The sequence below is a fragment of the Dromiciops gliroides genome, chromosome 4 (assembly GCF_019393635.1).
Source record: "Dromiciops gliroides isolate mDroGli1 chromosome 4, mDroGli1.pri, whole genome shotgun sequence".
NCBI lineage: Eukaryota > Metazoa > Chordata > Mammalia > Microbiotheria > Microbiotheriidae > Dromiciops > Dromiciops gliroides.
Window position 1 is genome coordinate 109363729 of NC_057864.1, and position 272821 is coordinate 109636549.

A 272821-nucleotide genomic window follows, 5' to 3' on the forward strand; every position below is an offset into this window, starting at 1 on the left:
CCTCACTTTCTCCAGCACTCTCCCTTAGCATCTAAATTTGCTTACAACTATTTGGGGCTCAGTTGCTATTCCAGTCAAAAACTGAACCATCTGAATTGGCTCATTGTCCTGACCTACAAATGTTCTGTTACACGGTGGGAAATCAGCAGTAGGACCCAGGATGTAGTCACACATGTTCACAAATGGCACCAGTTCATAATTGGTTTCCCAATCTTCCAAGGACCAAACAATCAAAGGGCCAAACTTCATAAGCTACCCAGAATCCTCACTGGCCACTGTCATTTGAATCACTAATCGCTCAGTATACTAGACACTAACAAAGATACTGACTCCCAATTAAGCTGACAGACCATCCGGATCTGTGACTGGCAAACTCTCACTCCCAGATGCTCATTCCTTGGCCTCATGGATCTTTGAAGAAATGCCAGCAGTAGCTCCATCCCAATTGGAACAAGTTGATTTTGCTTTAAAGGGTTTCTTCTAAAGATGAATTCGAACCCTGCCTCTCTCTGTCCCACACTTGATGTGTGACCAGGGGGAGGAAGTTCTTTTCCTCATCTATAAAATGATATTAATCTATAGTTCTAACCTCACAGGCCTATAGTGACGATTAAATGAGATAATGTGTATAAGTAGTTAATAAAAGTTAAAGTGCTTTATAAATATCAGTTATTATTATTAATAATAATAACTATTATATCCTGAAAAATCTAGATATTGGAGAAATTTGCATGGTTACTATCCTTTTGAAGACTTTTATCACCTCTTTCCTGAACTACTACATTTCCTCCTAATTGGTCTCCTTTTTTCCATTCTTTCTCCTGTCTCTAATTCATCTTGTACATAGCAACCAAAATAAAATTCCTGAGATGCAAGTCTGACCATGTCACTGATCAAGTCTCCAGAGACTCCTCATCACCTCAAGGATAAAGTATAAATTCTCTGCATGCCTCAGTTATTTCCCAGGCCATGAACACTGCACTGGCTACTTGGCACTCTCTTCTCTATCCCCCTTCCTTGGTAAAACAGTTCAAATCTATGCTATCTTCTACTGTCAAATCTCTTTCCCTCTTGTCCTGTCACCCATCACATCCTACCCTTGGATTATTCCCACCAACTACCAATATGACCCCTATTCACATTCTTTGAACAGAGCTCGAGAAAATCACAAAATTACTCACTGGGTTCACTAAGAAATGTGACATAATCTCAACTGGGCTCTCACTGAAGCAAGGCCTCCTTTTATATCTCCCTAACCAATTTGCTAGCCCACTCACCACGGCAGTTGTGTCAAATGTTCTTGTCACCACAGCACTTGGTCCAAACCTTTTCTTCCATCCTCAAACCTCCCAAGACACTCCCTACCCCCCACAATCTCACATCAAAATTGACTTAAAATGAGGACATTCATTAAGAGTGCCCTCTCTTCTCTGCTTTATCTCATGCCCCTCAGACATCTTCCCCTACCATGTTTTCATTCACCCCTATCTTAAATGAAGAGGTAGCCAAGGAAAACTGATCAAGTTCCATCCCTTCCCATCATCTCCATAAGGTTGCCTTCTCTGTCATCCCCTCAAGTGTCTTCCCTACTCTAGTCCATGATCCACTTACCATGTCCCCGACTAGGCCCTTCCCCCAATCAATAAACTCTAGTGGCTCCCTATTATCTCTGGGATCAAATATAAAATCCTCTACCTAGCATTTAAAGCCCTTCAAAGCTTGACCTCTTCTTACCTTTCCAGTCCCCACACACTTTACTATCTTTCCACATATTTTATGATCTAGTGACATTGACTTGCAACACTCTATGTTCCAAATCCCATACTTTTGTATGACAGCCCCTCATTCATTTCTGGAATGTTCTCTCTCCTCACTTCAGCCTCCTAGCTCTCTTAGTTTCTTTGATTATTCTCCTCAAATCTCACCTTCTGCAAGAACCCTTTCACAGTCCCTTCAACTGTCTTCCCTCTGAAATTATTTTCCATATACTCTAAATAGAATTATCTGGCAGCTAGGTAACACAGTGGTAGCACTGGGCTTGGAATCCAGAAGACTCATCTTCATGAGCTCAAATTCAGTAGCAAATAGCCTTATTAGTATTTTATTTTTTCCAATTACATGTAAAGATAGTTTTCAACATTCATTTTTGTAATATTTTGAGTTCCAATTTTTCCCACCATCCTTTCCTTCCCCACTCCTGAAGCCAGCAAGCAATCTGATATGTTATATATTATAATCATGTTAAACATATTTCCACATTAGTCATGTGGAGAAGAATCAGGACAAAAGGAAAAACAAAAGAAAGAAGAAACAACAACAACAAAACAACAAAAGTGAAAATAGTATGCTTCAATCGGTATTCAGACTCCACAGTTCTTTTTCTGGATGTGGAGAACATTTTTCATCATGAGTCTTTTTGCATTGCTGAGAAGAGCTCAATCTATCACAGTTGATCATCACATAGTGTTGTTGATACTGTGTACAGTGTTCTGGTTCTGTTCATTTCACTCAGCATCAATTCATTTAAGTCTTTCCAGTTTTTTTCTGAAATCCACCTGTTCATCATTTCTTACAGCATAATAGTATTCCATTACACTCATATAGCACAGCTTGTTCAGCCATTCCCCAATTTATGGGCATCCCCTCAATTTCCAATTCTTTGCCACCACAAAAAGAGCAGCTATAAATATTTTTGTATATGTGGGTTTTTCCCCCTTTTGATGATTTCTTTGGGATATAGACATAGCTGTGTTACCCTGGGCAAATCACTTAACCATCTTTGCCTCAGTTCCTCATTTATAAAATGAGCTGGAGAACAAAATGGCAAACCATTCTATGATTTCCTCCCAGAACCGCCCCCCCCAATGGGGTCAAGAAGAATTGGACACAACTGAAATGATTCATCAAAAATAAAAGACTTGTTTACATCTTGTTTCCCCACTAGAATGTGAACTCCTTGAGCAAAGAGACTATGCTTTCACCTTTCTTTAATCCCTACAATTTAGGACAGTGCTTGGCAAGTATCAGCTGCTTAATAAATGCTTGTTTACTAACTGACAAATTCCTAAGGTTGTCAGTTCAAATTCTCCACAATCTGGCTCCATCCTTCCTTTCCAGACTCATTTCTTATGTTCCCCTTCATGTACCCTACATTGAAGCCAAACTGGCCTATTGGATCTTCCATGAATTTTGCATCCCCTCTATCGTGTCTGTGCTCAACAGGTTGCCCATCTATGTGGCTTGCCATGGTCCTGGAATATACTTGCTCCTGATCAATACCTTTCAGACACTTTAGTTTCCTCATATCCTCACATCCTATAAAATGCTTTTCTGATTCTCCCTCCCCTCCATCATCAGATTGTACGTACCTGTTCTTTTTGTATATTATATTCCTCTTAGAGAATATAAGGTCCTTAAGAGTCTCATTTTGGTCTTGTCATCCTGACACCCAACATAGAACTTGACGCAGAGTAAGAACTAAATAAATATCCATTACACGAATTGCTTTGTATTGGAGACTATTTGACTATGCCTGTGTAGATTATTTGTCTGGTTTTATTTTCTACACAACTAGGACGGAGTAGAGGCAAATTTGCAACATGTAAGTTTTGTTTCGGGGGTCCTTCCGCTCTCCTTTAATACTTCACTACACAGGTACCCAGTGCTTTCATGCTGTTCCCTGGATTCCCAAGGTTCCCCATCCAGGCCTGATCTCCCACTTCTTTTTATGTATGGACAAAGCATTTCATGCCTCTGCAACAGTTTTCCCATCTGTAGCACTCATCACAAATTGAATACATATGTGCCCTGAAAAGCTGAATTTTGGGAAATTAAAAATGCACACTCATATCTAAAGGGTTCTTTCTGCTCTAGGCAGCAGCCTACCTTCTTTTCCCTTCATCCCAGTTTTGTTCATTTCCTGGGCTTTGTGCATTGAGAAAGGGAATTCTTTGGTAGCTCCCTACATAAGGGTTACCCCTTCTGGGTCTTGCCAATCTCCCTTGGCCAACATGAACCAGCCACCTGAAAGACCCGGAGGCATCATCAAGCAAATCTGGATTATTGTTGGAAGGTCTAACCCAAACATCTCACATTTCAACAGTGATCATTACTGTCCTTCTGCCCGCCCACCCCTGGAGTACCCTGTTCCATCTCAGCTCACATGCAGTGGAATGGAACCAGTACCAAACATTGTCATGTCTCAACCTGGGCCTCTGTGGTGGACTGGTCAGAGGCTGCTCAATCCACAATAACCCAAGGGATTCTGTGGTTGGAGAATGAGGCTTCCTGCCAGCAGCCTCAGGGGAAACAATTAGGTTGCTTATCCAAACCTCAACCACTTTGCTGTGTAATTGATTTTTCATTGAGTGCATTTAGGAAATGTTTATTTACATCAACTCAGGCCTTACCAACTCTAGAAGGGAATCTGGCTCCAGTGGAATTTCAGACAGACTCTCCTTGTTTGGAATTTTTGCCCCATCCCTTCTCTCTGTTTTGGGGTTTTCATGTGGTATCCGTTCTTAGAATCATAGATTTAAAACTGAAAGGAAGCTTAGAGGTTATCTTGTACAAAGTCCTTGTTTTATAGAGGACACTAAGGTCTAGTGATTGGGTCACTCAATGGATTCAGTTCAAATCTATTGCTTTTTTTCACTATGCCCTGCTGCTTTCCTAAAATTTTAAAAGGCACTTCCACTGCCCAAACCTGGGTTTACACCTGGGATCTTCAGAACATCAGTCTATCAGCATCAGATGAGCCATTTTGGTCCATCTTACCATGATATTTCTGAGAGGAATAATGGTGTTTGAGAGGCCTTTAGATAGGCGTGTGGGAGAAAAGTTGGGCCTGATGAGCCCTAGAGCAGAGCTAAAGGCTCAATGCCAAGGCCAGTCCTTCCTCTTGACCCCTTATTGCCCCCAAGATCAAATACAAAATGCTCTGTTTGGCCTTCAAAGTCCTTCATAACCTAGGCCCCTCCTACCACTCCAGTCTTCTCATACCCTCCTCTCTGACAGGTGCTCATTGATCCAATGACACTGGCCTCTTGGCTCTTCCATTATCAAGACATTCCATCTCTTGTGACTCCAGGAATTTTCTCTGTCTACTCTCCATGCATGGTATGTTCTCCTTCCTCTGCTCCAACTACTGACCTCCCTGGCTTCCTTTAAGTCCCAACTAAAATCCTACATTCTGGGGGAAGCTAGGTGGCGCAGTGGATAAAGCACTGGCCTTGGATTCAGGAGGACCTGAGTTCAAATATGACCTCAAACATTTGACATTTACTAGCTGTGTGACTCTGGGCAAGTCAGTTAACCCTCATTGCCCCAGAAACAAACAAACAAACAAATAAATAAATAATAAAATCCTACATTCTACAGGAAGTCTTCCCCAACCCCTCTTAATTCCAGTACATCCCCTCATTAATCATTTTCCACTTATCCTGAATATAGCTTGCTTTCTATATCTTTACTTGCATGTTCTCTTCCCCATTACATTATAAACTCCCTGAAGGTTGTAACTCCAGCACTTAACATAGTGCTTGACACATAGTAGGTGCTTTGTAAATGTTTATTGAGTGATTGACTGACAGGTGAGTCTTTCAGTCTTGCCACCAGTAAATGAAGGGTTAGATTTCAAGTGCTGCACAGCTCAGGCCTGGCTTCTGTTGGAGTGGGACAAACTTAATGGTTTGCCACAAAACTGCCACATGCAATCCTCAATGATCTTTCCATTACCTGAACCACTTCTACAATGCCCATGGCCAGTATCACACATACATAGATACATCTATACATACACATATGCATACATATATACATATGTGTGTATATGTGTGTGTGTGTGTGTGTATAAGCTCTCCATAATCTCCCCCCTTCTTGCCTTTCCAGTATTTTTTCACTTTGCTCCTTTCCATATACTCTATGACCTAGTGACATTGGTCTTCTTGCAGTTTCTCACACAAGACATCAATCTTCTGACTTCATATACTTTCACTGACCGTCCCCAAGTCCTGGCTTCTCTGGCTTTCTTCATGACTTGTCCAAGAAGCTTTTCAAGTTTTCCATCCTCCCTCTGAGCTGCTGTTATCTCCTCTTTGAGATTACTTCCAGTTTACCTAGTCTAATATACTACGTAGATAGATAGATAGATAGATAGATAGATAGATAGATAGATAGATAGATAGATAGATAGATAGATAGATAGATAGATAGATGTTTGCATTTTGTTGACCTCATTATAATGTGAACTCCTTGAGAGTAGAAGCTCTTTTTGCCTTTCTTTGTATCTCTAATGCTTGGCACAGTGTCTGGCCTATGGTAAGCACTTAATAAATGTTTTTTGATTGATTGAATGAATGAATGAATTGTGCCTTTTAAACATGCCACTCATTATTTACACCCAAGTTGAATCACTTCCTGATACAAGCCCCTTCTTCATAGAGCCTTGTCTTGCAATTATCTATATCTATACACACATACATACATATACACACATAATCATATCTATAAACATATACATATATGTGTGTACATATATACACATACTACATACATACATGTATGTGTGTATCTTAAAACCAACCTGTATGACTGACAACCTTTCAGAAGAGCATTATGGACTTCCTTCTTCTACTTAAAGACTATTGTGCTTTAGGCTCTTGGGTGACATGGCTGTTTGTAGTCTGACAATGTCTGCAACATTCTATACCTATGGTCTCCCACCTCTCTACCCAGAGGAGGAAAGTATGTTTCAGAATCTGTCATGTAGGGGGCAGCTAGGTGGCACAGTGGATAAAGCACCAGCCCTGGATTCAGGAGGACCTGAGTTCAAATCTGGCCTCAGACACTTGACACTTACTAGCTGTGTGACCCTGTGCAAGTCACTTAACCCTCATTGACCTGCCCCCCCAAAAAAGGGAAAAAAAACCCAGAATCTGTCTTCTAGAATGAAAATGTCACTGTAAAATTTTGTGATTAATGATGTGCTTTATTCATTATGGTTTTATGTGACAGTCTGGCCATACTACTAAACTCTTATGGACAGAGATAATTTCTGTGTCTCCTAAGTGCATAACAGATGGTCAATAGATATGAATTGATTGATTGACTGACTACCACATTTAGATCCTGGCTCAGTTTTTTTTTTTATCCAGATGACAATTGTAATGAAAGAACCTGGAGTCAGAAGATTTCAGTTCTGACCCTGTCTGCCACTAACTAGTTATATGACCTTGGACATGTCAACTCTTTGGGTCTCAGTTTCCTTCTGTGTAAAATATGAGTTTGGGTCAAATAATTTCTAAAAACCTCTCTGCTATTCTAGGGATGTAAAATGGGGGGAGAGTTTGCCTTGAAAGGTACCTTCCTTGGGGGCAGCTAGGTGGAACAGTGGATAAAGCACTGGCCCTGGATTCAGGAGGACCTGAGTTCAAATCCAGCCTCAGACATTTGACACTTACTAGCTGTGTGACCTTGGGCAAGTCACTTAACCTTCATTGCCCCACAAAAAAAAGAAAGAAGAAAAAAAAGAAAGTTACCTTCCTTGACCTGACAAAAATGTGGATAGCTCCTCAGGTTCTTTGAAGTCTACTCCATGTTTCATACAGTCAATCAAGGCAGGAATAAATGTATAGTAACTTGTAAGATCCTGGGTTTAGAGTTAGAACTTAGAAATCAACTTCAACCCCTCATTTTATAGTTGGTGAAACTGAGGCATGGAAAAGCCAAGTGACTTGTACAAAGTCACACAATTGGTATCTATCTGAAGTGGACTTTGAACTCTTTTCTTCCAAGTCTGGCTCCAATACTATATCAATTCACCATACCACAATACCTTTCTAACTTCTGCTTACCAAAAACTGGGCAACAGGTCCTACATGCTTTTGTTAACCTTGGACTAGTCAATCCAACCAGCTTAATGACAAACATTAATTAAAGTGTGAAGGGACAACTTAATTAGCTTCTAATAATCATATGCTGCCAATTAGGTGCCTTGATGGTTCGTTTACTCTGGAGCTTAATTACGTGTTTCTAAATAAATCCAACTCCCTGATTGAGGCAACTCCTCCCCATCAGATTCAGAGTCTGGGTTTTGGGGGACATGTCCTCACTGGCAAGGGAAAAGAGGTGGGGACATAGACGTGGTGGGTGGTTTGATAGAAGTGAAATCTACCTTGTGGGTTAGTACTTCTCAGGGTGTCTATTTATCTCTCCCATTAGGTAGATTACATTTTTTAAAAGTCTCTGCCCAGTGTCCTCCCTTTCGTGTTATGCTTCATTCCTATTCTTGTTGCTTACACCACTAATAAAGGTGACCTTGGCAAGGGGAAATCATTGTATGCTTCATAAATTTTCTGTTTCTAAAGACAAATACATACCAATCATAAAATTGATACCTTTGATATAAATAGTATGTCTTGCTGAGATGTGTGAGCAAAATTAGTTATAGGATATTTTTCAATAGCTGTAACCCCAAGTTGTGTGTGTGTGTGTGTGTGTGTGTGTGTGTGTGTGTGTGTGTGTGGTTTTTGTTTTAGGCTGGACCTGTTATTTCATTGATTTAGGGATTTGGTCCCAGTGAGAAAAGTGCTTCTACCAATGCAGACCAGCACCTGTTCTGAAACTATTGTCTTTATAGGATAAAAGAATTGTCTGGGGGCACTGAGGGGTTGACGGATGGACTCTTCATTATACAGCCAGTGTTTGTAAGAGGTAGATCATCCTGATTCTGAATCAAGCTCTCTCTCCAATAGGCCACACCTGACCACAAGCTATAATGTTATGAATAGAAGCATTATCACTACCTTGGCTCCCTCAAGTGTAATCTTTCTTTACTCCCTGCCTTTTAGCTTCCCTTTCTATGTTATGTTCCCCTAATAAAATGTAAGGACTGCCTTGTTGCCTGTATTTATATCCCCAATATATACTTAGCACAATGACTAGCACAGGGTAAGTGCTTTAATAAATGCTTTAATTTATCTGTTTTGGGCAACAAATTTTAGAAGAGACAATGGGAAATTTGGAATTTTCATTGTTTCATAAATTTCCATGACCAACTATATAATCTAAGCTTTTTGTGAGACAAAGTTCTATATATCTTTGGGGTTTATTATTTTATTATTATTTTGAACCTAAACCAAAAAAGAGAGAGAAAGAGAGAGGGAGAGGGAGAGGGAGGGAAGAAGGAAGGGAGAAATCAAGGAAGATACAAATATTTTGAACTTGTGCTCCTGGGAGGATGATATTAATAGGAAAGTTGGTAAGAGTAGAGAACTGGAGGTGGGGAACAGGTAATTTCTGTTTTAAACCTGTTCAGGTTGAGCAGCTTACAGGACACCCAGTTTAAGCTGTCCAAAAGGCATTTGGTACTGTGATATTAAAGCTCAGGAGAGAGATTAGGACTGGATATATAGATCTGGGAATCATCTGCATAGAGATGATACTTTAATCTATGGGAGCTGATTTGATCACTGAGTAAAAATATACAGAGAGAGAAGGCCCAAGGAAGAGTCTTGAGGGACATCCATAGCTAGCAACATGAAAGAAGATCAAGCAAAGGAAATTAAAAAGTAGTCAGATAAGTGGCAATATAACTGGGAGAGAGCAATGTCACAAAAACATAGAGGGAAGAGAATACTAAGTGGATGATCAGTGTTGTCAAATGAGAGGTCAAGAATAATGAAGACTGGGGGCAGCTAGGTGGATAAAGCACCGGTCCTGTATTTAGGAGGACCTGAGTTCAAATTTGGCCTCAGACACTTAACACTTACTAGCTGTGTCACCCAGGGCAAGTCACTTAAGCCTCATTGCACTGCAAAAAAAGTAATGAAGACTGAGAAAAGGCCATTAGATCTGGCAATTATGAGAACCATGGTAACTTCTAAGAAAGTGATTTCAGTTGAAAGATGAGGTCAGAAGCCAGCTTGCAGAGGTTTTAGAATTGAGTGAGAGGAAAGGAAATTGAGACAATGACGGTAGATGGATTTCTCAAGGAGTTTAGCTGAGAAGGGAAGAAGATATAATAATGGATGGCAGGGATGGTCAGATCAAGGAAGGATTTTGTTTCAGGTTTTTTTAAGGGTGGAGTAAATGTGAGTCCAAGCAGCATAGAAGGAGGCAGTAGAAAGGGAAAGACTTAAGATTAGAGGAAAAGTGGGAATGATAGAAAAGGCAATCTGCTATCAAAGAGGGGACGAAATGAGTTCAAGGTTGCATGTGAAGGGGTTTGCCTTGTCAAAGAGAATGGTTTCCATTTCATGAGACAAGAATAAGGGAGAAAAAAAGACTAAGGGAGGAACTAGTGGGAGAATACATCTGAGTGATGTGAAATAAGGAGGGAAAAAGAAAAGGCTAATTTCCTCAACTTTTTCAGTTAAGGAATCTTGAGGGAGGATGACAAGTCTTGGAATAGCTACTGTGGTGAGTTGAATACCATTCAAAGAGGTGTATTTCTTTGTTGTAATAAAAAAACCCAATGGAAGTTTTGTTATATAAATTTATAGTAGACCCTATCAGAACATTTTCATGACTTTTTCCAGCTCTGTCCAGTAGCATGAATCCAACACTGAAGTTTGGTGAACCATCATCAGTGATAGGACAAGGAGGCAAAGGTTTCAAATATAAAAGATAGTGTAGGGGTGAACTGATTCGCCAATAAGTCAAGATGATTAAATAGAAGAGTATAGCCAGTGCAGGGGTGATGACTTGGAAAGAACTAAAATGAGGGCACAGAGGTCACAGTAAAGATAAAGAATAAGGTTAGGGAGTGATAAGGTTGAGACAAAGATGGAATGGTAGAAGCTGATGATCAGACAAAGGAATTTCAGAATTCAAGAAGACAGAAATAGAACACTTGTGAGTGATGGCAAGATCAAGGACTGACCACCCCTATTTCCCCTGAGGTCATGAGAAGCAAGTAGATTGAGGAGTTGGGAAGTTAAGGTATTTGAAGCAATATCAATAAGAATGTTGAAGTCTCCTAATATAAGGACAAGAGTTGAAGAGGAAAGAAAGCTAAGTGAGCTAAGCACTGAGGTCATTGATTTGAAGAAAGGAGAATATCTTGGAGGTTTGTAGATAATGGTCACCAGAATCTGGATTGGGTTTTACATTTGAATAGCATGAACTTTAAAGGAGATGTTCTTAAATGATGATGGTAAGGGAAGAGTACAGATGATGCAATGAGGATCAAGGAATATTTCAACTCCCCAAACAAAACCAGTGAGGAAGGAAAAGAGGGAAAGAAGCCTGAGTAAAAGCACAAGCAGTGTTGGAAAAGGTGGCTTTGCCATTGAGAGAATCAGATCTTAGTGAGTGTCAATAAATAGATGGAGTGAAAAAGTCGAAGGTTTCAGATGAAAGCGATATTGGTAATTGTGGAGCAGACATTCCAGAGAGCACAGTAGAAAGGATAGAGAGATATAAAATAGGAAATTGGGGTGGGAGGTAGGTAATGTTTAGGGAGAAGAAGAGTGAGAGAGCAGATGGTTTCAAATGGGAAATAGGGTTTGTACAATGATAGGCAAGCATTCATAATCTCTGGAATAGGGAGGCTATCAGAAAAGGGGGGCATGCTAACCCTTCAGTACTAAATCCAGGTAAAGAGTCAGGGGCTAGAGAAAGGTATGTCGAGGGAGGAAGATGATAATCATATGCTTGACCTTACCTCAAGATCCAGTCTTATGGCAAGTTTGTGCTGTGAGATTCAAGAGGCCTGCCCCACAACAAGTAGGAACAGGTAAAAGCATAGCCTAGGAGAGTCCCGTCGTCCAGAGGCAGGTGCTGGGCCGTTCAAGGTAGGTCAGATCTGGAAAAGGCCTCTGAGCAAGAAAAAGCCATGGAGCAAAGAGCTCAGAGGCAGATGGACTAAATCCAAGCTGACATGGGCTTCCTAGAAAATCTCTGGAGAGAAAAAGGTCATAGATGAATGAGACAGATCATCACCAAAGCAGAGGTCTAAGGGGAAGTTCCTAGAGTGAAGAGGCCAAAGCCCAATGGTCTAAATAGGGATTGAAGTAGCACTTCTCTCCTTGAGACCCTGGGATGAAGACAGAGGCCAATGAAAGGTAATATATAGAAGAGGAAGGCACTCATGACTGGGGGGTGAGGGTGGGGAATCCTCTTTTCCCCCATTTTTCCAGTGAAGATACTGGGGCTGAGAGAGGTTAATTCACTTGCTTAAGGTCATACAGAAAGTGATTAAAGCAGAATCAAATTCATAACTTCCAAACTTCAAGTTCAATAAGCCATCTAGTTGCCTAGTTGCCTATGAATGATAAAACAGGATCCAGGCAGTTAAATGACTTATCTGAAGGCAGAGAGAGGGCAAGCAACAAAGTAGTGACTCAAAGCCTGCTCTTCTGACTCTATATACAGTGTTGTTGTTTTTTTATTTTTCCACTAACAATTCAGTTTTCCAACCGTTTGGAATATGGATACTTTTGCTGAAAAAAGAAACCCTCTTTGTCTTACTGGGGAAGACTACAACCACCCCAAGCCTCAACAGAACGTTCTTCATGAGTTTGTAATCCATTTGTCACCTGATGTTCAACTTCCATTCACAGGTCTCCCCTTACTCAAGTCATCTATTCCTCTGATACACAGTCACTCACTGGCTCATATTCAAAGCCTTTTCAGGTTGTTTGAGAGAGTTTCAAGAACTTTGCATCATTTTCATAATATAGGCATCCAAGACAGACTCGAGCGGAGAATACTCTGGTCAATTGAAACTAAACCAAAATCTTCACAAATGACCATCTAGTTCCCAAACCAGCCTCAATTGGTTGCTTTTTCAGTCAACTTTATAGGGCTCACTATCCCACAAGGCCAAACCAGAAGAAATTTGTATTGATGGAATATCCATTGAAAACAATCCCTTTTTTGAGACTGGAGGCTCTAGATATGTGGATACTGCTCTTTTTTATTAAGTCATATAGTAGAAAGAATCCTTTTCATCAAGGAATATAGTAGAAGGAAAGAATTTGAAATCAGAAAACCTGATTTGAGACTATAACTTAAAACAGTGGTTCTCCAGGTCTGGTCCAGGGACCAGTAGTGGCTCCCAAGACCCTTTCAAGGGGATCTATAAGGTCAAAAATATTTTCATGATAATGCTAAAATGTTTTAATTTCTAACATGATAAACATCAACAGATATAATTCACATAAACAAAAAAATCCTCAATGATTTTTAAGAGTGTAAAGGGGGGGAGCTAGGTGGCGCAGTGGATAGAGCACCGGCCCTGGATTCAGGAGTACCTGAGTTCAAATCCAGCCTCAGACACTTAACACTTACTAGCTGTGTGACCCTAGGCAAGTCACTTAACCCCAATTGCCTCACTAAAAAAAAAAAAAAAAAGAGTGTAAAGGGGTCCTGAGACCAAAAAATTTGAGGAAGGATGGCACATAATTTTCTAGCTCTATGACTTTGGGTAAGTCTTTTCCTTGCACCAGACTTAAAATTGGGAAATTGTAGGTTCGAATCCTACCTGTGTTATCCTGGACAAATTGCTTAATCAGTCTGAGTCTCATCTTCCTTTTCTGCAGAATAAAGATAATAATAGCAATACCTACCTCTCGGGGGTTGACATGATGATCAAATGAGATAATATATATAAAACACTACAACCCTTACAGCACTATATAAGTGGGAGCTATTACTATTATCCAGGATTTCTGTGTCCATAGATTTTCTTTCTTGCTCTGTAGCTCCTTCTTGAATCAGTAGCTCCAAGCATTAAAACTGAACCTTAATAGGAGGTGACAACTCCTTAAGAGCCCACAAAGAGCTGATCTGAAAAATTAAGCACTAATCAGACAGCAGATTTAAGTGAATGCTTACTTCTGGGCTTAATTAGGGCTCTGTAAAGAACCAAGTCAACCAACCCTTTGGGGTGTGGAAGGAAGAAACAGGTTATTTACAAAAGCCTAGAGAGGTTTGGCATGTTGTAAGAAGTGTGTGTGTGTGTGTGTGTGTGTGTGTGTGTGTGTGTGTGTGTGTGTGTGTGTGTGTTTGCGCATGCGAGTGCTCTTCTGAAAGTCCCACTTCTGCAGTGGTGAGTTCCTAAGGCCTGGGTAGAGTGGTTAGGGAAATGAAGGTGGGGCAAAGGCCAAGGCCTTTTTCATCCATTGTTAATCAGAGTTGCCACTTATGCAGAAAACTTCTTCCTTAAAAATCATGATTGGATTGAAAATTCTTCCAACAAGTCTGGGATGGAAGTAATTGAAATGTAAATTTGAGTGTTAGTTTTCTACAGACAACAATGCCAGAAGTTGTAAGCCTAATGGCTTTGATCTATGTGACACCCCCTCTTGGAGCAGAATAGCAACCAGGCACTGGAGGTCTACCCTTAGTTGGTACTTTGGGGAAAAGGGGTGGACATGTGAAAAATAAAGAAGAGACAATTTTAAAGAAAAAGAAGTCAAAAAATCACAAGAAAATGGGCAGGAGATTGACACAGGTTTATAACACTGAATGGAAGAGCTAGAAACTGAGTACAGAGGACCTGGGTTCAAATCCAATCTCTGACACTACCTGTATGACCCTCAACAAGTCACTAACTTCCCTGAGCCAAGTTTCCTCGGCTACAAAATAAAAGGGTTGGATTGGATGCCTGCTGAGGTCCTTACCAGAGAAGCCATTCCTGGTCTCAAAATTCAAGACAAAGAAGGTAGGGGGTGGGAGACAAAGACACCTCTTCTGGAGAAAGAAAAAGCCTGACGGGAGGGAGAGGTGGGGAGCAGGCAGTATGATGTAGTAGATAAAGGGCTGGCCTCAGAGCCAAAAAACCCAGATTGAAGTTTCATTTTTGTCACATATTGATTATAGGAGCCTTGGCAAGTCATTTTATTTTTCTGTGTTCTAGGTAACTCTAAGAGTAATTTGCAGGAAATGTGTCAACTTACCTTTGTAGAGGGAGTTTTCTCCCTTGGAAATAATACCCCACACCACAGGTCCAGAAACAGAGACATTCCAGGAAGGCATGAGGCTGCTGTGCCCCACCTCAAGGGCCCCAGCCCTCACTGCCCCTCTCCCTTGGCAGGTTGAGATGGGACATATAGAGAATCTTAAACCTTCAACCTGCTAGTTCAGCCCCTCTCCCTTTTAGTACCCAGTGGTCCTAAAGTGCTAAAGTGCCTTCCCTTTCCAACTGCACTTTCAACCTGACCCTCCTATCCACCCTTTTCCTTTCCTCTTCACAATCTACCACACACACACACACACACACACACCCCTTAGGGAAGTCCAAGAAGCTGGGGAGGGTGAACCTTCAGGAGGAAATGCAGGGGCTCCCTAATGTGAAGAGAATGGGGTCCCCAGGAAGCCATGGCCCTTTAAGCTACTGTCATCACTGAGAGGACCAGCAGCTCACTGGACCAAGGGACTAAGATCCCTCTGGAACCCAAGGTCTTTCCAGAGCTTAGATGCTGCTTGTCAAGAACAAACCTAAGGAATCCTCCACTCTCATCAATTCAACTAACTTCAGGCTTTGACTAACCATGGCTCGACCCCTACCTTCCATCCCTTTCTGCTGCCTTCTTCCCTTGGAGAAATACAATTTACAGTCAGATGCCCTTTAAATCTCTGGCCCTGAGGCAGATTTCCCATTCCTTGATCAGTTCTTCTGGGACAAAGCCTTAGTCTGAAGGGAGTGAGTCCTTTTGAGGCTTTGTGGAGTTGGAGACAGAAACTTGTCAGTTTCGAGTCAGAGCATCCCTGTAGCCCCTGAGACTGCTCTTGCATGTAAAAGGAGGCTTAAGAATAGCAGAGGTATATTTTTGAGTTGAAACACACCTGGAGGTTCTCCCCACAAGTCTCCTGGAAAGGCAGCAAGCACCATCTGCTGGAAGCTAAGGAGAATGGCAAAAACATGGAGGACAGTTTGGGGGGGGGGGCTGGAGGCTGATTACTGACGAGCTGAGGAAAATTTCAGGAAGGAGAACTGTGAAGGATAGGCATGGGGAGAGTAAAGGGAGGAATTCCCTAAACGGCAGGTCTAGTCCCATCAATTAACCCTATAATTAGCGAGGTCTACTGACATCAGTGACAACAAAGGAACCAAGCAATATTGTTCAAGCAGAAGGGTCAGAGGGGAAGGGTCAGCTGGGGCAGAAGAGAAAAAAACAATTACACTCTATTACAACCCTGCTCAGTACTGTAAGTCACTGGGATGGTGCAGGGGTCTCTAGGGAAAGAGCTCTTCACAGAAGTATATTGTTACTCTTATGATACTGTGAGTCCTATGTTGCCATCAGCTTGTAAATAAAACTGTTCATATTTTGAGAGTTGTGAGCCTCAATGATTTATATATTCATTCAAACAAGCATTTATTAAATCCCTGCTATGTAGTTTAAAAACCCTTGACACAGGGGGCAGCTAGGTGGCACAGTGGATAAAGCACTGGCCCTGGAATCAGGAGGATCTAAGCTCAAATCTGGCCTCAGACACTTGACCCTTACTAGCTGTGTGACCCTGAGAAAGTCATTTAACCTCCAATGCCCCTCCAAAAAAAACCCTTGACACAGAGAGGATGAGGTGCTTAGTTTAGATACCCAGTCAGTCTCTACAACACAATATAGGTGATTAACCATTGCAGTATCAAAGGGGTTAAAATTTCTGAGCAATCAGCACACATCACTCCTCTTCCCCAGAAATCCGTTCATTTCTTTGCAATCGTTCTACTCACAGTTCTACACTAGCCAGGAGTTGCAGGGTGGATTTGACAATCCAAGGCAAGGGCTACTCTAGCCTGGGTCCTTGACATTCAGAAGCCTTGGAATTATCTGGAAATAAGGCTTAGAAGCACCAGGCCTTTCCATCACCTTGGTGAGTGGGACATCATAATGGCCAGCTTGGGTTTTTTTCCCATGGGGGTCATAGTTCCACAGGCTGTGGCTGTGAATAATGGGAAACAGGAAAAACACCCATCAAGCTGTGTGTGATTGAATATATGATTCATTTGACAACAAGAATAAAATCAGGCTGAATAATGAGAAAATACAAGCTCCATGGGATTGAGGCTAAAACCTTGAAATCATTGTCAAATCATAAATTAACACCCATAACAAGAGTAAGAATTTACCCCGAATTTAGGACACTCTGTTTTTATTTTTCAACTGAGTTTAAATGCTTTCCATAAATCCCCAATATTTGCAGGCTGTAAAGATGATTAAACACCTGAATTGCAGTTCCCTGGGTTGTAAGAAGAAAAATGTTAAGCACTTTCTTAAACAAAGTCCAATTGTAAGGTCTGAGTTATGGTTTCTTGGAATAGCAAGGCTGATGCTGCAACCACTAAGGGTCAGAAAGAGATGAAGAAAAAGGAGATCAATAAGGAAATGATTCTCATGCTTGAATCATTGTTTTCTCCCTTCAGCAGGCCGCCATTATTGGTTGTTGCTATTGCTGTTGTTTTTTATACTCAGTGCTAAAGTGATTAAAAAAGATGACAAAAACTCAAAACGAGACTGAGCCTGAAGCATGAGAAACTTTGTTCTCTCTGTCATAACTCTCTTCATCTTCCTCCTTTCTCCCTTCCCCAGCCCATTTCACCATTTTGGATTGAATCATCACCTAACTGGACTTTGTTTCTGCAATCTAGGGTAATGTGTTTTTCTAGGGTGGTTGAGTCTGGTGGTAAAAGCCCCAGCTTCTGAATTCCCTGCCCCCTTCCACAAGCAGAAGGGACCATGACTGGTATATGTTAAAGCACATGGAGAGGGGATACATTGCTATTTCCTTTGTGGGGACCAATTTTTAATTGGGGAGTGCTAGCTAAGCGGCTCGCCGCAATATTGGGGCAAGGAAGGAGACCGGAAAGCTCCCTCAAAACAGAACAAGATTTATTTTAACAAGAACGAACTTTAAAAAAAAACACAAACAGGATCAGTAGGATCAAGGGAAAGGAAATAAAATGGGGAAAGGGAAATTATAATACCTGAAAAAATGCCACCGCCCAGGAATCAGCTGAAAATACACAGCAGAACACCTGTCACTTTCCAGCTTCCCCCTAGAATGCCCAATTCTCCTCCCCCAAACCTAGAAACACCCCACACAGCCCCAGCCAATGGGATGGCCTCTCTGACGGTCACATGACTGCCCTCACTAGGCTTCCAATCATTATAATTTTGCCAGGCCCATGTAGGCGTGGGCGAGTGGTGATGATGTGAGATGCCAGAGCCCTGGAAACGCCTACAACCAGTGGGTGGAGCACATGCGGTTTGTGGTGCCCTAGGCCAGTGCACTCCAAGGCATAAAAACCTCAAATAACAATTAATTCTTTACACCTTAATAGCTAGCAACAAACTCCATGGGTGGCTAGGTGGTGTAGTAGATAGAGTTCTAGTCCTGGAATCAGAAAGACACCTCCTCTTACGTTCAAATCCAACCTCATGGGGCAGCTAGGTGGCACAGTGGATAAGGCACTGGCCCTGGATTCAGGAGAACCTGAGTTAAAATCCAGCCTCAGACACTTGACACTTACTAGCTGTGTGACCTTGAGCAAGTCACTTAACCCTCATTGCTCTGCAAAAAAAATATCAAATCTAACCTCAGATTTGATTATTAGCTTGTGACCCTGGACAAGCCACTTAACTCTATTTGCCTCAGTTTCTTCATCTGTATGGAGAAGGAAATGGCAAACCACTCTAACGTCTTTGCCAAGAAAACCCTAAATGGAGTCATGAAGAATCAGGTATGACTGAAAAACAACTCAACAACAAACTCCTAGCTTGATCTAGCCTTTCTGACTTTCCCTAACCTTAAGCTTATTCTAATGCTGCATTCTTCCTCCGTTTCAGTTAGTGTCTGCCAACTCTGATGTATTTGATCCATGTATTTAACAAAATTGATATTTTTAAAAAAACACTGCTCTAAACATGTCAAGTCTCTTTCTATTCAACAATTTTCAGTAGCTCCCTAGTGACTCTAGGATAAAATAAAAGCCTAAGATTTGAAGTTCTATATAGTACAGCTTTCTTCTCACTTTCTGGTTCAGGGTTTGTTTGGTTTTTTTTGTTGTTGGTTCAGGGTTTCTTAACCTGGGTCTGTGCATTGGGTTTTTTTTGTTGTTTTGTTTTGTTTTGTTTTGGTGAGGCAGTTGGGATTAAGTGACTTGCCCAGGGTCACACAGCTAGTAAGCGTTAAGTGTCTGAGGCCGGATTTGAACTCAGGTACTCCTGACTCCAGGACCGGTGCTCAGATAGAGTTCAAATCCAGCCTCAGACACTTAACACTAGCTGTGTGACCCTGGGCAAGTCACTTAACCCCAACTGCCTCAACAAAAAAAAAGAGAATATATTAACAATTGTATTTCAATTGAATTGTAATCCTATGTTATTCTATGTCTTTTACTTGATGCATTTAAAAGCATAATTTAAAGAAGGGATTCATAGATTCACCCATGTACCAAAGGGGTCCATGACATAATAAAGACCCCTGTTCTAGTAGTTTATTTTGCTGCCTTTCACTTATTCACTCACTCACTGTTTTACTCAAAGGAATAGTTTTTCCCTATACACACTATTCCATCACTTCCCTCCCTGCCTTAGTGCATGTGAAACATCATATTTGGAATACACTTTCTCTTTACCTCTGCTCCTTTCAAAATAGCTCAGATACCTCCTCTACATATAAACCTTTCCTGATCCTTCTGTCTGTGTGTGTGTGTGTGTGTGTGTGTGTGTGTGTGTCTTATCTGTGTGTGTTATATGCCCCAGTTAGTTGTAAGTTTCTTGAGGACATAGACACTTTCATTTTTATCCTTGATCCTACCGCAGTACCTTGCTCATAGTAGGTGCTTAATAAATATTGCCTGAATTGAACTAAAATCAATTGAATTGGTTGGTCTGAACTTTCCTAATATTGTTCTTGCTGTTTTCAATGATATGTCAGCTTCCACTCTGACTCTCTGGGTTGAACCTCAGTCTTTTATTCTGACCATCACATTGCTTGTTTCTTCTGCGAGTTTCTATATCCATCTTGCTTCCAAACATAATAACAGTTTCAAACTGCTGCCAGCCCAGTCATTAAGCCTTACTTGGTTGATGCTAGCTAGTTGGAAATGAAACATAGTATAGTCCCAACCATGTAAATAATGAATGCCTTGAAGTGGTGTGGTTCAGTTGCCTATTCAAATCACATTATACAAAGTCATAGGTTGTGTAAAATATAGTCATTGGTTCCATGAAAGTATATAGTGTAAGTTCAAATAATGTGACCACTTCAGGAGATTCATTACTTTCACTAATCAAGACCTAGATGTTCCAATCCTGAAAACAACCTACCAATCAGAACTTTTTAGCAGCTCTTCCTATAGACACAAAACTACAGTGACCTCAGATGTCTAGAAGCACTGTGTTGATACCCACATGAATACTTCCATGAGAAATGCCATCTCATGGAGCCGGAAGGAATCTTAGAGGTCATCTCATCCAACCTCTTTATTTTACAGAAGAGGAAATTAGAAAGGCTATGATTGTCCCAAAGTAACATAGATAGTATGAACCAGTGTATGTCTAAGCCCTTTTATGCCTACTTGTACAATTCTTAAAAGTCTTAACCAGGGACAGCTAGGTGGTGCAGTAGATAAAGCACTGACCCTGGATTCAGGAGAACCTGGGTTCAAATCTGTGCTCAGACACTTGACACTTACTGTGTGAGCCTGAGCAAGTCACTTGACCCTCATTGCCCTGAAAAAAAAAGAAAAAAAAAGTCTTGACCAATTTTAGATATGTTGGGGGGTTGATCATTTACCACCACTCAGTCCAGAAAGCCCAAAATGTAATTATCAAGTGTTAATGAGGTATTAAACTACTTAAATATGTGGCCACAATCTGTAATCTCTATATGAAGTGTAAACAAATTCCATCTTTAATTAGAAAGGGAGGAATAAGGGGCAGCTAGATGGCACAGTGGATAGAGCACCGGCCCTGGATTCAGGAGTACCTGAGTTCAAATCTGACCTCAGACACTTAACACTTACTAGCTGTGTGACCCTGGGCAAGTCACTTAACCCCAATTGCTTCACCAAAAAAAAGAAAGAAAAAAAGAAAGGGAGGAATAACCATTTGCCTTGCAATTGATCCATTAAAATATACTCAATGCAGTCTAGTCAGGCCAGGCTCAGAGCAGCTGAGTGAAGCTATGCCAGAGAGTGAGGGTTTAGGGGAAAGGGGATTTCTTTTCTCATTCACCTCCATCATCCATGGCATGTAGCAGCAGAGCTAATCATCCAATAAGAGACATGCCACCCAGCCATTTGAGAGTTCACCATTTCAGTAGTCCAAGGCACAGTTGAGACAATTCAGCAAGCCACATAGACACATCCTTTAGTCAGACAAGAAACAGAAAAGAACAGATCCTAGGAGTTCATCTGAGCAAATTGCCCAGCAGAGATACTATATTTAGGGGAAACTTACAGAAAAGACTCTACAAAGAGAAACAGATAATTAAGACCCTCTAGTTCAAAAGGCCTGTGTGGCCAAAAGGTTCTTTATTTTGAAACATGATCTTTAAGCACTAGCAAAGGCGTTGGGGGTAAATAAGAAGTCATTGGCTTCTCCCCCCACATGGTACATTGAGACATACTAGTTGGAGTTTGGCTGTTAACCAAAAGATAATAAATGTTGACTACCTGTCCATGTGCCTAAGGATCATTGTAAATGCCTCTCTTCTGCCAAATAGATATGGATAAGAGTTTGGAAAATAAAGAAAGATGTGTTCTTTGGTGGTACTCTGGCAGGAACGTCTATCAACAGCAAATATTGTACTGAGAATTCCTGCACCTGGCTTTATTGCTTAATGATTAAGATACTAAAGACATTGAGAGTATAAAAGGTCCTGAAGAAAGACTTCTAGGGAGGGAAATGAATGAACTTACTTAAGTTCTTACTTATGACCAGAGCCAAAATATGGTCACCCAACCAACTGACTGAATTCATGAACATGAACTTCAATCCAGAGTAACTTAGGCTGTGATGAAACCATCAATAGAAAGTGACCTACATTTGTTACTTTTCCCTTCGGCTCCCACCCCTAAAAAAGAATGCTTCTCCTTTATGACCCTAGGCAATTCACTTAACCCTCATTGCCATGCAAAAAACAAAAAAAAAAAAAAAAAAAAAAAAAAAGAATGCTTCTCTTTAAGGGATGTCAGCCTAGGTCCACATTTTTTATCTGTGCCACTCCATAATGGGTTAGCCATGCATCACACACCCAATTAGCTGAATTAGACTAGAGCAGTCTGTGTCATTACACTGTGAGGCAGCTGGGTGGCATAATGGATAGAGCAGTGGGTCTGAAGTCAGGAAAATCTCAGTTCAAACCTGGCCTTAGACATCTACTAAGTATATGATTCTGTATAAATCACTTAACCTCTGCCTGCCTCAGTTTCCCCAAATGCAAAATAGTGGTAATAACAGCATTTACTTTTAAGGATTTCTGTGAAGATCAAATTATATAATATTTGTAAAGTTCTTAGAACAATGTAGCACAGAGTAGGTACTTTATCAATACTGGTTATTACTAATATTATCATCAGGGTATAAATTATTGATCAGAAGGAAAAGTACAGATACTCAGCTTACTTCCTGAATCTGGCTTAATATCACATAGCAGATAAGACTAGAATTTTTTTTTCAGTTCTTAACCGTTTCATCCCCAGGCCAGTTAATCTAGCTCTTTTCACCTGACTCCCAGGAGAAAGCAAGTATTTTCAGGTTGTCAGCATTGTGTAACCTCTCCAACCTGTGAAAATCTAGTCTGAAACAGTTCCTGGGAAGCAATACTATGGCCCCAAGCTGGTTATCCTATTTCCCCTTAGTCCTGTGCTCAGAAATCCTTAATATCCTTTTCCCTTAGATCCAATTAACCCAAGATGTGGCTCCACAAGCAACTACCCTCCCAGAGCCTAGATCAAAAGGCAGCTAGTGGTTCAATCAATAGAGCACTGGGCCTAGAGTCAGGAAGACATGAGTTCAAATCTGGCCTCAGACATTAACTATGTGACCCTGAACAGTCATTCATCCTCTCTTTCCCTCCTCAACTGTAAAATGGGGCTAATAACACCTACCTCCTAGAGTTGTTATAAAGATCAAATGAGATAGAATTTGTAAATCACTTAGCATAGTTCCTGGCGCAGAAAAGGTGATTAATAAATGCTTATTCCATTCATTGCCTAGAATCGTAGGATCATGGATCTAGAAAGGCCCATCCTTCATTCAAAAGGCGAGGAAATTAACAAGAGGTTATATAATTTTTCCAAAGACACAAGGCCTTTTTTGAGGTTCAGGGAAATTCCTCTGGAATGATGAAGCCTCTGTATTGCTGGCCTTTCCTGTTTCCTCTAGCTGCCTTAGGATTTGCTTTGGTATTCCTCTGATCTGTTGTCTTGGCCCTTGAGTTTCTTGCACCATCATCAATGTGCTTGTTGAGTAACTGTGATTCAGTTTTGCTATGCTGGCATGTCTTCAGCACCCCAGACTTCTTACTTTGCTGTATAAATTCTGCTCTTTTATATCCTCCAGTGACATTTTTAGTTCCTCTGTAGTATTTACAAGTTAAAGGCTATCTCAAGGTATCACAGTTCCTTCTTTTTTTTTAAAGTCATTCTTTTTATTTTATCTCTTTTAAATTATTTATGATCATGGAATAATAGGCACTCAGGAGTAGAAGACCTCAGGAACCCTGAGTACCTGCCACCTTCTCAGACTAGGATCCCCACTCTGCTTTCTGATGTTTGTTTCTTTGAAATTGTCCCAATTCAATCCTTTAAATCTGCTCTCTTCTCTACCCTGTGCTTCCAAATGAGGCATTGGGTAAACTCTACTTAGTGAAGGAGTCTTCCTCTAGTTAAAGCCTTTAAAATAGCTCCTGTCCTCTGCATAATGATTGGGAAGTACTTTCTCGGGATAAATTGGCATCTTTCTCTTTTTCCCATACAGAATAATTGCACGAGAAGAAAACACTCCCATTGAATGTCCAATTATTGTTTCCAGTGGCCATATTCTCAGACCTTTCCTTCCCAAGGTTCCCAAGCCAGTGATCTGCCCCTCCTCTAGCACTGAGGGTGAGGTAAAAAGCATCCTCATCTATCACAGGCCAGATAAAAGCTGCTCAGCTTCACCAGTCAGCCAGCCCCAGACACATCTTTGCAAAGAACCAACCTGTTAGGTAGGAACAAGAGGAGAAATTCAGAGAATCCAGAGAATTCTGCTTCCTGGGGGAAGGGAAAAGATCATATAGGAATGACATCATTTTCATTTTCCTAAATGAGGCTCCTTTCCATTTTTTTCTTTTTTTTTTTTTACTTTTCCTAGAAAAGAAGGAAAGAGAGGGTAGAAAGGAGAAGATTTCTCTCTTCTTTTCCTTTGACTATCATATAAGTTGCCCTTGACCTCAAGACTTTAATCCTAGAATGCTGGGGTTATTAGAAGAACAAAAAGACTTTACTCTTTCCCAGAGAACTGGATCCCAAAAGTGAATTAGTACAACTGGACCCTGCCTGGGAAAAACCTGTATTATCAACCTTCTAGTTAATCCATCCATCTCATTTGACAGATGAAGAAACTGAGGTCTGGAGGAGTTAAGCAGCTTGCCGAAGGTGGCACCTTGGACAAGTAAATAGCAAAGCCGGAATTTCAAATAAGGAACCTTTACTCAAAATTTAGCGGTGTTTCCATTATACCATGCTTCCTTCCTGAAATGTTGGGTCCTATTTTGGAAAAATTCATTTCTTTACCCTTAGCCTGGATACAGAAAAGGGCAGAGATATAGCAATGTTACTGCATCAGGTGATATCTACCCATTTGGGGAATTCTTAATTCACTAAAGTGTATTGAGGCCTAATCAAAGTTCCGTCCAATATACTGAAGGGGATGCTATGATGAATAAAGCATAGTCCTTGCCCTCAAGGGGTTTAAAATCTAGCAAGTAGAAGGTTGAATCAGGAATACAAATAAATGCAGTAAAGGCAGGTTATAGGATATAAAGAAGAGAACTAGGAGTGGAATATTAGAGGAGTTCATAGATTGCAAGGATCACTACTGGCTGAGGGGATCCGGAAAAGACTTCATGAAGGAGGCTAGTATTTGAGCTGGACTTAGAAGGATAGATGATTCCACTAGGCATATTATACTGTTGTATATACCAGAAACCAATGGTGTGAATTCCTATGTAGACCTGTGAATCTAAATTGTAGTCCGAACTAGAAATTGTAGAATAAAAAGTCCCCATATGGAAGAGAAAGAGAGATACAGAGAGAGAAACACAGAGTCAGAAGTAGAGAGTCACAGGTACAGAGGGAGACAGGAGAGAGACAGAGACAGAGACAGAGACAGACAGAGAGAGAGAGGGAGGGAGAGAGACAGACGGAAAGACAGAGAGACAGAGACAGACAGAGAAAGAGAGAGACAGAGAGAGAGAAACAGTTGGAAATACAGACAGTCACAGATATAAAGCAAGACAGGAGAAACAGACAGAGAAATACAGAGACAGAGAAAGATAGACAGAAAGACAGAGAGAGGTGAATGATATACCCTTGGGTGTTGGATGCCCACAGTGAGAGACAATATAAATGTAGAGAGATACAAAAAATCCAGAACACTAAAATAAACATTCCTTGGCATTGAAATCATCAGCCAAAACAATTGTTTGACTTTGTGCAGAAGGTGAAATAACCCTCTGATCTGCTCTTGTAGCCTTGGGGAACCAAAGCCACAGATAGCCTGTCTAAGAAGCAGCCCCTAGTGACAAGGACTGGGTTTTCTCCCACTTGGAACCTGTCTCCTGGTTGCTTTCTTTGCCTGGTTAGACTTAGAGGGGCTTATTAAAGCTCTTTCTCTTTTCTGTCATTGCCTGGAAGTTTCCCAGTAGAGTAAACAAAAATAAAGAATGGCTAAGAACCAAAGGGAATGACTTCATAAAATATTCTGTTTAAAAAAAAAATTGTCTTGTGGTATCGGCAGAATAAAAATAACTCAGTCACCAACCTCTCTTCTAGAGATGGAATGGGGATGGTGGGAGTGGGGGTGGGGGAGAGAATCATATCATTTTAATATACATAATACCCTATGTGTTTGTATGAGAGAGACACACAGAGAGACAGAAACAAGGAGGGTTATCGTGGTCACATCCAACACAAGCATCTATAGTGTAGCCAGAAAAGCACTGAGTTTGAGGCCTGGCTCCAAAACTTACTGTATGACCTTGGGTAAGTCACGTAACACTGAGTTAACCTTTGGCTTAACTTCCTTATCTGTATGCAACCACTCCTCTGTTCCCTAGCTTCTTAAACTGCAGGTCACAATCCCACATGGTGTCCCCTAATTGAATGTGGGGGTAGTGAAAAATTTGGCACCTAGAAAAGTCATGTATGCGTATTTTATATACCTATATACCTGCAGTCACATAATAATTTCTCGAGTGCAAAGGGGTCGCAAGAGGAAAAACTTTATGAAGCCCTGCTCTAGTCCTGTTAACTCTATAATCAAATGTAAAAATCTGTTTAGCATTTAAAGCCTTTCACAGCCTGGCCCTTTCCTACCTTGACAGTCTTCTTATACCTCATTCTCTTCTATACATACATTCTATGACACAGCCACACTGTCCTCCTTACTGTCCACCAGCTCCTAATTCCATCCCTTTTCTTTTTTGCTTTCTTTTTTTTTTTCTGGGGCAATGAGGGTTAAGTGACTTGCCCAGGGTCACACAGCTATGAAGTGTTAAGTGTCTGAGGTCGGATTTGAACTCCTGAATCCAGGGCCAGTGCTTTATCCACTGTGCCACCTAGCTGCCCAATTCCATCCTTTTTCAAGGCTGTCCTTTATGCTTTCCTTCCTTGTCTCTGTCTCCTGGTTTCTGTGGTTCATTTTAAGAATTAGATGGAATTCTCCTATAGAAAGCTTTTTCTGGTCTCTGATCTCTACCCCTCCACCCCCAACTGCTAATTGTTTTTCATTCCTGTCTGACTCTCTATAACCCCTTTTGAGGTTTTCTTGACAGAGAACGGTTTGCCATTTCCTTCTCCATCTCATTTGACAGATGAGGAAACGAAGGCAAACACGGTTAAGTGACTTGCCCAAGGTTACACAGTTAATAAGTGTCTGAGACCAGATTTGAACTCAGGAAAATGAATCTTCCTGACTCTAGGTTCAGGGCTCTATCCACTGCACCACCTAGCTGCCCTCCACTGCTAGTACCTTCCCTCAGAGATTACCTTCCATTTGCACTGTACATATCTTATGTGTACAGTTATTTGCATGTGGTCTCCCCATTAGAATATGAGTCCCTTGATGCTAGGCATGACATTTCTTTCTTTCTTTCTATCCCTAGTACTTAGCACAGTGCCTGGCACAGATCACTTAATATATACTTGTTGACTGACCCTCAGCTACAGCTTTCCTATTTTAACAACTATATTCTGGGAAAGCAGTTACCATTTCCAAACTGAGACAGCAAAGCTCTCATATGTTGTATCCAATCTCTCTGGTCTAGGGCTTAATAGTCCTTTTCCATTAAGAATATTCTTTTAAAAAATTATTTAAAATTTAAAAAGAATATTCTGACGTTTCAGGCTTTAAATTGTGGGAGGGCTCTAGTCAGAGCCTGAATGTTAAGATTTGGGTTAAGAAGAAAACTGTTAGGCCACATCACCCTACCCAACTTATTTTACAGGGGTAAAAACAGGCTCCCAGAGATGAAAGTGCTTGCTCATGAAAGCACAGATAGTAAGTTGCAAAACTGAGATTCAAACCCATGTCTTCTAACTACACATCTCAGACCCTTTTATTATACCAGCTCCTGGAGGTGTCCAGACTCAACCGTAACTTTATATAATAAGTAATTCCACAACTATCATCCCACCTGTCCTCATCCTCTTCAAAGAAAGCCTGAAAGAAATAATAATAATAATAATAATAATAATAGTAATAGTATCAATATAGCATGTTAAGGTTTGTGACACAATCCTGAAAGATGGATATGATAGTTATCATCCCCACTGTACAGAAGAGGAAACTGAGGCTAAAAGAAGTTGTAGACTTGTCAAGCATCACACAACTGGTAAGTATCTGAGTCAGGATTCAAACCCAGCTCCTCTCAACTCCAAATGTATCCTTCAATCTACTAGGACACCTAGCTTTGATGAAAAAACAGAATGAATACTCCCTTCCATCTCTACATGCTGCCCAGCACAGTATGATGGTATAGTGGAAAGATGCCTATATCTAGGGTCAGAGTGACTAGATCCAAATCCTAGATCAGCCAGTTGCTATCCATGTGACCTCAAGCAAGTCACTTCATCTCTATAAACCTCATTTCCTCATCTATAAAATAAGGAGAGTAGATTAAAATTACTTCTAACGTCCCTTCTAGATCTAAATCTGTGCTCCTAGGATTTTGTCTTCATGTGAGGAAAGGGGAGTCTCAGAGAGGTTCAGTGAGTTGTCTAAAATCTTGGAAAACTGGGAAACCAGGGCTACTGAGAGCTAAGGGATTGGTCCGGCTGGATCTGAGTGCCTCCAGACTGGAGAGCATGTCCAAAATTCAATGATAAAGGGGCACGGGATGCCAAATAACCCTGGGAAGAGGCCAGTCTTCTGGGGGGTTATTTGGAAATACTCTAACCACAAGACTTTTGATAGATGATAGCTGCCTGCTGGCCCGGCTAGTCACAATAGGACAATCCATCAATTAAACCTAGTAGTGGTGTCCTTCCATTATGAACATCCCCAACACTCCTTCTTGGTCACATTGTTTCAAGGAGAAATAAATGCATCCTGCAGTCCTGGGGCAGGAATCCTTTGGCTGACCCATGTATGAGACAGAGAAGGAAATTAATATGGGCCTCTCAAGGTTCCACTGAATCATCCCAAATGGGGAGGGAGGTGCAGGAAGATAGGAATATTAAGAGAAAATTGTCTTGCTCAGAGCCTCACTAGAAAGGAGGGCAGAACTCTGATGTGAACTTGGAAGGTGATAAAGACCTTTGTATCACTTTAATAATAATAATAATAATAATAACAGTAAGAGCCAATGATGTCTTCATGGACAATGTTAATCACAGGCAGTTGCGATGCCATGGAAAAAGCACTGGAGGTGCCCTGGGTTTGGATTTGGGTTTGAATCTCTCTCTCTCTCTCTCTCTCTCTCTCTCTCTCTCTCTCTCTCTCTCTCTCTCTCTGGCAAGGCAATGAGGATAAAGTGACTTGCCCAGGATCACACAGCTAGTAAGTGTCAAGTGTCTGAGGCTGGATTCGAACTCAAGTCCTCCTGAATACATGGCCAATACTATATCCACTGCACCACCTAGGTGCCCCATTGAATCTCAGTCCTGTCATTTACAAGCAATGAGATCTTGGGCAAGCCATACCCAATTGTTCTGGTTCTCAGTGTCCTCATTGATAAAAGAAAGGGGTGGGTAATCTCTCTTTTTCTTGTTATTAAATTTTGACACAAAACTGTGGTTCTCTACAGCTTGCTTTTCTTTTGAAATATTTAATACTTAAATATTTAATAATATAATAAATAATAATCAATACAATCAACCAACATCAAAATAATAAATAGCTCATGTTTATATAGTGCTCTAAGATTTGCAAAGCACCTCAAAAATATTATATCATTTCATTGTCACAACAACCTGGAAGGTAGGTGCTATTATCTCCATTTTACAAATGAGAAAACTGAGGCAGACAGAGGTTATATGACTTGCTTAAGATCACACAGCTAATATAAGTGTCTGAGTCTAGATTTGAATACAGGACTTCCTGGCTCAAGGTATAGCACTCTATCTATTATACCACCTAGCTGCTCAGCATTTTACACTCAAAGCTGTCCTGCTCATCTATGATTCTGTGATTCCTTCAGGCTGTCCTTCTATTTTCTTTTTCTCACTTTAAGAAGTGTTTCAATGAGTCTCTTTTCTTTCTTTTCTTTTTCTGCCTTTTTTTGGTAGCATATCTCCTCTCAAACTACCATCACCATTGAAATTCTTTTTTTTTTCTTTTTTCTTTTTGCAGGGCAATGAGGGTTAAGTGACTTGCCCAAGGTCACACAGCTGGTAAGTGCCTAGTGTCTGAGACTGGATTTGAACTCAGGTCCTCCTGAATCCAGGGCCAGTGCTTTATCCACTGCGCCACCTAGCTGCCCCCACCATTGAAATTAAAAAACAAAAACAAAACCTTCTTAACAAATATAGTTGAACAAAACAAATTTGCACATTCACTATGTCCAAAGAAGTATATCTCATTCTCTAATGTGATGGATCTGGTAATGTCTAAGGTTCCTTATAGTTCTAAATTCAACAATCCTATAAAAATCACTTAAAATCTCTGAGTCTCAGTTTCTTCATCTCTAAAATAGATATACCTATAGTAACTGCCCCTCAGGGTTGTTGGAAAGATCAGATAAAATAATGCATGTATAAGAGAGACAAAGGTCCTTACTATAATGCTGTCAGCTATGTTAGCTTGTGCTCCTCTCATTCCAATGTTTGCTTTATCAAAGCTTCAAGGCAATATGCTCAGGAACAACCTGCCCATGTCATGATGGGAGCAGAGAGTGCCATCAAAAAAAGAGGTATGTAAATTTGTAGCATCTTGCGGGGGCGGGGGGGGGGCTTAGTAGGAACTGCAGTCCTTCTGAGTGGACACATAGTCTTCACCTAAGGTGGAGAAGTAAAAATAATCAACTCATCTTGTCATAGCTAGGAATGAGGAGGGCTGGGTATATTACATTGAGAGAGGCAAGGCAGCAAGGTCTTGACAGCTGCCTGAGTTGTGTATGTGTGTGTGTTTGTGTGTGACTGTCTTTCACTTGTAGTATGCATTAGGTAGCAGAATGTATGTCTCATAAATGGTCCATACTCCCACTGAGTATTTTTGAAGCTGCAGATAAATGCATGTGCCTTATGTAAGGTGTTATATAAATGTAATCTGTTATTATGATCTTCATTGTTCGCACTAAGAAGATGAAGCTAGAGTAAAGATGATTGAAACACAAGATGGACAATGCAAAATTCATTTATATTTAGAATGAGGATTCAAGATATGATTGTCCCCACCTATGACAGATTTACTCTTTTAATTATTTTTTACTTAAGCTAACATGAAAATATTTTTGCACATTGAGTACATGCTTCATAGGGGATGTCAAGGGAGGCTGGAAAGAATTCTGTATGGCAGAGGAAAATCAATATAGGATTAAAAAATAAATAAATGAACCAACAAATATTTATGGAGCACCCACATCATTCAAGACTCTGTTCTAGGCACAGTGAGTGAATACAGAAATGAAGAAGACCTGTTCTATGTCCTAGATTGAAGAGATAAACATATCAATGTGGCAGAATATCTTTTAATCAATGAATTAAATGAAAATATGACAGGCATATATATGAAATATATGATTGACATGAATCTGAAAGGGACAGCAAATATACAAAATAACAGAATAAAGATCCAAAAATACGTCAATAGGCTGGAACAATGGGACGAATTTAACAAAATAAAATGTAATGAGGATAAACATAAAGTCCTTTCATTTATATAGTGCTTTATTGTTTACAAGGGGCTTGCCACAAAATGACCCTGTGAAACAGGCAATAGAAATATGGGGAGAGGTTTGATTGGGGACCCCCTAATCAACTGGTCCCCTGTTAACAGAAAAATGAAGTTTTATAATTTTTCCTCTTTCAGATTTTGAGTAATTATATTTACAGCTTGTAAAAGAAATAAAAGTTTGAGTGGCATCTGCTAAGAGACCTAACCACAAATTATAAAGAGTACAGAACTAGGAATGACCAATTTGTGCCTTATAAAGATCCACCCCTTTCAAGAATGGTGGAGAAGACTGATTTCAACAAAGAACAGACCAAAGGAGCTCAGTGAAAAAGAGAGGAGCAAGCCCAGGGAGCTAAATAGAGCGACATGCCCAGCAGAGATACTGTGCATGAGGATATCACAGAAGACAAAAGAGATAAGCACCCTATAGTGTCAGAGGTATGAATCGCTTTAGCCAAATGTTCCCTACATATGTTGTTGTTGTTGTTGTTGTTGTTATTCAGTTGTCTCAGCCATATCCTACTCTTCATGACTCCCCTTCTGGAGTGGTTTTCCATTTCCTTCTCCAACTCATTTTACAGACAAGGAAACTGAGAAAAGGAGAGTTAAGTGACTTGCTCAGAGTTACACAGCTAGTAAGTATCTGAGGGCAGATTTGAACTCAGGAAAATGAGTCTTCCTGACCCTAAGCCTGGAACTCTATGCACTGTGGTGCCACCTAGCTGCCCCCCTAAGTATATGCATTTCTATTAATGTACTTTATACACACTCTTTCTACTTACTATGTGTATTTGTGGGAGCGTGAACCCCAGGTCTCTAGGAAGAATATTCTGTTACTGCCGTTTATACTATACAATTTCAATAAATGCCTTTGTTTTGAGCTAATTGTTTCAACTAGCTTAAAATTGAAGGTAAGCACACTGGTGAGGGCTCATAAGCTATTCTTTTAATGGTATAAACTCACAGAAAACCTTAATCTTGGATTCCTGGATCTTGATTCTGTTATTTTAGAGTAACTGTCCCCTAGAAGACCAAATTTGTAAGTTTGAGGTTTGGGGGAAGGGTAACCCATTAGAAAGTATATTAAAAAGTATATAACTGGGGCAGCTAGATGGCGCAGTGGATAGAGCACCGGCCCTGAAGTCAGGAATACCTGAGTTCAAATCTGACCTCAGACACTTAACACTTACTGTCTGTGTGACCCTGGGCAAGTCACTTAACCCCAATTGCCTCACTAAAAAAAGTATATAACTAAGTTGCATATTGTCCAAAAGAAAGTGACCAGAATGGTGAGAATTGAAACATAATATATGATGGCTGTTTGAAGAAAATGAAGTAGTTTAGCCTGAAGAAGAGAAAACTTGGTAGTTGGGGGAGGACAGGACAGCATCCTTTTAGTACCACCCACCTATTTTATGCTTCCATGTAGCAGAAGGGATAGCTCTCTTGTGCTTAACCCCAGAGAGCACAAAGAACAATGGAAGGATGGTGCACAAGGACAGATTTCAGTTCAATGTGAGGAAACCACAGTAGTGCATTCCCCACTACCAAAGGGTCTGCACATGGAGGCTCAATGAGTTTTTGTCAAATATGCTGTAGAGGGGATCTTTAGCTTTTACAAGTACATGTTAAAATTAGATGGTCTCTGAGCCCCCACTTTTAACTCTACAATTCTTTAACTTCATAACCATTAAAGTTGTTCAACAAAGGGAGGTGATAACCTGTGAGGGAGAGTGATTTTAATATTTTGTCTGTTTGAAGTCTGAGTCTCCCTATATTGATCAAGCTAGAAGGGCAAGAAAATCAGCTTAGAAGCTTTGACTTGCGTCCATTTCCAACCTATTCTGGTTCCCCCCTCCTTAGGCAGTCTGGTGATACCCCATTCCAAGGGGATCACAATATTTATATAGTGATAAAACTAAAATTCTAGCTAGTCTGTCTAAAATATCTAATGAGTGGTCGCCAATAAATTATAAGCTTTAGCAAGAGTTCGATTTTTAAGCATTTATTAAGGAGAATAAGAATTTGGTAAAGAGAGAAAGAAAGGCCTACATTCATCTATCTATTAAAGGGAGAGCACATTTCTAGCTCGGCTCTCCGCCAGCGTCCTCAGGAAAAAGGCCCAGTCAGAGTGCCAGGCTCTCTCCTTCTTCTTCCCACAAGCAGACATCACTTCCTGATGCCAAAGCAAAGACGCATGGTGTTGCCCTCAGAGACGTTCACCTCATGGCACAGTTTTTCTACAGTAAGTCTCCAGCAGGTGGTGTCATTTCAATCATTGCAATAGTATAGACACTTGATAAGCTTTAGCTTAGTGAAGCTCAAAACCCCCAAGCTCAAGGGATCCACCAGCCTCATTGTCCTCTTGTAGCAAAGATTACAGGTATTTGCCACTGTGAAAATATTTTTTGAATGGACTTGCCTAATTTAGGGGGCTAAAGCTGACTGGAGGACTAATCTGGGACTTGTGACTATTTGGCTATCTGACTGCATTTAATTTAATGTGGGCCGTTGATAAAGTTCCACCACACTGCTCCCAAACTGATAGACTAAAGATTATAAAGGCTCTTAACTAAATAATCAAAGCAGAGTTTATTTATGAGATACTATTTCAAATTAGGAATACAGGGAAATAAAGTACAACCTGACTGTTTTCCTGAGGTCTCTTTCCACTGTGTCTCTTTCGCACCTGCTGTGCTTGGAACTTCTTGAATACAATAAGGGCCTTAGCCACCTCTGGCCTCAGGGCACGTTACACTTTCCCTGGTTTGTATTAAGGCCTGTAACCTTGTCAGCCCGGTCTCTCCTTTTCCGAACCGAACTCTCCTCTCTCCTTGTCCGGCTTCCCTCCAGTCAGCCTCTCTCCTAGTCCGTCCTCGAGTCTCATCTAGTCTCTCCTCTTCTAGTCAGCCCCCCTTCTTTCTCTTCTGTCCTTGCTCCTTTTCTTTTTTTCTAGTCCGTCCAATCCGTCCTTCAAGTCTCTTCCCTTGCTCTAGTCAGCTGTTCTCTCCTTCCTCTTGTCTCTCTATCTAGTCCGTCTCCCTCTAGTCTCCTTCCTTCCTTTTTTCTATCTAACTCCCAGGTCTATATATACCTTTTCTTCTCTCCACTCAAATCTCGGGGCTTCCTTCGCCCCCACAGACCAAGCTAATCCACCAGCCAGAGCTGCAGCTGGCGGGGGGGGGGGTGCTCTCAAGCCTTATGCCTCAGCACAGGCCATCCAGGATCCTTCAGATAGCTCCGCTCAGGTCGGAGCTGGGGGCTTCCCCCCCCCCAGCTGTCTGACCTGGCGTCTTGTATAGCCCACGGGGCTTTTTCACTCAGCTGAAGCTGAGGAGGAGGGGGAGAGACCCTGAGGGCCTAAGGCTTTCTAATCTCAGCCTAAAGGTAGGGTCCCCAAATCAAAATAAATTTCCACACCACCTCACCTGGCCTGAGCTTCATATCACCAGATGCATTTATGTAGAAGCTACCACGTAACTTAAAGACGAAATTTTTAGACTGGATAGGTATTTGACCTCAAAGATCTCTTCTAACTCTGAAAATCTATTAGTAAGTAATCATATGATCCAATTCCTTGGCCCAGGAGAGGTCAAGAGGACCTTTTGACACTATTTTATGATCTATAACATGTGTTCCATATTATTCTCTAGTTACCTTTGGTATCTAGAGAGCATACTGGTTTTTATATCCAGATTTGTTCATCTGGGCATTGATGATAACCTCTTTGCTCAAGATCTTCTAATTGTCCAGAAAGGAGAGAAGCAGTCTTTAATGGTATACTAAATAGAGAGGCATGCATATATGTAACAAACATGGACAAGAAAACTAACTAGATAGCAGGTTTGACTTTGCTTGTCATGATACCAGCTTCAACCTGGACAGCTCATTCTAGGTCATGGTGTTGTGTTGAATGGGGATACACCAAGTGGGTCTTCTTTGTGCTATTTATCCTCATCATTGCCAGAGAAAATTCCAGATAAGTTTAAAGACTGTTCCTTGATTGGGTGTTAAGTATAGGTTGGGGGAGTGTAGTTGCCACTAGTTATTAAGAGCACTGTTGATATTCTGGTAATAAAAATGGCAGGGGGGAAGGAGAGACAGGGAAATGAGCTGAGACTTAGCCAGTTTTTCAGGCTTTATGATTTAATAGGGTAAACATCCACCAGGTAAGTTATATGAAAAAATGTAATATCCCAAAGTGCTTAGGGATAGAAATTTCATTATTATTGTTATTGTCACCATTGTTCTCCATTTTTCAGACCCCAGTTCTACAAACAATGAGACTGAATGGAATTTGTCCAAGTGGAAAGAATCTTAATAGCCAAGAAACTTCTATTTCAGTCCCAGTTCTTCTGCTGAAGGATAGATTTCTTCAAGTGAAGATAAAACGACCATTTGTTGGGGATGCTGAAGAGAGGATTCCTCATCAAGTAGAGGCTGGAGATCCTATCCAACTTTGAAATTATATGATTCTATAAACTATAAGTATAATTGTATACAATTTTCTCCATCCAAAGTCTGAGCAAAATAATACATGCCAATTGTTATGAGAATAAGATAAACTAAAAGAAATATAAGGAGTATATCAATTTACACAATAGCTATTTTATAGGCAAAGCCTATATTGTATGGTCATAATTCTACCCATTCAAATTGTTCATTAAAATGGATCCATACTAGGGGGCAGCTAGGTGGCACAGTGGATAAAGCACCAGCCCTGGATTCAGGTGTACCCGAGTTCAAATACGACCTCAGACACTTGACACTTACTAGCTGTGTGACCCTGGGCAAGTCACTTAACCCCCATTGCTCCCCCCAAAAATGGATCCATACTCAGGGTCAATTTTTTTTATTCAGTTTCATCTACACACACAAAAATTGTTCATATGGATGTGTAAGTGGGGAAAAGGTGGGCATCTGGTGTAAGAGATGAGCAATGAAACACAACTTACATTGATTTATCATAATGAGAGCCCATTTTATATAAAACATGACTTACAAAGTAGTTTCCTCACAACCACCCTGTAAGGTCAATAATATAAGTATTTTATTCCCTTTGACAGATTGAGAAACCATAGATCATGGAATTCAAACAATCAAGAAGCATTTATTAAGTGCCTGCTGTGTTCTATATACTGTGCTGTGGATATAAATACAAAACTGAGACAACTCCTTCCATGAAGAAACATATTCTATTGTGGATATATGACATATTCACATGGAAGTTAATGTAAAACACAGACAAAAGAAAGATAAAGTGATTTGGGGTGGGGATCGCTAACAGTTACTGGGGACATCAGGTAAATCCCCTTGAAGGAGGTAGTACTTGAACTGAGCTACAAAAGAAGGCAAGGGTTCCAGGAAGTGGAGGTAATAAGGGAGAGTATTCTAGGCAGGGGGCACATCCTGTGCAAAGGCATAGGGGTAAGAGATGGAATGTCAAACAGTCACACAGTCTAAGTGTCAGAGATGTAATTTTAACCATACTGTCTTCTTCATACTTGTTGCTGGAAGCAAGGAGTACCTAGAGTTTACTATTCAAATTGATTTTGTATTTTCTTGCTAAAGTACAAATCTGGGGGAATTGATGTCAGATAAATCTCAGCTTCATCCTGTGAATACATATCACTTTTCCCAACTAATCATATCTTGTGGGATTTTTTAAAATTTCATTTTCATTTAATACTAAAATGTTTGTCTTTTAGAGTTAGGTGGAACTTTAGAGATTAACTATTCCTAATCCAAACACTAACTCATTGGGGGGAAATCTCTATCATATGGTCTTAGTTGTAATATTTCCAGTAGCAAGAAGCTCATTCCACTTTTAGACAACTCTAATAGCTAGGAAGCTTTTCATTATAATAAGCGAAAATCTGTCTCCCTATAAATTACATCCATTTTCTCTAATTCTGCCCTTGGAGGTCAAGCAGGTAAAACTAATGCCTCTTCACATGACAAACTTGTAGAGATTTGAAGACATTGATCACAATCCCTTAAGAAAGGCTTAAGTCTTTTCTAGGCTATATATTCTCAGGTCCTTCAACTATTTTTATATGTTAGGTTTTCCTGCCTTCTCAGAATCCTTGTGCCCTCCTCTGGGCACACTCCAGCTTCTCCATGTCTTAAAACATATTTCCTAGAACTAAATACAATACTCGAGGTGTGGGCATGACCATGGATAAGTGACTTAATCTCTTTAAACCTCATAATAACACATATAAAGCCTACCTTAGAAAGCTACTGTGAGCCTCAAATCAGATAATGCATGTAAAACATTTCACAAATCTCAAATTTACCATATAAGTGGCAACTAAACTATTACTTCCTTTGTCTGGGACATTCTTCTCCTATTAACACAACCTAAGAACACATTAGCATTTTAAGCAGCTGTTCTAAATTTTGTTAGCAGCCACTATTCCAGTTTAACACCTGATTTATGTCCACCAAAGATGACTTCACTGTCCCTGTTCTATCTTCCTAACTGTTGAAGCAAGAAAGCTCCATCATTTCCTTGGCAGAAGTCTCTAGGGCTGAGGCCTTGATGCTCAGAGTACTTCTTCCCTGTTGGCAAATGACAGGCTGAAGAGACCATATTCTACCTGAATCAGTGATGCTAGGACACTCAACAAGTACCTTTAGAAGAAGTAGATTTGAATCTCCAAGAGTTAGATGAGAGATGAAATCAAGCCAACAGCCTGCAGATACCATTTCCTGATGTTTTCTATATGTGTTACCTTAGACAAGTCACTACACTCCTAGACCTCAATTTCTTTATCTTTAAAATGGGGAAAGTGGGGCAGCTAGGTGGCACAGTAGATAGAGCACTGGCCCTGGATTCGGGAGAACCTGAGTTCAAATCCAGCCTCGGACACTTGACACTTACTAGCTGTGTGACCCTGGGCAAGTCACTTAACCCTCATTGCCTCGCAAAAAGAAAAAGAAAAAAAAGAAGAGTATAAAATGGGGAAGATTTGATTAGTCCAAACCAGAATAATCTTATTCTTGGATTCTAGTCACTGTGATTTATTTGAACCAATATTTTATGCATTGCACATGAGATTTTGAGTTTCTCTCTTTCTCCCATAAATTAGACAACTCTATACTACATCACTACCTAAAGAAAGTTGGAAATGCTTGGTCATTATTGAAATAAATTTTTGTTCTAACAGTAGTAGAGTGGTATAGTGGAAATAGTGGTGTCTCTAAAGGCAGAGGATATGGGTTCAAATACTACTTCTGATGCTTTCTATATGTATGACTTTAGAAGAGTCACAACCCCCTTAGAACCCAGTTTCCTCATCTTTAAAATAAGAGAGGTTGGACTAGAAGTTTTCTGAGGACATTTCCAGCTCTACATCTATGATTCTACATTCACATAGTATCTTATGTTTACAAAGTCTTCCTGAACACTCCATCTTATTTGATCCTCACAACAAGCCTATAGATTAAATAGTGAAAGTACCATTATCCCCACTCTGAAAATGGTGAAACTGAGACTCAAATAAAGTTGAAAGTGATTCGTGTAAGTTCACAGTTATTAAGGGCGAAGTCAGGACATCAATAAATGGGAAGTCATTTATTAAGGTTATACTACATGTCAAACATTGTCTGGCTCTGGGGATAAAGATACAAACACAAAGAAGTCCCTACCTTCAAGGAAACAACAGAGGGAAACAACATATGTAATGTAATGGTGGACAATAAATGGAGTTTTGGTGTGGGGAGTCAGAGGGACTGAGTGGAGCTTTAGGGCTTTTCCCAGAAGCTATGAGTATTGATTTGATTAACATTTCTAAAGTAAGATATACACTATTGAGACTGCATGTGGAACAGATGGCATGATGTTTCAGTAGGCCTTGATTTCTTCATGGATGTCTCCATGGGATGTAAAGCATGATCTGAGTTGGTTATAATGCATTATACAAGGTTGTGCTCATTTGTTCACGTAGCAGGTCAGTTCAGCACCATGGATAATTCCAAAGCTGCAAGGAACAGTTCCCCCAGTGAGATATGCTAGGTCTGTGGAGGTCAAGTCAGAAAGGTGGTTGTTTCTGATGGGAGGGAGCAGGGCAGCAGGAGAATAGATGTCAAGATGAATTCACAGATTCTAAACCCAAGTCCCTGCAGGACACTTTCCCGCCACTCCTCTGGACAGCTACCTTCCTGACCTGACCAAGGCCTGTCTCTCCTTCCTAGTTAATCATTTTAAGTTTTGAACTCTCCATGGTGCTAAACCACCCTGTAGGTGAATGAATGCAAACACATGTCACTTATCATAACCATTTCAGATAATGCTTTATATCCTACCTACCTATCCATCAAGAAATCAGGATGTACTGATTTCTTTGATATCATTATACCCTCCCCCCAGGACCTTCCCTCTCCTTCCTTCCACTCATCCTTTTCAGCTTTCCCTCAGTAGAATGTAAATTCCTTGAAGGAAAGGATTGGGCTGTCTTTTGCTTTCTTTGTATCCCCAGTGCTTATCACAGTGCCTGATATATATTAGGTACTTAATATTTATTGATTTACAAGACTTTTCCTATACCATGCTTCTTTTCTTTGATCAGACAGGTTTCATTGGAAATAGGGATAGTGTTCAAGCTTTTGAGACAAAAACTCACTATTTGACAAAAACTGCTGGTGAAACTGGAAAACAGTATGGCAAAATTAGGTATAGACCAATATCTCACACTATTTACCAAGATAAAGTCAAAATGGGTATATGATTTAGACATAAAAAATTATATCATAAGCAATTTAAGGCAACATGAAACAGTTTACCTATAAGATATATGGATAAAGGAAAATTTTAAGACCAAACAAGAGATAGAGAGCATTGTGAAATGTGTAAAATAGATAATTTTGAATATAATAAAGTAAAAAGGTATTGTCCAAACAAAAGCAATATAACCAAAACAAGAAGAAAAGCAGAAAATGGAGATGGGGGAGGGGGTTACACCAAGTATCTTTGATAAATGCCTCATTTATCAAACATATAGAGAATTAAGTCAAATTTGTAGGAAAATAAATTATTCCCCAATTGATAAATGGTCAAGAGATAGAAACAGGTAGTTTTCAGACAAAGAAATAAGTTATCTATATCATATATAAAAACACTCTAAATCACTATTGATTAGAGAAATATAAATTAAAACAACTCTGAGGTACCACCTACACCATTATATTGGCTAATATGACAAAAAAGGAAAATGATAAATGTTGGAGGGCATGTGGGAAAACTGGGACATGGACACACTGCTGGTAGAGTTGTGAACCAATCCAACCATTCTGGAGAACAATTTGGAACTATGCCCAAAGGGCTATAAAAGTGTATACACTCTGATCCAGCAATACCACTACTAGTTCTGTATACCCAAAGAGATCAAAAAAGGGAAAAGGACTAATTTGTATAAAAATATTTATAGCTGCTCTTTTTGTGGGATCTAAGAATGGGAAGTTGAGGGGATGCCTATCACTTGGGACATGGCTATGATGATGGTAATGGAATGTTATTGTGCTAAAAGAAATTATGAGCAAGATTATTTCAGAAAAAACCTGGTGACTTGCATGAACAAATACAAAATGAAGTGAGAAGAACCAGGAGAACATTGTACACAGTAACAGCAATGTTGTACAATAAACAACAGTGAAGGACTCAGCAATACAATGACCCAAGACAATCCCAAAGGACTCATGATGAAAAATGCTAATCTCCTCCAGAGAAAGAACTGATGGCATCTAAAACAGACTAAAGTATATTATTTTTCATTTACTTATTTTTTCCTTCCTTCCTTCCTTTCTTTCTTTTGGTTCAATTTTTCTGCCACAAAATGATTAAGATGAAAATATGTTTTACATGATTGTACATGCATAATCTGTATCACATTGTTTACTATCTCAGGGAGGGGTAGGAGAGGGAGGGAGGGAAGGATAAAATTTAAAACTCAAAACTTTTTTTAAAGTGAATGTTTAAAATGTTTTAACATGTAATTGGGGGGAAATAAAATATTATTTTTAAAAAAGAAAATAAGTACAGTCTGAATTTTCAGAGGGAACTGGGAGAGGAGATTGGAGCAATAGAAGAATCCAGTATAGAGGGGCCAGCTAGGTGGTGCAGTGGATAAAACACTGGCCTTGGATTCAGGAGGACCTGAGTTCAAATCTGTCCTCAGACACTTGACACTTATTAGCTGTGTGACCCTGGGCAAGTCACTTAACCCTCATTGGCCAGAAAAAAGAAAAGAAAAAAGAATCCAGTATAGAAAACATAGAGACCAAGACCAAGAATAGGAACCAAAATGATATTTAAACTGAATGTAATAATGTTTTTAAACAGTAATATGAAGTGGGCTTTAAGTGAGACTTAGAGAGGACTCTAAAATTTAATAGAAACATGAACAAACAGGCATCTATGTCCATTTCCCTTCATGGATTTGAGGCTTTCCTCATCAAGGGAGAGCTCTCTACCACAAAGTTCTGCCAGTGGATACCCTGAAAATTATGAAAGAAGTTCTCGTACCAATAACCATCACACTCTTGCCCTGAAACCAAAGTATCTCAAGGTCTCAAAAGGAGGAAAGTGAAGATGAACATCTTTCAGGGAGTTCCTGCACTGAGTTGAAAGCTGGACTACACTAAAGTACCTCTAAAGTCCTTTCCATATCTAAGATATGATTCCGAGACAGGGCTGTGGTGCAGTGGGTAGAGAGCTGACCTTGAAGTCAAGTCCTGATTCTGACACATAGAGGCTGTGTGATCCTGAGCAAGTCACTTGACCTCTAAGTGCCCCCAGGCAATTCAATAAGACCATAAGTTATAAAGCAGATTCCCATCTACATTGGTACAGGAAGTTCTTCACCAAGATTTCCTCCTACCAATAAAATCAAAGATCTGGTTCAAAATTAAAAAGAAAAATTTTAAATTTATGATTATGTGATTCCATGAAAGTTTTGTATGTTTGCTTTCTTATTTTTAAAAATAGAATATGAGGAATAGTTTGAGTTTTTTATTATTTTTCCCTTAGTTGGATAAATATGTCCTCTGATCAACAGAGTTGAAAATTAATCTGAATAGTTCTAAGAGAGAACAGAAATGACCATGCATGGCAGGGAAGGGTAGGAAAGAAATAGGAATTTATATTTATTTGGGGGGGTGGAGGCAATTGGGTTTAAGTGACTTGTCCAGGGTCACGTAGCTAATAAGTGTCTGCAGTTGGATTTTAACTCAGGTCCTCCTGACCTCAGTGCTGATGCTCTATCCAATGAGCCGCCTAGATGCCTGTAGGCATTTATTAAGCACCTACTATGTGCCAGACATTGTGCTAAGTGCTTTATAAAAGTTATCTCATTTGATCCTCACAACAAACCTGGAGAAAGTGTTATTATTATCTCCACTTTGCAACTGATGAAATTGATGCAGACAGGGGTTAAGTGGCTTGCTTAGAGATCACACAGCTAGCAAGTGACCAAGGCTGAATTTGAACTCAGGCCTTCCTGACTCAAGCCCAGTGCTCTATCTACTGAGCCACCTAGTTTCTGATTAAGCTGAGGAAAGGAGGAGAAGGAACCATGAGGAAGCATTTCTTCTGAGATTCAATACAATGATAGAAAAGAGCAATTGTCAACTGCCTTTGTGCTTCATGCTCTCTCCCCATACACATCCCTGCTAATTCTTCAGTGAGACTGCCATGCTGCTGTAGCTTTTACTTAATTGGTTTATTAATTTTATAATGCAATACTAGACTCTGGCTAATTGCACCTCACTAGATGAAGCAAGCATGTGCATGGGGGATGTCTAATAAGGATTAAAAGCTTTGAACCATCTTTTCATGGTTATTTTGATTCACAAGATATGGAATGAATAAGAAACTTCACCTCTCAAGTCCCAAGAAATAAAAATGAGATGGAGGGGAGAATAGAGCATGGGTATCTCTGGAAAGAGAAATTCAGCAATCTTCTTATCAGAGGACCCCTCTCCCTATTCCCACTACCCCTCCATCCCAGTCCCTTGTTCTAGGGCAAAGGCTGTTATCAATGGAGAAACCCTAATTAAAATTATTAACAGGAAGGAAGAGGACATTGTTAAATCCCCTAGAGATAATGCACATGTCCCAGGACCCACTAAGGGACTCTGGGTCCATACAAGACAGATTCAACCATTCGGATTTGATCCCCAAAAGTCAACCTCTCCCTTTGGCTCATTGCTATTACCTGGAGTTGATTCAGAAAAAAATCTCTTAAAATAAATCTTAGGTATAGGCATATAACTCAGTCCTAGGTTTTCCTCAATGAGGATAACAGGGTATCAGACCCATCTTGGGTCATTGTTGTTCAGAGGTGGAAGAAGGAAAAACCCCTCCTACTACCTACCTTGATACACTCTGACATGGAAGTCAAGAATATCTTACCAAGGAAAAGTAAAAGCACAGACACATGTAAATGATTTAGTTTTTTAATATCTCAGTTTTATAAAAGGTAGAGGGAGACTCTTCTAATAAGAGTTCATCTTCATCCCACTGAATCCCAGATTTTGAACATCTTAGAGTCAGCCCCAGGCACTGGGAGTCAATCAGAAGAGTTCTCTGATTCCTCTCATCAAGGAGCTAAAGCATTTGACTCCTTCTATGGAAAATGTTCTTTAGACAAAGCTCTCAGTCTTGCAATCTTATGAAGTTGACTGAGGGTAGAGAGAGAAGACCCATAAAAGTGACCCAAGGTTCTTCCCCTAATCAAGTCCCCTTTCACAGACTTACTTCTTTATTCCTCTCAACCAGGAAGATAAAAACATCCAGATGCACTTGGGAAGCCTAAACAGGTTTAGTTAGCAAGCGGTAGAGCTGATTTTTAAACCTATGTGCTCTGATTCCAAATCCAACAATCTTTCCATTATCCTACACTAGAATTAATTGCTTTCAGCTGGGTAAATAGGAAAGGTTTCATGGAAAAGGTAGCCCCTAAGCATGGTTTTGAAGGAAGAGAATTTCAACAAATAGAAATGTGGAGGGTAATCTTTGTTAATGCATAGATGGGAAAGGCTATTAGAATGTATGGGGGGGCAGCTAGGTGGCACAGTGGATAGAGCACTGGCCCTGGAGTCAGGAGTACCTGAGTTCAAATCCAGCCTCAGACACTTAACACTTACTAGCTGTGTGACCCTGGGTAAGTCACTTAACCCCAATTGCCTCACTAAAAAAAAAGAAAGTATAGGAAAACATTAGGATATAGCTATTGCAGGTTGGCTGCAATGTGGTGTGTGTTGGGGTGGTGTGGTACAATGAGGCTAAAGGTAAAGACAAATTGTGAAAAGGTAATTTCTATGTTAATAAATTTCTATTTTATCCTATTGGAAATTGAGTCACTGCAGATTTTATCATAATAATGATGGTTGGATTGATGGATACAGACTAAGACATTTTTCCTCTGGGGGGAGAGAAAAACTCAGACAGAAACAGCTACTATGACTGATAAATCCATGAATGGAGCCCCTGAACATCAAATGAATTATTTTGACCACTATGTTGAGCCTTAATTAATTGGCATCTTCAGTTCTGCCTGTGGTCTGTATTTGTGAATTTGTAAAATACCCCATCTCCCTTTCCCTGCCTTAATAGAGAACTAACTACACAGTCCTTAAATGCCTCTGCCAAATCTATCTGTAGTCTGAAGAGAGGACATTGGCTGGGTTGTGATTACATGGGTCACTTTGTTCCCAGAACTAAACCAAGACTGGAACTCCTGTGTGTCTCCTTGAATCTTTCTTGTTTGGGAAAAAAAGATCCATTAATGGTTTACATGTTATCAATTAAGACTAAATTTAACTATAAAATGGGTGGCACTATGTATCTGATCCCAGAGTGGGACTGTATATTAGTCAGTAAGGGAATACTGAGTTCCCTAAACCTGAATTGAAGGCAGTCAGTCAATACACATTTATTAAGGGTGGTGTGCAGTAGACAGGGTATTGGATCTAGAAGGTCTGAGTTCAAATCTGGCCTTAGATGCATACTAGCAGAGCTATATTTTAAACCGGATATCCCTGACTCCAGGCTCAGCATTCTACCCACAGCACTATCCAATTACTTCTGGGCTGGAAAGAACCTCAGGGGCCACCTAGTTCAACCCTTTCATTTTACAAATAAAGAAACTAGGGCTCAGGGAGTCTAATAATTTGCTCCCAAAATCTTTGTGGATTGATTGACCTGTAATCTTGAGCTAAGTACTTTAACCTTCTAGTCCTCAGTTTCTTCACCAATAAAACGAGGAAGTTAGATGAGATAACTTCCAATGATCCTTCCAGCTCTATACCCATGATCCTATGGCCTCTAGTGATCAGCACAGACATACAATTATTTTCAGGTCAGTCCTGGAAGTCTTTCTAGCTTTTATTCTGCTCATAGCCTTGAAAAGTCCGGGGTCTCCTTTATCCCATAAGGGTTTTGTATGTGTCTGTGTTTTGTGTGAGCATGTTGTTTTAGAGGAGAAGGAAGGAAGGAAGGAAGGGAGGAAGGAAGGAAAGAAGGAAGGAAGGAAGGAAGGAAGGAAGGAAGGAAGGAAGGAAGGAAGGAAGGAAGGAAGGAAGGAAGGAAGGAAGGAAGGAAGGAAGGAAGGAAAGAAGGAAGGAAGGAAGGAAGGAAGGGGAGAAGGAGAACAAGAAGAAAGCATTTATATAGTGCTTTAAGATCTGCAAAGCATGTTACGTATGTTATCTCATTTGATCCTCACAATGACCTTATAGGTGGCTGTTATTGTTATTCCCATTTTATAGATGAGGACATTGAAGCTGAGAGGGGTTAAGCAACTTACCCAGGTCACACAGCTAATAAGTGTCTCAGTCAGAATGTGTACTGAGCTTCCTGACTACAACTCCAATGCACTGTGCTTGTACAGGGTGGACCAAAAATCACAAAGGAGTTTCAATATTTAATAAGTCCTTTATTTTTTGTTTTTAATTTACAATTCCATAGCATCATATACAGTATATATAGGAAATGAATTTACATTATGTGTGAAAAATAAAATCTCATAAAGGGTGAAAAATAAAGAAAAATAATTTTCAGAAAGTTTTTAAAACACCATGACGTTTGGCCCACCCTGTACAAGGATGATAAATTGCAGAAAAGTAAACTAAGTCCCTCTGCATTTATATAGGGTTTCTTTCTTGGAGATAAGATCTTATAATCCTAGCTAGAAGGGCCCTCAGACATCATCTAGTCTAATTCTTTCATTTTACAGATGATGAAACTCTTGGTCAACAAGTACTAAGTAAGTGGCAGAGCATAGCAGGTATTTTAATTCAGTCTACTGACTCTAACCCAGCACACTTTCTTAGACCTTACAGAGTCCTTCCTCCTCCCCCCAAATATACACTTTGATCCAGCACCACTGGCCTCTCTCCTGCTCCTTAAACAATACTCCATCTCCTAACTCTGGGAATTTTCATTGAATGTCTCCCATGACTGGAACTCTCCACTTCCTCATCTCCACCTCCTGGCCTCTCAAGCTTTCTTTCAGTCCCATCTAAAATCCTACCTTTACAAGAAGCCTTTTTAGATCCTCCTCAATGCTTGTGCTTTCTCTCTGTTGGTTATCTCCAACTTATACTGTCTATATCTTGTTTGTATGTAATTGTTTGCATGATGTCTCTTCTATTAGACTGTAAATCCCTTGGGAGGAGATACTGTCTTTACTTTTCTCTGTATCTCCAACCCTTACCTGGCACATCAGAAGCTCTTAATAAATGTTCACTAAATGAATGAATGATGACTCTCCACTCTACCATGCCGCCATCCTCTATACTATAATCCATGGTTTCTTTTTTCATAGTGCCCCTTCATCTCCACACTGTGTGTTCACTAAGAACTCTTCCTGCTTCTCTGGACTTTGCTTTACCTCATTTTCTGAATAAAATTGAGTTTGCTATAAACACTTAAAGCAGTGGTTCTCAACCTCAGGTCCACAGATCACCCAAAGTGTCTGGGAAAAGATTTTTCCCTATAGATTTCCTATAAGGAAAAAGATACATCTTTCTTTTCACTGACGTCTAACTGAAATTTACCATTTCGTTCAATTATTTTAGAACAGTCTGAGAAGAGGTCCATAGGTTTTGTTAGACTGCCATGGACACACAAAAAGGTCAAGAAGGCTGACTCAAAGTCTTAACCACAGACAGCCCCTTGGAATAAATGAGCCGTGGCTCCTAAAGTGCCCAACCTCATATTTGACACCCTCAGGATGAAAGAGTTTGTTTTTATCCATTTGACATGTTATGGGTTCAAAGTGCTTGGATACACATGGCTTCATTTGGTCCTTGCAACAGCCCTGTGAAGTAGGTGGTGAAAATAGATAGTGAGGGAGGGAGTGAAGTAACTTCTCTAAGGTCATCCAGCTGGAGACTCAGGCCAGGTCTTCAGACTCCATATATGCCATGCTTGTTTCCTCATTATGACACCCTAGCTAAGAACAGAGGAACAAACAAGATGACTCCTCCAGCACCACATGGGCCCAAGAGCCTATAAAATCAAAGTAATGCCTTTACAAAGCATTGCTCAGGGAACAAGACAAATCAAGAGGCATTTCCTAATCTCAGAGTTTTTAGGGGCAGAGAAGGTAGAAAAACCGACTCAGAAATCCTTTTTTTTTACCTTCTTAGTTCCAAGCTACTATTTGCCTAGGACCTTCTCTAAGCCATTCTGGCTCCACCCCACCCCCCTTTGGATGTCCCAGCTGACAGATCCAGGAGAGCAAAGCTAGAACACAGCATGGTCCCTCTCTCTTCTGTCTAATTGCCTATCAGTTAGCAGCTAAAAAATTCCTTCATTATTGAAAAAGACTCATTAATCTCCTAACACAGTAACTCAAAGGTGACTAATTGTGCCTCTAATTAGGGAGGGGCTCAGCTGTCACTGTCCAGGAAAGCCCCACAAAGTGGTCTACCTCCTTTGAATGGTTTTGCTTTTTCACGTCTGAAGGCTGGGCTAGTGACTGTAGAATCTGACTGGCATGGTACACAAAATGACTGAGTCTGAAATGACCAGACTTTGAGACTGGTTGAGCCTGGGATTCTCCCTTAGTAAGACCCTGTGGTGACCTAGGCTGTGTGGGGAATAAGCCTCTGTGGGGATCTCAGATCCCCAGTCAGGAAGACTTATCTTCCTGAGTGCAAATCTGGCCTCAGACACTAACTAGCTGGGCAAGTCACTTAATCCTGTTTGTTTCAGTTTCCTCATCTGTAAAATTAGGTGGAGAAAGAAATGGAAAATCAGTCCAGTATCTTTGCCAAGAAAACCCCAAATGGGCTCACAAAGAATCAAACATGATTAAAACAACTGACCAACAACAACCACCCTCTGGCTCCAAGAAAATACCTAGAATTAGAGTCCAAGCAGTTCCACAAAGTTACCAGGGATGCACAGAAGAAAGCATCCCAACTGCATATAAGTCAACAAACATTTGTTGTACTCCAACAATATGCAAGGCCCTAGCCGCAGAAGGAAGCCCCCACCTCCATCTGTGAAGCAGGAGTCCAGAATGTAACTTATCACATAACCCATAGTAAGGAGTATATCATAGAATATTAGAGTTGGGAAGGGCCTAGTCTGGTCTAACTCCCCTATTTTAGATCTAGTCTAACTCCCTCATTTTGTAATTTTGTAATTGAAGAAAGCCCAATAAGGGAAAGTGACTTGTTAAATTACACAGTAAGTGATAGCAGAATCAGAATTTGAACCCAGGTCAGAGGATCTCCAAAGTTGAAAACAACCCTGGGGTTATCTAGTTTAACCTGTCTTTGAAAGAGAAGTCCCTTTACAACACAGAGTCCATGCCATTCTCTACTCTATTCTGTGAAGCCTGTGCTTCATTTGATTCTTTTAATTTATGTCTCTGTAGGTTTCATGCATGCATTGAGATTATCATACTCTGGCATTTCATAATCTGTCAGAATAAGCTCAAAACATCTGATGCCTTTAAAGAGGCAAAATTTCATTGTTGTTCATTCATTTTAGTCATGCCTGACTCTTTGTGACCCCATATGAGGTTTTCTTGGAAAAATGCTAGAGTAGTTTGCCATTTCATTTTCCAGCTTATTGTATGGACGAGGAAACTGAGGTAAACAGGGTTAAGTGACTTGCCCAGGAACACACAGGAGAATTTGAGGCAGAATTTGAATGCAGGTCTTCCTAACTCCAGGGCCAGCACTCTATCCACTGTACCACCTCGCTGCCCCAGAGGCACAATGGTATAGTAGAAATAGTACTGACTTTGGAGTCAGAGGACCTGGATTCAAATCCTGCCTCTGATGTTTATTATCTATGTGACTGTGGGCAAATCACTTATGCTCTCTTGACCTCAGTTTCCTTATCTGTTACCCTTCTAGCTTTGCCACTAGAACCTGCTACAAATTCAACCCTAAGGTACCCCGTATAAAACTCTGATTACTAATATTCATTCCCATGTACAATAAATGAGGTGTTTAATTAAGCCTTTTTTGCTAATGGTGATAGTGATAACCACAGGACTGCAGCTGATTTAGACACCAAAGAAAGGGAAGGGCAGTCAAAAAAAGAGGGCTTCATTCTCTACTCTCCTAAAGAAGCAAAAAGGCACCATGGACAGAGTTTTTCACTTGAAGCAATAATGGTAGGTAGCATTCGTTTAGAATTTTAAAGTTTGTAATATTCTTTGCCAGTATCATCTCATTTGATCCTAATAACAACCTGGGGAGGTAGGTGCTAATATTACTCCCAATTTAAATTCAAGGAAACTGAGGCAGACAGAGGTTAAGTTATTTGCCCAAAGTCACACAGCTAGTGTCCAAGGTTGGATTTGAACTCAGGTTTTTGTGACTCCAGACCTTGTACTCTAACCACTGTGCAACCTAGCAGCTTGTCAATTAGAAGAAACTGGGTCGAAATTCTGTATCTAGCCCTTATTTACCAGGCCTTAGTTTCTTTAGCTGCAAAATGGCAATAATGCCTATGGTGCCTGCCTTTCAGGGCTCCTGTGCAAATGGATGCCATGTATGTAAAGCCCTTTAAAACTATTAAGTGCTATGTAGATAGCATTTATTATATTTATAATAGTGAAAAAATGCTAGGAAAAAAGCCTAGAAGCCTGCGTTCAGAGGTCACTTCAACCCAACTGACTACAAAATTCAGTTTAAGCACCATTCTCTATATAAAGCCTTTGCTGATTCTCCTTCTTCCAACTGCTAGAATATACCTTACCAAAATAATAATGTTGGGACAGCTAGGTGGCACAGTGGGTAAACCACTGGCCCTGGATTCAGGAGGACCTGAGTTCAAGTCTGGCCTCAGACACTTGACACTTACTAGCTGTGTGACCCTGAGCAAGTCACTTAACCCTCATTGCCCTGCCCCCCAAAAAACCAAAAACAATTATTAATAATAACGTTATACATATTTTGCATGTATTTATATGTGAACATGTTGTCTCCTCCAATAGAATATCACCTCCTTAAGAACAGAGATTGTTACATTTTTGTTATCATATTACTATCATAACATCTGACACATAGTAGATAACTAATAAATGCTTGCTGAATGGTTGTTTGGGACCATAGGCAAGTTAACTTAACTTTTTTGGACCTCAGTTTAATCATCCATAAAATGAAGGTGATAATATTTGCATTGTCTACAGGATTGTTGTGGGAAAAGAATTTTATAAACTATAAAAAATATAAAAACATTAGCTATCATAAATGTCAAAATGTATATAGAACCATATCTAGGAAGGGACAACCAGAGCTTTGCCTCAAGATGACTAAATTGTAGAAGGCACAGAAATATATACCAGATGAGCTGTCCACCTCCTTATTCCGAAGCCACTACAGAAGCAACCTAGGAAGTTCTAGGGTCTCTTTCTTCCCCTGATAGGATGATGATATGGTCTCCCTCTCACCTCACCATAGTTGACTTGAGGACACATTTAGGGCTACGTTCCCTGGACACTATTTTGTGCTGCTTGGTCCAGGTGCCAAAACCGCTAGTCACAACTCTGAATATAGATTGAATTCACCTTGTCCCAGCCCTCTTCAGATTTCAATGAAGCATTTCCCTAATGAAATTGTTTCTTTTCCTTCTGTTTATTACACAATACTCCCCTCTACTGGCTGCAGGCAGGCACACAATTTCCCAATATGACTATCATTGTCCTCTGAATCTGCTGGTTGGTTTCTATTCTTAAACCCTTTGTCCTGTTCCTGTTGGGTCTAGAGAGAACCAGTTTAAGTTATTTAAGCAATAAACTTGGACTGGAAATCATAGTTCTGCTTGAATGTCCATTTAGCAAGAGCTGTGTGAATATTTGTCTACTCTGTGCCTATTTCCTCACCTAGAGAATGAGGATCAGCTGATGTTTTACTGGGATGAATCTATAGTTGGAGAGTGGAAGGTGCTTAACACATGCTTGTTAATTGATTGATTGATTGAAGGTACTTTACAACTTTAAATTCCATGAAATTCCTAATTTTTGTCAGAGGAAGTGCAAGCATGAAATAGAATTTGCTCCATTGTTAAGCAGACAAATCTGTTGATTAAATAAGTGCAAAGGAACTGGATTTGGTAGGTTTCATTTTAGAGACAACTGATAACATTTGAAACACCCAATATCAAACCTAAGTGTCCCATTCTAATCTACTAGAATCTCCATAGGAACACACAGAGAGTATCACAGTGCCAGGAATGGTATTCAAATAAAAGACTTGGAACTCTACAGAGACATAAGCTCAGTATTGTTTGAAATAGGTCTGTGCAAAAGCCCTGGGACCCTAGGTTAAGTGAATTCACTCTTTCTCAGATGAGTCTTGTTCCATGAGGTTCCAGGAGGTTGTATGGGGTTGAAAGGTAAAAGACAAACCCTTTGTGGGTATCATCTAAGACAGGAGAATAGTAAATGAATCACAAGTTTCTATCTCAAATAATTCTAATATAGGGTTAAGGATCTCTACATCCTAGTCAATCCTTCATGTCATAGTGCAAAAACAATTGCCCACACATGCCCACTTGCATGCCTAATAGTAAAGAGAACAGTTTAAGAAGGAGGTAATGGCCATTCAAGAATGATGGAACAGAAGGAGGGACTCGACTGTCATGGATCCTTGGGGATCTTCTGGGAAGGGGGAAATGCTTCCATAAACCTGGAGCTGTTTATAGAGAAAGAACAGTTCAAAGAGATACTTCCACAAAGACTGCTTTCAGGAGGAGATGTGCTTCTGGACCTCATTATAACTGAGGAGAGCCTTAAAGGGGCCCCTTATCTTCTGAAAACAGGGGGAAGACTTGTTCACAAAGGAGGACATGTTGCCCAGGGAGGCAGGGCACTTCAGCTCCTCAACTTCATCCCCACCCCAAAAACATTAGCATGATGTATTCACATGTGAGAGAAGAAAAGGAATTCAAAGGAATAGTTGCTGTCCAAGCAGTGTTAGATCATCAAGGAAATTGTACTCCTGCCCACCATGGTAGGAGGGTAGGGTGCCTATTCATCCCCAATTATCTTCACTGTCTGTGAGACCAGTACTTTGCTTTCTTTAGGAACTTGTATTCTTCTAGGATGTACCTCATAAACAATTTCCATGGAGGAATGATCAGAAAATGACCATATGGCTCAAAAACCTCTGGACTGACAATGAAGCTGTTGCCTGAGCCAAAACTCTGGTGATCTCTAACCTAGTTATGGTTCTTATGAATATGAAAAGCAAATGATAACCTGAACAGAAAAAGCAGTGTGAATGATGTTACCAGAGAAATGTATGACTAGAATTTAATATGGGTCAATCATAGAACAAGGTCAGGATAACTGGTAAACAACCTACCTACTCCAATGAAATCAATTAATCAACAAGTATTTATTAAATGCTGTTGGTGCTACAAAGGAGAAAAAAAGTGAAACCACCCTTTCCCTCAAGGAGTTTATACTCTATTAGTATCCACGCAATATCAAAACAATGCAAGAAAGGTTCCCTCATACCTTGCTCCATAACATATTTATGGGAGGATGTAGACAAGAGTCACAGAGGAAAGGTAAACATGGATGAGTTGTGATGTACATAATGGGAGGAGGGACCCTCATCAATAAGATCAGAGATCAATTGGAGAATTGAAGCATATCATCATAAGCACTCATTGTTTGGTAAAGTAATAGGAATTCCATGATCTCATAACCTTGTTACAATATAAAAGGAATAGGGGCAGCTAGATGGCACAGTGGTTAAAGCACCAGCCCTGGATTCAGGAATACCTGAGTTCAAATCCAGCCTCAGACACTTGACACTTACTAGCTGTGTGACCCTGAGCAAGTCACTTAACCCCCATTGCATGCAAAAAAAAAATATATATATATATATATATATATATAAAGGAATATATCCACTCTCCTTCATACATAAATGGTACTTTTCTTCCATATAATTGCAGAGGAAGGTGGCCAAGATAGTTTGAGAGACCTGGAGAACATTCTGTAAGATGATTATTTAAAGGAATCATACAAGTTCGCCTAGGGAAGAAGAGATTGATTATGAGAGGGGCAGAGGAGCAGCAGGACAGGGAAACATAATAACAATCTGCAAGTCTTTGAAGGAACATCTTGAGGAAGAGGATTATACTTTTTGTGCTTGGCAACAAAAGGCCAATCAATAAGAAGCATTGGGTTGGGGCTGGAGAGAAAAGTAGGTCAAGGTTCTAAGTGAGGAAATATTTCTTTACAAATTTGAGTTATCCAAAAATAGAATGGTCTATCTCAGGATGTAATGAGTTTTCTGTTTCTAGAGGTCTTCAACTGCAGTCTGGGTAACCACTTGCCAAGTATTTTGTAGAGGGAATTCTTGTTCAGGTACAAGTTGAATTAGATGGCCTTTGAGGTCCCTTCCAACCCTGAGCTTTGGTAATCTGCTAATATTGGCTCAGTTCTGTAGCTGACAGCCTAGAAATCTAGATTTTAGTCTCCTTACTAGAGAAATGCAGATGGGGTGATCATCCTCATGCAAAGTCAACCATGCATACAGATGTTTTACGTGGTCAAATTGGCAGCCAGAGCCTTGCCTTAATAGCCCCCATCTCCAAAGCATTTCCCAGATCCTAGCAGACTACAGAGTATGAGGCATATAGCTTACTAGGGCTATGAAAGGAATCTATACTCTCCTATGAGCTTTATTTTTTTCTTGGAGTTATCAACATGATGGAAAGTGCATTGGGCATAATCCAGAAAGACCTCAGTTTGAATCCTGCCCCTGCCACTTAGTACTTGGGCAACCCTGGCTAGGTGATTTGGCCTCTCCAAGCTTAAATGGTTTCTTCTTCTGTAGAATGGATCTAATAAAACCTGCGGTATTTTTGTGAGCATCAGGTAAGATGGCACATACCTAAAGTACTGAGCAAACACCTAAACACTATAGAAAGAGAGACATAACATGATGCAGTAGAGAAGAGCTTCATAACCCAGGTCTCAGGCTCTAGCCTCATAGGAAGACCTTGGTTCAAAGAGGGCCTCTGGCACATAAGGAGAGGGGGCAGAAACATTAAATCACATAATCTTTCAGTGCCACCTTTCAAGAAATTCATGAGGGTTCCTAACCTGAGGTCTGTGAACATCTTAGAAAACATTTTGACAACTATATTTCAATATAATTTATAATCCTATGTATTTAAAAAACATTATTATGAGAAAGAGTCCATAGGATTAAATGGATTGCTGAGTCTATGGCACAAAAAAAGATTAAGAACTCCTGTTCTGAGACGATAAATTGCAGAGCATTTACCAAAATGAATTGGGAGATGATGGTGTTCCATCACTAAGAGTTCCCTATAACAATACAACTGGAGAGAGACAGAGACAGAAAGAGAGATTCAGAGAGACAGACGGAAACAAAGAGATAGACAGAGACAGAGAGAGAGAATGCCACACAAGTGTTTGCTATTATTATTATTATCTGTGCAAAATAAAGAGCTCTTAAACATACCCCTAGAATATATGAACTAGAATTCAGAATAATTTCCTTTATATAATGTAATCTGGGCTGTGTATCAGTTACTGAGTCATCACTAGCTCAACCTTCTGGTTAAGAATGGGCAATACTTTAGGGGGTGGCTAGGTGGTGCAGTGGATAGAGCACTGGCCCTGGATTCAGGAGTACCTAAGTTCAAATCTGACCTCAGACCCTTGACACTTACTAGCTGTGTGACCCTGAGCAAGTCACTTAACCCCCATTGCCCCGCAAAAAAAAAGAATGGTCAATACCAGCTCCAAGGCATGTACCAAGCATAAAGTGGGCAAGGAGATTTACAGACATGCCACAATTCTTCCTCCATATCAGCTTCCTTCCTCTGGGTCAAGGCACCATTGAAGTGAATGGTGTACACATGAGAGGAAAATTGCCTCTGCTTTGAATATTCACTAAGGTTATCTCTTCTCTCCAGAGACAGGCCAGTGTTCTCCAAAGGCAACAAAGCTATGAGCATACTCAAATCCATTGAAAAGTCACTGTTCTTTCCTCCTAAATACTCTTAAGTTCAATGCCTTCTCCTCAAAACAGATAGGGAAGCAGGACATATTTTCATCTGGTTTCTTGGAATTCTATATTTCCTTAATCTATGCATTCTTAACTTTTTGTGTGTTATGAGACCTTTAGCACACTGATGAAGGCTAAGTAACCCCTTCTCAAAATAATGTTTTTAAATGAATAAAAAGCAACTACATAGTGTTGCAAATGAAATAAATTATATTGAAATATGGTTATCAAATAATTTTTTTTAAGTTCACTGACCCCCACTTAAGAATTCCAACCTAATCAATGTGTTGACCACTGAAATCTACAGCTGTTTACTTCCTGGATGTTCCCCAATGTGAGAGAATCATAGAAATGAAACAGTTTCCCCTTTTTTCTGCAAGTCTCTTGTCTTCCTGCCCATGATCCACTTAAGTCTATTATTATTTAGAAGCATCTCCCACTCTGCCAAACTCTGTGACAAACCCAACAGTCCTTCAGAAAGTACTTCTTGAGTCTCTATACTGTTAAAGTCTCTGTTCCAGGCACGCACCCCATGCAAAATGTAATTCTATATCCTCTCTCTCTCTTCCAACACTCAATGTCCTTGTCCGTGGTTCTGTAAAGCCCAGACTATTCTCTTTGCATCCACCCACCTGTTGGGAGTGGATAGAGATATAGGGACCTGAAATAAAAAACAACCCACAATGCCAGGGTTGATGTATCAGCTGGCACTTACTCTGTAAGGCTTCTCTTGCTGCAAATTTGACCCCAGTTTTGAAAACAACAGGAATTAATGTCCTTATGCTGGCCTTGAATTGAAGCATCCATTGTCTCTGTTTCCCAATATACAGAGTAAAGATGTAGCTAGGGAATTGTTTCTTGATGATGGAGTTTGGAGGGGAGAAGAAAAGAAAGACGTTATGCCCATGCTCCCTCCCTCCCATCTACTCATCTACCTCAGAAGGCCAAACTCAGAGAGAGCCCTGAACTGAGAACACTCTCAAAGTCAATAGATTTAGCATCTAAACATGACAATTGTTTCTTGCTTTGGGGAGGACATTGTTTCTATTGATCTGTGCTTATACTCAGTTCAATTATATAAATTTGTCTTCTGAGGAACAATAGTAACTGATAATTCTCCTTCTAATTGCCAGAATTACAACCATCCTGGTGCTCCTCCCCCCAGCATAGGTTGTCCTCTCAGGGGCATGTTCTTCTAAACATTTTGTATGGAGAGGCTAGCCAGAGAAACAGAAGAGCTCTGTCTACTGCTCCCACAACCAGAGAAATATGGGGTGGTACAGTTATCAGAAACTTCCTGGCTCACTCCAGTGGAGGGAACAGCTGAAGTGTAGAAACTCTATAGGCTCAATTCATAGCTGCCCTTCAATTCAATTCAACAAACATTTAGTATGCACCTATTGTGTGCTGAGCACTTTCTAGTTACTAGAGGAAATATAGAACATAGATAAGGGTCCCATCTCATAGAACATATAGTCTGTAATCAATTAGAGGATATAATACATACACAGATAACTGTAATGCAGGATAATCTATGATAAGTACATCAAAGAAGTCCAATCGGCTCAAAAAGGTTATTAAAGACCTGAAGAAATAAGGCAGTGTTTTTATAGGAGGTGGCATTTGAGAATTCTAAGCACAGATTTTAAAGACTAATTAAATATCAGACGAAATGGGGGAAGAGCTCCTTTTACACTGCCTCCAGCATAAAGAAAAATATTAACAAAGTCATGGTGGAGGGGGGGAGGCAGGAATTACAGAGCATGTTCAGGATGTATGGAGCAAACTACCTCAGTTTACCCAAATAACTCGAGGAGACCACCACGTCAAACAGAGACAGATTTATTACATTCCCATAGGAATGGGCAAGCTCAATACCTGAACCACACCAGCTAATACATGCCTTGACCTTATATAGGAATGTTGGTCAGAGGGGAAGTCCCCACGCACACTAGGTCGAGTTCACAATCTAACATCCAATCCTGTCTCACCCAGGGTGTGTGTTCAGCTCGTGATCAATGTATGGAGACATGCATACGTGTTCCAGGAACAAGGGGGAAAAGGGGAGGGGGAACAAGGTCAAACCAAAGGAAGAGGAAACAGGGGAGTGACAGTCAGATGTTTCAGATCTCACAGTTCCCACTGACTCCCCTCTCCAGCCCCCTGTCTCTAAAGATATTCAACCTGAATAACAGGAAGAGTCACTCAGGTGCTTTAGCATTGTTTTGTAGTTGTGTTAATTCTAGAAGGATGACAGGGTTAAAATTTATCTTCGGCTATGTTGGGAAGTCAAAGAAATAGAATAAAGAATAAAAGAATAACACATTGTTGGGACCCTAGGGTCAAGGGGATTCTGCTCTGAGAAAAAGAGACATGTTACTTAACATCTGGTCTCAACTCAATTGCTGCATCCTGTGCTGAGCCCCGTCCTTTCTTCTTGAGTCCTGAGTATTGAATTGGTGGGCTAACTCCCTGACCCACTGACTGGGGTTCTGACACATGATGGATTGCAGACAAAACTAATATGTAGCTGACAAGTGGGGAGACTGAGCAGAAGTAAAAATACTGTTAATTGGCAATAAAACTTAAAGGAGACAGTAAGAATTTGACAAGCAATAAACTTCTAAACGAACTATACTGGGGCAGGGCTAGGTACCTTCCAGACCCCATCCTCAGAGTTTAATCTGACTCAAATCCATAATCATATCATACAAGGGGCCAAAATGTTGTCCAATTGAACTGATGCATCAAGCTGTGTTATTTACTGGGAGTAATATGAGGTAAGACTGATAAAATGCTAGGGTGGCTGTTCATGAAGAGTCTTGAATACCAGGCAAAGCAGTTTGAAATTTACTTTAGAGACAATAGGGAGCCACTGAAAATTTTTGAACAGAAAAGAGATGACTATATCTGTGAATAAGGAAAATTAATAGAGCAAACATCTGAAGGATGATTTGGGGAGGCAAGTGGCAACAACAAGCCAGGCCTTCCAAAATGCATTGTGAAAAAATTTTTTTCAAAATTCAACTCTCCCCCAGTCAAATTTCTGAATCAATTTCCTAATCAGTTCTTTTACTTGTAGATTTTCTAAAATACCAGCCCACTAAGCAGTATTTCTAAGGGCTCAGACAACCTCTTTTTATTTTGGAGAAGAGGGAGCAAAAATTTCATATTTTTGTGGGTATATGACTAGTTTCCCTCTGGGATCACCCCACTCAGTCACTTGAGTTTGCAAACCATTCAGTTTCTGAACTGGAAGAGACCCTAAAGACCATCACTGGAAGAGACTCTAAAGAGTATGTTGTACAAATTCCTCTCTATCAATCAAGAAGCATTGATTAAGATGCCTACAATGTATCAGACATTAGTTAATGGGGTTGCAAAGACATAAATTAAACAGTTCCTCCTTCAAGGAGCTTATATTAATAAGGGGAAACAATGTGTACCTGTACATAAAATATACACAAAATAAACACAAGGCAACTTGGACCAGGAAGGAACTAGCTGTTAGGGACATCAGTCCTCATGTAGAAGGTGGCATCTATGCTGAGTGCTGAAGGAAACTAGGGTGTTTAAGAAGCAGAGGTGGGGCAGCTAGGTGGCACAGTGGATAGAGCACTGGCCCTGGATTCAGGAGGACCTGTGTTCAAATCCAGCCTCAGACATTTAACACTTACTAGCTGTGTGACCCTGGGCAAGTCACTTAACCCCAATTGCCCAGCAAAAAATAAAAAATAAAAAAATATTTTTAAAAAAGAAGCAGAGGCGAGGATAGTATTCATTCCAGGCATAGAGGACAATCTGTCCAAAGGCATAGAAAAGGTAAATGGAATGTCATGTTTGGGGAACTACAAGAAGGCTAATTTCCTGAACTAAAAAGTGCATGACTTTGTAACCCTGGGCAAGTCACTTAACCCCAATTGCCTCACCAAAAAAAAAAGTGCATGAAGGGGAAGTCATATATAATAAAGCTGGAAAATTGAACTGGAGCCAGGTTGTAAAAGACAGTAAATACCAAACAGAGGAGTTTGATTAGTATTTGATTCTAGAGAAAATAGGGAGCCATTAGAGTTTATTGAGAAAGAGAATGACATGGTCAAAGCTGTGCTTTAGGAATATCACTTTGACATCGGTCAGGAGGGAAATTGAAAAGGTGAAAGTGATGGATCTAGGAGGCTATTAGAATAGTAGTTGGGGCAGCTAGGTGGTGCAGTGGATAGAGCACTGGCCCTGGAGTCAGGAGAATGTGAGTTCAAATCTGGTCTCAGACACTTGACAGTTACTAGCAGTGATACCCTAGGCAAGTCACTTAACTCTGATTGCCTCTAACATCCAGTGCCATCTCCAGTCATCCTGATGTGTATCTTGCCACTGGACCCAGATAACTCTGGAGAAGAGAGTGGGGCCAGTAACTCTTTTTTTTTTTTAATTTTTTTTTTTTTGGTGAGGCAATTGGTGTTAAGTGACTTGCCCAGAGTCATACAGCTAGTAAGTGTCAAGTGTCTAAGGCTGGATTTGAACTCAGGTCCTCCTGAATCCAAGGCTAGTACTCTATCCACTGGGCCACCTAGCTCCCCCATACCAGTAACTCTTAAAGAGCCCTCCCTTACTTAAATACAATTTACTTCAAGTAATGACATCACTTCCTGATGTCATGGTCCTCTTCGAGAATTAAGAACAAGTAACAACAAAATTAGTAGTGATGAGAGGCTAAAGTACAGTGATGGTCATATAAGTAGAGAAAAGACTGATGGGAGAAATAGGCACAACCAGTGTATTGGATATATGAGGTCATAGAATGTGAGGAGTTGAGGATGATCTCAAGATTAAAATACTGCATAGTAGCAAAGATGTAATGTCTTAGAGGGGTAAACTTAGAGGGAAAGATAAAGATACTGGTGTGGATATATTGATTATGAGATGCCTATGAGGCATAGTGTTCAAAATGTCCAATAAGACGTTGGTGATACAAAACTAGAGTTCAAGAGAGATAGTAGGGTTGGGTGTATAAATTTGAGAATCATCTGTGAAGAGATTAGAATTGAATCTATGGGAGTTAATGAGGTCACCACAAGAAAGAGTGGAGAGAGGTGATGAAATGGTTCAGTATAGATCCTTAGGGAACACTCCCAGCTAGGGGGCAGTAAGTGGGTTATAATCCAACAAAAGGGACTGGGAAGGATTATTCAAATAGCTAGGAGGACAACCAACAAAGAGTAATGCCATGAAAATTCAGAGAGGAGAGAGCATCCAGGAGGAGAGGATGGTCAACAACATCAAAAGCTGCAGAAAAGTCAAGAAGAATGACTATTGAGATAAGGTTGTAAGGCCATCGGAATTGGGCAATTGAGAGATCACTCTTCTTCCTAGTCATATGACAAATGATGTGGTAGATTATCCACTCTCTCTAAACCACATCAACTCTCTAAACCCCACTAAAAGAAAGGAAGGAAGGAAGAAAAGAAAGAAATTATGCACCAAGTGTAGAATAATTAGAGTTAAATCCACAAGAGAAAAAAATGCAAAACCCCAACGAGAGGGTCCTACATAATCACCCATGGCGATCTTATGAATTAACTCTGGAAATTGGGCGCTCACTCATACTCTTCCACTGCAAGTCTTCCCTGTTTGCTGCAGAAGTATAAGCTGACCCATAGGCCCATACAAGTTCCCACACTTCTTCAAAGTGTCTGCCCGAACATCACCCCAACCCAGCCTTCAAAGACCTTCAGTCACTGACACTGTCCAGCTATATGTAGTTGAACTGAAAGGTGGGTAAGAAAAGTTGAGAAATTACTGCCTTTTTACTAGATGTTGACCCTAGGTTATGGATACCCAAAGCTGCACAGACTATGCCTAGAACACTCTCTCCACAGTGGCCATCCCACCCATAAAAATGGTCAATACTGATTCAACTCAGCCATGAGAAGGAAAGGAGTAGGGCCAAAAGGAAGAATCAAGGTAGGGTTCCAGCATAAGCAACTGTGCTAGACCTGAAGAAAGGGAAATGAAAACTATCAAGGTCAAATGCTGTCCTTTCAGCTGAGACAGTGAGGAACCCACTAGCAAATGGGTCGGAGGCCAGAAAGTGGGTGATAGGGAAATACAGAAAAGACTTCAATAAAACCCTAGAACACAAGAAAATAAAACAACAGAAAATCTTCTAAAACCAAAAGGATGAGTAGTAAATTCAAGGAGAAAGTAAATACAAAGCTTGCTTTTAAAATTTTATTGACAATTACTAGCTGTGTGACCCTGGGCAAGTCACTTAACCCTCATTGCCCCACAAAAAAAATTTATAGCAATTTGTTTTGTTTGGTTATGAATATTTGTTAAGAGTTTTCTTTTTTTCCATTGTGAGAGGTTCAAAAGAGAAAAATAAATGCTTATTAATTGAGACAATTTTTTAAAAAACATTATAATACAAAGGAAAATTAACCAGTACCTGATGAAATACAGAATCCTGTGGACCCCCAGGAGAGCAAAGAACAACAACACAAAACTCCAGAATGGTTTAAAAGAGAAATGAAATCCATAAAGCAAGAAATTAGGTATGAATATAGGTCAGAACTTAGAGCCCTAAATACAGATTTTTAAAAAAAACTGAATTAGCAGGTTAGGAAAAAATGAATTAACATTATAGAATCTCTAGGGAGAAAATAAGAAATTAAACCTCGAAAGACTTGTATGATCTGATGTAAATTAGGTTGAACAGAATTAGAACAGTTTATACAGTGACTGCAATACAGTAAAGGGAAACAACTTTGAAAGATTGAAGAACTATGATCAATGTAATTGTAATGGTCAACCATGACTTCAAAGGACAAATGATGAATCATGCTTTCTACCTTGTGTAGGAGAGGTAAATAGACCAGAGATGCAGAATGAAATATATATGTTCATATACAGCCATTATATGAATTTGTTTTGCTTGACTAAACATTCTTCCTATAAGGGAGAATTTGTATTTTCTCTGGGGGGCTAGTTATGATGAGAGAGGTGAATAGTAACAATGATGACAAAAAGGAAGAATAGAGTATCAATGGAACAATAAATAGAGCAGAAAAAACTCAGAAAGACAAATAGAATAGTTTTAGAATTACAGTGTTAAATTTACTCCATATTTTTTTTTGGTAGGCAATGGGGGTTAAGTGACTTGCCCAGGGTCACACAGCTAGTAAGTGTCAAGTGTCTGAGGCCGGATTTGAACTCAGGTACTCCTGAATTCAGGACTGGTGCTTTAACCACTGTGCCATCTAGCTGACCCCTTACTCCATATTTTTAAAAAGCAAATACATAATAGAGGTAGGCAGCTTAGTGGCACTAGGATTGAGTGCCAGGCCTAGAGGCAGGAAGACTCATCTCTCTAAGTTCAATTGTGGCTTCAGATACTTATTAGTTGTATGACTGTGCAAGTCACTTAAGCCTGATTTTCTCAGTTTCCTCATCTGTAAAATGAGCTGGAGAAGGAAATGGCAAACCTCTCTAGTATCTCTGCTAAGAAAACCCCAAATGGGATCACAAAGAGTTGGATACAACTGAAATGATTGAACAAACATGGTTTCACATACAATCCTTTTTTCCACTGTTTTATATGTTGAAATCATGTATATTGATTTCTATCAAGGTGATAAGAATAACAAGAAAATTAAAACAAAAAAGTGAGAGATTAACCAATTCAGAACACAGAAATATCAAAATGGAGAATAAACCATTGAAAGAGAAGCCAGAGGGGAAGCTAGGTGGTGCAGTGGATAAAGCACCGGCCCTGGATTCAGGAAGACCTGAATTCAAATCCGGCCTCAGACACTTAACACTTACTAGCTGTGTGACCCTGGGCAAGTCACTTAAACCTCATTGCCCAAGAAAAAAAAAAAGGAAGAGAAGCCAGAGACAACAACATCAAAATAAATTAATAGATAGATAGCTAGACAGACAGATAGATGGATAAATAAATTAATGAATGAATAAATGGGTGAATGAATGAATAAATAAGTGGATGGATAGATAGATAAATGAATGAATGAATAAGAGAGCAAGTGTATAAATAAAAATAGATGGATAGATGAATGAATAAATGAATGAATGGATATATAGATATATAGATAGATGATAGATACATGATAGATGATAGATACATGATAGATGAATAAATGGATAGATAGATAGATAGATAGATAGATAGATAGATAGATAGATAGATAGATAGATAGATAGACAGAAAGATAAATGGAAGCATGAATTCTATCCAAACCAAAGCAACTGATTGGAGATTTTGAGGGTTTGCTATGACAAACATCTTTAAAACATTGCTCTTAAATTTTTAAGGATTGATGCTATATCCAAGTGATTGTGCCCAGACAGACTTTTGTCTATAGTAATGTTCTGGTCTCCATATGGATTTGGGGGGAGGGAGGAGTTTTTGAGTTATCAGGGTACTTTGGTGTCTGTTTTTATCATCTGTGGATTTATCATCTCTTAGTTTATGAAGGATTGTAAGTTTCTCTTGTATTATTTCTGACTATATGATCATATCTTTCCTGATATTCAGTACATGATAAATTTTTGTTCAAACTTCAGTAATATTCTTCATAGCTTCTACCATTCTTCTGCATAATCTTCATCAGTTAATAAGTCTAAAGTTTTTTTTCTTCTTTTTTTTTTTTTGCAGGGCAATGGGGGTTAAGTGACTTGCCCAGGGTCACACAGCTAGTAAGTGTCAAGTGTCTGATTCCAGATTTGAACTCAGGTCCTCCTGAATCCAAGGCCAGTACTTTATCCACTATGCCACCTAGCTGCCCCTGTAGACCATTATTTAGAGGGAAACAATGACTCCTTTTGTAGTTGAATGAAAGTGTGAGGGTGTAGGTGCATTGGAAGCAATCTCCCTTCATCTCTAGCAGCTGAAATGATGCAGGAATGATATGTACCTTATCTGTGATTTTAATCTCATATATTCTATTACTGATTATAAAGAGTTGGTGTGGTACTGTCTACTAAAAATATGATTCTTGATTTTTTGTAGACCAATGTTAAGTCCAGGTTACTGTGGGCAACGATTCAATCTATGATAATGACCCAGTTCCAGAACAGTGTTTTGGTAGAGTTATCTGGGATGTTTTTTTGTTTTTTTTTAGTGAGGCAATTGGGGTTAAGTGACATGCCCAGGATCACACAGCTAGTAAGTGTTAAGTGTCTGAGGCCGGATTTGAACTCAGGTACTCCTGAATCCAGGGCCAGTGCTCTATCCACTGTGCCACCTAGCCGCCCCTTCTGGGATGTTCTGAGGTCTGTTTTTGTGCATTGGGCATTTGCTATCTGTCAGTCAGTAAAATATATCATTACCATTGTTGTTATATTATCATTGTAGCAGATGTTTATGATATTAGAGCTAGGAGGGACCTTTAGAGATTACCTAAATGCAACACTTTAATTTTACAAGAAAGGAAATTGAGGTTCAGAAAGGTGAAGAGAGTTGCCCCAGCTCACCCAGTGGCAGAACCAAGATTTAGAGTCTGATTTTGAATCCTGTGCCCTTCCCCAAACTCTGGGCCATTACCCCTAGATAATGCAACACATCTGCAGGTTGTCTTTTTGTAAAGCTAGATTGAATTAATCGTTTTTGGAGACTATGGCTTACTTCACCTGCAAGGCTAGAAGTATAGTGAGAACTCATGGACCTAATCACAATCAATACTCATTTCCCCAGAAGCTTTAGCCTGCTCTGGTTGTTGTTGTTGTTTTTTAACCCGGACCACTGGTTCACCCCTTCTTAGGTAGAATGGTGGCCCTCTACTCCTCAAGGCCCACTATTTTTGTGCTGGACTTGGTAAGAAGCAGGATTAGCTATAGCCACCTGATTGATGGAGAACTTGGTGTGGTCAGCCAATTGGCTTTAGTCTTGCTGTAGTTCACATCTCTGGAACTCAAGAAATTCTCCAGTCCCCTAGCAGCGGGGACTAACTACAGCCACCACATCTAACAGCTATAAATACTTATTTTTTCTTTTTCTTTTTTTTTTGTAGGGCAATGAGGGTTAAGTGACTTGCCCAAGGTCACACAGCTAGTGTCAAGTGTCTGAGGCTGGATTTGAACTCAGATCCTCCTAAATGCAGGGCTGGTGCTTTATCCCCTGAGCTACCTAGCTGCCCCTAAACACTTATTTTTGTTTGTTTGTTTGTTTTTGGTGAGGCAATTGGGGTTAAGTGACTTGCCCAAGGTCACACAGCTAGTAAGTGTCAAGTGTCTGTGGCTGGATTTGAACTCAGGTCCTCCTGACTCCAGGGCAGGTGCTCTATTCACTGCACCACCTAGCTGCCCCGTAACACTTATTTTTAAAATAATTTTTAATTTTTTTATCCTGAACTTCACCACCACTAAATAAAATGCGTATTTCCACATATGTAGTAAAATAAATGATTCCACATGAAACTGAGAATCTATATTAGGTAGAGCTAGCCTTTCTTTTTTAATATGATAAATTCAACATTTCTCTTTCAATGCTGTCCTGATTGTTTGTGATTGTCTATGCTCTTCCTGTATATGAAAAAACTGCTTCAATGACCTCTTTTTTCTTTTCTTATTCTTTTTTCTTTTTTTTAAATTTTTGCCATCCTTTTCATAATCTTCCTTTCCAACCACTACCACCAATTAAGCAAGAAAAGCAAAGCCCTCTACATAAATACCCGTAGTCAAGCAAAACAAAATGAAGTGTGGGTTGTGTTTGAAGATTATTATGGCAGCTGGAAGTAACGATTTCTTGGAAAGGTATGAGGAGAAAAACCATCAGAAATACTGCTGTCAAGGACACTCTCCACCCTCAGTACCCACAATGGGCAGCAGCTGCATCTAGAGGACGTTGGTCACTAGAGGGCAGTGCTGGCTCACTCTTTATAGGAAAGGTACCCTCCTCCCTCTTCCATTTCCTTTCAAGGAGGGAGATTTTCTGAAAGCAAATCTATCACTTTATTACCGTACTGGGGAAATGAGAGCTTCTTTTTTTCCATGGAGAATAAAAGCAATAACACTGTCCAACACCTGTACAGCACCTTATGCTTTGCAAAGCACCATCACGTACATCATCCCTTCCAGTTCAACCCTCATGACAACCCCGAGAGGCATCTGTCATTATGTGAGTTATTATCCCTATTTTGCTTTGTTTATCAAACATTTCCTGCAGTCTCTTTCAGCTCTCAGATATTTATGACTAACATTTCCATCTCACCTTTCAAGATCATCTTTCTGCTTTCATTCGCATTCTTTGCTACTCCCCTAACCCAAGTCCAGCTTTTTTTGCCTAGGTAAAATCCATGGTGGCAGCTAGGTGGTTCAATGGATAGTGCTGGGCATGGGTCAGGAAGACGTGAGTTCAAATTCAGCCTCAGACACTTACCAGCTGTGTGACTCCGGGTAAGTCACTTAACCTCCGTTTGCCATAATCCAGTGGAGAAGGAAATGGCAAACCATTCCAGTATCTTTGCCAAGAAAACCCCATGACAGCATTCATGTGCAATAGCCCACAGGGTCACAAAAAATCAGATGGGCCTGAACAACGAAACAACAACTAAATTCTTGGTAGAGTCAATCAGTCAACAAGCAAATTATGTACTTATTATGTGTCAGATACTGTACTAATAAAGACAAATCCAGTATTTGCCTCCTGGAGCTCACATGCTAATGAGAGAGATGGCATGCAAGTAACCATGTAAATACAAGATATACACAGTATCTTGGATGGAAAGCACTGGTGGTAGGCTGGGTTGGGAGGAAGGGAACTTGAGAAAGGCTTCCTGTAGAAAATGGGAATGGAAGTGAGTCTTGAAGGCAGTCAAAGAAGCTAGGAAGTGAGGTGAGGAAGGAGGGCATTCCAAGCATTGGGGATGGCCAGATGCCAGAGTGTCCTCTGTAAGGAACAGGAAATATGCTGGCAGCTGGGTTATAGCATCCACGGAGAGGAGTAAAGTGTAAGAAGACTGGAAAGGGGCACAGAGGGAGAAAAATGTGAATCTAAAAATCTTATAAAAACAAATGTTGAAAACTATCCCTATGTGTAACAAGAAAATAATAAAATCTTTTTATAATAAAAAAAAAGAAGAAGACTGGAAAGGTTGAAAGGATCCAGATTGTGAAGGGCTTTTATATTTGATCCTGGAGGTAATTGGCAGCTTCTGGAGTTGATTGAGTAGAGGGGGCACCTGAATCACCCACTCCCATTCTTATCCCTGTCTCACCATTATAATTTTTTTTTTGCAGGGCAATGAGGGTTAAGTGACTTGCCCAGGGTCACACAGCTTGTAAGTGTCGAGTGTCTGAGGCTGGATTTGAACTCAGGTCCTCCTGACTCCAGGGCCGGTGCTCTATCCACTGGGCCACCTAGATGCCCCTTGGGCTGTGTGACCCTGGGCAAGTCACTTAACCCCAATTGCCTCACCAAAAAAAAGTTATAATTCAATGCACTATTACAGGGACTGAGTTGCTTCTATGAAGATTAGCCTTTCCTTATCCTACAAAAGATGCTGACTGTTTTTATTGAAACACGGGGGGGAAAGAGAAAGGTGGGCAAACAAAATACTAATATTGCTGAAATCTAGGTTATATAATCCAAGAAATGTCATTTTGTAAATTTGAACTTAATATTTGCTAGATTCTACTACTTGTTCCTTAATAGTGCCTATAGGCAGCTAGGTGGCACAATGGATAGAGCCCTGGGCCTGGAATCAGGAAGACCTCAGGTTCAATCCAGACTCTAACATTTACTGTCTGGGTGACCTTGGGCAAGTCACTTAACCTCTGTCTGCCTCAATTTTCTCAACTGTAAAATGGGAATAATAGCATCCCTTACCTCTAGGACTGTTGTAAAGATAAAATGATATAATATTTATAAAGAGCTTAGTAGATGCTTATTTCCTGTCTCACTCTCTTTGTTTTTAAATTTTTAGAACTATAAATGACTCACTTCCCCAACATAGATGTGAATCTGAAGGTTTATAAAGTTTCCCTGGAAGTTCAAAGAGAATGGTCCTAGTCCTTGCATGAGAGAAGTTCACCTATGTTCATGAAGAACATAAGATAATGAATCCTAAGGGGATTCAAGTATTGGCTCTGGTGCTTATAAGCTGTGTACATTTGAGTGAGTATGGTCTCTCAACAACACATCATGTCTGAAAATGCCATAAGTAGGAATCCTTGCACCTAGAACATATATATCCACTTGGGTTAGAAGAAAGGCGCAGAAGAGTCTACTCCGATCAGTTAAAGTTATGATGGAACAAGGCACAACCCAGAATAGTCTGTATCCTCGAGGGAGAGAGGGTAGAGTCAGAAGGAAGGACATAATGGCAGGTGAAACTAGACCTTGGGCAAGATGTGCCATGGTGACATTATTCTGGAGGTGTCTGGACAGATCCAGATGAAGAATCACAGACAGTAAAGTACTACTCAAGGAGGAAGTACACCTTCGGGCAAAGTCCTGGTTGCCCCATTTAATCATGTCTCTGATGCCTACTTTAAAAGGCAAGCCTACCTGAATATGAAAAGGCTTGGTTTACTGCTGTCCTTCAAACTCAAAGAGTACGAAAATGATATCACTGTATTGTGGTCAATGTACAGTATATCCAACTGTGGGTGATCAGACCAATCCAAGCTCAGAAAGCTCTACCACAGGTCAGGCATAAATAGTCCATATGAACATATGGAAAGGAGATGGAGAGGCTTATCACCACTTGATTAGCCATTTGGTGATGAATTCTTTGGCCATGGAAAATCATAAAATAAAGTATAAAATAGTACCCAGTTCTTTCTGTTTCTGCACTAGGAAGGGAGGGAGGGAGGAAGGAAAATGGGAGGAAGGAAAAGAAGTGGAAGGAAGGAAGATTTATTAAGAGCTCACTATGTGTAAATCACTGTGCTAAGCACTGAAGATACAAATAGAAAAGATGGTCCGTGCTCTCAAGTTGCTCAAATTCTAAAGGGGTAGACCAGGGGTGTCAAACGCAAATAGAAATGAAGGCCACTTAACCATACATAAGGATCTCTGCAGCCTCCTTGTTGACTTAGAAAACCATACATGTTTATAGTTTTCTTTTTTATTTACATCAAAACATTAAAATCAGAGGGGAACTACATTTTAGTCTGGTTTGGTCCACATTCAGGTATGGTGTGGGATGCCTGCAGTACACGAGGCACATGTTTGAGAGCTCTGGGGTAGACAACATATATGGAAGGTTTATGATAAATACAGATAGAAAAATCCCATGTTTCTTAGGGCTCAGTGACAAAGTTGATATTAATATTCTTCTTTAAAGTGATTTCCACTGATAAAATAATATTAGTTTCTGATGTTGAACTGACAACAAGTTTCTGATGTTGAACCATTTGACAATGTCAAGGACATTATTGGCAAGAACTTTCTTTTCTGGACCTTAATTAATGTAGCTGTAGCACCTGTAGGAACAATTGCTGGGTTACATCTCCAGAAGGGTTGCTTCCCAGGATAATGGATGAGGGCACTGAGCTGGAGGCATCTTATTCTTAAGGCATTTGAGGTTAAGTGGTTTGCCTAGTAAGTGTCTGAGGTGAGATTTGAACTCAGGTCCTTCCAACTTCAGGGCCAGTGCTCTATCCACTGTGCCACCTAGCTGCCCCAGCAGCATCCCTTCAGGTTGGCATCAAATTATTAATGACCCTTTTTGATCCAAACATTCAACCAGTTCCTAATCCACCAATAGGCACTGGAACTCATCTTTTGATTTTTGCATACAGAATAGAATGAGAGAGTTCATCAAATGTTTTGCCAAAATATAAATTTACTATGATAAGATGCTGTTCCTTTCATAGATAAATAGTTTGATTGCTGAATAGGACAGGAAAACAATCTTTTGTAAAGAAAAGTTGAAATAAACTTCTGGATAATATAAGTTACTCCCCCTTCCATATATGAACATTTTGTGGTTGCTGAAAGGAACAGAAAGAGAAATTTTCCATTAAAAGGTGAAGAAAGACAGATCTGTACAGAACTGTACAGAACTGTACAGAGTGGGGCAGCTAGGTGGTGCAGTGGATAGAACACCGGCCCTGGAGTCAGGAGTACCTGAGTTCAAATCCGGCCTCAGACACTTAACACTTACTAGCTGTGTGACCCTGGGCAAGTCACTTAACCCCAACTGCCTCAATTAAAAAAAAAAACTGTACAGAGAATTGAAGTTCAGATGAATGGAATGAGACAATGTATCTGAGGGCAAAGAAATGACAGAGACCTCTAGATCTTGTGGTCCCTCAGCTTATTTGTATGTCACTAACACAAAGGTTTTAGCTGCTATGGTAGAAGTTTGCAGACTGACTGGTGAAAGATTAGAAATTCATTGGAAATTCATCTCTAATTTGGGGATGAAGAACTTTATCAGAAGAACTTTTTGCCCTTTACTCCCCCAGTTTGAGAGGGAGAAACTATGACGCAACGACTGATCTACTCTGCTGTAAGTAGAGACTAGGATCCGACTGGACAATGCAGAAGACTGCTACATGAAGAGCTGATTGGACTTACTTGTATTGTCCAGAGAACCAATACGAGAACCTTTACAATTCTTTGACTTAGGAGAACTAACTGCTTGTCACAATGATAGTGTAATATTCAATACCCTTTTAAGGGTAATTATGAGTTAAAAGAGTTTTTCAGCATTTCATTAATTCAAGAGCAGATTTGTACAGTGAGAAAAATGAGGCCCAAAAGAGGATCTGCTAGCAGAGAAGCAACTTTGCACGGGACAAATTGTCCCTGAAGAGGCCAAATAAATCAAATGTTGGGGTTCAAAGCTGTGAATTTCCCCAAAGCGTATAGTTTTTCCTCACTTAAGTGCCTCTCTTTTAGGTTTCCAGAGGTATGTGCCCTTTCTCTCCAAAGGTACTATGTTCTACTTGGACACTGTAACTCAGGCTTATGAGTGGATTGTGACATTATGATTATTCTTGCTTTTGCTTATTATTAAGTGAATAACATGTTAAAGAGCTAACAGTGTAATGGTAAGGAATTTATGTACATGGGAGAACAGACCCAACCCCACCCTGATTGAACCTGGCCCACATGCATTGGTACAAAGCTAAGAGGTACCCCTCAAGGGAGAGGGAGAAAGTGAAACATCCCAGACCCCTGGTCACAGAGACTTTTATTATTGTTACATTTACAATCATTGTTTTCAGTTTGGTTTGGTTGATGGATGCCCTTTACAGCCACCCTGGTCTTTTTAAACAATTCCCCCTCTCTTTCCTCATCTGAATCATTTGAGCCCATGTCATTAAAATCTCATTCTGAAAAGCTTCCCATTCCACTTGATTAAACTTTTCCCCAAGAATTTGAGGCCATAGGATCCTAGCTATTCCTTCTTTGAACCCTTTGAAATTTACCATGCCCAAATCAGGATGCACGGCAGACTATGCCTATCTTTCCTATTTCTGTTACAAAGAGACTAATTGCTTCTACCAAGGATCCAAAGAGTTCTACTTCAGCACCACTTTTGACTTGTTCAGAATTGGGTTCAGAATAACAGTTCCCCTACTCACTCACTCCATTTGTTGAAGAATTAAATAATCATTAAGACAAATATGGTATAAGCAACATCCTAACCACTGCCCCTATGCAAGTTCAAATAGGTTTTTCCTTAAAAGATATTAAGACAGGGCAGCTAGGTGGTGCAGTGGATAGAGCACCGGTCCTGGAGTCAGGAGTACCTGAGTTCAAATCCGGCCTCAGACACTTAACACTTACTAGCTGTGTGACCCTGGGCAAGTCACTTAACCCCAATTGCCTCACTAAAAAAAAAAAAATATTAAGACAATCTCAAAACAGTATCTCAGGAGCCAAAAGGCTCAGGATGTTGGCATCACTTCCTGGTCACCTGAATACAAAACTGCCACAAAGAGCTGCAGGTGTACTTTAATGCTTGACTGGAAGAACACAATGAAAAATGCAAACAAAAGAGCTTTACTCTACTAAACAAACTCAGAATGTCCTCAATGTATCTCCTCATTAAATATCTCTCTCTTGCCTTGGCTAAGTAAATCTCCTTTTGTTAACATTTGAATGACTTACAAATATATCATTTCACTCCAATAGTGAACATAAATTACAAGGGGGCTGGCCTGAAACAGGCCAAGCCCAGAGTAGCAAGGAAAGAACTTAGCCACTCTCCTCTTGACAATGCAGGAACTCTAGAAAAAATCTGTATAATTGAAGTAGTCCATCACTACTATATCATTTCTCTTGTCAGATTTGTAATATGTTTTCTGATCTACTCATATGTTTCCTTTTTCCATTTAGGTGGTGTGTAGTGTAATCCCATGAAATATTGTTTTTGCTTCTCCTTATGTTGATCTTTACTCCAATGCCCTCCTCCATGCTTCCCCTACTCTGGTATGTGAGGATACCCATGCAGTCATGACTCCCATCCCACCATGTTTGAATAATACCTATGGATATTAGTGATATGCCTTATATTAGGATCTATTGTTCTCCATATTTATTGCCCATGTGGTGTGCTTTTGAGGCCATTGGTTTTATCGCTAGCTCTCTACTTTGATTCTGTCCCTTATGCATTATTAGTCCTTTCTAACACTATTGTTCTTCTTACATTGTATCTTCTACTGCCTATGGTATTTGTATTGGCAGATATATAAAGGTAATTTTTTCTGTCCTCTTCCATGTTTTTTCAGTTAAAAGCCTTATACATCAAATTATTAAGACTCAAGGCAAGTATAATACTGACTCTTGTTAGGTGTGTTCTGTTCCTGACTGGTTCCATTAATCCTATATTTTAATAAAAAGAAATCCAGAAATTCAAATCCTATTCTCAGATACCATCTTCTTAGAGATGAAACTTACCAAAACTACTTCTTTCTTTGGAAACCCTTTCTTTGAGGTCAGAAGATATCAGAACACCACATATGCTCCTGAGATCTTTGGCTTCTTGCCCAGCCAGGACTTTGTAATCCTTAGCTATGTTTTCTAGGTTCCTTATGGCATCATTTCTCACCATGTGAATCACCAGGAGTGAATTGCCTTCATAATAATTTTATCCTTCAAAAAGTAAAGGAACCAAAATAAAAATAAAAAAGTAAAGGAATCAACCAGAGGAAATTCTTGACTGGATCAAGTTCTCATTTACAGGGAGGAAGTGATTTATGGGGTTAAAGAGAGAGGGATGAGAGGAAGATGGGGAACGTGTCCATTCCCTCCTAATGTGTATAGTAGAGAAAAGAAACTCTACAATAGTCTGATCTGCACCTTAGATTTTTGGAAAGGAGATTTTAGTATGATCAGAAGAAAGATCCATAAGGTCCCACGTATTAAAATTCTACCACAGAGGTCAACCCAAGAGAGGTTAGAGACCCTCAGAGATGAAATTCTAAAAACACAAAAGAGAAACAATTCCAATGATGTTTGTTTTTTTTTAAAGTAAGAGTCGGGGCAGCTAGGTGGAGCAGTGGATAGAGCACCGGCCCTGCAGTCAGGAGTACCTGAGTTCAAATCCGGCCTCAGACACTTAACACTTACTAGCTGTGTAACCCTGGGCAAGTCACTTAACCCCAATTGCCTCACTTAAAAAAAAAAAACAAAAAAAAGTGAGAGTTGTCTGATGACACTTATGTGAGTATATGAAGAATTTACCTAACTTACATTTTTAAAAGCTATATATGGATGATGGAAGCAAGGATAGTAAACAGGATGAATAGGAGCATAGTACAGTACTATAAAATCTTTCCAGGAGTACTAAAGTACAGAATAAACTGAGAGAAGTTAAGGACACAAAAGGAAATTTGTTTCAGGGGCTATTTAAATTCTATTGGGAGAAAAAGGGAAATCAAAGCAAGAATAGAGCCACAGCTTGGGGTGGATGGCATGATGATAACTGACTACAGAGAGAAGGTTCAGCTATTGAATCTTATATTGCTTCTATTTTCTCTCCAAGGAGAATGATCTTTGCAGTGGAAAGGACAAAACAGAAATGATTAGCAAAGAGGTGATAACCAAGATTAAGGAGATAGTAGGAAAGCTTCTCATTGCCCTTGAGGAATTCAAGTAACCTGGCCTAAATGAATTACCTCCTCAAGGCCTGAGAGAACTGGAAAATGTCATTGCTGAGTCAATATCAGCAATATTTGAAAGATTAAGGAAAAGTGTAAAGGAACCATAAAATTATGGAACACATGTTGTTACAATTCCTCTTCCCACCACCATCCAAAATAATAATAAATAGGGAGGGAACACAGTGTAAAAACTAAGGCCTGTGAGCTCGATTTCAATTCCTGTAAAAATTCTAGAACATATAATAAAGAGATGTTTAGTGAGTGTCTAGAAAAGGAAAAAGTGATTACAATGAGCCAAATTGGCTTCATAAAGAATAGACTAGGGCAGCTAGGTGGAACAGTGGATAAAGCACCAGCCCTGAATTCAGGAGTACCTGAGTTCAAATCCAGCCTCAGAAACTTGACACTAGCTGTGTGACCCTGGGCAAGTCACTTAACCCTCATTGTCCCACAAAAAAAAAAATAGACTATGCCATTTCCTTTTTATCCTAGTTCCTTTTGATAGAATTACTAAACTGGTCATTGAAGAGGGTGCTATAGATATAGCTTACCTTGATTTCCTACTTCACTCTTGTCTTACAGTGAAGTTGTGGCCCTTTGCATTGTTAAAGTAAATCCCTCTTTATGAGCAAGTGATCCCATTTTATCTTGTCTTCTCCAATAGATTACCCTCTCTTTCATCCCTACTCTTACTTCTCCATGTCTACTGGCTGATTCCCTACTGCTTATAAACATGCCCAGGTCGCCACCATCCTCAAAAAAAATCCTCACTTGAAACCTCACATCCCTACTAGGTACTATCCTATATCTCTCCTTCCTTTTATGGTTAAACTCCTTGAGAAGACTATCTATAATTAGTGTCTCCATTTCCTTTTCTGTTACTCTCAATTCTCTATAGTCTGGCTTCTGATCTCATCATTCAACTGAAACAGCTCTCTCCAAAGTTACCGATGTTAACTGCCAAATCTAATGGCCCTTTATGAATCCTCATTTTCTTACCTCTCTGCAGCCTTGGAAACTGTCAATCACTCTCTTATCCTTGGCACTCTCTTCTCTCTGGGTTTTTGTGACATTGCTCTCTCTTGGTTCTCCTCCTACCTGCCTGACCACTCCATAGTCTCATTTGCTGGATTATCATCCAGGTCACCTCTGCTAATAGTAAATGTCTGCCCAATAGTTGGCTCTGTCAAGGCTCTCTTCTCCTTCCTATATTATTTGGTAACCTGATCAGCTCTCATGGTTCCAATTAGAATCTCTATGCAGATGATTCCAAGATCTACTTATCCTGCTCCAACCTTCCTTCCAACCTCCAGTCTTCAGTCTCCAATCTCCACCTGCTTTTTAGATACCTCAAACTGGATTTCTAAAGACACCTTGAAATATCCCACAATAGACTCATTATCTCCCGCCACCAAAATCCCTCTCTTTTCTATCTTCCCTGTTACTGTCCAGGGTACCACCATCCTCCCAGTTATCCAGACTTAAAATCAAGGTGTCATCCCTGACTCCTCACTCTCTCTCACCTCTCATCTAATTGGCTGCAAAATCTTGTGAATTTTGCCTCGGTAACATCACTTTTAGATGTCCTCTTCTTGTCTCTGACACTGAAAACACTCTTATTCAGGCTCATATCACCTCACACCTGGACTATTACAATTGCCCACTAGTTAGATTTCCTTAATCAATTCCTTCTAATCCCAACCTCTTTCTCCACTCCAGCCCATCCTTCACTCAGTGGACAAATTGACTTTATAAAGACCAGGTCTGGTTATGCCATCTCCCTTTTGAGTAAACTCCAGTGGCTCCCCATTGCTTTCAGGATACTCTGTTTGACACTCAAAACCTTAGCCCCTTCCTACCTTTCTAGTCTTTCCTTAATCCTCTCCACATACAGTGAACCAGAGACACTGGCTTCCTTACTGTTTCTCAGACATAACATTCATTCTTCCCATTCTGAATATTTTCACCTGGCAGTGTGTTCCCTATGCCTGGAATGCTCTTCCTCCACATCTCTATCTCCTAGATTTCTGGGATTTCTTCAAGTCTCAGCGTAAGGGCTATCTTCTTCAAGTAGCTTTTCTGTCCCCAATGTTTGTGTCCTACATCTGAGATGAACCCCATTTTATACTGTTCAGATTTGCTTTGTACATAAGTGTTTACATGTTGAAATTCCCATTAGACTGTGAGCTCCTTGAGAGCAGAGACTGTCTTTTGCCTTTCTTTGCATTCTTTGTGTGTAGCACAGTGCCTGCTACAGAGTAGAGGCTTAATAAGCACTTACTGACTCATTATTATTTTAGTAAAGCATTTCATACTATTCTTATGGAAAAGATATAAAGATGCAGACTAGTTAATAGTACAATTAGATGAATTCAGAATTGGTTGAATGATAGAACTGAATGAGTTAATGGTTCAGTTTCAATATGGCAGATCTCAACAGGGCTCCCCAGGGATCTATGCCTAGCCCTGTGCAATTTAACATTTTTATCAATGACTTAGATAGAGGTATGGATGACGTGTTCATCAAATTTGTAGATGACACAAAATGCAGAGGCAGAACTAAAACACTGGATGACAAAGTCAGCATCTGAAAAGACCTTGACAGGATAGAACATTGGGCTAAATCTAATAATATCAAACTTGATAGCGATAAGCATGAAGTGTTATACTGGAGTTTTAAAAAATCAGCTTTTCAAGCTCAAAATTGGGGAGGTATGGTTCAACAGCAGTTTCTCTGAAAAATATCTGAGAGTTTTAGTAAACTGCAAGTTCAGTGTGAGTCAACAGTGTGCTGTGGCAACCAAGAAAGTTAATATAATCCTATGTTGAGAAATGAGCAACTTGTAGGTATAAAAAGGTAATAGTCCCTCTGAACTCTACCCTTGTCCCTACATCTGTGTGATACAGTTTAAACAATATGGATAAGTTGGAGAGCATTTTGCAGGGGTTCTTAACCCATAGACCACAAACTTGTTTTAAAAGAAAAAATCACAACTATATTCCAATAAAATTTATTTCCTTTGTAATCCTTATGTTTTATCCATTTAAAAACATTATTCTTAGAACTTCATAGACGGCCAAAGAAGTCAATGATACACAAAAAATTTAAGAAACCCTCATCTAGAGGATAACAACTAGGATGGTAAAGGGTCTTTAGTTCATGCCATGTGAGGAGTGGTTGACAACAATGGGTTAGTCTGGAAGCGAGAAGACTAAGAGGAGGGAGAAGGGGACATGATAACTGTGCACATGTATTTGAAGAGCTATAATGTAGAAAAGATATTAGACTTTTTCTGTTTGATCCTATAGGACAGAAACAGAAGCAATAGTTCCAAAAAAGAAATTTTAGGTTTGGTTAGAAAAAGCTTCCTAACAATTAGAGTTGTCTAAAAATGAAATGGAATTTCTTGAGAGATCTCCTTGAATATCTTCATAGATCTAGATCTGGAAGAAACGTTAAAGGTTATTTAGTACAATTATCTAATTTTACAGTTGAAGAAATTGAGAACCAAAGAGTTTAAGTGACTTGCACAAAGTCACACAGATAGTAAATGGTTGATCTGTAATTGGAGCCCTGCCCTGTGACTCCACATTAGCAGGCTTTCCACTACAACACAGTTCTCCTCAGGCAGATGGTGATTGGGAGCTAGCAGGAATCTTAGAGTATCCAGTTTAATTCCCTTCTTTTACAGAGTAGGAGAGCCAAAGGAGATTAAGTGAATTGCCCAACGTTAGGAAGGTAACAAATTGGGGGTCTGAATCTGGATCCTTTGACTCAAAATCCATTGTTCTTTTAACTATGCCATCTTGGTGCCAAGAGGGCCACCCTCTTGTTTATATTAAGTGAAAGATACCCACTTTGGTACTCTTCAGCTGAAAAACAATGAGCAAGCATTTATTAAGAGCTTTCTGTATATTGATCACTGTGCTACACACAGGGGAATACAAAGAAAAATCAAAATCAGTCTGTCCTCCAAGAGCTTACATTCTAATAAAGAATACATACAAGGTCAAGAGAGTACAGGGAAAGTAACTTGAACCAACCACCACTATTTGTCTCTTCTTCCTCTGACCTTTATTGAATGACCTACCTCTTTCTTGATGACTAACATCTGTAGATTTACCTCATCACTCCTGGAAACACAAGAATCTGCTTTCTCCTCCTTAGTGAAACTAGCTCCAACCTATATAGGAAGATCCTTACACCTACTGCTTTGTTCCAAATGATCGGCTTGAACTATTTCCTCTGTTGTCCTTCCTTCTACCTAACCAAGTCTTTACCCATTCCCCAAGGCCCAGCTCTCCTACCTCCTCCATGAAACTTTCTCCTATTACTCCATCCCAATCCTATCCATCCCTTCTGTGAACTTGTATAGTACTTGTATTGCTCTCTAATTGTTTTCTGAGCATCAGTCTTGTCTCCGCAAATACATGGTGAGCTACTCAGGATAAAGCCCTGTGCTGGCAATGAGGGGCACAAAGGTAAATAAAACTAGGTTCCTGACCTTATAGAGCTTATGATTGACTGGGAGAAAAGACACCCACACAAGTACCTGATTGAAGTTGAGTTTGAAAGTGTCTGAGAGGTGAGAAGCACATTTTATGAGAGTTCAAAGTGTAGGGAAGACCATCTTCTGTATGAACAAAGCACAGGGCAGAGGGAACAGGGTCCATGTATTAGGAATCTTGGAAAGAACCTGAGGCTAGAACATGTGCATGGTGTAGCCACTCCCATACTGGGAATCATTGGAGAACTCTACATTATAGACCCCTTCTCACTTGGGGCTCTCATGGGAGATCCTTAAAATTTTCTCCCATATCCAAGGAGAAAATGAGGTCCTGAATGAGTCCTGCCATGTTTATGTGTGGCCTCTGGCAGGTGATGTCAAATTCAGTTCAATAAGCATTTATGAAATGCCTACTGTGTGCCAACCTCTGCACTAGACACTCTCCCCCACATCATTGACCTCAGGGTGGTTCCTGATTCTAAGAGAAGTTAGCACCAGGGCAAAGGGGTAAAAGAGATGCCTGGAAGGGGACTGAGACAACTGGTAGTACAGTGGCTGGGCCTGAAGCAAAGAAACCCAGAGTTTAAGTACTTAATAACTGTTGACTGTAAACAAGTCACTTAACTTCTCATTTCCTCAGTTACCTCGACTATAAAATGACATAAAAAAAAAAAAGCACAGCACAGTATCTGATGCATAGCAGGAGCTATATGAATGCTTATTCCTCTATTTCTTGAGCCACCTAGCTACCTCAATATAGAGGAGGGTGGGAAACAGATCTGAAAGTCATCTTCACTAGGTCATGAAGTAGATAGAGTATAAGGCCTCAGATACTTGCTAGCCTGTGTGACCCCAGGCAAATCACTTAACCTCTGTCTGATTCAGTTTCCTAATCTGTAAACTGGGGATAATGATAGCACCTACCTATCAGAGTTGTTATAAGGATCAAATGAGATAGTCTCTGTAAAGGTCTTTGCAAACATTCTAGTGTTATATACATGCTATTTGGGCCCGATCTGTGGTAGAGCATTCCGAGGTCACATTGGTCTGATCAGCCACAGTCAGACACACTGTTCCTTGACCCTGACATAGTAATGTCATTTTGGTCCTCTTCTAGAACGAAAGACAACAACCACATGTGGGTTAACCAATTATAACAAAGACAATAGTTTTTCCCATAGGAGCTGGTGAGATCACTGTGAGAGAGTACAGAGGAAAAGAAGATGCAGGACAGTTGGGGAGGAGGGTGCATGCAAGATAAGGAGGTAGAGCTTGGATGACCACCTAGCAAGGGAGACTAAGAATGATCAATAAGACAGGGATGGAAAGAAGCAGGAAAGAATAATATCTTGAAGACCCAGGGAGGAAAATATGCAAAAGGAACAGGTTTGGGGGGCTGCCGAATGTCATGAAAAAGAGGCATTGGACCCCAGAAGCTAGAACCCAAAACAATGAATGGAAATTTCAGAGAGATGGGTTTCAGCCAACTATAAGGAAGAGTTTTTTTAGGAGGAAGTGAATGCCTCTTAAAGAATGAGTGTCATAAAAGCCTGTTAGGGGATGTCATAGTAGGGGTTTCCTAATGAGGCATAGATTGGACTAAATAACCTCTGAGTCAGTCCCCTTTCAACTCAGAAAGTCCGTTACTGTTTAAAAGAGAAACTGAGGCAAGCAGGATAAGAGAACTTACTGATAGAAGTCGTTCCCCGTTTAGTCTTGTGTAGATAAATTCTTTCTTCCCCTCGCCGCCCCGCCCCGCCCCGCCTTGCCCCGCCCCACTACGGTCTGGACTGAAAGGGCCCCTTCACAAATGCTTTTCCTGGCCAAGATAAGAGACTGGCCAGACCTGGGGAATGCAAATCTGGGGAGAGAGGAAGGAGAGATGCAATCTACCCTAGCCACTTTTACTCCCCTTTAAGGACTGCTTGGTTACCGTCCTGGGAAAGAAAACCCCTGCATTCCTTCCCTTTAATTCCAGTTGATTGTTAGAGCGGCGAGGCAGCAGGCTGGCTAATCCTTGCAGACCTGTAGGAGCCCAAGCTGGAGCGCAGAGGAGCAATTCCTGGCCAGTCTCTGGGTAAGGTGAAGCGGCTTCTTTCGTGGCCACACCGTGCTCCCCACGCCTGGCGGGAGGCATGCAGCCCGCGCTGGGCGGAGGAGCTGGGGCTCCTATCGCTATTGCGGGGCAGTCAGGGGAGGCACTGGCCAGTGCGGGGCTTGGGCGGCTCCAGCATGTCATTGACTCCCTCCCTATTCTGGGTAAGTTGGTGCCGCTTTGGAAAGTGGCTTGGGACCAGAGGTCAGGGGCAAGACTCCCCCAGGGGGTGATGGGGCATTTCCCCTAGGGCTGGGACAAGCTCTTATCCTCTTAGCATTTTTCTGGGGGAGGGAGGATGCAAAAAGTGTCCTGAATCCTAGAAGACACCCCGCCCCTGAGACCCCTTCGTAGAGGTTGGTGACTGGGAGCTCCCCAAAGGCACATCAGACCTCTCGGTCTGTGGGACACCAGGCTTGCGTGGGTACACACGCATGTGTGATCCTCCTCAGCACCTCACCTTTGTGAACCTCAGTTTCTTCATCTGTAAAATGGGGGTGGGGAGAGTGGTCACTGTTCTTCCTACCTTGGAAGGGTGTCGGGGAGACCACAGAAAGCTAACGTATAAGAGAATGTGAAAGTGAAGCTCTGTAGAAATCTAAGGGATTGTTTTTATTGTATTGTGACTGGACGCTGAAACCACTCATTCAGCATTCAGAAACTGTTTTGAGCACGTATTAAATGCAAGGGGAAGGGGTGGATCTTGGGGCAGTACTGCTAGGACTAGGGCCAAAGATCTGTTCTGGGCTCTTTTATCTCTGGACACTAAAGGATGCGAAAATTCCTACTGTGATGCTGCCAGTCACAAGACTGCTTCTTGATTTCCTCCAACGCCCAGGATTTCTCCCCTTTTAAAACTTCCTCATTAATTCTAAAGCTGAAATATTAAAATATGGGGGGGGGGCTCTAGAACTCACTCCCACCCCATCCACACCTCTTGTCCCTTTTCTTTCACGTAACTTTGACGCACAAACATTAACCCTGCAGTACCACCAGGAGGCTGTCAGCATGACCCTCAGCCAGAGGCTTCGTTGCAACTCAGGGCCAGCCCAGCGTAGCCCAATCTAGCCAAGCTGAGCCCAGAGCAGCCCAGCCCAGCCCAACCGGCTCCTTTGCTGTGTACCCAGACCGGGGATCACCAGCAAAGGGTCATGCAAGTCAAGCAGGTAGCATCCACATGATGGATGGGGCCAGTTCAAGGTCAGAAACTGAGACAGAGCTATTGTTCCTCTTGACTGGGCTCAGTAAGCCCCAAAGGAAAAAAAAAACCCGAGGGCTCATTCCCAGTTATAAAATAAGCTTTAAAAAGAAAGTTTAACATAAATTATTTAAAGCTTGGGGGGGGGGGAGTTAAAGCATATGAAGAGCTTTGAGGAAAGAAGGTATACTGGGTAAGGAAAACTGAAGACTAATATTGGGGTGCAAGGGGGAGGCTGGAGCTGGGTCCAAGAGATGTGGGAGAGTGAACAACAGAACTCAACCCTGATTCTGAAGAATCATAAACCACGCAAAGGATATCTAGGTGGCACAGTGGGTAGAATGCAGGACCTCAAGTCAAGGACTCATCTTCCTGAGTTCAAATCTGGCTTCAGACACTTACTAGTTGTGTGACCTTGGATAAGTCACTTAACCCTGTTTGTCTCAGTTTCCTCATCTGTCAAATGAGCTGGAGAAGGAAATGGCAAATCTCTCCAGTAGCTTTGCCAAGAAAGCCCTAAATGGGGTCATGAAGAATTGGACATGACTGAAAAATGACTGACAGACACCCAAGACTTGTGACTGCTTTTGCTTAGTGCAGATGTAACAAAGTTATACCTGTTAGAATTGAGGTACAACTTTCCTCAGGTCAGTTGGGTTACATATCTCAATGTGAGTTGTCCAGTCAACATTCCTTAAAAAGTTAAGAAGGGGGGCAGCTAGGTGGCGAAGTAGATAGAGCATCGGCCCTGGAGTCAGGAGTACCTGAGTTCATATCTGGCCTCAGACATTTAACACTTACTAGCTGTGTGACCCTGGGCAAGTCACTTAACCTCAATTGCCTCACTTAAAAAAAAAAGTTAAGAAGGGCAAGAGGTGGATGGAAACATTCCACCAAGGGACTTTGCAAGAGGGTAAAATAACTAGAGGAGTGTTCATGTGGTTGGAGGGAGGGTGAGGGAGAGAGGGGGGAGAGAGAAAGAGAGAAGAGGGAGAAGCAGGAAAGAGGAAAGAGGAGAGAGAGAGAGAGAGAGAGAGAGAGAGAGAGAGAATGTTTAGAAATAAGAAAGAATAAGACTCCTCTTATCCTGACCTCCCTCATCTCTCTCTGTCTTTGCCTTTTTGCTCTGGCTGATTTGCTCTGCTTATCCTCCATACCTGGGAAGGAATCTTCCACTACCCTACCCATATCTCTGTTTCTTGAAATATCTCCCTTCCTTCAATTCTCCAGAATACTGCCTCCTCCTCACTGAAGCTTTCTCTAATTCTTCTCGCTGAAGTCATCATTCCCCCTTCTAATTTACCATAGCATATTCTGCCTTATAGATATATATGGGCATATCTTGTTATTCCCCCCCCCAACTATGTTGTAAACTCCTTAAAGGCAGGGGATACCACTTTTCCTCTTTGAATCCCTAGCATGTAGCTCAGTTTGCTTCTCACTGGACCTATAAATTTATCAGTGTAGGGAAGTCCCAGTGAGGAAACCTTATCTACCAATGTCCATGCCAATCACTAGATGGAATCACAGGATCCCAGGCTTAGAGCTGGAAAGGACCTTGGAGGCCATCTATCCATTTTACAGATGAGGAAAAACTGAGGCTCAGAGGGGTCAAGAACCTATTCTGTAACTTTGAATCTTTTAGATGAGACAGCCATAGTTTGTGTGTCAGAGATTCACCTTGAACCCTGGTTTTCCTGACTTGGAACCTGGCTTTCCATTACATCACACCCCCTCTCACCTACAACTTGTAGGCAGTGGGTGAATATTTGCTGGGCTGATGTATTCTTGAAACAAAGCATCTCTGTGGGTATTCTAGATTAGAAGTCAAGGCTCCTACTCCTGCTGCTCTCTTGAGAGAATATGAGACTTACCCACTCGGACCTCAGAGTACCTGTCCTGTCATTACATATTTCTTATTGGTGCCATGAACATAGCTGTGGGCTTAGAGGTAAAATCCAGAAGTCAAAAGCCACCACAGATATTTACTGTGTAACCCTGAGCAAGTTTTCCAACTTCTCTGAACCTCAGTTTTCCCATCTGAAAAATGGAGACAATAGCACCCTACTTATGGGGTGCTTGTGAAGATTTAAAGGAGCTAAAGTAGATAAAACAATTTGCAAACCTCAAAGTGCTATATTAGCATCACCTACTATTATTATTATATATAAATATATACATTGCAGTATCTTACAGGCTTTGATATTAGGAAATCTTTTCTTACATCATATATCATTATTAAATAAGATGCTGTCCCTAACCTGAAATGGAAGAGGACTATCCCTCCCTTTTTAGGTGGGATGGGGAGAGGGAGAAATATATAGCTATAACACTAATTCCCCCCGGGACAGCACGTGCCCATCTCTTATTCCACAGATGTATTTAGAGGAAAGCAGTCATTCATTATGCCCCTTTATTGCCTGCCTTCACATCTATGATGTGCTTCCCTCTCCCTACCCAAGACTTGGGTAAGCATTGGCCAAAGGATGAGGCTAGGGCTGGTGAGTAGGAGTGAAGAGCTCTGGGTCTGTGGAATGATGGCAACAAGGTGGCCACAGGTTCCTCCCTCCCTTTGTGTGTGTGTGTGTGTGTGTGACAGAGAGAAAAAGAAAAGCGGAAAAAAGCACCTTCAGAAAAGAGGAGGCAGTGGACGCTATTATGGAAGTAGGAGTGGGAACAATTCTGGCTGAGCCTGAAAAGAATCTCCGAGGAGAGTGTCTGTGTATCTCTCTCACATACATACACACACATACACACACGCACGCACACAGAGCCAGAAATAAATTGCCGCACAGGGCGAGAGTGACGGAGGAGACAGCCCGTGCCAGAGCCTGGGAGGAGTGAATGAGCTGCAGTATGAATGAATGAACAGAGGCAGCCACTGAATCAGGAAGCGGGCATGGCCAGCCCTACAACAGCAGACTTGGATGTCAATGGAAAGGGGGTTGCTCCCTGTGGGAAGCAGCTGCCGTCACAAAAGCAGGCTCAAAATACCATACAGTGCTAAGTGGGTCCGGGAGAGGGTGAGGGGGAGATTGGTGCCTCATTGCAGAATCAATGTCCCCAGGTGGTGGGAGATGGGGGTGGGAAAGGAAGTAGGTTGATGCATATAGTCTTCCTAAGGTCATTCTATCCCTCTAGGCAAGTTGTCCCTTAATGTGACCTAATGAGATGGAGTTCTATTATCTTCCATCTAGTGGTCACAGGAGAGCTGTTGCTCATAGTAAGAGCATTTCAGAGAGACCTCAGTAAGCCCAAACTGGGGAGTGTAATTCTTCCCCTGGGCTTAGGAGTGCCCCAACCCTGACTTCAGTGCCTTGTCCAGTGGAAGGTCCCAAGACTCTAACTGTAACTAGGGCAAATTCACTTGAGGGGAGAGGCACAACCACACAGAGAACAGTCTGGCCCTGATGTAGTTAGTCACCAAAAGAAGGAGGTAGATGGGCAGTCCCCTACAGTGTCCGGTTCTTGCCTCTGTGGGGATCTTGGGAAAGTAGGTGGACCCCCATGGAAGAGGGGCCACAGAAACAGTACTGGAGGTAACTAAATGTGGGCAGTTGAACCATGTGTCACCAAAGACAGGACAAAGATCATCTCCCTCACATGGAAGTTCCCTGGGGGGGAAAGCTTTGTTGCCCCCACACTAGTTAAAGCTAAATAGGGCTACGTGCCAGGAAAGGGAGGTGTTGAGAGTAGTGGAAAATTCAAATCAAATCAACAAACATTTATCAAGCCTTTGATATATGTAAGCACTGAGCTTGGAGCTCTGGATAAAAAAAAGAAACCATACTGGCCATGAAGGTACTTACGTTCCACTGGGTCCAAATGACTTATACACATATAGTATATACAAAGTAACTTGGTGGAGAAGAGAACAGTAACAAAAGAGAGGTAGGGAAGACTTTACAGCAGAGATGGTACCTGAGCTGAACCTTGAAGAAAGAAAGCCACAGAAATTCAGTCACCTGTAAGAAGGCTTTCTTGCGGGGGCAGCTAGATGACGCAGTGGATAAAGCACCGTCCCTGGATTTAGGAGGACCTGAGTTCAAATTCGGCCTCAGACATTTGACACTTACTAGCTGTGTGACCCTGGGCAAGTCACTTAACCCTCATTGCCCTGCAAAAAATAAAGAAGAAGAAGAAGACTTTCCTGTTCCCCCTTAATGCTAGTGCCTTCCCTCTTGAATTATCTCCCATTTATCCTGTATATATCTTGTTTGTACATAGCCACATGCATGTTGTCTCCCCCATTGCACTGTGAACTCCTTGAGAACAGGGACTAGAGCTTGCCTCATATCTCCAGTGTTTATCACAATGTCTGGCACATATTAGGTTCTAAATAAATGCTTGTTGATTTGACTCAATGGAAAAAGGATCATGGTATTATGGGCTACTCAAGGCAGGACCAGCATGTGCCAATAATTAGAGAAATCCTCAAGTAGTAAGAGCAGGTTGGGAGAGAAGATAAAATCCAAAGATCAGGCCAGTCTGTTATCAGAATGATTGGGCTTCTGAATGTGGTGTGGTATGGGGGACCACCAATATAAAAGGGGTGACAAGCCTGCAAGTCAGTAGCTGGTCAGGATTCAGAAGATAAATATTTTTTAGGATTAAATATTTGTAGGATTATCTTGAATTGGACTTATTACTATAGAAGTAGGGAGTGATGTTAGACTTTTTAGGCAGGCTTATGGAAGTAGAGCATGAAAGAGATTGCTAGGGATATTTTATTATTTAGCATTTCAACGAATGAGTATAGACCAACATGGTAAGAATATTTCTTAGATACCATACTTGGGAGCAGCTAGGTGGCGCAGTGGATAGCACACCAGCCCTGGAGTCAGGAGGACCTGAGTTCAAATCTGGCCTCAGACACTTGACACTAGCTGTGTGACCCTGGGCAAGTCACTTAACCCCAGTTGCCTCGCAAAACAAAAACAAAAAGATACCATACTTACCAGAAAATGAGATGGGCATATATGACTTTTATAGTTCTCTTGTGGCCCAAAGATGCCAGAACTCTTTGGGACCCATGGCTCTCATAAATATAGTCTGGCAGGCCCAGCTGAGTTGAGCAAATGAATAGAGAAGAGCTTTGTTCTCCTTTTGAAAAGTTTCATTTGCTGGTCCCTCACCCTTGCCTCATGGTTTTTTGTGACTTTCTTCAGCTCAAATCCTACCTTCTTTGGGAGCCCTTTTTAGCCTACCCTCACCTCCCGTGGTGCCTTCCCTCTGAGATGACATTCCACCTACCCTATATAGCTTGTATACATTTAATTGTTTGCATGTTGTCTTTGTTTCCTTTATGTATGTGCATATTCCCATGATGTGATATGACCCAGTCTTGTGGCAAAGGATGCATTTTCTTAAGGAGAACCTGAAGGATAACCTCTATCCCATGGGCTTCTTGAGCTGGTCATATCTGGCTCAGAAAGAGTCCAAAACCCTAACAGCAGATGCCCTTGTAAGATCAGCCATTCCCTTTTGGATCAAGGTTGTAAGTAATTTGTTTGACCACTGAGGGAGCTTCCTTAAAGCCTTCCTGGATATGCTATCAAGTTAATGCTCATCCCAGAAAGACCAATGAGACTGACCCATGAAAGACCCATTCTGCTCTGCGCGGACCATATTAAATATCCATCTGAATTTCACACCATTGTGGTAATTCCTTGTATCTCCAAAAAGTGTCCGCTACAGTATGAAATCTTCCTTGAAGGGTAAATTAATACCTTAAAGCTAACAAAAGGTATTAATCGGTTCTCAGATTCACTTGTTATTGTATAACATAAAGAAGGATTTAAAGGATTGGACACAGGGCAGGTAAGTTTTGATGGACAGGGAAGAAGCTCAGTGTCTACAATGTTAACTTGGTACAACAGACACTAGGAAAACACTCGTGTCCTTTACAAATTGGACTTCTGATGGCAAGCAAATGCTAACATATTGGAATGCCGTACTCCCTGTGTTATTCATCTAGCAGAGCCAGCTATCAAATCTGCTGATATAAGGGTAGTAGTTTCTTTAAAATCAGAAAGGAGAGGATAAAGTTCAGGAGATAAAGTATAGGAGCATCATGTTAGAACTCAATGCCTAACAAAGGAATTAATGACTTGCTAAGGCCCTACCTAGGCAGTGAGAAGGCAACTTTAGGGCACTTTCCCCAAAAGAAAGTACCAGAAGGGGAGTTGGTGACAGGTAGGTGCGGGGGGGGGGGGGGGGGGGAGGACAACAAAAGCAAATCTCTCCAATGCCTACTTTTGCCAAGGGTCTGTTCTAATCTAAAGCATTAATGAAGACCCCTTTCTCTCTCAAAAGACATTGAGTTTGAGGGGTCCCCCTCCTCTTTTTTTCCTTCTCATTCTTACCAGACACCTTCCAAACTCCAGATCCCTACTCCCTACAGGGTGGAAAGGAGGTGTGATTGGGCTTCTCACTTCAGGTCTTCACTTACCCTGGCCAGGAGAGCAGAAGAGGGTGGAGTCCTTCCCCAATTCCTGGCTCTAGGCCTCCCTGATTAGAAGGTTAACTCTGGAAGGTTAATATCCTGCTAGAGATTTGAAGGATCCTTGTTTCCTTTCACCCTGATTTCTTAAATTTTTCTAGTTATCATGTTCCAGATGCATTGTGGGTAAGTTGGCATAGCAAAGTTTTTTAAAAGCTCAATTTTTTATCTCTCTAGGGACTTAGCACGGTTGGCACTTAATAAATACTTGAATTGAGATTATTTGCTCTGGTGAAGAGAATATTGAGTATTAGCATGATAATCTTTAGAGCAGCTAGGCAGAGGAAAATGCTCATCTCTTCTCCAGCTCCAAAGAAGATACTCCGTAAATATTTATAGAATTATCTTGAATTGGGCTCATCACTATAGAAGTAGGAACTGATGTTAGACTTTTTAGGAGAGGTTTATGGAACAGAATGTTTAGAGTCTGAAAGAGGTTTCTGGAAATATTCTATTCCTCAGCAATTTCAAAGAATGAGAATAGACCTGCCTATATGGCAAGAATAGTTCTTAGATACAGCACTTACTAGAAAAAGATCTGTATATATGACTTCTACATTTCTCTTGTAGGCCAAAGGTTTTAAAACTCTTTGGGGCCACTGGCCCTGGATCAGTGACTCTTATCTTAATAAATACAACAAACTTTTACTGAATCTCTATTATGGATGCCCTTTTTTGTGGTTATCTAACTCTCCTTTATTTTATAGTTCTGTGGGGATATACCTTTCCTCTCATTAGACTGTAAGCTCCTAAAGATAAGGGTTTAATCAGTCTTTGCACATGTTGTTCAGTCATGTCCAACTCTTCATGACCCCATTTGAGGTTTTCCTGGAAAAGATACTGGAATAATTTGCCATTTCCTTCTTCAGTTTACAGATGAGGAAACTGAAGCAAACAGGATAAAGTGACTTGCCCAGGGTCACACAGCTAGTTGTCTGAGGCCAGATTTGAACTCAGGAAGATGAGTCTTCCTGATTCCAGTCCTGCACTATATCCACTGTACCATCTAGCTGCACCTTACTAAATCTTTGAAGGTATGAATGTCCTGGGAAAGATACAAAGATAAATGAAACACCTTCTTTGTCCTCAAAGAGCTAACAATCTAGCAAGGGAGCTAAAATATGCACATAAATGGCTACAAAACAGCAAACAAGCAACAAGCTTTTAATAAGTGCCTATTGTGTGCTAGGGACTGTGCCAAACACTATGGCTGCATGGATAAAAATGAAACAGGCCCTCCCCTCAAGGAGCTTAGATTCTATTGGGAAAGACATGTCTATAACTAAGTAGATACAAGGTAAAATTTTAGGCGGAGAAGACACTATCAAATGAGAGAGATCAGGAAAGGTTTCCTGGAAATTCTAGAAGGTATCACTTGAATAGAATTTTGAAGAAGATGGAGAATTCTGAAAGGTGAAAATGAGGTGGGAGTATGCTCCAGGAAGGGGGTGGGTGGGACTGCTAATACAGAAGTGCAAAATATCAATAGCACTATGGAGTGAAAGCAAGTTGGCTGGACCCTAAAGTACAGTAAAGGGAATAACATAAAAATAAGGTGGAATCATAGTTTGGGACCAGGTTGTGAAAGGCTTTTGAAGGTCAACAGAATAGTGTGAGGCAATTTGGTATAAACCAAGGTCATACTCAAATAGAAACAAATATCTACAGGGTGCCTATTGACTTAGAAAACCAGAAATTAACATTATCTTTGTTGTATTCTATTTTTATTTATTTTGTTAAACATGCCCCAATTACATCTTTTTTTTTTTTCAGGGCAATGAGGTTTAAGTGACTTGCCCAGAGTCACACAGCTAGTAAGTGTTAAGTGTCTGAGGCCAGATATGAACTCAGGTCCTCCTGAATCCAGGGCCAGTGCTTTATCCACTTCGCCACCTAGCTCCCCCCCCCCCCACCCATTACATCTTAATCTGGATCTAGGAGTTTGACAGTAGATAAGAGTGCTGGGGTCAGGAAGACTGAGTTACAAATCCCCCTCAGATACTAGCCATATGACAAGTCATTTAACCTAATTTTTCATCTGTAGAGTTAAGTGGCTGGACTAAATAACCTCTAAGGTCCCTTCTAGCCTTAATTCTTCTGGTATTGCCCCAGAAAGGTAGCTAGGTGGTACAGTGGATAGAGTATCTAGCCATGGAATCAGGAAGACTCATATTCCTAAGATCAAATCTGGCCTCAGACACTTATTAGCTGTGTGACCCTGGGCAAGTCACTTGACCCTGTTTGCCTCCATTCCTCATCTGTAAAATGAGCTGGAGGAGGAAATGAAAAATCACTCAAGTAGCTTTACTAAGAAAACCCCAAATAGGGTCACAAAGAGTTGGACATGACCAAAAATAACTGAACAATATCCTTAGAAGGTAAAGTGGTATACCTGAGCCTTCCCTTCAGTACTCTTGAGGCTGCTTTCCTGGCTCTCTGAACTTCCTCTATCATGCATGCCACAGAAACCTCTTCAGCCTGGAAGTTCACATCTTTCCTAGACTTCTCCCACTAGAATTATCCTCTGCCCCTGTGGCTTCTTCCTCTGATTGTCTAATTCTCTTCCAGCCCTTCCATTTTAAGGAGAACACCCTGGCCAATCATGTCTTCCTTCCTCTCCCCATTACATTCCAGACCTTCTCTTCCATGCCCCCATGAGTATTCTTCTCTCCTTTCTTTTTTTGTGTTGTCTTTCCTTATTAGAATGTCAGCTTCTTGGGGGCAGAGACTGTCTTTTTGTCTATATTTGTATGTCCAAAGTTCAGTGCAGTAGCAGGCAAATAGTAATTGATTAATAACTATTTGACTTATTGACTCCCCTAGGTTTCCCTAGCCTCAGCAGAGGAAGGTTCAAGGAAACTAAGAGGGAATCTCTTCTGAGTTTGGCACTAGAAGGGCCTCCATTGGCTGAGGGGGGAGGAGCAGAGCTGAGGAAAGGAGGGATGAGAAAGGCTGCTTTTCTATCTGAGCTCCTTGAAGAGGACAAATCAAGGGCTCTGTCCCACAGGCCATCAGCCAGCACTTCTTTCACCAGCACCCAATAAATAAGTACAAGAGGCAGCTGGTCAGAGAGAAGAGCTGCTGCCAGCTCCAGTGCAGGTCAGTCCCTGCAAGAACAGAACCTTAACTGCCTCATCTGAGCCCTGGACAGTGTTCTTCCATCCAAAACCAGTATCTCCCCCGCCACACGCACACACATACACACGCTGATGGGAATATCCAAGATACTTTTTTAGGAGAGTTCCTTTTCCCTAAATAGTCCTACTCGTCTGGAACAGATGGTATCACCGCCATAGATTCAAAAGGCTTATTCATAGGCAAGGGACTTTAGGGGTCATATAGTCCAATCTAGTCCAGTTTTAGATAGGGAAACTGAGGTACATACAAGCTCACGCAGAAAATAGCAGAGCCTGGATTTGAACCCAGGTACTCCGAGTCCCAATCCAGTAAACTTCCCTATTTGAGGACAAGCTTCATCTGGCTACCCCAATGTCTAGTCCTAAGTGGTCTCATTTGGAAGGAAACCTCCATCCTTCAATGATATTTCTGCCTTTACTCTTGCCAAGTTGCTATTCCTTCACAGTAGATCCAAAAAATAATTCTTAGAGACTTTCAGAGGAAATATGACAGTTTGAGTTACACTTTACTTGGGTTTGAGAAACCTGGGTCTGAGCTGAATCTTCTTACAGAAATTTCCTCTTCTGTTGAAAATCCCACTTTCTTTGAAACCTTCCTTGGACACTTCCAGTCCACAGTGCTCTCACCCTCAGCTGAGTTCTGGGGTCCTTGTCCAGATTGTTCATTTGGTGCTTAGAATATAGTCAAGTATTTTTAGTAGGTGTTCATATGTCTAGGTCATATCTCCCACAAATAGATTATAAGATGCTAAAGGGGGCAGCTAGGTGGTGCAGTGGATAAAGCACTGATCCTGCATTCAGGAGAACCTGAATTCAAATCTGACCTCAGATACTTGACACTTACTAGCTGTGTGACCCTGGGCAAGTCACTTAACCCTCATTGCCCCACCAAAAAGAAAAAAAAAAAGATCCTCAAGGATTATACATCTTTGGAACCTCTACAGAGCCTATACCACAGTGCCTCAAGCCATAGGTAATTGGGGGAAAAAATATTTTCTTAATAGGTAGTTACATGTGTGAGAATTGGAATGGCACCCCCTGCTGGGAGATTGTGAGCTCTGGCCATGAGAAGAAACCATGTGACTTTAGCATCCAGAAGTGACCTTTTCTGGGGTTTCAAAGGTCAGTTCAGCGTCAGGAAGTAATGTTTGCTCGTGGGTCCTGTCAATCAAAGTTACCAGCCAATTCGCTTGGAGCTACGCATGTGTGGACGGCTCTTTTTCCTGTTTCACAAGAGGTTCTGGGAGTAGCTGCTGAAGCGTTGGTCTCTTGGGTTCCTGACCTTGGCTTGGGGGTTTGGATGCTGGGGTCTATTTAGATAGTTAGAGGAAGATTGCCTTTTATCTCTCTCTCTCTCTCTCTCTCTCTCTCCTCACCTACTTCTGATTACACTTTTAATAAACTTAAAAGTCTAAACTCTTGCTAAAGCTTCTAATTTAAAGCGACCACTCATTAGATTTTAGACATCATAGCTAGAATTTTAGCCCCTTACACATGCAAATTATCCCTGTCCATCAATTACTCAATCACTAACCATTTATTAAGCACCTACTATTTGTTGGGCACTAGAGACTAGAGTAGGCAATAAGATCCTTAGTGCCTATATAAGATTTACTAACTATGTTTCCCAGTTGGAGACACTAAGGTTGAAGCAGAGTAATTTACTACAATCACATAGATTAGTAATCAAGAGTTCTTAATCTAGAGTTCATGAATTTATATTTTTTAAACATTTTGATAACTGTGTTTCAATATATTTGATTTCCTTTGTAATTTTGTATATTTTATTATATGCATTTTAAAAACACAATACTGAAAAGAGGTCTATAGGCTTCACATGTCTGCAGAAGGGGTTGTCCATCACACACACACACACACACACACACACAAACAAATTAAGAATTCTTGTAAATGGTGGGGCTGCTAACTAAATCTTCTGTCTCTGACCCTGATGCTTTTCCCACTTCAATGTGAGTTTGATCTCTGAGGGTCTCCCCTGTTCCTAGCTAGCACTGAACTCCTATGTTCTCCACTGCTGCCAAAAATGGTGGTTCCAATCATCCATGTCCCAGGCTGTAAATGCAGGCTCCTAAACCCAAGACAGCCTGCAGCTGCTGTTCCCAAGCTCTGAGGCCAAATCAAAGTTGTTATAGAAATAGAGTGAGGTGCAGGAAGTACATTGGAAACAAAAAAATGAGATTCATATTAAAGTTTCGTCATTCTTTGAAATTGTCAATTGGCCTTGAGGAGGAGGAGTGGGAGAGAGTTATCAGCATCTGAGAGAAAAGAAGGTGGCCCATAGCATTAGCTGGGAATGAAAGCCAGCACAATCATTCTCAGGACTGATAGTTATACATTCCTTTGGGAACATGCCCCAGCTCAAGACTTTCCATGTAAATAGGCCAGATCAGGCCATTAGGAGAGGTTTCTCAGAAGCTTGAAGGGCCTGGGGCTAAGGGACTGGGTATGGGGATTTCAGATATAGGTCCCTTAAATCTCAAAACTGCACTGAAAAAGCAAGTAAATGATTACGCTTCAAGACATGGGAGGATGGAGCATATGATTGGAAAGCTTTTTTTTCTTATTATCCCTTTTTTAATTCAACTAAGTATACTTCTGGGTTTTAATCTCATTTAAAGGGGTAGGACAACAAATGAAGCTTTATTGCTAGCATGAGGTTAATACCTATTGGAAAGCAGGTGGTTGCTCTGTGGGGGTTCCTTGAGGTAGCACCCCCATAGCCATTGCCTGTTTCCCAGTTGGCATCTTATAAGCCAAAAGACTGAACACATCCCGAGGCCTCCTCTATCCAAAGAAAGGAAGCTCAGGTTTTGGTAGTGCTGAGAGTCACATCACAAAGCAAACATTTTTTAAAAAATAAATGCAGACATAGGTGGGAATCGATGTATCATTCTCTGCAGACAAATAAATATGTAGTCCTGTCCCCTCTCCAACCCCCCAGAAGAATTAAAAAATAAAACAAAATAAATGCATAGATGACATCAAAGCACATTAGAGCTGGAAGGGACCTTAGAGATCATTGAGTCCAATTCCTCCATTTATAGAAGATGAAACAAAGGCCAAAAGAGGTTAAGTGAGCTACCCAGAATCCCACTGAAATGGGCATAACAGGAAAGCAAATCTGTGGCAAATTTCAGATCACAAAATCAAAGAGTCAGAGCTGCAAGGGACCTTAGAGGTCATCTATTCCTCACTTCAGGTTAAGTGTCCTGCCCTGCAGATTAAGTGTCTTGCCCAAGATAGGCAGGTAGTAACCGAGGTGCGATTCTTTCCACTAGACCACAATGACTTTCTCTACCTCATTAAAAGTGTATAAAGGGGCAGGTAGGTGGTGCAGTGGATAAAGTACAGGCCCTGGATTCAGGAGGACTTGAGTTTAAATCTGGCCTCAGACACTTGACACTATCTGTGTAACCCTGGGCAAGTCAATTAACCCTTGTTGCCCCACCAAAAAAAAAGAGTGTATAAACAGAACCTGTGTCTACCTTTTCCTGACATTCCCCAATATCGTCTGTACCATCCAACTAAGACTTTGTCTATACATCAAATATTAGGACAAAAATCAAAACATTTAGTCAAAAAGCCAGATGGCAAACACACACACACACACAAAATTCCCTCAAGTTTTGGATTAAAATGGTACTTTTTTCTTTAAAGTATATGCCATCTGGCCTAAAAGGCAACAAAAGTTTCATACTTCATCCTCCCTATACCACATCTGTCTGTATTTTATAGTCATACTGTTCCCCACAGCACTTCCCATCCTCATTTTAAAATTTTTATTTATTTAATTTTTAATTTATGGAATAAAGCAAGCATTTCCATTACACAGTATACTTTTTAAAAAAAATATTTCACATGAAACTCCAAATATATTATGGACAACATGCTAGTCCTTTAAAATTTATAGTGAAGTTATCACATAAATTTCTTTTTTCCCTTTTTTTTCTTTTTTCCTTCCCCCCACCCTAGAGATGGCCACCATTAGGAACAAATCTGTATGTGTATGTATGTAAAATCATTCTATGCATACTTCTATTTATCACTTCTTTCTGGGGATCCAGATAGTATTTTCCTTCAAAGATCTTTTGTAGGTAATTGGGGTATTTGTAATGGTCAAAATGACTTATTCACACAAGGTTGTTCATAAAACAATCTTGCTATTACTATACACAACATTCTCTCAGTTCCGCTCATTTCACTCTTCGTTATTTTACTGGTCTATCCATGCTTTTCAAAGATATCAAGCTCATCACTTCATATGGCACAGCAGTAATTCCATCACGATCATGTGCCACAACTTACTTAGACATTCCCCAATTGGTGGGCATACCCACACTTTCTGGTTCTTTGCCACCACAAAGAGAGCTGCTAGAAATATTTTAGAATATGTAACTTCTTTTCCTTTATCATCTTTGGAAATAGACCTAGTAGTGGTTTTGCTGGGTCTCTTGATAAATCCTTGCAAGCATCCAAACTGGATTAGTAGCTAATTCTGTAATTATGGAGTTCCTGTGCAAATGGGTCAGATGGCCCAAATACATCTACCAGATAATATTCAATCAAATTTGATTGTTGAGTGACTGTTTGGTATTTTCTATGGGTTGTCATTCTCAACAGCATGAAACTAACCTCAGTCTGAACCTTGAAGATGTTAGAGGGTTCCATAAACTTCAGAGAAGTGGCTATTTTAAGGGAAGCTTTCATAAGAAATGTTTCTAGGTTTCCGCACCCAGAGGGAGAGTGGGATAATTACTGGTAATGGCAACAATGGTTCCTTACCTATTGTTCTTGCCCTTCTCAGTGCCCATTGTCTAAGCAGAGTAGGTGGCAACTGGGAGATCAACCAGAAGAAAAGAGGAAGGCAATGGCAGCACCTCCTGATCCCCAATCTATAGCCAGGACTTAATTCAATTAATTATTTATTGAGCAATGGCTATGTGCCCAGTACTTTGCCAAATATGATGGAAGATACAAAAGTGTATAGCACATGACATAATTAGAAAATAGTTCAAGACAGCATGATCTAGGTGAAACAATAGGGGACTAAGTTTAGGAAAATCTAAGTCCTAGTCTAAGGTCTGCCAAACTGTGTGAGTTTGGGCAAGTTGCCTCAGTTTCCTCATCTATCAAATATGGATAATAATGGTTTTCCTACCTAGCCCACTGGATTATTGTGAAGGTTAAGAAAAGGTGTGCACAAGAGCTTTGGGTTGTACTCCATCTGCTGTACCACCTACATACCCAATTAAGAAATGATAAAGAGGCATGCATAATATAAAGTAGGACAACTTCATGGAAGAGAGTAGTAAGATTTGAACAGGGCTTTGATTATGGAAGAGGATTTGGGTAAGTAGGGGTCAACAGGGCATGAGTAAGGGCAAATAGGAATGAATATGATGTGTGTGAAGAAAAGGAGTAGAGACCAGTCTGGCTAACACTCCAGCCTAAAAATCAGGGCAACTACCTAGGTAATTGGGGAATGAGGGACTTTTTGCTTGTTTCATTTCTGTCTAAGCCATAGAGTGCCCCCTGATAATGATAACAACTCTCATTTGGCCTTACTTTCCAATTTACAAAGCACTTACCTCACCACAACCCAGGTGGTGCAAGTATTTTTGTCTCAGTTTTGCAAATGAGAAAGTGAGCCCCAGAGAGGTTAAGTGATTTACCCACAGGCTCACAGCTTATACGTTTTTAAGAGTCAGAAGGCAAAGCCAGATTTTCAGTCCCAGTGTTCATTCCATCACAACACACCACTTCTCTGTTCTTAACTCTTGGCTATGGAGACGCCATCCTGGACAAGAGGTGAGTGTCCTTTGGACGTTTGGAGAAGCAGCCAAGTGAACTCTCTTCTTCCCTTTCTTCTCATTTTCCCCACCCTTCGCATCCTCTCCAGAATCTCAAGCTTCAACTCTGGAGGCAATGGGCCGAAAAGAAGAGGATGACTGCAGTTCTTGGAAGAAGCAAACGACCAACATCCGGAAAACTTTCATCTTCATGGAAGCATTGGGATCGTAAGTCCAAGGAGGATGGAAGCATGAGGTTGGGTCAATCCACTTGAGGAGGGCAGGTGCCATTCTGGGGCTGGCTATTGGCAAGTACCCTAGTGAGCCAGGACTCAGTTGGCTAAAGAAAACTCTCCCAAGGAGCAATATGGTCTTTGAAGGGGGTTGGAGGGTTTGAAGTATGGAGGAGGGGCTCATTCCATGGACTGAAGCAGTCTTTTCACTTGTTCTTTCTCTGATCCACTTCCCTGAATGTCAGTCTTTCTTCCTGTGTCGCCATCTATCCTTGCTCTCTTATCTACACAGCCAACAAGTTATAATATAAACTGGCCCAAATACAACCTGCAGATTGAGTTCTACCAAGTCTGGTTATGATTGTATGATGGTATGTTTGAATTAATTTCCAAGTGACTTAAATGAATTCCATGGATAATTGTCACCAGTGTAGATAGAACTTTGATCTCGACATCCCATTGCATTATGCCACAGATTCAAGAATCAGGGTTATTTCGAGGGATGTATCAGAACATTTTTAAGGTCTGAGTGTCAAATAGGGGGACAATGGACAGGCAAGGAGTTAGGAAAATATATGGGACAAGGTAGGGAGGGAGAAAATGAGGGTCATATCAGAAGGCACCAGGGTCTTCTCATCTATCCGTTCCTCCTCCTGCCCCACTGAGTCTCCCAATTAAACTCAGCTAAGAGAGAGAAATCCCATGGAGTTTCTCAGGAGTCTATAATCCTAAAATCTCCTCTAGGACTTCCTTAGACAGCCACTGGCACTGAACAGGTTAACCCCATCAGCTACAGAAAGGGGTTCCTGTGAGCACTCAAGCTGTCAGATTACTCACAGATCTGAATCAGCTCCCCTCCAACACCTCCACTCTTTCCCCTCCTAGTGCTCTGTTTCGGTTAGAAAAAAATAAGATATCACGCGGAGTCCAAGCATGTTCCCCCTTGATGATAATTGCTGGGCTGGGTGAGCCAGAGACAGCTCCTCTGTTCCCAGAGTCCTCACTTAAGTCGGTCTGCTGCCTCCTCTGGGGAATCCTGCATGTACCTGACTGAGGCTGGTTCACACAGTCCCCAGCCCAGCTTCCCCTCAATGCCTTGTGACTCCCTCTGGTCAATCAATAAACATAGAATAACTTGGCTGGGGTAGCAGAGAATAGCAATGGAGCTGCCTCCTCAGGTCAGGCCTGTGGTGGTCACTCTCAGCCAAGTTTAGGTCTCCTCTGTCTCCTGTCAGTGAGTTCCTTGTCTCTGGCCATAGTGACTATCCATATACTTGTGTGTGTGTGTGTGTGTGTGTGTGTGTGTGTGTGTGTGTGTGTGTGTTTGGGGGAGGGGAGGGAGGAAGTACTAGACCCAAGATTAGATCTCTACTTTCTTGAGTAATGTTTCAAATATGGTGCTTTGTATGCAGAGTCTGTGGGCACTCACTGGTGTAAGCTAAACTGACACCTCTCTTCTGTCTACTAGCCAGTCTCCCCAAAGTGACATCAAAGTGAGGACCTCTTACTGGGAAGGAGAAAGAATAGGAGGAGGATAGAGTCACAAGTGGATCCTAGAGGATTTGTTCATTTATTCATCCCAAATGCAACAAACTGGGGCAGGGCAGAACCCATGGAGGCTTATTCCTCCCTCCTATTCTGAGCTCAGAATTAAGGTATTTGCTGGAAAAAGCTGAGATCTCTACTCAGCTTCTTCCTCTCCTCCCCCCCACCTCAGCTCATATCAGAAGCACAAGCTGGTCAATAAATGCTCCATTGCCTTCTGCATTAGACTGCAGACACTACAATGTTGCCGTGGAGAGAGGCAGATAGGGCTTAGAGAGCTGGGATGCATGTAAAACAGGTGCCCTGATCAGGGATGGAGGCAAAAGCTGTGTCAATTCCCAAATTTCCCAGCAGGAGGTTCGTAAGTAGCCCTGCTCTCACATGTCATCCTCCCACCAAAATGGTAGCCAGCGGCAGAAAGGCCCTCAACTGGGCAATCCCATCCCTGGATTTGGGGGCCTAGCCCTGCTACTACCCTGGAATAGGCCTTTGCCTTTGGCACCTCAACCAAGAATGAGGAAAGAAGAGATACTGGGGTGGGGAAGAAGGGAAGGGGGAGGGGTATCCCAGAGGACAGGTCATGTGGAGAATTTCAGCTAGGGCTTCTCACTCACTACAGCCATTCAGTCATGGCTGGTGCATGACTTTGGCAGCTGAGGCCTGATCAAGAGTCCCTCACCTCACAGTCATACACAGCTCTGGCTTACAAACCCAGGAATCATTCATGTCACCCACACACACTGAGGGCAGCCATATTGAAGATGAGACAGAGGAGAATGCAGGGCATTGCAATGCTCTGACCGGCTTCATCCATGAAGCAGGCTCAGCTGGAGGAGCCAGAGACATCAGGAGCTGGCCACCCACCCAGGGAATTGCCTTGGGCTCTTGGATTACTCAAGCAGGAGGGAACCACAGCCTGCTGTCAGATCAAAGAATTCGCCTTCATACCCAGAGACCCATTACCAAGGGTGATTCTGTAAAATAAACTTACTCCATGTACTTACAAAAGCAGTTTTATACTCCCACAAGTTATCTCAGAAAGAACCTATTTGAGGGGCAGCTAGGTGGCACAGTAGATAGAGCACCAGCCCTGCAGTCAGGAAGACCTGAGTTCAAATCTGACCTCAGATACTTGCTAGCTGTGTGACCCTGGGTAAGTCATTTCACCTCAATTGCAAGAAAGAAAAAAAAAGTTATTTGCTAATATTGTCAGTGTGGAAAGAAAGATGGTTTTTAGAGTCCAAAGATCTGAGTTCAAATCTTGCCTCCTTCACTTACTTCTTCCCCTGTATCTTCATCTATGTAATAAGAACATTGGACTAATGGGCCTTTCTAGCTCTAAACTTATGAGCCTGTGAATATGTCACAGCCATAAAGTTGGTAAGGACATTAAAGGTCATATAATCCAACCACTTTATTTTGTGACTGAAGACACAGAGGCCCAGAGAAGCTAATGATTTGCCCAAGGTCATGGAGGTAACAAGCAGCAGAGTCAGGATTTGAACCAAACTCTTCTGACTCCCAATCCAGTTGTCTTTCCACCATTGCACACTAGCTTTCACATACACATGAGATCATCCCTGAGCAAGGCAGACTCTAAAATGTTTTCTCTCAGCAAACACTGCAGAGGGAGAGTCCACGCATCCAGTCTGTGATAGCATTTGCAGGAAGCCGTATATTAACTGCTGCTGCATTTATAATGGTTCTGTAGGAAAGAAGTGTGGGGGTGGCATTTTGCATTCTCTCAAACCCTAATCAAATCTTCTTCAGAGAACTGAAGCCGGTGTTTTCCAGAGGGAGCTGAGGTTTGTGTTATAGGACATATCCCAGGGTGCCAGGGGCTTCTGGGACTAAATCCTATGTTAGGGAGATAAGTTTACAGGGATGTTTTCTGTGTGGAAACAGCCCCTTGTGGATCCATAGAACTAGGACCAATGGCCAGAAGTTACAGAGGCACAGATTTCAGTGCAACTTTCGAACAGTTAGATCACAGGGTCACAGACCTGGAGCTGATATCCTATCAGGGGCCACCTAGACCAGTTCTCTCTCTTTTTTTTTTAAACAGATGAGGAAACAGACTTAAGGAGATTAAATGACTTCCTCAGAGTCACAATCATAGTGAGCATCAGAGGCAAAATTTTAAGCTAGGGTCTCTGAATCCAGTCAGTTGGCTCTTTCCAGCATACTACAAATGTTGTGAAGTAGTGAGTTCCATGTCAGTGGGAGTATTCAGGCAGAGATTGGTTGACCATCCCTTGAGAATTCTGTTAGAGGTGGAGTATGCCGTTTTTCACTTTCTTTCATTTTTTTCTTTTATTCAAGTTTTCATATACAAAATGACTAATATGGTAATGTTTTACATAATTGCATATGTATAACCTATATTGGATTACTTGCTGCCTCAGGGATGGGGGAGGGGAGGGAGGAAAGGAGGTATAAAAGAAATGGAACCCAAAACTATAAGTAAAAATGTTTATTAATTTCTTTAAAAAAAATTCTATATAGGGGATTTCCATATTGGATATGAGGCTAGAGTAATTGCTTTTAAAGGCACCTTCCAAATGAAGATTTTATGATTATATAAAAGTATTTGCTGAAAAAACCATAGCTTTAACATGTTAATATGAAAAGAAAGAATACAATGGAACCCCTTGTTCCCTCCTCATCCAAGGTTCCTAGATGGGGAAGAATGTCTATTTTCTAAACCCAATCTGGACTAGGTCAAGGCTGACATGAATCCCTTGCCTACCTTGCCGGGAGACTGGAGCTACTCTTAATGCTTTGTGTTCTCCGGAGAACCCAAACCTCAGTGAGATGTATGAGAATACAGCATTTCAAATTCAGAAAGCCTCCTCCCAGTTTATAAGTATTGGCTGGTGGATCCCAGTGACTTTTTATTTATATTTATGAATAAGTGATTCAAATCACATTGCATGCCCAGCTTTATGGATCTGTTTCTTCCTTTTTCTTCTGGACTTTTTGATTCCCTTCCTGAGCCACCTCAGTTCTTTGCTTGCACATAGACTTAGAGTTGGAAAGGACATTTGTCCAATCTCTCTCCAAATCATAAATCCTGTGTACAACACCCCTAGAAATAGGGAACACGCTCCCCCTTAACATAGCCCATTAAATTTTTGAACATCTCTGCTGGTTTGGAAGCTTTTCCTTTGAAACCGAAAATCTCAGAATGGCAAGAATCATCAGACGATAGGAAGCCAACCTCCCACCCAATGTAAGAGTCCCTTCTATGCCATCTCTGACACGTAGTCATCCAAACTCAGCTAGAATACCTCCAACAAAGGGAAGTTCACCACTTCATAAGGCAGGATGTTCTATTTTCAAACAGTTGTAATGGTCAGAATGTTCTTATGATGAATCAAAAGCTACCATCCTATGAGTTGAATGTGTTAAAAAGAATAGCTGAGTATTAGCCTAAACTGGGTATAATTGGTGACTGATTTCATTGGTCTAAGTACTCCCTTCGTTGGTGCTGGTGGCAAACCCTTCCAGGTCTTCTGATCCTATGCAACTAACTCTTGTTCATGTTTTCCCATAAGCCATTTGGAGAGGGCTCTTACTCAACGTGCTGCAAGGCCTCCTCTTGGTTTTTTAGTATCATGGGGATTTCTGTGTATCACACAGACCATCCATCTGTTTTCCTTGATTCTTGCTACATGACTAGCCCACTTCCTTCTCCGGTCATTTCAGTCCTTGATAACAGTGCATATACCACTTTAGCACATGACCAGGTATTGATTCTTGCTCACATCCACCATGTACCTTTCCATGGAACCTTTTCCATTGTTATTTATAATTTTAGTTCTTCCAGGTTCATATTGTTCCATGATTGACAGCCATGTGAAATTACTGAAAGAATATTGGTATTAAAGAGATGGGCAGTCTATGAAAAAGAACAGCATTAGAACCAAAAATAAAATGTGGGTTGGAGAAGTGGGGAGGAAATCTTCTAATGCTTTGAAAGACCAGGATTAAGGTAAATGATTTTTAAAAATATTTTTTTATTCGAGATTATATCTACCCTATTAGTACAGGCATGTAGGACTAGGGACTAGGTCCATATTGGTCAATCAACAAGCATTTATTAATTGCCAACTATGCCCCAGCCACTATGCTAAGTACTAGGGACACAGAGAAAGATAAATTACAGCCCCTGCCCTCAAATAACTGTATATACAAGATACAGATAGTGAAAATGGAAGGTAGAAAAGTGCCACTACCAATGTTCTATAACTTAGAGTCAGAGAGCTGCCTGGACACTAAGAAGTTAGGTGATTATCCCATGATTATTCAGCTAGGATGTGTTTTGGGAGGACTTGAACCCAGATCTTCCTTTGAGACAAGCTCTCTGTCCACTACATAATGATGCTTCTGCCTGCCTATCATATATATGTATATATACATATGTATATATGTGTGCATATGTATATGCATGTATGTATATAACTAAATGCTTATTGATTGACTGGTTGATGTATAATCAAGAGGCAACTCTAATACCAGGTCATAGAAAAGGGTACCACACTTGGAGAGCTTTCTTGAAAGGAAAAATAAGGTGTGCGGGGGATATTTACATGATAACCTTATTATATATTTTATATAATATATGCATAATATAGAATATACTAAATATATCATATATTATTTAAATAGCAAGTTGTACATAATAGATTTGCAGTCTTATGCACAATCATCTTTTGAAAATTATATTATATAATAGAAATGCTTATTTTATTCCATAAATTAAAAATAAAATAATTTTTTTAAAGAGGGGTATAGGGATGGAGCAAGTCTGGACCTGGAGAAAGAACTGGACACTTTGGACCCGTTAAGCCATGTGATATATTCTACAGCATTCATCTGGGTCAGAGACAATGCCCTTCTGCCCCATCTGGCAGCATCAGTGCCCTGTTGCCAGATTGCCTCCCAATTACTCTCTGACAGTTGGAGGGGGCAAAGGCTGAGTCCCTGGCATTCATTCTGGATGCAGAACATGGTATTGGTGGGTAGTAGTAATTAGAGCTGGAGTGAGTTGTTCAATAGTGAGTGGAATGAAATGACAGCAAGGGGCACCCTGGGGGATGCTAACCACTTCAGATCTAATGGATCCACATACATGGGGACAAACAGGAAGAAAGGCACTTTTTTTTTTTGGTGAGGCAATTGGGGTTAAGTGACTTACCCAGGGTCACACAGCTAGTAAGTGTTAAGTGTCTGAGGCCAGATTTGAACTCAGGTCCTCCTGAATCCAGGGCCTGTGCTCTATCCACTGTACCACCTAGCTGCCCCAAGAAAGGCACTTTTGAACAAGGTTCCAAATCCCCAAAGGCAAGGAGGCTGAAGGCTAAGCCTTGGCATTGTCACTCACTAACAAAGGTAAAGATTTAAGTGCTTTCCCTTCTTGGGTACAGTGCCCGGCTTGCAGTCAGGAAGATCAAGTTCAAATCTTGCCAAAGGGCAGGGGGATTGGGTGGGGCGGGGAGGGGGGGGGGGGACACTTTCCAGCTGTGTGACCCAGGACAAATCACTTAACTTCTCTGTGCCTAAATAATAATTAGCTTGTATTTATTTATGAGGGTCAGTGATCATTTATTTAGTTTTAATTTTTGTATCCCCAGCGTAGTGCCTGGCACATATCTATAAATGTTTGTTGAATTAAATTCAATTGAATCATAGAGTCCTGGACTGTAAGAGCTGGAAGGAACCCTAGAGATTATCTCATTTAACCCCTTAATTTTTTAGAGGAAGAAACAGATATTTTGAGGGGCAGCAGGGAACTAACTAACACAGCTAGTAAGCAGCAAAAATAATGAGATAAACCCCAAAGGTCAGTCAAACACCAAGCACAGGTGCTTGTGTGTTTTAGAAAATTAGAAGAGTAACACCACAAGATACATCCAAGGCATCCCTGGAGTCTGGACGACCTGAGTTCAAATGTGGCTTCAGGTATTTACTAGCTATGTGACCCTGGGCAAGTCATTTATTCCTCAGTTTCCCCATCTGTCAAATGAGATAGAGAAGGACATAGCAAACCACTCCGGTATCTCTGCCAAGAAAAACCCAAATGGGGTCACAAAGAGTCAGATACGATTGAAAAACTGACTGGAAAATACACTCTATTCATCCTTTGATGCCTCAGCTTTGATACACCCCCCACCCCCACCCCACCCCCACTCATACACGCACACACACACCTCTCTCTTCCTCTCTCTTCCCCCCCCCCCCCCGTCAAAATACAATGTAAACATTGTCCCTGTCTCAATTCTTTAGTCATCTGGGCAATCAAAGAATCAAAAAGCATTTATTCAGCCCCACTATGTGCAAGGCACCCTGCTAGGTACTGGGATGCAAAGACAAAAGTGAAATATTCCCTGCCCTTAAAGAATTTACATTTCAATAGGGGAGACAACATGTACATATAATAATAGCAGCTCATATTTCTATAGCACTTTCAGGTTTGCAAAGCACTTAACATTTGTTATCTCCTTTTTTCCTTGAAAACCCTGAGGAAAAAAATCTTATAATGTAAGGACTATTATTATCCCCATTTTACAAGTGAGGAAACTGAAGTTGAATGATTTGTCCAGGGTCACATAGCTAATGAGTATCTGAGATGGGATTCAAACTCTAATCTTCCTAACTCCAAACCCAGTGCTCTATCAATTATGCCACATAGGTGCCTCTGTTTATACAAATTACATACAAAATAGGAACAAGTAAATCACGTGGTAAATGGTCTTAAAGAGCTGCTATCATGGAAAAATTCACACAACCAACCTGGCAATGAGCCTGTGACATCAGAGGACCTCAGATCAAATCCTGGCTCTGCCACTAGCTACCTGAGTGACCTTAGCTGAGTCATTTAATTTCTCTCACTTTCAATTTCCTCATCTACAAGATAACAGGGTTGGGTTTTTCTTCTTCAATTCCCAATACATAGTATTATAATAGGCACTTAATAGAAGCTTATTGATTGATTAATTGTTTGAATGGAAGACTTTGCAATTTGGGAGTATCTATTAGAGTTTGTAATCCACTGGCATAGTCTGGAGAACTGAATTCCCTCCAACTCTTCTTGCCTTAGGTATCCAGGAAGGAAACGCCTTATATAATGGAGAAATCACCCACCTCCATCCCAATAAGCCTTTTTCACCCAAGATTCATTTTTTGAAGAAAGGAACACAATGGCTATAATAAATATGGCATAATTCAAGTCCAATTCTTCTGCTAATTATAGGTGGTTTACAGTGATAATAGAAGCTAATTATCAGCCACATGTTTTTCTATCTTTGTATTTTGCCCCCAGCAATGTTCTCCACTAGTGCAAGCTAAGTTTTTCTTCTTCTTTTTTTTTTTCCTTTTCTTTTCAGAGGAGCTTTTTCAGAAGTTTTCCTAGTGAAGCAAAGGGTATCTGGGAAGCTGTTTGCCCTGAAATGTATCAAAAAATCTCCTGCCTTCCGGGACAGCAGCCTGGAGAACGAAATTGCAGTGTTGAAAAAGTGAGTCAGCCTGACAATTGGTTGGATCCATCTAGTTGATCTCTAAGCATTTCCCCTCAGACACCTTCATAAGAAAAGATGGGGTGGGGTTGTAACCCAATCAGTCATGATCACTTTGAGCTTTGCTCCAGCTATTCTGTCGTATCAAGGGGTCAAATCAGTGTAGACCATAGAATCACAGAATTTATTGGGTGGGTTGGAAGAAACCCCAGGCCATCTAGCTCAGCGTATACCTGAAGCATGAATTCCTCTTCCATAAGTGCTCATCCAGAATCTGCTTGAACACCTCCAATAATAGCTAACTCCTTATCTAAGAGGGGTAATCTATTGCCTTTGGGGATAGCTCCAACTGTTAGGAAGGTCTTCCATATAATAAATTGAATTCTGCTCCCTTGAAAATTTTACCTAGAAGTAAAAACAAATGAATAAACAAAAAACAACCTTTTATTCTCATTCATTCATTCTCTCTCTCTCTCTCTCTCTCTCTCTCTCTCTCTCTCTCTCTCTCTCTCTCTCTCTTCAAACCACTTTTTAAAAAAATTAATTGAGGGGAAAGCAAGATCAACAACCATTGACCATGCCAGGGCTAGTCACTCGTATTTATCAAAGGGGCAGTGGTAATGGATGTCACACACTAAAAATTTCATTTAAAAAATTGGAAGTATTCTCATGATTGATCTGTATTTTTAGGAATTCTTGATGTGGACCAGGTGAGATCTGGACCTTGAGTTCCCCCTCAGACTCAAGCAGAGGTCTTGACTAGAAGCTAGACAGAGGGATTCACATACTTCTAATATCAGGATCCTGTGCCCCTGTGCTAACAATTCTTCTGGTGCATTTGCTTTGGGATAACTTTCAGGTCTAGAGCATCTATACCCAAAAGAACAACAGCTTGGGAATCAAGTAATCTGGGTTCTAATCTTGACTCTGCTACTTGTTAACTGTGTGACACTGGACAAGTCACTATACTTGTCTTTGTCTATATAAAATGACGGGGTTGACAAAGAGGATTCAAAGGTCTATGAATTTATACAGCTATAAGTTTGTAATCCTATGAAATGTGAGGTTCCTTCTTGTTCTCCATGATCTCAAAGGGAAAATATAATACCATATACTCCCCATTCACCTAATCAATGCCCCACACCCCTCCTAATGGGAAGTTGTTGTCTGTACCTCCTGCCCTGGTGTGAGCACCTTCCTTCTTGCTCTGGTTTCTCCTGGGGAATGGAGGATATCTTGCTCCTGTGCTCTACAAAATCACCCAAAAATGATTCACCCTGATCATAGGATGTAGAATGTGAAGGGATTTTGAAGACAATGTAATCTGATCCTCTCAATTTGCAAGTTGAGGAAACTGAGCCCCAGAGAGGCTACATACTCAGCAAAGTGCGAAGCACATAGTAGATGCTATATAAATATTGATTCCCTTCCCTTCTCTCTTCTCCCTTCCCCCTAAGGTCATAGAGAGAGTAATTGTCAGAGCCAGAATGTAAACCTGGGGCTTTTTACTACAAATCCATTTTCCTTCCATTTGATTTGATGTTGAAAAAGACTTCCATAGCCTTAGTGTAACAAAAGCTGCCCAAAAGGGGGAGAGGAGGAATCCTATCACCTGGACATTTTGTGTAGGTACCCAGCCTGCTATGAAACCTCTATAAATGTGTTATTCTCAAAGCCATAACTAAAGTGGGGTTACGGGGGCTTTATCCCTGGGGACTGACATCTTAGGGGGCTTGCTTCCTGCCTGTGGCATTTCTCCAGACCAGACTATTCTCTCTATGCCAAGGGCCACCCCATGAAGGTCCCATTTGTCTTCTTCATCTACCTTTCCCTACCACCATGACCCCTACCTGCTGCTTTCCTCTCTACCTCTTATTGGACAATGAGGTCAAGAGTTGTCATCATCAAAAATAAAATAAAAAATAAATTAAAAAAAAAAGAGTTGTCAGCATCATCATTCTGGCTAAGGTCAGACTTTGTGCCTGAGTGACTTACCTGACTAGAACAGACTGCCCTCTATCCTCCACTCCCCAACTCCCACCTTTCAGCTAAATTTGCCATAGGTACTCCATGCTCAGCAACCCAAATGCTATGGTGGTGTGTCTGCAATTCCCTGGAGAACATAGAAGCCTACCTGAAATGGGCCTATTTTTTTCTATGGACAATATAAAGCATTCTCCATCTGGACTAGCCTGTTTTCCTCTTCTCAGGATCAAGCATGAAAACATCGTGACCCTAGAAGATATCTATGAGAGCTCCACTCACTACTACCTGGTCATGCAATTGTGAGTAGGGCCCTAGATCCTCTGCAGAGCACTTTGGTGGGATGGGGGGGGGGGTGGCGGGGCTGGCACTGGAAGGCATCATGGGATATGGGAGGGGGTGGAAGAAAACTGAGGGTTCTGTAGTTGGAACAAGAGACTCGAGGAAACTGAGAGCTCTTTAAAGTGATTCACTGATCCCATCTGTGACTGTTTCTTTCAATCTATAAAATGAAAATAACACCCCATTAGAAAGGTCCTTGTGTCATTGGCCCATCTGAATGCCAGCTGAGTGGTGCCCGCCAGGGTTTGGATCGTGCCCAGCCCTCGATCTGATCAGAAGGCAGAGATATCCTTCTATTTATAAAACTCTCTTTTCCCTCGCCCTGTTCTCATCCTGATTCCACCATCCCAGCATGGCTGAGTATAATCTATGTTTTTGACTGGTGACACAGCTCCCTCTACCCTCCCTGCCTCCTGGCAACTTTAATGAGCCAGCTCGGGGCCCAAGTAGCCTATTAAATCCTGGACTCACTAGGGGCTCAGCAAAGAGGGAGGGATCAGGCATCAGAGGGAGCAGAAAGAACTGGCAAAAGGCTGGGAGCAGGCCTAATAAAGAAACCCAGATGAGCCTGGTTCGGCTTTAATGAGGCCCATTCTGCCAGGATTAACTCACAGCCCATCAAGTCAGACAAGCGGAGGCAAGGATGCAAGCCTGCCTGAGAGGGCTGTGGCCAGCAAGAATTCACGCTGCACAAGGTCAGACAGTGTGGGTTTATCTCCAGAGCGTTGTCTTTACTCCTCCACCTGCCACTTGTGAGCCTCAGAGTGGGGCGAGAGAGAAACAAAAGAAAGGATTGGAGAATTTAGGAATTAATCCTCTATTACCCCCTGCCCAGAGCTTGAAAGTGCTTTTGTATGCCTGACTTCATTTCATCTCTACAGCACTCCCGGGAGGCAGCCACCTACCGTGCTATTATCCTTGCTTGTTTTACTGCTGGATGTTATTGGAGGTAGATGGGTAGAGATAGAGATATGTGTTAAATATTTAGATATAGTATAGTTTATATGATAAATAAGATATAGCTATATTATATATAATACAGATACAATAGACATAGCTATATCTTATACATACTATATTATCCACACATGATAGGTAATATCATATATTATATTATACATTATATAAAATCCGTGTATAATTAAGCAAAATATCTATATGTAATTAGGTATAAGATATCATCAATTATGTAATATCTATATATAATTAGGAAGAATGCAATAGATTTAATATTTTATATAATTATATATAATAAAATTGGTATTATATAACTATAATATATTTATTGTATATCTTTATAGAGATGATTATATATCAATTTTTATATGATTATATAAAATGTCATCTTTATGAATTAAGAAATATAGATTATTTTATGTATTCTATCTAATTATATATAGATATTTCATAATTAATGATATCTTATACCTAATAACATAAGTATTTTGCCTAATTATACATGGATATCATATAATGTATAATATAATATATTACCTAGCATGTGTGGATAATATAATATGTATACAGTATAGCTATAGCTATTGTATCTATATTATATATAATACAGCTATATCTTATCTATCATATAGAGAGGATTTGTATACATTATCTATAGATTATTTTATGTAACTTTATCTACAATAATAGCTGTTATACATCAAATGTAGATATATGACATATCTTTAAATAATCCATATGCATATATAGATTTTATATAGTAATTCTTTACATTTTAAAGCTATGTAATACTAATTTTATATAGCACTTTAAAGCTAGAGGTAACAAAGGCATTATTATCTGTTTCATAGATGAAACTGAGGCTGAGAGGTAAGGTGATTTAACTTCATAATTACACGGGGCAGCTAGGTGCCACAGTGGATAGAGCATCAGGCCTAAAGTTGATCAAGGTCAAATATGGCCTTCAGAAACTTACTTACTGTGTGACCCTGGACAAGTCATTTAACCCCATTCTCCTCAGTTTCCTCATCTGTAAACTAAGCTGGAGAAGAAAATGGCGAACCACTCCAGTATCTTTGCTAAAAAACTCACAAAGAGTTGAACACAACTGAAAAAAAGACTCAACAACAAAACAGTCACACAGCTAGTAAATCTCCAAAGCAGGATTTATACCCAGGTCTTCCTGACTCCAGGTTTAGCACCATATAACTCTATGTCTCTTTGTAAAGTATTTGAGGGCAAGGAAGGCAGGGTGCGAAGAAAAGAAAAGAGGTAACATAATAATTTCAAAAGGCCCTCCCCTCCACTGAAAAAATCTTCTCCCACCCCCTGCCTTATAGACAATCTCTACAGCAAATCTTAATAGCCTCCTAGAAGGAGGGATAGCCCAGGCAAAATTGTGGTCTGTTATCTCTCTTTCCTGGTGTAAAGGAGCAGGCACTGATTCTATAGTCTGAGTTTGACTCCCAGCTCTAACAGAGATCATCTGAGTCTGACCTCCTCATTTTACAGATGAGGTAACTGAGGCTCAGAAAAGGTTAAATGACTTGGCCAAGGCCATACAGCATTAAGTAGCAGAGAGAGGAGAGGAGAGGAGAGGAGAAGAGAAAGATTAAAACCAAAGTAATTAGGGCAGTTAGGTGGTACAGTGGATAAAGCACTGGCCCTGGATTCAGGAAGACATGAGCTCAAATCTGGCCTCAGACACTTGATACTTACTAGCTGTGTGACCCTGGGCAAGTCACTTAACCCTCATTGCCCTGCAAAAACAAAAACCAAACAAACAAAAAAAAAACCCAAAAGGAATTGTACAATTTGATGTATCAATGAGATATTCCCAGTATCCCTCAGATCACACCAGTTAAGTACCTGATTACTCTGCTGGACCCTCTGAGACCCAAGGTCTGTGTCTTCCTGTTACCCTGCTCCTGATAATTAAGACCCCTTTCTCCACCACAAGAATATCTGTTCCTGGAATTGTGGGTCATTCAGCATCCAGCTAATTCCTCTGCATTCCTTCTCTCCACTCCCTCACCCCATTCCATGTACCCATCTTCTCTACAGAGTTTCTGGAGGAGAGCTGTTCGACCGGATTCTGGAGCGAGGAGTTTACACTGAGAAAGATGCCAGCCTGGTGATTCAGCAGGTCCTATCAGCAGTGAAATACCTCCATGAGAATGGCATCGTACACAGAGACTTAAAGGTACTAAGGCAGGAAGCTTCTTAGAAGGAGAGAGTTCTTACCGGGTGTGATGGCACACATCTGTAATCTCTGCCCAGGAGGTTTAAGTTCAGGAGTTCTAACCAGTGTGCATTCCCACTGGATGTCCATACTGTCTCGCACAAAAATGGTGAGCCCTGAGGAACAAGGAGTAGGGGTAGAGGTGCTGCCTTAGGAGGGTCAGAAACAGATCATCTTGACCAGTCATGGCTCTCAGAGGTGCTAGGGACAGGGTGTGGCAATGGATAGTGGCCTCAACCCAAAGACAACCATGGCTAAGCCTTGGGAAATACTCCTGGATTAAGAGAGAGAGACTTGGCTTATAGTTCTGACTCTACCATTCACTAAATGTGTGACTAGTTATTTAAAGACTCTGTATCTCTTTTTTCCTCATCTCTGTCCTACCTTACCCCAGAGAGTTATTTCAAGAACCAATTAGATAATAGTCTTCTTAAAGCCTAGATCTGGCTGTTGGTTCTGGAATGATGGTTCTAGAATAAAAAAAATCAACTCTTTGGCCAGGCATTTAAGATCCTCCATTATCTGGACCCAGACATGTCACATCACTCTCCATCACACCATCAATGTTCTTGCCAAACTAGTCTTCTAGATGCCATCTGAGCTTGACATTTCATCTTCCATCTCTCATCATTTGAGCATTCCCAAAGACCATTCCCCCATATTCCAAAGGGGTGCCCTCCTCCCCTCTACCTTTCAGAATCCTTCTTTGCCTTCACCTCAGATGCCACTTCCTCAAGGCAAATGGCATCTTCAGAATATTATAGGTTTAGATCTTGAAGGGACCTTAGAGATCACTGTGTCCAATCCTCTCATTTTACTGATAAGGAACCTGAGGCTTGGAGATTAAATGAGTTTTTGATAGTCACACAGTTAGTAAGGATGAGACAGGTTTTTCACTCAGGTCTTCCTGACTCCAAGCACTCCACCTACTACACCATGCTGCCTCTCGTTCCTTCATCCCACCCCACCCCACCCCACCCCACATCCCCCACTAGTTCTAAGTGCTTTCTCCCTCAAAGTTTCCTAGAACACTTTTGTTTGATTTTCCCCCATGTTATTCTATACTTTTGTTATACTTGACTATGTTGAGGCTTTATCCATCCTCAGTTGAATGTAAACTCCTAAAGGGCTGTGACTTTCTTGTTCCTGTCTTTGAATGCTCTGGGTCTTAGCTCAAGGCTTCCCATCTAATGTGTTTCATTGGAAGGAATGCTGGACTTGAAAGCAAGATATCCAAGTACAAAACCTGCCTCAGATACTTAACCACTATGAACCTCAGTTTCCTCTTTTATATAAAAGTAGGTACCATAATACTTACATTCCCCATCTTAAAGGATTGTGTTAAGGACCCCCATCTCACAAACTCAAATGTGATCTAAGAGTGTGATTTATTTGGTAGTTAATCAATATTTATTCAATTGATGGGTCTTGTAAGAATGCTTTGAAAAAATATAAAGTGAAGACAAAACTCAGTGCAATAAGAACAACAGCTGGCGCAGCTAGGTGGAGCAGTGGATAGAGCACTGGCCCTGGAGTCAGGAGGACCTGAGTTCAAATCCAGTCTCAGACACTTGACACTTACTAGCTGTGTGACCCTGGGCAAGTCACTTAACCGCAATTGCCTCACCAAAAAGAAAAAAAACCAGCCAATTAATCAACAAACATTAGAGGTGTTATCTCATTTATCCTTACCATTATCATTATCCCCATTTTACAGTTAAGGAAACTGAGGTAGACAGAGGTTAAGTGATTTGTCCAAGGTGACACAACTAATGTCTGAGGCTGGATTTGAACTCAGGTTTTCCTGACTACAGGCCCAGGGTTGTGTACATGCTTCTAGAAGCTCACATTCAAATGGAGGAAACAACATGCCAACAATTACGTAGATACAAAGTATTTACAGAGTAGATGGAAGGTAGTCTCAGAGGCTCTAGCAATAAGGGGGAAGGAATCTGGAAAGGTCTCTTGCAGAGGCAGTTTGAGCTAAGTCTTGGGAAAAAACTAGTAAGAAGGGAAACAATTCTAGGCACAGGGACAGCCAGTACAAAGGAATGGAGTTTCCTGATCAAGGGCCAGCCAAGTAGACAGTGTTATTGGATCATAAAGAATGAGGAGAGGGGACTGTGTCATAGAATCAGAGTTTTGGAACTAGAAGGGCCCACAGAGGCCGTTTCATCCCACCCTTTCATTTCCCCAATGATGAGACTGAGGGCCAGCAAGGTGAAGTGGTTGCCCATGATAACACAACAGATTTGAAGCAAGGGCCCTTGCTTCAGAATCCAGCACTCTTTCAGTTAACTGTACAACCCTGCAAGTCATCTGATCCATCCCCATGCCATTGGGCAGAATTCATCTTGACCTCGTTTCCCCACTCATCCCTTAAAATTAATGACAACTACCTCCAGAGGGAAAAAATCCACAGCCTTTTTTGGTCCCAAAAATCAAAGCTTTATAATTTTCCCTTCCTACTGGTTTGATAATTCAGTCTCATGTCTACCTTAATTCCCTCAAGCTAAATCCAAGGGCATAAGTTTAGATTCTAGGCACCTAAGAAAAATTTATAGCTCCCCAATCCCTAAAATTCATTCACCGTGTACCTTAGGTTGGGGATCCTCTGGGAATCTAGTGCTTCCTACATGTTTCATGGGGGTGGAGAATAGCTCTTCACCCTCCTAATAGAGAAGATCTAACAATTGTTGAAGTGCCCTTCAGCCTTTTTCTGGCATTTCCTCCAAACATCGACCCACTGGGATACTGGGATAATTTTCATCTTTCTGGATCATTTGAGTATGGAGGAGGTGAAGAAGGCAAGCCTAGGTCTAGAAACTCAGTTTTCCAGCAGATCTGCTTCTACATGAGATTTGGAGCCAAGAAAAGGAAGGAGAGGCATTTGCCTGTGATCAATTTGAATCATATGCCATGTGACATTTTTTCTCCTGCTCTCCACCTCCCCATTCCCTTCCCACAGCCTGAAAACCTCCTCTATCTCACCCCTGATGAGAACTCCAAGATCATGATTACAGACTTTGGGCTATCCAAGATGGAGCAGAGTGGTGTGATGTCCACAGCCTGTGGGACTCCTGGCTATGTGGGTAAGTCAGGACTTATGGGAAGGGAGAGAGGGAGGGTAGTCAGCCAGATAGCTATGCCCAACTGTGGGCACATAATAAATGCTCATTGTGTTGGATTGTAGTGTACTGTACTGTACTGCATTGTATTGTGCTGTATTGTATCATCTTGTCTTGCTCCAGCACAGTCAGGACGAGTTAATGCCTAGCCCCCAAAAAGATTCAGTTTAGTCATTTGGCTTAGGAGAACCACCCCCCCCAAGTCACCCCATGCTTCTCTAGACCTTACCATGTGGTTCCAAAGCTCTGAATCTTTGGTTACCCTCTCCCAGAGTATAATGAATATGACTCACAGCCTGCTGGGGGGCCTGTCAACATATCCCTATGATTGGGCTCAAATAGTTGCATTGTTCTGCATTTCTCTCCTGAGCCCTCACACCAGTTTCAAGGTGCATGTCTCCCTTCCTCTCCCCATGTGGAATTGGGGACCAGTGGGGAATAGGGGGAATCATGACAAAAACCCAAATGCTCTGAGACTATAAGAGAGTTTGGGGTCTACATTCTCCTCTCCCCTCTTCCTCCTTAGAGGAGGGATATCCCCACTGATCAGAATAACAACACTAATAATAGTGATAACTGGCATTTATATCAGCTCTAGGGTTTGCAAAGTACTCTTACATATATTATCTATTTGAATGTCACAACTACCCAGTGACGATTCCCCAGGGGAACAGGCACAGGTTCCTGATCTGAGAAAACTTAAGAGTTACTCATATGCCATTAGAGTTGAAAGCTGTTGCCTTATAGATCAACTAATCCAAAGGCCCTCATTTAACAAATAGGGAAAGGGGGGGCAGCTAGGTGGTGCAGTGGATAAAGCACCAGCCCTGGATTCAGGAGGACCTGAGTTCAAATCCGGCCTCAGACACTTAACACTTACTAGCTGTGTGACCCTGGGCAAGTCATTTAACCCAATTGCCTCACTAAAAAAAAAACAAAAACAAAAACAAACAAAAAAAAAAAAAAAAAAAAAAACAAGGAAATGGGCCCAGAGACAGGACTATGACTTACCCAAGGTCATATGGTGAGTAATTATCAGGGTCAGGATTTGAACCCAGGCCCTCCAATTCCACATCCAATGGGACTATTTTAGAGCATGGAGACTAGGAAATCATCAAAAATGGACTCTCCTAGGAGCTTTTATATGGTTTAGGGTAAGTTTTCTGAGGACAGTAAATGGGAAAGTTTTCTATAACTAAGATGTATACCTTGTGTTAACCATCCAAATCTTGATGCTTTCCTTCAGGCCTAGGGCCACCTGGCAGGGCCCAGTGTAATTTTTCTTGGGGATGGGAGGGGACAGGAAAGAGTGGGCAGGAACAATGACAGTAGAAATACAGAGTCCTGCCCCAGGACAAAGGCACCTCAGAGAAAGCAGATACTAAGAAATCAATGCTTGCAGAACATCCACTGGGTACACACACACACACACACACACACCAGCTTCTGCCCTCAAAGGACTCCTTGTCTGAAGGAACCACATCCCATTTTCAAGGTAGTTTTATTGTCTGATCACACGAGAGGCCAGTGCTACAAGGAGATAGCATACAGAACACTTATGAAACAACCTAGTGATAAGTGGAAGTGAATATTGGGAAAGGAGTACATTTGTGCTTAAGTGAACGCATTGCGAAGAAACAAATGCTCCTTCAAGCAAGGTTGACTGCATTCTCTAGGAGCTCTTTCCCTGAACCCAGCATTCTCCCAGTCCATTTCCCTAACCGAGTGTTTGCTTTGCCATAGCTCCTGAGGTGTTAGCTCAGAAGCCGTACAGCAAGGCTGTGGATTGCTGGTCCATCGGAGTCATCACCTACATTCTGTGAGTAGAAGCTGTGGTCGGCTTGGTTCCCCTGTAATCCCAAGGGCCTGATGCCTGGCTCCATGCTAATCCCCCAAGGCTTCTCTGTTCAGTGTTTGTCCAAGTGTAAAAACAATAACAAAAACAAAAGCAAACCAAGATCCTCCTCAGCTCCTTCATTTTAATACCTTCCCTCATCCCTGAGAGCCCAGAAATAAAGAGCCTGCTCATTTGAATAGCAATGAAAGCAAGACCAGACTGGCTAAGCCCTATCTCCTTATTTACTTCATCTGCCCTATTTATTCCAGCCAAGGGCAGCCCAAGACAAAATGGGGCAGAAAAACATTGCCAGTGGTATCAGTTTCCTCCTTCTATGAACGTTTATCTCTCTATGAAGTTCCCCGACACACACACACACACACACACACACACACACACACACACACACACACACACACACTTCTTTTCAGGTGCCCAGAGTTGTCATGCTCTCCTCTCTTCCCTCACCAAAATATGATCTCAGACCAGTCTTCTATATCTTAGCACAGGGTTTTCACATGATGTCCTTCTCTCTTGGTTAGTAGGATTATATAGAAATATTTAGATCTGAAAGAGACCTCTGGGGTTGTCTAGTCCAATGTCTTCATCTTACAGATGAGGAAAATGAAGCCCATGGAGGTTAAATGACTTGCCCAAGTTCACACAGATAGTTATACTATAGTTATACTATAATCTTGATCTCTTATTACAGCATGAAAGATTTCCCCCTGCTAAAGGAATTTCAGCCAGCAGGGAGAAGAGACATTGGGAAGGACGCTGGGAGAGATAGAGACTTCCTGAGCTGAGGAAGGCAACTACCTCTGGTTTTGACTAGTAAATTTTCTATGGCATTTATATCATCCTTAGATGAGAAGCAGATGTTTGTCTGGGCTGCCCAGCCCCATGACCCTCTACTCTCTATCTGAGCAGTGAAAGTAAAGGGTGGAGAGAAGATCAGTCACAGGGAGATGACCACGAATTAAGCTGCCTTTTTCCTCCTGATGTGTGTTGCAGGCTGTGTGGGTACCCCCCTTTCTATGAGGAAACAGAATCCAAGTTGTTTGAGAAGATCAAGGAAGGTTATTATGAGTTTGAGTCTCCATTCTGGGATGACATTTCTGAGTCTGGTAAGGTACCAGTTCTTCCTTCTCCCTGTACCCCTGGGGTCCATCCAGCACAGAGGGACATGGGGGATTGACTAGACTAGGAAACAAGACAAAGGAGCAAAAGTAACCAAGTGAAGCAACATCTTGGGATCATTATCCCCCCACCCCCTGCCAAGGAAGAAGTATGCTATGGTTCCAGGAGAAGCACTGGCTATAGAAAGGCATTGCATTGAGGGGCAGCTAGATGGCGCAGTGGTTAAAGCACCGGCCCTGGATTCAGGAGGACCTGAGTTCAAATCCGGCCTCAGACACTTGACACTTACTAGCTGTGTGACCCTGGGCAAGTCACTTAACCCCCACTGCCTGCCAAAAAAAAAAAAAAAGGCATTGCATTGTAGTGGAAATAGCCCTGTCCTGGAGAGGATGAGCCCCAGGCTATTGTCCTGACTCTGCCACTTACCCATCGTTTGACCTTATGAAGAAATCACTCTCCCTCTCTAGATCCCAGTTTCCATATCTGTAAAACGAGAGGGTTAGATTGGCCAATACTTGTGGTTCCTGCCAGATCCAACATCCTCTGATTCAGTAGTCATTTAAGAAATTTTTGTTGAGTTGGAAAAGTGAAGGAGTAGACCTGAAAAGCTCCCAGTGTTCATGTGGGTGTCCATGTGCACACGTGTACTTATGCATATGTTTGGACACGTGTGTGTGTATGTGTCAACAGAGCTGTGTGTGGGTGAGGTTCCTTGAAACCTCTCCTCTTTGAGTAGTTGATGGTAGGTTAGGTTAGGATTTTCTCCCCCCTTTAGATATTTGAAATTGCCACTTTAGAAGATTAGCTGGCTATGCATTTGCTCCCACTCACCAGCCTGGGGATTAATTTCCATCCGTTGTGAAGCCTGCTTATGCTTTGTTACATCTTTGATTTCTCCCCACAGCCAAAGATTTCATTTGCCACTTGCTGGAGAAGGACCCCAATGAGAGATACACCTGTGAGAAGGCCCTGAGTCACCCCTGGTGAGTAAGGTGGAATGCCAGCCTTCCTGGAGAGAGACAGAGAGACCGAGGAAGAGACAGAGACAGAGACAGAGACAGGGAGTGTTTGATAGTGTCCAAGCCCTCTTCCATCCCTAAATCTATGATCCTAAAGCATCCTCTGCTTTGGCCAAGCTAGTCTACCCATTGTGCTTCCCTAAACATGCATGTTCATTGCTGCTGCCATAGTTTTACTTATTCCATGATTCCCTTTCTTGAATTGCCCTCCTGTCAGCTCTCTGCCAATCCTAGGCCCTCAGGGCCTAGCTAAGTCCTACCTCAGGATGTTAGAGCAAGAAGAGATCTTAAAGACCATTTAGTCCAACCCATTCATTTTACAGGCAAAGAAACTAAGGCCCAGAGAGGAGAAATGATTTAGCCTGAGTTACATAGCTAACAAATGGTTGAGGTGGGACTGCACGTTCAGCCCCTCTCCCAAAGCCTTTCCTGCCCACTCCAGCCAAAATGAATCCCCTCTTCTCTGACCTTTTCTAGCCTTCTTGCCAAATTCTCTCTGTTTGTTTCATGTGTATGTCATCTCTCCAGTTAGACCATAAACTGTTTGAAGGAAGGGATCTCATCTCATCCTTCTCAGTACTCCTTAGCACCAAATACAGAACCGAGTATATAGTAGTCCCTCAATAAATATCTGTTGTTTTGACTGGTAAAGGCAGAGGCATCATATAAAAGATTACATGGGAGGGGGTGCGGAGCAGCTAGGTGGCACAGTGGGTAAAGCACCAACCCTGGATTCAGGAGGACCTGAGTTCAAATCCAGCCTCAGACACTTTAACACTTACTAGCTGTGTGATCCTGGGTAGGTCACTTAACCCTCATTGCCCCGCAAGAAAGGAAAAAAAAGATTATATGACATATAGTCTCTTATTATAATAATAAGAGATTAGTGAGGAAGGCATAACTGAGTTTGAGCAGGGGATGTAGAAGGAACCTAAGTGTTCCTTACAACACATTCTTGACTTCCTCTATTCTCCCAGAATTGTAGGTCACAGTTCTTCCAAAATAAGAGACCTTTATACCAGAATTACCTATTCAAGGGAGCCATCATCTCCACTCTACTTACAAGCTACCACTTCAGCCAGTAATATAAGTCAGGCTCTCTCTACTGGTCCCATGACATCTGGCTCTGTGCTTGCCCTGGTGGGAGAAACACCTACCAGCTTATCTCCATTCCTCCCTTCCTATAGGATTGATGGCAACACTGCCCTTCACCGAGACATCTACCCATCTGTCAGCCTCCAGATCCAGAAAAATTTCGCCAAGAGCAAATGGAGGGTAAGCTGTTCCCTTTGGGTACAAGACCCTTCCCTACCCAAACAGGTAAAGAGGGGATACTTTCATGCTCAAAGAAGATTGGAGGGGATTCTTCCTGCCTTGGAGCTTCAGAGAATAATAAAATCCCAGAGTTTGAATAAATTGCAGAGGTCATCTAGTTCAAAGCTTCTTACACTGTGGGTCTGAATGTGACTCATGAAAAATTTGGCAGTAAATGTTTGATTTGTATACCTATTTTATATACCTATATACCCAAGGTCATGTAAAAATTTCTCAGGTGAAAAGGGGTCATGAGGGGAAAATGTTTAAGAAACCCTGATCTACTTCAAACCCCATTCAAAGCATAAGTTCCTTCAATATCACCCCCCAAAAAATGGTTACCCACTTTCCATTTCAATGCTTCCATTCATGGGTACAACTTGTCCCCCTAATCAATCCATTCCATTATTAGGTAACTTAATCATGAGGAAGGTTTTTCCTAATATTGAGCCAAATCTGCCCTTTTGTCACCGTCAGCTAGTCCTTTGCCCGCTGGAGCCAAGCCCAACAAGCCCAGTCTTTCTGCCAGAGAAGAGTCTTTCATACATCAAGGCCATTATGTCCACAAGCAGTTGACTCAACAAGCATTTATTAAACACATGCTAAATCACTGTGCTAAGTACTGGGGCTACAAAGACAAAAATGGAAGACTCCCTGCCTTCAAGGAGTTGACATTTTATTATTCCCATTGTCTTTTTCAATTTCTTCAGTGAATTTGTGTAGCCTTCACTGTTCAGATAGGCATTTAAAGCCCTTCCCAGCATGGCCTCTTCCAGTCTTCTTAAACTTGACTCCCCTCTGTGCACAGTGTTGTAGTTGTAGCTGTTGAGTTGTTTCAGTCTAACTCTTCATGACCCCTTTTGGGGTTTTCTTGACAAAGATACTGGAGTGCTTCATCATTTCCTTATCCAGCTCATTTTATAGATGAGGAAACTGAGGCAAATAGGGTTAAGTGACTTGGCCAGGATCACACAACCAGTAAGTGTCTGAGGATGGATTTGAACTCAGGTCTTCCTGACTGCAGGCCCAGTGTTCTATCTGTTGTGCCAGCTTACTGCCAGGATGCAGCTAAACTGGCTTACTTGCTGTTCCATACATGACACCCCATCTCCTGACTGTGTTTCTGTACTGACTGTTCCTCATGTCTCAAATGCTCTGCTCCCCACCTCTATCTCTTAGCTCCCCCAGCTTCCTTCCAAGGCACAGCTCCAATCCCACCTTCTATGAGAGGCCTTTCCCCATCCCCAACCTGTTAATTGCCTTCCTCCTGAGATGACATTGCACCCACTAAGTACATCCCTTTTCTGTACAAGTATTTACATGCTTTCATGCTCTTTTGAACGTGAGCTCGATGATAGCAGTGATGGTGTTTTTGCCTTTCTTTGTATTGCCAGCACTTAGCGCAATGCTTGACATGAAATAAGCAATAAATAAATTTTTGTGCACTGTCTGAACTAAAAGCTAGGTATAGTCCAAGAAGGAGTCTTGAGCTAGGAGATGGGGTCCCTGATTTCTCTTGCTAGTTCTGTATCTGTGGGTCCTCCTCTAAGACAGGAATTGGCATATGCCAAGGACTGTGGTGGCAAAAGCAAGGGGAAGCCCAAGCTCCCCACAGCCCCCCACCCCAGGTTGCCCAGCAGACGGGTGTCGTGTCTTCCCTCAGCAAGCCTTCAATGCTGCCGCTGTGGTGCATCATATGAAAAAACTACACATGAGCCAGCATGCCTCAGAGGCCCGTCAAGAGGCAGAGGAAGTCCAACCCAGCACCATGCAGGCATCGGAGCTCTCCAGGTCCAGCACACCTGTGCTCAGCATCCCCAAGGCCCCTCCTCTGGAAGAGAAGCTGGCAGCTCCCATTCCAACCTGGCTCCCCTGCCAACATGGCCCCTGCCACCCCACCCTGGACAGCTCCATCTCTGAGAGCAGGTCGGTCAATTGCCTGATCAATGGCTCCCTACAGATCAGCAGCAGTTTGGTTCCCATGCACCAGGGGGCCCTGACCAGAGGGCCCTGTGGCTGCTGCTCCAGCTGCCTGAACAGTGGAGAGAAAGGAAAGGCATCCTTTGGCTCTGAACCGGCACTCCTCAAAAAGGCCAACAAGAAACAGTGAGTAGAAATGGGAGGAAGCAAGGATTCCTAACCTGGGGTCCACAGACACCCAAGAGATACAGGGTCAGATTTCAGGGAGTCTATGAATATGGATGGGGAAAACAAATATATATATTTATTTCAATAGAATTGAGTTCCTTTGTAATCCTATGTATTTTATCATATGCATTTAAAACCTGAGAAATGGCCATAGATATCATCGGCCTACCTGTGAATAGTTACTTGTTTGCTTTTGAGCTCAGAGAAGGAACAGTGGTGACAGTAGTGATGGAGAGAATTGCAGGAATCTCTGTCTCCGGATTCTTTCCTCATGCCATACCCAGTTCTCTTCCTAAAAGCTCTCGCTGTGTTGCTTCCTTTTCAGGCACTTCAAATCAGAGATGATGGTCCCTGTTAAAACCAGTAGCCACTCTCACTGCCGTTCTGGGCAGACTGGAGTCTGTCTAGTCATGTGATCCATGGTGCCATTGTCTCCTATGTCTCAACTTTTTTTTTTCTGTAAGTATGCCCAAGGTTGGAGATTCCCTCCTGGGTAGCAATTTCAGATGAGGTGAATAGGATTGGGTCAGAAGCAAAGACGTAACAAGGGTAAGGCAAGTAAGGTACTTGCCCGGGTGTACAAAACTGAGGGATGCATAAAAATGTATAAAATATTTGACTATTATCCCAAGCACACAATACCATTAGGATGAGGGGGTGGGTTATTTTTCTATTTGTAATTCAAGTACAAAACTAGATAGTTCTGATCATAGGGGTTCTGATTCCTCCTGGACCAGAGATGCATAAATTCCCTTTAATGCTGCAAGTAAATCAGGGAAAGGTAAAAGGATGGAGAGAATATTCCCTATAGCACCTCCTAAGGTGTTAATAAGGATGTGATCTAGGAAATGCTGGGGCAAGATCCAGGACTCATATGTGACATGGGGAATTTGAATTAATTGCAGTCCTTAGGACTCTACTAATCTCACCCTTGCCTAAGAGGCATCCCAATAACAACTGAGAATGGATGTCTTAGGAGCAGTGTGCATCCCAGGGGTGCATGCCTTGAGCTTGGCATCAGGAGGCTTGGGTTCTAGTTTCAACTCCTGCTCTGAGTATCCATGTGATGTGGGGGCACTAGAAATAAATGTATATTTATTGCTATATATATATATATATATAGTGTTATCACTTTTCAATTTACAATTTACAACCCTGTGAGTCATGTAGTACAAATGTTAGCAGTCCCATTTTACAGATGAGAAAACTAATAAGGCTCAGAAAAGGGAAGGTATTTCCAAGGGTTACACATCTAGGAAGAGGTGGAACTGGAACTTGACTATTTGGGGTTCTTCACCAGACCTAGAAGACAATTTAGGTAGTACAGTAGAGAGAGTGAGAGTCTTGGAGGCAGGAAGACCTGTGTTCAATCCTTTGTCAGACACTTACTAGCTGTGTGACCCTGGTTAAGTCACTTAACTTGTCTTAGTCTCAGTTTCCTCATCAGCAAAAAGGGTGCTAATAATAGCATCTACTCACAGGGCTGTTGTGAGGAACAAATGAGAATGTATGAAAAGTGCTTTGTAAACCTAGCATGCCATATAAATGTTAGCTATTATTATTACTAATACTGTACCATACTCTAGCCACAACCTCTCAGGGTCTCACCTTCCCCATCTGATTCTGAATGCAAAGAATGGCAGTGCACAGATAAATATGGGACATTGGGAAAGGCAATGGTTTTGCCTGAATAGCAAGTCTCCTCTACTGTACTGTCCCACATGGATCAGCTGCTATGAAACAAGAAAGGGAAAATAGAGAGAGGGAGCCTGAGGAATATGCCGGGGGGTGGCAGCTTCTCTCTCCTTCCTGCCCTAATCCTCCCCCTTTTCCTTTTTGTAGGAAAGATATGGAACTCTCCTCTGCACTTCCAGACCAGAAAACCACCCTGCAAAGGAAGGAAGAGGGAGCAAGCCCAAAGGGCCCTCAGGAAAATGGCAGCAGGGCCTGGCAGGAGCCATTTTCTGGTGACAAAGCAGCAGACTGGGTAATGAGTAGCCAAGGGCCGCCAAGAGCAAGCTGCACGGTGGAGAGGTCTCTGGTGAGGCTATGGGCAGGTGGAGAAGATCCTCTGGCTTCCACATCTCCCTAATGTGATTGCCCCCTCTGCCTCTGACCTCCAACACCTATCACTCTCTGTTCAGTGTACATAGATTGCTCTTCTCACAGGTCCCTGTGTTGAGAAAGGCTGAACAGGCAGGCTGAGCTATGGCATCTTTTTTGACAAAGCCATAAGGACTCTCCATCCCCCTGTGCTCCCCTGATGCCCCCCCCCAAGTGCTCCCAAGATGACCTCCTAAGCCTTCTTCACCCTGGAGAGTTCCATTCTGCTGACCCTTGTTATATAACTGTGAGCAAGCATGAACGTTCTTATTGGGTTTTGACAGTTAATTCACTGTGTTCTTCCTGTCTCCCTAGCAAATTTTTAGAACAGGCCAACTTTCTCCCAGGATTATTTCAGAACCATTTCCTTTTCCCTCCCCTACTTGGTAATGAACGTGATGTGACACACTCCAAAGACAGAGATGAATTTCTAAAATAACCTCTGTTTGTGGATTACCTTCGCAATTCCTTCCCCCCAACCCCCCATTAATACATAAATTTGAAAGCTGACTATTTTTTTCAACCAATGAAGATCAAACCCCTCTCTCCCTGGAAATTCCCCCACCAATTCTCATTCCTTCTCTAAGTTATACCTTCTACCCTTTCAGTCTTCTCTCTGTGTTGTGCTTAATAAAATGGACATATTTTCTCTACCAGCCTCCTTTATTTCTTTCTATAGCCTCCTTGGGTTCTCAGGCAAGTCAAGTAAACCCATTCTTCCTGAAGCAAACCCCACTGGACCCATTCCCTTAGGTCACAGATTTTGGACAGGTCTCTGTCTCTCTGACATCCAGAATTGCCCAATCAGACTCCCTCCCCAACTCCTCTACCCCCAATTATACCCCCAACCAAGAAGATTGTAGGCAGTGTAACACAGGGCTACTTCCAGGCAATCCCCCACATCCTTCACAAAGGGAAGGATAGGAGTCATTGACTTGCCACACACACATAATTATAGGACTTGCTTATCATTCTCCAAGTCCTTTCTGGAGGCTGAACAGAGGTAGGTAACAAGGGTCTCTCCCAACTAATCTTCCTAGTTGACTTCTTCGACAATGACCTTTGCCCTGAAGAAGAAAGGTTTCTTGGGAAAATGCTGATTCAAGGCCCCAGAAACCCAGGATTTTAGTCCTCACTCTGCCATTTAGAAGAAAAGTTTTAGTGTCTTAGTGTCTAATCCAACTGCCTCATTTTGCAGATAAGAACTGATGGCAGGGAAGATTAAGAAACTTGCTCCAAGTTACACAGGCAATAAAATTGCCCAGGTCCTCTGAGTCCAATGCCAGTGCTGTTTTTAATATACCACTGTTCTGCCCATCTCACTGGTTTTGTGACCTTAGATGAGTCCCTTAACTTGCCTGAGCCTGTTTCCTCAAATTACCTTGTATTTACTCATTACTCTGTAAGTCACTATCCCTGAGCTTCTTGAAGGTAGAGACTGGTTTATTTTGGAGCGTTTTGTCTTTGTATCCCCAGCACTTAGCACAGCTGGTACTTGGCGAATCCTTGATGGATTGAATTGATCAGGTTGCCACTAAAGCCCTTTCTAGCCCAAACCTTGTAGGGGTCTAATAACTTGTTCCCTTGTTGTCTCTTTGAAGTCAACACAAGTCACTATCTCACAAAGGGAACTAGTCATTCGTCATTTAGTCAGTCACTTTGGCTGGGGGTGGCGGGAGGGGAGATGGAGAGGCTGGAAAATCTGTTCCTGTGGCTGAGGGAGACTGAACTGGGTCTACTCTCCTGCTTCACACATACCGTTAAGAGGATCCGTGCAAATAACTGCCCAAAGAGAAGCAAGTGAAAAAAACAAAGGCGAGGGAAGAAAAACAACTTTCAAATCTCTCACAGCAGGCTCCTTTACAAAACAAAGGTTTTTATTGGGCTGGTGACTGCTTCCCATTCATTTATCACTTAATAGGAGAGCATTTAGCCTTCAGCAATCCCCTCGGGTCCATCTGAGATGTCCCTAATAAAGCTCCAGCCTTTGCTGGCTTCAAAGACAAGACCATGGTGGTTCAGTCTACTTCCTCTCATCTGCCACTGCCACTAATCTGACCAGCTGCTTACACAGACCCAGAGCTTGTAGGCTATTTCTTGGAAAGTAAGAGAGACAACATGGAGCTAGGAGCTGATTCCTACTCCCCCAGGGAAAAGAGAAAAACTAGCAGGGCCCTGAGCTTGAGAATAATAGGAATCATTGGCAGGTGGCATAGTAGAGCACCCGTTCATTGATGTGGTCCCGGATCTTCTCTACACGCTTTTCCAAACCCGTCAAGTCTGCTGAGCGCAAGGTGATGGCCTGGCTTCCCAGCAGCAGCTCTGCTTCCATATCTGAGGATAGAAAAAGGATCTGAGAATAGATGGTGGAGCATTCTCTCTCTCTCTCTCTCTCTCTCTCTCTCTCTCTCGCTCTCACTCTCGCTCTCGCTCTCGCTCTCATTCTTTCTCTCTCTCATTTTCTCTCTCCATCTCCATCTCTCTCTCCTGCCCCTCTCTCCTCTTCCTTCCTTCCCCCTCTCTCTTACACACACACACACACACACACACACACACACACACACACACACACACACACGCTCCCCAGACTCTCCCCCCACCTCCACTAAGGCAGGTGGGCTTGGAAGGAGTGGCAAAGATGAAATCATTCTGAAATCTCACCCCTTTACTTTAGTCAGAGGGACCCATAAAGAGTCTTTTCCATACTAAGATTCTTCTTTCTCCTCCCCACCCCCCTCCACCTTTCCTTGACCACCACAGACAAGTTCTGAAGATGATTTCCATTCCTCTTTTTAATCCACCTGGTTTATGACTGCCAGACCAAATTTCCTTGAAAAATTCTCCTTTCATCCCAGCATACCCCTCCTAAAAAGGAACTTAGAGTTCCCTACTGTCTATTGAATGATATCCAAACTCACTAACCTGGCCTCCTAACTCCTGAGACTGCCATCATCTGAAGCCCTGACGATACTTCCCCCCCACCCTTAGCTCCCTCCCCCAAGAACACCCTACTGACTCCTAATTTATCCTTAGATGTCCAGCTCCAATCCCACCTTTCTCATGAAGCCTTGCTTCACCACTCCAGTCCATGAGGTCTCGCCCTCTCCTCAACATCAATGGTAAACCCTTCCTGTAACACTTACTTGGCATTAGAGAAGAAGCAGTAGCTCAGTGGATTAAAATGCTGAATTTGGGAGTAGGGAAGACCTGCATTTAGATCCCACTTCCAGCAATTACTACTATAGGCTAGCCACTAGACAAGCCACTTAGCCCTTTCATGCCTTTGTCTAACAACCTAGGACTCAACTCCCAAGTCATAGAAAGGCTGGTTCTGATCGGTTAGTGGAGGCAGTACCCTAGTGCAAGGTATTTATTTGGCATTTTTCACATTTCTCTTCATTGATAGTAGTCTTTGCATGGGGTTTACATAAAATGTGTATCATATCACCTAAAGTAAATATCAGATTCTATCCAGGAGGGATGTTCTTTCCTATGCCCCAAAACACATATGGAACACTTAGTAAACATGTGTTTCTTAACTGAGCATCCTTAGTGCTGCTAATTCCAGAAGAGGGGCTTCTGGGTTGGGGTGCAATCTCTGGATCAAGGTTCAGCCTTTATTAGAGATACTGGGATTAGTCTACCAGTGATTGAGAGAATAAGAGGGTATGGAGGATATGCAGAGAAGGGATAGAGAAGCCTGCTAACTCCACTTCTCTATTCCTCCTCCTATTTCTCTTGAGGATAGTAAATGACCCTCACCTTTCATCCTGTCCATCATAGACATGGTCTCCTCAAAGAGTTCTTCAGCCTCAGACTTGACACTCAGGATCCGGTTCCCCTGCTCCCCCAGCATGGGGCTCTGACCCATTCGGTCCTTCAGTTCTGCATATTTTTGTTTCACTCTCTCAAATCCCTGGCGGATCAAAAGGAATAATCTTATTGCAATGATATTGGACTACTGTTACCACCTCTACCTGCAACCCTATGTTAAAGAATGAAGCTCTTCATGGTACCACAAAGTCCTTTTTTAAAAGTCTCATTAGTCTCTGGTTGTTTCAAATTATTCTTATTTCCCCTGATAGAGCTGCTCCAAAATGGAATGAATGAGGGAGTGAACTTCCCACCATTAGGAGTATTCAACCAGAGGGTGACCATTTGTCAGAGATGTTGTAAGAAGAGATTCCAATTCAGGTACAGTCAGACTAGATGGCCTGAGAGGTCCCTTCCACTTTTAATCTGTAATTCTAGAGTAAAAGTATAGTTCTAATCAAGGATTGTAGTTCTGGTCTAGAATTATAGTTCTCTTCTTGAATCTATACTGTCAACTCCTTGAAGGCGTGGGCCGTGTCTTACTTAGACTTGTGTGCTCGACATAGCAACTTGTTGACTTGACTAAGGCACCAGAATGACAACAATAACTCACATTTCTAAGGGACTTCATGCTTCTGAAGCACCTTCCTCATATTAGCCTTCCAAGGCAGACAGTGTTAGGATTATAGCATAGATGCCCCAGTGGCTGGCACCTTCACAGTATTAAAGCATCCTGGAGAGTTAGGCCCTGGCATCAAAGGAAGCACTGCTGGTTGTGACTTCACTCTGTAAGTACACAAGTCTATGTCCTTCACAACTGGGGAAAAGGCTATACTTTTTCCATGGCTTCCAGCCTACGCTCATTCACACTCTGAGGTGAGGGTTATTTTGGGTTATTCTGAGTCTTCATCCAAGCACTGTGACTTGAACCTGCTGATTACCAGTTAACAACCAGCAGTCTCATTCAGCCTGCTTCCCCATCTGCTTCCAACTACACTGAGTTGAGCCTACCCAGACCTCACTCTCCATGGGCCCATTTTTTTGTTGTTGGTTTGTTTTGGTGAGGCAATTGGGGTTAAGTGACTTTCCCAGGGTCACACAGCTAGTAAGTGTCAAGTGTCTGAGGCCAGATTTGAACTCAGGTCCTCCTGACTCCAGGGCAGGTGTTCTATCCACTGCGCCACCTAGCTGCCCCCTCCATGGGCCCATTTTACAGATGAAGAGAGTAAGACATAGAAAGTTGAAATGGTCGATTGTAAATGGTGAACTGGTAAATGATGGTTCAGGAACTGATGGGGCACTTCCATGCCATTCCCCAAAGGCAGATCTGCTGCATAGAGTTCACAAAGATGGGCAGCAAAGCATAAGGAAAAGAGCACTAGATTGAAAGTCAGAGGATCTTGAGCAAGTTATTTCACCTCTCTAACCCTTCATTTTCTCATCTGAAAAATGAGGGATTTAGACTAAAGACCGCAAAAGTCTTCTTTAAAATAAAAAACCTTGTACTCCAATGAACTGCCCTTTAGGAGGAAGGTGGGGAGTACAAGGCCATAAGGAATCAACAGCTAACAAAAGAACCATTCACTGGCATTATTTTTCTTCTGAGCTTAGGGGAGGGAGTGGATTATACAACTTGGCCCTTTCATTTCGATTCAATTCGACAAACATTTTCTGCTTTTGTCTTATTGGTGACTAATGCTGTTTCTGTTTTAGGCTGGTGATGCTTTTATAAATCATTTAAGACCAGATGAGAAAGCCTCCCTGCTCTCAAGATTCCCAAGGTAAACAATCATAACTTCCTTTGTCTCTCCTACATTGCTCAGCATGGTTCTGGGCCTATAAGAATTGCCCAATAAGCAATGAATGAATAAGCAAATGAATGAAGTTTCAAGAAGAGTTTCTGAAGGACATATCTGAATCCTGAATCCTAATTCTTTAGCAGAAAAGCTTTGGACTGCAGAGAAGAGCACAGTTACATGCCTTCTGGTCTCAAGGGGGGAAAAGAGAGTGGAACTGATATTTTAAGAGTAACCTATTATCTAAACTAATTTGTTAGCCTAAGAATATCAGTCTGAATTGGGGAAAAGCAAGATAGAACCCCAGACTGATAGTCAAAAACAGTCCAACCATACTAGGTTACTTGCTATTCCTAACACACAGTGATCCACTGCCTAGCTCTATTCCATTGTACTAGCTGTTCCTCATGCTTGGAAAGCTCTCCTATACTCACTTGTACTCATTCTTAGAATCCTGGCCTCTTGAAGAATACTTTTTTCTAGACTCAGCTCTCAAGGACTCTTCAAGAAGGCCTCCCCAGTCCCCTGAGGAGCTATTAACTACTATCTTCCCTACTAGGGTTACTTTGTATCCACTTTGTATGTGTTGTGTATATAACCACATATGTATGGTCTCCCCAGTTAGAATGTAAGTTCCATGATGGCAAGGAGATAGATGTTTTCACTTTTTACTTGTGTTTCTAACACTTACTTAATAACATTTATTTATTGATTGATTGATCCAAGCTCTCCCCTTAGGCTCATTATATGTCCTTAGGCATCTATAATAAATTAGAACTCTGTTATCTTCTCTGTAAAGTGGGGAAGGTTGGATTAGACAAATTCTAAGATCCTCTCCAGATCAAACATTCTATAATTCTAGACATTCTGGCTCTTCCATTTCCTAGCATATATAATAGAAATTCCCATTCCTTTCCTTCCTGGAGTGGCACCAGGAACGTTAGGCTAAGAGGCAACCGAGTGCATGGTGGTTGGGGCTGACTCTTGTTAACTTCTCATACCTGCTGAGCACTGAGAGCATGCTCACTGGCCCCCTGGGCAATCTTCTGGGCTTGGGCAGATTGTGCTCTCTGCTCCCCAACCTTGTGGCGGAGCTGCTCGATCCGGTCCCTGAAGCTGGTTAGCTGCTCCATCATACCTGTCACCATCCTTTCTGTTGGAGCAAGAACCTGCTGCACCTAGGGGGAGGTAGAAAGGGCAAAACATCAAGGGTGAAAGTGGGGAAAAGAAAGAGCTTGTGGTTTACTACAGTATCCTGGAGGTACCCTCATTCTTCTCCCAAAAAACACTCCCCCCAAATTAGCATCTACAAAAGTTTACTCTAACCTAGAAATTCCACATTGTTCCTGTCCCAGATTTCCCCCCACCTCCTTCTCTGGCTCCCCTAAGTCTTGGCTTAGAGCAAATGAGCATCTTTCCCATTGATTCTCTTCAAGAAAGGCCAGATAAGCATATCAGTGCCAAAGATAATGTCTGGCACATTTGGGTAGGGGGTTGGTGGATGGGGATAGGGACTGAAACTGTAATTTCATTGTTTAAATTCATTTAGGACTTCCAAGTGAGGAAACTCCCTCCACCTGCTCTGCAACCTATTGTCTGAGAGCTGCCTGGGGCTCAGGGGTTAAATGACTTGCCCAGAGTCACACAGTATATCGGAGGCAAAATTTGAACCCAGCACTTACTGACTCTAAGACCTATTCTTTATCGATGATAACACACTGCCTAACACACAGTAGGCACTTAACAAGTTTGTGCTATTGAGAGAAAAACAATGAATGAATATTGTAGAAGAGATTTCTCATTGGGTGCAGGTTTTTACAGGTAGTAGGTGGCCTTTGAAGTCCCTCCCATCTTTGAGATGCCATGACGTCCTAAGATATTTTCTGAGACAATAATAATGACACTCAGAGCCTCACATGCCTCTCCTCCCCTTTCCCCAAGAGACACAGAGACCCAGAAAGGCCAATTGCAAAGGAAGTCAGCCTCCCCTATTCCCACTAAGCCTGTTGCCTCCTTCCTGTAAGGCCTCATTTCTTTGTAGCCCTGTGAGCCAAAGATCACTTTTCTAACTTTTCCAATTTGAAGGCACTGAAAGAGGAGAAGCCATCAAACACTGGCTCACCTCAGTGATCCGGTCCTGCAGGAGTCCCAGGGAGCGACTGGTGCCTTGCATGGTGTCCTCTGCCTCCTGAAGGGCCACTGTGCCCTGACGCAGGTTCTCCACCACATCCTCCACCTGACCCTCCACAGCAATGGCTCGGCTCCTGAGATGTGATTATGATTAGGGGAAGTCAAAGGGAGGGAAAAGAGACAGAGGAGAACATGCAATCCCATCCCACCAGCCCAGGGTGCACCACTTCTCAAACCAAGCAAGAGATTAGGACAACTGAACTGATTGATTGATTTTTTGAGTGCTCCCACTCAGGAAAATAGTATGCCACTAAAACAGTTAGAATCCCACCCTCCACCAAAAAAATTAGACACCTTAAATAATTACTTTCCACATTCCAGAACCTGGATTTTGAAGGACATAGGTCGTTAATGCTAATGCTAATAATAATAATAACTAATAATAGCTAACATTTATAAAGCACCCTAAGGTTTGCAAAGTGCTATGCATATGTTACATCATTTGAAGGAAAAAAATTATAAAACTGACCACAAACTACCTCTACCCAGGAACACTCAGGGTACCCAGTTTGTGACAAACTCCATACTCACCATCCTCCATGTAAAGTCCCTAATAGGCAGAGGCTCATCAGTGACACTTATAAAGCACTTTAAGGTTTACAAAGTATTTTGGCCCTCATGAGAACCCTGAGAGGTAAGTGTTATTATCACTTCCATTTTACAGATGAATAAAATGAGGCTGAATGAAATGTGAATCCCATAGGGTCACACAGCTAGCAAGCTTCATAGCTTATAGTTTGAACTAGGATGAAACAAGAGCTAATCTTGGGGGCAGCTAGGTGGCACAGTGGATAAAGCACTGGCCCTGGATTCAGGAGGACCTGAATTCAAATCTGGCCTCAGACACTTGACACTTAATAGGTGTGTGACCCTGTGCAAGTTGCTTAACCTTCATTGCCCCACAAAAAAAATGTTAAAAATTTAAAAAATAAAAATAAAATTTTTAAAAATTTTTAAAAAAGAGATAATCACATACATTCCCCTTGTTGTTCCCCCACATCCCAACCTAGGTCCTACAGTCATTATTTCCCTGCAACAAATTGGGAGATTATAAGGGACAAGGAAGAAACCAAAAGGGTTCAGCTTTACCTGGCCAGTTCAGCCTCTTCCTGGAGCTTCCGAGCCCGAGCAATGTCCTGCTTGGTCTGAGACAGAATCAGGTCCACATTAGGCAACCGGGCTGCAATGGCCTGGATCTCATTCATCTTCCGAAGCACTGTAGCAGAGTCCGTGGGCAGCCACAGAGCCAAAACTGACTCGCTGATCTCCTGGATGGTGGCTGCATCTGTGCTGGGGTCTGAAAGGCAGGTGTGGGCCAGGTGTGAGGGAGCTTCCCTCTGCCCTCTTCTCAAAGGGTCAGAGATTCCTCAGAGCCAAGGAAGAAGCACACACTACCCCAATCTAGAAGCATCCCTCTCCTGCCAGCCACAAAAAAGTATACTACTTCCATTGTATTAGAGAGGGAGACTAGACCTCCTGGGTTTTAGGCAGGGAAGACCTTATTTATCTGAAAGGCTGAATCCTGACTCGTGAAGCCAGCTTCACTAAGTTAGTGCACCTGGTTAATGTAAAAATAGTATCAATAACAACAACAACAACATAATGGATATTACTCACAGTGATAATGGTGCTTTAATGTTTATAAAGCACTTTCCTCACCCTGACTCTGGGGCTCCACATGTATTTTTAATCCTGTCTTACAGATTAAGAAACTGAGGCTCACAGAGGTTGTGACTTGCTCAAAGTCATATAGCTAGTGTAGGAGATAGAACTAGAACCCAGATCCTGCTGGGATTGCCTTCCCAAGAACCTTGCTACCTGTACAGATAGAAAGAGGTGAGCTCTCACATCAGATTAACAAAGAACTCTTCCTCTCTGGGAAGAAGTCCTCTCCTAGGGGCCCTGATCATGCTTACTGCATCTTACCCTTCAGGCCACAAAGTCCAAAAGCCCTAGTTTAGGAATCTCAGTTTGGCCCTGGTCTTTTAGCAAATCATTGAACCTCTCTGAGCCTCACTTTTCCTACTTATAACACAAAGAGAAGGGACAGCTAGGTGATGCAGTGGATAGAGTGCTGGGCCTGGAGTCAGAAAGATTCATCTTCCTGAATTCGAATCTGGCCTCAGACATTACTAGCTGCATGACTCTGGGCAAGTCACTTCACCCTCTTTGCCTAAGTTTCATCATATGTCAAATGAGCTGGAGAAGGAAATGGCAAAGCACTCTAGTATCTTGCCAAGAAAATACCAAGTGAGGTCACAAAGAATCAGACATGACTAAAACAACTGAACAACCACAACACAAAGAGAATGAATCCTCTCTGCCTCCTCCTACTTGCCAGTGATGCTTGTGGACATTAGTTATAGATAGGAAGGTGCCTTGGTCTCTTTGGAATGGTGCTATATAGAACCAAGAACTGTAATAGCAGCTATGTCATTCCTCCAGATGGTAGTCATTGGGCCCCTGGCCAAGAAGATTTCCAGAAAAGCACCAGGAAATATTGTTACTAATAACAATAACAGAAATAGTAATAATGCATTTGTTTGGCACCTTTAACTTTTCACATCCACATCTTACTTGATTCTTATAATTATCGTCCTCATTTGACACATAGGGAAACTGAGGTGGAGAGAGCAAAAAGCATTGCCTACCCAAGGTCACGCAGCAAGACTGGGAAATCACATAGTCCAGTGATTTCTTGACTAACACCATCCTACCTCACAACCCATCAGCAAAAAACACTCCCCAGGTCCGGACCCTAAAGGGAAAGGGATGGGGAAAGCACTCACCACTGAGAAAGTCCCGGACCTGCTGGATAAGGAGGCGAGTGCGTCGGACATCCTCTTCCATCTGAGATTGACTGTTGCTCACCTGGATCTCTAGGCGCTGGGCATCTGTCTGGATCTGGGTGGCAGCTTCTTCTGCTTCCCTAATCTAATAATGGACATAGAAAAAGAAAGAAAACAGCTCACATCTCAAGAGATTCCTTGTCTGTTCTTTTAATTGTACCCCCCCCCCAAAAAAATAATCTGGGAAATCCCCTCTCTCCTAACTCCTACCCAGGAAGCATTTGGATTGGCCAGGTAGCTATGATCCTGAAAAAAGATTAGTGTTCACAGGAGTCACTGAACACCAGAGCAAAAACAAAGGCTGGGAATTCTCACCCTTCATGTGATATATGACCTTTCTAAAGCTATCTGAGATCATATCATATAAGGACAGGTTGAAGAGACAGGAAGTGTTTAGTCTAAAGAAGAAAAAAAAAACCTAGGCTAGGGAAAGAGGGAATATGCTAACTGTTTTTAAGTATTTGAATGGCTGCCTTATAGAAGAAATAGACCTTTTATTCTGCTTGGCCTCAGAGAGCAAAACTAGGAACAACTAGATAGAAGTTACAGAGAGACAGATTTACAATCCAAAAAAGGAACATTTTCCTAATAATTATAGTTATTCCCCTCTGCCAAAGAAAAGGAATGAGCTGCTTCTGGAGGCCACCACTGGAGGGCTTAGGCCGTAGACTAAAAGATCACCATGAGGTGGTCCATGCTGCATGTCTAAATTAGACCAGATGGTCCCTTCCAAGTCTAAGATTCTACACTCTGCAGTCGGTTTCTTTGGCTGTCAGACAGAAGTTGGAATAAACCTGATCTCCTTTCGAGGGGTTACAGAAAGTGTATTCAGGATGCTTGGGCTTTTCTGTCCATCTCTCTCCCTTCTGCACAACCCATACCTACCATCTGCCTAGTTTGTTGGAGCTGAGCATTGAAGTCCTGGAGCTGTTGGGACACCTGCTTAGCAGTCCTGAAGGAACTGCCTGCCCATTGGAGGGTGCCTCTACAGTCAGGGTCACAGGCTGTGCCATTGTCTCGGGGACACAGCATCCCTTGGCACTGCCCTGGAGTACAGATCTCCTGCCTCGTGGTCCCGCAAATCTGCCATGGGAAAGAGGGAGAATCAAGAAGGCCTTCTATCCATCACCCTGGCTAAAACCCACCCACTCGAAGACTGCCCCATCCCACTCCCAGAAAACAAATAGCTGACCATTACCATGGCAACAATGGCCTAGAAATTTGTCTCCATAGCAACCACTGAACATATGGGGGATAGGGGTTTATAGTGGCTGGGGGGAGGAGAAGAAAGTACAAAGAATAGGGAGAATCTGAAAAGAAATGTGAGTCAGCAATGGGGGTGTCCAAAGCATAAAGTAGGTGGGGAGAGGTTCTTGGTAATGAGGAATGCTCTTAGAATCCCTCTCAAGAGCTAAGGGACTCACCTTGTTGATGGTGGGTGTCAGATTGGGAAAGGAAGCCATTTGTTGCCTCAGGGTCTGGAGCTGTGGCCCCCCAGCACCCCCACTTCCTTCCACCTGCCTCTCAAGCCTTTCAGCTTCTCTCCGGCTGTTAAGGGCCTGGAGCAGCAGGTCTGAGCTGCTAGCAATACGTTGAGCAGCTTGGGAAGACATCTGGTAGGCAGAGTTCAGCATCCTGAAGGAACCTGCAGGATGAGAAAGGGCATTAGCTACCTATGGAACTGGGGGGCTGAAGAGGAAGATGAAGAGAACAGAGATGGCATCCTGAGCCACATAAAGAGGGAGCATAAGACCCTGTGCACCTTTACCTGAAGGATCTGTGCTACTAATTCTCTCAAATTGCTCTCTCTTGTTCTGATATTGAATGAGGAGGAGCTTAAGACTTTTGTCCAGATTTTCCAGCTCTCCTAAAAGAGAATCTGTCTCCTCTTCTAAGGGCAGATCTGTTCGAAGACTCTGAAGGGTCCTCCTGTGGGGAGAAAGGAGCTGTTGATGGGGGGCAGAATAGATGCCTGCCTGCCTTCCTTGACCTGACCAGCCACCTCCCATCTCAAGAGGAAGTTTCAGCTAAGTCAGGAAAGGGTCCAAGGAAAAGCCAAGAGGCCTTTATCATCCATAGGCTAAAAATTCACTCTAGCTCATCCAAAGTTGCCAGTAGAGGCAAAGATGTCTCCCCAAGCAGTGACCATGACCTCTTGCATTTGATACTATGACCTCCTCATGGATATAAAATCAACATTTATTAAGTACTTACTTCATCAAGTCTCAGTGCTAGGCCCTGGAATACCAAGACAAATAGTCCCTGTCCTCATAGAGGGGTTGAGTGATGATAACAATACATTTACCATCCACCTCACTCTGATTGTTTAGCACAGTGCCTGGAACACAGTACTTAATAAATGCTTGTTGAAGACAATCGATGCTAAATCAGGGCAGACGGATGGCACACTGGATAGAGTACAAGGCCTGGAGTCAGGAAGATCGGAGTTCAAATCCAACCTCAGACACTTACTGGTTGTATGACCCTAAGCAAGTCATTTAATTTCTGTTTGTCTTGGTTTCCTCATCTGTAAAATGGGGATAATGTTAACTCCCACCTCCCAGGTTGTTGTGAGCATCAAATGAGATAATGATTGTAAAGCACTCAGCATGGTACCTGGCAGGTGGTAAGCACCATAGCAACGTTAGTTATTATTATGATAGTGATTTCTAGAATCCTGCAGCTTCTAGAAAACTCCCCCAAAATTCTCATTAATTTCTTATGCCAAATTGACATGGAGAAAGTCACAATGTGGAAAAGATAATTGTATTTGTGTGTGTGTATATATGAATATGTACATATATACAGATGTGTGTGTACACACACATGTTTACATACATATATGTACACACATACTTTATGGTCACAAAATGCTTGTATTTTCACATAGATTACCTTATTTGGGCCTTACAAGGACCCTGTAACTGAAATAGGGAAAATAGTATTATTCCCATTTTATGGAACTAAGGCCCATAGAAGTCATCAGAGTTCTTAACCGTTTTTGTGTCATGGTGTGTTCAGCAATCTGTTGAAGCCTATGGCTCCCTTCACAGAATCATGCTTTTAATGCATGAAATACATGAGATTACCAAGGAAACAAATTAGATTGAAATTACAATATAAATTTTTCCCATCTAAGATCACAGACCCCTGAAATCAATCCTTGGGGAGGGAAGGGGGAGGGAGGGTAGAGAGAGGGTATACGGTCCACAGATAAAGAGTCCCTGATCTAGAGAACAGGGGTCATCCAATGCTAACTCTTGCCTTTACAGAAACTGAGGCCCACACAGGTGAAGGATTGGTCTGTGGTTACAGAACTAGTCATCAGCACTGACAGTATTGAATACCAGGCCGCCTTCTCCCTGCACATACTCATAGCTGCTTTTTCTGACTGTCAAGTCTGTGTGGGCTCAAAGAAAGCTAACTAATTTTAGTATCACCTGCAGCAAACAGAAAGCTAAATGGGGTGTGGGGTGTGTCATTCATTCTAAAGCCAAATACAAAATTATTTTTAGATAACTCATTCTAAGATCAGATAGTCTTCCTCTGGGAAACTAGCAAATCCATAGTTTCCCCCAGGGACACAGATCATGACTGGACCTGTCTCAGAAGAGATGACTGTCCCAGCTGATTCTTCTCCACCACCTTAAAGACTCAGTCTATCTTAAACCTGATGCCTGTCATACCCTAGTCAAATAGAAGACTGGACAAAATCTGGGAAAAAGACCTACCCGATGCTGTATCTCCTATCCATAAACTAATGCAGTCATAGAGAACCTCAGACATCTAAGCAGAACTTCTCTTTCCTCCTTTTACATCCTGAGTAATTTGTAGATAAGCCAAGATGTTTATCAACAGAGGAAAGAGTAGATTCATAAATTGTACTCCTTAATCCATAGTTTTGTTTTGAGAAAAGAGTTTTTAAACCTTAAAGGGAGGGCAGGTGGGTGTCACAGTGGATAGAGTTCCGGGCCTGGAATCAGGAAGACTCTTCTTCCTGAGTTCAAATCCTTTCTCAGAAACTTACTAGCTATGTGACCTTGGACAAGTCGTGTAGCCCTGTTGGCCTCAATTACCTCATCTATAAAATGAGCTGAAGAAGGAAATGGTAAACCACTCCATTATCTCTGCCAAGAAAACCCCAAATGGTATCCCAAAGAGTTGGACACAACTGAAATTACTGAACAACCAACAAACCTTTATGGGCTATTGAATTGTGAATTATTATTAACAGTCAGAGAAACAGTGAACTATCAAAGAATCTGTCCGATGTCTAACTGGACAGCTCTCAAACTTCATAAATATATCCTAGTCTAGCTGATTTCTTTGAACCATATTCCACAGTCCATCATCTCCTGGTCTCCGCCATGTTCTAGAATCTGCAGAGCCAACCTCATGCATTTTGCTTCTCCTTCCCTGAGCCCAGTCCTAGAGTCTGACCAGTTTCTGGTTGATTATGTTCCACCCGCTGGTAAATTTAAAAGCCTCACTTCACTTTCAAGCAATCAAAAAGACACGTAAATACCTCACTGGCTCTTGGGACTTCTCCCACCCAAACCTGTACCTCCTAAGTCTGGTATCTCATCGTCTTCTCTCTCCTCCCTTGACTCAAGGGGCAGCACGGGACATGTGTGCAACAAACAGGTTGTATCTCAATGCCAAAAGCATCCTCCAAATTCATAAAAATTCCCTATTCCTTCACATCTGGTTCCCTCCCATTAGGATGACTAATCAAGAGCTGCTTGTTTTTCTTTCCCTGTGTACTTCTTTGTCAAATTTCAAGTGAGTAGGAGGGAGAATGAGGGGGAAAGTACCTGATGGAGAAGATGACATTTGCCACCTCAGTTATCTCTTGCTCTGTGACCGAGGGCATTCTGAGGATCGCCTGGATCTGTCGGATGCTGTTCTCCGCCTCCATGATCCGGGGCCCCAGTTCGTGTTCCCCTAGGCCAGACCCTGGTTGGAGCCCAGCTGTGGTGTTGATCAGGGCCCTAAGACGCAGGGCTTCCTCTCGGATATTCCTATCAAATGTCTGGAAGCAGGGGTGGCAGGCCACACAAACTGGATAGTTGTCACAGAAACCCCTCTGGCACTGGTCGCAACGGGAACCAGCAAAGCCCGGGCGACACAAGCATCGACCTGTAGCTTTGTCACAGCCTGGACCCTCTGTCCCCCGAAAATCACAATCACAGGCTGAAGGTGGGGCAAAAAGAGACAGAGGAGTGAGTCCTGAGGGCAGGGGCTGAGTGATGGACCCAGTGTGGTTGGGGATAAAGAGTACCATGGTTGAAAGCTCGCTGAGGGCAGGGGTGGTTTTTACTTCTGTAAACCTCAGTTTCCTTATTTGTCAAATGAAAATAACATCAGACACCATGTCCATATGCAGGAATCAAATGAGCATCATTATAAATGTTATCTATTGTATTTTTCTTGGACTAAACCTGGGAGTTCCTTGGTACAAAGAACTCCCAATGAGGAAATTCCTTCTATCAATATAAATGGGCACCTTCTCTACTATTTATAATCATAGTTGCTTTGAACTCTGAGAGGTTAAGGGACTTAAAGAGAATCATATAGTCAGTATAGATCAGTGGTAAAACTTGAACCCACTTCTTCTGATCCCAATGGTGGCTGGCTCTCTATCCCCTATACTATACTGCCTCTCATCTCACAAGATTATTGTAAGGGAAACACTTTGTAAACCCTAAAAGCCCTCTATTGGTATGGTGTGAAGGGCAATGGATTTGGAGTGAAAGGATCAAAATTGAAATCCAGGCTCTGCTACTTACTGAGTGACTATGGGCCTCAGTTTCCTCATCTGTAAAATAAGGGGGTTGAACTGGATAGTGATAATAGCTAACATTCGTATAGCACTTTAAAATTTACAAAGCACTTTATACATATTATCTCATGTGATCCTCACAACAACACTTCAAAGAAGATACTAATATTATCCCCATTTTACAGATGGGGAATTAGGGTTAGAAAACCTAATAGTGTTAGAATTGTGGTTCAACAGCATCTAAGGTCGCTTCCAACTCTAAATCTATGGTCTTGTTTTTATAATCTTTGGGCTCTTGTTTCTTTTTCTTTCCAATAGGGAAAAAATATCCCTCTCTCTGCCTGCCAGAAATAATGGAGATCAACTCCAGGAAATTTGGTTTCTCTCTGGAAAAGAGAAAGAAATGCAACACACTCAAAGTACCAGGACACATCTGGGACATTTGCTGAAATGCCAACAGGGAATTGACTTTTAGGGCAGGTGAACAGATGGAAGATCATTCATTCTAATGATCTTTTGCATTCACTGGGACTGGTGAAGTTTATTCTCCAGTTACAATGAATGAGCACAGCACAAATACCAGACAATACAGGTGAGCATGGTCCCATTACATAAACTTATCCTTGCATAATCATAATCAATCTCTCTCTCTCTCTCTCTCTCTCTCTCTCTCTCACACACACACACACACACACACACACACACACACACACACACACACACACTGACCCCTACCCACCACTATGCATTCCAGTCTCACCTTCTCTACCCTGAATTTCTAATTTTTTTCAAAGCTTAGCTCAGGTATCACTTGCCATGTGAGGTCATTCTTCTAGCTTCTAGGGGCTTCCCTCTCAAAAATTACCTGGATTTTTAAAATGTATATCTTGCACATGCTTATATAGGTGCATGTTGTCTATACCAATGCAATGCTAGCTTCTAAAGGGCAGACACTGTTCACTTTTGTCTCTGTATCCCCAGCTCCCTTCACAGTGATCCATAGCCTATAAATTTTATCATGTGGCACATAACAGATTTTTGTTATTTAGTTGTTTTCAGCCATGTCTGACTCTTCATGACCACTGTGATGTTTAAAATCTAAATATGTGGTCACTTTAAACTAGAAGCTTTAGCACCAGGCTTTGGGCATTAAGCATTTATTAAAGCATACCAGGTATTAGTAAAAAAAAAAAGAAAAAGAAAAAAAAAGAAAACACGTGGAGTTCAGAAAGTTAAGAAAAGGCCTATCTAGCCTAGAGTTCCAGCCTGGTCTGGTTCTTCCTCAAGTCCTCCACCACAAGCCTGCTTCAATCATGAACAGACTCAGCAAACTGAGTGCGGAAGCTTTTTATAAGTCTGGAGCAGAGACGGTCCTTACACACTGCTTCAAAATGATTGGTTAAGTGTCATCCAAATCTATTGGTTCACTGGACTTGAAGGTAGTCTCCTATTGAGTTCAAAGTCCTTAGCTTCTGAGAACAATACCTTCTTAAGGGCTGGCCAGGTGAGGTTACAATCTAATTAAGTTTAAGTAGGCTAATCAGCAAAGTCAATCAGTCTCACTTAATTCAATCAGTTTAGATTAATCTCCAGGTGGGGCCTTTGAGTATCTGCCAAATCCCATTATTTTCTCACACCCCATTTGGGGTTTTCTTGGCAAAGATACTAGAGTGGTTTGCCATTTCCTTCTCCAGCTCATTTTACATGTGAGGAAACTGAGGCAAGCAGGGTTAAGTGACTTGCCCAGGCTCACACAGCTCGCAAGTGTCTGAGAGCAGATTTGAACTCACTGTGCCACCTAATTGCCCCTAATCAAAAAATGCTTGCCAACCAACTGGTAGATGTGCAAAGTCTCGCATCCATGTTCACATGGACCCAATAATGATAACTGACATTTTAAGAGCATTTTATAGTTTGCAAAATACTTTACGTAGATTATACCATTGAAGCCTCTCAACAAACCTGTGAGATAGGCATTAGAGGTACCATTAGCATCACTTCATAGATTAGGACATTGAGTCTCACTGACACTAAGTGACTTGTCCCTACTAGTAAGGATTCTGAGTCCAATTCCAATACTCTATTCACTACCCCACCCTGCCTTTCATGCTCACAGACATAACCACCCACTCTCTGGTCACATTCTACTCTGGATAAAGCATACCTCGACATGCAGTACCAGTATCTCCATAGGACCGATCTGGACATTGGCGAATGGATGCGGCGCTGCACGTTGGGCCATCAAATCCTTCCCGGCATGGACACTGACCTGTGAACTATGCCAAGAGGAGAGTGCCACCAGGAGACATAATACCAGTCTAGTGCTCCTCCCTGAGATGGGGGCCTTTGGTTAAGTTGGAAACCAGGCAGCTCCACCCCTACCTCTGCTTTAGACTTTGGGCTCCAAGCTAAGAGGTACGTGTTTTCCTCTGTGATTGTCCCCACACAACAAGGCAGGGCCCTGAAGAAAGCATGGTGAGTCTGGACTTTGACACAGGTTAGACTCTTTAGAAAGGGCTTTCTGTGGTATTGTCCTAACAAGGGTGAGATGGTGCCGAGTCTAAGAGGCAAATCAGGTGTAGTGGAAAGAACACTGATCTGGGAAGCAAGAGACAGTGCTAATCTTAGCTCAATTCTTAATTAGTTCTATGGTTGGTCCTAAACAGATCATTTACTCTCCTTAAGTCTCAATTTCCTTATGTGTTGAATGAGGGGGTGAGACAAGCTGACCACTAGCCCCCCCCCATCCTGATATTCATATTATTCTATCACTCTAGCCTCAAAAACTGGTAGATATTTTTCTTTTTGTTGCTTCCAGGGAGGCTATATATAAGAAATGAAGAGTTCTATGACATTTTAAGGTGAACTGCATGTTGGGTTAAATTATTATTTTTCTTAGGTTTAGAATATATCTGTTTGTCTCATCATTGTGCAGAAAGGAAGCAAACTCTCTCCTGAGTTCCAGTCCCAAATTACTAACTGCCCATTAGACGTTTCAAACTAGATGTCCTAGCAGGCATCTCAAACTCAACATGACCAAAATGGAATTAACTGTCTTTTCCCTGGAGATGCTCTCCTCTTCTCAACTTCACTATTTCTGCCAAGTACACCTCCATCTTTCCACTCACCCAGGTTCACAACCCCAGAGTTATCTCCCTCCCTCACATCCAATCAGTTGTCAAATACTGTCATTTCTATCACATTTCTTGAGTCTATCCTCTTCTCAGTTCTCACACAGCCTCCATCTTATTGAAAGCTCTCATCCTCATCCTCCTGGACTATTGCATTAGCCTCCCCGTTTGGTCTCCCCTTGGTCTCTACCTACTCCAAAACATCCTCCACACCATTGCCAGAGTGGTTTTTTCCTTCAGAAGGGGCCTGATCATGCCATTTCCCTAATTAATAAATTCCAGTGTTCTCTATTGCCTCTAGAATGGAATAGAACCTTCTTTGTTTGGCTTTTAAAGTTCTTCACCACCTGGCCCCTCTTCATTACACATCCCCCCTCATTCCAAACCCTGTGGTATAGCCAGACTGTCCTTGCTCTTCTTCACATCTGTCACCCCATCTCCCACTTCCATGTCTCTGCACTGGGGCCAATCTTCCATGACTAGAATCTACTCTCATTTCTCTTTCCTCCCCATGGAATCCATTACTTCCTTCGAGACTCAGCTCAAGCACTGCCTTGTATCTCCCCCTCCTTCTATGGCTAGTGCCCTTTGTGTCTAAACTGCTTTGGGTTAATCTTATATTTATTCTGTATATACTTATAAATGTACACATTGTCTCCCCTGAAAGTGTTTAAGTTCCTTAAAAGCAGAAACTTTGATTTTTGTCTATCTCTAGCACCTGGCAGGTAGTAGATACTTAATAAATGCAGTTGATTGGTTGATTGATTAGATAGAAATGTAGACCAAATATCCTAAACCCTGATGTTCAGTTAGGAGGCTTCCTAATGGTTGGAGTGTGGAATGGACCAATGAGTTTGCTTTGCAGGTGCCGTCTCAACTCCCCCTAGGAATTGTTCTGGGGTAGAAGGTTTCATTCTCTTTAGAAATCCTAAGTGGGCTCCCTGGCTATGGGGATCCAATAGCTAAGCTAAGACCAGCAAACTGGATTGCAATTAGTCATTAAGTAGCCCCCAGTCTGAGACTAGATATTTTTCCCTTTTTTCCCCCACACTTCTAATTCCAATGCCTGGGTGTATTATTTGTGAATTTCTGTATTCTATTTTCCTTACAAATAAGCCTTAGAAAACCTATTCATGGTATGGAATATATGATAGTAATGAGCAAGAATGAAAAGAGATGGTGACTAAATACTGGATTTGGGCATCCAGTTATGGCGGCAGGAGAAGGGGAAAAGTAATTAGGGATTGGGTAGAGAAGATCTCTGAAGCCAGGGATATGTCAGTTCAGGAATTACGAAGGCCGAGGGACTTAGTGCTTTGGGCAGTATTTGTAATCACGGAAAGTTTAGAAAGCTCTGAAGAGAAAAGCTTTAAAATGAAATACAAAGGCCCTGGATGGATTCCAAAGATGAGCTAAGAAACTAGAATTCCCCTGACCAGAAAGGAGCATAAATTTAGAAAACTGTCTCAATTTTCCTGATGAAGAAACTGAGGTCCAAAGAGGTGAATTTTAACACAGCTAAAGCCCCATCTTCTGCATCAAGGCTTTTCCTATCCTCCCAACTGCCGGTGACTGCCCTCCCAACTACACTGTCCTTTGCTATTTTGTATATATTTCTCTTTATTCACTCTATATTTATACTATATTTATTTTCATGTTGTCTCCCCAGTTAGAATAGAGAATAGGCTCCTTGTAAGTAGGGGTTGTTTCAGTCTTTGTTGCTGGTATCCCCAGCACCTAGCACAGTGCCTGCCACCTAGTGATGGTTAATAAATACTGATTGATTGATTGATTGATTGATTGATTGATTGATTGATTAAGTGACTTGCCCAAGGCCACAGAAGTAGTGAGTGACAATTTAGACCCTAGGTCCTCTAATTCCTTTCGAGAGAAGCTGACCGCGGTTAAGCAAAAACTTAGGCTCAGCGCTGCATACTTTATACCTCAGTGGGGAGGACCACTCTCCCAAAGGGATCCTTGCTGCTCCTTGCTTCTCCATCCCCTGGTGCTCCAAGCTAATTTTTCCTTCTCCACTGAGCTCACCGCCCACCCCCAATCCCACTGGGCTCCTTTCACCTCCTTACCTGGTTACACTGGGGGCTGTAGGAATTGTGAGGGTCACAGTTACATGGCTCACAGCCCCTACCGCTGGCCACCTTCCAATAATGGGGAGCACATTGATCACACTTGGGACCAACCACATTGGGCAGGCATAGGCAGCGTCCAGTCTCCTCATCGCAGGGCATGTCTCGCCGAGATCCCAGCATGCTACAGTCACAGCCTGCAGGACAAGAGGTGGTATTATGGCTAGGACCCCTGAGGAGTGATCCCCCCACCCCACCCCATGGAAATGTCCCCCAGAGATAACCCTAGATGGAGAGATCCATAAAACGCCCCCTAGACGGCAAATGCATTGTGGGTGCCAGGGATGGGCTGATAGTTCTCATGTCATTCCATAATCTTAACAGCTCTGCCCAGTCCTGCTCTGACCCACTCCATCATCCCTTGTCTTCCACCGCGCCCTTAGCTTTACAAAGAAACCTAAGCCTGTGCTGCCACCTGCTGGAAATAAGTGGCATAGCCTCTCAGTTTTACAGGGAGGAAATAATAAAATAGAACAACAATTAGTCAAGGGGGTGGGGGATGATAGGGCCCTGGGAGCATAAGAAGGCTAAATGCTGGGAAGTGATAGAAAGAGGGTCCCAATGTTTCTGCCTATATCATCCTCAATTCTCCTGATTGAGGCTGGAGTGGGCACATCAGAGGAGGAGGAGGAAGAAGAAGAAGAGGAGGAAGAAGAGGAAGAAGAAGAAGAAGAAGAAGAAGAAGAAGAAGAAGAAGAAGAAGAAGAGGAAGAGGAAGAAGAAGAGGAAGAAGAAGAAGAAGAAGAAGAAGAAGAAGAGGAAGAGGAAGAAGAGGAAGAGGAAGAAGAAGAGGAAGAAGAAGAAGAAGAAGAAGAAGAAGAAGAAGAAGAAGAAGAGGAAGAGGAAGAGGAAGAAGAAGAGGAAGAAGAAGAGGAAGAGGAAGAAGAAGAAGAAGAAGAGGAAGAGGAAGAGGAAGAGGAAGAAGAAGAGGAAGAAGAAGAAGAAGAAGAAGAAGAAGAAGAAGAAGAAGAGGAAGAGGAAGAGGAAGAGGAAGAAGAAGAAGAAGAAGAAGAAGAAGAAGAAGAAGAAGAAGAAGAAGAAGAAGAGGAAGAGGAAGAAGAAGAGGAAGAAGAAGAAGAAGAAGAAGAAGAAGAAGAAGAAGAGGAAGAGGAAGAGGAAGAAGAAGAGGAAGAAGAAGAAGAAGAAGAAGAAGAAGAAGAAGAAGAAGAAGAGGAAGAGGAAGAAGAAGAGGAAGAAGAAGAAGAAGAAGAAGAAGAAGAAGAAGAAGAAGAAGAAGAAGAAGAGGAAGAGGAAGAAGAAGAGGAAGAAGAAGAAGAAGAAGAAGAAGAAGAGGAAGAGGAAGAGGAAGAAGAAGAGGAAGAAGAAGAGGAAGAGGAAGAAGAAGAAGAAGAAGAAGAAGAGGAAGAGGAAGAGGAAGAGGAAGAAGAAGAAGAAGAAGAAGAAGAGGAAGAGGAAGAGGAAGAGGAAGAGGAAGAAGAAGAAGAAGAAGAAGAAGAAGAAGAAGAAGAAGAAGAAGAAGAAGAAGAAGAAGTAGTAAAGTGTCTTGTCCAAGGTGATACAGGTAGTAAATACCAGATCCTGGGTTCTTTTCACTGTACCACCTAGAAGATATGAGGTCCCCCCACTCTCAAACCTAGCCATCTCCTCCCCCACCTCCAGTAAGACATCTTCTCCCCATGCCTTCCTCCCCCATCCCCTAGCCCCCAACTTACGAGTACAGCCCTGTGGGTTGGTATAAGTGAGTCCAGTGAAACCAGGCTTGCACAGGTCACATCGTTCCCCCTGCACGTTCTCTTTGCACACACACTGTCCAGTCAGTGGGTCACAGGGGGCCCCAGGCACTGCCCCATCTGGGTCACACTCACAAGCTGCAGAGAGGATACAGAAGCAGTATTCACAGTAAGATCGAAGCAGAGAGAAAAAAGCAGACTGCCCCCACCTCCCTTCCTCTCTGCCAATCTAGAGCCATCACTTCCTTGCAGATCCCACTGAAAACCACCCTTCTTCCAAAATAATGCAGAGATAAGCAGAAAAGCTTTGAAAGCTTTAGGTTGGACTTATACACTTATAAAGAAAAGCAAACTGTACCTAACAGAGCCCTGCAGATTTGTGCAAAATCTTCTCTTCTGCTAATATGCAAATGCCCATTTTATTTGGTGTTTGTTGAGTTCAGAATTTTTTAAAAAGCCAAATTACCCTTCAAGAAGTCATCAATGATTATACACTGCCAATCTAGATTACCCCATTCATGGGAGTTCTTTTGCAATAAGTGCATTGTTTGTACTGATATAGAAGCCCTACCTACTTTTTGGGCATCTAGGTGGCACAGTGGACTGAGTACCTGGCTTGGAATGAGTAAGATTCATCTTCCTGAGTTCAAATCTGGCCTCAGACACTTACTAACTGTGTGTTACTTTACCCTGTTGGTCTCAATTTCCTCTTCTCTAAAATAAGCCAAAGGAAGTAATGGCAAGACATTCTAGTATCTTTACCAAGAAAATCCCAAAATGGAGTCATGAAGAGTACGGCATTACTGAACAACAAAAACTACTTTTACACATGGCTCTGTAAGTCGCTATCATGAGGCCCTGTTTTTACTCACCCACTAGACTGAGTTTCCAAGGGACAGGGAATCATACCATGGTATGTAAATTCTCATTGAATTATTATTAATAATAATAACAGCTAGCATTTATATAGCCCTTTAAGATTTACAAAGCATTTTTACATATGGCATTTTATTTGATCCTCATAACAACACTGTGAGGTAAGGGCAATTATTATCCCTATTTCTTTGATGAGGAAATTGAGATTAAGTGAGTTGCCTAGGGTCACACAGCTAGTAAATGTCTGAGGCAGGATTCTAACCCTAGTCTTCCTGACTCCAAGCCTAATGCTCTACCCACTGTACCAACTGGTGGAGTCCATCACGAGGTAGATGGAACAGAGATACCACAACTCAATCCCCTGATTTTCCCAGGGACCAGCTGCCTTTGTGCCAAAGGGAAGTGGCCAGTCCCAGCATGAGGACCCCAGTGGAAAGAAAGAAGTAGAGAGAACAGAGCGGTCACTCACGGATGCAGGTCTCCTGGGTGGGAATACCAGGGCGTCGGTTCCGAAAGTAGTGCAACTGACATCTCTCACAGTTCTTTCCTTCGGTGTGGTCCCGGCAGTTGTCACATACGCCCCCACTCACCCCCTGGCTGGCAGCAAATACAGCTGGGTCAAAGTGGCATGTCTCTGAATGCCCATTACAGTCACACCCTGGAACAAGGAAAGAGATGTGAGCAGGAGCCCCTTGAACCAAGACAGTGCCTCTCAAACATTTTTGGCTCAAGGCATAGTATCATTTTTTGTCATAAAGAAGAATGGCACACTATGGGAGAGACAGGAAATCTGCATGTGCATGTATAATTAATTCCAAGTTTAAGTGTCAACCATTCAGGGCACACCTGGAGAAACTCACAATGCCCTAGCATGCCACATCATGCCCTTTGAGAATTAATGGCTGCAGGGTCCTGATGTCACTGAACCTGTATGTAGCTTTCCCCAGGGAATGTTTTCATCTATGTCACTGCTCTATAGTCTCTCTCTCTCTCTCTCTCTCTCTCTCTCTCTCTCTCTCTCTCATACACACACACACACACACACACACACACACACACTATTTGTTCAATCAAAGTTTTCACAATGGGGAGAATATGGAATGGAAAGAATGAGAAGCAAGAGCAACAGGAAATGTTTGAATCATGAGCTGAGGACCTCGAGAGACATGAAAAGCAAACACTAGAGAATGATTTGAAGGCTCTTCAGTGATCTCTCAGTTCTGGTCTAGCACTAGTCAAGGGACAAGGAAGGAAGGAAAGAAGAAAGGAGGGAGGGAGGGAGGAGGGAGGAAGAAGCTACAATTCAAGACCTTTCCCCCAACTCCAGAATGAAGCAGGCTCAGGTTGCAATCACAATGGTATGGATTTGAGATGGAAAAGTATTGCCACGAATGACTCTCTCATGTTTCTGATGAGACCACTGAGGCTCAGAGAGGATCAATGACTTCACCAAGGACACATAGCTCCTCCAAGGAAAGAAGAGATATCCTAAGCCCATAACCATACTCTGGCATTCATGAGGATTCTGGTCATCAGCAGGTTTCCAAGGCCGGTTGTTGTAGAAAGGAGCACAACGGTCACAGTTGGGACCAGCAGTATTATGCTGGCAAACGCAGACGTCATGGACCTTGGAAAAATCATTTCAGTCAGTGACAATAATAATTGCCCTTCTCCTTCCTGTTGTCTAAATCCTACCCACCCTTTAAGGCCCAGCACAAACCATGCCACCTCCATAAAGTTCTCCATGACTATCCCAACCAACATTGACTCTGAATTTCTCTGAATTCCTATGGAACTCAAAAGTCCGTTTAAGTATTTCCCAAACTCATTTGGCCAAGGACACTTGGGGATTTGAACTATTTGGATGGGATCCTTAAATGCTGGTCTCAGAGGGCTAAGTGTAAGAGAACATCTATTTTTAAAATTGCAGAAAATGGAGGAAATTAAGCCTATTTCCAAACAAAAGCATTTATCTATGCAATAAACATTTTTATCTCTACATAATTTCATAGTTTATATTTCAGAGGAAAATATCAATAGCATTACAGTTTTTCCAATATTCATTTCATGCAACACGTTCCACTTCCATTGCACATGATTTGTGAAACAGTAGTCAATAGACATAGTTTAGTATTTAATCACACATTGCCCTGTATCATTTGTTTTCATTTATCTAATGGGTATAGCTCTCATCTCCCCAACTAGATTATAAACTCTTTGAAGGCCTGGGTCTCACAATGCCAAGCCTCAGTAAATGAATCATGGAATCCTGCTATTGGGAGGGACAGAGAGCTTGACAAATATAATCTCGTTTCTGATGAAGGAATCCCCTCTAGCGCATTTTGGAGAGGTGACTGTCCAACCTTTGCTGAAAAGCCTACTATGATTAGGAGTTCTCCATCTTGACGAGGCAGCAAGTTCCATCTAGGGGTAACTCATTTTAGAAAGTTCTTCCTTGTAGGGAGCCAAAATACATTGATTGATCAATTGAATGATTCTATAGGTTTGTCTTATGATGCTCCCACTCTCCATATTTCCATCCCAGCAACAGATTGACATATCTGGCCAACAGTGTTGCTATAGTTACAATGAATTTACACACTAGATTTAACTGAGCTCTCTTTGTGTTTATATCATCCAATTTTACAAATCAAAGCCTTCTCATAGTTTCAATTCCTGTCCCTCTCAACCCCCTTCTAAATTAGAGAGGGGAGGGCTGTGCCCCTATTTTATGAATGAGAAAACAAGCATATGTGATGAAAATACCTGAACTGAATAGAAAATTTGACTTTCCAATATAAGACCCTGGAGAAGCATAAAAAGGTAAACATGGATGGGAAAACAAAGACATGGAGGAGTGAGTTGCCCAAAGTATACAATGGATCACCCTCAACCAGTACTAGGTGCTTTCTCCACTATAGCTTGCTGACTTGATAAGGGTGTCTCTCCTGGCCCCTCCCTTGCCTCCTCTCATGAAATCCCAGTCCCCCTCCCTCCCCAGGGCTGTCACCTGCACTCTAGCTGAAGGGTCAGCAGGGGTGCCAGGGAGAGGAGCACAGCGGTCAGCATGGCCATGGCAGAAGCAGCTTCCCTGCAGCCGCAGCTGGGATACAGCAAAGTAGGCACTGGGTGGGTGGTAACCTCGCTGGGGCACTGGAGCGAGCTTGGTGAAGTTGACTCTCAAGTTGGTGATTTCCCCCAGCTCTATGCAAAACAAACAGGGAGGGGAAGATGAAAGGAGGGAAGAAGAAAGGAAAGAATGGAGGAGAAAGGGAAGGAAGGAAGGAAGGAAGGAAGGAAGGAAGGAAGGAAGGAAGGAAGGAAGGAAGGAAGGAAGGAAGGAAGGAAAGGAAGGAAGGAAGGAAGGAAGGAAGGAAGGAAGGAAGGAAGGAAGGAAGAAAGAAAGAAAGAAAGAAAGAAAGAAAGAAAGAAAGAAAGAAAGAAAGAAAGAAAGAAAGAAGGGAGGGAGGGAAGAAAGGAAGGAAGAGAGGAAAGAAGGAAGGATGGAAGTAAAGAAAGGAGGTAAAGAGGGAAGGAGGGAAGAAAGGAGATAAGAAAGGGAGGGAAGGACGGGTAGGAAGAAAGGAAGTAACAAAGGCAGAAATAATGAAGGAAAGAGGGGAAATAAAGAAGAAGCAAAAGGAAAGATGAGAGATAAAGTACCATAGAAGAACAAAATGTTAATCATTTTGGACGAGAGAGGGACATAGAGACCAAGTCACTTGCTCCTCCTTTGGCTTCACATCACTGGTACCAGGATCCTTCTGCTCTCCCTGCTAGAATCTCACAGAGCATTTGCTTTCTTATGCTTTTGTCATGAGTTTATTATCTTGCATGAGTTATTTGTGTGTGTATGTGTGATATCCATCAAAGGAAAGAGCAACGACTTTGGAGCCAGAGAAGGGGGTGGATGGGGGTGCATTTGCTACCTCTGCGACCCTGAGTAAGTCATCCCACCTTGATGAGTCTCACTTCCCTCATCTCTAAAATGAAAGGCTTGGACTACAAGTTCTTCTGAGGTCTCTTCTAGCTCTAAATCTGACTCTTCCACTGGAATGAAACCTACATGAGAAATGGTCTCACTGACGCTGTGTGATGAATCACCAGTACCCTTCCCCTATCTCTCCCAGGACCCGGCATCATGGTCTTTATAATGTGGGGGGAGGGGAGGGAGGAGGGACGTCTAGACCTTTGCACATATGGAGCTGCTGGCACAGAAACTTCCTCCATTGATGCAACTGTTCTGTAAATTACAGCCCTAAGCAGTTGCCTAGGGAGGAAGTGCCAAACTCAGGGGCACAAAATTCTGGCCAAATCAGATTAAAATAGGATTGGGAAATGTTTAACAAAATAAATAAAATGCAATATAACAGAGGTTATGTTAATCTGTGGTTTGAATTTTGGCCCACAGGGATCTGCAACTATTTGAATTTGATACCACCAGCCTAGGGCACTGAGATTTGTCAGTGGTCAGTTGGCTAGTATGGAGCAGAGGCAGAACCAGAACCCCAAACTGGCTCTTTGTTCACTGTCATGCCATCTCCCTCTTTGTTAAGCTACCCTATAAATGGGCTGAATTTTAATTCTAATGTTCCCAAACTCCCATCCCCCCAAAAGGCAATCTGTACCCACCTAAGGGTGACAGACAGTACAATAGTTATATGTTGGAGATCACAAAGGCTTCCAGCTCTCTTTTCTAGTTCCCTCCTCCCTTCCTGTGAGAGGTGGCAAAGTACAGTCTCCTCCACCTCACTGAAGCAGATCCCATTCCCCAGAAGAAATGGCTTCACTCACCACGAATCTTCTCGCTGTGGCTGGCCTGAATCCCAGATGCTAAGTCCAAAAGGTTGAGATGGACCTATAGGAAAAGAAGGAAAATGTGCTCATAGGGCAGGGATTTGTTTCTCACAGAGACATCTACTTATTACAAGGGTTTTCTTTTTCTTTTTCCAGTGGTGGGGAGAGGAGGAGGAGTAGGGGGGGAGACATAGGGTTGGAAAGAAAGAAAGAAAGAAAGAAAGAAAGAAAGAAAGAAAGAAAGAAAGAAAGAAAGAAAGAAAGAAGGAAGGAAGGAAGGAAGGAAGGAAGGAAGGAAGGAAGGAAGGAAGGAAGGAAGGAAGGAAGGAAGGAAGGAAGGAAAGAAAGAAAGAAAGAAAGAAAGAAAGAAAGAAAGAAAGAAAGAAAGAAAGAAAGAAAGAAAGAAAGAAGGAAGGAAGGAAAGAAAGACGGAAAGAAAGAAAGAAAGAAAGAAAGAAAGAAAGAAAGAAAGAAAGAAAGAAAGAAAGGAAGGAAGAAAGGAAGGAAGGAAGGAAGGAAGGAAGGAAGGAGGGAAGGAGGGAGGGAAGGAGGGAAGAAGGGAAGGAAGCAAGGAAGGAAGGAAAGAAGAAAGAAAGAAAGGAAGGAAGAAAGGAAGGGAGGAAGGGATGGAGGAAGAAAGAAAGAAAGAAAGAAAGAAAGAAAGAAAGAAAGAAAGAAAGAAAGAAAGAAAGAAAGGAAGGAAGGAAGGAAGGAAGGAAGGAAGGAAGGAAGGAAGGAAGGAAGGAAGGAAGGAAGGAAGGAAGGAAGGAAGGAAGGAAGGAAGGAAGGAAGGAAGAAGGAAAGAAGGAAGGAAAGAAGGAAGGAAAGAAAGGCCATTGAAGCATTTTTTAATGCAGAAAAGAAAACAGAATCTTGGCCAGAAAGAATCAAAAGACAAACAGGACCACTTTGGAAACTACAGGTTGGATTTATTGTATACTTAAAAAGAAAAGCAAGCAGGACACAATGGAGACAATTTCACAGACAAACCTCTTTTCTCTTGTTATACTATGTACATGGAAATACTCACTTTATTTACTGTTTGTTTAATTCAGAAGAAAAACTTTAAAAGGCAGGGAAGAGATAGGAAGAAAAAGCTGACCTTCCATTCAATCGCCCTCCAACCCCTCCCTGTCCTACTTTAAAGTCCTCTCTTGGAACCTAGGATAGAGAGTCAGCACTGTGGGGAGGCTGGGGCGGGAAAGGAATGAGAACAATATCCTGGGTGAGAACATAAAATGAATAATCTCCCTTCCCCATGAGACACAAGAGTTATAGCATAATAGGTAAATGTAGCTAGGGAGAGACTAATTTTGTCAGAATGACTAGTAAATGACACACAAGGAGGAGGCAAGGCAAATGAGAAGAATGTGATTGGGGAGGAGGAAGGATAAAAGAATTTAATTTTAAAACCTAGGCAGAAACAATGGGTTGAATGAGGAAGAGGTCCTTCAGGGGATAGGCAGGAGAACAGCTTTTAGGGATTATAAAAACACAGTCTGGAGAAAATAGAGAAAAGGGGGCAATGTGCCTTTTTAAAAAATGTTCAATTGCATATATTGTCAAGGGGTTTTTGACATATTGATCAGTTTTATAGAGTTTTCCCCCTCTACTTCCAGTTTTTCTTTTAAAAAATCCTTTGTTTTAAAGAATGGCACCCCTGGAGGGATGTGCTGGAGCCAGCTCCAAAGAAAGGGTTGATTATGAAATGTTCAATGTGAACATTTATACCTTGGAAATCTACAAATGCAACTAATCAAGTTTTGCTTTACTGTTTTGTTAGTTGTCTAGACTTAAAAAGTGATGGAGAAAATGCTGATAATACAGACTAAATTTACTTTCAGTATACTTTCTCTCTGCCCCCTCCCCTCAAAGCTAGTTGTTAAATATTACCAGCACACCACTGGATAGTTCCCTGGGGTGGGGTAGGGAGAAAGGATACAGGGAAATATTTAGGTGATACAAAAACAAAAGAAATCAATATTTTTAAAAAGGCAAATTCAGGAGATTTGATAGGATTTGACTGTAAGATTAGGGAGAGTTAGGAAGAGAAACTTGGTGAAGCATTTCTAGACATAAAAGTATGTCCAAGCATTCAGGTAGCTACAGAGAATGTCTTTTTTGACCTGGACTTAGAATATAACTGGAGCCTTTCAGGGGGGAAGGGAGGAAGGATACTACCAAATAACTTGGAAGGACTGGGCCTGAATCATCCAGTCTAGAAGTCACTTTCCTTCTTTCCTTCCTTCCTTCCTTCCTTCCTTCCTTCCTTTCTGAGAGGGAAGGGAACCAACTCTGTTATTTTATCTATATAGGAAACTCCCAGTAAGAAAAATCCCTCTTCCAATGCAAAAATGCTATAAATTCCTCACAAGGAGATTTTGACCTCAGAATAGTTAGAGCATGTGATAAACTGCTTGCTATGGGGCAAGGGGAGGACAAAAGAGTAGGGGGATGGGCTTAGCCCCAAGATGAAGCTGTTGTTCAGTTGTTTCTGTCGGGTCTGACTCTTCGTGACCCTGTTTGGGGCTTTCTGGGCAAAGATAATGGAATAATTTGCCATTTCCTTCTTCAGCTCATTTTACAGATGAGGAAATAAACAGGGTCAAGTCACATAGCTAGTAAGTGTCTGAGGCCAGATATGAACTCAGATCATCCTAACTCTATAGCTAGCACTCTATCTATTGTGCCACCTAGTTGTACTTTAAATGAACAGATGCTCTGCAATTTAGAGTTACCTAGGGCACTAACTGTTTAAGTGGCTTTGGCAGGATCACACAGCCTTCAGATGTCAGAGGAAAAATTTGAACCTGTTTTCCCCTGTCCAAGCCCACCTCTCTATCCACTACTCCATACTTAACACAATAATTTGTTAACACCAGTCTTATGTGTTAAGCCTTGGAGCTGGATTTGGGGATTAACCTAAGCACTTCTAATTTGCTTATCTACATGAAGCTCATACCCTAAAATTCCTTACAAGGAGATTTTGACCGCAGAACAGCTTGAGTGTGTCATGAATTGTTATGGGTTATGTGGAGGACAGAAGAGGGGGAAGGCTGGGCTTTAGTACCAAGATCAATCTAAAGGACAGAAAGCACTACAGACCCCACATCGTGCTCAAGGGGGAGGAGTCAACAGAAGTAAACAGGGGCAAACCCAAGGAGTGTTCTACTGAGAACTCTGGGTGGTTTTGTCTCAAGGCAGGTTAGAAAAAGAGGGAAGGCCTTCTCTTAGGATGATAAATCAGGAACTAGAAAGGACCTCAGAAGACATCCAGTCTGATCTTCTTCATTTTACAAATGAGGAAACTAAGGCCAAGAAAAGTAAAATGACCTTCTCATAGGCTCACAGAGTCAGAGGGAATTTTCTCATTTGGGATTTCCTTATGTCAATGAAATTACAGGTCCATTCCCCATCCACCATCACATAATTTTGTGTGTGTCTAATTCCCTCCATTAAACTCTAAGTTTCTGTAGGGTAAGGTCTAGGTACTCACTGGAATATTGCCAATACCTAGCACAGAGGAGATACTTAATAAGTGTTTACTGAATTTCTGTTTGCTTTCTTCTCCCTCCACACACCCTCAGGGTTCATACTCAAGTACTGTACCTTTCCCCCACGGTTGGGCCCAGTATGCTGTGTTGACAGTGGCTGGCACCGAATATCCTGCCAGTTCTGAGGCCGGCCCTGGCGGAGCTGGGGGAATTCAGTGGCACAGTTGGGGGCCAGGTATTGATATACCTTCCAAGTCTTGCCAAAGTCTGGGGAATGCTCAATCAGCATGCCTGCTGGTAGAGGTCCCTGGGGGAAAAACATGGCAGGAGAGGAGAGGATGCATGAGTAAGCTACTGTAGTCCAAGCCAAGGAGAAGAGAGGGAGCTATAATTGTGCCTCAGAAGCACAAACTCAAAGAGAAAACAGTTCTTTCCTGGCCACACACTTGATCAATAGGCCCCATCCAAAGGAGTATAAAAGACTGATTCTGTCTGGAAAAATGGCACCCCTGATCAAGGCCAGGGAACTTGGCTGGGCTAGGTTAAATGGCTGCTGACCAGGCTAAAAAGGGAGTCTGAGCCAAGCATGAACTAGGGAATCTGCTTAGCCACGCGAGCTCTATTAGGAGCCCATGGGAGCTGTAGAGGTCAGCAACAGCCAATAGAAGGACTTAAAGCAAGAGGTCCTATAGAAGTGCACCTGCCCTATGACCATTCAAGAGCACACTCAGGCCCCTGAGACTTTCCCAGTTGATGCTGTGAGTTTACAGAGATTGAATCTAAGCCATTCTGTAAGCTTTGAGAAGGTTCATAAATAACACTTAGCAGAACCCATGACTGATTCCCTACTGCATTCACTAAGGAGGGTAGTATACAACCCCTTCTATATCTTACATGCTTTTAAGTGACTTTAATATGTACTTTGTTGTCCTAAATATTCAGTGTTTAAATCCCTTCCCCACCCAAAACAAACAACCCACAATGCCCCAAATTCACCCATCCACATCTTATTTTCTGCAGGGGGCACAAAAAGTGTGTTGGGGGGGGGCAGGGGATGATTGATCAAGTAGTTAACAATTTTGGTTGTATTTTTTTTTTTTTAAGCAAAATATGCCCAAACTGCTTTAGCCAAATGAATATTCCCTTTCAAAGTAATTTCCTTAGAAAGTTGTACATGCTTATTCCAATGATATACACGTGGCACAAAACATTTTGGTAACTCTTTTAAGAAAAGCCCTCTAAGCCAGTTTTTGAGCCAAAAAAGAAAATTAGACTCATTACTTTAAATGATCTTTTTTTTTTTAAGTGAGGCAATTGGGGTTAAGTGACTTGCCCAGGGTCACACAGCTAGTAAGTGTTAAGTGTCTGAGGTCGGATTTGAACTCAGGTACTCCTGACTCCAGGGCCGGTGCTCTATCCACTGCGCCACCTAGCTGCCCCTAGACTCATTACTTTAAATAGTCAAGCATCATCAGACTCGTTCACCTGCCTCAAATTCATCCTCTGAGGGTGGTCATGAGAATATCTTCAAAGGAGCAAGTAACAAGGTATATCAGAAAGGGTGTTGGATTTGGAGTCTGGAGTATCATCTCTGCCACACACTGGTCCTATAACTCTAGGAAAGTCACTTCAGTTTTCTGAGACTGTTTCCTTACCTATAGTGATGATGATAATACTGGCACTAGCTAATTATAGGAATGTTTTGAAGAAAGTGTTCTATAAATTTCAAAATACTATGTAAAAGCTGCAACTAGTGCCTGGAGTAAGTAGCAAAAAGTGCTTCTAATACAAGAAGCCAGAAAAGGGTCCTTAGTTGAGTGGTGGGATAGTCGGGACCACGGTCAAGTGGGATGGAGCTCAACTGAGATGAGGCCACCAGAGGAGGAAATCCACTACTAGGTACTAGTATTAGTAGTTTGTTTTCTGCTGAAGGACTATAAGTGTTGAAAGCATCCTCCAAATTTCAGCACTCCAGGTCAAAGTCCTAGTCACCCCACCCTAGTTATGGATCTAGTCATTATTCATTTTTTAAAATATGCAATAAATTATAGAATCCATTCCCAAATGTTTGAATAATGACAGCACCTTTGGCATGAGTACATAATTTTCCAGTGATTACTTTGAAGGGGATAAAGTTAATTTTGATATAAATTTTCTTATGTGTTCATTTTTTTTAAAAAGTCACATTGGTGACAGTTAAACTTTATGTGTAATTCCCCCAAGACAAATATACTATATATATATATATATATATATATACACATACATCTGTAGACTAGATATATACCAACTCAGCATTTCAAACAACCATAAACAATAAGACTGAGCCCATAGCACTGCTGCTCAATTGGAAAGATCTATATGATAGAATTCACTAAAGTTCATCTACACAGGAAATCTGGAAAGTGACAGGCCCTACTATCTCTATAAGCCACAGGGCCTTTAGGCTATTTACATCATCCTCTCCATCTCATCCTATGATTCAGGGGGTGATATAGCCCCAGGGTACATAAAATGGGAACTCCCAACATGTAGTACTACTATCTCCCTAGGTTTGGGCCTTCACCAAGCCGGACCCTTGAGGACTAAACTCTCTTACTCTGCACTCATCATTACACAGCTATGAGCTCACCTGTAAGTCCAGCGTGATGTCCTGGAGCTGCAATTTCCTGTCCAGATCCAACTGCAGAGAAACAGGGCTCACATCTGTCAGGACATAAAAAGAAGGTTCTCAGATGGAATGTAGGTATCCCTTCCCAGACCCTGAGGATACTTCAAGTCAGACCCACTTCTTCAAGGTCTACTTTTTCTTTCATCTTTCTCTCGGGCAGTCCCATGATAACTAGTCTAATATTTGTCTACCCACATCTTCTGTGATACAGGACCAAGTAAAACATAAGATAGGCTTGTGGGTTAACCAGTCAAATCCTGATCAGACTTGCAAATTTCTCCCCTAATCCCCAAACTGGCTCCTACACCACCTCTTCCAATGTCTCCATCCCAGATTCCCTTCTAAAGTTACCTCTTCCAACAAGTTCACCCTGATGGAGAGGAATGAAGCAAACCTTCCGTTGCCTCCAGTAAACCTTCCTACGAGCCTCCTCTCCCACCATCCCTAAATATATAGTCAGAAAAAGAAAAAGGGTTGCTGGTACAGACATCTCATTCCCAAAGCCAGAGGGCTGCACTGTAGTCTAGCTTAAATACTGGATACACTTGGGGCATATTGGCTCATTTCCATTTGGAGAAGAACTGGTAGCTTAGGTTGTCTAGATCTCTCACCATTTTGGGATTGCCACCATCGCATGCGGCCAGAGGAAGAGGCCACATTCTCCACTCGGTGGCTGTTGTAGCCATGAGGTAGCCGGGAGTCACACTTACAGCATTTCATTTGCCACTGTGAGAAACAACAACCAAAAAAAGGGAGAGTCAGAAATGGGTACCTGTAGTAAATCACCTTGATAAAACTCCAGGCCCTGGAAGGCCAATGCCACCAAATCCTGCCTCTGAAAACTACACATTTGGATTAAGGAAGTCCTTCAGCAAAAAATAAATACAATTTGTCAGGTTGACTCATTAATCTAGGACTATTGGTTCTCAACACCTTGGTGTGAAATTGTTTCATCAAATTGCTTTCCCCTTAACACCCAGCTGAAAACTGTGGTACGAAGAGAATGGGAATTGTAACTGAGGGCGTGAGGAAGTGAACCTTGGAGGAGGAAATGGAAGTAATTTTGGAAGAGTGGGGACTTGCAAGTAAGGATTGTTTAACACAGAGTACACACTTAATAAATGCCAGTGGATTGAGTGGGACATCTTTATGGGGTCCTGGGCAGTCAGAAGGCACTGAGAATGAAAAGAGAGCCATGAATGGAAGAAAGCATCACAGAAACTGAGGCAGAAGGAGATCAAATACAGTATGTGTATGTATGTATATATATATATATATGTATATGTGTGTGTATGTGTATATATATATGTCCCAATTAGTGCTAATAATGAATCCAGAAGTGGTTTGTTGGTTTGCTGTTTAACCATTTCAGTTGTGTCCAACTCTTCATGACCCCATTTGGGATTTTCTGGTCAAGGACATTGGAGTGGTTTGTCATTTCCTTCTCAAGCTCATTTGACAGATGATGAAAATGAGGCAAACAGGGTGAAGTAACTTGCCCAGGGTCACAGAGCTAGTAAGTGTCTGAGGCTGGATTTGAACTCAGGAAGATGAGTCTTCCTGACTCCAGGCCCACTACTACGCCACCTAGGTGCCCCATCCCAAGCTGTAATATTATTCAAATTCACACTATTCAAAGTTATAATTGCATGTGAAATATATTCATTGGTTTACTCCTAATGGAAGATATAATGAAAAATTGTAATGTTTTATCTGTTTATCATAATATAACAGAAAAGGATATAAAATGCATTTCTGATTCAAATTCATTACAAAATAATACAATGGGTATAGAAAGCGGTTAGGTGACACAGTGGATAGAACAGGGGAACCTGGAGTTAGGAAGATTTGAGTTCAAATCCAATCTTATTATCCATAAGTCCCTAGGCAAGTCACTTACCCTTAGTTTGCCTCATTTTCCTCATCCGTAAAATAGGGTTAATAATAGCACCTAACTTCCAGGGTTGTTGTGAGAATCAAGTGAGATAACAATTGTAAAGTGTTTAGCACAGAGTCTGGCACAGGCTATATAAAAATATCAGCTCTTATTACTGTTAAATGATTAAACATTATACCTAAAGATAAGCATCCTGTGACAATAATGAGAAAAACATTTGTCATTTAAAATATTTTTGCAGCATAGATTGAATCATCTTCTCTTTCTTTGAATCTACCTACATATGCTGGTAGGGTCACAGAGCTTTATCCACACGCAGGTAAATTTTCATGCTTTCATCATTGTTAGGGTCAGTATTTATCATTTTTTCTCTTCAGCTATTAGAGTTTGAAAGACAACCCCACATCCTCTGAGAGTGAATGCCTTTATTTGCACATGATCTGCTTTTTCGACATTATTGTAGATTTCTTCAAACACTCATTTGATCTAAATGAAGGAGATCTTTCTCAGTCAAAAATCCAGAATACAAATTGAGCAATTCCTGGACATCCCGTTCATCAAAACAAAGCCTTCTTCCAATGTTTGTCATTTCTTCTATCACAGTCTGCTTTAGAAAAAGAAAACCTTCAAATTTACTATCTGTGCAATGTGCAAAATGCTTCCCCACTACAGGCATATTGCTGGCATTTATTTCTTGCCAAGCATAGTAGATATTTTCAATTGCATCTTTTGATGTTATAATTTCTCCAGAATTCAGTTAAGAAAATTGCATTATCACCTGTTGTTTCAGCAATTGCCTGTTCAAAAGTTTTTCTTAGGCAGTAGGCCTTATATATTGGAATGATTCCTTGGTTCATGGGCTACAATAAAGATGTTGTTTTTGGTGGCAAAAAATGAAAAAGAAAAGAAAAGCAAGAGTTAAATTCTTACACATTAAACCAAGTATAGTTGTATGAGTTGAGGTATGATCTGAAATCAGAAATACTTTCAATTCAATATTGTTTTCTTTGAAATATTTTTCAATACCTGGGCTAAAATAATTTGAAAGCTGGTCTTTGAAAACAGCTTCAGGAACTTGTCCTTTCTTTTTTAACCACCAAAGAAATGGATTGATGGTTGAGCTTAGTATAGCCTGAGGATTTTGAGACTAATAAACAAGCATTGGTTTTAATTTAAAATCCCATTCTGCATTATCTCTCAATAAAAGTGTACAATCTTTTTATTCATTCGTGTCCAGCAGAACTCTTCATGACCAGTCATTGAGGGTTAAGTGACTTGCCCAGGGTCACACAGCTAGTAACTGTCAAGTGTCTGAGGCCGCATTTTAACTCAAGTCCTCCTGAATCCAGGGCCTGTGCTTTTATCCATTGTGCTACCTAGCTGACCCCTTGGGGTTTTCTTAACAGAATCTTAACATAAGTTGGTTGTCATTTCCTTCTCCATCTCATTTTATAGATGAGGCAAACAGGGTTAAGTGACTGGCCCAGGGTCACACAACTAGTAAGTGTCTGAGGCAAAATTTGAACTCAGGAAGATGTCTTCCTGACTCCAGGTCCAACACTCTATGCACTATGGTGCCACCTAGCTGCCCAGGTAATCCTTAGACATTTTAAATACAGGTTGAGTTTTTTCTTTCTTTCTTAGAAATATCAGTTCTGAAAGACATCCTTTTCCAGAATAAGTCTGTTTTGTCCATATTAAAAATGTATTGATCAATGTATACCGTTTTTTCCAATTATTTTCTTCAAAACATCAGGATTTTTATTTGCCACATCCTAATCTGCACTGGCTGCCTCTCTCGTAATTTTGACATTATACAATTGAACTCAATTTGTAAATCAATCAAACCAACCAACTGTGTGGTAAAAGTTTCTTCACTATCCATTTCATTTCCATTTTCTTTCACTGCCAGGAATAAACTTGAAGATTTTTTCTGAATGACTGCTCTTCTAAGAGGAATGAGCTGTTGATTGCAGCCTTCAATCCATACAGTCAAAAGACACTCCATTCCTATCATCGCAACACTTCGTTTCCTTGTAATTGTTTGACAACTTCGACACACACACACACACACACACACAAGAAAAGAAAACTTCTTTCTTTGATTTTGCCTGCATGTTTCATAATATTCCATACCATAGATTCAGGCATTCCAACATCTAATTCTATCTTAAAGTTGCTAATACTACTATTATGCCATTCAGTTACTCCAAATCTTCATTCTAATGTAATAACAATCCTCCTCCTCCTCCTCTTCCTCTTCTTCTTCTTCTTCTTCTTCTTCTTCTTCTTCTTCTTCCTCTTCTTCTTCCTCTTCCTCTTCTTCTTCTTCTTCTTCCTCTTCTTCTTCCTCTTCCTCTTCCTCTTCCTCTAGCAGCAAGGTTCCCATATGAAGTATTCTTCATTTTGTCCATTTTGTTTAGGGTTCTTCTCAAAAAATTAATACAAGTATTGGTAATATGATACAAAGCAACCTATCACATGCACAGGCAACAATAGACAAGTAGAGACTGATGGGTAATATAATGCCAAAACCTTTGACAAGCTCATGTATGCTGTATTAGTTGAATATTTTCTGGTGTTAGGGAACTACATGTGTTGTCTTTACTCTTTAATAAATACTTAAAAGCCTAAACTCTTGCTGAATTTATCAGTAAATCTTGGTTAGTTTCCCCAAAAAACTGGGCGGGGGGCAGGTAAGGACCCACATTAGATTTTAAACATCACACTATACACTTCAAGGTTTACAAAGGGTTTTACATATATTAACTCATTTAGTTCTCACAAGACCAGCTCTAGGGACCTACTAAGCCTAGAGGCAGAAAGAGAAAGAAGAGAGGAAGGAAGAAAGGGAAAGGATGGCAACTGGACAAGCACAGAACCTGCACAAAATCCTCTTTGGAGAGCTGGCCTATCATGGGAAAGGAATAGGTTCCCAAAGTGGGAACAAAATAACACATTATGGGGACATCGGTAGCTTCAACGCAACAAAGTCCTTTATCCCCAAGCTTCTTCCTGACCCTGGCCAGCTCACTGGAGAGAGGTTACTGGGTGAGGGGCTAAGTCTTTCTGCATGGCTTCTGGGGCTCCTGACCTTCTGACTTGGCTGGATAAATCAGGGAAGCTAACCACAACCAGATTTCAGGATGCTTAAACTGAGTACACATAGTATTCCATTAAATCACAGAAAAAGGATAAAGTATACAGAAAATTGACCTGGTAAGGCTGTAGAGGTAAGAGAGAGCTTTTTTCTCCTTTCTTTCCCTGCATCCCTTCTTTTACCAGGACTCCCCGCCCCACAACCATAAGAAGACAGGGCATACAGGGAGTCTATTTACTTTCATTTAGAAGAACAATATGAAAGAACCGAGTTTAAGTCCCACTTCTGATATTACCAGCTATGGAACCCTGGGTAATGTGCATAACCCCTTGGGGCTCTGGGCAATTCTCTAAGATTGTAAGGTGCAGAGAAGATGACAAACTGCCTTGGTAAAGGTAGCCTCCTCCTCCGGGAGCTCCCTGTATCAGTAAAATAAATGACAGGTCCAGGCTCAATCTCTGTTCCATGCAGCTGGGTGGCTTAGTGGATTTCAAATCTGGCTTTAGATGCTTAGTAGTTGTGTAACCCTGAGCAAGTCACTTGATCTCTGTTTGCCTTAGTTTTATATATATATATATATATATGTGTGTGTGTGTGTGTGTGTGTGTGTGTGTGTGTGTATTATGTATCTGTGTTCATAGATACATACATATATACAACCTGTGTGTATATATAGATTATATGTCTATGTGGCGTGTGCGTATACATATACATGTATGTATAAGTTTATACATGTGTATATACAGACATGTGTATATGTTTATATATACACATGTGCATACAACATATGGATATATAACCTATATATATGCACACAATATATACACACAGGTTGTGTATATATGTATATGTATAGATAGATATTGTGTATGTATGTGTATGCATATGTGTATGTATTCCTATATATAGGTAGGTACTGCTTATGTGTATGTATATACATAGATATGTGTGTAAGGTACATATAAGGCATATATACATTCATACATACACATCTATATCTATACATATACATATATACGGCTTTATTAATAGTAGTATCCCACAGCCACCTTGAAGCACAAATCAGCTCCTATCCAATAGTGTGTGAGAGTGCATGTCTGTGATGGATAGAAAGGGAGTGAAGAGTTCAAACAGTCTGGAAAAGGGAAAGCAGCGGGTCCTGCCTTATGCCTAACACAAAGAGATGGGGTGGGGGAGAAAAGAGAAGAGGAAAGGTATCATCATTTTAATTAGCTGTCATTCATATGGTTTTTACATGATCACATTTGATCCTTAAGACAACCCTTCCAAATTGGTAGTTCCCCTTATTACTCCCATTCAATTATAGCTAGCATATACATACATGTGTGTATGATATGTGTGAATATAAGTGCATACAATATACATGTATACATATATGTAGGCAGGCCTGGCCTGCTTCTTTGTCGTGCTCCTTTGTTAAGCACTTAATCACTCTGTTATACTCGACTGGCCATCTGGTGATGAATTCTTTCCAACATATTGGTAAAAGGGGTGATCTAGAAGAGGCACCTCATCCAATGAAATCACAGATCATAAGAACATAAAGGATGAAATGCACAGGGAATATGTTGGTAAGACAAGCCTGCTCGTGGCCAAGGCAGCCCAGTTACCAAAGCGACTTAGAATGTGTCAGCTTCTAAACATACCTGAGCATTTAAAATAACCCCCACCAGGCAAAGTAAGGATTTGAGCTGGAAATTGTTCCCAATCCAGATTCTATTTTGGAGGCCTCCTTTCACCCTACCCTACCCAGCCAAAAGGGGTTAGGGTTGGAGAAGGGAACTCTACTGCCTCCAACCCCCATCCTCACTGAACAAAGACATGATGAAAGATGAGATCCAGCTGCCCCTCCCACTGCCTGTCAACAGAACCTCTCCCCTCTGGTACTCTCAGAGCTGGCAGCAGGCCCTGGCATCTCCCCTTGCCAAATGGGATGCCAGAAGCTCTTGGTTTCCCTGGTCTATGAAGGGGGGTGGAGGGTGGGGTGGAGTGGGGGTGGAACACTATGGGGGGGGAGAGAGAATGTTGAAATTCCCTTTTTAGGGAGGCAAAGGGAGTGAAACTGAATATAGGGAAAGAAATTCTTCAGCGATGGGCCAAGGCTGAGCAAAGCCTCTATACCACATAGAGGTCAGATGGCTAGTTCTCCATCCCAACCCCTACCTTACATAAGCCTAAGACACTAGCTCTGAAGCAATAAAACCGTCTGCTCTTCTAACTTAATAATAATAGCACTGACACAGCACTTTAAGGTTTACAAAGGACTTTACAAACATTTATGTTCTCCTCAGAACAATCCTGGGAGGGGGTGGTGCTACTATCATCCCCATTTTACATATGAGGAAACTGAGGCAGATAGAGGTTAAGTGACTTGCCCAGGGTCACACAGCTAGTATCTGCAGCTGGATTTGAAATTAGGTCTTCCTCACTCCAGGTCCAGCACTCTATAGCCAGCACCCTGCCTCCAGGTAAGTTCACCCTGCATCTTCCCATCAGGATAAACGTAAGAATCTAAAATCATAGATTTAGAATTGGAAGGGGCCATCTAGTCCAACCCAGTCTCTGCCCTACCCCACCGCACTCACACACATCATTCATTTTGGAGATGAAGAATCTTCAGCCCAGAGAGGTTTTGAATGACAGAAAGGGGGAACCCCACACCCTTCACACGTTCCCTTCACATGCACCCCAGACACGTTCCTGGACAGATCAGATAACCCAAAGATATCACAGACTATGCACCTCTTAACATAGTAACAGAGATGAGAAGGGGTTACTTAAGCCTTTGGAGAGAGACCTGAGCTAACAGGCTTGGGACTGGTATTTTAAGTAGCTATGGTTGATAATTGGATAACTGGTTAGAGGCCCCAAAATAGACTCACTTGGGAACATTGGTTCATGTGAAACCAACATGCTTGGCTCTCTCCCTGCCTCTGTTTCTCTCTCTGGTTGATTTCTATTCGTTGAATCATAGATTCAGACCTGGATAAGACCTTTTTTTGTTATTGTTCAGTTGCATCTGACTCTTCATGGCCCCATTTGGGGTTTTCTTGGAAAAGATAGTAGTTTGCCATTTCCTTCTGCAATTCATTTGACAGATTAGGAAACTGAGACAAACAGGGTTAAGTGACACACCCGGGGTCACACAGCTAGGAAGTGTCTGAGGGTCTTCCTGACTCCAGGGCCCTCCATCATGCCACCTAGCTGTCCCACTAGGGTAAGACCTTATAGGCCATTAGATTTAACCCCCTCATTTTTGACATAAGGAAACTGAGGTCCAGAGAATTTATGTTTGCTCCAGGTCATAGGGCCAGAGGAGCAGGATTGGATATTTGGGTAGGTACATATCTAACACAAATCTTTCAATCAATGTTGCTGCATTCATTACGGGAAAAATGTACACGTAACTCTACTTATTGTGTGCCAGTTCTCTATGTGTTACGTGCAAGCGTGTTCCTTCCTCCACCCCTCCTCCAGGCCTCTGAAATGGAAAGTGTCCCTTAGCATACTGCAGATGCCTCCCTCCTCTGAGGTCCCGTTGGCTGGCTCCCTTCCTGGCAGGGCTACAGTGCCCCCACCCCACCCCCCATGCCTTTCACAGGCACATGGTTATTATCGATTTCACACCCAGAGGCCCAGAGCCAGTTTGGCCTTGAGCTGGTCTCCAGTTGGAAGGGCCCTAGCTGCTCCCTCACCTAGGAGCTTTCTGGAAGCTGGGAGGGCTGGCCAGCTACCAAGCCCACAGCAGGAGCTGGGGAGAAGAGAGGGCTGAGGAAATGAAGAAAAATGCCCAATGGAGAATTGGTTCTTTCATACTTAATGTTAAGCCCTAGACTGCACTAGGAAAAGTCAAGGGAAGCAGCTTCTCATTGTGCTTAGCCTCACCCACTCCTGAAGACAAGCTAGTGACCCAGGTTATTAACAGCCTCTATCCCAGGGGTTCTTAACGGTTTTTTTGTGAGTCATGGACCCCTTTGCAATCTGGTGAAATCTATGGACACCCTTCTCAGAATAGTGCTTTGCTGCCTACATTCATAATAGAAGAAAATGCTAAGTTGGAGTTAGAGTTTAGTAAAAACAAATGCCATTTTTTTCCCTATGTGAGTTCAGAGACCCCATGAAATCTACCCACAAACACATTGGGGATCTGTGGACTCCAAGTTAAGAACCTCTGATCTATTCACAGAAAGGGCAGTGGAAAAATAGATATACTTATCTATTATGTTAGTGTCCTGAGGCAGAAAAGAACTGAGAGCAGGCTTTAAAGACGTTCAGTCCTTATAGAAACAGAACATGGGCTCCTACCCTCAAGATCTCCATCCATCAAATGAAGAGTAGGGCTAGAATCAGATTCTTTATAAGATCTCTAGCAGTTCCAATATTTTGTGATCTTCCTTCCCCCATCCCAATCCCAACAATGGGAGTCTCAGGCATTCTTGTCAATATGGCAAAATAATTAAGATAAAAATGGAGAGGGGGAGGGCCTGGATTCAGGAGGACCTGAGTTCAAATCTGACCTCAGACACTTGACACTTACTAGCTGTGTGACCCTGGGTAAGTCACTTAACCCTCATTACCTCCCCCCAAAAAAGATAAAAATGGAGGACTCGATGGACCAGATCCTTGCTGGGGGGGGGGGGAGAGAGAAGGGAGGAAGAAAAAGAAGAGAGTATGGCATTTCAGGAGAGGTGTCCTGGATAAAGAAAGAATGTCCCTGAAAAGGGAGGGAGTTCACACCTGCAGTTTAGAATTAATATTACAATAACATCATGCAGCAGCTCAGAATGGATTCCAACGCTATTTTACTTCTAAAAAACAACAGCAGCAGCATTATCAGAATGTGCTTTCCAATTTAACTTCTTCCTTTCAAAGACAGTTAAATATCTGAATAAGCCCTTGTCTCAACACCACTCTCTACCCTCTTCCCTCTCAGCTCTCAGGGAGCTCACATTCTGGGGCTAGCTGGAGTGCTGGTTAGCACTCAGACAGACATACAAGCAGTGGGGAGTAACCCTAGAATCACAGGCCCCAGGGCTGGCAGGACTCTTCTGCTCTGAAGCCTGAAGTCCTACCTCCCAGTCCAGACAGAGGAAAAAGGGGAGAGAGAGAGAGAGAGAGAGAGAGAGAGAGAGAGAGAGAGAGAGAGAGAGAGAGAGAGAGATCTCTAATGCTTGTCTTGAAAAATCTGCAAGGATTGATTACGAGGCCTTTTAGGGTGACCCAGAGTGTGGCCTCGAGGACCACACAGAATCATAGTAATGCTGGATTTTCCCAGGAGAATGTAAGATGAAGATGATTAGGTAAACGAGTGTGAGGGTAGGAACTCTTTATCATTCTATCTCTGTATCTCCAGCACCTAGCACCGTGCAAATCATTCAGTGATTTAAGCAGCATTTACTAAGTGCTTACAACATTGTCCTGGGCACTGGGGAGACAAAGGGGAGGTGGAAACAGTTCACTGAATAAATGTTTGTGGGATTCAATGGGATTAGAACGAGGAGGGATCTTAGAATTCATCTAGTCCAAACTCATTTTACAGGGGAGGAAACTGAGGCTCAGAAAAGTAGGGTGACTTGCTTAAAGCCACACTCCTGGTAAATGGCAGACTTGAACAGGGACTCACTCAAATCCAGACCTTCTGACTTACTAGTATGGTGTTCTTTCCATTGCACCACTGTAACCCACGAGGGTTCTGTCAGAGGCACAGAGAAGACCAAACAACCAAGGGTCCAGAACAACAGTAACTGGAAAAGAATTGAAAATGGTCCTTCAGAGTCCCTTGGCTGACCTATCAGGAAGAAGAGTTGGGTTTGTGATTTGAACTCCCCACCTCCCAATACTTGACATTTTTCCTGATTTTGCACCACCAGCCAGGGCTATCCTTCAAGTGTAACACCTGTTCTTCAAAATGATCTTCCCTTAGCTAATAGCAAAACTTATCTATCATGTGTTCTTTATTCTGAGCAACCTTTCTAAAGTGACAGCAAGTTAGTTTGTTAAATTAATCCTTACTAGACTATAAAAAGACTGATTACTCCTGTTTGCCTCAGTTTCTTCAACTATAAAATGGTGCAGCACCTATTTGATAGAGTTGTTGTGAGGATCAAATGAAATGTTTCTAAAGCACTGTACCTGGCACATTGTTATTGCTGATTCATTCCAGTCATGTCCAACTCTGTGACCTCATGTGGGATTTTCTTGGCAAAGATACTGGAGTGGTTTGCCATTTCCTTTTCCAGCTAATTTTACAGATGAGGAAACTGAGACAAACAGAATGAAGTGACTTGTCCAGGGCCACAGAGCTAGTAAACGTTTGAAGCTGGATTTGAACTCAGGAAGATGAATCTTCCTGACTCTAGGCCTGACCCTCTCTCCACTGTGCCACCTAACTGCCACCTGGCAGTAAGTACCATGTGAATGCTAGCAATGAAGAAGAAGATGATGACGATATAAGGTGTCCCCAAAGCCTTAGTATATGTGACAGTATAATAGTATAGTATATACTTAGTGTATTAGTGACAGTATAAAGTATACATGCTAAAAACGTACAAAAAACATTTGAAAGGTTAATTATTTAAAAATTTCAAATACTGATATGTTTTTATTATACTTCAACATAACCAATGTTTTGTGCTATAAACATTGCCCTGGTCAATTCTTGAACTTGCAAAATCTTCATCAGTCGTTGGTGTTAAACGACTGATAGGATTGTATTTGTAATTCTAGCCTCAAGATTATCCAAAACAATAAACTTTTTGTGCATAAGTGACGGCTTTGATGTGATTCCATATGAAAAAATCCTAGGAAGCTAGATGAGGTGACTGAGGTGGCCAAGCAAAAGAACCTTCTCCACTAATTTATTGGTCTGAGAAACTGTTATCCGTAAACTGTCATACATGCAATGCATAATGACAAGTTGATATCTTATTAGAATTAAGATGAAAAATTTATCTTTCAAATTGACAAAGTTAAATAAATGTAAAGTAAATTTAAACAGCTAAACTTTCAAATGATAGTTTTGTAGGATTTGGGGTGTTTTGGGTTTTGCTTTTTGTTTTTGTTTTTTAGCAAGTCTACTTTTGAACTTACTAGGGCTTAAAACTGCACTAAAACATTTGGGATGTCATGTATTACCTTTCCTTGGGTGTTCCTATTTTTAACAAGACATTTCTGGAGAAATATAATACCCTAAAACTAACAAATCCATTTCTAATGTTGAGGACTTCAGGACATTCAGCAAGAGATGAGAGATGGGATTGGGGGGGGGGGTGGAGGGGGAAATAGAATATTTTTGGACAGGCTATATTCTCTGCAAGTCACACTATAAATAACCACCTGCTCTGGAATGAAGGTATCATCTCATTGAGTAAGAAGGAGAAGGGAAGAGAAGAAGAAGGCAAGATTAGATCACGGCTGTTCTTTAAAAGTCCTTCATTGACTCTTTTACCTGATCTAGCTTCTGGTCTTTTCCTTTCATCCCCTAAACAGCCAAACTTCTAGAAAAAGTTGTCCATGAACATACATTTTCAGATTCCGACACCTGTTGATTTGACTGTTAGGCAGGCTATTGGCAAGCAGTGGTAATGACAAAGAAAGAGGAAAAAGAAAGGAAAAAAGTGTCAGTGACACATTTTTTTAAATGCACAAAGGGGTAGAAAATGTCCCTTTGTTGGCCCCTTTAGAGCCACAGACAATCAGGAGCATTTAGTTACTACCATGTTAAATTTAATATAAACCATTTAAAACTAAAATCATATAAGTTCATAGTTTCATATGCCATTATCTTCTTTGTCCTCTATGTATTAGAATCATTTGTATTTGTTAAGCTCGTAATAAAAAAGGCCTTTTTTTCCAAAACTTGGTATATGTACTGACTTTATTTCCTCACAACCTCAGACTCTGGAAATGAGTGCTGCCCCAAAACCCTTCAGAAACATCTCGCTCAAAGGACACTAACAAACTCCTGCTAGTCAGTTTCAATGATTTTTTTTTTTTAGATTTCATCCTACTTGACTTTTCTGTAGGATTTGGTACTTTTGAACTTCCTCCTGAATATTTTCCCCTCCCTTGGCCTCTGACACCAAACTTCCCTGTCTAACCTCCTAATTCTCTAACTGTTCCTTTTGTGTCTCATTTACTATTTCTTCCTCATTTTTCTCCAAACACTGAAGGTGGGTATTCTCCAAGGTTCCGATCTTGAGCTTTTAATTTTTCAATCTCTGTTCTTGGTAATCAATCACTCCAGTGACTAAAGCGATCAACTCGACACACATGATTCCCAAATTGTTAATTATCATCTTCAATTTCTCTTATAAAACTCTAGAACTATACGTCCAACTTCCTTCAAGATATACACAGGAGGGGGCAGCTAGGTGGAGCAGTGGATAGAGCACCGGCCCTGGAGTCAGGAGTATCTGAGTTCAAATCTGGCCTCAGACACTTAACACTTACTAGCTATGTGACCCTGGGCAAGTCACTTAACCCCAATTGCCGCACTAAAAAAAAAAAAGATATACACAGGAGCACAGATACAGAGGTGAAAGGAAGCTTAGAGGTTATGTAGAGAGGTAGTGATTTACCCAAAGTCACAGGAGTATGGCCGGGATTTGAACCCAGGATTTCTGATTCCATATGCAGCATTCTTTCAATTGTGTCGCACTACCTCCCATCTAGATGTCTATTCAGCACCTCAAACCTCTCATCACATCTAAAGTCAAGCTTATATCTTTCCCCCTTAAATGTTTCTTCTTTTGACTTATCTATTTCTGTTTCTGGCCCCACCATTCTTCCAGGTTCTCATGTACTATAAACCTTGGCATTACATTTGGCTTTTTATTTCATTTCTTACATTTAAACATTTGTTGAGTCCTATCGATTCTGCCTCTATAATTCTACTTCATCAGATTCTTCCTCTCTTCCCTAATCCCACTTCTCCCTTCCTGGTATGGGACTTCATTATTCAGTTGTTTTTTGTTATGTCTGACTCTTCATTACCCTGTTTGGGGTTTTCTTGGCAGATACTATATTGTTGTGTCATTTCCTTCATTTTACAGATGAGGAAGTTGAGGCAATTGGGGTTAATTGACTTGCCCAGGGTTACACAGTTAGTAAGTGTCGAAGGCTAGATTTGAACTTAGTGTTCCTGACTCCAGGCCCAACACTCTATCCACTGCACTACCTTGCTGCCCATGGGACTTTACTACCTCCAGCCTAAATAACTGAAAAATAACTGCAATAGGCTCCCAATAGGGTCTTTCTATCTTCATTCCTTGTCCTCTTCAATCCATCTGTCATAACTGCCTGAACTATCTTTCCTATAGATAGATATGGTCATGTAATTCCTCTGGAAAAACAAAAAATCTTCAGTGGTAACTGAATAATGTAGCTAGGTGGCCCAGTGGTCGGAGTACCTGAGTTCAAATCTGGCCTCAGACACTAACTGTGTGACCCTTAACTGCCTTTGCCTCAGTTCTTCATCTGTAAAATGAGCTGAAGAAGGAATTGGCAAACCACTTCAGTATCTTTGCCAAGAAAGCCCCAGATGGGTTCTCGAAGAGTCAGACACAGACACGACTAAAACAATTGAACATTATCATGCGTTGTTTTATATTAATGTTATGTGTGTGGTTCTTAAACCTAGGAAAAGTCCTCCTTTCCACCATAAGGATAATTCTCTATGGAAGGTTACTGGAAAGACATGGACAAAATTCCCTCTGGGCAAGAAAGTATGGATGGGTTGCCATCTGGTACACATTGGGTGTACCCATAGGGAAGCACTCAGTAAGCTTCACACATGAGTCTCCTCCCACTAAGACACTAAGCAACATGAGGGCTTATTTAAACTTTGTATCCTTCTATAAACACAAATATGCATAAATACCTAGTATAGGTAATTAGTGAATATTTATTGAATTAAATGGAATTCTGTTCAAATTCTAGAGTACTTTGAGATCCACAGTCCCTGTCTGTCAGCCTGCTTCCTGGAGATAAAGGGAAAGGACAGCTGTTTTATTTACACACCATCTAATTAGCCTGCTCAGAATCCCTGCCTCAGGCTGTTAAAGCAAATGGATAATTAAGTTCCCTTCACCACAAAACACAGCACTGGGAGAAGAAACACAGCATGGTTAAAGAGGCACTTTATGGAGCAAAAATTATCTGAGCAAGTTCTCTAGGACCTTGTCCTGGTCCCCAGAGGAGAGTTGTGCATGTAGCTCATACCAGTCCTGCGTATGACAGGGCCTAAACCAGAGAATCTCATAGTGAGAAGGACCTCAGAGCCCATATAGCCAGATCCACCTCTGAATAACAGCCCCCTTACACACACACACACACACACACACACACACACACACACATCCCTCTCCTAATCATACAGTTTGTGTTTCAAAATCTCTGGTGAGTAGGGAACAATGGCCTCCTAATCCATCCCACTCCACTTTTAATTAGCTGTAATTGTTAGAAAGATGCAGAAATGGGGGGGGGGCAGCTAGGTGTCGTAGTGAATAAAGCACCGGCCCTGGATTCAGGAGGACCTGAGTTCAAATCCAACCTCAGATACTTGACACTTACTAGCTGTGTGACCTTGGGCAAGTCACTTAACCTTCATTGCCCCGAAAAAAGAAAACAAAAAAATGCAGACATAGAAGAAACAGAAAAATTATAAGAAAGATATAATTATCCAGAACTTACCCACCCATTGCTTCTAGTTCTACACTCTGGGATCAAGCAGAACAAATCTAGTCAATTATTTGAAGGCATCTATCCTGCCCTCGCTTAGTCTTCTCTAGGCTGAGCATCCTCAGTCCCTCAACTTCAAAAGGAAATTGATGACCTAAGAGGGGCTAACTGAGGGATGATGTACCAGATAATAGATAAGACAAGAAAGATGGAAATTGTCTTCTCAGAAATCTTTTAAGAAAAAGTACGTGAACAAATGAATAAATGAATGAATAAATGCACCACTATTTTGGGAAAGGAAAGGGACTGCTAGAATATTGAACCCAAATAACAATCCATTAGAGTCATTTTATCACCTTAACTAGCTATTACCTTAAAGCAAAAACAAGGTCTTAAAGGGATGGGGTAAATGATAGCGAGGAGGAAAATAGAAAAAGTTGAAACATGGTTATAATTCAAGAAGGACAGACGAGGGAAAGATGCCACCCACTGTAGATGAACTAGTGCATCCTTGGGCCTTGAACACAAACACTTAAGAAATATCTGTTGGGATGGCCTAATATGACAGAAAAGGAAAATGATGGATGTTGGAGGGAAATGGGAAAACTGGAACAGTGATACACTATTTGTGGAGTTGTGAACTGATCCAACCATTCTGGAGAGCAATTTGGAACTATGCCCAAAGGGCTATAAAACAGGACATACCCTTTGATCCAGCAATACCACAGGTAGTTTTATATCCCAAAGACACAAAAAAGAAGGGGGGAAGGACCTATTTGTACAAAACTATAGCAACTCTTTTTGTAGTGGCTAAGAACTGGACATCAAAAGGGATGTTCATCAATTAAGGAACAGCTAAACAAGTTGTTATGTATGATTGTAATGAAATATTAGTGTGCCATAAGAAATGAAAAACAGGATGCTTTCAGAAAAACCTTGAAAGACTTATATGAATTGATATATAGTGAAGTGAGCAGAACCAGTAGAACATTGTGCATGGCAACAGCAATATTGTTCAATGAAAAACTGTGAATGACTTATCCTCAGCAAACAAACCATCCAAGACAATCCCACAAGACTAATGATGAGGCATACTATCCTCCTCCAGAGAAAGATTAACGCAGACTGAAACATGTTATTTTTCACTTTCATTCTTTTTCTTTTATTTGAGTCTTCTTATACAAAATTATTAATATGGAAATGCTTTATATGATTGCACATGTATAACCTAGATCTAATTGCTTACCATCTCAGGGAGGGAGAAAAGAAGAAAAAAAGGGATAGAATTTGAAACTCAAAACTTTTTTAGTTTTAAAAAACTGTTGGGGTCAGCTAGGTGGTGCAGTGGATAAAGCACCAGCCCTGGATTCAAGAGGACCTGAGTTCAAATCCGACCTCAGACACATAACACTAGCTGTGTGACCCTGGGCAAGTCATTTAACCCTCATTGCCCCGCATAAATAAATAAATAGAATTTTTAAAAACCTGTTTAACAAGTAATTGGGGGAAAATAAAATATATATGATCATGTATTTATATATGTATATATAGAATATACATGTGCATATGTACATATATGTATTGTGTATATGTATCTATACCTATATACATAAACATATACATAAATGAAGAATTTGCCTCTGTGGGTCTTGGTTCATGTTGCAAGACCTCCGCCCTCCTGGCACTGTCTATCCTTGGCTGTCTGTAGCTAACTTATATATATATATGTGTGTGTGTGTGTGTGTGTGTGTGTGTGTGTGTGTGTATATGTATATATATGTGTATATATGTATATATATATATGTGTGTGTGTGTGTGTGTGTGTACACACACACACATATATATACACATGAAATATCTTTTGGATTGGATTGAACTTCCAGACACCATGAGGCTGCATAGCATAGTGGGTGAAGCTCTGAATTTGGAGTCTGGAAGATATAGGTTTGACTTCCACCCTAGGTACTTTCTGGCTATGTGACCCCAGGGCAAGTCACTTCCTTTGTCTAGGCCTCAGTCTGCTCATCTGAAAAATGAGGAACTCAATACCTCTAAGAGTCCTTTCTACTTTAAATCTAAAATCCTAAGGGGATGCTGGTGCGGGGGGGGGGGGGGGGGGGGTGAGGGGGAGAGAAAATAGAGTGGAGGGGGAAGAGGAGGATATTGAAAACAAACTCAGCCGTTGTCATAGCTTTAGGAAAGTTGCTTCAAAGGTTCCTTGATCCTTGTGGCCTTGAAGGGGACAAGGAGAAAACAATGAACTAAGATTGGGTGAATGCCCAAGAGCTATGCCTTGTGGGAATTGCAGCTGCCTGGGTAATTTGGCTTGAAATAGACTGGCCCCAAACCCAGACTGCTACAGACAACCAAGGATAGACAGCACCCAAGAGAGTGGAGGTCTTGCAACATGAACCAAGACCCACAGAGGCAAATTCTCCATTGAGATTACAGACTGATGGGGTTTTTTTTTGGTGGTTTTTTTTGTTGTTTTTTTTTTTTTTTTGCGGGGCAATGGGGGTTAAGTGACTTGCCCAGGGTCACACAGCTAGTAAGTGTCAAGTGTCTGAGGCCGGATTTGAACTCAGGTACTCCTGAATCCAGGGCCGGTGCTTTATCCACTGCGCCACCTAGCCGCCCCTGATGGGTTTTTAATCAGCATAGATCTGCCAGGAAAAGTAGAGGCTGCTGGGAGACGGCATGCCAGATCTAGCATTCAGAGAATTTGGAGCTATGGGAAGTCCAACTCCTGAGGCTACTGTCTCCCTAGAGTGCAACCATTCCTCACACACACACCCAGGGTACACAGAAGTAGAGTCACCCAGAGAGACATCTCTTTTCTTGCTTGCTTTATTCTGCACACCCCTCCACCAAGGAGAAGAAGAATGAGCAGCACCAGTAATGCTTAGCAATTTTACACTGGGCTTGAGATACTAAGTTTATTTTTTAATGCAAAAATAAATATCAGGACATTTTGCAGAGATTTTGACTAAAGGCATAGGAAAGGATACCACAAAATTAATTTCTGAGACACCCTTATCCTCTGACAGGTGTCATTCAGTACTATCATTAGTACTGGCCTCCCCTTCCCTGAGGGTTTCATCTCCTCCCACTGAGATATAATAACGAATCTTTGGACTCTGAAGCCCCACTACATCACCCCAATTCTCTTATTTCAAACTTAGTAAAAGCCTAAAGTCTGAAACTGGAGCTGGAGCAGAGGACTTAGATGTCAGAGTACGTGGCTTTCCACAACATACAGCCCCAGAGTTGCTGAAAAAACATCAAGAATGGCCTATGCAGGGTTAAGGGGGAAGTCTGCAGAGGGCCATGTTTCTGTTTCCAAGATTGGCCCTATTCAAAGTGGGCCCTAGATAACATTCAGTCATGGAGGGTGGGAGGAAAAGGATGGCAAGGCAGGGGTAGGGAAGGGAAGGGAAGGGAAGGGAAGGGAAGGGAAGGGAAGGGAAGGGAAGGGAAGGGAAGGGAAGGGAAGGGAAGGGAAGGGAAGGGAAGGGAAGGGAAGGGAAGGGAAGGGAAGGGAAGGGAAGGGAAGGGAAGGGAAGGGAAGGGAAGGGAAGGGAAGGGAAGGGAAGGGAAGGGAAGGGAAGGGAAGGGAAGGGAAGGGAAGGGAAGGGAAGGGAAGGGAAGGGAAGGGAAGGGAAGGGAAGGGAAGGGAAGGGAAGGGAAGGGAAGGGAAGGGAAGGGAAGGGAAGGGAAGGGAAGGGAAGGGAAGGGAAGGGAAGGGAAGGGAAGGGAAGGGAAGGGAAGGGAAGGGAAGGGAAGGGAAGGGAAGGGAAGGGAAGGGAAGGGAAGGGAAGGGAAGGGAAGGGAAGGGAAGGGAAGGGAAGGGAAGGGAAGGGAAGGGAAGGGAAGGGAAGGGAAGGGAAGGGAAGGGAAGGGAAGGGAAGGGAAGGGAAGGGAAGGGAAGGGAAGGGAAGGGAAGGGAAGGGAAGGGAAGGGAAGGGAAGGGAAGGGAAGGGAAGGGAAGGGAAGGGAAGGGAAGGGAAGGGAAGGGAAGGGAAGGGAAGGGAAGGGAAGGGAAGGGAAGTCACCTTTAGCAATACAATGAAGCCTTTGGACCCCTTCTAAGAATCGTGTTTTTAAATACACAAAATAAAATACAGAGGATTACAATGAAAATCAGTTTTGTAAAATGCAGTTATCAATTTAAAAAAAGCAAAAAAGCAAAAAACCAAGTTCATGGGCCCCGGTTTAAGAACACCTGACCTGCTCTGGGTCCTTCATTTATAGAAAGGAAGCCAAGACGCAGAAAAGCTAAGGCACTTATCCAGGGTCACAAAGAAAATTAGTCGAAAAGGTAGAACTAGCTAATATGGGAACTTTTCCATGACTACTCATGTATAACTTATTTTGAATTGATTGAGTTCTTGTGGGTAGGGGGTGGGAATGGAGGGGGGAAGAGAAGTTGGAACACAAAGTTTTTAAAAAATTGATGTTAAAATGTTATTTTTACATATATTGTGGAAAATAAAATTCAGAATTTAAAAAGAAAGAAAGAAAGAAAGAAAAGGTAGGCCCTGGGGACAGCTAATGGATAAATCACCGGCTTGAGTTCAAATTCGGCTTCAGACACTTGACACTTACTAGCTGTGTGACCCTGGGCAAGTCACTTAACCCTCATTGCCCCACAAAAAAAAAAAAAAGAAAGAAAAGAAAAAGAAAAGGTAGACCCCAATAACGTCTTGAGAAAGAATCATAGAAAGTTAGATCTGGAAGAGATCTTAGATCGAATTGTCTGACCTCATTTTGTTGACAAGGAAACTGAGTCTCAAAGAGAGGAAGCGACTCACTCAAAGTCATAGAGCTAAGAAATGGGCAGCGTTTGGACCCAAGATGAGGTTTTCTGATTCTAACTCCAGTATGCCCTTTCTACTACATGCCACAGACCACCTATTTCCCCCATGTTCACTGTGGTAAATAAAATCAATGTCTCTCAGCCACACAAGGAAAGAGTTGAGATTTAGTCATTCCCCTAGTTATAAAAGTCAAGAATTTCCTCTTGCAAATACTAAGTTTGTCTCCCAAGGGGGCAATTTGGAGGCAATGTAGGCAGAGGGCAACTTCTTTGGCCAGTTATCAGAGTCAGAGGGTAGTCTGGGTGTGAAGCAAAAGGCTTCAGAGAGAACAGGAGGGGATGAGGGAAAGGGGAAGAAAGGGAAGAATACCTCACAGGCCTACAGGATCTTTGACCTCTTCCTATTTCCTCACCCCTTCCTTCTGGCTCCCCGAGTGGGGCAGCCAAAATAAGGAGGACCAAAAGGCAACAACTTCCTTGAGTCTCACACAATTCTCAAGTGGCAGTGGGAGGACTGGAGAGGCTGTTGCCTGGAGGATGGTGGGGGAAGGGGAAAGCAGCTCTGCTTTGCCTAGAAAGCCAGACCCACTGAATGAATTCCTTGATCCGTATGAAGTAATCTGCTCCCTAAAGAAAAATGCCTGATGCCTGCTACAGCCAGCTAACTTCCCAGAGACTTGCCCCCAACTTCCCCCGGGGCCAAATGTGTTCTTTCAAAATCACTAGCCAGAAGGCGAAGGGTGGTGTCTGTGATTAAAAATAACTAGGATGTTCCCAAGGGTCATGAGAAGCAATTGGATGTGTAGACATCTATAAGGCTTGGTCCTAGGGATGCTAAAGAGTCTAATATGAATAGTATGAAGAATACAAGACGTAGGGTCAGATGATCCAGGTTTGGAATCCTTGTTAATCATGTGCTGTTCTCTGTACCTCAGTTTCCTACTCTGTAAAATGAGTGAGTTAGACAGGATAACCTTCCTGCTCTAAATCTATGATCTCTTGTATAACAGAAATCCAGAGAAGATCTAAGTCCTCGTTTTGGGCAACAACCTCATTGGACCTCCCACCAGTACTCTGGCAAGGGAACAAGGTCAATTGGTTTGGGCTCCTCCTCCTCCTCTCCCTGTCCTTGACTATGTTAAGGGTGCATGGAAATGGCCAAAGGACCAATAGGTAGAGATGGACAGTGGCCATTGAATGTCTCCAACTAATTAAATTAAGAGCTCAGTATCTATTCTAGTTGGGAGAAGGCAATGGGAAAAGACTAAAACAATAGGCAAAATAATTCTGTGAGCATCATAGGAGAAAATACGCAAGTACAAATATCAGAAAACAACTTCCAAAAAGCCTTCCTTCTGCTTCCAGAAATCTCTATCTTCCTTCAAAACATAGCAGCTGCCACCTCCTACAAGAAACCTTACCAATCGCCCAGTTGTTAGTACTGCCTACCTTTTGAAGATATTTTGTATTTACTTAACTGTATGAGCAGATTTAGAATTGGAAAGGACCTCATGAGGTAATCTTGTTCAACCTCTTCATTTACAGATGAGGAAACTGAGACACAGAAAGAGTTAAGTGACTTGCCCAAGGTCACATAGGTAGAAAGCAATAGAGCCACTCACTATTTGAACCTAGAACTCTTTCTGCTGGACCAAGCTAAAATGTGACCTTGGAACCTCACATAGGGTGGTGCATATAGTAGACCTAGGTTGCACTAGGCACCACTAGGTGGTTCACTGGACAGTGTTGGACCTGGAATCAGGAAAACTTATCAGCTAAGTGGCCCTAGGCAAGTCACTTAGCTTCCTCATCTGTTTACAAAAAGGTGGTTAAACTATATGGTGCAATGTATAGAGCACTGGACCTGGAGTCAACAAGAATTGTGTTCAAATCTAGCCTCAGACACTTATTTAGCTATGTGAACCTGGGCAAGTCACTGAACTTTTGTTTGCCCCAGCTTCTTCAACTGGAAAATGAGGATAATAATAGCACCTACCTCACAGAGTTGTTGTGAAGATCAAATGATATAATATTTGTAAAGTGCTTAGCACAGTGCTTAGCACAGTGCTGAGTACATAATAGGTGCTATAGAAATGCTAGCTATTATTTCTTATTATAATAAACATTTTTATTTAAAATTTTGAATTCCAAAATCTATCCCTCCTTCCCTCCCTCCCCACACTCCTCCTTCAGGCAGTGAACAGATATAGGTTATACATGTGCAATTATGTAAAACATTAGTGTATTAGTCATTTTGTATAAGAAAACGAATAAAAAAGTGAAAGTGAAAATTAGCATGCTTCAGTCTGTGTTCCATCAATATCATTTCTTTCTTTGGAGATGGATAGTATGTTTCACCATTGGTCCTTTGGGACTGTCTTGGATCATTGTATTGCTGAGAATAGTTGTCATTCACAGTTCTTCACTGAACAATATTGCTGTTACTGTGAACAACATTCTCCTGGTTCTGCTCACTTCACTATGCATCAGTTCATATAAGTCTTTCCAGGACTTTCTGAAATTGTCCTATTTGTCATTTCTTATAGCACAATAATATTCCATCACAATCATATACCACAGCTTGTTTAGCCATTCTCCAATAGATGGGCATCCCTTTGATTTCCATTTCTTATCCACCACAAAAAGAGCTGCTTTAAGTATTTGTGTACAAATAGGTCTTTTTCTCTTTTTAGGATGTCTTTGGGATATAAAACTATCAGCAATATTGCTGGATCAAAGGGCATGCACAGTTTTATAGCCCTTTGGGCATAATTCCAAATTGCTCCCCAGAATGGTTGAATTCATTCACAACTCCACCAACAGTGGATTTAGCTATTATTATTATTATGTGCTTGATAAATGTTTATCGAATTGAATTGTTCCACCTTGTTTTCCACTTCACTAAGAGAAGCCCCACTTCTTTCCCTTTCCTAATCTGAAATTATTATCATTTATTTTCTTTCCACAGAGAGACTTGCTTGCTTGTCTTGAAAAGCAGTGTGGTACAGAAGAAAAAGCACTGAACTTGGAGCTAGAAAAACAAGTCCAAATCCTGACTTGGATGATTACTAGACTAATTATAACCACTGAGAGCTCAGTTTCCTGATCTGAAAAATGAAGATAAATGTACTTGTATTATATAACCTATGTCTATGTTGTAAGGAAAGCATTTTACAAACCTTAAGGTATTATAGAAAGGTGAATTATTATTTGCCCCTCCTCCTAGATGATAGATTAGGTCAGGGATTTTTTTTTAAATTATATTACAACATTAGTAAGACAAAGATGAGGGTTTGGGGTTTTGTTGTTGTTTGTTTGGTTGGTTTTTTTAATTTTTTTTTTATTCCATCTCCTCCAATATGAGCAGGTTAGCTTCCCACAAAGGGAAAACTCTGTGTCATGGCCTCAGGATATACTACCAATCTCCTGCCAGCCATTCTCACAAATATTTGCTCGGAATTACTGGCTAAGAGACCATGGGTAACTGTGCTTGGAACACAACTCAAAGTAGACACCCTACCAATGGTAGTTCCATAGTATCAGCTGTACTTGTGAAGGAGGGAACAATAGAGAGCTGACAGTGTGATATAGTGCGATGAATTTGGAGTCCAGGAACCTAGGTGTAGATCTCATCCTTGCTAGTTTTTTTCCTATGTGTGACCTTGGACAAGTCACTGAACCTCCCTAAGCTTCAGTAACCTTATCTGTAAAATGAGAATGTTAGACTACATGATCTGTAAGGTACCTTCCTGATCTAAATCTATAATCCTATGACTAAATGTCTTGAGGGCAGGAACTATATATGTGAACATGAATCTGCTGTATCTCCCAGGAGTTCAAAAAAGACTGCCTAGCAGAGAGTTACAAGCAGCAGAAGACACATCGTAACTGTTTCAGCAATGTATATCTTAACTCAGTCCACTAGCTTGTAAGCACACAGAGGGCAGCACTCTCATGTCTTCCACAATACTTGTCATATACATAGTAGGGGTTCAATAATTAAATTAGCAAATTATCATATGATGAAAAATAATGTTGTATAATATAATCAAATAAATTATATTAATTATATATTACAAGGGCAGCTAGATGGCGCAGTGGATAGAGCACCGGCCCTGGAGTCAGGAGTACCTAAGTTCAAATCCGGCCTCAGACACTTAACACTTACTAGCTGTGTGACCCTGGGCAAGTCACTTAACCCCAATTGCCTCACTAAAAAAAAAAATTATATATTATATATTAATATATTATGTGGTACAGTATTATGTTATACAGTATAATATATTGTGTGGTGAAATTATTAAAACCTATTTATGATATAATAATAAAAACTGGACCTCTGATATTGACATTGGACTTGTGATTTCACTGCTATAGGAAAGTCCCAAATGAGTTAACTCCCTCTACCAAAGGAGGTCTCTGCCATATAGAGTCTTGGAGAATAGTCAAGAAGTGAAATGTCTTACTTAGGGTCATACAAACAGCATGTATCAGGACTTGAACCTACTTCTTCTGAGCTCCAGGACTAGTTCTCTATTGACTATGCCATGATGCTTCTGGAAAGGATATGTCATACATATCATATCATTTGGGGAGGGGGAAGGCAATCGGAGTTAAGTGATTTGCCCAAGATCATACAACTTGTAAGTGTCTGAGGTCATATTTGAACTCAGGTTCACCTGACTAGAAGGTCAGTGCTCTATCCACTATGCCACCTAGCTGCCCCCCATATCATATCATATCTTAAAAGAATAGCATACTCTCCCCTCTCCACCTCTTGACCCCCACTCCTTAAAAACCAGGGAATGTATCAGTAGGGCCTACCTCGCCATATGGGGTGCAATAAGTCTCCGGCTTCAACATTCCACAGGTAGAGGAGGCTTTAAGGAACCGTGTCCTTCCAACCAACAGGTCCCCAACAGGAGGGTAGCAGGCTCCCCGAGAACAGGCTTGCTGGGCATAAAGGAATCTTGGCAAAGCTGAAAACACAAAATTTTTAAAAAGGAAGTTGTGAGGGCGGTAAGGTGAAGCCCCAACAGACTCTGGAATATCCTTCCAATAATATAGGTTCCTCCTACTTGCAGATCAGGTCAGCTGTGAGCATCTTCTACCCACTTGCCTGAGATGGGGTAATGACTTCAGTTCAGATGACTTTCTTTTTTTTTCCCCCAGATTACTTTCAACAGAATGTCAATTTCAAATTATCAATTGTCAATCATCTGTGCAAATGTAGTCAAGCAGATCCATAGATAACCAAAAACTATGAATAAGCTAAAAATCTTTCCTTGGCTTTGGAATACACTCAGGGACATACATTGAATCACACAAACTCAATCAATAACTCTTTCTATTCCCAGTCCTAACTCCCACCTAGCTTTAGTCTCTATCAGCAAGCCAGAATCCCTCAGATAATCAATTCCTAGAAAATTGGGTGAGACCTATAGGATGCTCCCTTGTTTGAAACACTAACCACTGGCAACAACCACTACCTACTAACTATACCAACTAATAATACCAAAGTAGACCTTGTAGATAAGGGTTTCTGGCCACTACTGGTTAAAAATCAAAGTAATGGTGGATAGAGCACCGGCCCTGGAGTCAGGAGTACCTGGGTTCAAATCCGGCCTCAGACACTTAACACTTACTAGCTGTGTGACCCTGGGCAAGTCACTTAACCCCAATTGCCTCACTAAAAAACAAAACAAAAAACCAAAAATCAAAGTAATGCAAAGAACCCCGACATAAATGGCCCTAGAGCTGAGTAGTAGAGAAAATACTCTTCTAGGCACTGGGAAGACCAGGAATTACCAACAAGCAAGAATGAAATGATACTCAGGAGCCATTAAAGGGAAGTAGAGATTTATATATTTTTCCTTAGAGAGTAAAGGACAAGGTTATTGACACAAATGTCCTCATCAGAAAGGTCACCAGTGTTATTATTCTCCACTCGAACAGCATCACAGCTGATACCCACACCTTAGTCCTGTAACTTCACTCATGGTCATCAGCTCTCCCCAGTCACCCTATCTAGTCCCACTGGAAAGCTTAAACAGGGCCCAAGAGGAAGGGATAGTACTTACCCACCAACATAAGGAGTGGCCACATCTTGCACTAATGAAGAGACCCCCAAGGGACTCAATTCACCTGGAATGGAATAAGGTAGTGTGAGTCAAAACTCAGGAAACACCCAGAATGGATTAGACCCTTCCTCCAGCTTCCAGGCTCAATTCCTACCAGAGTATATAATCCAGAATGCACCTGGGCCATGCAAAACTCCAATCTAGACCCCCAAACTGGTGTTCTTTAGCCAGCACCCTGAAAGGTAGCATAATTTGGCAGACAGAACCTGGGACTGGGAGATAGTCTTTGATTGTTCTGTGCTCACTGTCTGACTAGGGAGACGTCATTTTCCTCTCTAGGTATCAATTTCCCCACTTATAAGAGATAATCATCCCTGCCCAGGGATTGGGTGAAGCTTGCTCCCTTGTTTGAAACAATAATCAAGCTAATCCTACCTACTAACCACACCAACTAACTATACAATAACCAACTAACTAACCATTCCAACGTAGACCTTTTAAATATGAGTGACTTTACAAAATGAGTGTCACTCATCTCTGCACACCCATCTGCCATCAGTCACTTGAACTTCCTGCCAGGATAGGACCAGGCGGGTGGGTTCCAGCTCTAATCAAGAACAAAAATCTTATGATCTCCTCCCTACCTCTATCCTTAGTGTTTTGAGTTCTGTTTAGAAAAAGAAAAGAAAAGAAAAAGAAGAAGAAGAAAGCAACTGTGGGGAATTCCAAACGATTGTTATCATTGATGAAAAGAAACTGAAAGCTCTTTGAAGAGGCCTCTAAGAAATCAGATTTCCCTCTCTTCCCTTTGTCTGTGAGTAGGAACTCCTCAAACCCCAAGTTTAGGAGCAACAAGAGGATGGGCAAAAGTCATAGAATCATAGTATGCACAAGTAAAAGAAAACTTAGAGCTCATCTGGTATAATATATAAAGTGCTTTGGAAACCTTAAAGTAGCTATTGTTGTTGTTATCATTATTATTATTTTACATATAAGGAAACTGAGACATACAGGTAAGCTGAAGCAGCAATTGTTAGAGGAGCTGGTGGCCTGTCTCTCTCATTCCTATTATTAGTAGCCACAGCCCTAGGCTGAGTGTGTGGTCACTGGGGGCCAGCAGCTCTTATTCATTCTCTCTCTCCATGGATCAATTGGAAGCATCTTAAAATGTCTCTAGCCATGGGGTAGGGATGTGGAAAATGAGGTGGGGAAAAGAATAAGATAGATTTGTAGTGAAGAGGGTGATAAGGACTCTTACCTTGAAGGAGAGGACTGAATGCTAGGGTAGGAATTATAATCCTGCTCTCTCACCAGTGGAAATAGCACTGGGTTCAAGTCCAGCCTTGCCACTTATTAGCTGTGTTTCCTTGGGCAAGTCCTTTCACCTGAGCCTCAGTTTCTTCCTCTGTAAAATGAGAGTTGGACAAGATCAATCACGAGGTCCCTTTTAGCAATAACAATTTATAAAACGTCTAGGCATCACTCAGAATTCATTAATGCTAGGGAAGGCTGGCCCTAGAGTTTACAAGATTCATAGACAGGACCTTAGAGATAAGAACGGTGCATTTTACAACTGAAGAAACTGAGAATCCAGAGAGTTATTTAAAGCCACAGATGTAGTAAACACCAGAAACTGGATTTGAACCTAGGTTCCCCAACTCTAAATCTGGTACCCTTGTCCTTACGATTGGCTTGAATTTGAGGATGGATCTCTTTTTTGAGGAAGGTTACAGGGGGGATGACCTCTAATGCCACCTGCTCTTGGCATCTGTAAGTTATCGACTCATAACACCAAAAGGGACAGTACTATTTATCTGCTCCAATTCCCTCACCCTCATCATGCCAATGAAGAAACTAAGATGAAGTCAAGTGATTTATCTAAGCCTGTCCAGCTAGAGTGGCCCACGTTGGGCCAGAATCTGGGCCTCCTAAATGCCAGTCTCTTGCTCTTTCCATATCAGCCTGATCTGAAAGAATGAGGAAAAAGGCTGAGTATCACCCTGCAGAGCAGGCATTTTGAGAGTCAATGAGAGAAGTTCCAGTTCTCCCCAACAACGGCTCCCCTAGCTCACCCCATCTCTGTTTGATACCACATCACAAAACATAGCCTGAATCAGTTCAAGATCTACTGAAGATCTTCTCATGTATAAAAAGGAACTTTCAAAATGTTGGGACCGCAGACATTTTCTCTTGGTTTGGAGGTGGGTCCCATCAGGTGAGTTCATTTAGGCAGGAACCCAAGGGGAAGGATCGGTGTCTGGAGTCAGGCCAGGTCGGCAGAGGGTGAAGGGGAAGAGGAGGAACAGAAGGACCTTTATTCACCCAAGCCGGGGTGAGGAGAGAAGCTCACATACCTCATTCAGTGTGCCTCTGGCTCTCCTGGCCTTCCCGTGGAGCACTGGCCTGCCCCACTCCCAGTGGTCTCTCCTGGCTCCAGGTTTTTAAAACATCAGCCTCACCTCCGGAGAGTCCCGGGCTGGGTGGAACCCCACTTCAGGGCGTGGCTCAGGAATCTGTCAGCTGGCACGCCCATCTGCCGTCAGCCACCCTAACCTGCTGCCAGGACGGGACCAGGCAAGCGGGGTGGGTTCTAGAGGTCTTCCAACAAGCCTGGAGGTGCCCACCTCCCTGCTTGCTGCAACCCCCTCCCCTAAAGGGGCCAGAAAAAGGGCTGCAAAACCAGGAAACCATTCATTTCCATACTGGTTTTGGTGGATAAAGGGGAAATGTGTCTCTTTACCAGGGTTACCCAGGGCAGATGCATCCACTCAGCAGTGGACCAAGATCAACAAATAACCAGAAAGATGGATGCAAAGATCAAGGCTTGGCTGCTTCATGATCCAGAACTTGCTCACCAGGCTAAAAAGCAGGCATGGCCTAAAGCAGAAACTTCTGAGCACTGCCCTATCCAAGTTTACTTTATTTTCATTTTATTGAATTAGCAAAAATTGATTTCCTCTCCCTCCCATATGTCCTATACTATTTGTTTTTTCATTTAAAAAAAACCCTTATAATAAAAAGGCATACGTGGCCAGCTCACCCCCAGCTCCCCAAACACCAGGACACAGCCACAAAGGGCCGCAGTCTCTGTAAAGTTCCTGAGGATCTGGGAGATTTGAGGGGAATCATAAAGGGGTCAATATTCAGTGATGATGGGCTAGAAACTAAGCAAGGGTTAAGAAAAATAAACAGTGAATGGAAATGCTTCCCCTCAGGCTCCCTCTGGGAGGTTGGCAGAGAGCCCATGGGCAGGTAATACTCAGGGTGAGTCACTCCCCCACCTCCAGGGAGGGTCTCCCGGCCCCACCTTTTCAACTGAGGAATGTCAGCCCTGAAGCAGGAAAACAGACCTGACGACCAGCATTAGTGGAAGGGATAAGACCAATAAAGCTCTCTCTAGTGAAGGGGAGAGGAGACTTCCTCTGGCCCTTGGCCAAGGCTCCTGAACACTGTTTCCTCAGAGGGATATTGCACAAGCCCTTGCTATCAGCTCCTTCCCAGACTGCATCAAGTGGCAGGGGCTCCTGGTTCCCAGTGACAAATCCTCCTTGAAAGGAACCAGGGGACAATACATAAAAAAGCTGGACCTGGGTTCAGCCATCCCAGAAAGAGAACTACCTTTTCTTTAAATAAAAAGAAAGCCTTGTTGGGTCACTCTTTAGGTCAAGTGTTTCATAATAGGAAGAACAATGTTAAAATATAACCTCCTACTCTTTTCTAGCTGTGTGACCCTGGGCAAGTCACTTAACCTCTATCTGCCTCAGTTTTCTCATCTGTAAAATAAGGGTAGCAATAGCACCTACCTCCTAAGATTGTTGTGAAAGTCAAATGAGTTATTTGTAAAGCTCTTTGCAAATTTTAAAGAGTTGCAAAAATGCTTATTATTATTATTATTATTAGGTAATTTCTTTCTTATAGCTAACTTAAATCTCTCCAGTTCTCCTGTAAACCCCAGAGATCTTTGATTTTGTATTTGGAGTAGGAATGGGATTTCTACCCTTGGGCCTCTCATTGAAGAGGAGAATAAAACCAGGCAGCCTGGCAGATTATTGTAATTACGGGATGGGTAATGCTGACCTCAGAAATGTTTCCCATGAGATCATGTCTTCTCTTAAGCAAACCAACAAAACTGGAAATCAAATTTCAGTCCTCCTGATACCTAGTGATCAAACTTTAAGCCTTTATCTGGAAAAAGAGCTATTCCCTTTTCTACCAAACCCAGATTCACACCCTACATCAAGCCACCAGGCATACCTCACTTGAGTGTCAAATTACTTTGTTGATGGTGGAACAAGCAATGGTGTCCCATTCACTAACATGCTGTGTGATCTTAGATAAGTTATTTACACTCTCTGGGCCTCAGTTTCTCAATCTGTAATATGAATAGAGCATCCTATAGGGTCACAGATGTTAGAGCTAAAAGAGACCTCAGAGACCAATCCCCTCATTTTACAGATGAGCAAACCGAGGCCCAAAGAGCTTATAGGATTTGCCCAGAATCACACAGCTCTTCAGTGTCTGAAGTGGGATTTTCATCTGGGTCTTTCTCACTCCTTGCCCAGAACTCTATTTTACCACACTGCCTCTCTTCATAAAGTGTTTTCCACCTCTAACATTCTACAATTCTTTGAAAATGAATTGTGATCTCTATCCACCCATGTAGACCCTGCTTTTATTTTCTCAATCTCAATTAACTGAGTTCCAACTAGGACACTTAGAGACTGGAACTATGTTCTGGGGTACAAACAAGGATGGGATATGCTTCATCTATGCAAGGGTCCTCTGTCCCAGTGCCTCACAGTCCTCTGGACAACATGATGGTCCATATTCCCAAGGCTAGTTAGTCCAAGACTACTTCTACCTTCTCCCTGCAGGACGAGGTCAAGGATCAGTCATCAGCTATACCATGGGATCACAGACCAGAAGTTCTGAACAACCAGCTGCCCATTCTTTTGATGCATCTGCACTAGACTGGTGAGACTATCTTCTCCACCCCTTTCTCCAGCCACCCCTATCTTATACCTTACTCATGGAGAGGAAGCCTGGAGTCTGTGGCATCCCCACCAAAGGGTAACTCATGACCCTGTAACTAAGTTTGCCCCAGGAATCATTCCTAGCTCTGTTTGATCGATGTGAATATTTCCACAGAACCAAGAACAGTAATTTCTAATCCTCTGTCTGATCACAGGGAATAAGGATGTGACAAGGAATTTTAATCTTTAACTGGACACCACTGATAAGGAAATGTTAAATCCCCAAGGAGCATAAGAGACCAAAGTGGCGCAATCCTTGATCTCCAGACAAGGTGGGGCAGGCTGAGGTAGAGCTCATGATGAGCAAGACTGAGCTCCCCTTCCCTTTCGCATCCCCCTTTAAAACCTGGGTTCTCAGCTAAATAAATACTTCATGTCTCAGACTCCACAAGCTAGAACAGGCCCTGGGAGTGGTTTGGTTTTGGAGAAGAGGAAACTGCAGCTGCTCTTGCTAAAGCACCCCCTCCCCAACACATACATACAGACACACATACACATACACCCCTACCCATTCAGTTTAGAAAAAGCTTGGTGGTACCATGGAGAGAGTGCTGGATTTAAAGAAAGGCAAGCCTAAGTTTAAATCCCACCTCACATACTTAATGGAGGTGAGACCCTGGACAATTCATATAAGATCTCTGTGCCTCAATTTCCCCACCTGAAATGGGGAATTATAAAAATACCCACCTCAAAGAATTTTTGTGAGAATGAAATGAGATTGCATACAAAGTGCTTTGCAAACCTTAATACATTACATAAATGCTAGTTATTATTATTGTTGTAGTTGTAGTTGTTGTTATTTTATGAAAAGCCAAAAAATGTGCTTTAGTGTGCCCTCTGATAGGAGCCCATCATAATAGGATAACAGAATTAAGAATTATTAGGGCCATCACATAGGAGGATACTGAGGCCTAGAAAGGGCAAGTAAGAAGCATGGTATATTGGATAACCTGCTGGACCTAGAGTCAGAAGGGCCTGGGTTTGAATGCTGCCCAACACTACAACTGGCTGTGTGACCCTGGGGTTATTTTCTGGGCTTCAGCTGCTTCATCTCTAAAATGGGGAGCTGGACTCAATGACCTCTAAGGTCTCCAGCAGTTATAAACATGATACAAATGTGCACCAAAGTTCAGACCTATACAGGTTGAGAAAGAAGAGCCTATGTCAGGGCATTGGTTCAAGACTGACTGGAATCAAAGTTACCATTTTCTCTCTTCAGGATCCTTCCCAGTGCTTTAGCATCTGGCATTTATGTAGACACCCCCACCCCACCCTAAACCTGCTCTCAGGAAATAATTTGCATTTTAATAAGGGATAAATTCTTAGGTTCCCCCAAAGTAATGAAGCTCTAATTGTGGAATTTCAAGCATCAATTAAATTTGAGGAGTGGGAAGATGTTTTTCAGGCCCCTTAAACTACAGGTGTAATTGTACTGCCTGAATCAGATTAAAATGTAATTAGGAAACATTTTTTAAAATAAATAAGAATTTCATATGCTGAAGGAATTGGAGTAAGTGACTCAATCTCCTCACCTTGGTGGTAAGTCAGGTCTGAGTGTCCGTATCAAGGACATACCATGCTCTAGGAGTGACCCTTGAGATTTGCCATGTGACTAAATCTGTAGTGTTCCCATCATCCTGACACAATAGTTCAGCTCCCCAGACAATTACTCATTCTTCCTCATGCTGCTTGGAGCTGTTATACCCATTTTATGAGGAGGAGAACTGAGGCTGGGCACAGGCCCCAGGGGTCATTAGAAAGACATGGGGCAGGGGCAGCTAGGTGGCGCAGTGGATAGAGCACTGGCCCTGGAGTCAGGAGTACCTGAGTTCAAATCTGGCCTCAGACACTTAACACTTACTAGCTGTGTGACCCTGGGCAAGTCACTTAACCCCAATTGCCTCACTAAAAAAAAAAAAAAGAAAGAAAAAGAAAGACATGGGGCAGGGGGTTAGCTAGGTGGTACAGTGGATAAAGCACTGGCCCTGGATTCAGGAGGACCTGAGTTCAAATCTGACCTCAGACACTTGACACTTCCTAGCTGTGTGACCCTAGACAAGTCACTTAATTCTGTTTACCTCAGCTTCTTCATCTGTATAATGAACCAGAGAATGCCACTGCAGTACCTCTGCCAAGAAAACCCCAAAAGGGGTCACAAAGAGTCAGACGTGACAGACAACACCTAAACAATAAATATTTTTCTATCAAAGGAAGATAACAATCATTTCTGTTCCTGAACACTGATACCAATTAGGAATTTTTCTGAATGAAGGAATGGGCATCTCATGTGGATAGGCAGGGTAGAGAAGGGAAAGACTAGTTACTTAGTAAACCCATTAAACAGGATCAGATGAAAGCATAGGACATTGGGCCAACCCCCAAGAGGCCAAGCCTCCACACTCGATTTCTTGGAACTTTAACCCTACTGCTCCCTTCCCTACAAGGAAAAATATTTTAAAATTCAGATTTTCCCCAACATAGGTTACCAGGAAAATTACCGATTTCCCTGAGGAAAGTAGTGCCACAGTTCCTAGAAATTACATAGTGAAGAAAGCACCAAAACTTGCTTGTACTCCCTGGCATCCCTCTACTGAGAGGTCTGCTTCTCCTGAGGAGGGAGGAATTTCTCAGTTCTTCTCCATAGTCTAAGCACTTTCTTCTCTAGGAACCACAGCAAACTGCCCCTCCTCTTTGTCATACCCATTTTCTCTTTTCTTTTCCTCCCCTCCCATCCAACTGTTAACCTGGATGCTCCAGACCAAAGGTCAATCATTGTGAACCTTGGTCTAGGAATTTTTATATGGAGTTGTAAAATGTGGCAGTGGCCATGGTTCATCTGACCTGCCAACACAGACCTGTCTGGGGGGAGTGAAATGCTAGATTATGGCAAAATATGCCAGATTATGGCTTTGAGGAAGGGAAGGGAAGGGAAGGGAAGGGAAGGGAAGGGAAGGGAAGGGAAGGGAAGGGAAGGGAAGGGAAGGGAAGGGAAGGGAAGGGAAGGGAAGGGAAGGGAAGGGAAGGGAAGGGAAGGGAAGGGAAGGGAAGGGAAGGGAAGGGAAGGGAAGGGAAGGGAAGGGAAGGGAAGGGGAGGGGAGGGGAGGGGAGGGGAGGGGAGGGGAGGGGAGGGGAGGCGAGGGAAGGCGAGGGAAGGCAAGGGAAGGGAAAAGAAGGAAAAGATAGGCAAGGGGAGAATAGAGGATGTTAGAATCATTTCATCAGAAATTTAGGGCTGAGATCCAATCCGACAAGCATTTTTTAAGTATCTATTATGTGCCAGACACTATGCCGGGTACTAGAGAGACAAAGACAAAAGAGAAACAGAATGTTCCTTCAAGAATCTTAAATTATACTGGGGGATTCAACATGTAGGGAGAGATAAAAGGAAAGTAATTTGAGCTGGGAGAAAGCACTCACTAGTCAAATCATATGGAGGTGGTAGCATGAGAGCTAAGCCTCAAAAATAGATAAGGATTCTCAAAGGCAGTTGGGCATTCTGGGCATGGGGGACAGCCTGGGTGAAAACAGGGAGACAAGGGTTCAGGGAAACATTAGTAAGTCCATTTGACTAGAAAGGAGAGTGTGCTAAGGGGATAATATGAAACAGGATTGGAAAGAAAGGTTGGAGACGGATTGTGAAAGAGTTTAAATCCCAGACTGGGAATTTTTTAAAAATTAATGCTGGAAGTAATAGGAAATGACTAAATGTTTTTTGAGCAGAAAATTGACATAACTGGACCTGACCTTTAGGAAGAAGATTTGGGCAACTTTATTAAAAATGGATTAGAGTTTTTTTTTTTTTTTAATGGATTAGAGTAAGGAGAAGACAGTTTGGAAGCTTCCTATTATAGTCCAAACAATAAGTAATGAAAGCCTGAATTAGAGCAGCCTCCTTGTGAGTGGGGAGAAGTGGACAAGCATGAAAGAAATGGAACCGACAAGACCTAGCAAGTGCTAGATATGAGGAATGATGAAGAAGTAAGAATCAAGAATGACACTGAGGCTGGGAACTTGGATGACTACGAAGAAGGTGGTGCCCTTTACAGAAATATTTGGCTTCTGATGGAGAAAGGAAACCTCAGCGAGCTGGGTTCCTTCTAACTTCCTTTACAGATGACAAAACTTAGTCCTTAGAGAGTTGCAATTCTTTTATTAGAATTTCAGCTCTGCAGTTTGGAACTATGCCAAAAAGGCTATGGGACTGTGTATATCCTTTGACCCAATAATACCACTACTAGGTCTGTATCCCAAAGAGATCATAAAAAAGGGAAAAGGACCCATGTGTGCAAAAATATTTATAACAGTTCTCTTTGTGGTGGCAAAGAATTGGAAATTATGGAGATGCCCATTAATTGGGGAATTGGCTAAACAAGTTGTGGTATATGTGCTATAAGAAATGATGAGTAGGGGCCGCTAGGTGGCGCAGTGGATAGAGCACTGGCCCTGGAGTCAGGAGTACCTGAGTTCAAATCCAGCCTCAGACACTCAACACTTACTAACTGTGTGACGCTGGGCAAGTCATTTAACCCCATTTGCCTCACACACACAAAAGAATATATGAAAAAAAAAAAAAAGAAATGATGAGTAGGCAGATTTCAGAAAAACCTGGAAAGACTTAAGTGGACTGATCCTGAGTGAAGTGAGCAGAACCAGGAGAACACTGTACACAGTAACAGCAACACTGGGCGATGATCTACTGTAATAGACTTAACTCTTTTCAGCAATACAATGATCCAAGACAATTTCAAAGGACTCATGATGGAAAATGCTCTCCATATCCAGAAAAAAAGAACTGTGGAATCTGGATGCAGATTGAACCATACCATTTCTACTTTTCTTTTTTTCTTTTTTGAGGCTTTTTCCTTTTGCTCAGATTCTTCTATCACAGCATGACTAATATGGAAATATGTTTAACATGATTATATATATATATATATATATATATATATATATATATATATGTATGTATATCAGATTTCTTTCTGTCTTGGGGAGGGAGGAGGGAAAAGAGGGAAGGAGAAAAATTTGGAATTCAAAATGTTGGCATGTATCTAGTTACATGTATCTTTACATGTAACTAGAAAAAATAAAATACTATTAAGATTGAAAAATTATAAATATCCTATGAGAGATGAAATAAAAAAAAAAGAATTTCAGCTCTGAAGGAGTCCATGTTCAGATTAGTATAGGAAGATGGCACACTCTCAGAAATAAACCCATGGGCATGTAGAACACTGACTGTTGATGACTTTGTTTTGTTGAACTGTTTCCTGCTCTTTCTTTTTTGTTTTATTCTTTGTTACAAAGGATAGTTCCCTAGATTAAAAGGGGGAAAAGATAGGAAAAATATATGTAGAAATGAAAGTGATATTAAAATAAAAGATAAAAATAAAAATTAATTTACAAGATAAAATCATATGGAAGATTTGCTTGACCTGATAGGAATAGGGACAAGACTTGTGTTTTTATTGATAATGGTAACTCTCAAATTAGAAAACTCCTACCAATGCAGGTAAATGCCTTCTCTGCAATGGGTATTTTTAGACCACTGAGAAGTTAAGGGACTTGCCCAGGGTCACATGGGTTGTATCCTAAATTGACAGGAAAAAAACAATAAAATAAGGTCTTCGAAATTATAATCAGGCATCCTGTAATTATCATTAAAGCCTAAGGAAAGAATTTACTTTTTAAGTGATATGATGGACATTTCAAGGTCAAACACTGAGAAATAGGTATGGTGTGTGTTTTTATCTAGAAAGTAGTATACATGTGTGTCTGAATATATCTGCAATCATTCTCAAAACGAATCCATTAAGTACCTTGCTGTAGCAAGGTGACACTGGGCCAGGGTCAGGGTCTGAGCTCAATTTTGTGGTTGCAAGTGTCCTTGAAAACATCTATGCATATGTGTTTCCATATATCCAAATATGCAGATGTCTTCATGGACACATACATTTTAGAACCTGGGATAGGAAATCTTTGGGCTGTACTCTTAGGAAACATTTTTTGTTCCTTTATGACAAAAGCCTCTCTGGTACAAAGGCAGGGGTTACTTTGGGGAGATGTTTCTCTGTTTACTGGCATAGATCTGCATCTAGAATCCTGGAGGGTGAGAGAGGGAATCTCTGTATTACCAAAACACAGTCTCAGAATTGGAAAGGAATTCAAATGCTAAGTCCAGCCTGAACCCATGCTTTCTTTATCCTCACATTGCCTTACGTTTACTTGTGTGCCATACCTGTTGTATTCATTCCTTTAGAAAGTAACCTCTTAGAAGTCAGAAACTATTTCATTTTTTAAAATCTTTGTACTTGCTGCATCGCACACTTAATAAAGTGAATCACACTTAGTAAATCTTTGCTGGATCAAATCCAATATGGATCACGGTTCTAGCTAAGAATTTCACCAATCCAAGGAACATCTCTGCTTTACATAAGTTGCAAGCATTGCACCCACCTCCATGATCTCACTCTACCCCCTCCTCTGTCTTGCCTTCCATAAATATGTGATCTCACCCAGATGGATTCTCCCTTCACCAAAGGCATATTATAGCCCTCCTTCCATCCTGTGTAAGTCTTGTCTTTGTTCTCCCATAAATCTGCCACCAGGAGTCAGTCTGACCTGCTGGGAGCCTTATTCTAAATCTCTTGACAATCAAATAGCTACCAATGGAAGACATGGGCTGCCCATCCTTTTTCACTACATTGCTGACCTATATTTTTTCTCCTGGCATACATTTTTTCCTAATGACATATTTTCCCATGCTTCTCTTGTATAATTACTCATTTATAATTTATTGCAGCCTGTTTATATCCACCAAGGCACCTCTTTGTTACCCATCTCCAACTTCAGTTTTTTCAAGATGGTGGTGGTCCACAGCTCACGTCAGTGTAACATCACCCCTGCCCCAAGGAACTGCTTCTTACATCAGACATAAAGTAGGTAATGGGGCAAAACTATACTGTCCCTGCTGAGTAAGGGCTCCAGGGGAGAAAGGTCAAACAAGAGGGTTGTTTGCAAACATAGAAGATGGAGGACAGGAGAAATGCAATCCTGACAGCCCTCTGGTTTTATGGCCCTGAGAGGTTAATGAAACTAGAGTCCAGTATCTGGAAAAGCCAGGGAGAATTATATAGTCTGCTCTAAACAATTGTCTCAAATCGGAAAGGACCAATTTATTTTTCTCTCTGGGGCCTCCCCACTTCCCACCAGAGTGGGGATGGTGTCTGGTGATTCATTTAGCTCAGACGATGACTGATCTCATTCAGATTTGATCTTAGTACATTTATGTACTAAGGTGACATGGAGTGAGGGAACAACAGAACCATTCCCTGGTTAATCCCAAATGGTTCTGCTGTTCCTTCACTCCATGTCACCTTAGTACATAAATCCCACAGCTCTGTAATGCAATTACTAATATGCTACTTTGTAATTGCTTTTAAGGATCTCATAGAAGCAGTGTGACATAATGGACAGAGAGCTGGCTTTTGGAGCCAAGAAGACACTTCTGACACACAATTTCTTGTGTGGTCCTGGGAAAATCATTTAACTTTTCAACTTTCAAGGCAACTCTCTAAGATTATAAATTGCTGAGAAGATGCCAATCTGCACTGATAGAGGGCGTTTCTTCATCCAGGTTTCTTGTTATTCAGTCGTTTCAGTCATGTCTGACTCTTTGTGGCCCCATTTGGGGTTTTCTTGGCAAACAAACTGGTGTGGTTTGCCATTTCCTTCTCCAGCTCATTTTACACAAGAGGAAACTGAGGCAAACAAGGTTAAGTGACTTGCCCAGGGTCACACAGCTAGTAAGTATCTAAGGCCAGATTTGAACTCAGGTCTTCCTGACTCCAGTCCCAGTGCTTTATCCACTGTGCTACTTAGCTGCCCTTCCTCATCCAGGAATTTCCTATACAAAGAAAATCACAGGTCCGGTCCCTACCCACAGATCCTTCATAGTGTAGAAGTACATTCTGTCCCCTCAATTTCATTATTAGCTCTGTAGGAGAATGAATTTTCCCATTCTTATCTCTCCCCTTTCATCACTCCTGTCACATGGCTTTGTGTACAAATGGAATCTCTATCAATATTTCTCACACATGTGGATAAGATTGGTCATCATACATGAGCAATAAAAAATAAAACAAAGTGCTCTCATTCTTTCAGTTCTGTGACTGCTAAGGTAGAAGGTGGTTGGCTTGCTTCTGCAGGAATTTTTTTTAAAAGAAATTCTACAACCAACTTTGTAACTATTTCCATTTCTAATCCTGATGATCATTATAAAGTTTAGCTTTGGATCTAACCTAAATAATCCCCACAGGATGCCGAAAAAACCTGTTTCTTGATAGCAGGTCAGCATCTCTGTGTCACTATTGCTAAGAACTCTTATTTAACCTTTGCTAAGCTCCAGGAATAATCTTAGTTGTTTCATTATCCTTTCCTATAAGGTTTTAGCTTTTCTGGAATCTGAAGGTCTGTCACGTCAAGCCGGAGAGAGAGACTCCTCAGAAATGAGGGTTGAGGAGGAAGTGAGGGATATGGTCCCTAAAGTTAGCAGCCGCCTCATTATTCTTGCTAAGTGCAGCTGGCCACGGTTCTGTCAGATGTTTTACATTGCCTAATTGCTATTGTTAATTAGCAAAAAAAATACATCAGGGAGAAGAAGATAGTGTCTGCTAAATTATTGTTGCAGGAAGTCTGGTCACAAGAAGATGTGGAGATCAAGGAACAAATACATAAATGCAGGCAGCTTTTCACTCTAAGCATCTGTGACAGAGTCATGAAGAGTCACAACTGGAGTCATGAAGACCTGAGTTCAAATGTGTCTTCAGACACTTACTAGCTGTGTGACCCTGGGCAAGTCACTTATCTTCTCTGCCTCAACTATAAAATAGGGATAATAATTGGTCCTACCTTGCAAAGTCAAATGAGGATCAAATGAGATAATCTTTGTAAATTACTTAGTACTGTGCACCTAGTTGGCACTAAATAAATACTTATTCCCTTTCCTTCTTCTTCCCTGTTTATTCCTGTGAAAAGGTGTCTACATATTTATGTCTCTGTGTTTTACATGGGTTTTCTTTAATCAAATGGTTGTGCTTTTTCTCTTGTTGGAGGGTAATTAGCTTGAGGGCAGTGACCACTGCTCTTCTTTTAGTCAGTCAGGATTCTTGACATGTATTATATACAGAGCCCTGCAAAATGTATGAAAGGTAAAAATACTGGCCTTGGAGTTAAAAGAAAAGAAGATTTAGCAGAGACATGGTATCTGTCTTTGAGTATTTGAAGAGTAGTCAGTCATGTGAAAGAGGGATTAGTCAGTCAATTAATAAGCATTTCTTAAGCACCTACTATGGGCCAGGCATTGTGCAAAGTGCCAGATTACCCTTCTTCAGTTTGGTCCTAAAGGGCAAAACTAGAACTGATCAGTGAAAACTGCCTAGAGTTAAATTTAGACTCAGTTTTGCTATGTGGCAGGGAGACATAGAATATCACTGCCTCCCTAGGTCTAAGGTAAGCATCAAACATACAGCAAACAAAAAAAAATGTCCTAGCTATTGTGGCAAGAACTTGCTATTTTACAAAAACTATTAGGGAAAACTAGATAGCAGTCTGGCAAAAATCTATCTGTAGATCAGCATCTTATACCATATACTAAGACAAGCTCCAAATGAATACATGATTTAGACTGAAAGGGTGAAATCATTTTTAAAAAAAGCACAGCAGTGGGGCAGCTAGGTGGTGCAGAGGATAGAGCACCAGTCTTGGATTCAGGAGGACATGAGTTCAAATCCTGCCTCAGACACTTGACACTTACTAGCTGGGTGACCCTGGGCAAGTCACTTAACCCCAATTGGCTCACCAAAAAAAAAGTATAGCAGTGTAGAAGAAATTACAGGGGCCAGCTAGGTAGTGCAGTGGATAAAGCACCAGCCTTGGATTCAGGAGGACTTGAGTTCAAATCTCGCCTCAGACACTTGACATTTACTAGCTATGTGACCCTGGGCAAGTCACTTAACTCTCATTGCCCCCCCCCAAAAAAAAAGGAGAAGAAGAAATTATGCATCAGATCTATGACTAAGGGAAGAGTTCATAACCAAATAAATCCTCCCTGAGCATCCCTGTGCTTCAGTTTCTTTACCAGCAAAATGAGAGAATTTAATTAGATGACCTCTAATGCCTCTGACTCCAAGTAGAGATAGAAAGGATCACAGAAGGTAAAATGGGCACTTTTGATTACATAAAATTTAAAAGATTTTGCACAAACAAAACCAATGCAGCTATAATTAGAAGAGAAGCAGGGAATTAGGGGAAATCTTTGCAGCAAGTTTCTCCAATCAAAATCTCATTTCTAGAATATATAAGAAATGGATTAAAATTTATAAGAATAAGAGCCATTCTTCAATTGATAAATGGTTAAAGGATATGAAAGGCTGTTTCCAGAAGAAGAAACCTACCAAAAACTTTATTACAGAAAATGAAGAGATACATGTTGGGTGTGCGCACACTGCAACACACAACCTAGAAAAACTTGAAAAAGAAAACAGGCAAAGGACCTCATCAAGGAATTGAATGATAGGTAGAAAAGGTGGCAAGATCTAGGGATCACATGGATAGCCAGAATGTTTTACTGGTACTCTTATGATGTCAGGAAGTGAGGATTGATACCTTGGGTAGATTACTTGTGTTTCAGTTTTGGAGAGGACATGGATAAGAGTCCCACAGGACTCTTCCCCTCTCCATAGATCTGGCAGGTAATTTCTTCCATGTTCCTCTAATTTGCTTATGACATAATTCTCTCCATCTAAATCATCTACCCATTTGGAGCCTGTCTTGAGGTATGGTATGAGATGCTGGTCTACATTTAATTACTGCCATACTACCTTCAGTTTGAGTAAAAGACTTGCTAGTGAGGAAAGCTGTCCAAAAATGAAACAGAGGCAGTGAGTACCCTGAAACCCGCCCCCCACCATCAAGCAGTGGTGTTGTGACCACTTGTTGAGGATATTGTAGAAAGAGTTCCTATTCAGGCAGGCATTGCAAAGATACCATTTTAAAACCTGGCTTCAAATCCAGGTTCTGCTACTATTTAGTTGCATGACATTATAGAGGTCACTTAGTTTCCCTGAGACTTAGTTTCCTTACCAGTAAAATGAAAGGATTGAATTAGATGACCTCCAATATCTCTTCCAGCTCTGATACTACTCACACTGCCTCCAACACAGAGTTGTAACAAATCACATTGTCTGTAACATACTCTAGCCATAAGTAGCAATAGCAATATGACTTCAATGGTATAGAGAACCAATGGATGAAGAATTCCTTCTACCAATTCAACCAACTGGCTCTTCCTCCACAATAGTTATATAGAGGTTGTCCAGGATACTAGAGCTTAAGTCACTCTCCAAGAACCTAGAGCTTCCTGAATCCAAGGCCAGCTTCTTCTCACATTTACCTCACTGCCTCTTGTAACTTTAAAACATCTCATAAATATAAGTTATTATTGTCAACACAGAACAACATCCAGTGCATAACTGAAGGAATTCATGACTACCTTGAGGAGACCAGACATGTTGACAACTTACATATCAACAAATGCAAATGAACACAGAACAATCTGAGTTTGTAAGAACTAAACAGGTACAAGGATGTATCCAGCCTGATCATAGCCTTCAGAGCTGGAAAGGAGCTCAGTATGCTTTGCACCAGCTAGGTGGCTCAGTGGATAGAGCATTGGAGCTGGAGTCAGTAATACCTGAATTCAAATCTGGCCACAGTCACTTACTAGGTGTGTGTGACCCTGGGCAAGTCACTTAACCTCTGTTTGCCTCAGTTTCCTCAACTGTAAAATGGGGATAATAATAGCAGGGTGGTTGTGAGATTCAGATGAGACAAAATTTGTGCCAGTGCCTGGCACATATGAACTATATAAATGTTTATTCCTCCCATCCCTCCCCCTCCCTCTAGGATAAAATACTAACTCCTCAGCCTGGCATTCAAGGACTCCCATGATAATTCCATTTAACTTCTCCAGACTTATTTCACATTATTCCACTTCATGAATTCTGCACTCCAGTCCAGCTAAGCTACTAGTCATTCTTCACATTTCACAAGTCTTTTCCTATGCCTGGAATGGTGATGTCTTCTCAGCACCACCCCTCAGTAGCCTTGTCTTCTTCAGCTCAGATGCCCCTAGTCTAAGAAGCCTTTCTTGCTCTCCAGTTGTGAGCACTCTCTCCTGTCTCAGATAATCTTGGATTGATTTATTTATTCCAGTACGTTTTGTGAGAGCAAGAAGTGTTTCAGTTTTGTCTTTGTATCGCCAGCACCTAACATGGTGCCAAGCGCGATACCCAGCACCTATGTTTAGTAAATGCATAGTGAGTGATTGATTCCTGGTGGACCAATATTTAGGTGCTGCATAATGTTTCTTCAGTTGAATTAAATTGCACTGAAGGCTGTTCATAATCTGGCCTCACTTATGTGTTTAACATAATCTTCTACTACTCTCCCACATGAACTCTCTGCCACAGCCAAATCGGGTATCTTGTGTTTTTCCCTCCTCTGTGCATCTTTTCAAATGATTTCCTCTTCCTTTTGCTCTCCTCTTATGGAAGTATTACCTATACTTCAAGACCTAGCTAAAATCTGTTTTCTTTTCAGTAAAGTTTTTGCTGGTCATTCTGGTCTGGACCAATAAAAAACTGAGTTGCAAAATCAGCTAGAGAACAGGGTTAGATCTGCCTAAAGCTCATAGTGCCTAGGGATAGACAGGCTCAGATATCAGCTTCTGACGTGGTCAAAGCAGGAAAGAGGCCAAGAACTTACTTAACCTGGCTAAACTCTTTGTATCTGAGTCTGATGGTGCCAGAGCCTTAAGGGCGTGAGCCACTCTCAACACACAGGGCATTGAGGAAACACATTTTAGAATCTTTGAGGAATAAAGAACCATAGAGGGAGGCAGAAGGAGCATCACGAGAAGGGTAGGATTTTCCATAAATGTATAAAGGGGAGAAATGTGGAGAATGGGGTCAGGGCTCAGGCCAAGATAAGAGGCCTCTTTGACCTGTTCTTTGATTGGGAAATGCAAGATTTCTTCTGCTTTAGCTACCAAGAAAGGTGAGCCAGTCCCCATGGAAAGCTGGTCCCCTCTGAGCAGAGTCATAGAGGCATAGACCTAGAGGTAATTGGAGGGGGAGGAGGGAAAGGGGCTTCAAACTTGGAACACCCTGGGGTGAGTTGGATCTGAAAAAAAAAAGAAGGAACAGATTCCTTCAGGAAAGGTAGAATGTCTAACATCCTCAGGGTCTTCATGAGAGCAGCAGGCCCAGGTTAGGGGAATTCCCTTCTCTGTATTCATTTTCTGATTTCTAACTGCTCGTAGCATTAAAGGTCTAGAGCTAAGGGGGCCGTACCTGGAATCAGGAAGGCTTGAGTTCAAATCCTACCTCAGATGCTTATCAGCTCTATGGCTGTGGGCAAGTCACTTTCCTTTGTCTGTCTCAGCTTTTTCAGCTATAAAATTGGAATAATAACTCCTACCTCCTAGGGTTTCTGTGAGGATAAAATAAAGCTCTTTACAAGTAATCTTGAAACACTAAATAAATCCTAGTAGTTATTTTTATTATCATTATTCTCACCATTATCACTATTATTATTTACAATAGAAGATGCTGAGGCCCTGATACTTGCCCAAGGTCGATGAGTCATGAGTAGCAGAGCTGGGATTTACATTCAGATTTTCTGATTCCAAAACCAGTGTTCTCTTCACTGAACCACACTGCCACTCTGAACCCCAGTGCCCTTGAAAGTAATATAGTACAATGCAAAGAGTACTAGAGTATAAGAGGACCTGGGTTCTGATACTAACTACCTGTGTGACCTTGGATAAATTACAACTTCCCCAGCCTTAGCTCCTTATCAATAAAATAAGAGATTTTAAAATGTTGGCCTTTAAGGTCCCTTCAAGTTCTAAGGTCTATGATCCTATGAAAAGGGATCCACCCCAATTGTTAGGCAGTTCAGGTGGCACAGTGGATAGAGTGCTAGGCCAGGAGTCAGAAAGACTCATCTTCCTGAGTTCAAATATGACCTTTGCTACTTATTAGCTATATGACCCTTATCCAGTCACCTGTTTACCTCAGTTTCCTCATCTGTAAAATGAGCTGGAGAAGGAAATGGCCACTCCAGTATCTTTGCCAAGAAAACTTCTAATGGGGTTGTGAAGAGCTAGATATGACTGAAAACAACTGAACAACAACATAAAAAGGAAGGTATAATAATACCTAACTCAAAAAGTTGTTGTGAAACTGAAATAACATGTAAGATTGCCTAGCAAATTTTAAAGCAAATGGGATTTTACTTTCCTCACCTATAAATGCCTCTTATTTCTATATCACTCTCACATTTTAAAAGTGCTTTTCTTTTTAACAATTCTCTTAGGTAAGTAACACAAAAATTATTGCCTCTATTTTACAAAATGGGAAAATGAAACCTCAGTAGGGAAGTGGCTTTCTCAAGGTCACTCAGCCAGCAAATGGCAGAGCTCCAACTCCAGTGGATGAGATGATATCTAAGGGCTCATTCCAACTTTGACATTCTAGACGTTTAGGCAATTGTAATGATGATCTCACCTACATAGTTACTAAATTAGTAACCAGCCAAGTTAGTTACTGAAGTTATGGCTCAAGACTCCTGGCTTCTGTTCCTTCTCAGTTGACTGGTGGATCTCACTGGTTGATAGCTACAAGAGGGAAAAGCAAATGGTGAGATCATAGAGCCAACCCCACCCAGGCTTTTTCCATTTCTTCCTTTTCTCCCTGGTATTCTTTTGTCAATGCCCCTGAGTGCAGAAAGGGAGGAGAAATGGAGAGGAGGGCAGAGCGCAAGAAACAGTGTCAGACTGCTGGCTCTTGAGCAACTTCGAGAGCAAAGCTCAAAGCCAAGGATAGGCTACTCTCTCTAAAATAATCATAACATAATTCCTCACTTAGCAATCTCTACTACTGCATGGATTTTTTTTTTATGTATGAGGTATTTTATTTTTTTCCATTACAACTGCATGGATTTTTAATTGGACTCAACAAATATGAAGGATACAAAAGAAAGACAAAAGATGATCCCTATTCTCCAAGAACTTTCTCTCTCTCTCTCTCTCTCTCTCTCTCTCTCTCTCTCTCTCTCTCTCTCTCTCTCTCTCTCTCTCATAGGACAATTAGGGTTAAGTGACTTGCCCAGGGTCACACATCCAGTGAGTGTCAAGTGTCTGAGGTCAGATTTGAACTCGGGTCCTTCTGAAGCCAGGGCCAGTGCTTTATACACTGAGTCACCTAGCTTCCCCCAGAACTTACATTCTCATGGAAAAGATGAAGCATACTCCCATGTCCCATTTAAAGGACCAAACTTGCCACTTCAAGGAGTCACAATTCATCAGTGTGGGCACTCCCACCACGCACATCTTATGAGTGTTATCTATTAGCTGACCTTCGGATGGTGAGCATCTCCAGCCTTAACTGTTCTGGTTCTCCTGTTCCTCAGACTGTAGTCACAATCCATCGCCATGGCTGTACTGGAAGCCTTTATTGTAGTAGAAACCTTTCACATATCCTTCAAGAAACCATGGTCCTCTTCACAACATGATGAGATATCCAAGGAGGATTTTTTTTCCTAAAATCACATAATGGAAATATGTTTTTCACGAGTTTACATGTTCATACACTTCACACTTACTAGCTGTGTGACCCTGGGCAAGTCGCTTAACCCTCATTGCCCCACCAAAAAAAAAAAAAAAAAAGACTGGAAAGGCAGGGGGGCACTAAGCTATGAAGGACTTTGTATACCTAACAGAGGATTTTGTATTTGATCTTGGAGGTGATAGGAAGTCACTGAAGTTTATCCAGCAGGTGACATAGTCTGTCTGACCTGTATATAATCTATATCAAAAATCATACCTTCTGAAGGGTTCAGTCATCTCCAAGCCTTTTTACTTATGCTCATTAAATCCAATAGGTTGTCAAATTCTATCATTTACTTCTACCTTCTATGACTCTCCCCTCCTTTCTATCCCCACTAAAAATGCCCTATTACCTTTCTATCCCCACTAATACTACCTTATTACCACCTTCCTGGAATGTTGCAATAACTTCCTGGCAAGTCTTCCCAACTCATTCTCTCCCCCTTCAATTGATCCTTTATCCCACCACCAGACTTTGACCTAGTTTAAAAAAAAAGAGCATCGAATTTAGTGTCAAAGGGCTAGGTTTAAATTCCAACTCTGTCGTTTACAAATTACGTGACCTTTAGCAAGTCACTTAACTTTTCGAGGTCTCAGTTTCCTGATCTGAAAAATGAGGCTGTTGGACTAGATCAGTGCTTACCCTCTGCAAGCTATAGACTCCTACTTGAGGGTTGAGAGGAGGCACCATGGAATAAAAGAAAAGAGTCTACAAATCCATGTGTACAACAAACATTGTCATTTTGAGCTTCATTTATCTCCCACAAAATATGCAGTGTGATGGTAAATAAACATGTTTTCTGTAGACTAAAACTCACATACTTTATAGTACTAATTTCTCACATGTGCAGATGTTGTTATGATTAATAAAACAGAGATTCCTTTAAATGTGTTACTGTATTCATAGTAACTTTTTGTTATATATTTTCTTGATTGGGTAGAGAGATATAGCACTGCTGCTATCATGTGGATGTCTGAATTTTCTTGGCATCCAAAGGGATCATCATAATCAAAAAGGTTGGAAACCACTCAACTGGATGATACCTAAGGTCCCCTCCAGTTCTAACATTCTATGATTCTGCATTCTTCTTAAACAAAGATGTGGTTATGTCACTGTGTTCAAACTCTTCGAATTACTTATTCAAAATCCCCTCCAACATACTCTGTGCTCCAGACGTGTTCCTAGAATAATCACTGGGCTGGCAACATCACTACCTCCTCCACCACCACCACCACCCTCTGAACATTCTGTGCTTTTATTCACTCCGTTCCCTATGTTTAGAATGTTCTTTCCATTCCCCACCCCCTTCACCTCTTGGGCCTCTACACATCCTTTAAAGTCTACCTCAAATGTTATCTTCTCCAAGAAGCTTTTCCAGATCTTATAGGAACTGAGTTGAGCAGTCAGTCAAATAAACATTTATTGAGCACCTACACTTTGCCAGGTGTTATGCTAAGTTCTGGGATACCAAAAGAAGCAAAAGACAATCCTTACCCTGACAGAGTTCACAGTCTAATGGGAAGACAACAAGTAAACAAATATATACCAAAAAAAAGCTAAACACAGGATAAATAGAAAATAATTGAGAGGGAAAGCATTAGAATTAAGAGAGGTCAGGAAAGGTTTCCTGTAGAAGATGGGGTTTTTGTTGGGGCTTAAAGGAAGTTAGGGAAGGCAATAGGCAGAGATAAGGAGGGAGAACATTCTAGGCACAGAGGACAGTCAGAAAACCACAATAGAAGCAGAAAGAGGAAGGGTTTTGTTTGTGGAACAGCAGAGAGGCCAGTGACACTGCATCTAAGAGTATATGAGGGGAAGGTATAAGAAGACTGGAAGGGCAACTAGGTGGTGCAGTGGATAAAGCACTGGCCCTGGATTCAGAAAGACCTGAGTTCAAACTTGGCCTCAGACATTTAACACTTACTAGCTATGTGACCCTGGGGAAGTCACTTAACCCTCATTGTCCCGGGGGGAAAAAAAGACTGGAAAGGCAAGAGGGGACTAAGCTAATGTTATAGGCCTAGCATACCCCAGAAATTCTCTGGGGGTAAATCAAAAGAACCTTCTCCTTGAGAAACTAAACCAAAGGACAGACACGACTAACCAGTCTCCCCTACCCCTCAGGGAGATGGGATTGGGTGTGGCTGCTGCCTTTGTGGTGTGAGGAGGACAGAGATGGCTTGAGAGATCCAGAGCCACCCCTCACCCAACTTCCCCCAGACACCACCAGTGGGGGATGGTCCTCCCCCAATTGGGGAACTTTCCATAGTCAGACAATCACCTCATTGGACCACCATCAGACCTCTAAAAAATATCTGCCTGTCTTCTGCTCAAGGAGATAGGTATCTCAGAGCCACGCTCTGTGCCATGCCTTCTCCCCATGAAAAGAAGTCCAAGGATTTCTCTCTTGGTTTCCTTTCCCTAGCACCCTAAACAAACTATTATTTTATTTTAATTGGATTTGTGTGCAAGAGGCTGTAATTTTTAAAGAGGAATTCCTAAGAAATCCTATCCCCAACCCCTACCCCTTTCTCAAACCCCCACCTATTTCCCTAACACACTATGAAGGATTTTGTAACACCTAACAGAGGATTTTGTATTTGATCTTGGAGGTGATAGGAAGTCACTGAAGTTTATCTAGCAGGTGACATGGTCTGGCCTGTACTTTAGAAGAATCACTTTGGTGGCTCAATGGAGGATGAATTAGAGGGGAGAGACTTGAGGCAGGCAGACCCACCAGCAGGCTATTGCAGCCGTCCAAGTATGAAGTGAAGAGGGTCTGCACTAGAGAGGTGGCAGTTAGAGAAGAGAGAAGAGGGTGTATTTGAGAGATGTTGTAAAGGTAATATCGAAAGACCTTGGCAACATATAAGATATGGAGTCATGGATGACACTTAGATTGTAAGCCTGATGGACCAGGAAGATAGATAGTTTTTTCCCTCTACAGTAATGGGGAAGGTAGGAAGTAAGGAGGGTTTAGAGGGAAAATAACAAGTTTGGGTTTAAGATGTCCACTAGACATCTTGTTCGAGATGGCTGAGAGGCAGTCGGAGATAGAAGATAGGAAGGTAAGAAAGAAATTTGTGTCTATTATGTGCCTGGCACTATGTAGAACACTTTACAAAGATTCTCTCATTTCATCCTCACAACAAGGAAAGTAGATGCTATTATTATCCCCATTTTACACTAAAGGAAACTGAGACAAAGAGTGGTGAAGTGACTCTCTAAGGATCACACAGCTAGCAAATATCTGAGGCTGAATTTGAACTTGTCTTCTTGACTCTAAGCCTAGACATCTATCCATGACCTAGCTACCTATAATCCAAATGGAACAGAAATTCTTTCTTGAACATCCCTAACGAAGGGTCATCCAGCCTCTATTTGAAAACCTCTCTGGGGCTCAGTCCTTCCATCTGTAAAATGGACACGCTGAACTTGGTGGCCTCGGAAGATACAGCCCTTTGCAATGGGGACCTAGGAAGTGAGGACCCAATCCTCAGATGCCCTGCCTCCAGCCAAAGCACATGAAAAGACCTGATGATCATCTCTGATGACATACAATGGAAGAATCTTACTTTCCAGCTTGGCTCAGGAGCTGGTATTCATTGATTGCCTCTGGTCTAATTACAGAATGTCTTTTTGATCAACTGAAAGCCCAAAGCCAGCTTCTTTTTACTTGGCTGTATTGAAGTGAGGTATCAATAACTACTGTAAGCCTCTGGATGGGGAATACACTATTGGCCTATTCTTCCTACCTGGGTTGACTGTGAAACTGTGAGCATGTGGGCTTCCAAATGCTTTTGTCCTTGATGCCTCTATTCTTCCCTGCCTTAGACAAAGAAGTGCTGGAGATGGACTAGACTAGAGTACAACCTTGTGAACTTCAAAAGGTTAGAAAACCACCAGGAATACAGAAACTAGAACACATCCCAGAGTTTGCAGGTTACTGACCCCCTGAGGGAAGAAGCCCCTAAAGATGTGATTTCTTTTTTCCCCCCATATAAATATTTTACTATTTTCCAGTTACATTTAGATATAATTTTCAACATTTGTTTATATAAGATTTCTAGTTTCAAATTTTTCTCCATCCCTCCCCTCCCTCTCCCCCTCCCCAAGACAGCAAGTAATCTGATGACATTAAACATATTTCTGCATTACTCATGTAATGAGAGAAGAATCAGAGCAAAAAGGAAAAACCTCAAAAAAGAAAAACAACAACAAAAACAATAGAAATAATATGGTTCGATCTGCATCATTTTAAGTTAGATTCTAATAACCCCAAGGATTAACATAGTATAAGTGAGAGTATTACCCTGTTCATGGGAGGAGGTGAATGTTTATGTACTTCTTTCTGTTCTTGCTCTATTTTCTCATTAAATATCTCTTCATAAAAGCTAATTAATGGAAGGAGGGCGGCGAGAGGCCATAGATAAAATGAAGGACAGAGAAGGGAGAGATGAGATGGGAAAAGGATGAGGAGGGGCATCCAAATCCGGGTGAGGAATGAACAAAACGGAGCTGCCTCTGGGAAATGACTCCCGTGGGTCAGCAAGTTTCCCTCAGGGCTCTTTCCTAGGCTTTCAGTTTCCCTTTCCCAGTACCCGTCCTCCATACCTAAGCACACCTGTAGATGCCTGGCCCCGCCCTTTTTCACCTGGGAGCAGCAGCGGGATTTCTGAATCCATTTCCATTTTTCATACATCAGGGGTACTCCCTCCAGCTTAACTGGTTAAAATGAGGCCGTCCGAGCTCCCGACTTTGCAGAACGATGATGTTTTCCCAAACTCTCGTGCTGTTCTTTTTCCTGATTTCGGGGGTGATCTCGAGGCACCTGGCCCCGACCCCCCCCAACCCTCCCACCGAGAGGGGTTGTCAGATCAGCCGCTTCAAGTCTCTTTCACCTCGGGAGCTGGATGCCTTCAAGACGGCTAAGGACACCTACGAGGAATCCATGCGTCTGAAAGGGAGGAAATGTAGCTCCAAATTATTCCACAGAAACTGGGACCTTCGGCGACTACAGCTGTCAGATCGACTCATAGTCCTAAAAGCTGAACTGAAATTGACTCTGGAGACTTTGAAAGCCATGGATAACCCTGACCTGGAGAAGGTTCTGGTTCAACCTCTACAAACCCTCAGCCACATCAACCAGGAGATCCAAAGCTGTGTTACTCTCTTGCCTTCTAGAGGATCCAAGCCTGCTGGTCAACTTTGGCTACACAGGCTCAGCGAGGCCAGGAAGAAGGAATCTCAGGGTTGCCTGGAGGCTTCAATCATGCTCAACCTCTTCCGACTGGTGACCCAAGATCTCCGCTCTGTCGATGATCCAGGCCTAGCCTGAGCTGGGCATCCTGAGCTCTGAGGCTGGACTTACAGACTTCCAAACCTTATTTATAGCCCAACACTCTTCCCATCTATTTATTCCCCACCCCTACCCCCAACACTTACATATTTTATTTATACTCCACGGGATGATTTTGTACTTTTGTATTTTTTTTATATTTTGTTGAATAAAATGAAAAAAAAATAAAAGCTAATTAATGCTGATTAAATGAAAATTGGGTGTTAATTATAATTGATATTGGGGGGAACTTTTGAAGTTCTCCCCAAAATGGGAAGTGAAAACCTCTCTGGGGCTCAGTCCTTCCATCTGTAAAATGGACACACTGAACTTGGTGGCCTCAGAAGATACAGCCCTTTGCAATGGGGACCTAGGAAGTGAGGACCCAATCCTCAGATGAGAAGGATATCCCCAATCTCTCAGAGGTACCTCTGGGCTTGCACTCAGGATCCTAACTTTTTAGTGGGAATGGGAGATGGGAAAAGGACTCCTACAAAATATCATGGGATACACTATAAATCTATGACTTCTGGTGAAGAGGGACCCTATTACCTACCAAAGCACCCAATTGTACTACTGGATAAAATTTTTTGTTAGAATGTTTTTCCTTACATTCAATTGAAAACTGCAACTCATGGGGCAGTTAGGTGGAGTAATGGATAGAGCACCAGCACTGGATTCAGGAGGACCTGAGTTCAAATCCAGCCTCAGACACTTGACACTTACTAGCTGTGTGACCCTGAGCAAGTCATTTAACTCTCACTGCCCTGCCCCAAAAAATAAATAAATAAAACCCTGCAACTCACACCTATTACTCCTAGGTCTACCTTTTAGGTCTAAACAGAATAAAACTAATTAGAGTATTAAGTAAGAATCCTAACATACAAAATGGGGCAGTGAAAGAAAGACTGAATAAACTCAAAACTATAAATAAAAATGTTTGTTATTAAAAAAAAAAAAAAGATTGACCTGGAATAGAACACAAGACCAGTGATGGGAAGGAAGCAAGGCTAGGACCAGGCCAGGGTAGGGATCTCACCAGGGATACAAGGTCTCTGGCTCCCAACTCCTAGGAATACCACCATTCACTTAATTGACTACAGGTGGCTTTCTTATGAGTCTGTTGTTTGGATGTAGACTGACCAGGAGTGTGAGTACCTATCCTCCAGGTAGTCTGGCCCATGAGCCCCAAATGATGTAGGTTAGGAAACTTAAGGAACCTTGACCTCTTTTCCCCAAAATCTCCTCCCAAGAAGGTGAAAGGGGGAGGTGAACTAGTAGTCACCTCCCTGGACCCTGGGATCATGGATCTAGGACTGAAAGAAAGCATAGAGCCTGTTGTAGCCAACCTACTCATTTTACAGGGACTGAGGATAAAAAGGGTTAAGTGTCTAGAGTAGGATTTGATTCTAGGTCTTCTTGATTCCAAGTCTAATGCCTGATCTACTATACCACAGGGATGTTACCATAATGGGATAGATGGCCCCAGCACAGGGCCAATGGCAGCTGGGACAATGGATTCTTCAGTTTGTGTCTCAAGTCTCTGTTCTTCACCCTCTGGGTTGCTATGGAAACCACACTTTTGCTGAAGTGTCTTGGGCAAACAGTTGATATTGTAGCTGTTGTATCTGTTCTGGAAATATTCCCCAGTCTGGCTGGAAGGACTGGTTTTTGTATCAGAAGCCAATGTTTAGCCTAGAGTATACTGGGAACTAGGACAAAGAGTGCTTTATGATAATAGTGGTTTTCTCTGCCTAGTTGATAAGGTATATGTGGCCATAAACTTTGGAGCAGAAACTTTAGGAGTGTGATCTGTAACATAGATGTGAATTGTTATGTAACAAATCTGTTGAAGCTTTGCCTTCTAAAAAAAATTCTTTGTTGAAACTCCTTTGTAAATGGGACTTTTAAAAGAAATATTGTCAGGACAAAGGAATAGAGAAAAGAGTCTTAATGGTATTTAGAATAGAAAGAGTTGGGACCAACAGGAGGATGCCATGGCCACATTAAGCAGATGGTTTGTGTAGCGGTGTTCTGATGTTTTTCCATCTGATGGCAATAACTAAATTGTCTGTTATGGCTCCCAGTGAGGGAGGTGGCAATCCTCTAAATTTCAGAGCCTGAGCAAAAGGCTCAATTGCCTACCCTAGTTCCAATTCTGAGTGTCACTCTTCTTCTACACGAGGACCCTTAAAATATGTGAAGATAGGGGGCAGGTAGGTGGCACAGTGGATAAAGCACCAGACCTGGATTCAGGAGGACCTGAGTTCAAATCCAGCCTCAGACACTTGACACTTACTAGCTGTGTGACTCTAAGCAAGTCACTTAACCCTCATTGCCCCCCCCACACACAAAAAAGTGAAGATAGCTGCCTTGTTCTCCCAATATCTTTTCTCAGTCTAAAGATCTCCATAGTTGAACATCCCCAGTTCACCATTCTATCTCGTCAGTGGCCTTCCTAAACCTGAGCCCCTCCCCAAATGAGCACTATATTTGAAGTGTGGTCTCACCAGGATAGAATACAGTGGTAGGCTGATCATCCCCGAATTCTGGGCCCAAATCTTTTCCTCATGCAAGTTCAGTTCTCATTAGTTTTCCTTCACTCACAATCCTTCTGGTAATGATCCTGCCTCCCTAAAATGCATATTTTATGTAGTCATTCTACCTTCAAAACATGTCTTATATATGCCCCCTTATCTCCTCTGGCACTGCCACCCCACTGTTGCAGACCCCTATCCCCTCACACCTCTACTATTGCCACAGCCTCTGGTGGGTCTCCCTGCCTCCAATCTTTACTCACTCCAACCTATCCTCCATTCAGCTGTCAAAGTGCTCTTCAGTTCTGAAGATATCATCCTCCCCATTTAATAATCTCCAATGGCTCCTGAATCAAAAAAAATTTTAATTTAATTTAATACTCTGATTGGCTTTTGAAGCCCTTTATAACCTGGCCAATCTCCCTACACTTTATTCCCCTCTGTTTATCCTGCTATTCAGTAGCAGTTGATTAGCACTTATTATGTATGTGCCAGGCACTGTACTAAGCATTGTAAAGGGCCCCCCAAAAGTCCCTGCTCTCAAAGAGCTCACAGTCTAATGAGGGGAGAGAACATGCAAATGTATACAAAGAAGATCTATACAGGATAAATTGGATCTAGTCTCAGAGGGAAGACACTAAGATTAAGGAAGACTGGGAAAGGCTTTTTGCAGAGGGCTTTAGCTGAGGCTTGAAGCCAGGAATCAGACCTGAGGAGAGAGGACCTTCCAGGCATAAAGGATATTCAGTGAAAACATTCAGATTTGGAAGATGGAGGATCATATTCAAGGAACAGAAAGGAGGCCAGTTCCTGGACAAGAAGACTTAGAAATCTCAGAATGTCACAGAAATTTAGAAGTGGGAAGGAACTCAGAAGCCAGCTAGTCGAGCAGATATCTGAGCAAGCAAGTTCTCTATGACTTCTCTAACAAGTGGCCATCTTGCTGCTGCTGCTGCTGCTGCTGTTGTTGTTGGTCTTGGTGATGGTGGTGGTCAATTTCACTCTTTCATTCTCCAAGAGGATCAATGATATCAGCACGTTGATGTCTTGACTTGCAAGTGAATTGGATTTAAGTGAGACAGAGTTGTGCAGTCATCAGCCTCATTCTCACCTCCAGAATCATTAGGGTCCAAGGGCAAGACGTAGGTCAAGATGACTGGTGATGGCCCCAGATGCAGTGGGAGACCTTAGCCACCTAGTTTCAGTTGAAGATCCCCTCCTGAAAAGGGACTCATCACCCCCTTAGGACATCCTACTGTGCCTTTGTGCAACTCACATTGCTGGCATATTTTCCATAACCTTGACTTGTGAGCTATCTGCAAAGTCCTCACACTGCTCCTAGTTCTGCCCTTTGGGGTCAAGGCCAACAAGTCTAATCTATCTTCCATACAACAACTCTTAAAATATTTGAAGCTAACACAGATCCCCTTCTCTAGATGAAGCATCCCCAATTACTTTAATCAATCCATATATAGTATGGTCCCTAGTCTACCCTTTCTCAGTGTCCTTCTTAAATGCTAAACACAATCCTCTAAATAAGGTCTGAACAGGTCAGAGTATGGTGGAATTATCACCTCTCTCACCCTGGACACTATTACTACAACCTTTTTTTTTCCACTTCCATGTCACACTATGACAGACATTGAGTTTCCAGTTTACTAGGACTTTTTTACATGAAATGCTCTCTGCTCACAGCTGCCTTATTTATGAAGCTGATTTTTTTTAACCCAAATGAAACAGCTAGGTGGCACAATGGTCAAAGCACTGGACCTGAAGACCTGAGTTCAAATACTTAGTTGTGTGACTCTGAGCAAGTCACCTGAAGCAAGTCTGCCTCAGTTTCTTCATCTATAAAATGTAGATAACAATAGCACCTACCTCCCAAGGTGGTTGTGAGGATCAATTGAGATAATATTTGTAAAATGCACTTTGCAAACTTTAAAGCACTATATAATTGCAAATTATATTTATTATCCCTATTAAATTTTATCCCATTAGATTTAGCTCATTATTCTAGGTCATTTAGAACTTTTTAACTTCTCACTCTATTATGCAAAGTGCTCTATATTCTTTCCAGCTTTGTGTCATTTGCAAATATGAAGAGCATATGATCTATGCTTTTATCAAAGTCATTGATAAAAATATAGAACAGCACAACAATAGTGATAGGTTCCTGAGGCACTCCAATAGAGACCTCAGTCCTATTTGACATCTATCCATTCATTGCTATTCTATAGGTAGTTGTTGTTGTTTAATTGCTTCTGACTCTTTTCTACTCCATTTGGGGTTTTCTTGGCAAAGACATGGTAATGGTTTGCCATTCCCTCCCCAGCTCAATTTACAGATGAAGAAACTGAGCCAAACAGGGTTAAGTGACTTGCCCAGGGTTACTTAGCTGGTAATTGTCTGAAGCTAGATTTGAACTCAGGTCTTCCTGATTCCAGGTCTGACACTCTATTCAATGTGCCACTTCGCTGCCCATATAAAGGTTCAACTTGTCTGAATCACTCCAACTGGAATAGCATTTAGCCCAAAGCCCTCGTTCTTATCCACAAAAATACCTTGAAAGACTTGATCAAATAAATAATAATCAATCAATAAACAATTATTAAGCACCTAGTATGTGCTAGGCACAATGCTAAGTGCTGGATATCAGCAGCAAATACCAGAGGCACCAATATTAACAGCATTGCTTTTTCAGGGCAATGAGGGTTAAATGACTTGCTAAGGGTCACACAGCTAATAAGTCTCAAGTTTCTGAGGCGGAATTTGAACTCGGGTCCTCCTGAATCCAGGGCCAGAGCTTTATCCACTGCACCACCTAGCTACCCCCCCACTTTTCTTTCTAAATTATCATGAAGCAACCTCTATAAGAATTATTTCTAGAATTCTGTAACTGAAATCCTCTGGTAGCTACTTCAAAGAAAAAAAGGAGATAATGTATATAAACCACTTTTTAAACCCATTTCTGTTATTTGCTGCCCATATCACTTTATTAAGCTCACTTAACCTCTCTGGGCCTCAGTTTCTTCATGTGTCAAAATGGGAGTATTAGATAAAATAAACTTTGAGCATCCACTCAAGCTTTAAATCTATAATCCAATCTAAGATGCAGATCACCATCTATTTATAGCTTTTCATCCTGTTCTGCTATTGTTCACACTCTCTCAAAAACTTTCCACATGTGGTCCCCCCAAATTCTTAGAGGCCTTGCATTTAATCTCTTGTCCTTGCATGGATTCTAGTGGAGCACAATAGCTATCATGATTATCCCTCACTCTCACTACCCAATTTTCCAACCTCCTTTTCAGGGCATTGATCTCTCTAATGATATCCTCAATGCCACCTCTCCTCTGCAATTCTTCACTAGTATATAATGCAAATGACCCTCTTGGTGATCTATATCTTTCATCCCTTAAGTAGCAAAGGTCCGTGACTTAAAGCCAAATGGCACTACTGGAATTATGCTGGGATTGAAAAATGTGCCTTATACTAATTGGTAAAGTTGTGAATTATTCCAACCATTTTTGATATCAGTTTGGAATTATGCAAAAAAAAAGTACTAACTTTTTCTACCCTTTGGCCCAGTGATCTCCATATAACCCAAGGACATAACCAACAGGGGGAAAATGTCCCAAATATACCAGAATATTCATTTGTTGTTGTTCAGTCATTTTTCAGTCATGTCTGACTTTTTGTGACCCTGTTTGGGGTTTTCTTGGCAAAGATACTGGGATGGTTTGCCATTTCCTCCTCCAGTTCATTTTACAGAGGAGGAAACTGAGGCAAACAGGGTTAAGTGACTTACTCAGGGTCATACAGCTAGTAAGTGTCTGAGCCAGATTTGAACTCAGGAAGGTGAGTGTTCCTGACTCCAAGTTCAACACTCCATCTAGGTCCAGCATTGTGCCACCAAGCTGCCCCCAAAATATTCATAGCAATACTTCTTTGTAAGAGTGAAGAAATGGAAGCAAGGTGGTCACCCATCAATTAGGGGCTGGATGAACAAAATGTGGTAAAACAATGTAATGGAATATTATCGTGCCAGTAATAAATGACCATATGGGAAATTTAAAGAAACATGAGAAGATGTGTAAGAATTTATGTAGAATGAAATAAACAGAAGCAGAAAAGCAGTATGCATGAATACAACCATGTAAATTAAAAGGTCACCAAAAAAAGGATGAATTCCAAGCAACTAAAAAAGTAGTTCTAAAGAACAGACGATGGAAATAGCAAGTGTCTGGGGCAGAAAGTTGTTCAAAAGCAGCTGCTGAATCAGGCATTTTTGTTTAATTTTCTTTCTTTGTTATGAAATATAGTTCAATGAGGGAGAGAAAGGAATTTTTAGAAATAACAGATGTAAAAAAACCAAAAGGCATCAATACGTTTTAAAATTATGAATAATAATAATATGTGCTAACATTTATATAGCATTTATTATGTGCCAGACACTGCATTTAAGTACTTTACAAATATTATCTCATTCGATCCTTACAACAACCCTGAGAAGTTGTTGCTATTATTATCTCCAATATACAGTTGAGGAAACTGAAGCAGAGGTTAAATGGCTTGTCTAGGGTCACACAGCTAGCAAGTGTCTGAGGCCAAATTTGAACTCAGATCTTCCTGACTCTAGGCCAGGTGCTCTATCCACTGAACCTCTTAGCTGCCCCATAGTAGGTGCTTAATAAATGTGTGTTGACTATTGACACAGTAGCTACTTGTTGAATTGAGTTGAATTGAATTGAATTGAATTGAATTGAATTGAATTGAATTGAATAAGTGAACAGAGCACTCCATGCATAAGGAACATCAGTATGAGCAAAGATATGTAGCTGATTTTTTGGTCATCCACCACCACCCTCTTCTGCCTCCCTACACCATTCCAAGCTCCAGCTAACATCACCTAAAACTGTTGAAAAGATCTCCAATGGCCTGGCCACAGTTACACAATGGCCACAGTTTCCACATAGCTCTTCCACAGCCAAATTTGTTCATGGGACTTTATGGCCAAGTCCCATGATGTATGGTGGGAAGTAAAAGGGAAGTGCTGTGTGATATGAAGCCCTGAGATTCTGTGACATAGCAGGATGCAAGAAAGCAGAAGCACAGATGACCCTACTTTCCTGAAGCGAGCTTGCTTCTTTGCAATGATGTGACGCAGAGGAAGTCCATACAGATGGCATTCTTAAGAACGTTTTGTAATGCTGGCGTGGGTTAAATTGACTCACCGATGAGAGAGGATTCAGGGTACATATGGAAACATGAAGGAGTAAGTCATATTCTTGTCTGTAAACCATACAATTACAGAATATTAGATGTGGAAGAGACCTTAGAAGTCACCTAGTCCAAACCTCTTCATTTTACAGATTAGGAAACTGAGACCCAAAAAGACACCTTGTCCAAGGTCACATAGCAAATTATTAGCAGTCAGGATTCAACTCCAGATACCCAGTCCACTCCCCCATATTGTTTTAAACCTGTTGACCCATATTATAATCAATCAATCAATGCCCAGACTTTTGATCTTTACTTTGGGAAAACACAAATATTATTTCTGTCAGTTTTCAAGGTCATATGCCTCTTTGATGATGGAGAGGGAGTGGGAAAACTCAGAATACTACTATCTGATCACTAGTCACTGTCTGAAAAAAAATAAATCTGTTTCATTTTGTCTTGGTCTCCCCCAGTGCCCAACATAGCGCAGGGCACATAATAGATGCTATAGGTAAGTGGAGCACAGATCCCTAAAAAATACACCCAACACATTTCATTTTTTTAAGATGAATGTTTACTAAGTATTCAGTCTATATAGGACAGAAGTGTCCAATTCCTGAGAGGCCCAAACCAGATTAAAATGCAATTGGGGGGCAGCTAGGTGGTGCAGTGGATAGAGCACCAGCCCTGGAGTCAGGAGGACCTGAGTTCAAATCCAGCCTCAAACACTTAACACTTACTAGCTGTGTGACCCTAGGCAAGTCACTTAACCCTAATTGCCTCACCAAAAAAAAATTTTTTTAAATGCAATTGGGAAAAGTTTTGTGATGTTTTTTCTTAGTAAATAAAAATAAAATAAAACATAGAAAATGTTAATTTGTGGTTTTTAAAGTCAGTATGTGACAGGTGTCATAGTGGATGGATTACTAGGCCTGGAGTCAGGAAGAATCATCTTCATGTGTTCAAATCTGTCATCAGACACTTACTGGCTGTGTGACCCTGGGCAAGCCACTTAACCCTGTTTGCCTCAGTTTCCTCATCTGTAAAATGAGCTGGAGAAGGAAATGGCAAATGACACATCAGCTTCTTTGCAGAGAAACCCCAAATGGGGTTACAGTCAGACATGACTGAAATGACTAAACAACAATTCGATATGCAGCCTGCAAAGATCTATTTCTAATTGAGTTTGACATTACTGCTATAGGGCATTATTTTTATTCATCAAGCTAAGTAAACTGAAACTTAACCAAATTTTAAAGTTTTAAACTTTAAATACAACCACAAGCAATGAAATACAAACCACAAACTTTTTGAGACATTAAGTCTCTCACTGGATGTGTACATATGCATGTGATAAATGCTTAATTAATTCTTGCTGATATTGATCAATTATTTCCATATCTACACAGGCAAAGTAGAAAATTGAGCCAACTTTCCAAATGATTGCCCCCTCCCCTAAAAATATAATAATAATAATAATAATAATAACAACAACCCATTTAATTTCAAGCTCCTTGAGGGCAAAGACTGTCTTTTGACTCTTTTTGTATCCTCCACACTTAGCACAATAACCAATACATAGTATGCACTTAATAGATGTTTATTGAGTATCGGTGAATAATATTGATTAATAATAGCATTTATATAGATACTTAAGTTTTGCAAAGTGTTTCACATATGTTGTCATTCTATCCCTTAACCTGACATCTCCAGATAACTAAAGCAGATTTTGAAAGAACCAAATTGTCTGACCAACCCATTTAAGTCACTAGAGGTTCTTGTTAAAATTTCAGATGACTAAAATCTTTGATCCCAGAAACACCTCTTGCACCCTGTCCTTACTCTCAGAGCTCGCAATGATTGCTGTCAGCCTGTTGCAAGATTGCATCACTGACCTTTGCAATTTTCTGGCCAGCTCATCTCCCCCACCCTCTTTTCCTCCCCTTCACTCCCAGCCGCTGCCCAAAATAGATTGATCCCCTTTGCTCTGGTTGCAGAAATGTCACTTACCAAACCAAAATCAGGTCACTCCAAAGTGATTGTCTAGTCCTCATCAAAAAGCTAGTTCTCCTCCTAGCTCCACCCCTGCTCCCCATATGGAATTATTATAAATTGAGCATTCAAGAGGAGCATTAGTTATCATTTAATCCAACCCCCTCATTGTACAATTATTGAAGCTCAGAGACATTAAATGATTGTCCAAGATGTCACAGGTGGTAAGGGACAGGACTACAATTTGAACTCAAGTTGTTCTGAGAGCCTTAGACAGGAAAGTATACACACGCGTCAAATGTAGCAATAAAAAGTCTAAGTGCACATCCATGCCTGCTCTCAAACACTTACTGCCCAGGGAACTCTTCCCTTACATCTCATCTGTGCTCCTTATTCCCTTTGTTTTCTCTCGCCTTCCATACACTCTTTTTTTTTTCTCCATACACTCTTGAGAAGGTGGTGGAACTGAACTCCAGTGACTGGAGACTGGAAAACGCTGATGTGTCAGCAAATTCCCCACTGCCCCACGAATCGCTAATGGCAAAAGTGGGAGAGGAAGGCTGCGCACCCGCGCAAAAAAAAAAAAAAAATCCCACGTTAAATAAAGTCATCATCGTAATATCCTGTATACGTGCCTAAAACCTGAGCGGCTCACTACCTCGAGTGCCAAACGTCTGACCCTGCGGGCTGGAAGACTGCCTGCCCTCCTAGGGTCGCCCTCCTAGCTGTCCAGGGACTCCTCCTCCCTGGACACCCCCAGCTCACACTACCAGGGCGTGCACAGAGCGTGGACACCACCCCTTAACCCCCCCGCCCCGCAACCAGCACACCACACTCACACTCTAGCTTCCTGAACTCCTCCTCCTGTCCCCCGTTCCCCCCCTCCTTCCCTCCCCTGGCCTGGGAGAACTTGCCCCAAGAGGGGGTGGGGCCGCGAGAAAGAATAAAAGCGGTCTTGGTCCCAGCCTCCGCACCAGCTGCAGTCTTCATCTGGAGGAGCTGCAACTGCCCAGGGGAAGGGGGCATTCCACCACTGGACCAACATAGTGCCCCACTGACCACAGCTGTTTTGCTCCTAGTACCTCACGTCAGGTAAAAGGGCTCCCTTCTTGGAAGAGGGAAAGCGCTAGCACTCGTATGCCCCTCTGCCTACTAGGCTGGAGGGAGCTGGGAATGGAGTGGGAAGCCGCGTTCTTGAAAGAGGCTGCAAGTGGGAGGAGGGGGTGAAGAAGGGGGCTTGGTCGGGCTTCAGAGAATAGGGGTTGGTTACCGCCCTTTACCATAGGAACTCATGCTGTAATGAAAAGAGCACTGAAGCAGGTATTAGCAAACCTGAGTTCATGTTCCAGCTGTGTGACGGTAGACAAGTCACTTGACCTCTCTGGGCCTCAGTTTTCCCATCTGTAAAATGATGGGCATTGGATTTAATGATGCCTGAAGTTCCCACCAAGTTTAATGATTTCTGAAATTCCTTCCAGTTCTACCATTAAGGAAATGGAAACCCAAGTAGAGTCTTTCCCCAATCTATCTCCTTCCACTTCCCATAGCTCTTCCTACCACTTGAAGTTGCTAAGGGTTCCCCCTTTCCCCACCTTTGTGTCTCTACAGGTCACCCCCTTATCTTAAAGGTCAAAAATGGAAACTGTGCAGGAGCTGATCCCCTTCGCAAAGAAATGATGGCCCAGAAGCCAAAGGGAAGATGGTGAAGTTATACGTGCTGGGCAGTGTGCTGGCTTTCTTTGGAGTCATGATTGGCCTGATGGAGACAGTATGCAGTCCCTTCTGTGCGGGCCGATGGCTTCAGGAGGACGATGCATCGGCGGCAGCGGAGCGAGCAGCCAGGCTCGGTGAGCACAGGAGGAGGCAAGCACTGCTGGAGAAAAGCAAGCAGCAAGAAGCCCTGAGAGGTCGGAGCCTCTCCAATCGCCAGCATGCCTCCTAAGAGCATCACAGAGCAAAGCAGAGAGAAGCGAGCTGCCTCAGGAACGGGAGAGGAGAGGGCTATTGGGAGAGAGGAAGACCCAGCCCATGGAACAGGGGGTTCTGCACTTCTCTTTGGGAAGCTTCTGATTTCTAAGGAAGAACTAGACTGTGACCGAGACAACAAGCACAAGGGGTTCTACACGAATGTCTGGAGCTTAGTTTTTGCTGCTGTGCAGCAGGAGAGAGGGCTGATCTGTCCTAACAACTATATATCTAGATATATAGAGATATCTATATACCTTTGCGGTATCTGGGTGCATGGAACACTGCACTGTGGAGAAAGGGTGGGGACGTGCTTTTATATTATCATTAATATTATTACAATGATCACTATTTTGCATTTTGAAATAAAATACTTTTATAAGACTTGGTGGCATCTGCTTGTGTGGGTGGCAGGTGGTGGTAGGGGATGGGTAGTAGGATCCAATGAAGGATACTAGGGTTTGTGGAGTTGTATGGAAGAAAGAAAACGACTTCCTGAAAGCCAGAGCATGGCACCTCTAGTACTGAGGTACTTAGGAATCTAGTACCTTTATGGACTCTTCTAGATTTGGAGGTGGGGAATGGATCTTTTATAGACAGAAACTCTTTATTCAATCCCATAAAATTAGTTTTATCCTATTTAAACAAGACTAATGTCAGACTGTCAACTTTCCTGAGGGCTCATGGTCCTTTTTTAAATGGATAAAAGGTTCCAAATCAGGGAAGTATAAGAAAAGGGTACTGCATTAGGACTTTAATTCAAATCCTGACTGCTATTTATTACCTATAGCATGTGACCTGGACTTTCTCCATTTAGGAAATGAAGGGGTTAGATTTCTAGCTATAAATCTTAGGAACTAATAAATAGAGGAGAAAAGCTATGCACCTCACATTATTCAGACAAAGTCTTGGCATCTTTCTTCCTAATTGCATTTTAGTATAAGTAGAGTGGGAGAGAAAGTGAGGAGCACTTTGAAACTTCTTATGGGACTGCCTATTAGCTTTTGCTCCCTGTCCCAGCTCCCCTTCTTCTGATTGAGATCATAGTAAGACTCAATCAACCAATTCATATACATTTATTAAGCACCTACTATGTGCCAGGTAACGTGCTAAGCATTTGAGATAGAAAAAGAAGCAAAAAAAGTACATTCTCTCTAGGCTAGAGCTCAATGTATATTTCCCAGGCCAGAGTTCACAGTGTCCAATCACCCACATGACATATGGCACAGCCAAAGGCCAAAGCATAGAACCTTTGCTATAGCTGGCAGTTCCAATTAAGCAGCCAGATGCATGGGCACACAGTCTCCCTACCATCTCCCTTAATATCAAATCAAGGTCACTCAACAAGCACAAACTCTGATATATTTCCATTCTCCCAGTATTTATAAAGTCCCCATCAAATGCAGAACATTGATACTAGGCACTGTGGCAAATAGAATAACTGATACCTTCTTGTTGATAAAGTGCACACTCTTGGTCATGGACTTCTAAAGAGTGAGAGGAGAGGACTTGTTCCCTTAAGGTTCTGCTTAGACAACAGTATAATCCAGTAAGGTGGATGAGACCTATATGCAAATAACTGGAATACAGGCAGAATATATTTCATAGGATTATAGATTTAAAGCTATAAGGGACCTTAGGGGCCATCAAGTTCAAACCCCTTGGGTTTTTAAATTAAATTTAATTTTTTCAATTAATAAAAATCTATTTTTACTTCTTTCCATTACCTCCCCATTGGAAGGGAGGAAAGGAAAGAAAACAAATGTGCATATTCAAGCAAAACAAATTCTTAAATTGGTGATGTCCAAAAAAATGTCTCATTCTGCATCCTAAAATACATGATCTCTCTGTCAGGAGATACGTAGCATTCTTCATCAGAATCAGTCATTAGAATCATTAGAATCTGCCAATCCCCACAATTTACTGATAAAGAAACTGAGGTACAAAGAGACAGGATTTGAAACCATATCTTCTTATCCCTAAACCAATCTACTATGCCACGGTGCCTTCTAAAACACTTACCACAAAGTTCTAAGGGGACACAGAAAAGAGAGAGATTGTTTTCAGCTGAGCATAATCAAGCACGGTAGAAATGGTTGGAAGAGGAACCCAGTAGAACTATGGATTGATAATGATGATTGTCTACCTTCATATGCCTTTTCTCCCCTGCTGTAACTCTATTGGGACCTTCATTCTGGAGGAAACTAACTTAAATTGTGACAAAAAAGGTTTTAGGGACAAGAAGTTTTAGTAGCAAGGTCCAGAGAAGAATTTCCAGTGAGGAAGCCTAGCAGGTATTGATTTAAGTTGGACAGTAGTTGGCAGTAGTGAGCCTCAAAGAAAACTGCTTTTACATACTGAAAAATAACAGAGAGCTTTAGTATACCAGTCCTCTCCTTTCTGTCCTACTCTCACTACTAAGGGGTCAGCTCCTCATCACCTCTGACTTTTACTATTGTCCAGTTTTCTTTCTCCTCCATTCCCTTGGTATTTTCCCTCACCCCCATTTTCAGCTTTCTTGTACCTGTTGTCTTCCCCAATTTGAATGTAAGTTCCCAGGACATAGTTTTTCTTTCTTTTTTTTGCTTCAATTTATATTTCCAACACTCAGCACAGTACTTAGCACTTTATAAGTGCTTAATAACTGCTGACATTCTGAGAGTTCAATGGAAAAAGAACTGTCTTTTAATAGAGATGGGGGGGATCAAGGAGGGGTTCCTGGAGAACTGATCTATAACTAGAGATTTTGTGCCTAGGGCAAGAGGTAGGGAAGGTCCTCTCATTTAGGGTTATAGGAAGATATAGAGACACCAGTTTGAGAAGCAGGGTCTGAAAAGCACTCGCCTGTAGATTATCTAATAACTTCAAGTTCCATCCAACAGGCATTTGTCAAGCTCTTACTATTGTCTAAGATACTGTGCTTGGCACTGGGGTTACATGGACAAAATTTAAAACTGGCCCTGCCATCAAGGATATTTTGACTGGGGCAATATAATGAGTAAACAGGCATTGTCTATATATATATATATATATATATATATATATATATATATATATATATATATATATATATATATGTGATTTGAGGAAGGAGAGAATACTGACAACTAAGGGAATCAGGAAAGGCTTCCTATAGAATGTGACAAACAATCTGAGCATCAAAGGTAGCTGTTGTCCGGCTATTTCAGTCATGTCCAACCCTGTGTGAACTGAATTGGAGTTTTCTTGGCAAAGACACTAGAGTGATTTGCCATTTCCTTCTCCAGCTCATTTTATAGTTAAGGAAACTGAAGCAAACAGGGTTAAGTGACTTGCCCAGGGTCACACAGCTAGTAAGTATCTGAGGCCAGATCTGAATTCCAGGCTTCCTGACTTCAGGCCCAACGTTCTATCTACTATGGCACCTAGCTGCCCTCAAAGGAAGGTAGAGATTCTAAAAGGCAGAGATGAGGAGGAAGTGCATTTCCAACATGGTATGTATGGCCCATGCTATTCTAAGTTTTGGTAAAGTAAGCAGACCAGTTTGGCTGAAACAGAGAAGTGGAATAATATAAGGGGAAAAACAACAGCTTGGGAAATGTAGACTACAGACAGGTTGTCTAAATGTTAAGCTACAGCATTTTACATGCTGTCTTAGAGGTAATAGGGAGCCACTGGAGGTTCTTAACAAAGGAGTCACGTGGCCAGGATGAAGCTTTAGGACAATTTTTTTTGGCTGCTCTATGGAGGATGGATTGGAGAAAGGAGAGACCAAGAGTCCAATTAGGAGGTTACTACAATGTTTCAGATAAGAGGTTATAAGGTCCTGAATGAACTAGAGAGATGGCTGCATGAATAGAGAAGAATGATTGGAAGAGATATTGTGAGGGTAGAATGGGAAAGACTTGGCAACACGATGGAATATATCCAATGAGGAAGAGGAAAGAAGAGCAGAAGACTCAGAGATTGTGAATCTAGGTCACTGGGAGGATTGAGGATGCCTCCCGACAGAATTAAGAATTAAATTTAGAGGACAGGAAGGTTTCAGACAACGAGCTCTGTTTTGAATATAATGAGTTTAAGATCCTGCAGAATCCACCAGGTGGAGATGTCTAGCAGGCAGTTGGAGATGTGAGATTGAAGCTCAGGAGAGAGAGATAAAGGTTTCCCTGTAGGTTTGGAAGTCATCTGCTTGGATATAATCATTGAACCCCTGAGAGCTGATGAGATTATGGCAAAAGAGTCAGAGAGGGGGCAGCTAGGTGGCGCAGTGGATAAAGCACTGGCCCTGGATTCAGGAGTACCTGAGTTCAAATCCGGCCTCAGACACTTGACACTTACTAGCTGTGTGACCCTGGGCAAGTCCACTTAACCCCCATTGCCCCGAAAAAAAAAAAAGAGTCTAGAGAGAACAGAGATGAGGGCTCAGGACAGAGCTTTCGGAGACTCTCATGGTTAGATAAGGGATGATGATCCAGCAAAACAGAGAAAGAACAAAATGGAGAGGTCAGGAGAACCGTGAGAGAACAGTGTCATGAAAGTTGAAAGTAGATAGAGTATCCGAAGTAATCAATGGTGCCTAGAACTACAGAAAATTTTAAAAGGATGAAGCCTGGGGAAAGGGCATTGCATTTAGCAAGTTAGATACTTGTTGACCTTGAAGAATTCTGTTTCAGTTGAGCAGTGACATCAGAAGCCAGATTGTAAGCATATGAGAAGAGAGGGGGAGGTGAGAAAGGAAAGCCAAAACTAAAGAAAGCTTTTTCTCAGCCCTTGACTCTGAAAAGAGAATTATTCTTCTTTTAACTAATTATTCTTCTAAACTATGCGCTAGGTCAGCATGTTTAGAATAGCAGAGATGGGAGGAGAGAGGACCCAGCACTCACTCTTCTCCACCTCCCTGCCCCCACCCCCCACCCATCTTTGCACAAATGAAATAAAACAGCAAAAAAAAGAAGAAGAAGAAGAAAAGAAAATACAACAGCAGGTTCCCACCTCTCTCTCTCTGTGCTGAGGGTGGGTGAGACTCTCCTTAATCAGTGGCAAAGATTCAGGAGCCTCTGCCAAGAAGCAGTCAGTGGGAGAAGGAGCTTATTTGCCACCCAATTCAAGCTGAGCAGATGTATGTTCAAATGTTCTCATTCCTAACTTGTGTGTGTATGTGTCTGTTAAGGCTGACTGCTATTCCCATCCCCATGCCCATGCCCATATTATACTACTCCTCCTAGCCTTGAGTTGGAGAAACCTAGAATATTATAACTGTTGAAAAATATTTCTAATACTCTATAACTTAGACTCAAGTCTTCCAAGAGCAATTTTATTTAATTTATCACTAATCTATACCCAAACCATACCTAGCTTGGAAAAGAGATGTGCAAGTTGACATTCTCTACATCCTCCAGCATGACTCTCTGCCCCAAGAAAATTTAAGTAACATTTGTAGAAGTCTAAGAAAGAATACCAAGATTTGTAAGAATACAGTTTTGAGTTAACATTCTAAATAGCTGAGCAAACATAGCTCCATCTCATTCCTCCTGGACTTCTCTCATAGAGGAATCAATGGGGTCCCTTTCATAGATCCATATAGACAACATTATAAATCAGAAATAATAAGAATGTCCCCTTGACTTGTGTGGGATATAACAACAAGGTCACTGGAAGGATTGAGGAGTGGAAAAAAACAATGATCATATCCAGACGAGAGGTATTCTGTTAAATTTCTTATTATGTCTTTGGGATATAGACCTAGTAATGGTATTGCTGGATCAAAGGGTATGCATGGTTTTATAGCCCTCTTGTCATAGTTCCAAATTGCTCTCCAAAATGGTTGGATCAGTTCACAACTCCATCTACAATGCATTAGTGTCTCAGTTTTCCCACATCTTCTCCAACATTTATCATTTTCTTTTTTTTTTTTTTTTTGTCATATTGCTCAAACTGATAGGTGTAAGGTGTACGGTACCTCAGAGTTGTTTTAATTTGAATTTTTCTAATCAGTAGTGACTTAGAGTATTTTTTGTATGACTATAAATAGCTTTGATTTGTCTGAAAATTGCCTTTTCATATCCTTTGACCATTTATCAAGTGGGGGATGACTTATATTTTTATAAATTTGACTCAATTCTCTATATGTTTGAAAAATGAGGCCTTTATCAAAGATACTTGTTGCAAAATTTCCCCAGTTATCTGCTTTTCTTTTAATTCTGGTTGCATTGGTTTTGTTTATGCAAAAACTTTTTAATAATCAAAATTGTTTTACATTTTGTAATGCTTTCTATATTTTCTTTGATCCTAAATTCTTCCCTTATCCATAGATCTGACAAATAAACTATTCTATACTCTCCTAATTTGCTTACGGTATCACTCTTTATGTGTAACTCATGTATCCATTTTGATCTTATCTTGGTATACAGTATGAGATGTTCATTTATACCTAGTTTCTGCCATACTGTTTTCCAGTTTTCCCAGCAGTTTTTGTCAAATAATGAGTTTTTGTTCCAAAAGCTTGGATCTTTGGGTTTATCATATACTAGATTACCATAGTAATTTACAATAGTGTAATTTGTACCTATTCTATTCCAATGATCTACCACTCAATTTCTTAGCCAGTACCAGATTGTTTGATAATTACAGCTTTATAATACAGTTTGAGATCTGATAAAAACTAAACCACCTTCCTTACATTTTTTCATGATTCCCCTGATATCCTTGACCTTTTGTCCTCCAGATGAATGTTGATATTTTTTCTAGCTCTATAAAACAACCTTTTGGGTAGTTTGATTGGTTATGACATGGAATAAGTACATTAATTTAAGTAGAAATGCCATTTTATTTATATTGGCTTGGCATATCCATGAGCAATTAATATTTTTCCATTTGTTTAGATCTGACTTTATTTGTGTGCAAAGTGATTTGTAATTATCTTCATATAGTTCCTCAGTTTGTCTTGGCAAATAGATTCCCAAGTATTTTATATTGCCTTCAGTTATTTTATTTATTTTTATTTGTAATAGTAATACAAATCTATTATTTCTCCATTAAGTTTTATTTTCCAAAATTACATGTAAATACAAATTTTGACATCAATTTTTTAAAAAACTTTGTGCTCCAAATTCTCTTCCTCCCTTCCTCCCTCCCCCACCCCAGGAACTCAAGCAATTTAATATAAGCTATATATGAGCAATCTTGCAAAACATTTCCACATTAGCCAGATTGTGAAAGAAAACAGACAAAAACAAAACTTCAGATAAAGGAACTAACAAAAAAATTCTGCTTCAATCTATATTCAGACACCATCAGTTCTCTCAGTTCTGTAGATGGACTTTATTTTTCATAGGACCTTCAGAGTTGTCTTGGATCATTGTATTGCTGAAGATAAGCAAGTCATTCACAGAAAATCATCTTACATTATTGCTGTTATTTTGTATACAGTACATTTCACATTGCATCAGCTCATGTAGGTCTTTCCAGGTTTTTCTGATAGGATCCTGCTCATCATTTTTTTAATAGTAAACTACATTTATATAGTACTTTTGGTTTTAGTGAGGCAATTGGGGTTAAGTGACTTGCCCAGGGTCACACAGCTAGTAAGTGTTAAGTGTCTGAGGCTGGATTTGAACTCAGGTACTCCTGAATCCAGGGCCGGTGCTCTATCCACTGTGCCACCTAGCTGCCCTATGTAGTACTTTTAAGAGAGATTTACTTACAATAAACCCATGAGGATGATTATTGCAACAACAGTAATAGATAATATTCACAATTGCTCATCAAACAATCCTGCTGTCACTATACACAATGTCCTCCCACTTCTGCTCACTTCACTATACATCAGTTCATATGAGTCTTTCCAGGTTTTTCTGATATCATCCTGTTTGTCATTTTCTATAACACAATACCATTCCACTACAATCATATACCACACCTTCTTCAGTCATTCCTCAATTGATGGACATTCCCTTGATTCCCAATTCTTAGCCACCACAAAGAGTTGCTATATAAATAGTTTTTGTACCATTTCCCCCCTTTTCTCTTTTTCATGATTACTATTGTTAACTGTTTCCCTCCATCCTATTCTCTTCTCCATGATATTTACTCTATTATCTACCTTCTTTCACCCTATCCCTCCTCAAAAGTGATTTGCTTCTGACTGCCCCCTCCCCCAATCTGCCCTCCCTTCTTTCACTCCTCCCTCCTCATCCTCTTCCCCTCCTATTTTCCTGCAAGGTTAGATAGATTACTCCACCCAGTTGAGTATGTATGTTATTCCCTCCTTGAGCCAACTCTGATGAGATTAAGGTCTTTGAGCCAATTATGATGAGTGTAAGGCTCATTCACTTTCCTCACTCTCCCTATCTCTCCCCCCACTCCATAAGCCCTTTCCGGTTTCTTTCATTTGGGATTTTACCCCATTCTTACCTCTCCCCTTCCCCTTTCCCCAGTGCATTCCTCTCACCCTTCAATTTTACCTTAAAGATGTCATCATGGCGCAGCTAGGTGACACAATGGACAAAGTACCCACCCTGGACCCAGGAGGAACTAAGCCCAAATCTGGCCTCAGACACAAGACACTGACTTACTGTGTGACCCCAGGCATGTCACCCAACTCCGACCACCCCACAAAAAGAAGATAAACAAAAAAATAAATGCTTTACAGATATCATCCCTTCATAATCCAATTCCCACCTGTTGCCCTCTGTCTAAATTTGTCTATCATCTGCCCTAATAATGAGAAACTTCTTATGAGTTATATGTATTATCTTCACATGTAGAAATGTAAAGTTTAACCTTTTATTTTTATTTTACTTTTTATTTTATTTATTTTTTTGCAGGGCAACGAGGGTGTGATTTGCCCAGGGTCACACAGCTAGTAAGTGTCAAGTGTCTGAGGCATGATTTGAACTCAGGTCCTCCTGAATCCAGGACCAGTGCTTTATCCACTGTACCACCTAGCTTCCCCCAACAATTAAACCTTTTAACATCCCTCATCATTTCTTTTTCCTATTTACCTTTTTATGCTTCTCTAGGGTCTTGTATTTGAAAGTCAAATTTTCTATTCAGTTCAGGTCTTTTCATCACAAATGCCTGAAAGTCCTCTTTTTCATTGAAGTCCCATTTTTCCCCGAAAAGATTATAATCAGTTTTGCTGGGTAGGTGATTCTTGCTTGTAATCCCAGTTCCTTTGCTCTCTGGAATATTATATTCTAAGCCCTCCAGTCTTTTGATGTAGAAGCTGCTAGATCTTTTGTTATCTTGACTGTGGATCCATAGTACTTGAATTCTTTCTTTTTTGGCTGCTTGCAATATTTTCTCCTTGACATGGGTACTCTGGAATTTGGCTATAATATTCCTGGGAGTTTTCATTTTGGGATCTCTTTCAGATGTGATCAGTGGATTCTTTCAATTTCTATTTTACCTTCTGCTTCTAGGAATATCAGAGCAATTTTCCCTGACAATTTCCTGGAAGATGATGGTAAGCTCTTTCCTTGATCATGGTTTTCAGGTAGTCCAAAGATTTTCAAGTTATCTCTCCTGGATCTATTTTCCAGGTCAGCTGTTTTTTCCAAGGAGATATTTCACATTGCCCTCTATTTTTATTCATTTGGATTTGTTTTGTTGTGTCTTGATTTCTCATAAAGTCATTAGCTTCTATTTGCTCAATCCTAATTTTTAAGCAATGGTTTTCTTCAGAGAGCTTTTGTACCTCCTCTTCCTTTTGGCCAATTTGGCTTTTCAAGCTATTGACTCTTTTTTCATTACCCTCCTGCATCACTCTCTTCTCTTTCCATTTTTTCCTCTACCTCTCTTACTTTATCTTCAAAGTCCTTTTTTGAGTGCCTCAATGGCCTAAGACCAATTCATATTTTTCTTGGAAGCTTTGGATGTAGGAGCCCTGATATTGCTATCCTCTTCTGAGGGTGCACCTCGATCTTCTTTGTCACTAAAGAAATTTTCTATAGTCCTCACCTTTCTCTGTCTGCTTTCTTGCCTGTCTTTTACTTGACTTTTAACTCTTTCTTAGAGTGGGGAACTGTTTCCAGGCCACACTATCCCAAGCTTCAGGGGGTCCCAGGTGATATGTTTTAAGGAGGTGCAAGTTCTTCACTCACCTGGCCTGTTCCCTGGTCTGTAGATAAACCCAGGCCAACTTGATAATTAACCAGGCAGCAAAACTTTGTGTGCTATGGTTGTTAGCTCTGATGAGCTTGCACCCCTTCCCCACCTGGGCCACCACTACTCAAGTCTATTTCCTGGTTCCCAGCAGGGATGAAACACCCAGGATCTGTCTCAGTACCAATAGAAATGCCTGTAATCTCCCCCCAGTCAACCGCTCAGCCCTCTCACTAGAACATGAGCTTAGTACCAGATGACACTGGTGCTGCATCTGATTCAGGGTCTCCAGGGGTCTCTTTCTCCGGCAAGGCCTGCCTGGTACTGGATCTGTGTCAGTGTGACCAGGGGTTAGGTTCCACTCATGACCAGCCCTGAGGCCCCCTCCTTCTGACCTTCTAAGCCATCTTTGGCTGGAAAATGATCTTAGCCTGTTCTTTTGTGGGTTCTGTTGCTCCAGGAATTGCCCTGTGACATTATTTGTAAGTTTTTTGGAGCGATCATGTTGTGAGTTCTGAGAGCTTACTGCCTTTCCTCCACCATCTTGGCTCCACCCTGGAAATCCATCTTCTGTTATTTTTAATGGAATTTCTCTTTCTGTTGCTGCTGGACTGTATTGGTACTATATAGAAATGCTGATGAGTTTTATTATTTCCACTAGATTTTTGCTGATTCTCTAGGATTCTCTAAGTATAACATCTTATCATCAGCAAAGTGTGATGATTTTGTTTCCTTGTTGCATATACAATTCCTTCCATTTCTTTTTCTTCTCTTATTGCTATAGCTAACATTTTTAATACAATATTGAATAATAGAGGTGATAATTGGCATCCTTGCTTCACACCTGATTGTATTAGAAAGACTTCTAGGGGCAGGTAGGTGGCACAGTGGATAGAGCACTGGCCCTGGAGTCAGGAGGACCTGAGTTCAAATCCGGCCTCAGACACTTAACACTTACTAGCTGTGTGACCCTGGGCAAGTCACTTAACTCCAATTGCCTCACAAAAAAAAACAAACAAAAAAAAAAAAAAGGAGAGAATCAGAAAGACTTCTAGCTCATCCCCATAACAAATAATGCTTGCTGGTGGTTTTAGATAACTATTACTTATCATTTTAAGGTAAGCTCCACTTATTCCTATGCTTTCTAGTGGTTTTGGGGGGTTTGGTGTTTTGGGTTTTTTTTGTTTTTTTGCGGGGCAATGGGAGTTAAGTGACTTGCCCAGGGTCACACAGCTAGTAAGCGTCAAGTGTCTGAGGCCGGATTTGAACTCAGGTACTCCTGTATCCAGGGCCGGTGCTTTATCCACTGTGCCACCTAGCTGCCCCCTCTAGTGTTTTTAATAGGAATGTGTATTGTATTTTCTCAAAGGCTTTTTCTGCATCTATTGAGATAATTATATGATTTTTGTTGTTTTTGTTATTGATATGGTCAACTATGCTGATAGTTTTCCTAATACTGAACCAACCCCGTGTTCCTGGTACAAATTCCACGTGCTAATAGTGCTGATCATTATAATATATTGCTGCAATATCCTTAGTGGTATTTTATTTAAATTTTGCATCAATATTCATTAGGAAAATTAGTCTATACTTTTCTTTGTCTTGACTCTTCCTAGTTTAGGAATCAGCACCATATTTGTGTCATAAAAGGAATTTGGTAGGACTCCTTATTTGTCTATTTCTCCAAACAGTTTATATAGTATTGGGAATAATTGTTCTTTAAGCATTTATTAGAATTCGCATGTGAATCTATCTGGCCCTGGGAATTGTTTCTTAAGAAGTTCATTGGTGGATTATCCAATTTTCTTTTCTAAAAGTGGGTTATTTAGGTATTTTATTTCTTCTGTTAATCTGGGTAATTTATATTTTTGTAGATAGTCATCCATTTCATCTAGATTGTCCAATTTACTGGCATATAATTGGGAATAATAACTCCTAACAATTGCCTTAGTTTTCTCCTCATTGGTGATGAATTCACACCTTTCTTTTTGATACTTGTAATTTTATTTTCTTCTTTCCTTTTTTAAATCAAATTAACTAATGGTTTATCTATTTACTAGTTTCTTCCATAAAAACAGCTTCTGGTATTATTTAGTAATTCAATGGTTTTCTTACTATCAATATAAAGACTCTCTACTTTGATTTTCAGGATTTCCAACTTGGTGTTTAGTTGGAGATGTCTAATTCATTCTTTTCTAGTTATTTTTCGTGGCATGCCCAATTTATTGATGTAAGCAATAAGACATAAATTTTCCCCAAGCATATACTCCTTCTAATTGCCCTCATAGTATTAAAGTTCTTAAGTTTACAAATATTATTCTTGCCATATAGAAATAGCAATAATTAACCTTATTGAAATCTCTTGTGTTTTCTCTTTCATGTTTCTTTTTTAACCATTTTATGTTTTTCTTGAATTTTGTATTTAGAAAACATTTTTTTAATTCAGCTCGTCTTTTAATTAGGAATACTTAAAGTCTTCTATTTCATTAAATATCCATTTTCAGGGGCAACTAGATGATGCAGTGGATACACACTAGCCCTGGTTTCAGGAAGACCTTAGTTCAAATCCAGCCTCAGACACTTGACACTTACTAGCTGTGTGACCCTGGGCAGTTACTTAATCCTCAATTCCACACACACACACAAAAAAATGTCCATTTGCCCCCTTGAAGTATGTTCATTTTTACTGGGTAGGTTATTTTAGGTTGTAATCCAAAACTCCTGCGCCTTCTGGTATGTCATGTTCCAAGCCTTATGGTTCTTTAATTGTGGAGGCTGCCAAATCCGTGTAATACTAACTGTAGCTACACAATATTTGAATTGCTTCTTTTGGGCTCTGCTGTACTTTCTCTTTGATCTGTGAGCTCTGGAATATGGCTATAATGTTCCTGGGAGTTTTCATTTGGGAATTTTCATTTTGGGATCTTTTTCAGGTGGTGATCAGTTATTCTTTCAATTTCTATTTTGCACTCTGTTTGTAGTATATCAGAGCAGTTTTCCTTGATAATTTCTTGAAAGATGTTGTCCAGGCTTCTTTTTATTATGGCTCTCAGGCAATCCAATAATTCTTAAATTATCTCTCTTGGAACTATTTTCTAGGTCATTTGTTTTTTTAATTAGAAATTTAACATTTTCTTCTATTTTTTATTTTGTTTTATCATATCTGATGTCTCTTGGAGTCATTAGCTTCCACTTGCCCAATTATAATGTTTAAGGAATTATTTTCTTCAGTGAGCTTTTGTACCTCCTTTTCCATTTGGCCAATTCTGGTTTTTAGGAAGTTATTTTCTTGGGTGAATTTTTGTATATCTTTTCCCATGCTATCGACTCTTTTTTCATGATTCTCTTGCATAACTGATTTCTTTTCCCAATTTTTCTTTTACTTCTCCAATTTGCCTTTTTAAATTATTTTTAAGCTCTTACAGGAGTTGGGTCTGAGACCAAATTACATTTTTCTTTGACGCTTTACATATAGCCATTTTGACACTATTGTCTTCTTCTAAGTTTATGCCTTGATGCTCCCTGTCATCATAGTAGCGTTCTATGATCAAGTTCTTTTGGGGGGTTTGCTCATTTTTCTGCCTATTTTGTAAATTGCTGTTTTTATGTGAGAGTTGGGATCTGGTCCAGCACTGTCCCAAGGTTTTTGGGCTGGGGCTTAGGGTCTTGCTGCTAGCTTTCACTGGGCTTCAGGGCCTAACTTCTAGCTTGCACTGGATGGTAGGTCTTCTATATTGTATTGGGAGGTGGGGCCTCCCTATTGGTCTCCCCTCAGTGAGGGGTTTTGCTGCTGACCTGCTCCAGAGGTGAGGCCTTACTGTTGTGCTGCTGTGGAAATAGTGACCTTCTGCTGAGTGACCCTAAGGGAGGGATCTTGTTGCTCCCAAGGGCAGCCATTTTCTGGCAGGAGGGCAAGGCCTCGATAGTGGATTGCCCCATGCTTATAAACTTGCTGCAGGCCCCCTGTGACCTTGACTGCTGCTACCCTTGCCTCTTGATCTTCTCCTACCCCAGCAAAACAGAACTTTTATGCTGTATTCGTATGCTACTTCTGTGATCCTAAATCAATTCTGAGGTGGTTTTCAAGTTGTTTGGATGGGAATTTGGGAGGGCCCCAGAGACTTTCTTCTTCCCTCTGCCATCTTGACACCAGAAGTCTCTAAATCTCTATTTATTAGAGAAATGAAAATTAAAACAATTCTTTGTTGCAGAATCGCACCTTACACCTTCCAGATCAGCTAACATGACAGAAAAGGAAAATGACAAATGCTGGAGAGGAAGTAGGAAAATAGGTACAGAAATGCATTCTTGTTGGAGTTGTAAATTAGTCCAACTATTCTAGAGATCAATTCTGTACTATACCCAGAGTTACAAAATGTGCATACCCTTTGACCCAACAATACCACTGCTAGGTCTATAGGCCAAAGAGCTTTTTTTAAAAAGGAAAAGGAACTACATCTAAAAACATATTTATAGAAGCTTTTTTCTGGTGGCAAAGAATTGGAAATTATGGGGATGTGCATCAGTTGGGGCATATGATTGTGATGGAATATTATTGTGCTATAAGAAATTATAGGGGGATGGTTTCAGAAAACCTGGAAAGACTTATAGAAACTGATGCAGAGTGAAGTGAACAGAACCGAGAGATCATTGTACACAATAATAACAACATTATAATAATGATCAACTGTGAAAGACTTAGCTATGCTGATCAATATAATGATCTGAGATAATTCTGGACTCATGATGAAAAATGCTCTACACCTTCCAAGAGAACCGATGAACTCTGAATACAAATCAAAATATAATTTTTCACTTTATTTTTCTTGCTTTTTTATGAAACAGTTACTATGGGAATATATTTTGCATTATTTCACAAGTATAATTGATATCATATTGTTTGCTTTCTCAGTGGCTGGGAGATGGGACTGGAGAGAGGGAGAAAGTTTGAAACTCAATTTTTTTTAATTTAAAAAGAAATAATTTTAAAACGAAAAAATAATAATAAGTCTCCATCTTTCTAGAGCTCAGTTTTCTCTTCTGTAAAATAAAAGGGTTAGACTAGATGAAGTCACCTTTAGCTCTTAGGGGTCCTACAACCTGTCATGTGTGCCATTTAAGCTGCCTAAATCATACTGTAGATTCTCAGAGAGTTCTCCAGGGTAAATGGTTAGACATACTATAATTCTTTTTTTTTGTAGGGCAATGAGGGTTAAGTGACTTGTCCAGGGTCACACAGCTAGTGTCAAGTGTTTGAGGTCAGATTTGAACTCAGGTCCTCCTGAATCCAGGGCCAGTGCTTTATCCACTGTGCCACCTAGCTACCCCCAACATAATACAATTCTAATAAACAATTTTCTGAAGCTGGAGAGATAGTGATCTTTCATAAGAAAGACAGTACAAGAAAGCCAATAGTGTTCCAAGAAGCAGGTTCCAAGAACTGTTGTTTATCCATCACTTCTCCAAGAAAGTCAAAGATGCCAAAAAATGTGCTCTCTTGAACCCAATGTCCTTTGATACTGGAATATGGTCAGAAAGTATTTCTGGGAAGTATACTCTGGGAGGAACTAAATTTTTAATATAGCTAAGCCATCTACTATATAAGCAACTTTAAAAGAAATGGGCTAAGGAGCACAGGAAGCCTACTAGAATTGACCGGCCTAGGAGAGCCACCAAAATCAATCAATTAATCACATTGAATTTATTAAGCTCTTAATGTGTGCCAGGCACTGTGCTAAGTCCTGGGGATACAAAGAAAAAAAAAGCAAAAACAGTCTCTGCCCTCCAGAAGCTTACATTCTAATGGGCTAAACAACATGTATGTGGTAGGTATACATAAGACATATACAGACAGGAGATGCAAAGTAGCTGACCTTGGATTGGAAAATCTTAGCCACAAATGAGACCAGAAAAGGCTGGAACTTGTATCGAATATTGAAGGAAGCCAGAGATTATAAGAGGCCATGAAGACTGGTCTTTCTAGGCATGAAGGACAGCAAGCAAGGGAACAAATATGGAAATGACAATGTCAAGTGCAAAGAACAGCAAGGAGGCTAGTAGGGTTGTATTATAGAGTACGTGGAAGCTAGTAAAGTTTGTGAAGATTGGAAAGGTAGGGAGGGCTCAGGTTGTGAATAGCTTTAAAGGCCATAGAGGTAACAGGGAAGCACTTAAATTTATTGAGTAGGAGGAGAAATGGAATGGTCAGACCTAAACCATTTGGGGAAATTATTTTGGCAGCTGTGTGGAGAATGAATTGGAATAAGGAAAAAGTTTGACAGAGGGAGACCAATTTTAAGATTATTTTAATAATTCAGGCCAAGGTAATGAGGGCCTGAACTAGAGATGGTGACTGAGTATGAAAAAAGGAGGTGACACATATAAGAGATGTTGAGAAGTAACAAGACTTGACAATATTAGAGCATGTGGGTGACTCAGAATAAAGAGTTAAGGAAGACATTGAAGTTTCAGAGGGACCTCAGTGGTCATGTCATCCAAATAATTCCAGATAAAAGACTCCCATCTCAGATGAGAGGTTATCAAGTCACTCCTTGATGATACTAAGTAAAGGTAAATATATTCCCTCCTAAGGTAACCCACTCCTCTTTTGGACCACTCATTATTAAGTTCTTTCTTACAGTGAAACAAAATCTGCTACCCTACAACATCTAGGCCCTGAGAAAAGGTCTTTATATAACAGTCTTTCAACTACTTGAATTTGCATTTTAAATCACCTATAAGGCTGCTAATGAAAATATTATTATCCCTGTTTTTACAAATAAACAGACCCATATCCACAGATTATATATGTAATAATAATATATATGTAATAATATAATGTAAAATCATATACCATTATATATATGAAAACATGTATATATGTCTTCATACATAAAACATGTATCCTATTGTTGTTGTTTAGTCATTTAGTTGTGTCCAACTCTTCATGACCCCATTTGGGGTTTTCTTGGCAAAGATACTAGAGTGGTTTGTCATTTCCTTTTCCAGCTCATTTTACAGATGAGGAAACTGAGGCAAACAGGGTTAAGTGACTGGCCCAGGGTCACACAGCTAGTAAGTGCGTGAGAGCAGATTTGAACTCAGGTGACTTCAGGCCTGGCACTCTACCCACTGCACCATCTAGCTGCCCTATACAAATATTGTAGATTCCAAAGAAATATATAATGTAATAATAATTATAATAATAGCAATATAATAAAAGAATAAATAAAACAAAATATAACATATACAATTTAATAAATATAACATAATAATTATATATAAATATAGGTATACATACATCTGCATATATACATATATACACATGCATATGTATGTTTGTGTATATGTGTGTTGTGTGTGTATATGCATGCGTGTGTGTGTGTGTGTGTGTGCATGTATGTATTTATAGTTGGGCCACATTTATGTGGCTGGGCTTGATTGAAATCCTCCCTCCACTCTTTCTGACTGATCAAAGCACCATAGGCCTATGGATTGAGTCAGTATGTGAGTGGATTTAAATGAATTCTAGTGCCTTAGACAGCCACATATTGGGGTGAGGATGCTCAGAAATCTGTGACTATACAATTTAGGGGATTATATTTGGTTTTTTAGCAAGTCTCCAGGGACTTTGTAATGAGCAAAGTTCAAAATATACCAACTCCTAATCATTCTTTAAGAGGTGGAGTTAAATAGATAACCTGGATTATATCAGGCTCTCTGTTAAAATTAAAAGTTATTTCCAGAATAATCCCAGGAGGGTTGGGAAAGCTATCCCACTTCCCATAGAGCTTCCTAAAGAATTCTCTAGGGGCAGCTAGGTGGCACAGTGGATAGAGCACCTGCCCTGGAATCAGGAGTACCTGAGTTCAAGTCCGGCCTCAGACACTTGACACTTACTAGCTGTGTGACCCTGGGCAAGTCACTTAACCCCAATTGCCTCACTAAAAAAAAAAAAAAAAAGAATTCTCTACCCAATGGCTCTACTGAAAAAATGCTTTCTCCCTGCCTTGGGACTCTTGTTGGCCTACTATTTCTACCCAACCACTGATAACTTCAGGCCTGGTAAGTCCCAGAGGTAACTAGATTTTTAGGAATATGTGGGCAGAGGCAGGGTTCCTACTGGGTTGGTCAATAAGTCCTGAAGGAACAGGGACAGGGAAGTCTGAGAGGATGGGCAATAGTTAAATTGTTGTGGTGAACATGGGCCCACAAGTTAGGGGCAGAATGAGGAGGAAATGTGGTGAAAGGCTTGACACTCAGGGTTGGGGTTACTTCCAAGGCCTCCATTGAGAGCAGTGTAAAAACATCAGGAAGAGATGGAAATGACTCCTATGCTTTCTAGCATTTTTAAAAACAGGAATGAGTATTGTATCTTTCAAGAGCTTTTCCTGTACCTATTGGTGTAATAATATAATTTTGTTGTTCTCATTGTGGGAAACATTAACAGCTTGATACATGGTGGAATTTTCTCAGGGCAAGGCATGCCCATGAAAGGAACAGCAAGACAATATTATCTAGTGAACTATATCAACTCAAGGAAGAGAAAAGTAAGTTTTTTAGGGGTAGAGATAGGAGTTAGTTTGAGCTGACTCTCTCCAGTTTCCTAGAAAATGTAGGTAAAGGATTAACTCTAGTCTCTACTGTACTCACTTAATAGACTTATCAATACTAACTTCTCTCCTGTCTAAAATCGACACCCCGTTTTTGATCATGGGTTGCATGAAGGTGTATGTGTATGTGTGAAACAGTAATAGCTTGATACATGGTGGAATTTTCTCAGGGCAAAGCATGCTCATGTTAGGAACAGCAAGACAATATTATCTAGTGAACTACTTCAACTCAAGGAAGAGAAAAGTAAATTTTTAAATTGCCTATCTTCAATCTGATTTCCAAGTCAGTTGTTTTTGCTATAAGATGTCTTACATTTGTTTCTATTTTTTAAGTCTTTTGACTGTTTTAATATTTCTCACTAGCTTATGGAGTCATTAACTTCTCTTTAGTCAATTCTAATTTTCAGGCAGTTATTTTCTTGGGTAAACTGTGCACTCTTGCTCCAAGCTATTGACTCTCTTTCCACATCTTCCATAGCTCTCTTTCTTTTCCCATATTTTTCCTCTAGCACTTTCATAATTTTTCTATGTTCTATTATACTTTTATTTCTTTTGTTAACTATTTTCAGTTACATTTTTAATTAATTAATTTATTTAGAATTTTCCCCAAGTTACATGTAAAAAACAAATTTTTTCACATAGATTTGTTAAAACTTTGTGTTCCAAATTTTCTTCCTCCCTCCTTCCTCAACTATCCCTAAAGAAATCAAGCAATTCAATATAAGTTATACATGTGCAGTCATGCAAAACATTTCCACATTAGTCAGGTTGTGGAAAAATAGACAAAATAACTTTAGAAAGAGGAACTAACAAATAAAATTGTACTTCAATCTGCATTAAGATACCATCAGTTCTTTATCTGTAGATGGATTACATTTTTCATAAGTCCTTCTAATAGCATCTTGCTCATCATTTCTTTCACAGTTACTATTGCTAACCGTAGTTCCTCCATCCTATCCCTCCCCCTTGATATTTACTCTATTTTATATCCTTTCACCTATCCCTCCTCAAAGTGTTTGCTTCTGACTGTACCCTCCCCCAATGTGTCCTCCCTTCCTTCACCTCTCCCCCCTTATCCCCTTCCCCTCCCACTGTCCCTCAGAGCAAGATATATTACTATACCCACTTGAGTGAGTATGTTATTCCCTCTTTGAGCCAATTCTGATGAAAGTAAGGCTCACTCACTACCTTGCTCCTTCCCCATCTTCCCCTCCACTCCATAAGCTTTTCTTGGTTCTTTATGTGAGCTACTTCACCCCCTTCCACCTCTCCCTTTCCCTTGTACGCTTCCTCTTTCTGCTTGCTGAAGGACTGTCTCAGCCTTGCAAAGCTCCTGAAGGTTGTCATTGTCTTTATCTGCTTCTAGCCACTTCTGTAGCAGAGGTCAGAGCTTACACATGTTCTTGAAGCTGAGTTGTAGTGCCTCAAAGCAACAGATGGTGGTCTGGCTAAAAACCTTGCCAAAGAGAGCCCCCAAGGTTATCCCCACATCAGCCTGGGTATAAACCAGAGTGATCCTCTTCCACTTTAGCTCCTTGGCAAACTGCTCCAGTTCCTCTGGGGAAGGGGTCTCCTGTGGCTGCTCATCTCCTACCTCTCTGACTGGAGCTGTGGCACCAGGCTCGGGGAACTGTCCTTGGAAGGGCTCTCTACCCCAGGTATCGCCATTGGGAACTGCAATCTCCTAAGCAGGCTGAGCCATCACTCCCACATTGGGCTGAGGTTCACGGTAGACACCTCCATGTAGGTTCGGACCCTCCAGCCTGCCACCGCCCGAGGGGGGGGTTGTTAAATAGTAGTCAGGAGCCAGGTGTCTGGCCATGCCCCCTTAACTTTATTTTAAAGATGTCATCATGGGTCAGCTAGGTGGACAGAGTGGACAAAGCACCAGCCCTAGACCCAGGAGGCCCTGACCCCAATCCAGTCCAGACATAAGCCAACCTAGCCTGCCTTGCCCCACCCCCCACAAAAAATGATAAACAAAAAATAAATGCTTTACAGATATCATCCCTTCATATTCAATTCACACCTGTGTTCTCTGTCTAAGTATATTCCTTTCAGCTGCCCTAATACCTGAGAAAGTTCTTTTGAGTTAGAAGTGTCATCTTCCCATTTAGGAATGTCAATAGTTTGACCTTTTAACATCCCTCATGAGTTCTTTTTCCCTGTTTACCTTTTTATGCTTCTATAGGATCTTGTATTTGAAAGTCAAATTTTCTGTCAGCTCAGATCTTTTCATCACAAATACCTGAAAGTTTAAAATAAATAAATAAATAAATTGCAATCCATCTTCAGAGAAATAACTGAAAACAGACTGAAACACATTTTTTTGACAATTCTTTAATCTGAAGTTTTGTTTTTATCTGTTTTCTCTCACAACCTAGCTAATGTAGAGATGTTTTCCATGACTACTCATGTATAATTAAAACAAACAAACAAACAAACAAACAAATAAATAAATAAAACAAATACCTGAAAGTCCTCTTTTTTATTGAAGTCCCAGTTTTCCCCTGAAATATTATATTCAGCTTGCTGGGTAAGTGATCCTTGGTTGTAATCCCAGTTCCTTTGCCCTCTGGAATATCATATTCCATGTCCTCTGATCCTTTAATGTAGAAGCTGCTAGATCTTCTATTATCCTGACTGTACCTCCGCAGTACTTGAATTGTTTCTAGCTGCTTACAATATTTTATCCTTGACCTGAGAGCTCTGGAATTTGGCAATAACTTTCCTGGAAGTTTTCATTTGGGGATCTCTTTCAAGTGGTGATCAGTGGATTCTCTCAATTTCTATTTTACCTTATGCTTCTAGAATATCAGGGTAATTTCCCATGCCAATTTCTTGGAAGATGATGTCTAAACTCTGTTTTTTTATGAGGATTTTGGTTTTCAGGTAGTACAGTGCTTTTCAAATCATCTCTCCTGGATCTATTTTCCAGGTCAGCTGTTTTTCCAAGGAGATATTTCATATTGCCCTCTATTATTTTATTCATTTGGATTTTCTTCATTGTGTCTTGATTTCTCCTAAAATCATTAGCTTCTATTTGCTTTATCCTAATTCTTAAGCAATGACTTTCTTCAGAGAGTTTTTATACCTCCTTTTCCATTTGGCCAATTTGGCTTTTCAAGCTGTTGACTTTTTTTCATGACTTTCCCTGCATCATTCTCATTTCTCTTTCATTTTTTTCCTCTACCCTCTCTTACTTTTCCCTCTACCCCTCTTAATTTATCTTCAAAGTCCTTTTTGAGCACTTCCATGGCCTAAGATTAATTCATATTTTTCGTGGAAACTTTGGATGTAGGAGCTTTGCCTTTGTATCTTCTTCTGAAGGATGTATTTTGATCTACCTTGTAACCAAAGAAACTTTTTTATGGTTTGCTTGCTTTTTTCTGCCTGCCTATTTCTTGGCTTTTAACCACCTTCCTAAAGTGGGGCACTGCTTCCAAGATGCACTGTCCCAAGCTTCAAGGGGTCCCAGGTAGTACAATTTAAGGAGAGGCTCGTTCTGAACCTGCATGGCCTGTAAGTAACCATAGGCCCATTTGCTCTTTAACCCAGAAGCAATGCTCCTCCTCTGCTCCAGCAGAGACCACCTCCTATTTCCCCCCAGCTAACCACTGGACCCCCTCACCAAGTCCACTGAGCCAAGTTTCAGAAGTGATGCTGACACTGATGATTCCAAGGTTCTGGAGGCATGGCCTTCCTGGGGCTTGATCTGCACCACACTCTGTGCTCCTTTCTCATCCCAGTACAGCAGACATTCCCTGGCACCCTTTTAAGCCATCGTTGGCTGGAAAAATTACCTCACTCTGTTCTTTTGTGGTTCTGCTGCTTCAAGAATTGTCCTATGGCATTTTTTGAAGGTATGTGGACTGATCATGTCAGCCTTTCCTCTGCCATCTTGGTTCTACCCCCTCATATTTTTTAATCAGCATTTTAGCTCTCTCTTAAAAAAAAAAAAACTCTTGATTTATCTTCTCCAACAAATTTGGTTGACCTTGTGTTCATTCTGTTTTTCTTTGAGACTTTTAAATGTTTTAGAATCATTCTCTTTTTTTGGGGGGGGGGGTGGAAGGGGTCTTGTCTTGAATGTCCCTGACATTATAATATCTTTTATGGTAGTGTTCTTTTTTTGTTTGTTTATTTTTACAGCCTACTTCCTGACTTAAGTCTCTTTTTTTTTTCTTTTTTTTTCCTTTTATTTTTCTAGGACAATGAGGGTTAAGTGACTTGCCCAGGGTCACACAGCTAGTAAGTGTCAAGTGTCTTAGGCCAGATTTTAACTCAGGTCCTCCTGAATCCACATCTGGTGCTTTATCCACTGTACCACCTAGCTACCCCCCTGACTTAAGTCTTTATGTTAGAAGCAATTCTCTGCACACTACTGGGGAAAATGTCTGATATAATCTTCTGTTATCTTGGGTCCTTCTGCAATTGAAAATTGCTTTATTCTGAGATGTCAGGAATAGCTCAGGGTGGGAACTTCTAAGCTTTCAGTGCTCCAAAATTAGTGTGACTTGGGCAAAATTTGCTCCCTACCCTTTTGGTCTGAACTTGGCAAAATGCTGATCTATATTTGAATCAGCCCAACATTCCTGCTGCCTTGCTCCTGGTTAGTTCTGGTAGACTGCTGGTTTTGGCCACCATCAACAAACTTGGGAAGCTCTATGAACTCCAAGTGACAGAACTGCATGTTCCTCTTTGTCTGGAATTCCTTCCCTAATTATTATTCTGTAGACTTCAGCCTAACCTGTAGACCCCATTCAAGTCCTGCAAGCAAATCCACAAAACTACTGTTTGCTTCTGAACTTATTCCTAGTTCAGTCTACAGCCTAGAAGTATCTACTTATCACTCTAGATCACAACCCCCAGGTAGAGAGCTCCTCTTCAGTCCTTTTTGTATCTGTTACCCAGAACTCAGAAGTGAGTGAGAGAGCTGCCAGTTGGTACCTGATCTCACATCCTATACAAGGTCTAGGTGCCCCAGAATCAGTCTGGGATCTCTTCTTGCCCTGGCGTAAATCCTCCATCCTCTTTTCATTTCCTGCATGATGTAATGTTCCACATTCTGAGTACTAAGTAAGAGCAGTGTGGAATTCCAGATTGAGTCAGAAATGATAGAGCCCCACTTATCAGAAAACTAAATCCTCATAGAGTGTAACCAGGGGGCACAGTGGATAGAGCACTGGTCTTGGATTCAGAAGGATGTGAGTTCAAATCTGGCCTCAGACACTTAACACTATCTGTGTGACCCTGGGCAAGTCATTTAACCCTCACAGCCTCAAGCACCCTGGGCCATCTCCAGTCATCCTGATGAATATCTTGCCACTGGACTCAGATGGTTCTGGAGGAAAGAGTGAGGCTGGTGCCTAGCCCTCCCTCACGTAAATCCAATTCACTGCAAGTCATGAAATTACCTCACGATGTCATGGTCCTCTTCAAGAATGAAGAACAGAGGGCAGCTAGGTGGTGTAGTGGATAAAGCACCAACCTTGGATTCAGGAGTACATGCATTCAAATCTGGCCTCAGACATTTGACACTTACTAGCTGTGTGACCCTGAGCAAGTCACTTAACCCCAATTGCCCCGCAAAAAAAACAAAACAAAAAAGAATGAAGAACAAACAACAAGTCCTCATGGAAGTTGGTGAAGTGCTAAATATGAGGCAGAGGAGAATAGCATGAAAATGGCACCATAGGGGCTAATTTGACTAGAAATGGTGCAGGCTCACTAATCCAATCCCAGATCCCCAAGTGAGCAGGTGAAGTGATGAATAGGAAATAGAACCTGGAGTGCAGCACATGGTGTGATTAAGGTCCAGGAATATATAGTTCAGGGGGTGGGGGGGCGGTAATCTGGGTTTCCAGAGAATCTTTAATGGAGATGTTTTTACTCACAATTTACAATTTGTTGAAATAAATTGAATTGAGTCCAGCCCTGGGGTTGTAAACCCTGCAATATAGCCAATAAAACCACTACATCTGACTCTTGTTTCAAGAATAAAATATATGAGATTATTTCTCCAGAGGCAATAATGTTCCTTGTTGCCATCTTGAACTTTATAGAGATGCTCCAAGGGAAAAAGGTGATTGTCACTGGTGCCAGCACAGGCATTGGAGAGCAAATAGCCTATCATCTGGCACGGATGGGTGCCCACTTGGTGGTGACAGCATGGACTGAGGAAAAAACTGAAGAGGGTAAGAAGCATCAGAAAATTTCTACACTCATACACATGCATGGTCATTAACCCCAGACACTTATATATATTTGAAAAATAACATATATGCAACATATAATATATGTGTGTGTGTTCTATGCTAAACCCTCAAACACATTAAATAGTGAATAATGTCCACGCACAATTATGTATTGTTTGGTTTTTTTGTTTTTGTTTTTGTGGGCAATGAGGGTTAAGTGACTTGCCCAGGGTCACACAGCTAGTATCAAGTGTCTGCGGCCAGATTTGAACTCAGGTACTCCCGAATCCAGGGTTGGTGCTTTATCCACTGCGCCACCTAGCTGTCCCATGAAATCTTAATAAAGATCTAAAGGAATTCATCATTAATAAATCAATTAGTATGCCTTTATTATGCACCTATTACATGCCAGACACTGGGAATTCAAAGTCAAAAAACAAAACAATCCCTACCCTCAAGGAGCTTATATTATATTGTAACAAACCACATGAATACATAAAAATAAATGCAACATACAAGTAATTTCAGAGGGTTGGTTCTAATGCTAACAGCTGGGAAAATTAAGGAGGTGGTGCATGAGTTAGACTTTGAAGGAAGCTAAAGATTCAAAGAAGAAGAATTTATGATAATTTGCTATTATAGGTCATCTCTGAATGTTTGAAACTAGGAGCTGCCTCAGCACACTTCATCCCTGGAACCATGGAGGACTTAGTGTTTGCAGAGCAAGTAGTTACCAAGGCAGGAAAGCTGATGGGTAATGTTGAACCCCGCTCCTCTTCTTCTGAAGAACTCCCTAAATCTATAGAGGGCATGGTTAAGAAGATAAGGAAGGGGGGCAGCTAGGTGGCGCAGTGGATAGAGCACCGGCCCTGGAGTCAGGAGTACCTGAGTTCCAATCCGGCCTCAGACACTTAACACTTACTAGCTGTGTGACCTTGGGCAAGTCACTTAACCCCAATTGCCTCACTAAAAAAAAAAAAAAAAGATAAGGAAGGGATCTGAGATTCCATGGTTCCTCTTGTCTGACTCTTACAGTGGGGCTGGACATGCTCATCCTCAACCATGTACGTACTGGAAAATTGAATTATTTTGATGGTGATGTTGCCAGCTTATGCAAAACAATGGATGTCAACTTCTTTAGTTTTATAACCATGACATCAGCTGCTCTGCCCATGCTGAAAGACACCAGTGGAAGCATTGTGTTGGTCTCCTCAGTATCAGGTGAGTTAGAAGTAAAAAAGAGGAGGTGGAAAGATAAGAAAGAGGCCTACTTGGTTTTGATTTTACTAGGAACTACTTCCCTGAATTTAGTGTGATGGAACCTGGGGGGAGAGGGGAAAGTATCCATTTATCTATGTTTATATTTAACCAGTATTGATTAACAAAGAGGTGATATGACATGTCTGAAGTGTATGGCCTGGGTGTGTGACCTCTGGAAGCTACTGCGAAAAAGTATTGCATCAAAAGTTTTGATTTGGTGAAGGCTGGTGATCTGTTGGGAGCAGACGTAAATAAAAGCTGAAAAGGAGGATAAATGGGGAGAGGGAGGAAGCCCAGAGCTGACCAGAGACCAAGTGCCCAGGAACAGTGAGAGTAGCCTGGGGAAGATACAGGTTAATGAGAGATCTCAGCCCTTTATGGATGTACCAGGACTGTTTGAGGTTTATTCTCTTCTGGCAATAATTTTAATTGAGGCTTAGAAATGCTAGACAGACTTTGGATTTTACTGCCTTGAATAACTGGGGTTGTTGAGGGAGAAAAGCTTCACTTGGACTTGGGTATCAAAAACAGAAAAGGGTGGGGGGAACCCACTAGGCAGTGAATTAGAGAGTACTTAGTCAGAAGGGTCTGATTACAGTATGTACAGTGCTGAGTCCAGCAAACTGAACTGATCAAGAAGTCAAGTCAACAAGTTAACAAGTATTAAAGTGACTGTTGGGGGGGCAGCTAGGTCGCGCAGTGGATAGAGCACTGGCCCTGGAGTCAGGAGTACCTGAGTTCAAATCCGGCCTCAGACACTTAACACTTACTAGCTGTGTGATCCTGGGCAAGTCACTTAACCCCAAGTGCCTCACTAAAAAAATAAATAAATAAAATAAAAAGGTTGTTTAAATTAAAAAAAAAACAAAAACAAAAACAAAAATAAAGTGACTGTTGGGTACCAAGTCTTGTGCTAAACACTGAGGATACAAAAAATAGGAGGAAAAATAAACCAGCCAGCTTCTGTTCTCAAGGACTTCACAGTCTAGTAGGGAAGATGACAAGCACACAATTATATAGAAACATAACTAGAGATATCAAGAGAGGGAAGGTTTTAAAAGATTGCGGGCAGGTGGGGAGGAGTTATCATTATTCAGGATTCAATTTGGTCAGTCAGTAAACTTTTATTAAGCATCTACTATGTGCCAGGCACTGTGCTAAGTGCTAAGGATACAAAAGAAATTAAAAGGCCTGCCCTCAAGGAGCTCACAATCTAATTGGGTAGACAACAAGCAAACAAATACGAACAAGCAAGCACTATACAAGATAAAAATGGGAAAATTAAAAGAGGGAAGATATTACAATTAAGAGGGATTGGGAAAGGCTTCCTATAAAAAATAGGATGTTTAGTTGGGACTTAAAAGAAATGAGGGAAATCAAGAATTCAATAAACATTTATTAAGAACCTACCAGGGGATACAAATGCAAAAAAAAGGAACAGTCCCCATCCTCAAGTTGCTTATACTTTACTGGAGGAAAACAATATGGATATGGATAGGTAAAGATAGATAGATAGATAGATAGATAGATAGATAGATAGATAGATAGATAGATAGATAGATGATTGATAAATAGATGATAGATAAATGATAGATGATTGACACATGATGGATAGATGATAGATAGATAGATAGATAGATAGATAGATAGATAGATAGATAGATAGATAGATAGATAGACAGACAGATGTTAGATAGATAGATGTTTTCCCCATTACTCAGTCCAGAGTTAGTTCCCACTCCCTTAGAAATTACTTTGTATTAAAGACAAACTCTATAGTGAGGAATGGGGGTGAAATCAGGAAAAACCTCTTGGAAGAGGGGTTGGAATTTGATCTGAGACTTGAGGGGAAGTAGAGATTCCAAAAGGTAAAGGAGAGAAGAGGCAGTATTCCTGGCATGGAGGGTGTGCTGTGGCATGGAGGATGAAAATGGAATGTCATCTATTAAGAACACAGAGGTCATGAGAGAAAGTAATGTGAAATCATAATAAGCCTCACAATAATAGCTCATATACAAATTGATTTTTTTTACTAAAGCCTTTCCTAGGACATCATTTCACTCAATCCTCAAAAGATACCTTTCAGGAAGTTATTATTTTACAGACTGGACAACAAGAATCAGTAATTGCCATAGTTAATCAAGTGGCATAAGTGGAACTCAAACTCTGCTTTTCAGAAATTTCTTCCATTTTTTATTCCTGTCTTTTTTTACTTATGTTCAATTTTGCTTCTCTGCAGATCATTTCTTCTAGACTGAAAACTCCACAGTGAAAGGTGGTGGGTGGCATGGGAGGGAACTGGTCTTGGAGTAAGAAAGACCTAGGTTCAGGTTCCTATACTGACACATGCTGGCTGGGAGACCCTAAGCAAGTCATTTACATATAAGGTATTTTATTTTTTCCGTTACATGTAAAGATAGTTCTCAACTTTTGTTTATACAAGCTTTACAATTTCAGATTTTTCTCCCTCCCTCCCCTCCCTCCCCCCTCCCCTAGACAGCAGGTAATCTGATATAGGTTATATCTATATATCTATATACATATACATATATATATATATATATATACACACACACACATATATATATCCATAATAACATTAATCCTATTTCTGCATTAATCCTGTTATAAGAGAAAAAATCAGGGCAGTAATGCAAAACTTCAAAATAGAAAAAAAAAACACAACAGCACCCAAAACAAAAGAAATAGTATTGTTCAATCAGCATCTATACTCCACAGTTCTTTTTTTTTTCCTTGGATTTGGAGATCCTCTTCCATCATGAGTTCCCTGGAACTCTTCTGTACCATTGCATTGGTGAGAAGAATATAGTCCATCACAGTAGGTCAACACTCAATGTTGATGATACTGTGTACAATGTTCTTCTGGTTCTGCTCATCTCACTCATCATCAGCTCACACAAGACCCTCCAGGTTTCTCTGAACTCCTCCTGCTCATCATTTCTTACAGCACAATAGTATTCCATTGTATTCATATACCACAACTTGTCCAGCCATTCCCCAATTGATGGGCACCCCCTCGACTTCCAATTCCTTGCTATCACGTAAAGAGCAGCTATAAATATTTTTGTACATGTGGGTCCCTTCCCCCTTCCATGATTTCTTTGGGAAAAAGACCTAAAAGTGGAATTGCTGGGTCAAAGGGTATGCACAGCTTTCTTTATCGCCTAAGCAAGTCATTTAATCTCACACTCTAAGGATATAAATTGCTGAATAGATAGTGATTGATATTGGTAGAAAGAATTTCTTCACTGAAGTTCCTACAACCAACAAAAACAGAGTTTGAAACCAAATTATATACTCAGCTTCTCCCTTGAAGACCTTTGAAGTTTCGAGTTTGTCATGGCAAAAGTGTGTGTGTATGTATGTATGTTTGTATGTATGTGTGATGTGTGTGTGGATGGATGGATGTACATGCAGTTCTCTTTTCTACTGATTAAAAAATGTTATGTATCTGGAGAGACTGGAAAGAAGATATGATGGTATTTTCCAGATAGAAATTGGGGTGGGTGGTAGCAGAGGCAAGATGGTAGACTGATAGGAACTAGTGAGGCTAAGTTTCCCTTCACAAATATTCTTTATACTAAACTAGAAAATGCACCAGATTAAATTTTGATGGAGAAATAGATAAAAAGTCACAACACATTATTTGTCCAGCCCAGATTGGCATAACTGACAGAGATATCTGTGGGCACTGGAAACAACCTCTGGCCAGAAGCACACAGATGGTCTGTTGCCCTGGGGAGAAGCTGCAAAGTACTGCTACAGGGATGCATACAAACTGGCAGCTTTGTTACCCAGCATAGGGTTATGGATCACAGACTCAGCTTGTGTGCAAATTGGCATTCCTAATTAGAGAGGTCCTAGGAAGTGTACTGAGAAAGGAGGAAGTTTAGTTTGGGGGAAACATGAATTGGGGAAAGAATATTCCCTACTCAGGCCTGGAGTCAGGAAGTTCAAATCTAGCCTCAGACACTTAACTGTGTGGCCTTGGACAAGTCACTTGGCCCTGTTTGCTTTGGTTTCCTTATATGTAAAATGAGAAGGAAATGGTAAATGATTCCAGTATCTTTGCCAAGAAAATTCCAAATGGGGTCAGAAAGAGTCAGACATGACTGAAACAACTCAACAACAAAAAAAATTCAGGGAGGGTTTAGTCTCAAGCAAAACAAACCCTAAGTATGCACAAAAATATTTATAGCTCTTTGAGGTGGCAAAGAATGGGAATCTGAGAAGGTGCCCATAAATTAGTGAATAACTAAGCCAGTTATGGCATTTAAATGCAATGGAAAGTTATTGTGCTGATCTTTTTTTATTTAGAATTTTATTTTCCCAAATTACATGTAAAAACAAATTTTAGTGGATAGAGCACCGGCCCTGGAGTCAGGAGTACCTGGGTTCAAACCCGGGCTCAGACACTTAACACTTACTAGCTGTGTGACCCTGGGCAAGTCACTTAACCCCAATTGCCTCACTTTAAAAAAAAGTTTAAAAAAAATTTTAACATCAATTTTTTAAACTTTGCTCTCCACATTCTTTTCCTCCCTCCCTCCCCACCCCCCTGTTAAGAATTCAAGTAATTCAATATAAGTTATACATGTGTATCATGCAAGATATTTCCTCATTAGTCAGGTTGTTAAAGAAACAGAACAAAAAAAACTTTAGAAAAAAGAACTAATAAAAAATATGCTTCAATTTGTATTCAGATACCATCAGTTCTTTCTCTGTAGATGGACTGCATTTTTCATAAGTCCTTCAGAGTTGTATGGATCATAGCATTGCTGAAAATAACTAAGTCGTTCACAGAAGATCATCTTACAATATTGCTGTTATTTTGTACACAGAACATTTCACTTTGCCTCAGCTTGTGTAAGTCTTTCCAGGTTCTTCTTATAACATCCTGCTTATCATTTCTTACAGCTCAATAGTGTTCCATCACAATCTCATCCCACAATTTGTTCAGCCATTCCCCAATTGATGGGCATCACCCCAATTTCAAATTCAACCTTTTTTATCTCTTTTAGGATATCAACCTAGCAGTGGCATTACTAAGTCAAAGAGTATGCATGGTTTTATAGCCCTTTTTTCCCCATATCCCCTACAACATTTGTCAATTTCCTCTGCTGTTCCACTATCCAATCCAGTAGGTATGAAACAGTACCCAGAATTGTTTTGACCTGAATACCTCCAATCAATAGTGAGTTAGAGCATTTTTATATGGATATAGTTGGCCTTGATTATTTCATCTGAAAACTTCATGTCTTTTGATCATCTATCAGTTGGGGAATGGCTCCCATTTTAACAAATTTGACTTAGTTCTCTATGTGTTTGAGAACTGAGGCCTATCAGACAAACTTGCTTCAAATTTTTTTCACAGTTACTATTACTAACTGTATTTCCTTCCATCCTATTCCTTCACCTTGATACTTACTCTATTTTCTATCTTCTTTCACTCTATCCCTCCTCAAAAGTATTTTGCTTCTGACTGTACCCTCCCCCAATCTGCCTTCCCTTCTTTCACCCCTCCTCCCTTATCCCCTTCCCTTCCTATTTTGCTGCAGGGTTAAATAGATTACTATACCCAATTGAGTGTGTATGGTATTCCCTCTTTGAGCCTATTCTGATGAGAGTAAGGATCACTCACCACCCCCTGCACTCCCCCATCTTCCCTTCAATTCCATAAACTTTTGCTTACTTCTTTTATGTGAGATACTTTACCCCATTCCACCTCTCCCTTTCCCTTTCCCCCAGTGCATTCCTCTCATTCATTAATTTTATTTTTTAAAATATATCATCCCTTCATATTCAATTGACACCTGTGCCCTCTATCTAAATAAACTCCATTCAGTTATCCTAATAATGAGAAAGTTCTTATGAGTTACAACTATCATTTTATCATGTAGGAATGTAAACATTTTAAACTTTTAATATCCCATATGATTTCTTTTTCCTGTTTACCTTCTTATGTTTCTCTAGGGTCTTGCATTTGAAAGTCAAATTTTCTATTCAGCTCAGGTCTTTTCACCATGAATAACTGAAAGTCCTCTTTTTCCTTTGAAGTCCCTATTTTCCCATGAAAGATTATACTCAGTGTTACTGGGTAGGTGATTCTTGGTTGTAATCCCAGTTCCTTTGCCCTCTGGAATATCATATTCCAAGCCCTCTAGTCTTTTAATGTAGAAGCTGCTAGATCTTCTGTTATCCTGACTATACCTCCGCAGTACTTGAATTGTTTCTCTCTGTCTGCTTACAATATTTTCTCCTTGACCTGGGAGCTCTGGAATTTGGCTATAACATTCCTGGTAGTTTTTATTTGGGGATCTCTTTCAGGAGGTGATCAATGAATTCTTTCAATTTCTATTTTTCCTTCTTCTTCTAGAATATCAGGGCAATTTCTCCTGACAGTTTCTTGGAAGATGATGTCTAAGCTCTTTGTTTTGATCATGGCTTTCAGGTAGTCTAATGATTTTCAAATTATCTCTCCTGAATCTTTTTTCCAGGTCAGCTATTTTTCCAAGGAGATATTTCACATTGCCCTCTATTTTTTCATTAATTTGGATTTGTTTTATTGTGTCTTGATTTCTCATAAAGTCATTAGCTTCCATTACTCAATCCTAATTTTTAAGCAATTATTTTCTTCAGAGAGCTTTTGTATCTCCTTTTCCATTTGGCTTTTCAAGCTGTTGACTTTTTTATGACTTTCCTGAATCACTCTTATTTCTCTTTCCATTTTTTCCTCTACCTCTCTTACCTTATCTTCAAAGTCTTTTTGAGTACTTCTATGGCCGAGACCAATTCACATTTTCCTTGGAAGCTTTGTATGTAGGAGCTTTGAATTTGTTTTCTTCTTCTGAGGGTGTATTTTAATCTTCCTTGTCACCAAACAAACTTTCTAAGGTCAGCATTTTTTTCTATTTGCTCATTTTTCCAGCCTATTTCTTGACTTGCAACTCCTTCTTAAAGTAGGGCACTGCTTCCAGGATGCACTGTCCCAAGCTTTGGGGGTCCCAGGTGGTATAATTTAAAGAGAGGCAGGTTCACCACTCCCCTGTTCTGTGTTCTGGTCTGAAAGCCATCACAGGCCTGTTTGCCCTCTGACTTGGAAGGGAATCCAGTTCCACTATGGCTTCATGCTTTAGTGTGCCTGCGACCCTTCCCCACCTGGGCCGCTGCCAAAGACTGCAACCTGTATCTGAGCCCAGGCAAAACAACAGAGTCCCACCTCAGCACCAGCAGAGACCCCTGTAATTTCCCCCAGTCAATTGCTTGACCTCTCACTATCCATGAGCTGAGTTCCAGAAGCAGCTGCTGCCACAGCTGACACCAAGGTTCCTCTGGATCTGCACAGTGTGGCTGTGCTCCATTCTCTCTCCAGTACAACAGATCTTTCCTGCCAACCCTCTCAGCCATCTTTGGCTGAAAAATGATCTCACCCCATCCTTTTGTGGATTCTGCTGCTTTAGGAATTGTTTTATAGCATTATTGAAGGGATTTAGAGGGATTTGGGGGGGTGCTCCGAGAAGTCACTGCCTTTCCTCCACCATCTTGGCTCTGCCCCCCACCCATGCTGATCTTTTATCAGCATAATGACCAACCACAATTCCAGAGGATTCATAATGAAAGATGCTATCCACCTCATTATACAGAGATGAAGCACTCAAAGAAATGGGGCTGGATAAAAACAAACAAAATCAATCCTTCACATTTGTTATTCCTCAACTCCACATCACATTCTCTCCAACTACATAGCCATGTTCAATCATTCAGCCAAGAGGAATTAAAAATAGCAAATTCCCTCTCTTTTTGTTGATTATATGGACCTGTTCCACAGCTTCTTAATTTCTTAGTAATAAACATTTTTCACTCCTTAGGCCTGGATATTGAGTACAATAAAACAAAAAGAAAAAAGACATATATAAAAAGGAAGATTACAGAGTGTCATCTGTCACCTAATAGGCACTTAGTAAATGCTAGTTGACTGGCTAACTGAATTAGTCTGGATGCTAAACAAAGATCACTTAAACTGTAATTCCAGCTGGTTTGATTTGACCCTGCTTCCAAGTTGGGCTAAATCTTTGACCCACTCTAAAACCGCTTTCTGTATTTGAAGGGATTAGACTTTGTAACGATTGGAATGACGCCACCTGCTGGATACTTACTGTAGAAGAGTTCTGCCCATGAAGGGAAGGTCTTTGAGGGCAAGACCAGGAGTCAGGAAGTGACGCGGGATAGTGGGAGGAGGAAGGAAGAGACTGGCGCTCAGTCTCGGGCTTTTCCTGAGGACGCTGGCGGAGAAGGGAGCTAGAAATGTGCTCTCCCTTTAATAGATAGGAATCTAGGCCTTTCTCTCTCTCTTTACCAAATTCTTATTCCTCCTTAATAAATGCTTAAAAGTCTAACTCTTGCTAAAGCTTATAATTTATTGGCGACCACTCATTAGATATTTTAGACAGTTAGCTAGAATTTTAGCCCTTAACAGATGGCTGACCACGAAGAGGAAAGCTAACCCTCAGTCTTCTTCTGATCTTCTGGTTGGGTAAGAAATTTCCCCTCCCTCTCCCTTTAACTGCTAAGTACTGGCGTACTGGCTGTGTTTCCCTTTAAATTTTTTCGAATGGACCTTTTAAACTCCCTAATTATCCTATTTTTGATTTTAGTCTGTTTAACCAGACAAATGGGAGATAAGATCATGTTAATGCTTTGTTTTTGTGGATTTTCTATTTTTCTTTTTATTTTTGTTTAAAAGAGCCAGCAACTTACTCACACAAGGAAATATCTCTCCCTCTCCCAACCATGCTTTTCAGAGAAACCTGAAGAGATTCCCGCAGCTTTTCCCAGTTCTAACAGTAATTGTTGCTTTAATTTTGCATGCCTGGAGGCAATGACCCACCCTCTAGAAGCTTTTAATCCCCTAGTACCTGGAGGCAAAGTGGGGGAAGAGGAATCCAGGCCTGAGTTCAAAATCAAGTCTGATTCAAATTGTGCTGGTCCCTCCCCTCCTCTACAGACCCCACCCTCTACTCCTCCCATGGCCAAGCCCATTGCTTCCCCTGCCTGGGAAGTCCAGAGATCTGATGCGCATGCTCAACTTTCTCTAACTACATTTGCAGATTCAGGCTCAGCCCTTCCCCAGCCTGGCTGTGCTTCTGAGACAACCTTAGAAAACCCTTTAAATTCCAGATATGCTCGTTTTGTTGATAATTTTGCTAACCTGCTTTTGTCTTTCATTAGTAATCTTATAAGCATTTGTATGGTGAAAAGACTGACAGACAATATAGAGGGGGTTAAAGAAGAAAAATTTAAGCTGTATAAGAATGACAATCATCAACATAGTTCAAGACTCTGCTTCTTTTGCCATGGAAGGGTATATATTGTACAGAAATGTAAAGTAAGGGGCAAGGTATTGATATGAGTGTTGGGGATTTTAGATATCAGAATCAAAAGTGTTCTGAATTCACTCAGAGTAATAGTATCAGTTCAGAGGTTACATAGGATTTCTATGCTATTATATATACATTTTGAAATTAATGGTATGGGTTTATTTTCATAGAGATTTTCATGCTTTTGAGATTGTGTCTTATACTTAGTTTCTAAAACAAGGAGAATATTTGTAAAGCTTTTTATAGTCATATGATCAAGTTTATATTTCATAATACTCTTATTAATATTAAGTTCATATTCATTTAGATTTCCCTAGTTTGAATTTCATTGTCTTTTATTGTTCCGTGTGTATTTTTTTCTATTTATTCATCTCTCTAATTTTGAAACATTGCAAGATGGTTTTGATTTCATAATACAATGTTAATTCTAGGAGTATTGTGCTCCCATATTCTGAGTTGTTTGTTTTTGTTATTTTTTCCTCAACTGATTATTTGATCAAACTCTTTAAAGCATTTCCCTAGCAAATTGTTTGCCATGGCAAGTGTAAATTGATTCTAGAAGTATTATTTTTGATAAGCATATTCCAAAAAAAAAAAAAAGAGGGGAACATTTGTAAAAGTTGTCTTTGAGATTGTGTTGTGCTTTAACTTGTATTTAAATATGTTCAGATTTTTCAAAAAAGTAATTGTATACTAAGTTAAAAAAAGAGGTATTATTTGAAATTGTTGCATAATTATATATTGTGTTCTGAGTCAAGATGTATTCACATTTTTTGCAATCATTTATTATCCTCAATTTTTAAATCCATATGAGACTTGGATTATGGGAACTTATCATTTAAGACATTAATTGCCTTTATTCTGAGTTATCAGATGCCAGTTGGCCAAGGTGCCATCCAATCACAAGAGGAATACATGCAAGAGCAGACACTGAACTGTCACATATGGGGAGACATGCATGAAGTCAAGGTATGGCTGAGAGAACGGCTTTTGACAAATGTTGAGGTTGGATTCTCTTGGTTTAATATTTTATTTTATTTTTCCCCACAATATTGTACAGATGGCTGGAAGTATTCATCCCACCCATCTCACTTCTACACCTGGCTTCTATGCTCCCTCCTATATGCCTGATGCCATGGACATCTTAATCCCATGGATCTGATTAAGTCTGACTCAGTTTCTTCCAATATGTTCGGTGGCATGGACATATATTCCATCCACCTATTTTAAGCCTGGCATACTGTATGGGCAGTACATATGCTCAAGTGTGGGAATGCTCATATCCCATCATTTCTCTGTTCTTTATGGTAACCCCCATAATTATCTCAGGTGTCATGATAAATACAGTATTGAATTTGGCCTTGACACCTGTTACCAATTATATTAGATTTTTTAAATTTCTCATAATGGCATGAGGATGATTAGGCAGATGAGCAAAAAGTGATGAAACAAAGATAAAAATTATTTTAATAATTAATATCGCAGCAATTGTCTTCTCAATTACCCTCCATAAGGGGGGGACTATAGTAATATTATAATTTTAAAGAATGGTTCAATTTTGTTTTATTATATGTTTCATGTGTAACAACTAAGATTCTGAATTCCCTTAGACATGTTTTTGAGAACTTTCATTGTTTGATTTGATTATTGACAAAGCTATTTTAAAGTTGTGTTAAGCTCAATTTTGTAGGAAATTTTCCTGGCTGATTACCAGCATCCACACATCAACCCCTGAAGAGACTTCCATTCCATGACTACACCTAGAGGACATCTGAGAAAAGACTTTCAGAGACTTTAAATGAACAGTTTTGATTTGTTGTTTTTGTTGTTTTTTTTTCTCTTTCTGTTATAATATACACCATCTGTAACATGTATCTCTGCAGAGGCCCTCCCTTTGCAAGACTAATGTCAAAGCGTCGGTTCATGAGGACAAAAAAAAAAAAAAATCGCCCCTCTGGACAAAACTTTCCTCTCTTCCTTTTCTATATTGTTGTTCACATATTATTAGTTAGCAATAGTTATTATATTGTTTTTACTGTTCCGTCAAGGAAACATTTTGTTTCTTGAGGAACAACAGGGGGGACTGTAACGATTGGAATGACGCCACCTGCTGGATACTTACTGTAGAAGAGTTCTGCCCATGAAGGGAAGGTCTTTGAGGGCAAGACCAGGAGTCAGGAAGTGACGCGGGATAGTGGGAGGAGGAAGGAAGAGACTGGCGCTCAGTCTCGGGCTTTTTCCTGAGGACGCTGGCGGAGAAGGGAGCTAGAAATGTGCTCTCCCTTTAATAGATAGGAATCTAGGCCTTTCTCTCTCTCTTTACCAAATTCTTATTCTCCTTAATAAATGCTTAAAAGTCTAACTCTTGCTAAAGCTTATAATTTATTGGCGACCACTCATTAGATATTTTAGACAGTTTAGCTAGAATTTTAGCCCTTAACAACTTGTTCTGCTTGGCTTGGGATGGCAAAACTAAAAGTAATAGATGGGAATTGTACAGAGGTTGGATTATTAAGGGGAAAGTGAAGCATGGTCAGAGCTGTTCAAAAGTAGAATGGACTGGAGGAATATAGCAGGTTCCTTCTCCCTAGGGAATCTTCAAGCAGATGGGAGGATGACAGGTCATTGATAATATACAGGGAATTCTTGGTCATATATCAGGGCTAGATGGCCTCTGATATTTCTTCCAACTTTGAGATTCTGGAATTGAACTTTCCCAAAATGACACAATTGGTTGAAAAGATGGAAGAGATAAGCTTTCTCAGTGCTAAGAGGTATGCTCCCCAATTGTCAACTTCTCTCTTAGGAAAAATAAGTTCTCCATTTGTTGCTGGCTACTCAGCAACCAAGTTTGCTCTAGATGGATTCTATTCTTCACTGCAAACAGAATTTCAAATGATGAATGTCAACGCGTCCATCACACTCTGCATCCTTGGCTACATAGGCACAGGTAAGACCAGCACTGGGTGGTGAAACAGACAATAGGAAAATACCAGAAACTGTAATGTTATATCATGCAGGATGCACCTGTGATTTTGGTAACCCACTTTTTGTATCTCTTCTTCTTCAGAGACTGAAGAAAAATTTCTTTCTGGGATTTTGAAAAATGTAAAACCAGCTCTAAAGGAAGAATGCACATTGAGCATCATCAAAGGGGGAGTTTTGCGTCAGAAAGAAATAGGTTACCTATTCTCTGTCTCTTTCTCAGTGTGGAATCCAAATCGGATGATAAATGAATGTTTTGTTTCACAAAAATATGACATAGATAAATTTAAGGAAAATCAACAGTTACCTTAACACTGGAACTTAAGGTTACTTAAGGTAACTTAACAGTTACCTTAGCACTGGAAGCTTGGATAGGAGCTTAGTCAAGGCTATAAAATAGTTTCAGTGCTCTTCATAGAAGCGAAATCCCCAAAAATATAGTAGGCCAAACTCATGACAGGGTCTGATGTTTTAGTAACTTTTTTGTGGGGCAATGGGGGTTAAGTGACTTGCCCAGGGTCACACACCTAGTAAGTGTCAAGTGTCTGAGGCCGGATTTGAACTCAGGTCCTCCTGAATCCAGGGCCGGTGCTTTATCCACTGTGCCACCTAGCTGCCCCATTTTTAGTAACTTTTTGAAAATTATTTTTTCTTACTTTTTCAAACATAATATAAATTCATTTCCTATATATGCTGTTTATCATGCTATAGTATTGTAAATTAAAAACAAAAAATAAAGGAGTTACTAAATACTGAAACTCCTTCATGACTTTTGGCCCACCCTGTAGAAGGATAAATTCTAGACTTTTCTCAATGCCTTAGAGACATGAGTCTAAGGGTATTTCCCATGGTTAAACATCTAATAGTGTGGCAGAAACAGTGTGGCATAGTAGACAGGGAGATAGCTTCAGAGGCAGGAAGACCTCAGATCAAGTCCTAATGTATACTGTATGTATGACTCTTAGCAAATCTCTTAAATTTTTATTGCCCCTGGCCCCTCTCTAAGACTATGAATTTCACAACAGTTAGTAATGGAAGTGTCTCATATGAGAGTTTTCTACACTGATGAATTCACAGATCAAGACAACAACAAACAAAAAAAAAAAACCTAAACCCTCTAATAACCTCTTTCAAAACAGAATTTCTATGATCACCACCTCTCTTTTTCTTCAGATTTCATCATAGTTCAAGTTAAAAGTTTAAAAGTAAATCATCAGAGTGGAAGAGGAGAGGGAGGGAATAAGCAAAGGTTTTTTCAGTAAACAAAAATTTTCTGAAAACTGTTTCTTTTTCATAGCCTGGAGCTCCTTCAAATGTAAGCTCCTGAAAGCCCCATGGTGTAAGGCACAAACATTTAGGTTGGCATTTATTCAAAATCACTGATGTTTCTCTTTTATAAAAAAAAAAACTCCACTAATTCAAAGCAAATATAAAATGAATAATAAAGAACCCCCAAATATTCATTGGGGCATACTCAACTGCAGATTCCCACAGCAGCAATTGAAAGGGCAAATGCATAGAGAACACACATGGTGAGGGGACATATCTTTATGGTTTCATCCCATCTGGAACTCCCTTTTGCCTCCAAAGTTACCACTTGCTTCATATCCTCATGGCTGCTAATGTCATCTGCCACTGTGGTAATATAATCTGCTCGGCTACTTCATCTACAAAGCAGTAAATTGTTATTTGTCTGTTTGTTTTCCCATTAAGCTGCGAGGTACAGATGTCATTTGTTGGGTTATTTTTTTCTGCTTTGCTAATATCTGCTAGTTTCCTGGCTTTTGAGTTGTCATCTATTGATTTTCCAATGAATTGCTGCCATCTTCTGAGTATCTGTTGAATTGCAGCTACTATGCATCTTCCCCCTTCTGTTCCCCTAGCCTACAGAGAAGGGAAGCCTACAGTACCTACTATTGTGCCAGGCACAATTTACAAATATTATTTAATTTGATCCTTACAACAATCCTGGGAAGTTAGGTGCTATTATTATCACCATTTTACAGTTGAGGAAACTGAGAGGTTAAGTGATTTGACCAGAGTTATGTATCTGAGGCTGTATTTGAACTCAGGTCTTTGTGACTCCAGGTCTAGTACTCTATCCACTGCCCCCATCTAACTGTCTTTAGCCTTAAGGCTATCACAACCCTTTTGTAAGTCAGACCCTCAACCATATCCAGCCAGCTTGCCACAATTCTTTGTCAAATCTATCTTTAAACTCCTTTGATTTTGTCTCAATAGCATTTCTCATAGACCAGTGTATGATTTATGTTGAACTGAAAAAACTTTTCAATTACCATCATGCTACTAGCCACTAGCACTGAGCCATACAATTACTTTAGAGTTCACTTATCCAGACTATCAGGATAAAGATGAACTAGAAATCTTTACCCTTCTTTCCTAGTAGTATAAAATTTTCTATTTTCCCTATACTCTACACCCTATTTCCCTGTAAGAAAGGCAATAAACCCTACAAATCAAACTAGGTAGTAAAGTATGCTTGTTAAAGGGTTTATTGAATATGCACTTCATAAATATTCATAAATTGGCAAACAACATGATCCAAAACAATTTTCTAAATACACAGAATTCAGATATCAATCTCAAACTACATATAGACATCAATTTATATCCACTTTGGAATTGCTTAGCAAAAAAGTTTATATAGCACATAAAGCCATTAATACATATTGTTGTTGTGTGTCCTTCATTCCCAAAGAAGACTGTGATATTGGGATGAAGTCATAACTTGCACTGAATTGGATTTAAGTGAGTGAGGACTGTGCCAGGGCACCAATCTCACTCTCTCCTTCAGTGCCATCTGGGTCCAGTGACAAGATATAGATTAGGATGACTGGAGATGGCCCCACATGTTTTAAGGCAATTGGGGTTAAGTGAGTTGCCCAGGGTCACACAGCTAGTAAATGATATTTGAACTCAGGTCCTCCCAACTTCAAGTCCAGTGCTCTATCCACTATACCAGCAAGCTGCCCCATAATACATATGACAAATATTTCATGGATCAAATGTATAGGTCATATATAATCAATCATTCGATCAACAAACACCCATTAAGTACCTATTATATGCTAGTCACTGTGTGGGTGCTAGAGATACAAAGGGAAAAAAAAATGAAGCCATACCTGCTCTCAAGGAATTTATATTCTACTGGGCAAATAGCAATAAATAAGGTATGCAAACAATCACGTTTGCTCATTTCAGTCTAGTACCTACAACCTAGCACTTTGATTCCCACCTATGGACCCTAGCATTATGAATGGTGAGCATTTGCTATATCTAATCCAGATTGAAACTCATTAGGCTGTTGCTCGAGTCATCTTTGTCCAATGTTACTAACTGCAAGGACCCTCCTCCCCACTTTCCATCTCTAACTCTGAAGAAACTCATAGTAAGAACAGTGCCATCCTTGGAAAGGATAAGTTAACCAATTGCCATTGTAGACATCATTTATCCTGTGACTTCCCAAACCAAGACACAGCTTCCTGGACAACACGTTTTTATATGTGTTACCTTCCCTTGTTATAATAAATATCTTTGAGTACTGGGACTATCTCTTTCATATTTGTATCACCAGCACTTAGCATAGTGCCTGTCACACAGGAAATGCTTATTAAATACTTTTTGCATTCATTCATTCATTCATTCATTGAAAATAAATACAAGATAATTTGAGGAAAAGAAATATTGGCAGCTAAGAGGATCACAAAGGGTCTAGGGTAGGAAAAAATAAATAATTTAAGTTGAGACTTGAATAATACTAAAGATTCAAAGAAGCAGAGGAGAAGGAAATGCATTCCAGGCATGGAGGACAGTATGTACATGAATGAACTAGTGAATGAAGAATGAATGAAATCATAGATTTATAGCCGGTTCTTTATCCACTGTGCCATCTAGCTGCCCCCACAATCTTCCAACTTGAGATAATTTAGAAGATTTCAGGAAAGGTTGGTCTCACTTGGGCAAAAGGGGAGTGCAGCACAGCTCAGACAGTGCAGTGCAGCATGGAGAGCATCTGGGCAAGTCAGCAGAAAGCTCTTGGCCACAGCGGAACAACTGAGGCCCCTTGATCCTGGCCCAGCAAGCTGGTGGTGCAGTGGGTCAGTTGTGAGATCCACTAGCACCAGCTGAGAGGTCAGACTGCCAGCTGGAGAGCCACCCACGGGACAGGCACGACTGGGCCTGGCCATCCCAGCACCCAGAGCAAGTGCAGGGAGCAAGCCCAGGGCAGTGAGGAATCCACAAGCCACAGAGGTCTCAAAGTAGAAAGCCAGTGACACAGCCCCTATCCCCCAGCACAAGAAGTTTGAAACAGTGACCCTTGTGCCTCAGGAGCAGACTTCAACTTTTAAAAAAATAAACTTCAATATGAGTAAGAAACAAAAAAGGGCTCTTAACATTGAGAGCTTCTGTGTCAACAGGGAAGAGCTAAATACAAATTCAGATGAGGACAATACTCTCAAATTGCCTACATGTGAAGCCTCAAGAGGGAAGATAAATTGGCCTCAAGACCAAAAAGCTTTCTTGAAAGAGCTCAGGGGTGGCTAGGTAGCACAGTGGATAAAGCACCAGCCCTGGATTCAGGAGTACCTGAGTTCAAATCCGGCCTCAGACACTTGACACTTACTAGCTTGTGTGACCCTGGGCAAGTCACTTAACCCCCATTGCCCCGCCAAAAAAAAAAAGAAAGAACTCAGAAAGGATTTTAAAAATCAATTGAGAGGGGCAGCTAGGTGGCGCAGTGGATAAAGCACTGGCCTTGGATTCAGGAGCACCTGAGTTCAAATTCAGACTCAGACACTTGACACTGGCTGTGTGACCCTGGGCAAGTCACTTAACCCTCACTGCCCTGCAAAAAAAAAAAGAAAAGAAAAGAAAAGAATAAAAAAAATCAATTGAGAGAGGTAGAAGAAAAATGGGGAGAGAAATGAAAGAAACACAAGAAAATTATGAAAAAAAAAGAATCAGCAGCTTAGAAAAGGAGGCACAAAGAATCAAAAGCTTGGGAAAGGAAGCACAAAGATTGTCTGAAGAAAACAATTAATTAAAAATTCATTTGGCCAAATGGAAAAGGAGGTGCAAAAGCTTACTGAAGAAAACAATGCCTTAAAATTTTGAATTGGACAGATGGAAACACTAGGAATCAGTCAAACAGAATCAAAAGAATGAAAAAAATAGAAGAAAATGTGAAATACCTCATTGGAAAGACAACTGACCTGGAAAATAGATCTAGGAGAGACAATTTGAGAATTATTGGACTACCTGAAAGCCATGATCAGAAAAAGAATCTAGACACCATGTTCCAGGAAATTATCAAGGAGAACTGCCCTGATATTATAGAATCAGAGGATAAAATCATCCTTGAAAGAATCCACCGATCACCTTCTGAAAGACCCCAAAGGGAAAACTCCAAAGAATATTGTAGCCAAATTCTAGAATTATCAGATGAAGGAGAAAATACTCCAAGCAGCCAGAAAGAAGCAATTTAAATATCATGGAGCCACAGTCAGGATTGCACAGTATTTAAATTAGTTTCAAAGACCAAGAGTCAAATAATCAGTGACAGAGAAAGAAGTGGATAGCCTCAGACAATTTCAGATGAGCTATGGTTTGAATGGTGATCAGAAGACAGAGGGAAAGGTTGGTAACAGAGAAAATAAGTTCCTACTGGCTCCAAAGAGCCCACATCAAGGTGATGGCAGTATCAGAGGATACAAAGGAGCAGCTTGGAAAGATGTTGGAAATGAGAAATTGACAGGCCTTGGCAACAGGTTGGAGATGGGCAGGTAGGTGGCATAGTGGATAGAGCACTGGCCCTGAAGTTGTGATGACCCAAGTTCAAATCTCACCTCACACACTTACTAGATGTAGGACCCTGGGCAACTCACTTAACCCCAATTGCCTTGAAACACCTGGGACCATCTCTAGTCGTCCTGATACATATCTCACCATTGGACCCAAATGGCAACAGAGGAGAGAGTGAGGTTGATCACCTTGCACAGCCCTCTCTCACTTAAATTCAATTCACTGAAAGTCATAGCATCACCTTGATGTCATGGTCCTCTTCGAATGAAGGACAAACAACAACAGCCTTCAGTGTTATTCATCAGTCCTTCAATGAGAGAGAGGAATCTAAAATGAAACATTGAAATGAAATAATGATTTTAAATTAAAATGAAGGAGATACCATGTGCACATACATGTATTTTAAAATATGTATGGAATGAATACATGGTCATTTGGGGAGACCGCGCACTAGCAGCTGGGAGGGACTAGGAAAGGCTTTATATTATAGGAGGTAGTTGAGCTGAGTCTTGAGCTCAAGATGGATTATTGAGCTCACGTGCAGTATTTTCTCTGGTTCTTAATGTCACATTTTAGGAGGATTGTTGACAAGTTGGTGCATGTCCAGAAAAGGGCAATCAAGATGGTGGTGAGGGGACCACAGAACATCACCACTTGGTTAGTTAAGAGAGCTAGAGATAATTAACCTGGAGAAGAGAAGATTTGTATGAAAAGATAGTATTCTTCAAAAATCTGAAAGATTGTCCTATGAAAAAGGGGTAAAACATATTCAGCTTGTCACCAGAAGGCAGAACTAGAACCAGCTGCAGAAAGGCAGATTTTAGTTAAACATATGGAAAAACTTCTTAATAATTAGTACTATTCAAAAGCGGCATGGTAGTGAGCTTTCCTGTGTGTTTCACAGTACAGGCTGAAGGACTACTTGTTGGGAAGGAAACAAACATTCATTAAGCACATACTGTATGCCAGGAGGGCAGCTAGGTGTCACAGTGGATAGAGTGTAGGGCTTGGAGTAAGAAAGACTCATCTTCCTGAGTTCAATTCTGGCCTCTTACTAGCTGTGTGACCCTGGCTAAGTTATTTAACCTGTTTGCCTCAGTTTCCTCATCTGTAAAATGAGCTGGAGTAGGAAATGGCAGACTACTCCGGTATCTCTGCCAAGAAAACCCCAAATGGAGTCACAAAGAGTCAGATATGACTGAAACCACTGAACACACACACACACACACACACACACCCAGGAATCGTGCTAAATGCTTTACAAATATTATTCCATTTGATTTTATTGGAAATGTTATAGAAGGTTTTAATTCTGAGATTCTAGGATTCTCTGACTAAAGGAAAGTATTTTCTAAACAGGCCTGAGCTTTTACATTCTAATAAGTGTTGTCCCCTTTAATCAAGGTGATGCAATTCTTCCATTTAGATCATAAGATCACAGATCTAGAACTAGAAGGGACTTCAGAGGCCGTTTAGTCTAATCCCCTTGTTTTACATATGGAGGAACTGAGGCCCAGAGATGTCAATAATTTCTCCAATGTCACATAGATATTAGAGCCTGCATTTGAACCTACATCCTCTGACTTAAAATTTAGTTGTCTTTCCACTGTACTATGCTTCCTCCAAGCATTTTTAGGATTCCCAATCAGGAACTGCCTTCAGCATTGGGCAGCTAGGTAGCACAGTAGATAGAACACTGACCCTGAAGTTGTGATGACCCAAGTTCAAATCTCATCTCACACACTTACTAGCTGTGGGACCCTGGGCAACTCACTTAACTCCAATGGCCTTAAATAACTGGGGCCATCTTTAGTGGTCCTGATACATATCTCACCATTGGATCCATATGGCTCCAGAGGAGAGAGTGAGGTTGATCACCTTGCACAGCCCTCTCTCACTTAAATCCAATTCACTGCAAGTCATAGCATCACCTTGATGTCATGGTCCTCTTCGAATGAAAGACAAACAACAACAGCCTTCAGTGTTATTCATCAGTCCTTCCAGAAAAGCAGCCTCTTATGGTCAAACTTTTACAAGTTAATAGTATAAGTGCTTGAAAATCAAGAGCTCTATTGACGAAGCTCCTCAAACAGGTGCTTTTGCTGATAAGACAATGATGTGGCTGTCTGGTAGGCTAAAGACGTAAGAATGTGCTTAAAGTATATTCATATATTTCTTGAATTAATGAATGGACGTCTTAAGTCTTGACCAATGATGGCCAAATAATGTATGTCTGTATGTGCAGTACCAAATATAATAATAATAGCTTTTATTGATATAATGCTTTGCATATATTATCTCATTTGATCCTCACAACAATCATGTAAGTCAGTAAACATTTCTAAGGTGCCTACTATGTGTCAGGCACTTTACTAAGTGTTAGAGATACAAAGAAAAGCAAAAAGCAGTCCCTGCTCTCAAGAAGCTCACAATCTAATGGAGGCTCTATTCCTCCATACAAATGATTCATCTTCTAGATCACTTCTTCCTAACATCTGAATTTGTGGCTTACCAGAGACCTACACTGGGAACAATTCCAAGCCAAAGTAATCCCAGCAATATCACTGCATCATAAGAAACAATGAATATAAAGAACTCAGAGAAGTATGGGAAGGAAGACATGAATTGATTCAAGGTGAAATAAGCAAAAGCAGGAAAACAATTTACTCAGTAACGTCTACTAAGAAAGGGGGGTGGGGTTGAAAGCCCTGGATGTTGTATAATAATAATGACCAAGCTTGGGCTTTACAAAGAAGTGAAAAAGGGAGCATCTCCCACTTCTTTGAAGGGATGCAGTACTGTGGGTAATGAAACACCTCGCATACTGTCAGACTTAGTTATGTGCTCAAATGCCTTTTTAGCTTTCTTTTTTTATTCTTTGCTATGAGAGATGGTCT

General features: G+C 41.2%; 5 protein-coding genes across 7 annotated transcripts; 4 read left to right on the forward strand and 1 right to left on the reverse strand.

Annotated features, from left to right (window-relative positions):
- The first annotated feature begins 81471 nt into the window (after window positions 1-81471).
- Window positions 81472-126568, forward strand: CAMK1G (calcium/calmodulin dependent protein kinase IG). Of its 3 annotated transcripts, none has more exons than XM_043999447.1 (13): window positions 81472-81746; window positions 98522-98639; window positions 107578-107706; window positions 109917-109991; window positions 113053-113191; window positions 116199-116322; window positions 118102-118177; window positions 119210-119322; window positions 120240-120318; window positions 121542-121629; window positions 123332-123774; window positions 124142-124275; window positions 125659-126568. In XM_043999447.1, exons 2-12 carry the CDS (start codon window positions 98548-98550, stop codon window positions 124230-124232), a joined length of 1449 nt encoding a protein of 482 aa, XP_043855382.1. In that variant the 5' UTR covers window positions 81472-81746; window positions 98522-98547; the 3' UTR covers window positions 124233-124275; window positions 125659-126568. The 3 variants fall into 3 exon arrangements, with proteins under 3 accessions (XP_043855382.1, XP_043855384.1, XP_043855383.1); XM_043999449.1 differs by lacking the exon at window positions 81472-81746 and adding an exon at window positions 81757-81928; XM_043999448.1 differs by lacking the exon at window positions 81472-81746 and adding an exon at window positions 90359-90498.
- A 1238-nt stretch (window positions 126569-127806) lies between these two features.
- Window positions 127807-223649, reverse strand: LAMB3 (laminin subunit beta 3). The gene is made up of 27 exons (XM_044004085.1): window positions 223617-223649; window positions 221621-221678; window positions 208261-208443; window positions 207411-207520; window positions 189006-189152; window positions 187748-187811; window positions 186492-186646; window positions 161765-161879; window positions 161115-161188; window positions 158598-158789; window positions 154986-155049; window positions 153202-153395; window positions 151698-151818; window positions 150661-150849; window positions 149298-149453; window positions 147565-147761; window positions 144514-144625; window positions 141382-141760; window positions 138336-138496; window positions 137992-138212; window positions 137453-137650; window positions 136508-136652; window positions 134808-135015; window positions 133651-133792; window positions 132530-132706; window positions 129682-129835; window positions 127807-128253 (listed from the first exon to the last, which is right to left on the reverse strand). The coding sequence occupies exons 6-27, from the start codon at window positions 187770-187772 to the stop codon at window positions 128117-128119; spliced, it is 3516 nt and encodes a 1171-aa protein (XP_043860020.1). The 5' UTR covers window positions 187773-187811; window positions 189006-189152; window positions 207411-207520; window positions 208261-208443; window positions 221621-221678; window positions 223617-223649; the 3' UTR covers window positions 127807-128116.
- Window positions 213280-213833, forward strand: LOC122754673 (interferon lambda-1-like). The gene is given in 2 exon segments (XM_044003162.1): window positions 213280-213738; window positions 213741-213833. Coding segments are annotated over 2 exon segments (552 nt in total).
- Window positions 223650-225233: 1584 nt separating the features above from the next.
- On the forward strand, window positions 225234-225947 carry G0S2 (G0/G1 switch 2). The gene is given in 2 exon segments (XM_044004770.1): window positions 225234-225271; window positions 225273-225947. Coding segments are annotated over 2 exon segments (306 nt in total). The 3' UTR covers window positions 225541-225947.
- A 17678-nt stretch (window positions 225948-243625) lies between these two features.
- HSD11B1 (hydroxysteroid 11-beta dehydrogenase 1) lies at window positions 243626-264413 on the forward strand. Its single transcript, XM_044003163.1, has 6 exons — window positions 243626-243713; window positions 250327-250455; window positions 251099-251212; window positions 251494-251679; window positions 263923-264066; window positions 264187-264413. Exons 1-6 carry the CDS (start codon window positions 243626-243628, stop codon window positions 264411-264413), a joined length of 888 nt encoding a protein of 295 aa, XP_043859098.1.
- Window positions 264414-272821: the final 8408 nt, after the last annotated feature.

Bases quoted from the DNA above. Each gene is read 5' to 3' on its own strand.
- CAMK1G (XM_043999449.1), top strand. From the start codon at position 81,805: ATGCAGCCCGCGCTGGGCGGAGGAGCTGGGGCTCCTATCGCTATTGCG. The intron at 118,178-119,209 runs GTGAGTAGAAGC...TGTGTGTTGCAG, and splicing joins GGAGTCATCACCTACATTCT to GCTGTGTGGGTACCCCCCTT. The intron at 123,775-124,141 runs GTGAGTAGAAAT...CTTCCTTTTCAG, and splicing joins AAAAAGGCCAACAAGAAACA to GCACTTCAAATCAGAGATGA.
- LAMB3 (XM_044004085.1), bottom strand. From the start codon at position 187,772: ATGTGGCCACTCCTTATGTTGGTGG. The intron at 150,850-151,697 runs GTATGGTTATGG...TCCTTGTTCCAG, and splicing joins GAATCCTCATGAATGCCAGA to GGTGTGACTGTAATGGGCAT. The intron at 129,836-132,529 runs GTATGAGAAGTT...TTGATCCGCCAG, and splicing joins ATGCTCTCAGTGCTCAGCAG to GGATTTGAGAGAGTGAAACA.
- HSD11B1 (XM_044003163.1), top strand. From the start codon at position 243,626: ATGGCTCTACTGAAAAAATGCTTTCTCCCTGCCTTGGGACTCTTGTTG. The intron at 251,213-251,493 runs GTAATGTTGAAC...TGACTCTTACAG, and splicing joins CAAGGCAGGAAAGCTGATGG to TGGGGCTGGACATGCTCATC. The intron at 251,680-263,922 runs GTGAGTTAGAAG...CTTCTCTCTTAG, and splicing joins GTTGGTCTCCTCAGTATCAG to GAAAAATAAGTTCTCCATTT.